This window comes from Pogoniulus pusillus, chromosome 6, assembly GCF_015220805.1.
Source record: "Pogoniulus pusillus isolate bPogPus1 chromosome 6, bPogPus1.pri, whole genome shotgun sequence".
Classification (NCBI taxonomy): Eukaryota; Metazoa; Chordata; class Aves; order Piciformes; family Lybiidae; genus Pogoniulus; species Pogoniulus pusillus.
The window spans coordinates 20370460-20641194 of record NC_087269.1 but is presented as its reverse complement, the minus strand read 5'-3'; the positions used below and the strand labels follow the sequence as shown (position 1 = coordinate 20641194).

At 41.3% G+C, this 270735-nt stretch overlaps 7 protein-coding genes and 1 long non-coding RNA gene across 14 annotated transcripts; 3 read left to right on the top strand and 5 right to left on the bottom strand.

Moving 5' to 3' along the window:
• The first annotated feature begins 2681 nt into the window (after positions 1–2681).
• On the top strand, positions 2682–3815 carry NPY4R2 (neuropeptide Y receptor Y4-2). Its single transcript, XM_064145632.1, has one exon. The coding sequence runs from the start codon at positions 2682–2684 to the stop codon at positions 3813–3815; it is 1134 nt and encodes a 377-aa protein (XP_064001702.1).
• Positions 3816–27155: 23340 nt separating this feature from the next.
• LOC135176118 (annexin A8-like) lies at positions 27156–48871 on the bottom strand. 5 transcript variants are annotated; one of them, XM_064144786.1, is made up of 14 exons: positions 45213–45661; positions 44733–44792; positions 40877–40971; positions 36510–36600; positions 35955–36049; positions 34632–34745; positions 33697–33787; positions 32984–33063; positions 32349–32408; positions 31729–31822; positions 30075–30170; positions 29781–29839; positions 28818–28940; positions 27156–27524 (listed from the first exon to the last, which is right to left on the bottom strand). In XM_064144786.1, exons 3-14 carry the CDS (start codon positions 40958–40960, stop codon positions 27468–27470), a joined length of 1044 nt encoding a protein of 347 aa, XP_064000856.1. In that variant the 5' UTR covers positions 40961–40971; positions 44733–44792; positions 45213–45661; the 3' UTR covers positions 27156–27467. The 5 variants fall into 5 exon arrangements, 4 of the variants coding, with proteins under 4 accessions (XP_064000856.1, XP_064000858.1, XP_064000857.1 ...); XM_064144788.1 differs by lacking the exon at positions 44733–44792 and having other exon boundaries at positions 40877–40923; XM_064144787.1 differs by lacking the exons at positions 44733–44792; positions 45213–45661 and adding an exon at positions 41032–41252 and having other exon boundaries at positions 40877–40923.
• A 3746-nt stretch (positions 48872–52617) lies between these two features.
• ANTXRL (ANTXR like) lies at positions 52618–120897 on the bottom strand. The gene is given in 21 exon segments (XM_064144785.1): positions 52618–57773; positions 77599–77684; positions 78841–78901; positions 78903–78920; positions 78922–79005; positions 80002–80069; positions 80072–80099; positions 82586–82624; positions 84661–84756; positions 89036–89114; positions 90265–90334; positions 92456–92554; positions 99232–99292; positions 99389–99469; positions 99654–99722; positions 99832–99911; positions 101786–101819; positions 101918–101999; positions 104165–104236; positions 104335–104406; positions 117780–120897. Coding segments are annotated over 21 exon segments (1671 nt in total). The 5' UTR covers positions 117941–120897; the 3' UTR covers positions 52618–57542.
• Positions 120898–121954: 1057 nt separating this feature from the next.
• ZNF488 (zinc finger protein 488) lies at positions 121955–143567 on the top strand. The gene is made up of 4 exons (XM_064145631.1): positions 121955–122282; positions 134712–134934; positions 140107–140335; positions 142152–143567. The coding sequence occupies exons 2-4, from the start codon at positions 134716–134718 to the stop codon at positions 143315–143317; spliced, it is 1614 nt and encodes a 537-aa protein (XP_064001701.1). The 5' UTR covers positions 121955–122282; positions 134712–134715; the 3' UTR covers positions 143318–143567.
• Positions 143568–150743: 7176 nt separating this feature from the next.
• On the bottom strand, positions 150744–166747 carry RBP3 (retinol binding protein 3). 2 transcript variants are annotated; one of them, XM_064145630.1, is made up of 4 exons: positions 163700–166747; positions 156103–156293; positions 153000–153142; positions 150744–151118 (listed from the first exon to the last, which is right to left on the bottom strand). In XM_064145630.1, the coding sequence occupies exons 1-4, from the start codon at positions 166745–166747 to the stop codon at positions 150790–150792; spliced, it is 3711 nt and encodes a 1236-aa protein (XP_064001700.1). In that variant the 3' UTR covers positions 150744–150789. The 2 variants fall into 2 exon arrangements, 1 of the variants encoding a protein (XP_064001700.1); XR_010302682.1 differs by lacking the exons at positions 150744–151118; positions 153000–153142; positions 163700–166747 and adding an exon at positions 156394–156602 and having other exon boundaries at positions 156217–156293.
• Positions 166748–176523: 9776 nt separating this feature from the next.
• On the bottom strand, positions 176524–179409 carry GDF2 (growth differentiation factor 2). Its single transcript, XM_064145629.1, has 2 exons — positions 179064–179409; positions 176524–177464 (listed from the first exon to the last, which is right to left on the bottom strand). The coding sequence occupies exons 1-2, from the start codon at positions 179407–179409 to the stop codon at positions 176524–176526; spliced, it is 1287 nt and encodes a 428-aa protein (XP_064001699.1).
• A 937-nt stretch (positions 179410–180346) lies between these two features.
• On the bottom strand, positions 180347–196002 carry GDF10 (growth differentiation factor 10). The gene is made up of 3 exons (XM_064144784.1): positions 195423–196002; positions 188844–189751; positions 180347–184852 (listed from the first exon to the last, which is right to left on the bottom strand). The coding sequence occupies exons 1-3, from the start codon at positions 195718–195720 to the stop codon at positions 184661–184663; spliced, it is 1398 nt and encodes a 465-aa protein (XP_064000854.1). The 5' UTR covers positions 195721–196002; the 3' UTR covers positions 180347–184660.
• Positions 196003–208997: 12995 nt separating this feature from the next.
• LOC135176493 (uncharacterized) lies at positions 208998–243681 on the top strand. Of its 2 annotated transcripts, none has more exons than XR_010302681.1 (3): positions 208998–209049; positions 219234–219294; positions 243433–243681. It is a non-coding gene; the product is annotated as an uncharacterized LOC135176493 (long non-coding RNA). The 2 variants fall into 2 exon arrangements; XR_010302680.1 differs by lacking the exon at positions 243433–243681 and adding an exon at positions 231375–231758.
• Positions 243682–270735: the final 27054 nt, after the last annotated feature.

Below are 270735 nucleotides of genomic sequence, written 5' to 3'. Positions count from 1 at the left end.
CATCTGGGCAGTATCCTGAGAATGAATATCAAAGAAGGCTTTACAGTTACCTTATGGGAGACATCATGGAATGCAACAAAACACATTGCAAAGCCTTCAAAAATGCTCCTTATCCCCAGCATGTTTGCTATCTGTCACAAACACACAAACATGCTCTGCCTTTGGCATTTCTCTTGGGAAGAGCTGTGGGATCTTGGCTTCTGCTTTTCAGGTGGCTCCACTACTTTTGGAATTTGTATTTTCACTTCAGCATTATTAGTTTTTTCTCACTGATGCCTCAGCATGCCCAAAAGTGTCTGGGACTCTTGAGAGGGCTTAGTCTGTGGGGCACAGATGTTCGTAATAACTCAGCACACATTTTTCAAGCAAGAAAAGAGAACGATGTGTTTGTTGTTGAGGATACTGTAGCTAAGGACACTAGGCTGGGACTATAGTGAAAAGCTCATATGTTTACTTACAGTGAATTCTGTTTTTCCTGCCCAAATGCCAAGACTGAGGTCCTTTGACTGGTACAAAATAATACTGCAAGGTTCTGATCCCTTTACTCAATTTCGTTTGCAGTCTCTCTCCTCAACATCAGTCTCTCAAAACTAAAGGTCTGGATGATGGTTCTTCATTCTGTATCCATTGTTGCACTGAATTTGACCATATCCTACCCATATGTGAACATGTGATCCATACATTGCCATTGATTTGTTTTGTGGAACTAAAAGAAGAGGCAATCTCTTCACATAGGTTGAGTAACAACACAAAATTGAGTGGACAGAAAGAGTCATATCTATGTCCATGATTCAGGAAATTTGTCATCTTCTACTGAGGAAATGAAAGGACAATAAGAGGACAAAGATACTACATTTTATTTGACTCTCTTGTCTGGCCCAGACAGGTAGATACAGCTAGATAAATCAACATGCCTAGCAAGGCAACCAAAGAACTGACTGTGCTCATTTTTGCTAATCAAGAAGAATGTTCCCCAAACATCTTTTTATTTACTGCATACTACTGCTTTCATCAGCTCCTGAGAGACAACATCTCTAGAGGCACACAATGCAACCCATGAAGAGAAAGACAAAGCAAACAAGAAGTTGTGGGATGATGAGTGCTTTGTTTGCATGCTACTGGTTGCCCTCATTCATGCAGTTGCTCGGCAGTAGATGCTACTCAAATCAATGAGCTCACTATACCATTTTAGTTATATAATTCATAATTTCACCACTACTATTTTCTGAAGATCAGAAGTTTTTCACAACCCCACAAACTTGTCTGAGTGGCATTTTATGGCCAAGGAAAGGGTCATGCAATGGGTAAATAGCGTTGTTCCTTGAGTATTTATTTACTTTCCACATTACAAATGTTTGTACAGCATGAAACTGCCTCTGGCCTGAGTAGAACTCCCAGCAGAGTCAGTTTTCTTTTTTATCCCTTTGATTCTTGGACACAGATGATTTGGACTCCAGGGTCAGGATTATAAAGCAGACTCTGCCATGGAAGATCACAACAGCCTCCTATGAACCACCTGGTAGAGCACAGGCAGTCCTGTGGCTGAGAATTCTGAAACTGTGCAGCTCCATTAACTCCACGACTTCAGCTGTCTGAAGCATCTTTGAAAATCCCAGCTTGGGGTTTGCAGCGGTAGTTAAGAAGCAGACCTATCTGCCTGTGCATCCAGTGGATACCACATACTATTTCAGTGCTTAAATTAACTTGGTTAAATAAAGCAAAAATATGCCAAGTGAGAATCGATATCAGTAAGAAGCTTCTCATAAGGAATTACCAAAATCTCCCACTGTTAAAGTCAAAATCAGGAGACTGACCTATATTTCTGATAAATCCTGTCATGGCCACATTATTCACCCAGAGGGAGACATCCATGCTTCATGGGGACTGGAGTTCATCCTGAATAGAGAAGCAGGAAATTTAGACAGAATTTAATGTTAAATGATTTGGAATTATTTTGGACTTTTTCAAAGTTACTTTGTGTTATCCCTTCCTGAGAATATGAGCCTGAACTTTTGTGTGGTGATTGCCTCAAGCAAATATAGGTTCTGGCTGCAGGCACAAATGCATTTTGCAGATTAACTCACATAAGATATTTTAGTGTTAGCTTTATGCACTTAATATGAGTTACTTTTCACGCTGCTGTTTAGCTCACTTGAAGGTAGATGCAGCCCCAGAGCATGTCTTCTCCTCAGTTTTGCATCAGAACCCTGCAAAATCAGAATTACACACAACCTTTACCCCAAATATGTTTTTATCCAGCTTTCTGGAAAGGCCTCCCTACCGCATTAGTGATGTTCAAGATACTGTACCAAGTTAAGATGTTCTTTAATCCATGGGACAACTTCACAATGAGTAAACAGCATCATAAGTCAATAGAGTTGCACAGACTTCCATACCCCAGTTTAGAAAAGGGTTCCATTTTATGATATAATGAACCATACGAAGGGCAGCTGCAGAATATACACAGAATCCTGGGTGTTTAGTTCCCTGCCTACCCTCCTGCTCTTTTGACTAATTCCTCAGCATAACTAAGCATTCTCTTTTTCCCTTCCTTTGCAGATGTGCCCAGATCTTCCACAGCCAAACATAACAGATAAAACCTTTTTTTAGGCTGGCTCCTGAAGACCCAACTCTGTTTGACTACTATTTTTTTATATATATATAATATTTTGGAGTTCAGGATGAACAAGACAAGGGCTGTTAATGATGGTTTTCATTTCCTGAACAGTAAGAACTGGAGTTCAAACCGAAGCTTCCCTGTGCACATTTCTAACCAGTGCAGGAATATCACTGACCTTACTGTCTTTCTAGCCACCTCTTACAGTCTGGAGACTGTTCTGGGTATTGTTGGAAACATCTGTCTAATTGCCGTCATAGCCAGGCAGAAGGAAAAGGCCAATGTAACCAATATCCTAATTTCCAACCTAATAATTTCAGACTTGTTTATGTGCCTTGTCTGTCTGCCTTTTACTGTTGTTTACACCATGATGGACTACTGGATATTTGGGGAAGTTATGTGCAAAATGACCTCCTTCACTCAGTGCACATCTGTGACAGTGTCAATTCTTTCTCTTGTCCTTATTGCTCTGGAAAGGCATCAGCTCATTATAAACCCAACTGGCTGGAGGCCAAGTATCTCCCAAGCCTATCTGGGAATTGGAGTCATTTGGACTTTAGCATGTCTCATGTCCCTGCCCTTTTTGACCACATCCATTTTATCTAATGATTTGTATGAGCAGCTCTCCCACATCATGAATTTTACCACAGACAAGGCTATATGCATTGACTCATGGCCTTCAGAGCAACAGAGACTGATCTACACTACCACTTTGCTGCTCTTGCAATACTGCATCCCACTATTCTTCATTATACTTTGCTACCTGCGTATCTACTTACGTCTACAGAAGAGAAAGGACATGTTTGAGAAGAGCGAATACAGCAACCGAGCAGTTCAGCTGAGAAGGATAAATATTTTGTTAGCATCCATGGTCGCTGCTTTTGCTGTTTGCTGGCTACCACTGCATGTTTTCAACACCATTGTGGACTGGAATTACAAAATCATTTCACCTTGCCATCACAACCTGATCTTCTCCTTGTGCCACCTGGTAGCTATGGCTTCTACCTGTGTCAACCCTGTTATCTATGGTTTCCTAAACAGCAACTTCAAGAAAGAAGTAAAGTCACTAATTCTGAGCTGCCAGCATAATTCAGTAACTGCATCAATGGAAGAATATGATCATTTGCCTTTATCCACCATGCAAACTGAGATTTCCAAGGGCTCATTGACACTGAACTGCAGGCATAATTCTATCTAGCTAGAAGAAAGCATCTCAGAGGGGTGCACTGACACCACACACCATCTGTTACCTGTAGGTATAAAAAGCATGTGGTGATGCCTGCAGGCAAATAGGAACCAATTACTGCCTGATTTTTTGAAGAACAGGTAGAAGAAAGTCGTAAACGTATGCAGTAGCTCCTACAGTACACAAGTTGTTCCTGTCAGTGAGATGGTACAGCCACAGAGGTGACTGGGGTGACGTATACATGGCTGCTGTAACAGATCAGTAACTCATCTCTGGCTGCATATAGATCGGCACAGGATTCATCAGCTAAGTTCACATCTCTACCATGGCTCTGGTGAGACACACAGAGTTCCAATTTCAACTCTGTAGGCTGCCAAAACTTGCAGTAGAGAGGACTCTGATTTTCAGTGTTAATAAGATTTTTATGCATGGCTGTCACAGCAGCGGAAGAGATATGTAAATATGTATAAAATCTGTGCTTCACCAACTCTCGCAGCCCATTAGGCTACAGTAAACTTTCAGTAGAAAGGATTCACATCAGACAACTGGATGTTTATATGAAACTTCTATCTCTGTCATGCAGGCTTGGGACTAGGCACTGCATCTAGAAATGGGCGTGCAGAACAATGACTCTGGTACATAAAGATGAGTTAGTTACTGAGGAATGGCAGCAAATGCAAAGGTTTCCGATGGATTAAACTCTTGAAACACATTATGATGACCCTGAGTGCTGTTTTTAAGCAAATGAAACACTGTTGTAGATCTACACAGAAATGAGTCTGGTTGACTTTGCAACTCCTGCTGCTGTCAATCACAAAACCACAACGCTAAAGCTGCATACCACAATGGTACAAGACAGATGGATTATCGGAGTTGTTCCAGGTCTTGGTAACAAGATGTCACTTCTCCTGCAGTAGGTCGATGGTACTTTAATCATGAAGCACCTCATCAGAATGGTCATGAAAACATGCTAGTGACTCCCCCCCCCCCCAAAGAAATAAGAATAAGCATATGCATGGAGGACTAAAATAAAACCAGATGTCAGACACCGGTCCCACTTCCTGGCATCAGCAACAGAGATGGAGCTACAATGCCAACTAATCAGTACAAGGTCAATGAAAACACACGGGGAACTGCCAAGCTGCCTGTAAATAGTACTATCACCCATTGCACTGATAAAGCAAGGGGTGTCATTTTTCACACCTGTGGTATTTTGAGTCTATTTCCACAAAATTTACAATCCATAAACTCATTTTAACGCTGGAGCCAGAGATGCTGCTCAGTGATTACTGAGAAACCAAGAAGTAGGTATGCCCAAGAAGCCCATACTGAGGAATAGATTAAAAAAATAAGGCAGCAGCAAGTGTAAATAAATAAAAAAAAAAAAACAAACACAAAAACACAACAAGAGGTCAATGCTAAAGGAAATATGGAAGCATATTCTACCCTGAATTGTTTCATCTTAGCAGAAGACTGTACTAAGTGACCACCTGAGGTAATCTCCAATATGAATTATGCTATGATAAGCAGTGGTTACTCATTATAGTCAATGAGTTTGGATTGAGTTGAAGCTATCCAGTGCATAGTTATGCAGAAAGTTAGAAATTATCTAACTAGAAGGTCTCTAATTAGACAAATTGATGAACAGCTAAGTGAGGGAAAAATTATTCCTGTCATGTATGTATCTGAAGACAAGACCAAAACCTTATGCTATAAGGTAACAAGAGCTATCAACAAATATGAGATCATATCCTCAGTTGGCAGAAATGGGAGTTAATTCCTTGCCATGAGCTGCATGTGCAGAAATCAGTGACAAAGCTTTGAGTACAGACTGAATTCCTGAGTGCAGATTCTTCAGGTAGAAGCTGTTTTTATGCAGCCACCTTTCTAATTCTGGGCAGAACCTGTGCATCTCAGTATGAGAGCTCATGTGTGATTAACTGTTGTATCTTCCTTAATTATCTGGCATTTTAACTTCTTTCATATGGGCTTATGCTTTCATTTTATCTTTGTTACTTGCCAGAGTATGATGAGGAATTGTTTTTCTTCTTTTATTTGTATGCAGTGTCATTTCTAAACTGGACATTGAGTCTATTAAAAACACAGAACAAGAGGACTCTCTTTTTAACTTACATGCAGCTTGGAATTTGCTATAGATAACAGCCATGTGATGCTAAGTAGTACAAAATAGTCACTCTTCATCAGCTTGACTTATACAAACAGTGTTGTATCATTTGAGGGCTCAAATAGTGCTTAAGCTCTGTAGTGGTTTTGTATTTAGGATCAATTGCATACAATCAATCTTAACTAATTCTGCCTGTTTCCCTCACTTGCTATAATTCCAACATTTAATTAACTAAGATGTGCACTAAGCTATTGTAAGAATACTCTGCCAAAGACGAACATGGATTATCTGACTTATAATCTTCATTACTTAACTTTTCAAGCACCCTGGAACTGTGCTTAATGAAAACACAATTACCTTTAGTATTTCCATGAACTCATCTTTGCCATTAGTTTGAAGTGAAAACTTCTTGCTAGAGTACTTGCGGTACATCAGAGGCCTGCCACTGGAGCTGTGCATTGGCATTGTGCATCAGGTTCCAGTTCTTCCTGCAAAGGGTGGAAATATCACTACAGTCTTACTCTTTAACTGTAATGCATGAGGCCATGACTTCAATTAAATATGCAAAGCAAGCGGATCCAACTTTACAGTACCTAGAGAGATACAATCAGATGTATTTTCCTCTAGTGATTAAGGGAAGCCTCAAGTTTGGGGTCAAGTACTTTTTATTGCTAGCAGATCTTGGACTAGGTAAAACTAAAGGATTTGATCACTGAAAGCCACCAAAATGCATGCATATAACTGCAAAATTGCAGATCCTCAAAATTCCCAAGCAGCTGCTGCCTACCCATCTACTTACATTACCATCCTGAGGCATGTGTTTTTTCAACCTCTAAAATTTCCTAGGTAACTAAATATGCATTTCCCCCCCTCTCCTTGCTTTACTCTAAAGTTCATCCAAGTTCCAAAGAACTAAATATCCATGACACATGTGAGTCCTGTCTTCAGTTTCACTCTGATCATCCTGCTGGCACAAATAACCTTGCAGGAAAGGTGTCTTTGTCATAATTTCCTCATTCTGTGCAGACGTCAAAGCTGTGCACAAATGAAGTAGAGGATACCATGCTGCTAGTTTTGAAGACCTTCTCTAGCAACTGTTCTCCATTCCCTTGGAAGGCAAAGGCAAAAGGCTGGATGAAATTACACCTGCTGGTTTGAAAGAGTCATTGTATTTATAGCTTTGAGGTTATAACGCAACCAAGGGGACCAATGTCTTTTTGGTTCCAGCAGAAGGTAGCACAATGGAAATAGCTTACATACATCTTACACATTTGTAAGTAACAAATAAAGTTCATGTCTAAGAAGGAGCAGGCATTTCTGTGCTCACTGTATGCAGTAATGCTTTTGAATATGTTTTCTTACAAAGTTCTGCTCGTGAGTTACAAAAGCAGCGGGGAAACAAGCAGAAGTTGTGCAAATCATCACTGCACACAATTCTAAGACTTTGTCCTGGTTTGTTTTTTTCTTCAAAAAGCTTTTTGTAACCCTGCCTCTTGTGAAATGTTGTAAGAAGAACATAAGGTTTCCAGAGCAAGAAAATAACCTTGTGTTATGATATAACTGGCAAGTTATGAGGAGTCTAATAATAACAAATAAAATCATATTACCTGTATGTGCTTCTCTGGGTCTGCTTCTGTAAAATGGCATAGTATTCATAGCAGAAAGCACACAAAATATAGTTCTTGTGTAGTGAGAAACCGCACTAAAAGTCATTGATACAAGAAGAATTAACAGCTTCATGCATTGTACCTAAAGATAGACAATGGTGCAGCACAGACAACTGGAGGCGAGCACAGTATCAAAAATTCAGCACAGGACATCTTCACAGACTTCCCGGATTGCACAGAAAACTGAGCCAAACACAGCACACTGTCACAAACCCCAAACAGAAATCCAACCAGAAAGTAACCGAGACTGCTGAGGTGTAAAGCGCTGTGTGGTGTTCACCAAAATGTCATTGGACTTCAGAAATGCTCTGACTGGGCTAAAAGAACTGGGACATTTCACTGACTTGGGCTAGTTGCCCTGACAGAAAACAAACGGAGGAAGCGATCACAGATTGTGCTGTAATCAGGTTGTGCTACATTCACACACACAAGGGGAAAGTGAAGCAGCAGTATCTGTTACCTGCAAATGTGATGTAATCATGAACAGAGGTTGGTAATGATGTTGTGACAGCAGTCAGTTAGGGTCTGCACAACGTGTTTGCTGTTTGAAAATGCAGTGAACACAACTGTGGGCAGAGGCCAATGGGATGAGATTTAACAAGGCCAAGTGCAGGGTTCTGCAGTTTGGCAACAACCACTCCAAGCAGCTCTACAGGCTGGGGACAGAGTGTCTGGAGAGCAGCCAGGAAGAAAGGGACCTGGGGGTATTGGTAGATAGTAGGATGAAGATGAGGCAGCAGTGTGCCCAGGTGGCCAAGAGAGCCAATGGCATCCTGGCCTGCATTAGGAACAGTGTGGCCAGCAGGACAAGAGAGGTTATTCTGCCCCTGTACTCAACACTGGTCAGGCCACACCTTGAGTGCTGTGTCCAGTTCTGGGCCTCTTAATTCAGGAGAGATGTTGAGATGCTGGAAGGTGTCCAGAGAAGGGCAACAAAGCTGGTGAGGGGCCTGGAGCACAAACCCTGTGAGGAGAGGCTGAGAGAGCTGGGGGTGTTTAGCCTGGAGAAGAGGAGCTCAGGGGGTGACCTCATTGCTGTCTACAAATACCTGAAGGGAGGCTGTAGCCAGGTGGGGGTTGGTCTCTTCTCCCAGGCAACCAGCAACAGAACAAGGGGACACAGCCTCAAGCTGTGCCAGGGGAGGACTAGGCTGGATGTTAGGAGGAAGTTCTTCCCAGAGAGAGTGATTGGCATTGGAATGGGCTGCCCAGGGAGGTGATGGAGTTGCCATCCCTGGAGATGTTCAAGAAAAGCCTGGATGAGGCACTTAGTGCCATGGTCTAGTTGACTGGATGGGGCTGGGTATTAGGTTGGACTGGATGATCTTGGAGGTCTCTTCCAACCTGGTTGATTCTATGATTCAATGTATGAAGCATGACAGCATAGGAGAGATTATTGTAAATTATGACTCACATCCTAAGGACAACTTAAAATAGTCTTTAACTTTGACCTGTGTGTCTTCTCACAAGATTACCTGACATTTCATCTACTGGTCATTCCCTTCAAATTTCAAATTCATTATATACTGGCCTGATTTTAAGGCCAGTGTGGATTTCAATGGAGACTGTTATGGCTTAGCATCATTGGCAATATGAGTTTACATTTTATGAGCATCAACATTCGCGCAGCTTTTATGACCTTCCCTCACTTTCTCAGCTTGCTTTACAAAGTCACTTCTTTGAACTCAGGAAGTTTTAAGTAGATTAAGTCTGAGATTTATACCTTGGGATAATGCTTTTTCCTGCCAGATAATGCTTGTTAGGCCTCAGCCTGTTTTGCTGTTCTTCCACTAAATGTTTGGTAAACACAAAGCCCAGTAATAGTACAGGGATTATATCACAGTATCATCAGGGTTGGAAGAGACCTCACAGATCATCAAGTCCAACCCTTTAGAACAGAGCTCAAGGCTAGACCATGGCACCAAGTGCCACATCCAACCTTGCCTTGAACTGCCCCAGGGACGGCGACTCCACCAAAAACTGGGATGAAATTGAATTCCAGAGATATATTACTCTAGAACTTAGATTGATGAGACTCTACCACCATTTATAAAAACAATCAAACAAAAAAAGCTTGCTTAAATAGTGCCACACTATTCATCCCACATTACAGAAAATACTTTATTCAACAGCAACCATATATACCATAGACAAGGCTCACAGGATTGAAAGATACCTGGCACTGTGGTTATGATTTCTAGATGATGAAATCACCTGACACCACCAGTTCCACTCAAAATTCAACTCCATCAGAAATGCAGCTACACTGCTGCCAATTGTGAAGTGTCCTTTCATAAAAACACACATTTCTACAAGCCATGTGACACAGTGCACACAAGTACACACAACTTCACACCAAGCAATCCAATCTTCCCTAGAATACACCTACAAACTGATAATACAGTTTTTCTCCCTTAGAAATAGTCTGTGAAGCACGGGTATTAATAGGATGAATATATTCTCCACCCACTGCAATGGAAAGCTTAATGGCAGCGTAGTTATATTCTGTGTAAGAGCTGCTTACAGACAGCATGGCAAAGAGATTCTAAATAAGGTGCAGTTTACTATTTGCAGGAAGAAAGCAGGGAATTATTTAGCTGAAATCAAAGGAAGTATTCCACCTGTACTCAGAGCAACAGGAAACATTTGTAATCAAACCTCTGATCCAGCACATCATCACTGTTTTTTTTTTGGCAGCAAAATTAATGTATTACACTGCAAATTTGCAGTGTTTAAGCTTTAAGTGGGGACAACATGAGACTTTTTGCTTCAAAGATTTGTCAGTGCTCAGTTTCCCACAAACCACAATCAGATCAACAACACACAACACATTCCATATATATATATATATATATATATATGTTGAATCATAAGCCTTTATATGTTTTCTCAGGATCTGGGATATGGGACAGGTGTACACTCTCCATTTATAAATAATTCCTTAAGAAAATCCAATTCTGTATTTCAACAGCTTCCAAGAAACCATTTACAAGGATTTAAAACACTCTCTCATTCTGCAAACAGGTAGAATGCAGTAAAAATTCTGTTTGTTTGAAATCATCAGGAGCAGAAGTAGCTTTGTTTTCAGGCTTTCTACTATGGCATACTTAGCAGAGCATAACACATTAGCTTCCCTCAACAGAGTATTAAAACCACTGCAATGCACACAGGAATACACTGCTGTATCTGGACTGTAAGTACATGGTATGATTTGGTGTAGTATAGAACAGCTAACGGCTTAAGTATAAGAAGAAAGAATGTGTCTTTATTTCAACCACTTTAGCTCAGTATCACTTCAGGCAAATAGAATTCACATGAAAGAGGTGATAGCAGGCACCTGTGCACACAGAGAGAGCATTTTGGCATGAGGAACAACATTAAGCTTCACCTGGCTGCATTCACTTTTTTCTCCATAGTCTCTTATTATACTTAGGAAATTAATCAAAATAATCACTGTGGTCCTTATTTTAAGTGTACTTATCACTGGCAGTCTTCCATTTTATACTAAAAGCAAATTATGTTTACTAATTCCTTTTATAACTAAATACATTTTAACAAGAGGTATGAAAACAAGAAGCAGTATGAGCTCCAAGGAACATGAATTCATTATCAAACTTTAAAAAGAAAAAAAAAAACCCAAACCACCAGACTCAAACAATCAAATATTCATAATGTCTGTTCAGGAAAACACTGTCAAGTGTTTTAATAGAGATTAACATATCACTGCCCTGTTAGGGAAAAAAAAAAATCTGTGTTTCATCCTTTGTTAACATGCATTAATTTTAAATTACTACCATCACAGAAACATCCAGGTTGGAAAAGACCCTCATGATCACCAAGTCCAAGCTATAACCCTACTCTACAAGATTCACCTTACACCATATCCCTAAGCACCACTTCCAAATGACCCTTAAACATATCCAGGGTGAGTGACTCAACCACCTCCCTGGGCAGCTCATTCCAGTGCCTGATCAACACCTCCTACAATGAGTTTCAGGCTGCCTAGTGCCTTCAGGTACAGGCAGCTACACATAATTCAGTTTCCAGCTACAGCAGCACACTGACTTGGACACCATTGGGTGTTTTCTTATGTGCCGCAAGCATGTACACAAATATGCACACACATTCAGGGCTGTAGACACACAACCAAAGAATACCTTTTTGCCACAAGACAGCAACAATGTGCAGATAATTAGCTCCTGGGTACAGAATACACTAAAAAATTAAATAGGTTTACACCTTACCTTTCTCTTTTCAGATCCCTGAAGACATAAGTAGATAATTTTGATTATCTACCTTGCTACAAATACTGTTGCTGCAGAAGAGAAGTGAAGGATCTCACATGCACTGCCTATAGTTCAGTAGTCATATGAGTGTAGGGCAAGGGTATTGTTTTGCCCAAGTTGCTGATACACATCTAACGGAGGAGGCCTTTGGGGAAGCACAGGATGAGCAGCACCTGTTCTGCAGACAGCAGGAAGGGCTAGGAAGGTGAACAGGTGGTGATGAGAGCAAGGGGATTCTGGGTGTGACCAGGATTTCAGGTGAACCAGGGAAGTAGCACAAAGCAAAGGTCTAAGGTTAAGAAGATCTTTGAGGATCCCATTTGGAACTATAGGTGTCTAACTTCTATCTAAGTCTAACAGTAAAGTCAGCTCCAATGTGGCATGCTGATGTCATGCATGGAGTTTGTACAAGGCTGATGTTGAACCCAGTCTTAACACCAGCACTCTAATCAATGATCAACTCCTACCTTAATCATATCTGAATCTCTGAAAACTACAACCCCAGCATCTTCAATCCAGAATAGACTCAGGGAATAAGAGCACTAGAAATGCAACAGGGTTGTACAAAATGACCTGAATAAGGATGGGCAGCCACACAATTAGAACAATTCCTCTTCTTTGGGAATCACTTAATTTTTATAATTAACTTAGTTTAGATAAATTAATTTATTGCAGAACTCTGTAGTTCTAATGAGCCAAGCAGCCCCTGAGGAACATGTACCCGTGCAGAAGATGCTAGGTATACTTTCAGGCAATTTTCATTCTTATTTGGTTAACCACTAGTCAACCTCAGATGCACCAAAAGAAAGCATATGTAATTTCATACGTTCTGACTATGCCCATAAGAAGAGCACCCAAGAGGTATAGTTAGCTGAAGATAGAGGCCTGAGTTTTTTAATTAATTAGCATCAGATAACAGGTATTCCTGCTTCCAGCAAAGGCTGGCTTAAGTCAGTTGAATACAGGAATCCTGCTGGTCTCTTTCCAGCTTTCTCCCTATCCACAAGTTCATCATTCACTGTGCTGTGACAGTACATTCCAACAGAGCTGGGAACTGGATAGATAAACTTTTGTGCATTTAAAAATAACACTGATAAATATTCTTAAAAAAGAAAATTTAGGGTTTTTTAACCTTGTCTTATCACTGATCCACTTAATGCTGTGGATCTGTGCATAGTTATACTACCACAAGAAACAGCAGCTTGGCAGTATAGAAAAAAGTTGGGGTCTGGAGTTTCTTTAAGGAGCTTCAAAGTCAATACTGTTCATACCTAACCCCTCAGTCTCTGGATTTGTCCTTTATCCATTCTGAGGAGAGTGTTGTCAGAACCTTCATAGAATCATGAAGCAGGTGAAGTTGGAAAGGACCTCTTGAGATCATCTTATCTTCTCTCTGAGCAAAGCCAGAGTCACTAGAAGTAAGTTAGCTAGGACCATGTCCAGATGGGTTTTGAATACCTCCATGGATGGAATTCTATCACATCTGGACAGCCTTGTTCTGGGGCTGCTGCTTTCAACGAGCAAATGTGTCATTTTTGCATCTCACTGCCATAAGCTACAATCTTTACCAACTAAAGACCAGTATGTCTCCACCAATTGTGATGGAATGCCACTGATTTACACCAGTTGGAATTCTGACCCATTTTTACTTTCATTCTAACCAGTATTTCTCACTAGCATTTGAAGTTGAAAACTCATCCTTAGTTCAGCTGCAAGCTGAAGGGACATAGAACTGCTTGAGAGTCCAGTGCAGAGCCACGAAGACGATTAAGGGAATGTAACATCTCTCTTATGAGCAGGGAATGAGGGAGCTGGGGCTCTTTAGCTTGGTGAAGAGAAGGCTGAGAGGTGACCCCATCAATGTTTATAAATATGTAAAGAGTGAGAGCCCAGAGGATGGAGCCAGGTCTTCTCAATGATGCCTGATGACAGGACAAGGAACAGTGGGTAGAAGTTTAGGCATAGGAAGTTTCATTTAAACATAAGGAGGATTTTTTAACCTGTGAGGGTGACAGAACACTGGTACAGGTTGCCCAGGGGAGTTGTGGAGTCTCCCTCTCTGGAGATATTCAAGACCAACCTGGATGCATTGCTCAGTCCCTCCCAGCCCCTGACATCCTGTGATTCTTTGATTCCATGATTGTATTGCACATCTGGGGTCATATTAGTTCACAAGCCAGGATGGAGCCTTAGTTTTGATCACAGAAGCAAATGCCTTTTACTTCTTACTGAAATTTAGGCCTAAATCCCACGATTCCATTTACTTACAGCAGAAGCATTTGTTTGGTGGTATCTTATTGAATAATGCTGAAGGGTATAACCACAATGATCTCTGCAAAACTTAAGACAGAATATATTCTTTTTACAAAAACATGAACAAAACCTCAAACAGTTTCATTGGGAATTTGTTTGAAACTCTCCCTTTAAGACCTGTTGTTGCTTTGTTTAATAACCTTGCAGATAATTTCATGGTTACAAGTGGTGATACTTTCTGTTTTGCCATTCATCTCTGTTGGAGACATCTTCCCCTGCTGGGTACACAAGAAGTTCATAGGTCTAATTTGCCAGAGTATTCTGGTGTAAGGAGATGGTAGCCAACAGCAGGAGTGAAGGTCACGTCCTTAACGACAGAAGAATCATGCTTTGTCTTCTGTTAATTTAAGGAGATGATCTCTGCAAGCTGCTTGAGCAGTGCTGCAATCCAAATCTTTAGGGAATGGTCTGGATGCATCTGATCAGCAAAACATCAGCTTATCTTTTTCTCTGCTGGGGTCATATATTTTAAAAGCAATTTTTTTTCCTAAACTGCCCTGATTAGATAGTACTAATAACGTTAAGCTAAATTGGTTCCTTGGGAGATGTCCCAATTAAATGGCTATCCTAATTAAGCACATCCTGATTAAGCAGAAGATCCTATAATAATAGCATGTAATAAAAACTGTCCCATAGTTCTGTTCAGACAGAAAGCATTTTGCAAGCCTTGTTTACAGGAATCACTTTATCCAGAGTTGAAACACAACCAGCTCTTGGATAAAGTACTACATCTGCTTAACAACATTATGCAGAACTAAACAAACTTTCAGGGGAGGAAATGAAAAATTCTGCACCATACCAACAATGCAGACAAGATTATGATAACACAGAAGGTACTTAGCATATAATTTGGATGAAATACTTCGACTGTTCTTGGCAGACTTGCTGCAGTATTTACAGTTGCTGCAGACAACCACAAGTGCACCCAAAAGTGCATTTTACAGAAGCTTTTAATACAAAGCTTTGAGTTACATACTGAAGAGAGGAAAAGTACCCTTAGCTGAACTTTGGCCTTGTAAGTTCTGAAAAAAAGATCTCCTTCCTACACTGACACTATGGGCTTTTTCATACTGAGGAAAATGCAGCACCAGAAGCCACTTCTGACAGAAGTACTGGTAAAACTGAGCTAGTAAGTCCATCTTCTCCAATGAGCTGTAAAGCCAAGATCCCAACCCTTTGTAGTTCCTGCAAATGTATGGCAAGTTTTTTGAGTACTACGGTGCCAGAGAGAATTCCTACTGTGTGTTTTGGATACTGTTCATATTCCAGCTTGCATAATTGTATTTGGCTGGCTCAGTTCCTCTCCGAATCACAGTGGAGTATGGCAGCCTTCTTTTTCAGTTTGTCCTGCACTACACTGGAGAGAACTCTTAGTAAGTAATGAGAGCTGAATAAACAAATCTGAACAAACAAATTTAGTTATTGAAATAACTTTTATTTTTTACCTCCCAGTGACCAAAGAGCAGAAGAAAGGAGTCGACATGAAGCTCAAATACTCAGAAGCGTCAGCTAATAAAAACTGATTGAATACATATGTAAGCAGCCATGAGCTAGTGAGTTATCACTGAATGGGAAAATGGTCAATTCCACTACAAATAATTATTCCAGGGAATAAACAACTCTCTACATCTCTCTTAACTGTCCCAACATTGTCATGTCTGAGTACTTGAGTACTACAGAGATACTGTGATTTCTGCTTATTCAGTATTGTGTAGATATAGAGTCCACAAACCAGAGAAGCAGAGCTCCCAGGGTATAGCCAAGACTGTGGAGTTGAAACCACTCTTCCAATTGTGTTCTGGTATTTACATGCAAATTATACAGGCCCTTGGAAGTGAAAAAAAAAAAAAAAAAAAAGATGTGGCATATGCTTATAGAGGAGACATAGAATCTATAGGAAAAGCAGGACCCAGGTAGCAGTGTATCAGAGCCTGCACTGGCAGGTCACTCTGGAGGGTCCCTTCACATTACTATGACTCAGCATCTACTTCTGTTTACTATGACAAGCACTTTACACAAATATATTTAGTCATTATTAGAGGTGCTTAGCCCCCACACCTCTTATTAAAGTCAATAGGAAAATAAAGTTTTGTGCAGCTCTCTCCTCTGACCACAGGTCATGATCTTGAGAGAATGTTAACTGGACCCCAGCAATCCAAGAGAATGTCAGCAGAACCCATGGTGCTCAGTCCTATCATTGAATCTGTCCAGACAAATCACCTATCCATACTGGAGCCCAGACAAGCTGGGATGGTAATAAATCCTTTTGAAGTGTGCTATTTCTGGGGTAAGGTTTCAATTTCCTTTGCACACAACATTGATAGCCACATGTTAAAATTACCAAGAAACGTGAGTATGTTTTCTCAACTGGCTTACTCTAGAGGAAAATGGGAAACATTTAAAAGGTATGTTGCAAGTTCAGTCTGGATGTCTCGACCTCTGGAATTATTTAGCCTTAAGCCTGGTTGTAATAACTTTACCCAGCACCCAAGACAGAAATATTATGCTTGTTAGGTACCTTCTCTGCCCACAAACTTTTGAGGCTTCATAATATGTTGCCACTGACCATCACATGAGGGAATGGTCATAAGAAGTGTTAAAAATTCCCGTTATTAGCATAAGGTCTCTCATTAGATCAACTCAATTGCAAATATTTTTAGAACTAATTTTGACTTCTCTTCAAAAGACTGCTAGATTTTGCAAAGCAGGACTAGTGGTGTTGTCAAACTCACAATTCATTGGCTGACAACTCATAAAACCTGGAGGCTATGTGCAGACATACAGCTAGTTAACTGGTGTCAGGGAGGGATGTCTTGCAGGTTATGGCCATCTGTCATGAGTTGAGTTGAATCTGCTGCTGATACTCAATATCATGCTGACATCATGCCAACCTCAAAATGCAAGTGCTGGCTGGAGCAAAGTATCATGGGGTTTGAAGTTCAGATTGGAACATGAGAGGTTTCCTATAACAGTTGCTGCATTGGGTTTCGTGGTTTGGGGTGTTGGTCCTCTCCTTTGGGGGGCACTGCAGGTCAGAGGCTAGGGTGAGGCCACTGGATGCTCCTTCTGTTCAAGTAGGATAAGGTAATTGTGCATTGTACTATGCTGTTAGATTCTTTTTATCTCGACTCAGATTCTTTTTTTTTTTTTTTTTTGGTGGCCCAACAACTTTCCTGCCCATCTGTGTGGGGAGAAAGGGGGTGCTTGTGGGAACTGGCTGTACTAAACCAGCACAACACCTCATCAGGCATCTTCACTTGTTAGGTCCTTACAGGTCACTTTTGCACAGGAGGGCAAATGTAAGCGTAAGTAACTTCATTTATGCATTATACCCATCCTCAAAAGGGGCTGGTTACAAACACATGTTCTTTGAGAGTTATGTGAGACAGTCTAAACATCAAAACTTGGTTCTCAAGAAGCAACAAGCTGGTTCCAAGCATACAGATACACAAGTAGTACCACACAGCTACAGGTTCCTTTTACAGTTCAAAATTCATTGCCTGATTCAGGGAGTATCAAAAGCCAGACAAAGCTATACCACATGGTGAACCCTGCCCTGTATATTTTTTAAAGGTGATTTCCCTTCCATCAGAGTTGGTGTCTGTCAGAATCTCCAGATCTAGGAAGTGAGGATTTCAATGTACCCAGAGCACAAAGACAGTGACAGTACAAACTTCCACTTTGTTGATATTACTGCTGTTCCTACTCTGGTAATGGGATATGAACCTACCTTTTCTTGGCCCCTTTGACATTCATGTATCCCTAGGATTGATTCTGGTGAAAGTTGTTCAGAGCCTGCAAATATATGCCTGGATCCATGATAAAAGAGGAAGATGCAGACGGAAGAATACCAGCCTTGGAACTGGGAAGATGCTTTTTTGTTCCTTGCAGCATCACAAGTTTCCTGTGTGACAACAGACACAGCCAAGACCTGCTGTAGGGAGTAGCAGCAGTCTCCACATTCACTCAGTTTCATATCCTAAACCAGAGGTGAAATGTAACAGGACTTTACACACACAAGGAAGAATTCAGATACCACAATGAAGGTGTTGTGTAAATACTTCTAAGCGACAGTAAGAGATGTTTGTTCTGCATCATTGTCATCACAGCATCCAAAACTCACTGCACTATTTATTGGCAAGACACACTCATAAATACATGATGCCTTTCAAGCACGGTGACATTCCCTTCCTGCAGATGGCTGGAAATGTTCTTAGATACAATATTTGCAATTAGCTTTCTGATGAAATTAGTGCTCTGAAATGGTTAGTTTTATAGATGCCGATGTTGTTCCTTCTGTGGATATTACTGCTTTAACCTCTTTGAGACCTTGTCTGAGAGGACTTTCTCAGGACTGCAATATTGAGAATACAAATCAGAAAGAAACATAGTGAAAGACAAGTAGAGAGAAGAGATGGAGTCCCCATGTGGGTGGTTTGCTTGGGATTCTGATAAACTGTGCCCTAATCTCTGCTCCACTGCTGACCCTGAACCAGTGACTTATCTCTGTTTCTGATTCAGTGAAATGAGGACAGTGCTACTTAGTGCTTTCCAGCCCTCCTGCCCCTGGCAGAGGTCATGCCATGGGAGAGCTCAGAGTCATCAACATTCCCTGTATCCAATCCTGGCACCTCCTTTTTCAACGAGTAATCACCATTCCTGTTGTGCTGCCCTGTGTTTCTCATTTTCTCAACAGGAGCACTTGGGGCATGTGTTCAAGCAACTCAGGAAAAATCCCTTCAACTGCTGTCAATTAATTCCCCCAGGAGAAGCACCCTGATGTCCATACTGCTGAGGATATTGCCTGCGGACTGGAAACACATTGGTGCTGGAAAGAATTCATCAGGAATGCAGGGAGTTCAGGAATCTTGTCTCATACATCCAGAGCACAGTTTTCTCAACCCATTTTGCCACTATTGACTGCTTTGTGCCATTAGAATGGCTAAAAGTAGAAGCAATCAGGAAACTTGGAATTTGATGAAGTTTGTGTACTCTGTGTGTACCTAAATCCATCAAAGCCTTGGGCTAGTTTTCACCTTTTACTGACAATAAAGTGATTTGCTTATAAATAAACATCTTCTCATCTGAAAGAGGACTGGCATGGATTGGAGAGGACTGGCATGAAAAGCTCATGCTCATTTTTGAGCACTGCTTTATGCCCTGATAAATTGGCAGTGGCTTATGTCTCTATCAATAGGACATGCTTCCTGGAAGAGTGACACATTTCTGAGAAACCCTCTGCAGACTCAGGCATGTATTATTGATGACTTGGAAGAGTATTATCTGAGTGTTGTTACAAACATGAGCTTTAAATCAGTTTTGCTGGAAGGTCTGCCAGCGCTTCTGACTAACGGCTTCCTTCTGAAATAAAGTACATTTCCCCTGAGGCAAACTGTTTCATTATGGCACTAATTTGTAGCTCAGGAGACCTCTGCTTCAGACACCATGGGTGACTATGGATAGGAGAACTGAAAAGATTTCCTATGCTTGCTGAGGTGGAGTTCCAGTTTTAAAAGCACATACATGAGTGAAATGTCAAAACTTAAGCAAAGCAATCCAGAGGGCTGACTGGAATGGCTCTACCCTCTCTACTGTCCACTCTACTGTCTGCTCTGCAGCAGTACTATCTGCCCAATGATGTGGGCAAGGCAGAGGTCTGAGACAGCAGAAAAGGAATAGGCTGAAGCAGGAGCTCTCTACCCACTGAAGGGGATTTCTCCTTTGCCTTGGATATGAATCAGGTTAAGTTGTTGCAATTCCCTTCCTAGACAAAGAAGAGTTAAGCTGGTTTTTTGCTCTTTAGGCTGGCATGTAGGCAGTCAGGGCAAGAGTACAGAGGGGGGGTCAGGACAGGGAGCATGGTACAGCTTGCTTTAATCATCTGAGAGCTATTCAGTTGGTTTGGCCAACTCCTTGAAACAAATTTGCAGCCTCAGGGTACAAATAATGAGATAAATTTTTGGCTCATTTGTCCCCAGAATCAACTCATCACTGAGCCAGATAAGTGGTAAAGGAAGTACACTAGGCCTGGTAGGTCAACAGGTAGCTAAGCTGCATCATTAAACCACATCCTAAATCACCTCTTTTCCCCTTGGCTCTGTCTGTTACCTGTCCCACACATTGTGTGATTTCTCTATTGAAACTCAGGCTTAGAACAGGAGTTTCCCTTTAACATGCACGTGTGCCAAGCCTAGCACCATGGGGATCCAATCTTAATTGTATGCTTAGAGATCATAATTGCTCTTTAAGTAGTCCAACGAAAAATTAAAATCATTCAACTGCCACAAACAATCCTGGCTACCCAGTAGCATCCCCTCTTCACTGCAGAATTTGCAGACCTTCTTTGGAGAACTTTTCCATCTTCTCCTGTTTCCTGCAAGGGTATTATCTGTGCTTGCAAGGATTCAATTAATGCCATTGATGTGGAATGTTGTTCCATTCATCACTGGCCACTGCATCTAATGAATAGGATAATCTAATTCTCCCCAAATAAATATGACACCAAATTAAAAGAGTTCATAAACAGCCTCCAAAATGGAGAGAGTTTGCTTCAATTTATTGTCTTTTAAATTGCACTGGATCCCTCAAGTACCAACCTGGCTATAAACAACTCAGGGATTGAGTTTGAAAGTTTATTATCACTAATGTTTGCCTTTATTTATACTGCAATTGAGTATTAGTATTAGCTGGAAGGAACAGCAGAAGGAAGGTCATCCAAATGCCATAGTATTTAACCACAATTTCCCTACACTAGTGAAAGAGCTTTAAGGCACAGTGTATTCTAGACAATTATTTCTGCTGTGTTTACTGTCACTGAAATATTTAACAAAGTGGTTATGACCTATCATTAGAACCATGCAAGAAGGTTGTCAGCAAACCACAAAAAGGAAGCAGTCTACTGGGTGCTTGACTTGTTTAGGAAGAGACTTCTCTCCCTATCTTCCACCAAAAAATGAACCAATACCTCTTCCAAATTTTTGCTGGGTACCATTTTCTTTGGGAATCAGATGTTCTACTAAATATTACGTGTGTCAAGATGTATAATCTTGTCAAGCTCTTTGAATTTAGCCTTGTTTTCAGTATATTAAGTTGTCTTAGCAGCCCTTCCAGAACACTTGGCAGGAAAAGAGGTAATTAGAGTGGATATGGATTTCTTACAGGCGCTTCTGAAGAAAACGATCTTGTTCTTTACTGCTTGAAAATCCTATTTATTTAACAGCTTCTTCCATGGAATCTCAACACTTGCCTGAAATTAATCAATTTAGACTCATACAGTCCCATGAAATAAAGACCTACCTCTACCTGCATTTTTACAGTTAGCACATTACTTAGGGTAACAGTGGCTTAAAAATCCAGAGCTACCATGTCTGCAGAGCAGAAAACACACTTGTGCAGGGATTTTCTTCCAGTTCCAGAAACATGGCAAGCAGTGAGGAATAACTGGATTTACTGTAAAATCATACAATGGTTTGGGTTTGAAGAGACCTTTAAGGGTCAAATCCCTCTGCAGTGAGCAGGGACATCTTTAATTAGATCAGGTTGCTCAGAGTCTCATCCAGTCAAACCTGGAATGCTTCCAGTGACGGGGCATTTACCACCTCTCTTGGGCAGAGTAGTCCAGTGTTTCACCACCTTCATTTAAAAAACTGCCTTCCTTGTATCTAGTCTAAATTTACTCTCTTTTAGTTTATAACCATTACCCCTTGTCCTAATGAAATGTTTGTCCCCATTTCTCTTCGAAGATGCTTTTAAGTACTGAAAGGCTACAATACAGCTTCCTCAAAGCCTTCTCGTTTTTGAAGACTGCAGGACATTTTTCATTTCAGCCCTAAACTCAGCCTTTTATACTCCATGTGTGTGGCACAAACTCTGAACACTTTTTCTGCTTTCCTTGAAAGAAGACAGCTAAGGCTGAGATGCTGACTGCACTGGATCTTGTTATATTTAAGGATTAATTTCTTTAATTAATATGAATAATTGATATGATCGTAGGGAAAGCAGGAGTTCTGTTTATTTAGTAAAGCATCTTAAAAAAAAAAAAATCTAGGATACCTGAGTATTGAATTAATATTTTAATATTTGAGGTTAGGGAAAAATACTCTGAATAGCTAATAAACTTCTGAAAACAATCTGTGGTTTAATTTGTTCAGCATAGTATGTGAATAACTTTCTGCACCTTTCTTTTGCTACTTTTCTGCTACACATCAGGAAATCGACCATGTCTTGGCATCTCTTACAAAAATATTTCATATTCATGTGTCTTAGTTGTTTCTCAGCAAAGTAATGAATTAAGGTTAAGGTAAAACCCTGGAAAGTATAGAAAGGAAGGGCTAAATGACTAACATAGAAAGGTAGCAAAGCTGTTGGGTGATTCTCAAATGCTTCATAAGCTTTGAGCAGGAGGTTCTGGCAAGGCTAGAAGTTGACATCAGCTGTACTGCTCCTTTTCCTCCTTATCTAGACCTCTTGAGATCTGCTTAAACTCCAAATTTACCACCCACAACACTTTTTCTTTTGGAGAATTGTGCTAGTCTTCTCTCCTTTTGAAAAGCATCAGCTTTTATTGTAGCTAAAATAACAAGGGATCTTTCAGCTCAGTGGCTAAAGGGGAAGCTGTGGTTCTTTGGCTTAAACTAAAATGGAAATTTAGGAGATATTTTGAAAAGTGAAAAAACAAATAAAAATCTGAGGCAAACAGAAATATTTGACTTTTTCCCCTCCAAAATGTCATGTCTCAGCTTCAGACTTATGAGACCTTCTAATAATTGTTCTTCCCCTTGCTTTTACATAGCTTTTAAAATGAAGTTGCCATTTTAAAATCGATAAATGGAAATGTTGACTTTTTTCCTCTTGTTTTTCTGCCTGACATTATAAGTTCAGTTACGTTTCATTTATGCCCACCAAATGCTATTGTTTCACTAAATATGCTGCTGTCAATAACATTTTGCCCAGTGCTGACTGTGATTCTGTGCTTCCCTAGAACATTGTTACACATGACTCAGTTCCTGCTTGGACTGTAACTCAATTTCAGAGCACTGAACTCCAAAGAGCAACATCTATAACTCCAAATAGCAATTTCAGCTGAAATCCTAAATTGAATTACAGATTTGTATTGCATTGCTCACTATTTATTTATAATATTGTGCCTACAACATATCCTGTTATTCATTACCACAGAGGACACAGTACTGGTTCCTCTGTGTGATCCAGAGCTGCTTATTTCTCCAAATGTTAGATCTCTGCAAGTAGAGAATCTGCATTTCCTTTGTAATAAGTACTCCTGTTTAGCTAGTAATGCAGAGAAGGTTTCTTCTCAGAACCTTTCTATAAAGGCTTTATAAAACCATCTAGACGTATCCATATGATTTATGGCACAGAAAAATATCACTATATGCATTCTTCTAGTTTCAAAGAAATACTAATCATTAAGGGATAAAGTTCCTGTGAGTTTTGAACTTCCATGCTAATGGCACTCTTAAACATGAGGCATAAAAGGTTGAAACTGCTGTGAGAGTTAAGCAATATTATGTCTCACAGTATCACAGTATTGTCAGGGTTGGAAGAGACCTCACAGATCATCAAGTCCAACCCTTTACCACAGAGCTCAAGGCTAGATCATGGCACCAAGTGCCACATCCAATCCTGCCTTGAACAGCCCCAGGGACGGCGACTCCACCACCTCCCCGGGCAGCCCATTCCAGTGTCCAATGACTCTCTCAGTGAAGAACTTTCTCCTCACTTTGAGCCTAAATCTCCCCTGGCGCAGCCTGAGGCTGTGTCCTCTTGTTCTTGTAAAGTAAGCTTTCCCTGAAACAGGAGTCTTCAGGGGTTAAACACGGTGTATGTTCATTGACATGACATTCTGAATAGATTTTGGTTAGTTTTCTCAGACATCAGGAACAGATATAGTAGCTGAAGGCAACCGTTCCTGTGTACATCCTGGGTGTGAGCTGAGCAAAGAGCTGAAGCTCCTGCATCCTGCTACGCTGCTAGTTAGCACACCTCCTGCTGTGCGTGTGCTGCGTTCGAGGACACGGAGCAGCCACCCACAGAGGGACAGGAAGGTAGCATTAGTGTAGTCCCTGGTGACTTACCACACACTGGTTTTCCTGCACGCAGGAAGCAGAGAAAACCTGTCGCATAGGCAGCAGAAGGCCTGCACTGCACCACTTGTGGCCATTTTTTGTGTTGCCTCTGTTACCTTTTCCTTACTGAGCTTTTATCTTTATTTCTGTGCAATAAAATCACGTTAACTAAACTGTGAATAAATAAAAAAGCCTTAAGTCAATATTTGCATTTGGAAAAGACTGGCTAGAATGGCTTAGGAACTGATTCCACTTTATTAAAGCACCTTTTCAGCCAGGGAACATTTTAGCAGCAATCAATATGTAATTAAATATTTATTGATGTTTTACAATTGTTTTGTTTCCCAGCAATTATAGTGATACAATCAGCTTCTCTCAGTTGTTCCTCCCTCCTACGTTTATTGCAGTTTAGTCTCCTGTGAGCCTATTGGCAACTCACTTTGCATCTTCCAAGCTGTTATTAATAAATTGGGACCACAATCGCACTGGGACAGCTCTCAGCCTAACCCACTCTGCTGCACACAGGCCAAGGGGAAAGGCCATTCTTTGTTCTGAAGAACCTGATAGCAACAACAACAAGAGCTCCAAGATGGTATCAGCACAAAAGTTTCAGAGAAATTGACAAGTAACTCCAGACTAAAATATCTTTGAAGAGCTGAGTTTTCATTAGGCTTTTCTAGTCAGAGTTGAAGCCCCTCGAAGCTAGGATTACTTTGCACTTACTGCTTGTCCAACCTCAGCTAAAAAATGCCATGGGTACAGTCGTGTAAATCACTCATTGCCTCCCTGCTTAGGAAATTACAAATTCCCGTTTGGCCTGTCCAAAATAATAACCCAAACATGGTGGGAACGGCTCATATTTTCTCTAAAACCTCATTACAGGGAGATCAGAGGAAAGCATTTCTGCAGAGCCATACCAGAGCAAGGGGAGAGTCCCTAAAGCAGAGACACAAAGAGTACCACTGTTAGCAAGCGCACCCCTTCATTGCAAACAGCTGGGAGGGAAAACGTGTGTGGTTTGAAGGGGGGCAAACCTCACTACCCTATGTCTGCTCTGCGTTTCTCCGGCTGGAGCCCTGCCCTGGGACCGAGGCGCTTGGGCGCCGCTCGGGGACAAGGGGGCTGACCGCGATGCTCCCTGCGCCCGCCCTCCTGGGCAGCCAGGCGCTGGGGTCGTGCGCGGGTGCCCGTGCGAGCGGCTGCCGCAGCCCCGGGCGGGCTGCCAGCCCCGGGCGGGCTGCACACCGGCTGCCACCCACAAGGTGGGGGTGTAAGCACGGAATTTCTCCGCGGCAGGCATCCCACCGCCGGGGCTCGCACGGCCCGTGCTAGAAATCCTGGCTGAGCCTGCCCCTCAGAGAAATCGCGGAAAGCTGCTCAGCAGAGCCCCTGAGGACAGCAGCTTTCCTCTGGCCAGCGACGGGACAGGAGATTCCCTGATCTTTGAAGCCTGGAGCCGGCTCACATTGCCCCAAAACTGCGTAAAGAACCTCCCCTTGATGCTCAGTCTAGAGATGTGTTCCCAATGCATTTTAGTTCAGGGGAGGATTGGGATACGACTGAAAACACAAACACAGAATCGGAGACTGAAACGTCTTCATGTTCACTTGAGGAACGCAGATACCCCAACTCCAGATCTGGGTCCTGGACTCCCGAAGACTTTTTGAACTCACCAGTCTCACTGCCCTGGTACATGTTCCTTTCAGCAATGCAAGGCCAGAACTATTGCTCTCCCAGAAAATTAACCCACTTGATCAGAAAAAAAATCCTTCTCAGAATGCAATGGCTATTGGCAATGATGCGTTTAAATTTTTGCTTTAGATGTGGAGAAACATTAGTCAAGCAAACCCAAGTGCCTCAAAATATTTCATCCTGGTCTCTCTGTATCACTGTCCAAGTCTAGGGCTTTACTCAGCAAGTGGTAAGTCCAGTCATGGAGATGGGAAAAACTTCCAGCGGAGTCCATTGACTTCTGAGAAGTTCTTATGAAACTAGGGACAGAAACAGGTGTGCTGCCAAGAACAGATTGCCAAAAAGAAATCATCTGCCCCAGTTTTGATTTCTCTGCAGCATAACATTGATGTCACACCCCGAACTCCCCGGTGTCCCTCACAGACACTCACACAAGAAGGAGTGAAACCAGCCGCACAGCTTTCAAACATTCATGTGTTTACAGCCAGTTTGGCTTTTCCATTATATGGTCCTACTGAAGTGATGCAGAAAACACTGCTGAACAAGCTTCCCTGGGACTGAATTATCCTTTCTGACCCATACCTTAAATCCTCATTAATATCTGGAACTCCTTCCAGACCCACCCTGTTAATATCACAGTATCATCAGGGTTGGAAGAGAACTCATAGATCATCAAGTCCAACCCTTTACCACAGAGCTCAAGGCTAGACCATGGCACCAAGTGCCACGTCCAATCTTGCCTTGAACAGCTCCAGGGACGGCGACTCCACCACCTCCCCAGGCAGCCCATTCCAGTGTCAATGACTCTCTCAGAGAAGAACTTTCTCCTCACCTCAAGCCTAAATCTCCCCTGGCACAGCCTGAGGCTGTGTCCTCTCGTTCTGGTGCTGGCCACCTGAGAGAAGAGAGCAACCTCCTCCTGGCCACAACCACCCCTCAGGTAGTTGTAGACAGCAATAAGGTCACCCCTGAGCCTCCTCTTCTCCAGGCTAACCAATCCCAGCTCCCTCAGCCTCTCCTCATAGGGCTTGTGCTCGAGGTCTCTCACCAGCCTCGTCGCCCTTCTCTGGACATGAGATCATATCAAATGATCCATACTCTACCAGCCTGTCTTAAGTAAGTTAGCAAGGCTTCAGGACAGCCCAAGATTTGCAGGGTTGTTCAGACTTACAAAACACTGACAGTGGGTTTAAAGAGCCTTTAATTTCACACCCAAGTACCACCCTGTGTTGAAAGAGAAGGGGAACTGCATGGAACAGAATGGGAACGATAAAAGAAATGTTCCCATTTCTATTTGAAAAACTGTTGGGGAAGGAATAGCTTTTCATGTGCATCCACATCTTTCAGAGAGCCTTGGAAATTTTCACTATTAATTTGATCTTCTTTTTCTCCCCCCTTGGATCAATGGAAAGATTTTCTGTATATACATTTTCAAACACTTGTTCACTATTAATTTTCTTACTGAATCCATATCAGCAGCTTCGTCCTAGATTTTGTCAGTCACTGCCACAGAGATTCAGCAAGGCTGTCTTGTAATCACCACTGGTGTCATCCTGACAGGAGGAAAATAAATAAAAAGGTGAATGTGGAAGTTCTTTTGCACACTCTGAGTGCTGATATTTTCAGCCCATACAACATGCCTGCACAGGAAAAGGACTTTGGCGAGAGCAATCTAGGCTTAACAGAGTTACTGCCAGCTGAAACACCATAAAAGCGAACCAAGAAATGAGGCTTTTAGGTGCCACCTGAAATAACATTTGTCAAGTCCAATACTTTTCACTGGAATCTAGGTGAGCAGTTGATCAGGGCTGCTTTCCGCAGAAGACCACAGACAGAGTCAGCACAAATGAAAGCAGCAATGCCTGTTGTGTTCAAATTTTATGTTCCTGGGACTGTGTGTAGTGTCTCTTCTCTACAGAAGGGAAACCACCCTGACACATGACATTTTTTTAAACCCACTAATATGGTTGGTTTGGTCTAGAGAAGCACTACAGAAAATATCACTAGATAAAAAGTTTGCTCCCTTTGAATTTTTGTGATGACAGGTGTACACAGGCAGCTCCACTTCTCAGAAGGAATGAATATTCCACGCAGATCTTGGAAGGCTGATCATTAATCAACATGACAGACACTGACTGTGTCAATTAAAAGAAAGGGCCTTCATGACAAAAACAGACTTCCCATGAGGATTGTTAAGGACAGGGCTTCTGTGCCATTTGCACTGGGGGAGAGGAATGTTAGGACAAATGGTAAAATCCAGCATTTCAGCCCTCACAGGGGAAGGTCATTCATGCAAATAGTGACTCAAACCTCAAAAGCTACAATAGGCTTTGATAAGGTATAGCTCCTAAATCTGTCTCACCACAGTATAGACTAGGTCTTTATCTGGAACAAGTCAGCTGTAAAAAAAGCCCCAAATAAACAAACCCCCAAAACAATACAGCAAAACAAACAAACAAACAAAAATCTAGTACCATTTTGACTGCCTTGAGGTAGTTAAGGACAGCAGAGAGAAAAAAAGAAAATGGAACAGCAGTATGGGAAAGGTATGGCAGGGAGAATTACATGAAGTGCATGAGTAGAGAATCTGATCTATGAATGTCCTGGAGCAGTCTCTCCTCAGGTTTGGCTCTGCCTGTGTCACTTACAGAGTGTACTATTGAATTCATCTTTCAGGCATGTATGCTTCTTAAGGAGATGACTATTAATAGGCCTTATGAAGGAGAACTAAGGTTTTAGTGGAAATGACACTTGCACTGAGAACAATCATGCAAGCATCCCACAGTGCTGGACAGGTTAGAAATATGTGTAATGGCCAAGAACCATCATATCAAGCTGCTGCTTACCAGAATCATACTGGAGAGAGTCTTTCCTGCAATACGTTTGAATTCAGGTTTTATAAGATTTAAGTCCACTTCACTTCGAGAAACAATGACCCTTATAAGCGTCCCATCGCTGGTGCCAACCCCCTGGAACAAACAGATCTATCAGTCTCCAGCGTGAGTGTTCAAGGGATAAGCTGCTGCAAACTGGTCCAGGACAGGAGTTAGCTTTCAAACACTGGCACTTTTCTGCAGCTTATATGCTTCTCTTTATGGAGGCTGAACCCCTACTTCCATCCCAACAGCCACTATTGATACCACAAGCCCACCATGGACGTGTCCTATAAGTCTATGCAAATGCAAAAGCAAACCTGCTACAGAGCTGGAATTAGATACTGAACATGTGCTGCCCTTCAACATCATAACCCATGCAACGCTTGATTTCAATCAATACTGTTTAACTACTCCTGGGAGAATTGGATAGAAAAAAAAATGATAGAAAAAATCATCAGTTATCTTTCCACAGAGTTGAGGCAGCCAACAGCTTCTACATATCAGTTAAGATACAGCAATGCAATCTGCAGATGCTTTATGTATTTCCATTTGGAACTCTTATATTTTATGCTGCCGCAGAGAGAATTGCTTCCTCAAAGGAAGACACTATTATCCAGTCCACTACATTAACATCATGGGCAAAACTCCGCCATGATCAACCTCCTATAAAAACCCCTTCCATGTCCATGTTACAGAAGGTGGGACTGGATTCCTTGTAGACTCCCAAGTCAGAAAAGCCAGGCTTCTTTGGTATCTCAAGCTTAAAGGGTACTTGTCTACGCTTTCCCACTATTTGACAGGATTCTGCTATTACTTGCAACAATAGAATTAAACTTGCTGGATTTGACCAGATTTTCTAATTTGGTCTGGTTGAAAGCAGGTTGCAAATGAAGTTCAGTATGGAAACAAGTAAAGCAGAATGAAGGTTCTTACCTTTAAAGCATGGTACAGTCTCTCTGCAAAGTAGCAATGGACATTCTTGGTGCATTTCACTAGGCATACAAAAAGTTTTGGTAAGAATTAATGGTTTGTCCAGTCCTGGGCAGCCAGTAACATGTGGTCCATCAAGTTAATGTGCCCTTGGGATCTGAGTTTATCTTACCTGAGAAGTACCCTTTAGTTCCTACCAGATACCTTTATAAAGCAGATCCATCTCATAACAGTCAATTGCTAAGGAGAAAAGGCAGCAGACTCAAACAAAAGAAATTAAAACACAGCCACTCTTACCAATAGCCAGCATGGCATCTTCAAGTGAACCATTGGTTTCACTCTTGATAGAGTCTTCTATACTCTTACCAGCCAGTTTCTGGTACTCTTCAAACACTGTTTGAAACACAAAGAACTTCCATTTTTTACCAAGCAAGTGCTCAAGGCTTTATACTCAGTATCTACAACTATCGTTTGGTGACACCAACCCACGTTCCTGCTAAAGCAACAGCCAGATTTACAACTTTGGAAGGCTTTGGTCGAGCCCAGAAATCATCTACAAAAATGGACTGCAATGTTCACAGAAAAAAACAACCCATCCCCAGGTCTTAATTCTCTGCCTTCATTCGGAAAAGCATGTTCAGTCATGTCATGTTCATTTGAAATCTGACCCTTCGTTGCTGTCTTTAACCTCAGAAATGATGGAGACATAATTTGTTCTTGTGCCTGTTGATGTCCCTAGTTTCAGAAGCCAAAATAAACACAGATTAAATCTAGGATTATGCTGATTATGGCTCTTGGACATGGAAATGATTACATCACTTCAGGAAAACCACAATTAAAAAACAAACAAACAAAACAACTCAGAAAAGATGAGCAAAACACAGGTGTAGATTCCAAGGTACATGAACTACCACATTAACAAAAGCTCAGCAACAGGGCTGTTGTGTACCTTATACACTCTGGATACCCTGACGTTCAGAATTACAGATCTCAAATCTGGTTCCTTGCTTTCACTTATGAAGAAGGAAAACTGCTATGTAATGCAATGGACATCTTAAAGAAGTTTACTCAGCCTTCAAGATCAGATACCTGAACATAACACCCAGATACTTCAGAGAATAACAATACCACAAGAGAAACAGATGCATGCAATCTTCATAATTTGGGCCTAAGGCCTACTCTTTATATTATAAAAACAACCAACCCCCCCCTCCACCCAACAAAAAACACACAAAAAACCCCCAACTGCAGTAGTTACACCCAAGTTTTAAAAACAAATAATTACAGGCTGTAATTACAGATATAAAAGATGATTGTTTCCAATTCATTTTCATACAGATGAAAGCACTTGCTTGATGATACCAAAGACTGGTTGTGTCCTGACAACAGCTAGTAGAAATTCAGTTCTTAAAGGCAGACACAGCCAAAGACCAGAGGACACTGTCTTGTTTCTTTGCTTAAGCGATGCTGGGAGGTTAATTTGAGGCACAAGGCGAAGCTGTGCTCAAGTGCCTCAAAAGACCTCAGCTTGAAAACTATCAGGATTAGCTAATTTATCACCAGTTATCAGTTTGGATCCAGATGATTTACATGCTACTTAATATGCTCAGATTCAGCTGGAGTAAAATCTACTCATCAGAGCCTTGGATTGCTTCAAATATCTGTCCACTACATGCTCTTAACTGGTTAGAAATGGACTCTGTCCTTGGATTCATGAAAACAGCTATCCCATCCAGCCATCACCATTGTACAGGGACTTCCAGATAAGACACTCAACTTTCAGCAGCACTAAGTCCTTGTAAGTTTTCATGAAAGCTGCTGTCAGCTTTCTGTCACTGCCTGACTAAGAATTAAAGCACTTATTTCTGACTACCCATCTCTCCTGTCTGTAGCCCTGCCTCTTATTTTAGGCTCATTTCAGAGGCTTGGGAGCATGGGCTTTTCTCCATACCTTTCATCAAGTGTGTGGCACTCCTTTTGCACAAGATGGTGATGAACTGTATCTCATCCGTGCCCTTTATCTTCTCCCCAGCAGCATAGAGAGCCTGTAAATTAACATTGAATTGTTAGATGTTCTGTGTGTGCAGCTAGTAAAGGAATAGCATTTGGCTTAAGACACTGCTAGGATAAAAGGGTTTGAAATAACATGAAATGTAACTAGTAACTGTATTCATACTAGTGATCAGAACTAGGTTCTCCTAGAATGGTTCACAGTGCCTTCTAGTCAAATTGGAGCAACCATTATCTCCATTCTTTCTATCCCTCCTGCAGCAGCTGGAGCATCCAATATTACTCCTGAGGTTTCTTTCCTATTCCCACTCTACCATACCCACATACTTTCATGTATCAGAAACAGCTGATTTATTTATTCTAAAGAGAAAAGTCCAGCTTTTATCTTTAGAATATCATGACCCAGTATAAGTAAAGAACCCAAAGTTGCTTCTGCTTGGAGATTATCCCTCCCAAAATTAACAGGCCTCCCAGCCCTCTGCTGCCCAGGTTTGTGCTGCTGATTGTAGCACTCTGAAGTTAAAGACAGGCACATCTGCATTCACAAGCATTTGAGAGTACCTCTGCATCCTGGCGAGCCAGTGCTGTATCCACATAGAGAGTGGCATTGTCCCTTTCACCCTGTGAGAAGAAATGAAAAGAAAACCATCTTGTCTCATGAAGATTCTTCCACAAATGACAACCACAGTGTACATTCAGGGCAAAGATCAATTTTTCTTCTCAGCTATGTGTTTCTGCAGAGTACTCAAGCAGTAATATTTCACACAGCACAAATGCTAACTCCTTCACTGAAAGGCTCTCAAATCAGTCGTATGGAGTCACAACACTGCTATATTATTCTGCTGCAAATCAGCAAAGGTGATAGAATAAATGTGCTCAGAATTGAGAGTACAGAGCCTGGAGGAGTGGTGAATCACAGTTGAGGGGCATTGTTTTCTAAAAGCCTTGTAGAGTGCAAATGGCTTTAATCTTATGTGAACAATGTGTGTCCTTGCAGCAGGGCTGACTGTAAGTTCCCAGCTGTCTTACTCCATCACACTGGAACTGAAACACAGATGCAGTGCAAATGACACACTTGTCTTTGCTTTTTATCTGGTGGTCATGACTGTATTGCCTCTTCTATTGCATGTCTTCTCGAGCAAGGAAGAGAAAACCTTGAAGGTTTTTATATCCACACTGCTCTCCTCTAGCATTACCTGAAGAAGACAAACCAGGATCTGTTCAAAGTAGCCACTTGTTTCCGATTTTATGTCTTCTTCCAGATCAGAACCATATGCTGTTCAGTGGAAAGAGAAAGACAAGGGAAGGATTTGTTATCTGAGTGATAGGGTCAGGACATTATCAGTCAGCCAAGGACACAACTGCTTGATACTAGTCCATCAGGTCACTAGGGGGGGAAAAATAGGGCTGAGATCAGCTCATCCCCTCAGTGATACTCAGGTTGGTATTGGCATCTGAGTCACTAGCTCTACTGATATCCAAGACATCAACATAGAGCTAATATTAGAGATATAGTTTAAAGGACCACAGAGATACTAAATATTTACAAATAAATACTTGACAAATTCACACCTAGGCTGTATTTAATGGGGAGAAAAAGCCAAGTGAATAACTATGGGTTTGTTAGTGTCCAGACCCTTGTCTGTGGCCAAGCTGGACCAAATTTGTAATTTGCTGACCTATTCCTGTAGCTGTATGGAGACTGAGAAAGGACTTTTCAAACTCTCTCAGCATAGCCATGGTCAGTTTGCCAGGCTGGAAGCAGAGTTAGATTGCACGTTCTTGCTTTTAAAAACAAAGACCTAGACATTTTCGTGCTGACAGTGTTAGCTGGCAATACATTCCTGCTGTGCAATCAAGCAGTCACATAATACTCTGTCCCCACAGACCAGAGCCACAGGCACTTTACCTTCTTTATAAGCCTTGATTATCTCTTTGATCTGCGCTTTTGTGCGGGATGCCAGGATCTCTATAATAACATCTTCACTTGTTCCCACACCCTGTATTAGAAAACAGTGGAGAAATAAAGGCATATAGTCAGGGAGTATAATTTATTGCTGGAGAAGTGTGGTTAACTGAGGAGTCAGATTGCTGCTGTGTGTTAGGCTGTGTGCTGAGCTGAGAGAAACTGTTGTGATGAAAGCTGGAGACACAAAGAATATTGGGTTGAACAAGGTTTGTTTTACTGAGGTGCCCAATTCATAAAGGATGATTTTATGTAACCCTGCACTTCTGCAGTGCATTTGTGGATTTGAAGCTTTGATGATGGGCAATTCAAAGGCATACAGGGAGACCAGTGCTTGTCTGGTCAGTCCATTTTTGTACCATTTTAATAGACCTCTCTGCATCTGAACTTGGAAAAATACTGCATCAATAGGTAGGAATCTAGCAAACCCCCAGTGACCCCATCACTCCTTGATTTCTTAAAGGTTTCACATCTCAGATTGAGTGTCAAGGCACTAGCTTTGTGTTGCTGCACTCCATTCAGGAGAGGCACTGCAGAAAGCAGCAAAGAGTTGTTTAACAAAGAAACATGATTTGTGGATATCCATCCTAACCAAAGCAGAATATAGTTCTCCTGTTGCCTTCTCCATGCTCCATGAGACACATACGTGCATAAAGTCTCATAGAGCTCTAAATATTAGAGCAGGATTTTCATCCAGAATATGCATTAGCAGCATAATTAACTATTTCTCAAAGGTTATTACAAATAACAGACTTAATAATGTAATGGCCCAGTTATTACCACTTGCATTGACAAATAAGTGTTATTGAGCAATAAATTACAGAAAATTAGGACTGTATCTGTGCTACTACTTAACTAGCAGAATGCAATTCAGTTACCTTCATGGCATCATAGAGCTCCTTGGCATCATACTTGTATGGGGAATACATGAGAGCTACAATGAGCCTCTCAAAGTTGCCACTCAGTTCTGACTTCAGGCTTTCAATCAGATCCTGTTAAACATGCATTACACAGTTAGATAAGAAGCCTTCCATGATCTTTTTACTGTCTGGTGCTGTTTCCATCCCCATGACCTACAGCAATGAAGCTGAATGACAGCATTGTGTTGATAGCTTATTAGAAAAGATCCTGGGACTTAAAAAGGCACTCAGCTCCAAAATGGGATTTGTCTAGGTCATTTCATGTCCCCTGTTGTCCAAGTACTCAAGTTTCTCCCAGGTACTAATTAATTCTGCATCAGAGTCAGGAAGATTAATATCTTCTGCCACCCTGCTTTACTCAGTGAGCAAAGCCAGTCAGCTGAAGGCTTTGAATTGAGCAAGGGATGTAGCTTCAGGCAGAGATGATTTCCAAAGCCTGCACAAAAACGTGCACTCAGGAAATTAGCAGGATCAGGCATGGAATCTGTTTGATGATAGAATTCAAACCTCACTATTATGTAGGATTTTTAAGGTATGATTCTCCCTGTTTCAGTGGGATGCAAACGCTCTATTCATTGTCCAGTATTGGGCCAGCCCTACATTTGCATCCCTTTCTAAGGCACTTGCATGGCTGTCTCCTTTCCAACAAGGGTTACTGGAGACTCCAGAGAAGGGCTGCTGGCAGTTTTGTGGTGGAAAATATTCCCAATAAAAGTCAGATTTTATCAAAATAGAAAAATAACCACAGGAAAACATAACTGTCAGTGTTTTCATTGTAGGAATAAAAAAGAACCAAACAAAAGAAAATAAAGAAGCAGACAACTATTTGGATTTTCTTTGGCACTTAAAATGGTCCCAGGCTAGTATTTTACTCAAAATACCACTTAGGTGGTAGTTTTTGTTACTGCTTCAAAACCACTAAGAAACACTTTAACTTAGAATAGGTTAAAAAAAAATAATCTGGTCAAAATGCATTTTACAAAACAAATGGCAATAATAATTGGAGGAAAAACAGCTTTCCCAGGAAAAAAAAATTGATTCCACAGGTTCACATCAGACCTTACAAAGAACAATCTACTTATTTGCAGAAGACATGCAGATTGTTTGCGCCATGCATGCGGCATGAACTGCACAACCATTCCAGTGGGAGGTGTCTCTGCCCATGACAAGGGGGTTTGACCTGGATGATCTCTAAGGTTTCTGCCAACCAATGATGCCATGATTTACTACAACCTGCATGCAGAGAAACAGTGACTGAAAATGACTTTGTTTTGGAAGAACCTTTCCAAACTGTGCTTTGAAGGACTTGGCAATATGTTGACGCTGAATATTGCTCCTCTTGGTTAGGACATCAATTATAGCTTGTTCATCAGTCCCTGTGGAGACCAACAACAAGCCATAAATACAATGCACAGAAATTAGTTGAGTCCAATCCAACATCCTAATTCAAATATTCAGATCACCTTCCCTAGCTTATTGTCTTCAAGCAGAAGCAGAAGAAGCAGCAGATGAAGAAGCAGAAGAAGAAGCAGAAGAAGCAGAAGAAGAAGCAGAAGAAGAAGCAGAAGCAGAAGAAGCAGCAGAAGAAGAAGAAGCAGAAGCAGAAGAAGCAGCAGAAGAAAAAGAAGCAGAAGAAGCAGAAGAAGCAGAAGAAGAAGAAGAAGAAGAAGAAGAAGAAGAAGAAGAAGAAGAAGAAGAAGAAGAAGAAGAAGAAGAAGAAGAAGAAGAAGAAGAAAGGAAAAAGTTATGTATCTGGCTGCAATTTTCTTAAGAAATGATTTCCAACTTCAATTTTAAGCAGAACTGAGTTTACACGTGTGGCTAGAGTTAACTCACCAAGCCCTTTCATGGCCTTGTACAGAGCCTGAGCATCAGGTGCAGGGTCAAAGTTTAAAGCACCTGTCACAGATACACCCTCTGCTTCACTCTGAAAGAAAAACCAAAATACAGCCTATTTCACCACTGCTTTCACCAACTGAATGAAAAGTAATTTGAAAGAATAGTAGTAATACTCATTGCCTACACATGGAGAAGGCACAGAAAAGTGAAGGTATTGAGTCAAAGTCTCCCAGAAGAGCAGAACTCCAAAGGGAACATGTTTTCCTGCCTTTACCTCTGTGGACCAACCCTTGGCTCCTGGAAGAAGTATGAAGGATAAAGCACAACTGACAATCATTAGTGCAGGCAGTCTGGCAGAAAAACTAGAGTGAGCTAGACTTTCCTACACATTCCTTAAATCCAATGCTTCACAGCATGTATGCTGTCACACTGCATTTCCCAGTTATTTGGTGCAGGGTAGTTTTTAAACATAGTTTTTCAATTTCATGGAATAGTCATGCTCTTACAGATCACCTCTCTAAATAGCAGCTTTGTTCTGCTGCTGCTGTACTTCTGCACAGCTGGTTTCAAAAAAGGAAGCATCTCCACTGAAAGGATTTGGGCCCAGAAGTTGTTTTAAAGGAAAAGATCTATCTGGAGTGCAGGTTTGATCTCCACTGAACCAAGGGCCAGCTACACAGAAATTCTTCAGACAGACCCCTAAGGCATTGCCAGTACCAGAGTCCCAAGTCAGAAAGACATGCTGAGACTCATTCCAGTCATCACAGGGTAGCCTTCAACCAGAACTCAGGCTTAAGAGCTTCAACTTAACAACAGCTCTTAGTCAAGGCACTGGCTTAACTATATTGACTCATCACTAACAATAAGGTTCTATGAATAGGGTACTATGCAAGTAGTTAGCAGTAGAGAGATTTAAGTTGCCCCAGGAAATGACAATAGTGTCAGAAATTCACTTGCAGGAATAGAGTTAATAATATTAATGTGTTCTGATGGATTTTTCAGTGGGAGTGGCTTCACAGTCAGATAAAAGGTACCTTCAAATCACAGCTTACAGACCAGAAGGAATCACTATGGTTGTCATATCTGACCTAGAGAACACAAACCACCAAGTGTTTCCCAGCAGCCTCCTGCTATAATGCAGATCCCTTCTGCTCTTATTTTCTGTATGAGAGCTCTTTTTTTTCTAGAGTCCTTCTAGGTCACCAAAGTCCTCCACAGTGAAAAAAGCCTCCAAAGATGAATAAGCCTTCAAGTGACCCTTGTCAGGTAGAAAGAAAAAAAAAAAAAAAAAAAAAAAAGTGGAATTTCCCTTCAGGACCTGCATTCCTGGCTTTTAATGAGAGACTGAGTGCTTAAGAGTGTTTCTCAGCAGATGCCAGTTCTAGCCTAGCAGTAGAGCTGAAGCATGACCACACTGTGCTGAACAGATGCTCAGGCTGGCTGTGGACAGACCTACTCAGATGTCTCTTCCAAGTGCTTTACCAGTAGGTATAGCTGGCACATGTTTGCATACTGGCCCCTTTGTTAGCCAAGCTCTGGGACCGGTAGGAAGCAACAGAAACGCATTGAGGAGTTCTGTGAGAGGCAGTATGTTCAATCAGCAAGATCTGGAGAACTCTGCTGTACAGCCAGCACAAGGACAGACTCAAGTGCTAGCGCACCTTGCTCCTTGCAGAAAGAACAGCTATGAAGCAGATGGTATCAACAAGAAACTTCATAACAGATGCAGCTTTCAATCCGAATGATTACCAAGCTGCAAGTCTAAGTCTGTGGTGAAGCTGTCACTGCAGAAAGAGCACCTTTAGCACTGCCATCCTTAATGGTTTGACATTGCCTGGAAAAGTTTGGCTGATCTAGGAAGATTGTTGCAAGTGCTCCTGTTCTGCTCCTCTGAAGTCAGCCAGCACCATCACAAACACTCAGGAAAGGAGGTTACAATCATCCACCCGACTTTGCTGTGAAGAAGGTGGATAAAGCTCTCTAGCTGCATGCTGTGTGAAAGAAACACCATGGTCTCATGCCTGGTGATTCAGTGAAAGAGGCAATGCAAAGCTAAGCTTTTGTTTGGAGGCAGTGGAAACAAATTAAACAATGGTCTTTTTTGGCTTTAATTCCATGAAACATTTACAATGGGTGGCCCAAGTAGCACACTCATGACTCACTCCTATACCTCTTTATGTACGTAATTGTTTGAGTACAGGTACAATCATAACAGGTTTCCAGAGGAACACTGTCAGTTTGGTTTTGTTTCCCAGATGAACTGGCAGTTACCTAACTGAAACTACTCAAGGTATCAGTCTAACTGTCATGTGAATAATTCACATGAAAGCAGTGGAATTAATATGCCTTACTGCTGATGCTCTGAAAAGTTTTACTCACAAATGAAGGGAAAGGGGATTAAAAGTTTCCCTACCAGAAACCTAAACAGTAGTTTATTGAAAAGCAGAAATTTGGGGACAGGTGGGCTTACTAGGTTGCGTTGGGTTCATTTTCTTCTTCTTCTTTTTTTGAACTCAGTGTAAAGTTCCTGAAAAAGCTTGTTTTTTTTTTGGTTTTTTTTTCATTCTCTTTGCTCTTAAACCATATTTTTTATGAAGGGCTTGGCAAAGTAATCAAATCTTTTAAAATCTTTCCTTCATCCTTTGATCTCTTTCTCCTGCCTCCACCCACTACGACAGCAGCAGGTAGGAGATTACTGGAGCCTGTCAAGGGCTTTTCTCCTTGTTTTCTCACTCTAAGTTTTCAAACAAAAAAATAGTAGAAAAGGGAAAAAATTAGTAGAAAGGAAAACAAATTAAAGAAAGAGCCACCCCGAGCTTTGGGAAAAAAATAAATCCATTTTACTATATTAAACTTCCAAAAATGAAAACAGAAAGGCAGAGGGAAAAGAAGCAAGAGTACAATTCTAAAATCTCTGAGAGTAAAAATAAATAAATATGAAAATCAGGTTTTGAGATTAGGAAAGTTTCCCATTTGAAGCATACTGAAGGGAAGTAGACACGATCCTGCTATTCCACTTTTTTGTTAGTTTTGAGGTGAGGTTTTTTGGGGGGTCTTGTTGCTTCTTTTTTTCTGTTTTTTTTTTTTTTGAGGGTTTGTTGTTGCTTTGTTTTGTTTTCATCTCCACTTCACTCCCCTCAATTTCAAAACCGTAACCAAGAACTTGTAAACAAATCATGTCCATGCAAAGTGCTTTCTTACTCCTTGATCCCTTGCACATAAGGCAGTGTAGTGCACTGCAACACAACTTTCCTCTATTTCTTGTGTACCTATGCTGCCATGTGGCACAGAGGCCCCTTGTCCCTTGCTGCACCATGGCATCAGGACCAGGACTGCCAATACCACAGCTGCAAGAGGAACAGCAGCATTGGAGCCTTGGTGCAGGCTCCCCCCTTGCACAGGCTGCTGAAATATGAAGCCCTCTTCACAACAAGAAGTGAGGTGGATTGCTGGACAAATCTTTCCACAAACAAGATGAAAGCAGTCCAAAGAAAGCCTGTGCAATACTGACAGTAGTGCCTGGTTGGGGACAGGTCTGGAAAAGATTTCTCTAACCGTACTCCTCCATTGTACATCTCCAGCAGGTCTCTTCAAGCCTTTGGCTTATTCTTGCCTGGAGGTAAAATCTGAGGGTACGCCTCACCTTCAATGGATGCTAATGGCAGAGCTGCCATGGATGGCCCTGGAGCTCTACATATCACCAGAGCTGCCTGCTGTCTGGCCAGAACCATGCCCTGGAGGGTGCCTTAGCACACTGCAGGAGCATCCCCCCATCCTGCCACATTATTCCCCAAACCACCAGAGTTTAAAAAGAGAACATTCATAGAATTCCTGGCTCCTAGCAGACAGATAAGGTGTTCAAGTCCACATCGTCACTGCAATATTAAAAACCCACTAAAGAAAACGATACCATGGCTTGCCTACGACTCCCTCTGTGACCACAGCCTGCCAGCACAACTAGGGACCAAAATGGAGACAGGCCAGTGCCCTGAACTCACTGCCACAAAACAAGAGAGTGGATGAGGAGCCCACAGCTTGCAGACCTTAGCTGTGTAACTTTGCTCTTCCCCCGTACCAACTGCTCACCTACACCAGCACAAAAACACCCCACTGCAACACTCTCAACAGAAGGACTGGGGAGAGTCTGCCTTCCTTCTTAAAGCTAATAATCATGTTAACACCTTCCTTAATCAAGGTTTTTGAAGTACAGAATGCCATTTTGTAGTCAGAAAAACAATAAACAGGTCTTGCTAACTTCTAAATGGAAACAGTTGATTCTCAGTGTCTGATGCAACTTCTAAGTTACCTTAATATAGTGCCAAAAAAACCCCAGAGTGTTTTACTTTAGTATTTCCCCTACTTACCCAGGCCTTCCACCATGCCATTGCAGCCTCAACAGGGATACTTGGGTCTGTTGATGGAAGAAAACCGCACATATCACACCTCATGGTTAGAGAATCTGAGATTTAAAGGGGGTGGAGGGAGAAGAAGAAATAACAATTCTTTTCAATAAACTTACCACAAGTGAAACAGAATAATTGTACTCCCTGGGAAGCTTATTCCCTCTGTAAGCTGCAGAATGTAACTGGCCTCTCTGTGCTGAGAACACACAGCTATAAACCATCCTTATCTATAAATTCCATGGGGCAGGGCCCTCAGACATGGCTCAACCTGTTTTTCAGATATGATCTCACAGTGAGAGGTCAAGTTGCTCAATAAATGAGGCTTCCCTTGTGAGGAGCCCTGCTGACTAAAGCTCATTGTAATTTTTTCACTGCTTCTCCCTACACACACCCTTCCCTGCTGACATTTTGGCCTCTTGCACAGACATCACATGCAAATTGCAGCCAAGTAATTTCTCAAGCATAAAACTCTACAGAGGCTTGATGATTTCTGGCACAACAGAGTAAACTACTTGCTCATTATTAATTACTCTTTCTATCCCTACCAAACTGGAACACAGCAGACTGGGACACTAGAAAATTAGCAAACCCTCCTTTCCCTCCCTTCATTCAAAAAAGTCTGTTAATAAAACCGCAACCCCTAAAACCAGCATAGCCAAACTCCACACCATACCTGTCCTACACCTTACCGTAAAGCTCAATAAAGCAGCAGGCTGTACAGAGACTTGGGAGATCTAACCCATCCCATACCTAGACTTGGAAGGCATAAGTCAAGAAGCATCTCTAGGCTAAAAACAGGACCAGCACATTTAAGGCTAACAACTTTCAGTAATGGAAATGTCAAAGTTGTCCTAGAGGTTGCACTAACTGTTGTGATATATTACGGCTTAGGAGTGGAGTATGATTTTTTTGGTCCTTTTTGCTTGCTTTAAAAAGAGCTGAACAGTTCTTAATGTCTTAATCTGGAGAAATAGTTCTGTAAAACCAGCCAAAATATCTCGTGGTAGCAATGTTTTTGTCTAGACTTCTGTCAGAATCCTCCCATGTCAGCATTTATTTTATTTAAATGGAAAGCTGCCCTGATGGAAACATTCCCACCAGCTATACCTTAATCTTTGCAATATAGGACCTTTGTTCCTTCTCACATTCACATTTACAGACCAACATGGGATGCTGGATAAACACCAAACTACAAGCCTTCATTATGTCCTTCCTTCCCACCCACTGCTATTTCATTTAACCCAGCAGGGTCCATGAAGGCCTGGGAAGCTGACCTGGCTGTTCTCAAGAGAATGAGCTGTGCCAGCTGCTCCTGACTCAAACTCATCCATCAAATGGCAAGGGCAAGTTGTAAAGGAGGAAGCACAGCCCTTTGCATAGTAAGCTTCCTGCTAGGGCCTGCACTGGCTTGGTTTGCAGCCATATTTGAGAGGCAGGTTCACCAACAGCATACAGCAAGGAGAGCTCCTGAGTGGCCCTTCAGTCACTCCTTCTGGGAGCTGGCTAAAATTTGACTCAGACAGTGATGTCACTTGCTTGTGCTGTAGGGTACTGTGGTACTGCACAAAATACGGCCATGTCTGACCTATCTCCAGGAGGAATATCTGGGTAGTGGGTCAGTTGTATTGTAGGTACAGACACCCAGAAAGTGTCTGCACAGCAAATCTTTCTCAAGGCTCATTCTCTAGGATACCAGAATCCCTTCTCCTGCTGATATTCCCAGCACAACCATCAGCCAGCAAGAGTGAGCAGAAACCCAGCAGCAGCAGATTATGCACCCTAATCAAAGGTGTTTTGTGCATTTTTGACCATTTGGTCCAAATAAATTTTCAGCTAGACAAAATGAAGAAGCTACCAGCATTGAGCTCTTCTTAACTCCATCCTTGGGACTTTCCAAGATTGAATCAGTAACACCGGAGCTGCCTCTGACACACTCAGTCAGCCTGAGGAAAGTTAGATCAGAAATCACAAGCAAGATTTTGGTCAAACTCTTTTGTGTCATATCAAACAGGTTCTGGTAACTGTAGGAAGATCCATTATATTATTTCAAGAAGATTTTATCATCCATTAAGTTTTGGCTGTTCTGCTTTAGGCTGAACGAGAGTAGTCTAGAGGTGGTATACACAGCCCCCTTACCATGTTCCCATCTGTAGGTTCGTAAACTCCAGCCCTATGACTGCCTTGGAACACAAAGGTTTATGGAAACCAAGTTCCCAGCTGCTTAACAATTTCACTTACTCCATGGTTTTCACTTCTGATAGAATTTTTACCAGCGAAAAGCACAACCCATCAGGAATTTCAGCTCAGAGTTTATATTTGCTTGGTTGGTTTTTGGTTTGTTTTTTTTTTAGCCTTTAGCCAGGAACTTGGGAATTGAATGGAATCATTGGGGAAACTACAGACCAAACACAGAGACTGTGCAAAGCAGTGATCTGGCCCACCATATAATATTAGCTACTTAAATTTCAGGAAGTTTGAGCATACCCCTCCGATCAAATGGTAGAGAGGTGCTCTGTTTACAAGGCTGGAAGAATTGCTAACCTTCTCCAATGTGGTCTGTAAGCACTAGCATGCAGAACTGTAGCTCTGGTGAGGAAGCAGTTCAGCAAACTGAAATCACTAAACTGATGAGTACTATGCTTTCCAGGTCTGGATATTACCATAGAATCATAGAATCAACCAGGTTGGAAGAGACCTCTAAGATCATCCAGTCCAACCTAGCACCCAGCCCCATCCAGTCAACTAGACCATGGCACTAAGTGCCTCATTTACTCTTTTTTTCAACACCTCCAGGGATGGCAACTCCACCACCTCCCTGGGCAGCCCATTCCAATGCCAATCACTCTCTCTGGCAACAACTTCCTCCTTACATCCAGCCTGTACTTCCCCCTGCACAACTTGAGACTGTGTCCCCTTATTCTGTTACTGGTTGCCAGGGAGAAGAGACCAACCCCCATCTGGCTACAACCTCCCTTCAGGTAGTTGTAGGCAGCAATGAGGTCACCCCTGAGCCTCCTCTTCTCCAGGCTAAACAACCCCATAGGGTTTGTCTTCCAGGCCCTTCACCAGCCTTGTTGCCCTTCTCTTGACATGTTCCAACACCTCAGGTGTGGTCTGACCAGTGCTGAGTACAGGGGAAGAATAACCTCCCTTGTCCTACTGGCCACACTGTTCCTGATCCAGGCCAGGATGCCATTGGCTCTCTTGGCCACCTGGGCTCACTGCTGGCTCATCTTCAGCCTACTATCTACCAGTACTCCCAGGTCCCTTTCTTCCTGGCTGCTCTCCAGACACTCTGTCCCCAACCTGTAGCACTGCTTGGGGTTGTTGTGGCCAAAATGCAGAACCCTGCACTTGGCCTTGTTAAATCTCATCCTATTGTCCTCTGCCCACCCATCCAGCCTGGCCAGGTCCCTCTGCAGGGCTCTCCTATCTTCCAACAGACCAACACCTGCTCCTAGCTTGGTGTCATCTGCAAACTTCCTGATGCTGGACTCAATCCCCTCGTCCAGATCATCAATAAAGATGCTGAACAGGACTGGGCCCAGCACTGACCCCTGGGGAACACCACTAGTGACTGGCTGCCAATTGGATGTGGCACCATTTACCACGACTCTTTGGGCTTGGCCATCCAGCCAGTTCCTGACCCAGCACAGAGTGAATCTGTCCAAGCCATGAGCTGCCAGCTTGACTAGGAGCTTCTTGTGGCAGACTGTGTCAAAGGCTTTGCTGAAGTCCAGGTAGACTACATCCACAGCCTTCCCCACATACCCCCTCACTTGACAAGCCTTCCACCTCACCTTCCAATGACACATACCAGCAGCTGCTGTGTTTGCAGACAGGCCTGTGCTCTCCCACCACGCAAACCACCAGCTTCCTGCATATGATAAACCACTGCATTAACAAACCCAGAAAACAGCAATACCTTCTGCTTCTACTACTGCTTCTTCCTTTTTTTCCCCTTCCACTTCCTCTTTATCACTATTTAAACAGATATGAGCAGCTGAATGTCCACAGAATTCATAAAAGCAAATGCCCTTAGATCTACTAATTGGCTCACTGTCATCTGAAATCAGATCATCATATAGGAGAGCTGTGTAAATTTGCCAGCAAGCCAACTGAAACAAAAAGTTGTCTGCTTTTGAAAGATACTTGAGCCAGGGAAAATGAGCAGTTGGGGAAGGGAGACTTGAGCCAGGGAAAATGAGCAGTTGGGGAAGGCAGCAGTTTTCAGTAGGCTGGCCATCTATAATGCAAAAATAGTAACTAAAGCCTAAAAAATAATTAAAATACTCACCTACCTTGCAGTTCCCTGCTCGCTCTGCCCTTTCCTCTTGTACTTTGAATAAATCTTCACATAAAAATAACCTGAAAATAGTATTATTTCCACTTGAAAACACTAGTGCAACTTAATTTTCCTTTACTTCCTCAAGCAGCTTTGTGCCAAGTATTGTAAGAAAAAAATCACTGCTCTATTTTTCAGGAGATCTTCAACCACAGAAGCAGCAACAGAGCAAAAATTCAGGGCTGGGTTGCCCTGAGCACCTTTGTATTCTAGGAGGATGGGGTTAGTGGGAACAGTCAGTGCTGCAGGGGTTTGCAGATGTTAGTGAAAGATGTGTCACCTTTGCCTTTCCAAACTGCCTTTGCAGCACAGGGCCTCTGTTCTGCCTATGGGAGTGCTAGGGTGAGGCACTAACACCAACACAGCAGAACACATCCCCTTGGCTTGCTCTGCTTCTGCCTGAGCATTTTTCTGCTTGTTCCTTTCTTATCCTAGTGCTAGTGCCAAGGAATTCCTTTCAGTAACCCTAACAACCATTCCCTACACAAAGCAGGCAACTACTGCTCTCATTTAACCCCAAAGGCCAGCAAAAGCAGCACCCTCTGAATCAAACCGGCTAAGGGCAACTCAGTCTGGTTTGAAGGGGATCTGGAGGTGCCAGGAGTTCATGTGCCAGCAGTGGGTGGTAAGCAACATTCAGGAAGCTGTGTGTCAGATGTTTTGTGCATGTCCTCACCTATTGCTGTGGGACTGCTTTTCCTCCTTTTCTGTAATCCTTGGTGGAGTAAGTACAGATGTTTGTACACACTTAAAGACAGTCCTGTTGCTTGAAATGACCCTGAAATGGAAGCAGACTTATGCTGGTCAAACTAAGGAAAAGAGAAGTCCCTGGATATGTCTGAAGTCCAGTTGTTTGCAGCAAGGCAGCAACATACCCTTTGCTGCTTGCATTGACTGGCGCGTTGGACGGTCTTTCTTGGCAAGATATGCTTTTCTACAGCTTTTACACACTTCCTGGTAGTGAAGACATCAATTGCTTTTACTAAGGGCAAAAATTAGCAGGTTTGTTGCACTGCTGGCATTATTCACAACATAGCTGTCTGGCCTTCTTGATCAGCCAAAGTATCTAGCAGTATCATTATATGGCCAACAGCCAGAAATCACACACTACCTAGCTCAGAGACGAGAGAGAAAACTTCATTTAGGGACAGGAGACAATAACAACTGTTCAGCAGTAGTGCTGTCCTGATGAGTTCTGGGATAAGCCAGATGTGGCTGGGACCAGGGACCACCCTGACAAAGGCAAACCAAAACAAAGAGACATGAAGCACTTCTTTCCTCTCTTAGGGACATGGCATTCATTCTTTGCTCAAGTATCTACAATCTTCATCACTTACAGAGACTACTGAGGACAATTTACATAACAAATTGTTTTTGTAGCATCAAGAACAGAAAATAGGAAAATAATCTTATAACAGAGAAGGCTTTGAATTCAAGGCACTAAAAATAGCAATAGTGCTGCTAAACCAGCCAGCTTTCCTTAAGCTAAAGGCTTTAGTCCAGGTGTATTAAATGAAAATCTTCCAAGTGTTCAAGTTTTTTTCTTGGAGACTCCTGCCAGGTATAGGAGGGTAGATCTAATGCCAGCCCCTCTGTGATACTGACGTGATTGGAGTCCACTTGGTTAAACTGGAGATGACTTGCTGAGGGTTGTGAAGAGAGCAAGAAATCAAAACAAGCTCTCACAAGAGCCAGATGCACAGTTCCACAGCATCTCAGTTGCAGAACTGCACAAAGTATCCATTCATGCCTCAACAGACCACCTTGTGTCTCTAGCTGTGAGTTATTTTCAGTGTGCCAGTTTTTATGGAAAAGGTGATAAATGAGGGCAGGCCATTTCAGACACGGAATCATTGTCACCAGCTCATAGAGGAGCTCAGTTAGGTACCTGCGAGAACAGAGGAGAACAGATTAGTCAGGCCTTGTTTGCCTGGAGCATATTTCAGAACTGATCTGCGTTCCTTTGATAGTGATACAGCACCACCAGTGAGCGTGCCTGTGAGAAGTGCAGCGCAGAAAACAGCATGGGATCATGCATTAGTAGCTTTGCTATGCATGGAGGCTGAAAAAGGCAGAGGCAGGGGCACGGCCAAGGGAAGAGTAGCTTTGAGGAAGGTGAAGGAAGGAGCTGTGAAAGAGATACTGATCTTGGAAGAAGCTGAGGAGGAGGGACTAGTTGTGGTAAAGGTCCATGAGTGCTAGAAGGAGGAAAGGCCACAGCCCCGAGGCACATCCCAGGTTTCCTTCACAGGTCAGCCTACAGTGGAAACAGAGAGCACTGAGCAATGGGATACCTGACTACAGTTATCGATCGGTTGTTTTGCTATAGAATGGATTACAAATGCTGAACCCTTCCCAGTCTAAGACCTGAACCTTAGTGGGAGCCTTCAGCCATCAAACCATTTTTAATTGCAGCTAGTTTGTTACAAGATGCATAATAACAGATGCTGTTAGGCTCTGTAATGCTGGACACAGGGCATCACCTTGCTGCAGAAGCTGTATGATGTCTGAAGCATTGCTTTTATTAGGTCAGCACATCTGGTTCTGGTCCAGTGAGCCTTCGGGAATCTCAGCAGAGACTTGGGCAAGTCCTATATGAGCAATACAAGTGCTGCATTGCATCCCAAGTCAGTGGTAAGTGGGAAACAAATGAAAACTCTTATCCCAGGGTATATTCACAATTAATATTTCCAACGGATATCCATGTGAAGCAGCTCAATGACACAGGTACACATTTGCTTAAGCACCCTTCTAAGATGACAGACATGCAGCACTGTGGACAGAAGCCAGAAGCAACCTGATCTGCCAGGGTGAGCAGATATTTCCAGCAGCTAGCTTCTCTACGCTTAGTTGCACGACCCCAGCCTATCGTGGGGACCTCACGTTTGCAGTGGCTGACGCGGATGCTAGTCTATTGAGGATGCCAGCCTAGTGAAGGCGTGGAGAACGAGAGAGAGTGACGCTGACTTGTCCTACAGGTTTCACAGCCGAGAGGGATTGCTCTGCATCTGGCAGGGCAGATGAATGGCAAGCACTTGACCAGCATGCAGAGTTTGTGGGCAGTGGAGAAGGCTGTTACTGGAGCTGAAGCAGGTGGTTTAAGCAGAGTTTCCACAGCAAAAGCAGCTTGAAGCACGTTTACTTTTTTCCCCAAGCGATGCAATTACCTGCCCTGCTCTGGAGCGGCCTGAGCCGGCCGCTGCGCTGCGGGGAATGTGCTGTCGAGTCCTGCCCTCCAGCGGCGGCCCAGCCAGCTCTGCGCCCGCGACCACCGCAGCACAACCCCAGCCAAACCTGCGCTGCCCTTACCGGAGCACCGAGCCCTACCAGGGGACTGCAGCCCAAATGGCTACATCGGGGTGGTGCCACATACCGTAACGTCCCAGCGCCTGTCTGCGACGTCCTCCCGTCTGTGGGCGACAGCCTTGCCAAGGAGCGTTTCCTGTCTGGCACCGGTTTGAGTTTTACAGCATCCATGCTGGGGAAGGCTCTGTCAGCCCTCGCCGGACAAACCCTGCTGTAACAAGACAACAGGCTCTGGGGGCTGACATTTCCCCTCAGCCTGCTGTCTGAGCAGCAGGAGGAGGCAAGTTCTCCGCAGCTCATCTTCTGCGTGCAGCTCTCCCAGTGCTGCTTAGGAAAGTTGCTGCCGGGGCCAGATCCCAGCAGAGACATCAAACACTTTGCTTCTCCACAATTGCACTGGGAGGCTATTTTTACACTTATTTCTTGCTGCTGAGTTTGGGATGCTCCTGAACTACCGAAGTTGCCAGAATGCTGGATGTGGGTCATATGCATGATTGGCACCAGGAGCCTCTCTTACCTCTACCCCAAGGGAAGCGGCAAAGATAACTAGAGAAGGAAGCTGGCAGCTGCTGAGTCTAAGAGGAAGCATCCCCCCACTACAGCTGCAGAATCTGCTTGCCAGAAGTGCTTAGCTGTAGAATTCCAAGAGCCAGAGCTGGGCTCTGTCCTCACAGCAAGAGAAACTAAGAGCAGAGAAGGAAACGTATTCTGATTTGCCTGCATTAACATCACGGTAGGGAAGAAAACCTTAATACTGACCATACCATCTTACCCACAAAAATTATTCTGCAGAGTTGGTGAGCCCAAAGTTGTTCCATCAACTTTTTGGAGCCCCTCTTGACTCCTGAAGGCTTCAGCTGAGGCTCCTGTGAAGCAGGTGACCACTGCTTCTTCATGGCTCAGGAAAAGGAGAATAGGACTTACAACGGATACAGAAAACTCATGCTCCAGATGTACCTTCCTGGATACCTCAGGAGCTTCTGCTGAGGCCACCTAAAAGCATCCTGCTTGCTCTTCCCAGGGCAGTGCTAGGTCTGGCAGGCCTGTGCTACAAGCAGACCTGCGCCTTCACTTCTGAGCACGGCCAGGAGGGAAATGAGCTATTTCCTACTTTGACCTGAAAGTCACTTCAGTGATGCAAACTATTAGTATTGGCAAAAAAAGACAGCAGAGGGCTAGGAAGCTTCAGAGCCTGCAGAGAGCTCTAGTTTCTCTCTGCCCACTTTTTCCATCAGAGAAGGGCAAGTGCTGAAAAGCACCAGGAGTACCTGGCCATACCTGCTAGCTTGGTACAGCAAACATTGTCTCTGACTGTCCTGGTAGATGGACTTTGGGAGTTTGAGAAGTGGTCTGCGTGCGTTCCTGGAGCCTGAAATTGCCTGTCTGCTGAGGACATTGCAGCACTTCCCAGCTCGAATTAGGCCTAGCAGCCTTACTGCTGCATTAGCAACCCCCTGTCACCAATGATCCCAGCACACTTTACATGGGTGTTTCAGAAATCTAGAAAAGAAAAACCCTAAAGCTGACCAGAACTAATCCCCATCTTCAGGGCATGTTCACGTTCAACTAAGCTCTTCTTGATGTACCAGGAAAGAGAGGCACAAAACAGCCATGGTTGTGTTGTTGTGGAAGAAGAGCTGTCATGTACGCTTGCCATATTCTCCTATTGGTTTTGGTTGGCCAAATACATGTTTTGAAGAGAAGTCTTGAGACTCCTATTTTCAACTCAAAACACTTCCTATGCACTAAAAAACAGAGACTAGAAAACATTTGGGAACACTCAGAGTTTTCACTCCGAGTCACGGTCAATAAGGATAGAGTTGTTTTATTTAGTAACCTGTGTCAAACACGTGTTTATTATGTGTGGATATGTCTTGTCTGCTATGTTCCCCTGTGCTCTCTGAGAAGATTCATGCTCTAAATCCACATCCCTCTACCATCAGAGAGAAAAGTATTTATCTCCAGTGAGAGGTGTCCTGGGGCATGAGATCTAGGATATTTCTGCAGGGCCTCTATTTTTACCATGAAGAAACAGTCCGCATCTGAAAATCACAGCCCAGACACTCAGCAGGATGCAGGGCACCAGCATAGATGATGGGCAACTCAGCTACTACACAGCAGTGATAGGTTGGCATGGGGAGAGCTCATTTTAGTGAACATTATGGCAGAGATACAGATGGGGTGTCTAAGGACATTCTGTAAAGTATTTATCCATGCACAACCATCCTGCATCTCTGAAAGACTAAAAGGAAACATTTCTCAATTGATACCCCACAGAAGACCTTTCAGCAGGATGTTTCCCTTTTTTCACAAAACTCTTTCATTTCATCCCATTTTCTTACAGTTCTCCTGAGCTGCAATGATCAGAGCAATACCTGGCTAGGACATTATCCCTTGCAGTGAAAAAAGAGGTCCTCAATGGGCAGGGAAGAGGGAACTTTTCTGCAGAAACTGATGAAGCTTGAGAAGAGTCCAAACTCCAAGGGCAAAGCAAATTCAGAGTAGATATTAGGCAACTTCCAGCACAGGCAATACACTCTGTCTGTGGTTTCTTAAGGAATGAACGGGAGGATAGGGGGAAAGTTCATTTTTCAGTCCTTGGCTCAGACTGCTGAAGCCAGGAAAGTTCTTGCTGCCAACTTCCATGCAGCCAAATAGGGTATGCTGGTGTACGTTCATATGTAAGTGCCACTCCTGAGATGGTGAAGTATGTTTGATGAAAGATGCTAAATCAGCACTAGGGACTATTTATAGCTAAGACCATAACCAAAGCCCTGGATCTGCACATTCCCCATCTCTGGGGAAGTTCAGGTCAGATCTGAATTCGTCTGTCTCAGGCATGCATAAACCTAACCAGCTACAGCTGCAGCCAGTGTTGGGTTTTTGTTAATGGAGAACAAAAATGCCCAGACCTGTGGCTCCAGGACTGCTTTTGTTTATCTGATCTCTTTCAAGAGCCCAAGTCTGCTTTTTGCTTAAGAAGCTGATGGAGGAACAAAAAAGAGTGAAGACCACAAAACCATTCTGGGTATTTGCTTACCAGGTTGGGGAGCGAGTAAGAGCTCTTTGTCAGAGTCCACGACTTTGGCTCCCATTAGCAGCACAGTCAGTTGGAGCTGCCAAGTGGGAGGAGGATGCCCACCTGTTTTACCATGATAATTTCATGTGGCTATCACTCCCCCCCCCCCCCCGCCCCAGATACCAGTGCTCACCATTTTTGCAGATGAGGCTCACATGGGCTCAGCATGCTGCATGTGTGCAAGGACAGCTTCCTCTGCAATTGCACACACAGCTGTGGCTGCCATGCTGGGTAGACTGAGTGTGTAGCACAGCTCAGCAGCTTTGCATCAGCCTTGATTACCCATAATTACAGCCTGGTGGGGTTGGAGATTTTTGTGGCCTACCCCTACTGACCTTCTCAGCCATGTTGTTTCCATCAGCCCTTCTCTTTCCCAATCCTCAATGGAGCTTGAAGAGACGCAGAGAAGGAAGGAAAAACTAGCTTCAGATACAATAAAGAAGGTGTCTTAAGATCCAGTCCTGTGTCCTTCAGGCAAGACTCCTAAAAGCCAGTAGTTGAAGTCTGCTGACTCCAGTGTTCTCATAGGTGTATGCAGGATTTGCCACAGAGTTTCTCTTTGCTAAAGGCTTCAGCTTAAGCAGCTTATATTGCACGGCTTTTATTTACATTAAATGACTTTTCTTAAGGTAGCGGCAATAAGCCAAGATCCTGCCCCATAAGTCAATCAGTGTTTGAGAACTGACTCCAGCAGAATTTAGCATTTTTGTCCTGATACTTCAGGTCTAAAATGGTTTACAACAAACAATGGCTTACTTTTGAATTAGGCAAAGTCTGAAACCCTCAGGCTAGAAAAAGGAAACTTAGGCACAGAACACGCATTGTCTCTAGTCAAATAATCAGTAGAAACTTGAGGGTGGGAATTCTGACAGTCTAACCCTGTCTTTTCTTCTTGACCCATTAGACGGCTGAGCCGGCTAGAAATCAGGTACCAGCAAACTTATTCCCTCTTAAAATGACCCTTCAATGACATTCTCTGTAGTGTTTAACCAGTAACCACTTTTATTGTTCATTTTGAATCCATTAAGACTACATTATGTTGGATTATAAGACTTTGGCTACATCTCCCACATTTGCATGCAGGCATTACATTTGCAAGGTTTTCCTCAGAAAAAAACTGGAGCAGGCGCATAAGAATGCATAAAGGTTATACAATTATAAGATGGAAGCAGCACATCAGTTACAGAAATCTGTACCACGTGTACCAGGAACAAACCCACACCTCCATGTAAAACTTCTCTGTCCCTCTCCAATCTGCCTGCCTGCCATTGCCACGCCTTGGCTGCGTATCAGCCCATGGCCGCACTGTTTCTAAGAACACATCTTTTTCTAAGACAAATATTTTTAGTACAGTACATCTTTTCTCTCATAAACTACAACTTTTCTCCTTCACTACCTTCTCCCCCCCTCGATGAAAATAACGCCATTATAATCTACACATCTGCTCAAGCACCGATATACGTTAGGAATCTCCACTGCATTATTCCAAAGGATCAGATCGGTAACAAATTTCTAGACAACCTAGGATGACCCAAAAATTACCCTTCCCCCTAAACTACAGAGAACTGAAAATGCTATGCCGCATTATCACACTTGCATGCATGTAACCTGAGCCACCTGTATTGATTCACCTTAAGCCCTTTTTAAATAAATAACTGTCCAGCAGTAACATCCAGAAGTGTGCTGTCTCCTCCACATTAAACTCTATATTTACAGAAGCAGGGCTGTTTTCTCAGTGAAATGTGTTTGTTAAAAAAAAAAACAACCAACAACAAAACCAAAACCCCAAAACAACAACAATATAACCAACACAAAATGAAAGAGAGAAAGCATTATTACTGCTTATGTTGTCTAAAGACCAACAGGAGTAAAAAGCATTAGGAGCACCAGGTGCACATGCATTGGAACTGGCACAGTTCATGAAATAATGTCACTCACTGTTATGCTTGTTCATTCAGATGAGGAGCTGATTCTTTTCCTTTCTCTTTGAATTTTTTTTTGCTTTGTTTTGTTTTCCTTTCACATGTAGGACCGTCTGCTCTGCAGGCAACTCCCACAGATGGCAATACTGATGTTGAAAGATGGCCATAAATATGCTTTGATCAATGCGGTTCTGTATCAGCTTTAGACACATGGGGGTTCCTTCCCTGCTGCATTGTGCCTTGAGTCATTTCACATCCATGCAAAGCATGAGCCAATGGTCCTCTGAATCCACACTTTTCTCTTAGGTTTGGAGAGCAACTGGATTATTTTTTCAAGTTTCAAATTATATATAGGGGAATCATCCCATGTGAGAACATTTCTTAGCAGTGTAGCTATTGTAATCATAACTGACATACAAGCATACAAACACCCAAATATCAAGGCAGTTAGAGGGATTTTATCTCTTCGCTTATTTTGAGCCATCTCTTAGCTGATAAACAACAGTGTTACTGCCTTGACTTTACTCGGCCTCTGTGGATTTACACCAGGTAAGGATCAAGCTCAGCAGACAGTAAAATAGCAACGAATTTCTCCTACTGTGTTATTAATAGTGCCTGAGATCACTGCAAATGGGTACATCTCTAGAAAACCGAAAGGCCTTTCTACAGCCTGTGCAGCATATTCGTTGCTTCCAGCTTTGTAAAGGCAATTCAGTTCAGGTTCACTTTCCTTTCTTCGTGCTTTACTGGCAAATTAAATCTGCAGTGCCCATCACAGTAGCAGCAGCCAAAATTAGAAATACACACCAAATGCTTAATTTTATATAGTGAAAATGCTGAGAACTCCATTTATACTGAATCTAATTTTCAAATTCATAGTGCTTCCTGCTTTACTGTATACAGATCTGATCACCTGGAAGCCTAAACCACTCCTACCCTCACTGCACTTAGAAGCTCTGCAGAAAAGGTTAGTATCTGTTCTCTCTGCAAGACTGGCTATTCCAGTGTGTCCCCCTTAGCTGCAAACAACAGGCACATTGAATGGATGACTGTGAGAAGTCTTTCCAAAGCCCATGCCTTCATTCTCACTGGGAGCGAGTCAAATTCTACCAGCTCTAACAGTCATGAAAACATGCAACTGACTTGTCTCAAGATCTGTACAGGTACAAGACAACACAAAATTTGTCTCCTGGGCTTTTTTATTTTTTGTGAGCTAAAGTGTACTCCTGACCCACCAATTCAACTTTTTTAGCAGATACTAATTTTGTGATAAGTTTTCCCTTTTATTGTTACATCATTTGTGAGTTCCACTGTTGTTTCAATCTCCCTGCTAATAAGATTCGGCATCTTCAGAGCAGTGGTCTGCCTCACTCCCACAAGCAGCACACCCTCAAACACCATGCTTTGTCCTGGCAGGGGAATGGTTTTATTGTACTCTGCCATTTCAGTTCCCAATTAGCATTTGCCTACTAATTACTCTTAAGAGAGCCAACATGAGAGGCTGTTAGTTTCAGCTGTATGAACACATTACAACTGGTTTTAGACCCGTTGAGTTTATTTCACACAGGTGAAATCAATGAAAAAAATGCCAGCCAACGATCTCTGCTAGTAAAGCACCTTCCCACACACCTCTCTGCTGCAGTTACCCAGTTCCTTTCACTCCTGTCAAAAGTGGAGCTTCCCCAAAATTACAGTGGAAATTTGGACATGTTTTAGTTTCATCATTCAGCTGACAGAAATGGACATAGTAATTGATGACTGAGTCACTCTGGTTGCAAAAGGCCTTTCCATTCATAGGACTTCTACTCTCAGAGCAACTTTTCTTAAGGGAGAGAAACCAAATAAAACCCTACACATTTCCTGCACACACACAGACACACACACACGTCTCTCTCCTCCAAAGAGAATTCCATTCTTATAGACCAAATTATGCAGGCCCTATTCAAGTGACCAAAAAGAACAAAGATATGGTTGAGTGCTTTCCAATTCTCCTTTCTGATCACAAGGAAGTCACAGGTCAGCAAAGTATTTGGACATAAGGCTGTTCTTATTGACTTGCAAGGCACTTTAATGCATGCAGAAGTGCTTTGCTGGCTTAAGCCTAAATTAGGAACAGCTCCAAGACCAGTTGGCACCCACAACTGTGATTCTTCTACCTGCACCAATACACATGAGGTAAGAGTATAACTCAAGAGAGCAGAGCAGTGCAAGAGGAGAAAGAGGCTCTGTGGTTCTTCTGAGTTTATCTTTGACAGCCTCAGCTGCATACACACGGCATGTCACAGTGATCAGCACAGACCAATGAGAGCTTGGCATAGTGTTCTGCAAGTGGGATTTCCACTGGAAATAGTCAGTCTGATTTCTATTTGTACCGGTGCAACTTTACGTGCCAGTAACAACTGCATGAAGAAGCCTTAAATCTGGAATAACTGCATGGTACAGTTAAGTGTTTTATCATGTTCTTATGTGCCAATAACCACTGTGATGTGCTACACACCCACACCTACACAGAGGTGGAGAGATAGGTATATGCTGTGTCATAATGCAACATAAACATATTTCTATGACTATCCTCATAATACAGTACCAAAGCAAACCAGCACAGAGATTTGCAGCCACCTTCTCCAATATACTATGATAAGTAGTAGTGGAGAAAAAGCAAGCTCAGATATTATTTGGATTCACTAGGGAATGAACAGAGCACAGCCCACTCAAGTACTGCTTAGCAAATACTACTCATGGGCTGTCCCACAGTCCCGCGTCATAAATTCTTACCTCTGTGTGGGTGCTCACACCACTTTCTGATGACACACAGAACTGAGGTGACCAGTCACAATGTTTGGGAAATCCTCTTGCCAAACATTCTGTAAAATGGATAAAAGCTCATACTGGCCATGCCACGCCCTCTCAACCAAAGGTAGACTGCAAGGTTACATATTAGTGGGAACTGGGCTAAGGAACGAGCCACTTCTAATGATTCAAACAAACTCCTCAAGAGGATCTAGTTCTGCTTGGCAGTAAGATCAAAAAGAAGTGTATCTAATTAAACATGGATGGAATTAGTCCCTCAATACTGCTGATATAAATAATACATGACATTTCCATATTATAGCATTCATTCTCAAGCTACGCACATATTTGTTCTGTTTTGGATCGTGTTTCCTGCAAACGAAAACTAAACACCTAGCCAAAATGTTTTTCTCAATTTCCTCTGAACTTTGGACAAATGTGAACCCAGGTCTTGTTAAAGGTTTGGATTTCTAGGACCAATCTCTGGCCTTCAATGGCTGTCCTATGTAACCAAGTTCAGACATATGCAGAGATGGCAGGCTGAAAACTGACTTCCTTTGAAGAAGAAGATATCCCTCTTCTAAGCGAGATTGCTACTGCTAGATTATTGGCACATAGTTTCATTTCACCTCATTGCTGTTACAGCCTTTTTAAAGACTTCCATGGAAATTCCACCTGCAGAATAAAAGTCAGAAAGTTAACTTTGCAATTGTTGTTCCATATTAACATCTGGATGCAGTACTGTTGGGGAAAAGAAAACAAATTCCTCAATGAACTATGTTTAGCCAGCTTGCAGGTGGCAGCTATCAAAACCGCTGATGCATGTCTACAAGCTACAGTTACTAATGAATGATCTGACATACCGAGTCAGAAAAATGTCATACACAAATAGATCTTCAAATGTATAGACACAAAAGCTGATACTGTATCTAGATGACCATTTTGGTTTGTTTCTATACCCCATAGCTCTGAATCTATCCACTGAATGCTTACTCAGCACATGTGGTATAAATATATTCACACACTAAAATTGACACATTTTTCTTTTTCCTTTTTTTTTTTTGCTTTCTTCTTTTTTTGCTGACCAGCAACAAATTCTGATATCTTTAACTGTAAACCAATACTCAATAAATATGCTGTGTTCAGCAAAGAGACGTGTTTTGTCAATCAGGGGTTTGCTGCACTCTAAGCTATGGGCTGTGGTGGTGGGCGTGAAGGAGGAGGTCCAGGAGGCGCTCGGGAAGGGGGTGGTCCAGGAGGGGGCTGCCGGGAAGGAGGCTGCAGAGACACAGGTGGAGAAGGATTCCTTGAAGCATTGTTGAGAGGAGCGTCATTGCGCCATGGTAGATTTGTTGGTGGGCTGTAAGGAGCAGAGGTTCCATCTGATTTCACTCGAGTGAAGTTTATGCATCTTCCCTAGAGGGGGAAAAAATCCAGATGTTTACATTCAGCAGCAGCTAGATAAAGGGACTGTAAGCAGAGTGGCCAGGCTATGCTTTGAGACCTTCATCCAGTATCATCCACTGGGTCCTAGATGTGACATTTAGACAATGCTGTACTTAAAGGTCAACACTAGAAACCAATGCCTTCCTGAGGTTTCAGAGCTCCTGTCTACAAAGAATAGCCTAGGACTCATTTAAATCAAAAGGGACTGGACCCTGGTGTGACTTTCCTAACATGTACCCTCTTTTCTGTGACTAGAGCTATGCAGAATCTACCCAAAGCCACAGCTCCAAAGTCGTGTTTGTCTTGATGAGATCTCCAACTTGACAAAGCAGTGCTTGAAAAAACTCTCAGAGCAGAGACAAGGTTGTACTAGAGGAACAACCTTAGCAAAGCCACTTTCTGTAGCTTTCTTTTTTAACAGTGATGTTAGTCTAGCTGGTGCCTATGCTTTGATCACTACGCTGGGATAGTGCTTCTGTCGTCCATGCTCCAATGCAGATGCGACTTCATTCACAAACAGCAACAACTTGCTGTGGGACTTGAACAAATGTCTCTCCAATGAGTATGTTTTCAGAGTGGATGTAGGGTGCAGGCAGGCAGGACCTGATGGCACATGGAGATGTTAAAACAGGAGTAGAATCATAGAATGGTTTAGGTTGGAAGGGACTTCAGAGATCATCCAGTTCTAACCCCCTGCTATAGGCAGGGACACCTCCCACTAGAATAGGTCGCTCAAGGCCCCATCCAACTTGGCCTTGAACACCTCTAGAGAAAGAGCATCCACAACCTCCCTGGGCAACCTGTTCCAGTGTCTCACTACCCTCAGGTTAGGAAAGAACCCTTTCCTAACATCTAATCTAAATCTCCCCTCATCCCATTTAAACCCATTACTCCTCATCCTGTCATTACAAGACCTTGTAAATAGTTCTTCCCCAGCCTTCTTGTAGGCCCCCTTCAGATACTGAAAGGCTACTATAAGGTCTCCTTGAAGCCTTCTCTCCTCCAGGCTGAAAAGCCCCAACTCTTGTGGCCTGTCCTCATAGCAGAGCTGCTCCAGCCTTCTGATCATCTTCGTGGCCCTCCTTTGGACTCACTCAGTTCAATGTCCTTCTTCTGCTGGGGGCTCCAGCACTGTACATAGTACTCCAGGTACAGTCTGATGAGAGCTTGGGTTTGAAAAAAAAAACACAAGCACTGGGGATGTCCTCGTCAACTAGGGACTAAATACAAATGTCAAGGTTTCCTTTAGCCAGAACAAAGCTTTTCATAGGTTCCCACTAACCAAGTTCCAAGTAGAAAGAGAAACAGATATACTCTCAAAGACCACCCAGCCTTTCCTGTGAGGAGCAGCCAGCGGCTTCCAGGCACTTAAAAATCAACATGACAGCCTCAGTCAGACACCAAGGTCTCTGCTGTCCACTGTACTTATTTCTCCCTAAGACTCCTAAGTTTTCTAACAAGCTATTCCATGGAAGTCTCATGAAATCGTGCAGGCACAACACTGTGTGAGAAGATGCAACACTTGGCATCATTCTCCACCTCCTCACCTAGCAAGGTTGGAGTCGAGATGCTTATGCAAGAATCCAGCTGCCACAGACTTGCCAGAAGCCTGCACCTGGAAGTCAAAAAGGTCTCTCATCGCCATGAACAAAAGCTGGAGATGACAAGTGACTGAAAATGCAGGAGTGACACTGCCAATAGCCAATTTACAAGAGCTGGGATGTGGTTACCAAACAAGTTATTGTGGGCTGGAAAGCACCCATCCCATCAGAGCTTACACCCATTTGCTAGCACCTTTTCCTTTGCACAACAGGCATGTTTTATTCCATGTAGCAATCACCCCATTGAAAATGGCCTCTGCAGTTCAGCACAGAAGTGAATGCTATCCATTTCTCTCTTTTCAAGGTAATCTGCTTGGTTTGTTTAAAAAAATATCTGTCGCAGAAAGCACTTTCCCTCCACTGCTTTGAAAGACCCACAGAACCACCATGCTGCCAACAAAGGCTTAGGTTGCACACTGGAATCAACATACTAAATTCAGCTCAAAGTTATGCCAACATGCCCCAAGTAAAAGCCATGAGAAGGGCTACAAGTTTAGAAAAGTTTATCTCAGAGTTAAGCAGCTGTATATCATGATTCCCACAGCTACCAGTTGCTGTGACGTGGGGTACACAAGAACTCACATCAGTGACAGACTGCTGCTAACTCTGTGTTGCCTGGCGTGAGGAATCTCTGGAGGCGTTACAGAATAGGGCAGGTGTCTTTGGCAAACCCAGGAATCACAGTTTTCCCTGGAATTTAGGCAAAAGCAATTATGGCTGAACAACAACTACCTCTTCTGTTAAATGGCTTTCAATGGTTGCAACTTTTTTCATGAAAATTGTTTATTTAACAAGAAGACAATTACTGAAGTCTATAGCTTTTCTGAAGAAAAGCAAGCAGTTTATCAAGGGAAGCTTATGCAAGCTCCAGAAAGCTCAGAAACTGATTCAGCAAATGTGCTAATGCCCTAAGGATACCACACTACTGCTACTGGGATTGGATGGCTCAGGGCTTCAAGAGCTAAGCTGCAGCCAAGAGTCGTTTGAATGAGTGTGTTGTTGCCTGACCATGAGGTACACTCCTTAATTCGCAGTCCCAGTCTTCACCGTAACAGTTCACCAAGACACTTAAACAACAGATAGGATGAAACCTCATTTGCAAAAAGCTGGGCTTGTTACAGCGTATTTTGGCTATGAATGGAACCTTTGCATGGAGGCAGAGGGCAAAATCCAAGGTCTTGACTACTTCTGCAACAAAGATAAGCTACTGCATAAAAAAAGACCAAGCTGATGTTTTGCTTTACTTCATCACAGAACTCATGAGCGCTGCAGAGGGCAGCCATCTTTATCAGCTATTTATCTTCTGCTGCACTCCACTGCATTCGGAACACACTCGGAATTTCAGAATTTTTACTCTGCAACAAACATTTCAGCCATACTACATCTAGAAAGAGCTCACCTGTGATATTTACAAAGTCGTTAACTCAGACCAGACAAATAGTTACCCAGTACAGAGAAAAGAAAACCATAAAAAAGAGTCAGAGGTATTGCAATGAGAGGTAGCATATAGGGAAAGGGAAAAAATAAGGAGAGAACAATCTCCCCTATAGTAAATTCCAAGCTGCAGAGCTTTTGCCTACAAGCCTTTCCTGCATCTCTGTTGTGTCTCTCTCCCAAACATCAATTCCAAATATATTCATAGCCTATAATCAAAGGGGATCCCATAAATCTGTTTGCATTACTTTCACTTCAGTTAAAGTGATAGGCGACGTCAAACTGCTGCCAGTTTCTGCCACACTCACTGATTTGTCAGACAGATGGGTAATTTAAAGGCCATGCGCCGCATTGTGTCATGAAAAATACGGTTGGGTTGGGACAGTCTGACAGATAAAGGCTTGGGTGATCGATGTATGTATTGTGACACTTCCTCACAATAGGTTATTAGTGTTAGCCTACAATCTCACGTATCAAAGACTTCTGGTGAATACTAGAGCAAATCCTCCTGAGCACTTCAAGCAGCCGGTGGTAAAATGACTCTAAACTCTTAGCCAGTGTTAGGATTAACAGCTAAAAGGGAAAGGGTGGAACAAATGATAATAAATCAGAAGTCATAGTTTAGACCTGTCAAGCGTATTTCATCAAAGGATCTCTAGGCTACAGAAGCAAGCCCCCCACTTACCACACTTCTCTAATAAGACAGTGCCACAGCTATTCTAGCTCAGATGCACATCTCTCTGGATCTAGTTTACTAAAGATCCATAATGTTTATTTAAAAAACATGCTAACCACAGGATTATGAATGTTCTGTGTTTGAAAGGATGTCCTCTCCAAAGCCATATAAAGGCTTTTAAACCAAAAAGAATATGGACAGAAAACAGGTGTCTTGCACACTCACCTATGTTCTCCCTTGACAGGAGATAAAGAGAGTCTGAGAGGCACCACCACTTTATTAGTGGTAACAGTATTTTCTTTCAGAATCACAGCATACACGAAGCGTTTTAAGGAACGTGTCAAGAGTTGCAAGGTGCAGTAACATCACGGTGATCTCAGGCACAACAGCTGTTGGTAGCTGCTTTATTGTTTTCTGGGAAGCAGATGATCTGTGTAAATCCAGTTCTGTCTGGTTTCACCCTCGCTCCCAGTACAGCATCCCTCAGATGGTGCGACCTGCACTGCGTACTGCCATTCAGGCACCAACTGAAGGTCAGCAATGCGCCATATGGAGTTACGCCCTTATTTCAGCTCACATCTGCACAGTCTTTCTAATGCACAATTATTTTGCTTCTCCATATGCCTGTCCACTTGTTAGGCTCTTGTTATATTGCTTGCCAAACTGGCTTTTCAAAAAGTACAAATACTGAAGCAGCAGGATCTGCCCTCATCCCTGACTCCAGCTTTTATCCCAGAGTAACAATCACATGTGCAATTCAGGCACTTTGTACTTCCAGGCAATGCCTCCTCGACCACCTAGGATGTGTTTTTGTGTGTGGTTTAAACCGGGGGAAGGAAGGGAGGAATTTCTTGAAATGCACCACATCTTGTTTCTGGGCTACTTTCATCATAGTGCTCTGTACATGATGCACCAGCTCTTGTTCCCCCAAAATCTTTAGCTACCACTCTGCAAGTTTTTATTGGAAAGGAACAACTGTTAACTGGACCTGGCAATTCTAAGAGTGCCATGTGCAAGCCTCTCCCTATGATATTCAGAGCATTTCAGTGAAGAGATTTTTAAAACATGCTCCATCTGCCAGTAGTTATCCCTGTTCTTTATTCATTTTAATACACACATTGGTGTTTAAGAAAAATCAAAGCCATTTTCACTTCTGCACATGCCAGAATGTTTCTGTACACAAAACTCTGATTCTTATTTTTATCTTCATTAGTTGACCTAATAACAGATACCTTCCTGTTACATATTTTGCTTAACCTTTCACTCACTCTTGTTTTTGCTTCTGGAGCCTCAGTGCTGTAATTCTGACTAGAAGAAGGGGTACATCCAACTATGGAAGAATTTGCTACACGTATATGTATATTGAAATTTCTTTATCTTTTAACTTTGTAAGAATATGATACTTATTTTTATATTTTAGAATGGATTACACCAAAGTTATTCTTTTAAAGACTGAGGATAGCAATTCAAAATAAGAACCACCAAATTAAAAAAATAAAGTAGCTCCTAGTCAAAACAATTACATTTAAGATGCTGAAATCTGAAATGAACATAATTTCCTTGGGCTCAAGTGAGTAGTCATCTTTCTCCCCAATTCTGTTTATTGATGTCACTGGGATGACTCTGCCAGCTTGTTATGGGGATGGTTGAACAGCATATAGATTCACTTCCTCAATATCTGCCGACAGTTCAGTGTAAAAGCAGAGCTCTAAAACTCAAAATAATAGAGAGAGGTTATTATGCCACCTACAAAACCACAAGAGGAAGCATCTGCGATAAGAATCACTTTGGCAAAGTGAAAGCTTTGATCCACACACCTAGAAACCAAAGGATATATATCTTTAAGATCACTGACTTTTGCAAAATCATTCTATCAGAAATACCTACACAGACTATCCTAAAACAGCAACAAGATGGGAAACTGGTTTATCAAATGTGCTTATGAATGAGCCAAATTATGGACACAGTAATTTTATAGAGGAAAAAAACTGAGATGATACAGAGTTCCCACTATTTGAGTTCCATGGGCGAGCATCAGGATAAGCAGCTGGTTCCTCAGAAGCTAGGATCTCTCTGCACCAGCCTTTGCCAAAAGCTCCCTCACACTGCACTGCTTCATGCTGACTGTGCGCTGAACATGTCACAGCTCATTAAAACCTTCATGGGTTTCCTGGGAATTGCACTGATTACCCTGCAGCATACAGGCTAGAAATTGGTGATCTGCTGGAAGAGTTTGTCACATAAAACCTAAACCTGCATGTTTTTCAGGCATATTGAAGTAACTTTTCCTAACTCCTAATACAGTTTTTGTGTAGAAAAAGTATTGGAAATGCCAGAGATTCCCATCTCAGCAGTGTGGTGGTGGCCGACATGCTTTCAGGTCAATAAATATGCAATTTATAATTATTTTCTAATGATATTACTTAACAATTAATTTTCTTATCATTATAATTAATTATACTATTGTCACGGCATTAATCATTAACAATTACATCATTAACTTGTAATTAATTTTTATATGTATCCATTTTAATTTATTAGTTCTCAAATCTACACATTAAACATCATCAACATAAAATACTTGTTTGCATGAGCATATGGGTTTAATAAGTCCTCTCTTGTCACTAACAATTTTCTGGAGATCTATTTGGCAGCTCAGCATTGATGCCTAAAATGATGGTAAGCCAAAACTGTGAAAAGATAAGAGAACACAGAGTTGACTGAAGAGAAGAGGGTTTCAAAATTACAGCCCACTAAAGTGGCAGTGCCCAACAATGAAAATATAACTATTATTTTATTTAGTACGGCTTTTTAAAAGGAGAATTAATTCAGACCATTTTTTATCCAGCATATTATCTGGTGTCTTTATAAGTAAACTCATAATTTCTGCTCCCTTCTTTCTACGATGAAGTTATTGGAGGGGAAGGAAATCACTGCATCGGAGATCATGAACCATTCATAGTTACAGCAAGGATCCTATAATGGTCTTAGGTACATCACATAAATTGAACTTGAAAATTACAAACTGATGAATGCAAATGCAGAAGGATGAATGAAGCACTAGCAGAAAGCTGTTAACAGCATAGCATAAGCAAGGTGGTGCTGCCATGAGATGCAACCTACTGTACTCATTCGGTGTGCTCCACATCACAGAAGGAATTAGAATGAGCTTTAAGATGTAGGACATAACACAGTTTTAAAGAGGACATGCATCCCGATGCAGGAAGGGGCAGTGATATTTAAAAATCACTAAGGCACATGTGGATCCTCCACACAGCCCATAAAGGCACATTTTCTGCCTTCTGTCTCACTTTTTATCAACTGAACTGAACCACGTGCAAGCCTCTTACTGGCTCACCATTGCAGCACCAAGGAGATACAGTACAGGAAGTTAATCCTTGCTTCAAAAATTCTGACATCCAAGTCACAAATGAGAAGGTAGCCATATATGAGCTGAGAGCAGAGCAGGTGGTTATAGTCAAACAGAGCTAAGCAATGCCTTGGATTACCAACACACTAGGAGTAGAAGCTGTTGGCTCAGTTGAGGCATAGCCCATATTGCTGCCCGTAAGGCCCAGAGGAAAACTAAGATGCATGAGCTCCTTTTATGAGGCAAAGAGGGCCCAGCCTTGTTTTGCAAAGGGGCTGGGAGAAGAAATCTTTCAGAAGCCCCATATGTCTTTAGACATCCTGGCTATGACAGCCAAATAGCCAAGAAAGTAAGATTTATGATGTGAGGAAGGGAGGAGAGCACAGGAGCTCTTTTTGACACCAAGTGCGTGATAACACCATCCAGGCGATCCTCCAGGGGCCAAGGGAGGGTTGCCATGGCAAACTCACGAACAGCTTCAAGGCATTCACCACACATCACAGTGGCAGTGAAAAGTAATCTTTCGGTTCACTTATTGGCCAAGGGAAAAAAAAATATCAACAACCAAAAGTCTTTATTTTTCAAGTAGAAGAAGTATGTCAAAATAAGTTTCGCTTCGGCTTCAAACGTATATGTTATTCAATCCAAAGCACCTTTTCCTTGAGTTCTAGACAGAAAAGGTGTTTCAAAACTAAACCTGAAAATATTGACACTTTTTCAAGGGTATTTTTTCTACTTCAGCTAATTCCACCAACATGCAAAATACTTACAGACTATCCAAAGCAGCAATTTGTAGCCAAAATAAAGAAAATGGTGGAAATGTGGAAAATAGCATCCAAATCTACCATGAAATAAAGATAGGAACTGTTTTGCAGTAAGATTAACAGCTGCAGTATCCCATGCTGCTGCAGCTTCTTTAATCAGAATACCAAAAGTTGGAATACAATCAAGTACTGATAGGTTCCCAAGACATGCATGTCTGCAGACACTACTCCCCTGTTCAGCCCTCACTGTGCATGGCACTGTTTGAAACCAGGAATGGGCCCACTGGGAGAAGCCTATTCAGTTAGTTCAAGGATCAGTGCTGCAATACATTGATGAGAAGTGGGTTACTCCCACTTTACCCCCCAGAGCAACCAGCCAGTAATGAGGAGTCTGAGGGAGGAATAGCTCAACCAGGGAAACTGGCTAGGGCTTGGGCCCTCCAGCAGAATAAACTTTGTGACAAACACATTCTCACCATCCAGCTCTCACATGCCTGGTACTGTTTTTCCAGCTTAGGCACAGAAGGAAAGTGACACAATGCAGATGATATGGACAACCCATCCCAATACTGAAGACAAAGCTTTTCAAGTATTTTGTATCTCACTCCACTGAGCAAGGAGCTGCATGTTGTTTCCAGCCCTGCCTTAGCAAGAAAAAGCAGCAAGCAGCTATAGACACCTCCTGCAAGAATGGCCAGAGTCACAAGATATCTTACAGGAATGCACAAAACATCACATGTTTTGGACCTTGATGAGGTTGTGGCTCAAATAAGGCACAGTGCAGGCACATAACAAAGCCTGTTGACTCTGAGCCCTTAAATATCTGAAATGGCAAAGAGAACAGAAAAGGGTAACACTGGGCATAATCAAAGTTTAAGGTCTATCAGGCATACTTTATATTCATTACCAGTCTCTAAGTGCAGCCATGCCAGAGCAAATCCCACCCAAACTTGAGATAAATAACCTAAACCTGCACTCACAACCCATGATTTATAGCCTTTGTCTTCTGACAGATTTTATGGATGAGGCTCTCAGAGTGGAGGAACTGAGGACAGCCACTGTCAGGTCATGTCATCCACCCAAGGTTAAGCACCAGCTTCAGGGAGACAAAAAAAGAGGTTTACAAGTTCAGAACTTGTGACTCACATCCCTTGTTTTAACCACAGCACCACTCATTTCCACACTTGAATGCTGACCAGACTAGAATACAGTTCAAGAAAAAAAAACACAACAGTGGTTGGTTTGGAATTTTCAGGGAAAATGAGATTGCAGTTGTCCATCAACTAGAATAGGGAGGGCTTTGGAGCATAGCAACAAGAGCAACAAACATATACTGGGTGCCACATGCTCATCCTTGAGGTATTGGTGGCTTGCTGGGAGGAGCAAATTAGGCCACAAAGAGTCATAACTAGTCTCAGTGCGACTGTAGTTAAGTGTCATTGTGCTTTCCAGGGCAAATAATTTGACTGTTTCTTCAGAAGCAAGCTGGAGTTATGAGGAAGAAAACAATGCCCTTTACCCATCTAGGGTACAGGATAATGCTGAAGACCCAAGAGAAATTTCTGGTGAAAATGGTTATTTTTTTCCCTGCCTCTAATATCCTGGGGCCCACCAAACAGACAAGCCACCTCTCTGTTTAGACTGGAAACAGATACAAGTATCCTCAACCCATCTCTGGGTAACTGGCCCTTAAATGGCTTTGCTGCTATCTAGAGCAAGTAGATGGTAAACTCACTGCTCTCAGGTTTCTGTGCTTGTCTTATCTTACAAGGATTCCTCTCCTGTGACGAGGCTCACACAGGTCATTATCAGTACTGGCACAGAAAACCCCTTCTCCCCAAAATCACAGTATCACAGTATCACCAAGGTTGGAAGAGACCTCACAGATCATCAAGTCCAACCCTCTACCACAGAGCTCAAGGCTAGACCATGGCACCAAGTGCCACGTCCAACCTTGCCTTGAACAGCTCCAGGGGCGGCGACTCCACCACCTTCCCAGGCAGCCCATTCCAGTGTCCAATGACTCTCTCAGGGAAGAACTTTCTCCTCACCTCCAGCCTAAATTTCCCCTGGCGTAGCTTGAGGCTGTGTCCTCTCGTTCTGGTGCTGGCCACCTGAGAGAAGAGAGCAACCTCCTCCTGGCTACAACCTCCCCTCAGGTAGTTGTAGACAGCAATAAGGTCACCCCTGAGCCTCCTCTTCTCCAGGCTAAACAATCCCAGCTCCCTCAGCCTCTCCTCATAGGGCTTGTGCTCGAGGCCTCTCACCAGCCTCGTTGCCCTTCTCTGGACATGCTCAAGCACCTCAATACTCCTCCTAAACTGGGGGGCCTAGAACTGAACACAGTACTCAAGGTGTGGTCTAACCACTGCAGAGTATAGGGGCAGAATGACCTCCCTGCTCCTGCTGGCCACACTATTCCTGTGTTAAGTCGGCTAGAAGAGCCCCTTGGGACATAGCTATCTTATTATTTCTAGGAATGCACACACCAGGGAAGCAACTCAAATACCAAAGTCCTGACATGGAACTCTCCTTCCCATTTCAGAGACCTAACATTCTATGCAAGCATATACCTGCTCTGTTTCCCCTGTACAGCTTGATCAGCCTATCAAGTACCAGCTCTTTGCTTTTCCATGAGCACCCCGCTGCCACCTCTCTTGTACAAATCCTGTCACGTATGCTGGTGTCTGCTTAGCAGAAACAGCAGCTTGTCCCCCAGCAGTAGAGAAAACCCAGACACAACTCTGGTTTTTGCAAAGGTCTGCTTCACTCAGTGCTTGGTCTTTAGCACTGCAAGAAAGAACACTGCTCTTCACCAGCCTCACTTCAAAGTTTCTGTATATCCCACTCCTTAAAATTGTTGGCTAGTGAAGACTGAGGTGTCTACTTGGATAATTATATACCCTGAGGAAAACCCAAAAAGAAGGGGAGAAAAAGTCTACATCCATGTGCTTCTACTGCCATAAAAAACAAACAAAAAAAACCAAAACAAAACCACCCCACCAACAAAAATAAGTGTTTTCAGTTTTGCTGTTCCTATCTGAGACTAGAACTGGCCTCTATAAAACTGGAGTATTTTATTATTAGCCCGATGTTTATGCTCAAAACAAGATTAAGATTTAATAGACATAGCTAGTAAATTCTCCAGGTTGCATAGTATCTTTGTGCTACTCATGCAATAGCAGACACAGTGATTGCAATTCTCTTCTGGTACCACAACATGAACCACAGGAATTTATAGAAGAGCAGAATCATCCAGAACCACAGCTCCACTGTAGAAAACAGCAGTGCAAAATGCAGTCAATACCTATTCATTTTACATTATTTCTCTGTGCAATAACTTTAGTACGAACAGCAGTATTAATACATTATCTTACACAGTATTGTTTCATTTCTAGTTTTCAAACACCTTAAGAGGAAGGTTCTGCTATTACTTTTTCTGCACAGAGGGAAACAGATTCCTACCTTGTTACTAGCAGTATGTAAGCAGAGAGCTAAGGAAAGCTGGCTAGGTTAATTTTCAGACTATTATCCAACTCAAGAGACAATGAGGGATGCACAGCTCCCAGCAATCCAACTGAAGCTAACATGGGGTTCAGCACTGATCCAGGGGTGCTGCCACAAAACAAAACATATAGGCTGCAGCAATATGTTTGCATGTGCAAATTCTAGATTGTGCATGCAGTTCTAGGAAGCAACTCCATGTGAATTTCTACACTTGTCTTCTCAAAAAAAGATGTACCTTCAGTTGTGGGCTTCTTTGTAAGCCCCAGGACAGTCACCTGACTCCAAAGACAGGCCTGCATAGCTTAGAGACATTGCGCTTTAAGCACAATTGTGAAGTATGCATGAAGCAGAATCACAGAATCAGTCAGGGTTGGAAGGGACCACAAGGATCACCTAGTTCTAACCCCCCTGCCATGGGCAGGGACACTCTACCCTAGATCAGGCTGGCCAGAGCCTCATCCAGCCTGGCCTTAAAAAGTCCCTCCCCAGCCCTTTTGTAGGCCCCCTTCAGATACTGGAAGGCCACAAGTACTGCCTGGAAAACTGGTAACACACAAGAGACTATTCCCCTAAGGTAGCAATGTCAGAGATGAAGTTAACAAGGGATTAAGTCACCAAATTTTATCCCAAAGTCACATCCCCCATGAAAAAATGAGAATCGGTCCTGATGAACCTGTTCCTTTACCATAAATATCAAGTAAATACCAAAGTAGTACACATGCTTTAAGAGCAGAAGTAAAGCCCGCTGTCTGCCTAACAGAGTCCATCTATGAAGTGCTCAAAGTGTTGTCAGGAACACAATCCCACTCTCCTAGAATTTACTGTTCATCTCATTTATCACTGTGGAACTACAATATAACAGAAGTGAAACAACTTGCATTGGTTACAGGACAGGACCTGTAAAATCATTCCTCAATGTCTTAACCACAAGGCCAATCCCTTTTTCATTCTTTTGCATGTTCAGTGGCACTAGCCCTGGGATTCTGCAAAAAACCCTCTAATGGTTGTTACTGAACATGCCTCTGGCTCCCAAAGACATCAACAGACTGCTAGTTCCACCTGGCTCAGACAGACAGCATCTATCCCCAAAGCGTATTTGTGAATCTTTCTTCCACATCAGAAATACCATGAACCTGGCACAAGTGAGAAGTATGCCGGTACGTGAGCTTCTTACAAGACAGGAAAGTCACTAGTCAATGACTGCATGTTTCTAGCTGCTACAGTGCTCAGTGCAGCCTCAGAACTGTACATTAGGCCACTGGTACCAGACCAGAGAGCCCTTTCCCCCCCCAAAGCAAGAAGGGGAGCTACATGTGTCACATTTTCACTGAAATTGAGAAAGCAAGATCATCCACTGTGGCAGGCATTATTGTCTCCTCTAAGTTTATTTTTAGTAGCTTATGAAAGTAACTGGCTCCAGAAATGTTAAGCAAAAGGAGAAAAGCCCCAGAAGGAGACAACTATCACGGATGTATACAGTCCGAAGGAGGTCAGTGCTGCTTTTCCAGTACCCCTCATAGTTCTGCCAATTACTACCTGGGTGATTACAACGCATCTCCAAGGATGAGGCAGGAAAGCCTATTAAAAGCCATTACTCAGTCTTGAAAAGAAGCAATTAGAATGAGCTCTAAATAGCACTGGTAGGTGGATGGCTAGGGTGGAGTGACAGGTGGGTGCTGCCATCTCCTGCATTCAAACTGGTGACCACCTGTAGGTAGCAACCAGAAACTTAATTACAAGTCATTAATAATCCATAGGCTTGGTGTCCCACCACTCTTCTGAGGAGTCCCACATGCCTATCAGGACTTAATTATAATTCCACAGCTGTCATGAAAGTAAATACTGTGTTCTCATGATTATTTTAGTCATGATAAACCTTACAAGCAATCACTTGAAATTTGAGAGTAAAGAGATCTTCTGATTAAACCTTTCGGTTTGAGAGTGATTATTTTGAAAGGGACACACAGAAGAAGGAAATCAAATACTCATTTCAGAGATTGGTGTTTAAAATTCTAGTTGCTATGTCTTGTTCAAACTCAATGGTGAGAACTTGAAAAGACTCAGAAGTCTTGGCTTCCAAAATGACCAACAGCTCATAGCTTGTTTTATGCAACAGAGAAGAAAAAAGGCTTTCAGATTTTTTTTTAAACAGCTTCTAGTTCTCTTTCTCAGTAAAGGGTTTTTGTATGTGCAAAACACTGGGCAGTAAGGCTAAAGGAAAAAAGCAAAGCTAAGTCCCAGGAGCATATAAGGGCGATGGTGACAGCAAAATCCAGTCTACGCACTCTGTTGCAGGTAATCTTCAGTGACAAAAATGAGATCACTTTCTAAGGCATTAAAGCAAACAAGAGAAATTCTGCCTGGGGGAAAAATGTCCCTTTATTTTTTTCAGTTGAGGCTTTGGGTAAACCGAGCCTCTAAGAATTTCCTGTGACAGTATGTGCTGAAATGAAAAATGGAATAGATTTGCTGAAAGCAGCAACTAAACTAATTTGAAAGAAGTAGCTCACCTTCCTCCTTACGGATATTTGGGATGTTAATGTTTATTTGATGGCACTGGTAACAGTTTCACTGTTGATCCAGAAAGCAGAGAGGAAAAGCTTGAAAGTTGCCTTTTGCAGAGACTACTCAGTTAATGAGGTTACTATGAGATACTTCAAGCCAGTCAGATACTAGTATTTCCAAAACATCCATCTTCATAGCAGTCCCCTGCAAGCTCATAAAGAGAACAACTCAGAGGTGGGGAAGCCCTCAAGGCAGCCTGAGTATCTTGAGCAACACACAGCTCACCAGGCCATGAAGCCACTCTGACACACTCCCTGTTGCCTGATGAGCATTGTCCCTGCCTCAGGGCTGTCAATCTCTATCTCCAGTCAAAAGAGGGACTGCTGGTCATATGAGCCCTAAATTTCTGGGAGAGGAAGGGAAGTACAGCTACAGTAGCACAAAGGCCTATGGAGTCTTCTTCTTTGTACATTCCTGGGCTTACCTCCTTGCAGCAAATTGCAGCAAAGCTTTTAGCCCTTTTTAATCTCTTTTGCTCCTCTGCTGATGCTGTCCTGAGAGCTCAGCAAAAAGCCATCCCACAAATAGCAGCCTATCTGCTAATGAAGGGGTAGAGCTAAGTGTGTTTATCCCTTATTGGTTCCATTCTGGTGCAACAAGCTCCTGCTAGGGCTGACCTAAAGAAGTTGAGTGAGCAGTATCCTGTGACCCTTTACTGAGGTACTTGGCAAACTAATAATCAATTTCAGTGGTGGTGATGTGACATGACTTTGAATGGAGGCCAAGAAAAGAAGTTGTCTGCAGAGCCAAGCCAAATACTGTGGGCACATCTCTCAGGAGAAGGGGCATCAGAGCTTGTGGTTGGCTAGTTTTCCTTAAATAGGCAGTTCTGGAAAGTGCCTGTGATTTTCACAGCCAGTTCTATGAATAAAGTCCTGCCTAATACTGATGGGTTATCCAACCTGAGATCCTTCTCTTGATAAGTATGTGGAAGACACAAACTAGGGCAGGAGAGTTTTCAGAAGCCTCAGCCAGATTTGCAGTGGCACCAAAACTCGGGGCATACTGCTACCAGCAGCTCAGTTCTGGCAAGGAGAGCGCAGGGGAAGGAGGCTGGTCATCAGCCCATTGCTACTAGAGAGCAGGACCTGCAGGGCACTGGTCTGTTTTACAAAGGAGAGGTGCAGGGAAAGAACTGAAACAGCAAGGAGAAGAAGAAACCACAGAAGGAAATAAAAGGCAATGTTTAGAGCAGGAGTCCAAGGGCAGCATAGGCAAGCAAGAGAGCAGGTGGTTTGGGAAAGGCAATGGGATGATGATGAAGGAATTAATGAGAACAGATGGACAGCAGCACTGGCCACCCAGAGCAAAGGACAACAGAAAATCCCTTGCAGCTCTCTACTCCCATACACATGTTTCAGCCTGAATTTCCACTGCAAAGTTCTCACCCACTCTGGAATAGGCCTCATGCACATGAAGATACCAAAAAAAAAAAAAAAGTGCAATTTTTAAACTTTTCTTCATGATGGCAGTGGGGGAGAACTCACCATTTGGAAACCCGGGGTAGTAACACTGCCTTTACTGTAGGGGTTGCAAGGGCAAAGAGATGAAGGCTGTGTTGTGTGGAAAGATCCTGAACAGCTCTGAAAAATGTTTGCTAGGCTTTTGCTTCTCTGTGACAAAACCAGGTATTTGTGACTACATTCACCAGATCAATGAATATACCAAAACCAACATATTTTGTTTTCTGCTGTCATGGAAAGAGGTTTTTCTACAGGTATTTCTTAGATTTTTTGAGAAAAGCTCCCAAACCACAGCAGACATTTTCAAATGATGAAAGAAATTACACTTGTTCATAGAATCAACCAGGTTGGAAGAGACTTCCAAGATCATCCAGTCCAACCTATCCCCCAGCCCTATCCAGTCATCTAGACCATGGCACTAAGTGCCTCATCCAGTCTTTTCTTGAACATCTCCAGGGATGGCAACTCCACCACCTCCCTGGGCAGCCCATTCCAATGCAAATCACTCTCTCTGGGAAGAACTTCCTCCTAACATCCAGCCTATACTTTTCCCAGACAACTTGAGACTGTGTCCCCTTGTTCTGTTGCTGGTTGCCTGGGAGAAGAGACCAACTCCCACCTGGCAACAGCCTCCCTTCAGGTAGTTGTAGACAGCAATGAGGTCACCCCTGAGCCTCCTCTTCTCCCAGGCTAAACAACTCCAGCTCCCTCAGCCTCTCCTCATAGGGTTTGTGCTCCAGGCCCCTCACCCAGCCTTGTCGCCCTTCTCTGGACATGTTCCAGCACCTCAACATCTCTCTTGAATTGAGGGGCCCAGAACTGGACACAGTACTCAAGGTTGTGGCCCTGACCAGTGCTGAGTACAGGGGAAGAATAACCTCCCTTGTCCCTACTGGCCACACTGTTCCTGATGCAGGCCAGGATGCCATTGGCTCTCTTGGCTACCTGGGCTCACTGCTGGCTCATCTTCAGCTTACTGTCTACCAGTACCCCCAGGTCCCTCATTTCAGTGGGAAAAAAAAAAAAAAAAAAAAAAAAAAAAAAATCTCTTTTGTCATCTTCCCTCTGACCCAAAAGCCTTCTGAAAAATATCTCCCACCATGTACTATGGATGTTCTCTTCTCTATAATTTGTACTTTCATTATGCAGAAAAAAAAATTCTCCCAATGGCTACAAAAAAAGTGAACACATACCCAAATGAAGCAATAATAAGGAAAACTGTTTTTTTGTTTGGATATTTTTGTTGTAGTTTTTTTTTCCCCTTTTTTTTCCCCTCAATAAAGGCAAACTGTGAAACATACATTTGGAAAGTGTAACTTTAACGAGTTATCTTATTCCAGTGGGGAAAAAAAGCCCAAATAATATATAGCTCTGCTAATACCTGCACAAATAATGTTTTGACTGATTACAGGAAATTTAGAGACTTCAGTTTTTTGAGTTATGAATCCCAAAGCACTCCCAAAACAGAGTTAAATTGCTTTTTTATTTCCTGAACAACCAAAACAACTACAGAACTACCTTAAAATAAACAAAAAGAGGCAAACTAAACCACCGAAGAACCCTTCCCTTTTTTCCCCCCACATCCCTCAAAACTCTACACACCAAAGCAATCCCACTGTCCAAGATCACCATGCACTGAGGCATGTCAGGTTGTACTTTCACATCTGCCCAAGAGTAACCCAAAATCTATTGACTGCTGTCAGCACACCTGTACAGAAGTGACCTTGTCCCTGCCCGGGGCTGAGTTAAGCAGAGCTGTGGGCATACTCCTAGGGCTGCTGGGCTCCTCTAGCTCTGCATAGCCAGAGCTCCAGATCTCCATGCTGCCAGTAACTCGTAGCAGTGACTTAATTCCCCCATTCTTCAGCCACAAAGTGTGTGCATGTGTGTGTATCCTCATATATATTTATGTCTACCTATATTTATATACTTCCCCACAACAATAGCTTAACTCATAAGGAGCCAACTCTCTACTCAGGGACAGCTACTATAAAAAGGTCAACCAGACAAAAAATAACATTGTTGCTTTCTGTGCTCGCCTTCTCCATGAAATAACAGGCCTGTGATGTCCTTTATTTATAAACAGCAGAAGGATGTCTAGTCATTTTCTTGTCTCAACATTCTTCAGCTTTAGTTAATTTCACAGGCCAGGGAACAGAGATGATCCTATTCTTCCACTGAATCTAGCTGAATGGGATTCTTTCCACCCTATTTCCCAGATGTACATTTGATTTTTCTGATTTCTCTCTGATACAATAATCCTTCAGCTCACTCTGCTTCACATTGCCTCTTTTGAGCCTTTTGTTCTCCCTACAGCAGAGCTAGAAGGCAAAGAACTGAGGATCCCTGTTTGGAGCCAGCTTCTGCATGTTTCTTGACTGCACAGGCTAACAGTGACTCTGTTGTGCCCTGCACTGATAGAAATGTACCAACTGAGGGAGTGAAAGGCAGAGGATGGATTCACGTTATACAATGTCAGCGCTATCAAAATACAGCTGAGTCTAAAGAGCCTATTCAGAAGCTCTAGATCGTGCTTAAAAAGTAAATAAGGTGTTTCAAGCACAGCTGCCTTGAAAATGCAGCGTAGTTGAACAGTTAAGGCCATTTTACAAAATAGCATAGGAAGCTGAGTTTGTTCTCTCTAGTATCTCCTTATGTTCCAAAAGGAAAATGGAAGAGACAAAACTTCAAATAATGAAGGTGTATGTTTGGTTAACAATTAAAAGATGCCACAACAGATTTGCCAGAAGGCAGAAGGATGCAACTTCTTTGTCCTAGATGATGCAAATTAGTGCTACTTTTAAAGCCTGTTACTAGGTATGAAAGTCACCCAAGCAATGAGCCAGCATGAGAGCCTCTGCACCGTTCCTAACCCAGAGAAGCATTTTATGGCCCTTACTGCTATAACTATATATTTCCTTTCCTTGAAAGCAACGATGATAAAAATGACTCTAGTCAGAAAAGCACCAGAGAGGGGAGAAAGATGCTGCTGTCTTTGTTCAGGTCCCTCATGTTTCAAAGCACTGCCACAAAAAGCTAGATCTAATGGCCACAACAGATTGAAGCATCAGCCCTCACTTTTTGTGGAGTCACCCCCCTCTAAATAACAAGATAGAGGCAATTATAAGTGTAGCCAGACTCTCACAAGGAAATTGTGAGAGGTCTGAACTAAGCTATCACAAGTGACCCACAGGCAGCCCCTAAATACCTCTGTGGCTCTGAAAGGAACAGATTGGCCTACTTCCTCCCAGGAGAAATCTACTCTTGACCTATCTTTGACAAACAGACTTTATCAAGGCAGGTGATTACCCTCTGCCTATGTATAGGAAATGCACGAGAATTATACAGAAACCTTTTTCTCCATTAACTTCATTATACTTTGTTTCTTTATCACCTGCACAGTTCAAAATTTCTGTCACTAATCATTTAATTATTAAATCTGAGAAACATTTTTACTAATTTGGGTAGGAAGGATAATTGCTGCATGTTAAATTCAAAACCAGTGTCCCTTAGAACCCACAAACAGAACACATGCCCAGGAGAAAAAAAAGCTAAGATCTTATATGGCTGAAAAAGGTGTCATACACTACTGTGGCCAGCCAGTTTCCTCCTCAGTCCACTCAAATCATCACAGTAGAGACATTGCTGTTGACCCTTTCAGGGTAATACTTCTAAATAGATGCCACCACAGACATTTTAGCTCATTTTTGAAATCTCTAGCTCTTGTGACAAATTTTTAGCCTTAGGGTAATGTGAGAGGACCCAGGCTCATCAGACAAGAGAAAAAAAAAAAAAAAAAGAAGAGAGAAAAATGATGAGGTGGTTGGAGCAAAAAGCATTGATGCATCTTGTGCTAGTTTGAAGCTAGCTAGAATGTTTCGGAGAGAAGGATTACAGGCTGTGGAAAGGAAACAATGGTGATGTCTACTTCACTCATAGGCTTTCTGAGATGTGTAAGAACAAGAACACAAACACAGATAACAGAGTTTGCTCTCTGTTTAGGGCTGCATGAACTTCTCTTTTTAACCTAACCTGCCATCTGTGTGACTAATCCATCTGCTTCCTAAACCCCCCTGGCCGACCCTCCAAACTACCTTGATCGTAAGGCAAAGGTCTTGAGTAAGGTAGAGGGTTGGGAGAAAGGATGGAAGGGTGATTGAGAGCCCCTCCTGGAGACTAGGTTGCTGGGGGCAGTGTTGTGTTTCTGTATTACTTTTGAACCTGTATATTTCCTGTATATATTGTAAATATCTGATTGTATATGTGCTAAGCTATAAATACAAAGCTTCGTTCAATTTCCAGAGTGGCTGAGTCTAATCTGGGTGATTTTCCCAAGTGTGGGGGGGCAGGTACCACCCAAAACCATCACACTTCTCACAGAGAAGTAACATGACAGTATGTTTGTGACCACTTACCTTATCCCCTGGCTGCGGTCTCATCAGAGAGACTTGATCATAGCCTCGTCGAACCAAAGCCCACAGTGCATCGAGTTTGCCCTGGAACAAAAATAAACAAATAAACAATAAAGACATGACCAAGAGTCTTGGGGATGACTTACAGGCGAGTTGATCCAGCCTTCTGTATTCAACTGTCTGTACAAACATCGCTTCTGTGCCCTTGCCCTCTGTCATGGCTGCATATTTAGACACTCAGAAAAAAGACCACAAGGGAGTAACATCTACCTGATATGCAATGGGCCAAATTCAGCCTGCAGGAAATTCACTGAGGATGACCACAGTTTAATATGAACAATTCCTCGAAGAGGCACAATTAAACAGGTGTTATATTAACAAAAGGTAGACAAAAAGAAGTACTCTAGTGATGGGAGGCAAGCTGGAGAGCAGATAAAACACCCATGGGGCTACCTATCTAGAAAGGCTTTAAAGTTCACAGGCATTTTCTGGGCAATAAATTCAAGCACTGTTAAATGATCTGTGACATTGTGGGATGGAGGACCTCATCCCACAAAGCACTGGTTTGGGACATGGCCACAGGTTTCTGGATGAGCCATGATATGCTGCTTCCTTAGCCTACACTAGTCCTCCAGCTTCTTTCTCCATAAACAATGAGGTAACAGCTCTGCACTGCCTCAAGGGTTGTGTGAGGATACATACATTAAAAGACAGGGAGACACCAGATACTATAATGACATATGAGAAATGGGAATGAAAGTGTGGACAGGACTGAGTGACTTGCCCACAATCAAATGCTACCATCTTGTGGCTGAACTAGAGAAAAGCAGAGGTGAAGCCCAATCCAAGGCGCTAGCCACAGTGCAAATCAAAGCAAAGACAGTGCAACTTCATCTGATCCTCTTTGTATGCTGCCTTGAGATGGCACAAACCAGGCATCTGCCCTCCCTTACAGTTAATCTGCTGTCACAATTCATGCTGTGTATAAGAAACTAAAAAGAGGGTGACAGCCAAAGGAAGAAAGATCTCTGCTCAATCTCTAACAGCCTCCATGCTTTCTCAAAAAATTATAGCAACACAGTGCCAGGTGAAATGTACGTTCCAAGAAACAAGGGAAGTTGAGGCTTGCTGGACTGTTTATTGAAATAGGCTCTTCCACCTCTGCCATGCTAAGGAGCAGGACACAGCACCACCTATGACATAACAGACCGTGGGTAATACTGAGCGGCAGATGGGTACCTTGATCGGGAGTGTACCACTTGCGCTGGGATGGCGGTTTTCTCACGTGGGGCTTTTTTGGCTTGGGGCTCCCACGGCTCATACTCCTTGCTCTGGCAACTTAATAATAGCATTTTTGGGCTTCTCCAATTTTGCTCCTTCCTCTGTTGACCCCTTGTCTCCCCACCGTACCTGAGGTCAGGAGAGCATACTGTTAAGCAGAGACACTTCAGCAGTTCCCATCAGCAATTTTCTTTTTTCCAAGGAAAATGGTTAAGGATATTAAGATGCAACAATTCCAATGAAGATTTTCAGCGACTTCGCTGAGAAGCTATTGCTTTAGCCCTAGTTTGCTCCAGATCCTTGTCTGGCTTACATTAGACTACCTTCCTCAGCTACTAATGAAATCTAGTTGTAACTTCTGGTGTGACATCCCTAAAGCCTTCATTAGGCCCTCAACTGATACAGGAGAGTTACAATTCTCTGCCTTATATTACCAATGTCTAGAAATACCAAACTGATTTCACTAACATGGTTATTTACAGGAGTCAATAGCTAATCACAGCATTAGCCACTGATTTTCTGAAACATACCATAGGAAAAAGCACATGGCAAATCAGATTTTTCACACTTTAGACACCAAGACTATCTTGTGATGAATGTCAGTGCAGGTTGTGGTTCATTGGCCAATTTCAACACAGGATGCAGCTGTGTGTATTAGGAATTAATGCTTACCTGAAAGCAAATAAGCAAAACAAACAAACAAACAAAATCCACCCCCAAACAAAACCTTCCCCCTCCCCCAAATCAAGTCCAAAACCCCAGTGAATCCAGAAGAAAAATCACTGCTTGAATTCCTGAAATCAACTGCTTTCAGCCCGCCAGGCACAATGTAGATGGTACCCTCAAATACTTAAAACCAGGTGTAACTGGACTCAACTGCTCTAAAGGGCTTTGATTCAGTAAATAAAACATTCTTTTGGTGCCTATCCCATTTCATAATCTTCAAATTTTCTCTGGGTCATGATGCTTCATGTAACTATTCATGTAAATGATCACAGATTGATGCCTATTACTCAGACAGAAGGTGACATCAGGTGGACAAGCTCTAATTAAAACCCAATCTCTAGCCCACCAAGGGAGCTTTTTAAAAACCTCATAACAACAATAAAAAAACAAGCCAAATACCTCCATTCTCTTAATCCCACCAACACCTCGACCTCCATAATAAGATGCATCCACAGTTGGCCACTTTTCTTTGGCAACCCATCTTCATCATCTGATTCCTATGGGAAAGACAGGGGAGATATTACTGCCATTCTCACATAAACAGCTTAAAGTATGGAAAACAATTGAACATCCTGTGGGCCAATCCTGGATATCTGTTTCTGTGTGTTATACTTATTTGCTGACAAAACCCAAGGGTCTTGCCTCTGCAGCTGCAATTTTTGACTAGTGAAGCCAAAGAGGATTGCCCAATTCCTCTCTCCAGGCAGCTTTTATTTAGGTCAAATATGCATTGAGCTTCAAAATGACAACTGATGGTCAGGGAAAACGAAGTGGAGATGAATTGTACATTATACAGGCTTGCCCCCTACTTATACAGAAAATGCAGCAAGTCAGCCCAAAGAGAAATCATTTAGTAATTGTGCTGTTAGAACTTTCTGTCACCTAAAGGGAAAAAGGCTACCACTGTGAGCTTTCTAACATGTATCAGACCCTTTCTCATAGCAGCTTTAATTCAGTTATTCTTTGCTGCTTGATTCTTGTAGAATCGGCTCAAGCTGTACACTTTGGAATCAGGACTGAGACTGAGCATCTCCAAGTTATCAGGAAACTCAGATCCAGAGTTTCTGACCTGCAATTACAAAGAATGCAGATTATTTTTCTGGAATGTGGAAGAGTCCAAATCAGGGGTTTACTCCAGGTTCATTGTTCTGTTCTTGCTTAACTAAATGCTGGCAAATGTCTCCGGTTCAACAACCTTGAGGACACATCGCCTGCTCTGTCATCTTGTGCTGATAGAAGTCACTGGGATTTCTCAGACTCCTTATCATTAGACTGAGCTCAGGCAACTTAAAGTCACACAACATTCTCCAAGTATGTAACTAAGGAAAGGACCCAACAAGCCTCCTACAATACCATTTTTGCATAAGCGACTACACCATATGCTGATAGACAGATGTGCATGTTGCTTTTAGACTACCCATGCACAGTGCTTCTGCTCATTTTCATCAGTACAAGTATGTTCCTAGAAACACTGCCTGGACTTATTTTTCACTTGACAATAGGTAAAAAAAAAATCTTTAGGTGTAGTAATTCTTACTGCTGGAAAACCTGACAGTATCAGACATAGTTAATAGTGGACAGCTGATAATTTTTCAGCTGTAAAGGTTTACACACAAAAATACTTCCCCTACACTGAACACAGAGCAAAGCAAGATCCTACAGCTACCACATAAATTTCAAACACTATGGAAATCTAATGCTTGCAGTTTAGAACAAATTTAGATTACTATATTCATTTTAGGCAGCAATACCAGACTACAACAGCTAAAGGGCAAGTCACCATACCTAGGGAGGCTAGTAGTGAGCATAAGAAAACAACAATCATCTTACTGGATAAGGACAAGCCAGTATAAAAGGATAGATAACATCTGTCTTCTGTGTTATTCCTGGAGGCTTGCATGAGCTCACAGTCTCTGTGATCACAGCTAAAAATCTCTGCCAATCAGCATAATCACAGAGCATCTGGGACCTCTGCTGCATGAGTGTGATGCTCTCTGAAGCATCCTTCAACACAGTATGTCTGCAACTGCATGCTTCACATTAACCCTAAGCATCCTAAAACCAGCATGACTTTGGTGTGTACTCTAAAGTTGAATTGTCAGAGTGCTCCTGCCCCGGACAAGCAACAGGATCACATACACAATACCGGTAGCCTCCAGCAACCTCAAAACAGCAGCTGGGGCTGCCTCCTGTTATTCATTCCAAATTTCAAGTTAGTAGCAAACTCTAATTTTGTCTTGAGGGTTAGCAAGTGTTTGTTCCATCATTTAACTGCCTAAGGAAAAAAAATCAAGGCAAGCATGAGCTTTCTCAGGAGGTACTTCTATTTACTATCATTTTCACAAAATTCATACAGTGATACTAAGCTGAAGTCAGTGAGTCAGGGTCAGCGTACGACTGTCCCAGAAAGAGCTAAATGCAACCTTTCTGAAACAGGTTACAGACTAAAAGGAGAAAGGCTAAAAGACCTTCCAAAGGTCACTCTGCAGCAGAGCCACAGCAAAGGCATGCTCTTCTCTCCGTCTCCTGTAAGAAAGCCACAATACTGTGGCCTTTGCTGTCCTTTCTTCCAGTTGCCAGACTTTGTTCCTTACTACCAGTCTGGGCTAAACTCCTGCTGAGAGCAAAGGCAGCTTTACTGGTGACGGACAATTTCCAGAACAGCTTGAGAAGCAAAGATTTGCTTATAAGCCTGTCAGAGGCACAGTAGAAGGAACAAAATATCATAGGAACTGTTGGTCTGTGGACTTCAGTTATGCAACTGTTTTCCCTGTGGATTGATTGATATATATATATACACACACACATATGGAGGGGAGAGAAGGGGGGGAGAGAGAGGCCAGAAGGCAGAAATAACTGTCCTGATCCAAGAGACTTCCTCTCTCAGCCTTCAAGGTGTCATTAAGATGCTTACAGGACCAACATTCCTGGGCAGCACAATACACTACAGTAGCTGCAGACAGCTCAAAAATACTGTACTTACAGGCTGTGGCGGTGGGGGTGGGGGTGGCTCTTTGATCACCTAGAATATAAAAGCAATGGGAGAAATCAGAGAAAATGGTAGGACTCTTCCATCTCAATGCTGTATCTTCTCTGCTTTCTTGCTCATATCACAGATGGGTTGCCCTGCTTGACTGGTCCACATCCAGTCCTCTCACATTAGCCCCATTGCTTTTCAGTTGGCATAAAATAGATGCACAGGAGAAGCTCAATCCATCACTCTGACCTTCTTGATTAGCCAAGAAGTGCCCTACTGAACAAATTACAATACATCTCCATACTATGCTAGTCCTCGTGGCCGTTTGAGCTGATTTTCTAGCTCAGTAAGTAGAGCAGGAGAGGCTTAATCTCAAAATTGAATGTTACAATGGCTTGCTAAAAACAACTTTAAAGGCAATGGGGGGAGGAACCTTAAAGAATTGGGAGAAACATCTATCCCAAGCTGCCTGGGCAGTGAACAGTAGAGGTTCTACCAATCAAGCAGGTTCAGCTCATTCAGATGTGTTACAAAAAGTAGAAGGTGACAGGGTTCCTGTCATTTGTGAAAAGATTTTGTTGGGGAAGTCTGTTAGGGTATTCCCCCCTTCAGAGGAGGCTATGCCTGTCCGAGGGGTGGTTTCTGCTGAAAGACCTGGTCCTGGGTTAAGCAAAAGAATGGTGGAATACAATGTGTTCCACAAAAGAACTTGACATTGGCAGAGGTATGTTGTTATGAGTTCTTTTGCAGATGATTGTGGTGCCCGTAAAACCCAAGAAGGATGCACCATACATGAGCATAAACCTTGTGAGTGCCAAGAGACCTGCTCCATCCCATTCACTGAGGAAAACATCGGACTGTTTCTTGAAAACCTTTGAGCTAGCCAATGCCTGAGAGAGATGGAAATGAGGGGATGAATGACTGGGAATTGGAAAAAAAATGCCTGAAGCCTGGAAAATGATCAACCACAACACTGATATTATCCCTAGTGAGATGGAATGACTTGATGCTGCAATGGGAATTATATTAAAGGGTTGGATTGTGGCCATTTGAGCTGATTTTCTAGCTCAGACATAGGGGAGAGGTGAACATTCCAGGGATAGGCCATATAATGGCAACAATAGATAAGTTAATATAATTTCATTGGAGCATCTAGAGCTTTGTATCTAGAAGCATAGTTTGTTCTTTCCCCTTGCTGGCTTTGCTACTTGGGCTGTGCCTGTCTGCTGTCTTCCCCCACTGCTGTTTTGGCTGCTGCTGCTGCTTTTGCTGCTTCACTGCCACTTGACCCCTTCCACCATAGAATCATATCATAGAATCAACCAGGTTGGAAGGGACCTCCAAGATCATCCAGTCCAACCTATCCCCCAGTCCTATCCAGTCAACTAGACTATGGCACTAAGTGCCTCATCCAGGCTTTTCTTGAACACCTCCAGCGATGGTGACTCCACCACCTCCCTGGGCAGCCCATTCCAATGGCAAATTTTCCTTAAGGTTATTATATTTTTTTCTCTAGTAGTTTATTTCTCGTTATACTGTTATACTTGAACTGTAAGAAATACAATTTCATCTTTCCCTGACTTCCCCAAAAAAACTGTGTTGTGGTGGGTTTATTCCACCGGGGGAAGGATCCATCCTAACCCAGGACATCCTGCCTTAAAATGTCATACAATCACCAAGCTAGTGCAAAATATTCACTCAGAACATGCAGCTCCTCAGAAAAAAAAAGCCTAACTTTTGTCTTTTAAAAGGACTGTAACAGTTTATGTGCATATTAGTAAATTAGTTCCATTATACTTTTTTGCAGCAGGTTTCAAATCATGCTCTCAGGAGGTCTTGATCCACAATCCATGTTCACAAGCTAAGTTCTCATTCAGTGCCAAAACCATGTAGATCTCACAAAATTCAAAAACCCAGACCGGAGTGACTTCAAAAAGATCTTTAAGTAATTTGTTGAATCAGGGCCTTACAAATCAGCAAGTCTTTTTCTTAAACAAAATTAATCACCCACTCCAACACTCTTACTTGCTTTTGCAGAGAAGAGAGAAAACCAAATCAAAAGAATAAAACCCTCTACTTACCACTGTGCAGCAAAGGGGCCAGAACCACCAAAGAAGAGCCAGAGCCAGCAGCAGAAAGAGGATCAGGAGAGCAATGAAAAGGATGGTCCCGGTCAGCTGCAAACAAGATGATTATTACTTCTGAGTTATCTGCATTTGTCACAAACAAGGCAGGAACCCTGAAGCTAAACATTTAGACTGGGTGAAATGAGTCTGATTTCCCCTCACTATGAGGTCTCAAGCAGGATGTCCAGCCATTCACTATTATCACTAGAGTCAACGCAGTATTTGGCGTGACAGCTCTGTGTTTGAAGTCACGACTGTGGGAAACAGCTCCTGTTTGTGGTGGTGCATACATGCACATTTATGGTATATAGTTTATGTGTAAATTTATGATATGTTTGCAAATGCCAATCTCCTGAAGTTCAACAAAAACAAGTGCACCTGGGCTGAGGCAATCTCAAGCATGAATATAGGCTGGATGGAGAAAGGACAGAGAGCAATGCTGCTAAGGGCTTGGGAATGATGGTTGACGAGAAGCTCAACAGTTTGCGACTTCAGCCCACAAAGCCAACCATATCCTGGGCTGCTTGAAAAGAAGCATGGCCAGCAAGTCAAGGGACATGATTCTCCCTCTCCTCTCTGGCCTCCTGAAATTCCATCTGGAGTACTGTGCCCAGCTCTTGAGTTCCCAACAAAAGAAGAACACAGAAGTGTTAGAATAGGCCCAGAGGAGGACCATGAAGATGAACAGAATGCCAAAGCAACTTTCCTGTGAAGATATGCTGGCAGCATTGAGGTTGTTCAGCCTAGAGATGAGAGGGCTCTGGGAAGACCTTATAGTAGCTTTCCAGTATTTGAAGGAGGCCTACAGGATAGCTGGAGAGGGACTTTTTACAAAGGCACATAGTGACAGAACAAGGGCTAATGGCTTCAAACTGGAACAAGTTAGATCTAGATTAGACATTAGGAAGAAATTCTTCCTCATGAAGATAGTGAGACACTGGAACAGGCTACCCAGAGCTGTGGAGGCTCCAACCCTGGATGTCTTCAAAGCCAGGTGGATGGGTCCTCAAGCAACCTAGTCTAGTAGGAGATGTCCCTACACATGGCAGGAGGGTTGAAATTAGATTATCTTTAAAGGTTCTGTCTAACCCAAACCACTTTATGATTTGTAGTCTACTAGATTTAACTATGTTAAATCTATCCGCACACCATTCCCAAATCTGTGCTGCCAAGTCCCTTAATACTGCCAGAGGGGCACTGCAGACTACACAACCACAAACTCTGAGGTGTGAGAACAATCTTTCAGTAGTTGCAAAATATGCAAATGTTGGTATTCAAAGACTGCGAATATTTGAGCTAAGAGCATGTCACCATCACAGAAGAGAACACAGCTTTCTCACTCAGCCTCATCAGCTCTCGAGCCTGCCTATATTGCCTGTTGACTCAAACTGCACACACAACCCCAGACTGCACAGACAATTCTTTAATGCTGCTAGTTCTTGGTATGCTTCCTAGAGCTGGCTTGACTAGTTGTAATGAGATGCTATAATCATGATCTTAAATATTTCTGATTCTTGTATTCCATTTATTTCACTGCAAAGAATGGTGAGATTTCAGGGCTAGACAACTACAGGTCTACATTTAAAATCAAAGTAAATTTTTCTTTAAAATGACTGGAATAAAAAAAACAACAAACAACACCTGAAACTAACTTTTCAGAGCAGCCAGGTAACCAAAGAGGATCATAGCTCTGATTTTCCTGAGGAAATCTTGATATATTCTTTGCATTTGGAACATTTCATGTCAGGGTATTCAGAAGAGGTATTAACTCTATGTGTTGATCTGATGACTACAGGAAAGCAGGTCTTCATATGCTGCTCAGCCTCTGCAGAACAACATACACATGGCCTTCTAGAAATTAAACATTTGCTGTAGACAGGCAGTGACATCTTGGAACATGCCATTTCCTTGCACCACACTGGGCTCTAGAATAAGGTTAAGAGCAATTCTGGTGCTCCAGTAACTTCTTTCATACTGTTTTGGGATACAGTATTTAGCTCACTTCATTCTTTTGTTCAGGGAGCAGCTGAAAGGCAAGGTGGAGTGCTGTGACATGTGCCAGGTACTCTGCTCAAATGAATCCTGTTAGAAGAGATACTACTCAGCTGCAGTTCACTGCTGCAGTCCTCCTCTCTGGCCCTACGTGGCACTAATGCATCCAGGAAGCAGACACCTGAGAGGTGTGAATTCCAGTGAAGTTGGTTTGCTGAGAAAAGATGAACAAAAGTCAAGAGCAGCCATAAGAGCTATCACTGAAAAGGAAGTACCAGCGCAGCACCAATGCATTATATGAGACACAGATGCACACACCACTGCTACACTTAGACCAAACACACATTACCTCCTTGTTTTGTAGCCTTTATGTGGGCTTGCTTTTCCCACACTAAGTACTCATACAAATTTCTGAGACATTTGCCAGCAGCTGCTCAGGAGCTGCTAACAACAAGAAACTACAGAGTTCTCGTTCAATGATAAATACACAAAGCATTATAGTGAAGCTGGACTTCAAAAAAGAAAGATCAGAAAATGCAGCTGAACAGAAATAAGCACAGGGATAGCACAGAGGCTTTAGGAGTAAAGTGAAGAGAACATACTTACTGTACAGAAAGGACAGAGAGACCAGCTGGGGAGGAGAGCTGAGCAGGCCAGCTGACTGCCGCCCACAGAAAAGGAAACAGGAAAGGAAAGGAAATGGAAGGAGTCTCTAAAACGAGAAGAGTGAAATGTATGAAATTAAGCCAAAGTTGGAAACTGAACTGCCAACCTCCCTGCTTATGAGACACAACTGTAGAGAGACTATTTTTTTTTATTCCAGCTGAGAGACAGGCTCCCTGCCTCCTTCACATTCAATCCGCAAGAGTCTGGTCAAAAAACGGTAGATTGACAGGACTGGAGATTGGATTCCTTTCTTTATCCTAAGGCTACATAGAGGAAATCTTCCTCCATCCATGTTCTTGCCTTTAGGAAGCCAAGCTAGGGCTAAGACTTCAGTCTTCATCAGAAATAAACTACATGCGGGTAACGAAATGCACCAGTTAATGGCTGTGTTTCACTGAAGATTCAAAAGGTCTTATTGTATGTGAGGTAGAAGAATAAAATGTGAAAACATCAGTGTTCAGTGTAGAAAATTTGAAGGAAAGTTTTGCAAAATCAAAAATAATTAATGAAACAGCAAACACATTTCTGGTGAATTCTGAGTTCTGAAGCTTCTCAGCTTTATTGCTCAAAATATAAGAAAATCAGATTTCCAAGTTCCAGTCACTGCCTCTCTCTTCTTCACTATCTTCCTGCTCCTTAGCTGTCAAAAAGGCCAACAATGATTACAAACCAACATGACAGCATTTGGCGTGGGCTACAAAAGTCCTTTTGACACCAACATAATAGAACTCAACTTTGATACAACATATTTGCTACTAGGTACTTGAGCAAACTTTGTTTAGTCCACAAGCATAAGGCTAAACTTCAGTACCCTACTTAACTGCACAAGCTATTCACATTGTCTATTTTTACTCCAAGGCAAAGGAGAAAACTGCTTATCTAATAGTCAGCTTCTTAATTTTGATAGTTTGATTCTAAAATCAGATTTTGATAACATATCACTCCTAGCTGTTGGTCCCCGACACTTCTCTTGGGGATGGGTAGTCAGATGATGTTCATATCACAGCCATCACTGTTCTGCAGCAGCACATTTTCCCTTGTATGGGCTGAGCAGCAGCCTTTCATCAAGAAGCTCATTCTAAGATCTAAGACTGCTAACTCTTTCTGGTCATCCCCTGTGATGCTAAGAGAAAAGAAACTATCTCCTATCATTAAAACTAAAAACATCTTAGTAAATCCTGAACTAGTAAAGGCCAGTTATGGTGGATTAATAACAAGCACTACGAGCTCCAACCAAAAACTAACCATGCAAATTCAGAGGACCTTCCATGTTGTGGCCCTTCCAGACTCAAGTCTTGGCAGTTGCACTTTTCACTTCAGATCTTATTAAGGATCTCAAAGATCAAAAGGGTGTTGCTTCCTGATGATTGTTCCTTCATGTTCCCAGATAATCTTCTAGTTAAGATTCTACCTTTCCTAGGGTGAAAATGGGCAGGGTGCCTTTTGTGGTAATTTCTTATGCAGTAATCTGTCATTAACTATGTGTCATCAATAACAATTTAATCTTAACTCAATCTGCTTATTTCTCAAAACACCTGCTGGGATTTAGTTGATAACCACAATGCAGAAGCTACAGAGAGTTCATGCTCACTCAAGGCTTTGCCCTGAAGAGCCACTGTTATCTCTCCAGGATCTCATGGTTTCTCTGTCAAGCCCCATTGCAATTACTTACACATTGTGTGCTGGTGATGCTGACAGAGCTGGAGATGAACGTTAGTCCGTTGTTCATGCTGACTTGGAGGAAAACCACCCTAAAGCACAAAACAGATACATTTATTTTTAGTGTCATCTTTATACCCATTATTCCCTCTATTCTGGCTGTGTTCTAGCCATTGGCTCATGAACACGCATGGATAAAATGACCTGCTGAGTCAAAGCATTTTCATGGCTTCAGGTGCTTACCTGCATTTGTCTTGCTGCTTACCCAGGAGCTACCCTTTTTTCTTTTGGCTTGAGTTGGGACATATGCTCTTTATTTAAAAACCTCCATCCCACCTGGGGCAAAGGGCACTGGGACAGTCAGTCAGTCTGAGACTTAATGTCTCAGACATTTGTAATACTACCCTAGATACCATGAGAAACTTCAAAGCTATTTTTATTATTTTTTCCTCTCTAAACATTCTGGCTTAAAGAGCCAGAATGTGTATCCTTTTATATCCCAGTAAATCCAGAACACCTGCACTGAGGTCAGAGAATAGAAACACTGAAATGACAGCGAAATTAAAACAGAATCTGACCACAGCCATTCTCTGATATCAGAGAAAGAGTCTGAGGGGAAAAAACACCCCACAAACAAACACAAAACCCAAACTAAGTAAAACCAACTAGCCAACATCCCACAATAACCAACCAACTTTCCTTAACTCACAAACAGAAAAGTGGAGGGCAGCCTTCCCCCTCACCCCTACTACAGTATTTATACATCCACAAGATCACTCAGGAGCAAGGCAGAGTTTTGTGCCATGTCTCCCAGGAGTCTGACAAAAAATACTGACACTAGCTGGAGCAGGGTGAAACATGGGAAGCAACAGCTACAACAGCAGCAAAAGAATTAAAATCAAGTAATGCTTTTCAATCAAAATGAAAAGCTTCCCTGGAATTCAATTACCTTTTGGTCTGGAAAACACAGGATGTAGGAACAGAAGATAAATCACTATGATTCTATGATATGGAACCATGGGCCAAAAATGCCTTTGGTTAAGGTCTGCTGAAGATCCTACACTAAATAAAACTACAGTGGCTCATACTAGGAGAGGACATGCCACGCTGGATGGAGGTAATCATGACACACGCACACATGAATGGCACTTTAACCAAATGTTGGGCCCTTAGCTCAGCAATGACATCCTCCTCCAGAAGTCCCCTCTCTCTTGACATGCGCTGCTGGAAAGCAATACTTACTGTCCAGCATCTTCTATCACCGGGGCAGGACAAAGTAAGTAAGTATCATGAACAAAGGTTGGCTTTTCACCTGAAATGAAATTAATGCAACTGTTAGGGATGAATAAAGGAAATTGTCCCAGGCAAGCCACACCCCAGAGAAGTACTGACACCAATGAAAGCCACAGAGAAACCCGAGTACCACTTGACAAGTACTACTACTCCTCAGTGGTGCTGATTACAAAGCCAAATATTGGGGCGACTGTTCAGTATAATGTTATCAGGCTAGGCATACCATAGCTAAGTATTGGAAGCACATCTCTGTTCCTAACAATAGTGATCAGCCATTTGGAAGTCAGCTTTGAGCAATACTTGTCTTTGCAAAAAATGAATGCAAACTCTACCCATATTGAATTTCCATCCCACAAATTACTCAGTAGGTAAAAAGTACAAGGGTTGATTTTTTTTTCCCTGACTTCCCAAGACACAAGTCAAGGCTGCACTGTTTGCGCCCAGAGAAAAGGAATAACAGATGGGGTACAGATGAAGTGGACAGATACCAAAAGGAAATAAAAAACCAAAATGAAATACAACAAACTGAAACACAATCCATGGTCAGTCATATAAGGAGACAGACAGAGAAGGTTCCTCTCTGATGTTACTATGAGGACCTGTCCTGCACTAACTGCTGCTTTTCCTGTCCCAAACCTCCCCTCTATGGAAGCACTGTCCAGAAACAGCCCATGTTTATAGCAGTCTGGTGCTGGCAGAGTCAAAAGCAAGGCCATAGGTATCATCCAGCCTCCTTGCACTCTGCTGCTCCAAAAATCAACAGTGGTAATCTTGATGCTTTCAAAAGCCACTTCCAGAAAACCCAGTCCCGTGAACACAGAGAGCAGGCTCAGCAGTAATCCTGCAATGACACTGCAGTGAAAGTACATAAGCTGAGGCACAAAACTTCAACTGCACCTCAACTCCAAATGGCCCATAGTAGGCAAAGTGTTAGTCCATAGAGTAGTTCACAAAAGTCAAACCCAAGTGAACTAGGGGCTGGTAAAAACTGCAAGCTTATTTAAACCTTAGAGACTCAATTACTTGTTCTACCTAGGAAAAATAAACAGAACTTAAGCAATAAGATATGAGAGTTGTGCTTTAATGCTTTATCCAGCCCAAACACACCTGAAGACAAAGCTTATTTCTATGTTTTGGCAGAGTTGAGCCCATGGAAATCATAGTGATGTATTTTAGGGACAGCCTGAGGGTAAAAAAAAACAGCCAGCAGAGATCAATGTCTCATCACAACATCTGTTGTAGACCTAACCCAAAGAGAACACAGAATGAAGCAGTGCACTAGAGACAAGGAAGGAAAAAAAACACCAAACTAGAAGTCTGTCTACCTGGTAAACTGCAGGAAATAAAACCTTGGCAAAGAACACGTGTAAGAGGAATGAAAGTAAGACCACCAGAGTTTGTTTAATGCAGCCTCCATGTAGGCAACCAGGACGGGAAATGAAGGAATAATTCATGTACTCTTCTAAATTAATTCACTGCTAGGGGAGGCACCAGTCTGACCAGGACAGGATATGAAAGCCTCTACTGTGCTGTGCCAACAAGGGCAGCATATACAGAAAAGGGGCAAAGCTCCCCTCCCCATGCAATGCTTCACCCTGCCAGACACACACAGCTTCTCAGGAATAAGAGAGGACTGCTGAGAAACTGGACATTCAATCTTTTCTGGTCATTCAGTCCTTTGCCTGGGCTGCTGAGGCAGTAAACAAAAGATCTTGTTTAGCACAGTGATAGCAGGGAGTTTCCTTGTTACATGATTGCTGCATTGAGACCAGCATCTGGCATCACAGAAGGAAGCAGCAGGCCTAGAAAGGACCTGCTTTACAGTAAGTATCTCCTGAGTTAGTGAATGAAGAGTCTGAAGACATCAGGGAAACAAGATAGCATTTTTTCTTTTTACTGCTGAAATTCACCATGTGGCAGCACAACCCATGTAAAGCCTTGTGACATGACACCCACAGATCATGGAACTGATTAAAGACAAGGTTCAAGCTTCTGTGAGGTGTAGAAGCCTACTCAGCTGCCCCCACATTCACTACAAGGACTCCCTCAACCTAGACGAGAGATGGACTATGTCACCTCTGTCACTCATGAGGTGACACAGCCACATGGGGCACTGGAATCCATCAGCCTGTAAACTTACTGATAGTGAGACTGTCGTTGAGCTTGAAGCTGCAGAGTACCTGGTCAATATTTCTTGCGTGATAGAAGCCGTTGCCTCGTACCACAACTTGAAATGATTCTGTAAGTGAAAATACAGATAGCAATGAAAAATAGCTCAAACACAGCATCTCTTTCCAGAGTCATCTAGCAACATGATGATGGCAGTTCTCTGCCCTGTGCCTGAAACAAAATATTCACACTGACACTCTCAAGTATTCAGTAGCAACAGTCTAGAGCACCACAGTGGCGCCAGTGCTTCACTAAGCAACACTCATCTCAAAGGTGCTCACATGGGCATCCTGCCGACTCTCCATGCCTCAGTCAAAGGTGTCACAGTAATACTGTAATCCTGATAGGGTTGATGTCATCTCATGGTTCCTCCATAGCTTTTGGATCTTTTGGACCTTTACTGATCATAAGCACCAGTTCTTCCATCTCCACAGCAGATGGCACTTGGCTTTCAGCAATATCTCTGTTCAGGACAACAGAACTTCCCTCATAGCCCCAACTGTGAATAAGAGGAGGCTTTGCATCTGATACAAGACCTGGAAAATACAATCCTTCAGTCTACCTAAGAATTGAGTTTGGCCACAACCCCATTAGCATCTGCTGTGCATTGGAATAACTGATGATCCAGGTGCTGCAATTTTCTTTGTGCTCTTTCCCAACACCACTGCCCCAGTAGGAGAAACCACCAGTGGCACAAGAAGAGACCTGCGACACCAGTCACACTGCTGGACAGAGCAAGCACTCCTAAAACTGCCCTTCATCTGCTATCTACTTCTGTTTCTTCAGTCCTGATGAGGAGGTGGAACATCATTTTTGTCATTACTGTGATAAGCAACTTTTCCTGCTTGAATGAACAAATCAAAGTATTTTATCAGCCAACCTTTCATTGGTCTTTTTACTAATAGAAAAGTGTAACATCTGAGTAACAGCAAGCTAGGAAGGCTTCTGTCAGAAGTGAGATCCTAACTGCACACATCCTCCATTGTTGGCACCACTGATTAAGCCACAATGCACTGAGCTTGATCACACACCTGAAGAATAACTCTGCTTGTTGCCAAAAAGATCAGTAATGTGGTCTGCCTGTCTGGGCTGGGAACAGAAAAGTACATACATACAGAGGCAAGTCATGGCAGCATCAGGTGCATTTACGTCTACTGTGAAACCCCTTCAGGATAGTGCATCCAGGACAGTTAGAAATGGGAAATGTAATTTGAGGAAGAATAAAGAGAGAAGATTGGTTTGGCTTCACAGCATCTCTACAGCAAACTTTCAAAAAGTATTTCTTCACAACTTATATAGCTGTTCTTGGAGCTGTAATAACCACACAACACAACTGTTCACTGCTTTTCTTTCCCTTTTTACTTCACAGAGGTGATGCCCAACAGAACTACAGCCTTTGTGCTCTTGGGGCCAGCCCAAGAAGCCTAGCCAAGCTGAGTACAACATGCTCCAAGAGGAAAAAAAGCAAAGAAAACCACCCTCTAGGTCATAAAATATATTGTAGCTACTACCCTGACCACAGAGGTAACACGTTTGACACAGGCAAGTGGAGGGACATCACAAACTTGGTCTGTAACAAACGCATGTAGCAAGGGAAAGTAGAGACACTGCACTTTCACATGAGTCTCCTGCTTCATCTGAATCCCCCAGAGTTCACTTAACACCATCAAGCAGCATTTAAGGCCAGCCTAATGCCAGGGGAACACCAGCAGAACACAGGACAAGTTAATCTTCAGGGTACACATGGAAGAATAAGAATACACCACATAGAAGTGAATGCTGTATTGCAGCAAGTCAAACCATGAGCAGGTCCACATGCAGTACCAATTATATTTTGACCAAGGTACTAAAAAGGAGAGGAAAACAATGTTGACAGTATTGAAGGAAGCAGTGCCTAATTTTCAGTGAGATCTGGCTTTTGATAGTATTTCATGAGCCACTGCCATGTTATTTGTATGCTTTGGAGGAATGACTTGCTATTGGATAACACTACATGAGGCCCAAAGGAACTGAAATACACACCAAGCTTAGTCTGCCTGCTCTTCACTGTTACTTCTTACTGCAAGGCTACCTAGCATGACAATGTGGAGTGCCTTGACTTTTCTGTACAAACAGCTTGCTCTTGCCAAAAACATATCCTTACTATATTGAGGTCTAATGCAACTCCAGGTGAAGTGGGCAAAGGCATGCATGAGTTATGCTCAAGTGCTGGAAACCCACACTGTTTTTCCTCATGGTAACTTTCCCTTAAAGCAGTGCTCTGCACTGACACAGGCTGCAAGGAACATGGGAATCTGAGAAGATATTTGGGAGAGGAAAATGAAAGTACCTACTGGAGTGCATATTAAAGTGAAACACTGGCTTTGGCACTTTGCTGAAGAAAGACGATTCAATTTGAATCATCATGGAGCACACCAAGAGCTAAATGTACAAAACCAACACTGGAACTTGACCTCTATTTTAAGGGAAGGGTCATACCTCCTGATTCTCACTGAGAGTCAGGAGCACTTTAAACAAAGAAAAATGGACTGTAGGGCAAATTCAACTGCTTCTTATTTAAGTAAGAATCCAGAGTTACTCTAAGTCTGATTCATGCCTTGAGCAATTCAACATCTAACCCATCTGATATGCTAGGAATCATTTTTGATGAGCATCCCTTTTTCTGCCAGCAGAACTGAAAGTCATGGCCAAACACAAGAGGAACTGGGCCTCTGCCTACCTACCAGAACTAGCTGCCTGAGACCACACACTACCCCAGACTTGTTTGTAGCCAGGCTGTGAACACCTAGCTAAGAATTTTTTTTCCTCAATTATACATTACTGAAGTGGCTTACTGAAGTAAAATTGTAAGAAGATTCCCCCTCCCCTTTTTAGGTTTTTAAAAGGCAGCAGTCACAAAGACTTGTTACCTACTTTGGTGGCTTTACAAAGACACAGCAAGAGACTTTCAACACAAAACATCAAAGGTAAAATCTACATCTAGAAGTTTAGTCTTGTCAAGACAGTTTACCTCTCCTGCCCTTCTTTTCACTGTCACTGCACAGTCAGTCATGAACAACTGACTGGGTAGTAACCTGTCCACCAACAGAAGCTGACAATACAGTTTCAATACCAGACTTGAATGGAAACGTAAAGAGCTGGTACTGGATTTGGTTGCTGCTGTTAAGAAGCCTGCCCCTGCGGATGCTTCAGAACATTAGCGTGTTTTGGATGATGGTCTGCTGAAATGGCTAATTCCATTTAATTTTGTGCCCTGGCTCTGGCTGCGTCCTTTTCTTCCTTAGTTACTGTCAGATCACAGATTGTAGCTTTTGACAAGACAGCGAAGGGAAAAAGGTCAGCACTGAAATAACCGGGCAGTGCTGGCAGCGAGATGGTAGGTTGAAGCTGGTGTGCAGTGGCTGCGCTGTCGGCTTCGCTTCTGTGACTCTGATGAGAAGCTGACGGCTTGCATCCACACCTGGTAGTTGATGTGGCCAGTAGGATGCCACATCCAACAAAACCTTTCAATCACATCTGCGTACCGTAAACATAATCAAAGCAATGATGCTGTCAAACAGGATATGAGGCACCTCCAATTCTGCACTGATAGCCTGTTTACAGGCTGCATGTCTCGGTCACTCTAAATCAGAAGGAACAGGAAGGACCCAACTATGTTGCTCCACATTGGGAACAATGAATTTATAGGGTCAGAAAGCATTAAGCATCAGATGGCTGTCACAACATGATGAGATCAACTTGTAAATGGACTTGCCAGATAGCTTTGTCACAGAGAGCCAGAGTTCCAACCACAGTTGTCACCACACGCAAATCATTTCATCAGCATTTTATCAAACCTCTGCCAAGTCACAAATGAAGCCAAGATCACCAGGAATCACCAACAGGGTAGCAATCATGAGTTGCAAGAACAACTACAGGGACTGGGTCAGACTGCTCTAGCTTCTGATCATGACCAGCTTCCACTGAGCAACACAAAGCCCTCACAGTCTCATGTCAGAGTCCAAAAATCAGTACTAATGCTACATAAATCTGAATTGATTATCACCTCCTCACTCAGGTAAGTTTCATACAAAAAGCACGGGCAGAGATGCCTTTCCAAGGCTGCAAACAAGCAAGCTTCTTTGCTGAAGCATGTGTTAATATACTGCACTTTCAAGGTGTGGGTGTACAATTTTTCGATCATGATTCTGAAATGTAAATTTCAATGGTGTATTTTTTTAAACAAAACATGCCAACATTTCTAACTTGGAGAAAAAGCAGGCAGGAATGCTATGCTTTGTGAAAATGTTATGTTGTCATTTTCATCCTGTTCTAAATGCAGCTGTACGTATATTTTTTACACAGGATACAGTGCCTGTGCCTTACCCATACATTATCCATAAACTGTATTAGTAACTATCCAAATTCAACATGCATTGAAATTCTAAGATCACTTCACAGGCTTCAGTACTTTTTGTGTTAATGTCCAGACAATGTAGACTTTCAAAAAATAAACCACATTACATATACAGTACAACCATATATGACTGCCCAGTTAATTGGATTCAGGGTCTGCATGAAAAAAGAATTGTTCAATGCCTGAAGATCCCTTTCAGGAGACAGTAGAGCACATGGCTATAAAAATGAACATCTGGTGATGTTGAACTGGGATAATAAAGCTTAATACAAATGTACATATTTGTAGCCTGATGCTACTAAACTTCTTGCAGGAGTTCATCCTAGCTATGACTGCAGGCCTAGACTCATGGTAAAAGCTATGGCAGGACTCATTCTTGGTGCTAAGAACAATTTTATCCACAATGACAGTATGCACCATTCAGAGCAGCAGTTTTGGCTTCCTTCTATTTTCCATCTCCCTATTGCTATAATCAAAGGTTCAAGTACTTGAGATCCAAGACTTGGCAATTCAGCACTACAATTCGTTGTGTTCCAGCCTTTGCTGGATGGCTTTGTTAACAGGACAGAACAAACCTCACAATTTAATCAAAACAAGTGCCAGTGCTTTGCTCACTTGGCAGTGATACACAGAAACTGGTTCTGCCTGACTTTCATTGGTCTAATTTAAAAGCTACAAAGATACTGAATAACTTCTGAGGGGTGCAAGTAATGCAATAGCTTATATTTTTATAAGAAGGGTAAACCACTTCTATGTGTACTTGTGTACTTTCAACCACATTTATGATAAACCAGATACCAAGCAAGTCTGGCAAAAAAATGAATTGATTTGAACTCATGAACTGGGAATAAGAGGGATTTCTTTTGAAAAAGAAACATCTTACTTTTTGCTAAAATATGTCATTTTTAAGAAGAAAACATTCCCTTGGAAATTTATTTTCTTGAAGGCTTTATAAAAATAGTTTCCATTTTCCACTTAAAAAAAAATGGTTCAAGTTTAACTTCCTGATATTTTTAACATTGTTCCAAACAATGGACACTACTACTACTTCAAGGATATTACTGAAATCCCTCCTATTGGAACATTCACATTTGCATTTTTGTTGAACAGGAAAGCTTGCAATAAGCTACTGCACAAATAAAACCCAAGCAAACAAAACCCCACCTAGTATGCAATAAACAATGTGGGGAAAAAAGAGGAAGAATTTATCACTGAAATAAAAGCTTTTAAGTACCAAAGTTAAATTTTTAATCAACTCCACAAGGAGACTTTTAAAAATCAAAACTGATCCTTATTTAATTTATTAACAGGCAAGATTTTATCACAGATGTCTAGTGCACAATTATATATTTGGGATTGGTTCAAAAGATATAAAGATATTTCATTTTAAATTCAAATACTGAGGGCAAGATCATATTGTGATCTACATACAGAAATGAAGAGTGAACAATTCCTTTTCTCTGTGATATTTATTAGATTTTTCTTGAGTTTCCTATTTTTGTCTGTTTTCAGGGTCAGTTTTCATGCATCGTTGCCACTTTGTTTTTTATGTGCTCATTTTACAGTGAACATGGAAATAAACATAAGACAGTAAACATCAGATCTAAATAATCACGCTGTAAACTGTACCTTCCAGCAAACTTAGGGTGTCACTCTTACTCTGCTGCAACAGCCTCTTAAGTAGATCAAAAGCTCAGCAACTGAACGGCTAACACAAGCCAGAACAAATCCATAAGCCAGAACAAATCCAAATTAGATGTAGTAGACATGAAAGGTATAAAATTATCATCAACAGCTGCTCTGGAGATTCACATTTACCATATACACTAATGGTTCTTTCATTCCGAGTAAGTAAAACATTAGGCCTTCAGAAAATACATCAACGCTCTTGGACTGTGCAGTTAATTATATCTGGTTCAAGAAACCTAAAACTTCTGTAAGCGTTTTGCAAAATCTTGTTCCAACTGCCCACAAGTCCTGGCAGATCTCAGGAATGCAATTTTACCAGAAGTTTGAGAGATATGACCTCTAGACCCTAAAGCACCTCTGGCAGTCTGGCATTGCATTGTTTCTGTCTCCTTCTCTCAGATATTTTAAAAAGCAGTATCCCAAATTCCCTAAGTGCTACCTCTGTCAACTCCCCAAGCTGGCACTCAGCCACAACAGCTACACGTTCATCAGCACATTTTTTTTTTTCTCAAGTGAGAAGGAACACATAGAGCTAAAGCTGTGGCCCGAGGGGTTGCTCTAACACATCCACAGGCTTCAGCTTCAATACCACATTAGGCAGTTACTGACATTTCATCACTGTCATTCATTTGCCTTATCACATTGTTCCTGTGGAAACTTACCTCCTGCACAAACACTTGATGGCTCAGCTGCTAGGATCTCAATGCATGACTTCTTGATAATCTAAAAGATTTAGACAATGGAAATTTTGGTAACCGTTTTCATCTATGCTTTATCAAGACAGGAAAGGGTGCCCTTTTCTGAGTTTTCAGAACTTACTGAATCAATGGTTCCTCTCAGGGCATAAAAGCCTCCCGTAACTGGAAAAACATGGTCGATGCTGTCAGCAATTGTTGACAGCTGCAAAGACAGACAGCCATAAATCATAACAAAACCAAAATTACAGTGAACAAAACTGGCCCCTTTCATACTTGCTAAAAGACATCACACTGACAACAAATGATTCACATCAAAGAAATGCCCTCATCTAATACTTGTGCACTATTATGACAGAAAAATGACACAAGAAAACGAGTGAATTTACCTGAGTTTCGTTGAAATCTTTAACTCCAACACAATAAACAATAGCTCCCAAGCTTCTGGCTCTGTTAGCCTGAAAAAAAAATAGTCATTAAGTGCAAAGCCACATAATCTGTGGGGCCACCAACAAAAGCCTACAGGTTTGACATGAACTAGTTAGGGTAAACATGAAGGTGACTTACTTCTTGTTCTGCATAATAAAACTGAACATCTTGCAATTCTCCATCCGTCAGAGCAATAATCACGCTGGCTGTCCGAACTCCTACGTGGAGTAACAGGTAACAGATTGCATAAGTATGACACAAGATTCAGCAATGAAAGCAAACTCTGAAGATGTGAGGCATTCTTTTTTTTGCTGACACAAAACTGTAAGGCCAGATTCTCAACCTCATTTGTATGGACTTAATTGGAGATACACCAGGTGAAAGTCAGGTGCGTAACAGCATGCAATAACCCAAAGCCTGTGAGCCTTCACACCACAAGCACCATTGTAGAGGAAGTACTATACTGATAACATCCACATACAAGCTTGTCTGTTCCAAGTAAAGTATAGCACCTACTGAGATTATATCTAGACTCTTCCTGTGGAGAAGTGGGATCTGCAGTCAGGGAGAAGCTTATTGTATTTTTTTTGTCCAAAGTGTCTCTACAGAAACCTTGCCCAGAGATTGTGGTAGAAGACACTTCTGCAAAAGGAGCTTTCCTGCTATCCTACCTTATCCTCCACCAGACTTTCAAGGAACAACCCCACCTTATGTGGCATGAAATGTGCTTCTACAGGTGAGTTGAGTCCTGCATTTCTTGAGCAACAAGAACTGTCAGTGGAGCTCACAGGAATTTTGATCATGTGAAAACCTTAAGATCAGGCCGGATGGAGAAAATTCATGTATTGTGGTAAGATATTTCAAATCCCACCTAAGCTTAAGTGAAAAGCTTGCACTGAGTTTGGACAGCTATACATGTAATGCAGTACAGAACACAACACTACCTACAGAAATTAAACATGTTAACAAAATTAAATCAAATTAATATGTTAACCGTGGTTCAATCAACCATTCTGCTTCAACAGCTCTTAAGCAAAGTAACTAATACATAAACCTTTTACTTTTGGGAAAGAACTTGTTATTTTTTCAAAATAGTCTGTTACAATTTCAAGTGTCTTTCCCCATACTGTCTGAAATTAAAGGCTGATTAAGTCTGACAAGTTTCTTATGCCATGAAGTCCTTCCCATGTCATGTCAGACACAGACATGAATTTTAAAAGAATGACCTGCAATCTGTGAGGGGGGAAATAGCTTGGATTCTTGTATTCCTCTGTTGTGGCTTTTTGTTTGTTTGTTTTTCATTGGGTTTTTGTTTTGTTTTCTGCCTGGCATGCTTGAAAAAGGCTGAAAAACTGGAAATGTTATTTGGTTTTTCTTTTGAACCAAAAAACTAAGATATTAGGGAAAGAACCTAAGAAAAACCAAAATGTTATTTTGGTTTTTCTTAGGTTCTTTCCCTAATATCTTAGTTTTTAAATCCAGATCTCAACTATTCCTCCTTACTTCCTAATCAGTTATAGAATAGTTGATTAGGTCTTAGTTATACATCATCAAGAGGTAGAGCAGTTTCCAGTTGGACTCCTCGGAACGTTTGATTTCACCAGCCGAATAAACAAAAATACATTTCCCTTTCAAAATTTAGTGGAAAAAAATGCACTTTAGTAAAATCAGAATCTGATCCCAAATCATCCACACTGATGCAAAATTCTCATCTGATTGCATTCATACCTACAGTACTGAGAGTGAGGACTTGGGCACACAAGGCAAACAGAGATGAGTGTGTCAGGACAGAAGGATGAAGGAAAATCCACGTATTCCTGTCCCCTACTTATAAGACAGGCAGTTTTTGACTGTAATGCTTTGGTCTGTATACTGCAGTGGGTCAATTCTGTAATCTTACAGGTCTCCTCTGGTCTTAATAAACCATGAATCACACATTTTAAAGTAGAGCTGTAGTCAAAATGGAATGCAGCAATTGTGTAACATCAGTTCCTACTCCAACACTTCTTTCAGTGGGTTTACTACAGGTCACACAAAGAACTATCACTCCTATCAATGCAGATATGTAACACGAGTGATATACAGCACATACCTCCATAGGTTTCATGGTAAATCTGCTCATTTGCCTGCAATGGAGTGTAGAACATTATTAGCTCTTAAGTACACTGGCAGCAAGCAAAGTTTATATGCATATATTAAAGAAAAAAGGTACTGTGATGTGTACCCTTTTAAATCCTTCATGCATGAACGTGTCACCTCCAGGCACTTCATACTGAAGAATGCTGAGCCCTCGTCTTATGGCTTCCCTTTGGATAAAAAAAAATAAGCAAGCATATTTTATTAGTTGTTTTTTCTTTTGCTAAGATAGTTCTGTACCACAGCCAGACTATGAACCCCGTCAGTACACTGCACAGACTGCACACACATCAGATAAAATACTAGCAAACCCAAGACTTTTTAACCCCCTCAATTTTTTAGTCAAACACCCAGGGGAGCACAAAGCCAGATGTAGGATACAATGTTAGAGTTAACACATTTTAAGGGTGTAATTCTGTTACTGCTGCCTCATTCTGGTACACTGTCAGTCAAGATAAGATTGAATTAAAGCAAATGCCAGATACTAAAACCTGACAAACTGCAGATGGAAAGAGAAGTCAGAAGCTTAGGACTCTGTCATGAAAATGAAACAAATGAAAATACCACATTAAACCAATCAGGGATTAGGACTTTTCCATTATAAATACAGAGAACAGAACGGGAAGGATGAGAATTTCCTATCCTAGACAAGGTATCGCTCAATCTTTTGTAGCACAGTAATAAAGAGACTTAGATAGTCTTGTTGCATAGTTTCTTACTCCACAAATACCTGTTAACCAAAAGGATTGTTCAGAGAACTTAATGATTTAATTGAACACTCATCACTAAAAGCTCCTGATGGCTGTAAAAGTTTTCATTACATTAATGTAATACAGATCAGGTACAAATATGCAACAGGCAAGATATAAGCAGTCCAAACAGCAGCCCCAGATGCTATGTAGCATCCTTTCTGTAAAAAGACAGCAAGAGCCTGTCTAAGCTCCATTTTGCAGCTTGGCATTTTAGATGGCACAACCTCAGTTACAGAGGAAACAAGAGACAAAGGTAAAATCAAGAGTTATAACTGGGATATCCTTAGGGCAAAATGCATATTTCAACCTTCCAAAATAAAAAATGTGCTCAAAAGCCACACATGGTGATAAATATAAAGAACAGGAGTTTAGGAGAGGGAACACTCTAATACAATGGTCAACACAATGCTGCAGGGTTCCTGCCTGCTTTCACTTTGCACCTTACTTCTCCCTGCGTCTGGGAGAAGCAAGTTTGAGCCCTATCACCAAAATGTAAGCTGGAGACCTGGGACACATCTCCTGTGGGGTTTGACTTTGTGTGATGCTCTGGAATATGAAATGAAGAGAGTGATTTTTTCAAGACTGCTCCAGAGCTCACTTTATTTATAGAGCCTATTGCATTATTGAGGCCCTTTCACACAACAAAACTAAGAGCTTTAAGATGAAAGAAAATACTTAGACCCACGTGACAGGGATTTCCATGGATGAGACATCTTAATTCCAAAGTTGTTTGAATTATTTATCAATTTTGTTTGGTGGTTCACGGGGTTTGGTCATTGGGTGGGGGTGCTGTGGGTTTTTCGGTTGTTCATGGCTTTGGGGTTCATTTTTTTTTGGTTGGTGTTGTTCTGTTGTTGTTGTGGTTTGGGGTTTTCTTTGGTTGGATTTGTTTTAAGTTTGGTTTGGGTTGTTTTTTGTTTGTTTGTTTTTTATTGAGAGGGGTTGCTTTGTTCTATTTGCTTGTTTCTGATGAAATGAGAATTTGTTTCTGAAGGTAACAACAAAACTTTGCTCCAGCCTCAGAATCTCTTTTTCTTAGGAAGCCTGTCACTTGGCTTTGTAAGCTACCTGTGGTATGAGTGCTTTCTGAAGGCTGCTCAGGAGAAGGATGCAATTGCCTGGTGATGTAGTGGTCCAATACTGGGTATGGCCAGCTGCTGGCACAAAGCTCAAGGCTTTGGGTCACTCTGAAAGGCACCGTGGGCCTTTCATACTGCCTTCTGCTCATCAGCTCAACCTCTGACATTTCTCACTCCAAAACTGCCCTCATCTGGATAGTTCAGAACAGTGAGAATGTACACGAATCTTTGACTGGAAATACAGTTTCTCCCCAAAATACTGTCTGTGATAAAGCCCAGGGCAGTCCACTTCTGCACTTCTCTTACAAGGCTGAAAACTGGTAATGAGAGATTCAAAAGCCTTGTAAACCCTCTTTTCAACACTCCCAACTGGGAGGATTTCATTTGGCACTCAAACTGGTGCCACTCCAAGGACAGACAGACCTCTGGCATTGGGGCCACTCATCGCTTGACAAGAGTGACGGAGGGGGTGTATTTCTGCACGGAAGCTATGGGAGTATTTACCTGTTTTCTGTTAGCTTCATGACTGTAGTTCCTCGTGAAGAAAAAACGATGAAAGACATCCGCAACATCGGACTGAAACCGAAGAAGAAGTCAGATGCACATCACTCAACGTTACTTCAGCAGATTGTAATTTGCTACATAGGTAGCAAATTAAAACATTAAGACTTTACCTTATGAACTTCTCAGCTAGGCTTTCCACGAAAGAGTAAATCTCAGTCCAATGATTTCTGACACTGCCAGATCTGTGTACAAACAGAATTAATCACATTAGTCTTACTTCACAGGGAAATTCCTTGTTCCACTCTGAATTTTAAGCCTAGCCTGCTTTAAAAGTGGTTAGTGACAAAAATTACACAGAGGCATAGGGAGACAAGGCAGTTAACTCTGTTGAGGCTTCTACAGCAGTTGTTTTGGAACATGTAACAGGAAGCATCATGACAAAATCCACTGCCAGGTCTGAAAGGGCTTACCACACAACTTTGAAACAAAATCAGTAACTTGTCCATCTGTAGTTTCTTCTATAACATAAAATATATTTTAATTTAAGTTTAATTAATTTTACTTGACTTCATTAAATCAACTGCTCCTGGATTATTTGCTTTCCCAGAGCACAGCTCTGCCCTTGTAGCCACACTGAAAGTCTTGACTGATCTTCTATTCTCCGAGAATGTGTGGGAGAATTACTGCTTATTCCAAAAGAGAAAGCTTTTGAAGTAATTCAGAAGGGAAAAGCAGAACTCATAGCTAATTCCCTGGACTAACATTCTGGACAGTCAATCTCTGTCTCCCTTACAGAGTTCTTGGGAAAACTTGGGCAACATAGTTACATGCATAAACTCACACATTTGTGCTGCTGTTCCCAATACATAAAACTGCATTACTGGCACCCCCCAGCTTTCTTCTGCTTAGTCTTACACTGTCAGAGATCCCCACAGTCTGGTGGGACTCAGACCTCACACAGAGCCTTGCATGCAGCAATTCTGCAGTAAATGCTAGATGATTTCTACCATGTGGACCTATGCCATACACTTTAAAACTATTACAAAATTTACTAAAAGAAGGAGAGAGAAATCCATGGTTTTAAAAGCCCTCACTGGGATTGTGGTGTTTATGAAAGAACAGCTTGTTTGCTTTCCTTGCTAGGTAGACTCATGTATCAGGTGCCTTAGGCAGAAAGAAGACTAAAAGAACAGAAGGATTCCAGGGGCTTAGACACAGAACCAAAAATTCTAGAACTTAATTATTATAAGGCAGTAGGTTTTCTCTCACTGCTGTTAGACATTTTTTTTTCCTGTGTAGATGTATAAGAAGTATGAAAAAATTATCCTGTATACAACTCCCAGTTCTAGCATGGGCTTTCTCAAGTGACCTTATGCCAGTCATTCCTGCCCCTGTACTTCAGGTACAAATTAGCATATAGCAACCCTCGTGTGCAATACAATACAGCACTGCCTAACCTGTAACATTGCTGGTGATGTTGGGAAGAGTAGAAATAAAGGAACAAGGACTGAAAGGAGACGCCCCTGAAATAAGTAAGATAAAGAGTTCTTGTATAACCCTCTGCTTTCATGCTGCTCTTCTGCAGATCTGATGATTCATTCACAGAGCAAACTGGTTATCAAAGAACAAAAAAAAAAAAAAAGCCAGGCACTGGAAGGAGGGCAGCAGAGCACCAGGACTGCTCAGACCAAAGAGCCTTGCAGTCTCCAATTTATATCCAAAACCATGTTTATATAGTTGTGAACAGTACTAATGAAAGGTGCTGGCAGTATTAGCAAATGAACCCTTTTCTCACAGTTAAAAAATTGGTCCATACTGATGTGATGTATGTGCTTTAAAGACAGCTTTTACAAAAGAGATCTGAGGCAGTTCAACACCTAGAATTCTTCAGGAATTTTCAAACAGTCTCAGGCTAAACCTCTAATGAACTCAAAGAGTCTATGCAAGAGGCATTTACAGCTCACATTTTTTATTTATTAATTCTGAATTATTTCCAACCTGGATTTGACACTTCCAGTTTCATTCTGAACTTGCCATCCCATTAAAAACAAATTTTCTACAGCGTCACTTCCCTACACAGAATAGCCACAGTTTCTTACTTAGAAAAGCCTGACCTATTTTGGATGCTGTATCAGATTTCTGCATTGATGCAATTCAAATACAAAAAAAAAAAGAAAGCAGCAACATATTTTTGTTATCACAGCAACAAATCCTGTACCTTCTCAAGACTGCATCTTTCTCCCTCCCTTTTTTTTAGTCTATATTTCAAGCAAAGAAAAGCTCAGTAAAACAGCCTAGACACTGAAACTCAAGAAAATCATAAACCACCAGTGGTGGAAAAATATGAAGACTTCAAAAGTGAACATGCACAGATAAACTTAATACTGTGCACTTCCATGTGCTCTGACTACAACGAAACACTTCTTGGAAGAGCTACAGCCAGTGAGACTAAGAATGCCCCAGTCTGAAAATCTAGGGAGGTCTTGGACAGAAGTACTTTGACACGGCAGTGGGTCTCCTGCAGGCTTAGAAGAAATTCTGCACCCACATGTTGCTTATCAGCTGGCAAGTGCCAAAACTGACCTAATTACCACAACTGAAAAATATTAAAGCCAGACATAAGTACTAGCAAGAATCACAGAAACATTCCAGTTGGTAAAGACTCCCAAAATCATCAAATCCAATCATTATCCCTGCTCTTCAAAGTTCACCCTTAAACCATATCCTCAAGCACCACATCCACATGACTTTTAAACACATCCAGGGTTGGCGACTCAATCACCTTCCCTGGGCAGCTCATTCCAATGCCTGATTATGCTTGCTGGGAAAAAAATGTTTCCTAATGTCCGGCCTAAACGTACCCAGTTGCAGCTTGAAGTTATTCCCCCTCGTTCTATCAATATTTACCTGTGAGAAGAGACAAGCAGCAGCCTGTCCACAACATCCTTTCAGATAGGTGTAGACAGCGAAGAAGTCTCCCCTCAGCTTCCTCTTCTTCAAACTAACCAGCCCCAGCTCACTCAGTCGCTCTTCATAAGATTTATTCTCCAGGCCCTTCACCACCTTCATTGCCCTCCTCTGCACTCACTCCAGCACCTTCACATCCCTCTTGTAATGAGGGGCCCAAAACTGAACACAATACTTGAGGTGTGGCCTCACCAGAGCAGAGTACAAGGAGGCTATTACCTCTCTATCCCCACTGGACACAGCACTTCTAATACATGCCAGGATGTCACTGGCTTTCTTTTCTACCTGGGCACACTGCTTGCTCAAACATTACTGTTTCAAAATCCCACACAAAAGGGCACTAGTGAAGCAGCCAGCACCCAACCACTTTATCCACCACATTCCTTCAAGCTCAGGTGTGTCATCTCCCACTGCAAACGTCAACAGTGCCCTAATGCAAACAATGTCAGTCACATCAAACCCCTCATGGCACCTGTGAGGATAGCCTGACTTCTAAAACAACCAACCTGATTTCCCCTCCCTCCTACCCGAGTTTGCTCCTAAACATCCCTGTTTACAACATATTTTTATTTGCTATTTCATATATATATACACACACACACATTCACTACATACATGCAGATATATATACACACATACATACTACATACACATTTGTATGTTCTGGAGGCCTCTGGAGTTTGTCCTGATAGTTGCCTGTGCTAGTTTGAAGCAGAGTAGAATGTTTTGGTGAGAAGGACTAGATCATTGGCTGTGAAAGGAAAACAATGGTGATGTCTACCCCCCTCAGAGTCTTGCTGAAGAAGAAATGAAAACATTAGATAACACTCTTGCCATTTTTTTTTCTCTCACTCTGGCTGGGCTGCTGACTGAGAAACCTCTCTCTAACACACCATCCACTCACCTTTGCTTCTTAACCTCTTGGCAGAACCTCTATTTTTCCTTGGGACTGGAGTAAGGTTGAGAGGGGCAGGGGGAAGGTGCAGGGGTGGTTGAGAGCCCCTCCTGGGGACTCAGGTTTCTGGGAGGGGAGTTGTGTTTCTGTATTACCTTTTACCTTGTATATTTCTGTCTATAACAGCATATATTGTAAATATCTGCTTGTATATTGTGCTAGCTGTAAATAAATAGCTTCATTTATATTCCCAGAGACAGCTGAGACTAGTCTGGGTGATTTCTAAAGTGTGGGGAACACCCAAACCATCACATATATATACACACATACATAGTACATACATATATGTATGTTTTGGAGGCCTCTGGAGTTTGTCCTGATAGTTGCCACAGAAGCCTGTGCTAACAGGAGCCTCAGAGTTGACATGTTGTCCCAAAGTGCCACCAGTAATTAACTACAAACAAAATTCTGTGCCTGGTTGTTCACCACATGATATATTCCTCTAAGACTTCAGAGGAATTCTGAAGACTTCTGAATAACAATGAAAAAAAAATTATGTAAAACATCTGTGCTGTGCAGTGCAGAACAGGTACTGGGCAGGAGACAAACCCTCATCTGCCCTCACCAGTAACTAGCAGAGGCCTTGGGGAAGTGATACAGCTATGGTGATGTTAATCATATGGTTAATCAACCAGGTTGGAAAAGACCTCCAAGATCATCCAGTCCAACCTAGCACCCAGCCCCACACAGTTAACTAGACCATAGCACCAAGTGCCTCATCCAGTCTTCTCTTGAACACCTCCAGGGATGGTGCCTCCACCACCTCCCTAGGCAGCCCATTCCAATGCCAATCACTCTCTCTGGCAAGAACTTCCTCCTAACATCCAGCCTATACTTCCCCCGGCACAACTTGAGACTGTGTCCCCTTGTTCTGTTGCTGGTTGTCTGGGAGAAGAGACCAACCCCCACCTGGCTACAGCCTCCCTTCAGGTAGTTGTAGGCAGCAATGAGGTCACCCCTGAATGGAATCCTATGTATCTCGCTGTGGAGGTTTGTACCAGTGGATCCAAGCACTATGACTGCAGAGAAAGACTACATTACAGTCAGATCTATCTTGTTTGATCACACCTTGGAGATTTCCTGCCTTCATCAGCTACCTGGTTCAACTCCTCGCATCAACCAAAATAGCTGCTGCCATCACCAGCCAAGACACAGGGTTTCTCCCTGCACTGTCCCACTGAAGAAGCCCAATGAGCCTGACCTCCTTTGCAAAAACCACAGACCTTTCAGAGTCAAAGAAGGCTGGTGGATTCTCAGCTCTTGGAGGTTACATAATTTTCACAGCTAAGCAAAAGGCAATGCAATAAGCAGCTGCTGTGAACAGCCAAAGTGCCATAAAAAGGTATTTAAGGTATTTCAAGGCCTGTTTCTGCTGCTGATTCCGCTGGGGTGAACCTGGAGCCAATGCAGAGAATTAGTATGATTTCCCCAGGTTCATACCATGCAATTCGGATCAGAATTAGGCCCAAAGTGACAAAACCCACAGGAGCCATTTATTGTGAGCGTGCTTCTTGCTCCACAAGCTCAGTTCCCATTACACACTAGACAAAGAGAAGAGTCAGCAAACCACAACATAGGAAAGAATGTGCTCCCAGCCTCACTGGGACTCAGCTTGGAAGAGCAGCTGCTGCTACAGCTCCTGCTGCTGCTGTTTTCCTGAATTTCACATCACTACCACTTGATGGGAGGGGGGAAAGAGGAGGTGAGTGTTTCTGGGGGCGGAAGGAAGTGATGTGATTGCAAGGCTTGACTCTGCTCCTGCTTGCTTTGGAGTGACTCCTTCTAGCTTAGCAGAGCTCCATGCCAGTATAAAACCAGTGAGCACGTTAAGAGTCATGCCTACCCCAGCCTGAGATATTTTACTGCTGTTTGTGACAGCAGCACTTGGCAAGACAGGCTGGAAACCTCCTCTTCTTTCCCCAACAGGCTCCTAGAGGCAGTAGAAGCCAGAACTCAGAGAAATCAAGCAGCACAACCCAGGTGCCACTCTCAGCCCAGTTATTTCAGCAGGGAAACACCTGGAGGGTTAGTTCTAAGGTGTCTGTCCTAGGGCATGTGTGATTCAGTTACAGCTAAACTCATTGTTAGGAGCCTATTACAGATCAACCTAGCGCAATAAAACATCAGACCTGCAGCTTATCAGCAAAAGTTAAAATCCTAGCACTACCCTAACAGTAAATATTTTCATTACTGTATGTACACTGAGAGAATGCAACAGGACCCAAAGCCTCTCTTCCCTGCTGAAAGTGAGAAGATGAAAGCTTTTGAAGATACAGAGCTGCCCTTTGTTTTATTCCCTGCCACCACACACACGTGGCCACTACAGATTAGCTGAAGGCAGCAGCTCTAGAGATCCTGGAGCAAGAAACAGACCCGTTCTTACAGATTATGGGTTTGGCTTGGCTTATGGTGTGAGGGGAGTAAGACATCCACCGAGTTTGCAGGTCTCTGCAAGTCTCTATCTCCTTGAGCTGATGGTGTTCCTATACAGGCCCATTGTTCAGAAATGTGGCGTTTTATTATTGCTATATGGACAGCTCTTTGTGGCCACAACCACATAGTAGACAACAGAATTCTTGCACATGGCTACTAAAAGCAATAAAAGCAAACCCTGAAGCATCTAGTTTGTTGTGGTTTCAGACACGAGCATGTTCATCCAACCCTCTGCTCCTTTCTAAGCCAGCAAAGCATTTGAAGTGACATGAATCCTCCTCTCCCAAACAATGCTTCTTACAAAGCATGGTAGAGGCCTTGGCTGGCCTGGTTGATTCACCCAGGCAAGGAAGGTCTAGTTTATCTTATGTGCTCCAGTGGCAATCAGAAACACTGCAGAGACAGCTGTTCTGAGACAAATCCTTGCTGCAGACTACTTCTAACACTAACGAACAAGACAAGGGCTGGAATGGAGAGGTGAAGAAGCAGAGAAGTGACTGGAAAAAAATTAGTCCTAAGCCAGCACCCTGAGCACACTTGAATCCAAAAGGTTTCATTACCAAAACCATTAGATAGCTTTTCTCCTAGAAAACTACCGACAGTCTGCAGCAACGTTACAGACTTCCTGCAATCCTGCCTCAAGGCGTTGTTATTTGTTCCTTCTAACCCAAGTCTTGTCAGCTTGGTACTACAGCTCTTGCTACATCCCCAGCCAACAGAAGAGCAGAAAACAAAATCCGAAAGCCATGCTCAGACTACACCCAACCCTTTCAGATCTCCCTGTAAAGCCCCAGAGTTGCTCTGAGCAGCACCAGGCTAGAAGATCTGCCCCTCAGCATCTCAGTCATCCTCAGCATGACATAAGGAGTAAAGCAGGGTGTTCAATCCCAGTCACACTGCACTACTCTTAACAGGGTGCAAATCATAGTGAGGAACGGGGAGATAACACCCCTGAGTTGTGAATAACTCTCAGGAGTCAATTAATTTTCTCTGCACTTCAGATTAAAAGGTTTGGTCCTACTACACCTCACAAATTCACAATTCACACCAGCATTTGGCCTGCAAGCTCAGACAACAGTAATGAAATTCTCAATCACACAAACAAAAATCCTAGGTCAGTGGGAATCTTACGGCTTACTTCCTTGGCTCAAGCCCCAAATAAATCAGATTTAGTTACATGCATAAATAGACTGCAAATGACAAGCTGCCATGGCTTTTTCTTCCTGTTAACTGTACACATTTTATGTCAAATAAACACTAGCCATTAGCTTTGCCTTGTGTTCTACAAAGAATTTTTTTTCTTCAGGCAAAAGGGAAGAAAATTGGTTTTCCTGAGTATTCTTTTTCCTGCCAAAAGGCAAATCTGGAAGAATAATATCAGGCAAAATACAAACAAATAAAACCTGGTTCCAATAATATAAATACGCCTGAAGTCAAATTAAAATTTACTTTGGAGCATTCCAAGCAATTATACCTGGTTGTAGGAAAGATCACAGCACTGGCTGAGATACAACCACAACAAAGAAAGATGCAAAGGCAAAATTCCAACACATTATGTTTTGGAAACAATAAAGGTTGCTTATGGGGCAGCTGGAGAGTAGAAGTGTCCCATAGATAATGTGGTTACATTATAAAGGCGGGTGGGGGCGGAGGGGTGTGGCAGAGAAGACCACAGAGGAAGAAGACAGAGAGACAGAACAATTTTTAAATACACTCAACACCATCTAAGGATGGTGCTGTTTAGACAGCAACTCAATCAATACAGCTGACTTGCATCAGGTCCTACATCTTACGATAAAATGAATTCTAGCTGCAGCAAGTAGATATTCTTGGTTACAGAAAAGGGTGTGTTCAGTGGCAAGTTAAGGTAGTCAACACAAGATTCTCAAATGCAGTTGAGTTAGGTGGCAGAACATGTGTTCAGGCACCTATCCTTGACAACATTCTCATTTCCAACTACAACAGTGCTGTTAGCCAGACTCTTACCTTCCTTATACACTGCACAAAACCTGCCCACAGAATGGTACTGGACCAAGATAGTGCAGAGATGCTGCAGAAGCTCCCACAGGTCCAGATCTGTCCTGGGACTACATGGGCAAAGGAAGAGGGACAGAGGGCTACAGTGAGAGCCTAAAGCAAAAAATACTCCCCAGTGTTTGTAATTCATGAATGTTAAATTCATTCAGGTCTTTGGCAAGGAAGTCATTAGGGTGAGGGGTATGCAAAAAGCACAAAATGCATTTACCAAAGTCTCATGCATTGCTTTAAATATGGCATATTGTGAAAAGAAAAGGTATGTGGAAATCAGTAATTCACTACAGATGCTTAAAATGAGAAAAGCTGGCCCAGAACACCAGCTCCTGGAATGCCTTTTGCCCCGATGGCTTTTTGGTTTGCCTTAACTGATTTAAGAAGTATGAACCTGTTTCCCTTGAGACAGCTCCTTTCTTCACAAAACTCGCTTTTTGAAGTTGTGGAGGGGGTCACAGACTCAAATCCCAAAGTCAGGAAAGAGATGAGACTGTGTACCTAATTTCAAATCTAAGCAGAGGTTGTGTTCCTCCCCATAAATTACCTACCAGTGACATTCACCTCCGCAGAGAAGCTTACCAAGTTTAAAGAAAGGCAGCTGGAAGGTAGAATGCAAGTAAGATGCTGGCCACATTGTACTGATGTCTTTACCAAAGTTGCTGCTGACAGAGATGGTCTTAGGAACACAGCAGACCAACCAAAACTGATGTACAAAGCAGTACTGTTGTAGGCCCAAGAGGAGGGAACACCATGAAGACAGCCTATCTAGGAAGTTTGGAGGAAGATGAGGAATGGGGAAAAGGTCCAGCTTCCTCAATAACAAACAAAAAAAACCCCATCCAAACCCCCTGCTCTAAAAGAAAATCAGCCAGAGCCTCACCCAAGACATTTGTGCTGTCATGATCTGTCTTGTATAAAGAGACAACGTTTTCCCAAGGCTGTGTGGCTCATTTTTCCTCAAAATTCAAACAGCTTCTTAAACATCCAGCAAGGAAAATGAAAAAAAACCCCAAACTTCTGACTATCTCATTCTTCCTCCCCCATTTCTGATCCTGTCCTACAGTTTAAAAAATAATCAAAGAAAAGTCTTTGTATTTGGTAAATATAAACTATAAACAGCTCTGCAGCTCAGCTCTGTCAAGCATCGCCAGCAGCAGATATTTATGGCAGTTTTAAGTCCTTACTTTGAAAGGTTTTCCATTTGTTGCACTAATAAACAATCATCATGATGCTATCAGGCACTGTTATAATTAGAAAACACTAGAGGTCAGTCACCCTTTCTGCTGTGCAAGTGCATTTCAATATGATTACAAACAGCAGCTGGATGTTAACAGCACGGCAGGGATGAAAAGAAGTTATTTACACACTCAAAAAATCACAGAACATTTCACAGAACATTAGAGGTAGGAAGGGATCTCCAGAGATCATCAAGTCCAACCCCTCCCCCAAAGCAGGATTCCTTAGGGTAGTCCACACAAGAGTGCCTCCAAGTGGGTTTTAAAAATCTCAAGAAAAGGAGACTCCACAACCTCTCTGGGCAGCCTGTTTCAGTGCTCCATCACACTCACTGTAAAGAAGTTTCTCCTCATGCTGTAATGGAACGTTCTACGTTCAAGTTTGGACCCGTTCCTTGTGTTATTAGTGTGCACCACCAAAAAGAGATTGGCCCCATCCACTTGACAGCCACTCCTCAGATATTTATAGATATTGATGAGATCCCCTCTCAGTCTCCTTTTCTCAAGATTAAAGGATGTCACTACAAGACATGGATTCATTGTTGGGTTTGATGTCCTTAAATGTCTTTTCCAAACAAAACATTTCTATGATTTTAAGACCTGATTAGTCAGACAATCAAATTCTTAAGAGGATCTGTCCTCAACATTAGATGGAACTGAAACAAGGCCTTCATGCACAACCAAAGCAAATGAAGCAACCAAAGCGAGAAATACTCGGCTTCCACTATGTTTGGCTTAAAAGCTATGCTCATTTGAAAGTAAACATGAGATCTTTGATATCACATGTGACTTGATCTTACCACATGCCATAAGAAAGATATGCCAACTGCACTGTATGCTGCTGCACCTCAAGCAGAGTGAGACACTTAGCTACAAACAAAAAATTCTGTTACTTCAGTATGATATTTTAAAGTCTTCCACTACACCTCCCAGTAAACTCAAGCCTGTATAATTCATAATGTATGACAGAGGCAGCATGATTGCAGACTCCAGGCAGTTGCCTCTGCAGCTAGCAAATGTCCAGTTTTCCTAGCTTCAAGAGATTTGCTCACTTAAGCATCCCCATAGGCAAGACAGTCCTAATGTGGATCTGGCAGGGCCAGCCAATCCTAAGGAGGACAGTGGCAATTCTCCCTCCCACAAATGCTTATTTTCCCTTTCACCACACCAACTTCTTAGACACCCAAGGCTTAGTTCCACTGCTCTGATATTACCTATCCCTTGGAGACAACGTAAAGGGCTGCAATCAACTCCAGGCAGAGAAAAACTGTACAAAATCAGAGAGGTTTGACTTTCTTCTAATTGGCAGCATATATATTATACCAATAACTTCACCAGCAGATGATCTTTTCCATCTGATGACTATTGCCTGCAGGACTAAATTCCCATAGACTGCCTGGCAGAATGAAAAGGAAAAATGCCCCAATAAAGTCACTGCAGTAACACACAGTGCTTACATGCATACAGAGAAAGGTTTGTTATCTTCCAATCTGCCTCCTACTGATATGAGAACACATCTTTCTACGGGGCAACAAAGAAAAGCAGATTTAAAGTAATTTTGGTTCACTCAGGCTGACTTCAGATACAGTGTCTGTCATTCAGCTAAGGAGTGCACTACAGGGTCACGGGATTAAAGCCTGGAGTTTTCACACAGTTAATGCTTCAATCCTATTGTTAGACAGCTAATTGAGACTGAATGCATCCAACTCCAGACTGGCAAGGCTCTAATGAAGGGAGACAATCTTCAAGCCATGTGGGGACACTCTGTGGTGTGTAGGGCTGGGTTTTTCTGGGCATTCTCCCATTAGAAATCAGAATCCTTCTTGGATATGTATCAGCATAGAACCAGTTCCAAAACTATGCGACCACTGTATTTTCAGATTTGACCAGTTACTTCTGACTGGCTTCCTGCCTTCTCCTTACCAGGAATACCCTGACTTTCTCAACATTAATGGATTAGCTAATTCCTTCCCAATAAACTGCCCCAAGATCTATCTGCCCCAAAGCCTATTCACACATTCAATTCTCCCTGCATCCATAAAGGTAACTGTGCTGCACCAAACGTTATAGAATACAACTGGGACTAAATACATCCTCAGCCAGCATGGGACCTATGGCTCCAAAAGTCTTACACCCCAGTATTACCCATATGGACTGTAATGCAATCTCATCAGGCCAAAAATAGCTTTGCCACCACGCTGCCACAGACCTGGCAGGAGCAAAGATGGTTTCTAAAACCACTTAGGGACCCAATTAACTTTTACTACAGCTTTTTACCAAAGAGGAACTTAATAGTGTAACTCTCAAAGGTTATAAACACTCAGTTTGTAACTGAAGCTAAAGAGAATTTTCCTGCAGGAACCGACATGCCTGAATTTTACTTCAACAATAATCAGGTCAAATTTCCACTGTAGTAACTGGATAACACCTAGACAAGATACAACACCTGTAGCCTAATTAAAGAAAATGTATGATCTCATGTCTACAATACTGAAAAGCAGCTTGCTCACACAAACAACTTCCCATTGCTTGATGTATCAGTAACTTTGACTGAATCACTCTCTTCTCTTTCACAATTTTCCCTAATACAACATGAATGGTAACAGGAGCCTCCCCACTAAAGTGTTTTCTGATCTACAGATGAAAAGAGGCACAGGAGTGCAGTGTGGTGATTGCTAGGAGTAGTACACAATGTCATTGTAAACAAGGAAACTGCACTGAAGAAGACAGATACGTCATAGACAGAACCCATATTGCAATCATCGTTTATTATTAAAAGGAATTCAGTATAGGAAGTGAGCATAACAACAGTTATGCTTTCACCTTGAAAGTGAGAGTGAATCTGAGAACTAACGCTAGCCCCCACAGAGCTCTTTGTAGACAAAGGTTACTTCAGGAACAAATTGCAGTACAGGAAAACAAAACAATGACCACATGGTGCGTCGGTGCATCTTCTAGAAAGGCAGATGCCTTTGGTCTTCAGATCACTTTGCTTTAAAAATAGAATCACTACTTCATGATATTTATTAAATTCTTCTTGATCTTGGGAATATACTGGCTCCTGAATAGTGGTGGCTTTTTGCCTCATGCAGTCTCTGCAGAAGGCCTGATACACCAAACAGTTCTCCCATTCAGGAAACAGTCCCAAACAGACTTCACATCTTTCTGGTGAGTAAAGATCACAAAGTAGAGGCTCCAGTCTTTCACAGCACCATGTCACTATGAATGTATTAGATAACACAATTGTCACATTAAGTGTATGTGGGAAACAAACAATTCAATACTTTAACTTTTGGCTGTTGAGATGGAGCAGGGCACCAGGAGAAACAGCTATTTGCACCTTCTGAAAAACACGTGTGGGTGCACCAATATAGCATTCACTTTGCCAGTGCCTGCTATAACATGCCTGCAAATGTGAGCTTAACCATACCCTCTGGCCATAGTTCAACAACATGCTAGCCTAGTTTAGGTATTTGCCAGCCTATTTTTATAGAGGTACTCAAACACAGGTTTAGACAATTCCAAAGAAGTTGAGCAGAAACGAGTTTTACAAAACGTTACAGTGAGTCTGTAAAAAAGCAACCACTTCTATACAGTCTAGCCTCAACTTTAGCTAGGTCTGTACAGCCCTCAGGTGACATCTCTCCTTAGCCCAAGTCCTGACACCTAGTTCCGTGCGTTCTGGGGACACCGACCACGTCCTTTCAAACTCAACTCCCCGCACAGCCCATGCTGCAACCCGAAGGCAATCTCATTTTCCCGATTTGCACGTGCAAGTAACTGGGAATAAAGCACCGTGCTCCTCAAAGTGCCCCACTTGAGAAATGTACAAGTTTTGGGAAGCAAAACTATAAGGACCTTGCCCCACAAGTAACGTTAAGCACCAAAGGAGGTGTCGAGAAGGCATCCAGGGAGGCAGGGGAGACAACGTCCCTGCTGCTACGAGAAGGCACTGAAGGGTGAATAAACGTTTTTAAATGCGACTGTCACTTACTTATCCAGGACGAAGTAGAGATCAAAGGCGCCGTGACAAGAGCGCTGCTCTTCTTGCTCTTCCTCCTCCTCCGGCCGGGCACAGAAGATCAGGCTCCCCATTGCCAGCAAGAAGCAGCACAAAAATGCTGCTTTCTGCACGCTGGTACTGCAACTCGCCATCTTTTCCTTTCCTTAATTCTTTCTCCTCCCCCAGTCTCTTTCTCTCACTACAGACCTTCCGGGCTCTTTGCAAACACCGAGGGCAGATTTAAAAAAAAAAAAAAAACCACCCAAAAAACAAACAAACAAAAAAACCCAACAACAACAAAAAACCCCAACAAACAAAAACCACACCACCCACCAACTTCAGGATCTCAGCTCAGCCCTGCAAGCTCAAGGCAGCCCTGCCCGCCAGGCACCGGACTGCTGACTCAGGGCAGGGGGCTGAGCTCGGGCGGATGGTCCCCAGAGTCCGGTCCCCATGCCCCGCCGCCTCGGCGGCTGCCCCAGGCGGCTCAGCCCCGTCCCGCACGGAGAGAAGCGGCTCCCGTCGCAAGGGCCAGAGGCAGGAAGGGCCAGAGGGAGGGGGGCGGGGGAGAAGAAGACAGGATCTTATGGGGGAAAGCTGAACAGGGACTTTCCTGTTCCGGGATACCGATGTGGGAAAGGCTGCTGCGAGGTTAGGGGCTGCTGTGCCCCAGGCCCATCGCCTCTTCGCCGCCCACCGCGGGCACAGGGCGGGCGTCTTCCCTGCTTGCATCCCTCCTTCACTCTCGGACTGCCTGCGGGACGCCTGGCTGCGCTGCGGGGCATCGCTGCGCGCTGCTCTCCCTCTCGCCCGCGGCCTCGGGCAGCGGGGGGAGTCCTGGCGTGACTGGGGCTGAGGGGCGTAAGCTGCCGGGGCGCGAAGAAGTTGCAGTAGGAGATGGGCATAATTACAAAGTCCTGTGACAAAACGGGAGTGGGGGGACGACACGAGGGGCACTTAATGAAAAAAACTCTTGCAGATGAGAGCAGTTAAAAAGGTTAATGCTTGGGGGCGGGGGTAAGGGCAGGTTTTCACGACCTTCTCTTGCCATAGCAGTTATTTATCTTCTATGGTAAAAAGACTAGTTTACTTAATGCTGGAGCCTGCGCACATCCTGCAGGCAGTAACAATGAAACGAAATCTCTTAATGGAGAATTTGCACAGCGGCATAATCACTCCTCGCCTGTTACACAGGTTACAAAGCAGTGCCCTAAAGAGCTGACCCAGCTCGTCTGGATGCTGTCTCCAAAGTTTGAATAATTAGTAGCTTCCAGCCTCTTCCCCTTCCCCCACACCCTTTGCAGCCCCTAATTAATGAAAAGAGCCAGGGGGAGGGATGCGAAGCAGAGTCACTTTGCATGACAGAGTTTGGACTAGATAATTCTCTTTCTTCGGGGAAGGCTTCTGAAAGCAAGTCAAGGTCGAGGGAATCCATCCCCTGTGGGGTGCTGGCATGCTGCCCCATCGGGCCGTAGAGCCCCAAACATCGCTTCGCCGGGCGCCTCTTCACCCGGGAAGCCAAGTAATAACGCTCTGGCCAGGAGCCCTTCTACGTGCGAGGAGAAAAAGTGTCACCTCCCCACGACAGAGTTTGGCCCCCGAGGGGCACAGGACCCGCCCGCGCCGGGCTCAGCCCGCTGCCCTGCAGAAAGGCGCGGAAAAGACTGCGGTGTGCGAACTGCTCCCCGCGGCACACGGCAGCTCTGTTCTGGGCCCTGCCGGCTCCGCGGAGTGTGCCCACGCAGCGGGAGGCCCTCTTTCCCTCTTCGCCCGACAAGGACACGCGTGGAGGCGGCTTGTGTCTCCCCTCCCCCCCTTCGCCACGCAGATCTTCTTCCCCGTCGAACCCGGTGCTCCACTAGCAGCCCTTCGAGTATTTTGTCGCCCGCAAATCTGAAATAAATTTTGCATTGCGGGAAAAGCATCTAGGTTTAGTTTTCCCTGTCTCTATGCTGGAGCTAGTTCAGACACATCCAACCGCGGCGGCAGTTGGGGACTTATCAAGGAAAGATTAGAGGGTCCACCGGCTTTCAGTTGCTTTCTCAGTTTTAACTATGCACGGCTAGAAGTTGAATGCCCTGCTTAAGCTAACCACTTTAGAGGATTTTGCTCACTGGCCAGTTGAGACCCAGCGATTACTTAGATCGTGGAGAAATACAAGGAAACCACATCCTCCCTAGTGACATTCACAAAATATGAGCAAGCAGCGGCTGGGCAGCAGGCATCCCCCTTCCTCCCGCTCCGCAGGGCTTCGGCCTCGATGGTGCCCGCTAGCGTCCGCAGTCTGCATGGCCCCCGGGAGCCACGGTCCCTCATCACACTCTGGCTGCTCTCGATTCCCACTGCTCGAAGGGGCCGCTCTCCTTTTCCATTTTTCAAAACAAACAAACCAAACCCACCTAATATGTTAATAGAGTCGGATTCCTTCGTGAATATCAGATTGTTTCGCATAATAATGGGACAGACTACAAGGGAGACTTCAAAGCAAAATAAGGCACTACAAAGAAAAACTGGGTTGTACACTGTTTTCTAATCATGTATATTGCCCTTCTCTGATCATTAATAAACCATCTTATTCTGCAAAGAGACCCGGCTGCCTGACCTGCCTTCTCCAAAGGACATACAGTCTCGGCGTGTAGGGCATGTTTTAAGGCTTTCTGAGCGCACGGAAAAGCCATGATACTCTCGCCATTAGCGCTTGGCTAGCGATTGCCACTGTTCGTGCGAAAAAAATACTGTGGGCTGTGAGGCCAGCGCTCTGGTAGCCCCTCCCGGCTCGCCTAGCCGCTGCGAGGAGGGTCAAGGACAGCAAGGGGTTTGCGAGCTGTCTGCTTTCGGCACCATAGCCCCTTCTATTCAACAAAACAGCATTTCCGACCCAGCAGCAGTTGTCGCATACACCGGGCGAGCCTGACAGGTCCGAGGTGTGCGGGGAGTTAGCGTCCAGGGCAAGCTAGCGGAGAAGCATGGGGATCTGGACTAGCAGAGCCACCGAAGTCCAGGCCGGGGTCGCAGCCCGTGGTGTGCCGATGACCCAGATCCCCGGTCTCCTTTGCTTGGGTTTTGCTCGAATAAAAATCAAACCAAGCACCAGCTGAAGTGATTGCAAGATGCGGATCTTGCCCCGGGGCGCAGGTTACCTCAGCGTACAATCTCACCGCGATTCAAGCTCCGTAAAGGCAGGTGACAATGTCTAGCTACCCCTTCCTACGCCTTCTGCAGCTAAAAGACTGGCCAAATATAAACTCTTGCCATATGAAATGCAGTGGGAACTGTTCCTCTCGGTTTCCTGACAGCAGCACCCCAAATCAGAAAGTGTTTCCAGAATATTGAAAAATGCCATCGGCACGCAAACCTGTTGTCCTTGAGAGGGTGGTGGGATAGAGATCTTCCCAGAGCCGTGCGTCAGCCACCAACCCCTCATTATGCTCTGCAACGTTATTTTGTTCTGCCTGAGCTAAAAGTAGACAGAAACTCTTGACTTTATCCTCGTAGTCCCCGTAGCACAGAACACGTAGAGTGTGATTCACTCTATTGGTATAGGATTACTCTTTAATTGCAGCAAAAATCCGTGCTTTCAAAAGCATTAAAGGGTTGACGTTTCTTTTGCCGATACAGGCCAATATTCAGATCACATGGACACTAATCAAATAACCCAGGTTATTTCATTTGTCAACATGTTCATAAGAATTTTCTACCAGGCGTTAAAGGCATTTATATGGAACGACATCTTTCAAAAGCAATGTCGCTAGTCTAGATTTAGGGAATATTTGATTATGACAAGACGTTTGATGGTTTTATTTTACATACCAGCTGTGCCACAAATCGTTTCATACTTCAAACAAATTCATTATTTGGTATCCTCCCAGTCCTTTATTTGAAGCAGTAATTTTCATTTTAAACCATTCTTGTCAATACCTGCAGCTCCCGGGACAGCTTTTTACTTTCAAAAGTGTTTTCAGACGCTTTAAAGGGCAACTGGCAGGAAACCTTTGGAGGTGGTTTTGGTTTGCGTTTTTCCACTTTCTTCCAACTTTGGAAGAAACTCCCCTTTTCGAAGTACCGTTACAAGGCGGAATTCCCTCCACCTTCTAAGCCCCCCCTCGCCAAGGTTCGCAGGCGCTCCCAGGATGGCCTCTGCCTGGGGAAGGGCTTCACGACTGCCGCGGGCGCCAGCGGCAGGCGGGTCCCAAGGGAGGGGGAATGGGCCAGTGCCAGGAGGGGGGCCGTCGGGCAGGCCCCGCGGTAGGCGTTTCCCTAGGTCTGCTCTGGGCGGGGAGCCGTGGCGGGGGAGGAGGGTGCCGCCGTGCTGGGGCGGTGCGGCGGCGAGGGGCTGCCGGCGCAGCTCTTGGGGTGATAGGCGGCCCCGGCGGTGGAGTGAGGGCTGCTTGGGCACGTGGCCTTAGAGGCATCCCAGGAAAGGGCTGCAGGAAGGGGGCACAGTGGGTACCGTCGGAGTTGGAGAGCCCCTGTCCGCGGCGAGCTTGCAGACAGGTGAGTGGGGCCGGAGCAGACGGGACCGCGGTGCCCCGGGGGGCGGGCCCGGCGGTACGGTGCGGGACGGCCGCCCTGCCGCTGGCAGAGAGCGGACAAGGGGACAGAGCGCGGCGGGGCGGGTAATGCTGTCCTGACCCTCCCGCCCCGGTTGCGCGGCCGCGGAGCGCTGCGCTGCCCTCCCGCAGCTGGTAAGGGCGGCGGCGTTTTCGGCCATACCGGCGGCCGATGCTCGTCAAGGGAGCGGCGAAGGCGGAGAGGAAGCCGGAGGGGGTCCAAGACCATCCCGGCCGCTACTGCAGCGGGACCCGCCACGCCAGGACCGGTTTGCCCCGAGGGTTTTGCCGGGGAGCAGGCAAGGACCTCGGGTGCCCCTCGATGACTTGCTTAACTCGGACCTTTGTCACCACGGGCACTGTCCCTGGGATGCCTGGGGGAGATGTAGAGGCGGCTTAGGGCGGAGGAGAAGCCCGCCTCCCCTCGGCAGCCCCGAAGGCAGTAATGCTTTTCCTCCCTCCCGGCTCCTCTTTCCGAGCCCAGACCTTTGGAGCATCCCTTGCCCTTTCGGTTTGCGACAGCTCTCCTCATCCTTCCAACTTCGACAGGTGATCAGAGCATTGTGGCGGCTTTAGGTACTTACTTAGGCTCTAATTGCATCTAAGAAATTGATGAACTTTGGAATAGCGCACATTGTTCTTCTCTGTTTGTATTTAAGGATAGAGATCCACATTCCTTAGTAGAATTTTCCTACAGCTAAAGTAAGTTAGAGGCTGCTATTGTAAGTTTAAAATGTCACATCCATCTTTGCATTTGCAAACCCTTCAATGAAAAGGTTTCTGTAGGAATCCAGTCCATTATAAGAATATTTGAAGCATTTTAATTTTTTTTTCTTTTTCTGTGATCTGGCAAGTAATAATTTGGAAGAAATGTCAGTAAAAACTCGATGCAAGACACAACTTTAAAACAATTTTATATTTTTAATATAGTTACTCTTAAGTAAAAAGCAGTTGTACTCATGCATGAAATTCAAAATTTAATATTAAATTATTGCTCAGGACCTATCCCTTATTTTTAGCTTTTAAAAAAGTAAAATTTAATGCTTGGTGACTCTTGTTGCCTTTTGTCAAATATAAGTGGTACTAGAGAGAGGGATTTCTGTAGGCAACAGACTGAGACTGAGAGATTAAATGAAAACTACACCAAAGCATAAGCTGATCTTTCAAAAAACAAATTTATTTGGTATTTAAGTGTTTCCAGTATTTCAGAATAAAGTAGAGCTGACTTATGGAACTCTACATAGATGCCATCTTACAGAATAGGAAAAAAAAGGCTTTATAGCTATAGAAACATTAATGTAAAGTCAAAATACTGTGTTGCCTTCTATTCTCTGAACACAACATAGCCAGATGAAGAAGTACAGAAATAAATTCTGTGTAGAGAACTATTGGTTGTATGGAAGATTTTTCAGAAGAAATTACTTTGCTAAATCCTGGTATGTTGCATGTGGGTATTTCCATGTCTCTAATACTTCAGTCAGGTAATATAATTTTCCTCCAGCACAGTCATATATTACTTGCAAATGCTATTATTAAACATCAGGTCAAAGAACAGGGCATTTGATGGAGAGCAAATTATTTTAGGTAAGACTTATCATAATTTAGAAAATTCACTTTCCATTAAAATATTTCTTCATTGCAGTGTGAAATAAGTTATTTTTTGTTATTTCCCACAATTTCACATTACATGGTGCTCCTGAGCTGAGTTACTTGCTGCAATTGCAATTGACATAATGCAGTAAGTTTAACATGAATGTAAAATTAATGTTCCTTAGTGCTGATGAAGAAATTTCTGGTATTATTAACCATGTAAAAGTGAGTGAATGCTCTCAGTTTGAAATATTTGTTTTCAAATATAGATGGTCAACATGCAAAATCACAAAAGATTATCTAGCAGTATGTATAGTTGTGAATGCATGTATTTGTGTATATGTGTTTGTATATATATATGCAGTTATACACCAACATATTAGTACCCTGTCAAAAAGAAACATTTGAAAAGGTATAACTTTTTGTTTTTTAAGTGGAAAGATATGAAAAATAAGTAGGAGGACTGTTAGAGAAGAATGTGCCTTACATATCTTGAACATCAATTAAATAATGTAATTTCTATAAATTTGTGTAAAGAAATGAACGTGAACTGTATGAAGACAGAGGAAAAAATATTTGTGACTGTTTTCATAAGTCACATGTTTTGGTTTAGTCTGTATTCGGTTCAGTCTGGTTGTGTTTGGATTGTGTTGATTGGTTGACTGACTGGTTCTCTATTTTCTGTGGCTACATGTAGGGAATGGTGGTTTTGTCTGCATGGATGCCTGCAGGAAAGAGCAAATGTACAAATTTGTGAGAGAACAGCAAATGTGTTAGCACAAACTGCCCTGGTCAGGGCTCCGATTTATGTGAATCACACAAGGATTTTGCTGAGAGTGAGTACATGCATCTGAGTGACCAAGTAACTTTCTTACTCTGTGTTAACAGATGATGAATAGTTGCCTTCTCTGTTCCTCCTTCCATGGGATAACTTTGCTGGTTTAAAACGTGTCTTTGCTGTATTATCTTTTGTGTGTGAGAATAGTAGAGGCACTTTTACATCTGCTTTGTCTCCATTCCTGGTTGCGCCCTGTAAAACTCAAAACTCCTGTGACATTTTTGGGCATTATATCTACTGAATGGTGAACAGCACCCTACAGAGCAGTAGGAGCAGAAATAAGACCAAATCTCTGAGGGGGCCACTAGCACAATTCGGGCCTGGAGTATGAAATACTGTGGAATATGGACTGAAATATATCCATACAGTGTACTACATATACTAGGCAGCTGAAATTATGAATATTTACGGAATATTTATAGTTTGATAATCTACAATCCTGGCTGAAGAGTTAAATCATGCTCCCTTTGTCCTGCAAGAACCATGTTTTTTAGGACTTAGGCCTTGAAACAACAGGAGCACAGTGGTGGATAAAGGTAATACAGCTGTAGTCCAGCAAAGAGCCATCCTTTTCAGTTTTTTGCTGCCCCCACAAAAATGATGCATTTGAAAGCCAGAAGGCTACAGAGCTGTAGTCAACTCCTCTTTATCCACAGATGGACAGTCTGACTTATGAATGACTTGTACAAGCCAGTACCATCCTCCAGGGTCTATTAGATCATGTGTAGTTCCAGACAGAAGCACTAATCCTGCTTCTGGGGCCAACTCAGCTGGAAAGGAGTACTGACTCGTTGTGTGTCATGGAGCCAAACTCCTAGACCCACTGTGTCTGAACCACTGGGACAACAGAAAATAAACATATTTCATTCTTTCTGAGGAGAGCAGCATAGCATTACTGTTGCTCATCATCCAGCTTGAAAAAGTCCTCCCAGTGCCTGTGCTGTGTTTCTTGAATCCCAGGGCTGGAAGGTGTGGAACAGAGACTTCAGTGACTGTTGCTCATGTTTCAGCAGATTGAAAACCTGCAGTTTCTTACAAGGTCTGCACAAGGTCTGGCAAACCAGAAAAGGCTTCATGTGAAGTTTTGCAGATACTGTTGCATCACACATCCCAGAAAATCAGTATTAACCAGGTTTTCCTGCTATGTGGGATAATTAATTCCCCTGCTGCTTACCCTATTTCCTGCCATTGAAGTTGGTGGTAATAGAAATAGGGGCTCAATGTGAAAGGAAGCTTGGTGCTGAGCTGTCATTTGAAAGTTAGTGGGGATAGGGCACATGTATTGGGACTTGTCCAAATCTCATTTATTTTCTTATCATCTTAGATCTGAGGCACAATCTCAGACATTTTGTTCCTGATCTTCAGGTAAAGAGTGGAAATTGCATCCTTTTAGTAGTCTCAGAGAGGTGACTCAAGCCACATCTACTTTGGAGAGGCAGCTGTGCATGACTGTGGGGTATGAGGAGGGACCCCACTTCAACTTGCCCTATCTGGAGGGAAAATAGGAAGAAGCTTGGAAGCTTTTCTTTTAATCTGCATTTCCAAATGAATCCTGTATTTCACAAGACTTACTTAATGCAAGTGTGGAGCTTACTCATTCCCAAACAGGAATTTTAGCTCTGTCTTTTTCATATTCCCACTGAAATCTGAGAAATTGTTCATAATAAAAAGATTTGGCAGCTTCATGATTCACTGGGCTGGGTATCCAGCCAAGATATAATGATGGTTCATCAAGAGCTGTCAGCTTACATTGCTTTTACAGGGGATTTCAGGTGATGGAAGACAGTCTGAAGATTAGATAGCCTTAAAATAGTAAGAATTTGACAACTGCTCCCTGAAAATAATATGATGATACAACAACAAAGTACTGAGCACCCCGTAAGCTTGGAAGTCTCTGAAAAGCACTAAACTCTCAGACTGAGCCCATACTTCTGAAGGGGCCAGTTTCTGAGTGACCAAATTAAACACTCTGAGTTGCCTCAGGATCTTTTTTAGGGGGTGCTAGGCAGTGAATTTTCCTGTTTCTTTCTACTGTTTGTAGGGGCTTGTCAGAGTTTTGCTGCTATGGGATGGTGTGATGAAAGAAAGCCATGGATGCCTGGAATGCCAAGTGAAAACCATTCTTGTTCTTCAGGCCTGTTCAGTCACAATTTTACTCCTCTCTCTTTAGGTTCAGTTCATCTCTGCAGTCAGAAAATCTTCCTTGGTACATAGTTATATTCCTTTTTGCTTCTTCGCAGATGCCTGGGACAGGCATGCTTCAGGGGCTGAGTCATCCCAGGAATACAGGGGATATGTTCAGGAGTGCACCACCTCAAGGGTCATGAAATGCTGAGAAGAGAGGTGCTCATGTTATGCTCCATTTGTAGTTCTGGAGAGAAAAAAAATCCAGTCTCCACAGGTTGCATTATTGTTCCAGTAACTTTATCAGTGCTAATGGGGTTGTTCTTAACACATAGAGGGGAAGTGGCTCACTGGCAGGAAAACCCTCTTTGGATCAGCTGCCTCCTTGTTTCCATACAGAATAATTGCTGCAATCCAGATTTCTCACCAGTGAAAATGGGAGGATGAAAGAGCATGCTCAGAGCTCAGAAATTCAAGAAATATTGTCTGTGGGTTGTTTCTCAAAAATGGATGGGTTGCTAAACTTGAGACTCAGAAATTAGTGACATATAGCTTGTTTTCCTAAAGTCAACAGCAATTCTTTGTTTTCTAAGGTAATCCAAGACTCTTGTGTAGTCTGCTTGCAATATAATGGAAGTCTGAGTGGTAGTAAAGCCACAGCTGGTAGTGTTGATCCCAAACAGGCTGAGAATGGCAACAGGTAAATATACCTGCCTGTGCTCTCCACGTACACTTGTACAATTTTCTTCATGTACGCCTGAGTTCAGCAGGAAAAATATGAGGGAACTACTTCAGGCCCAAAAGGAAACAGCTCTAAGACTCAAATTGAAGCACAGAAGTTCTGTCTTGCAGTGGCAGTGAGCTAAAAGAAATAACTTGTTTAGACTTTTCATGCTTGTAATATATTGGATTTAGGAAACAAGTTGCAGTCTCTTTCAGAATTTATTCTGTGGGTTCTGGAATTGCTTATTTTATCTCTTAAAACAAGAATCCTCAATTTCTTTCTTCGATTTCCTGCCAGTTTTCTTCCTTTTAGTTTTGATTCTCCCTTGCAGTTCACAACTTCAATTAAAAAAAAAAAGGAAGAAAACTTTGCACAGGAAGAAAGCAAACAGATAAAGGCAAGAACTGGATTTTCTCACTTTTCCATCTCTGATTCACTTGGAATCCCCTTCATGTGTTAAGAATCCTCAGTTCCTTATAACAACAGATAATAAATGCTGCAGATAGAAGCACTCTGTCTGCATCAGCTCAATTCCTTTAGTATCTGTGGTTTATTGTGTGTGACACTGCATGTCTGATCATGGATTCCTCAGGCCAACAGACCTCCTATTGAAATCAAAGGCAGCTTTGGCAGCTACCGCAGGAGCGCGTTGGCACGAAGTCACTGGTTATGTGCCTCAGGGAAAATGGCATCGCACTTTTGAGTAAGGAGGAGTACCTTAAAAGGTGAAGGAAATGCTGGTTCCAGTATTTAGTATTTTTTTTTCTTTTTCTATTTCCAGTTTTGTTAACATAGCAAATGCAGAACTATGCTGTTTATGTTAACCGCTGCTCTGGAGGTAGTCTGGAGTAGATGACAAAAATGGCCAGGGAGACTCTGGGATGATGCTTTTTGTGGTCAAAAATTTTCACTATTTTTTCTAACTTCTGTGCTGTTGTCTTTTTCCAACTATGGTAATTGCTTCGAAGTGGTGTCACTGCGTGCAAATTAATCCACAGTTAAATAGAATGCAAAGTTGAAACAGAAAAAAACTATTGAAATATTTGAAAATCAAATAATTTCAGAGAAACAATTTTCATTATCTCCTTTTATTTCTGATTGTGAGGAGATGACTTAGTTAATTAAGTTCTGGCTGAAAAGATTCCCCTCTTGTAAAGGTGATTATTTTGTTTTGTTCACACTTGCAAAGCTGATCGTGATGCTCAGCAAGGGCTACCAGTGCATTATAACCATCAAGAAACGCCAAGTGACGCCACAGGTGAACATTGTCACTGTGGCAAGAAGAATCAGGCCAAGTCCTGTGATAAATGGGAAACCAGGGAAGGCCTGGGTCAACATGGTCTTTCAGCGTTTTGGCACTTCCAGACATTTCTTAGGAGAGCTTGCAGTGACATCTGAAGGCCATACAGTAGAAAATCAGGAATCAGAAAACTAGCTCAGCACTGTTCCTATGCCTGTCACTCCCCTCCTCTAGAAACACGTTTCTCTCATAAGGTCAGCAAGTTACATAATTTTTTTTTCAGAAAGGCAGAAGTAGTGATCCTAGTTAGTTAATGGGATAGTATATCAGTGCTAGGAAACGGGGAGAGAGAGGGAAAAGGCTATCTGCAGGGTTCCAGCTTGGGAGAGTGTTCAGGAAGCCAAAAGATGACTAGCGATCTGTGTGCTACTTGTGGAAACAAGCAGGTTGGGAGCAGTTGTTGTGAGCATCATCTATTTCATGTGCTTTTAAAGGAACATTTGCAGTTGCATAATCCACAGGGAGTTGCCTGCCCATAGGTACTTGTTGTTTGACAAATCTGTCACACTTCTCAGAAATCAAGATGCAAAATTCATCACTCAGGGACATGGTATATGTGTATCAGATACTCTCTGGGGGATGAAGAGTCCATTAAACAGCGAGTCCCTAAACTCACCCATATAAAGAATTTGCATCTGTGACAGATAGAATGTGGAGAGTAGTCATCGTCTAACAGGTGATCCGACTCTAACATGCTATTACAACGCTATAAATATACATTTTATTTCACTCTTTCAGAGGCAATTGTGTGGGTGAGCCCAGAGGGATAAATAGGAACAGCTAATGCAGAACGTGAGTGAGAACAGTGAGATTATGTTGCATGAGGGTGATCACAACTCTGGGAAGCAATGGTACTCTCAACATTAGCAGTTTGAGGCAAGCATATCATTGCCTACCTGATACAGTGCTCAAGAAATGACCTTCACAAAGAGGCTTAGGACAGAATTCTGTAAACTTTGCTATGTGGAAGAAGAGAAGTGAATTAGTGAGATGTATGGCAGCCAGGAAATCTGTAAGAAATGAGAGCACAGTAGAATTAGTGCTTCTTAAAGTAGATAGCTAAAATGTGGAAATCAATAACAGAAGAACTCTCTGTTATGAACATTTTCTCTGCGCTTCACTCACCATGAAGAATGTGAGCAACTCACTTCCTTCAGCCCATTGAAGAAAAATGCCAGGCCTTGTATTGTACTTTCACCATTTCTCATTATGACTCCATTTGCAGATTCTTAATAAGGATGACTGTCGTTAGACTATGAAGACTGTTGGCAAATATGTGAGATTTGCCTTGAGACTGGATATAGGATTAAACAAGTACTCAAGTACTAGGTTCACAGATTGGTGTAGAATTCCCATTCAGGTTCAAGTCTGAAGTTCCTGAAAACTAAAGAAAGCTTTGGGAAAGCCAAAACCAAAGTTTGGCTTTATATTATAACCAAAACCATGCAGAAATTAGTGTAGATCCAATTCCAACTTCCATCCAAACTGAGAGGTGTTTTATATCCCAGCCTACTTTAATGTGGCCTTTGTTTTACCTCATTTCTGTCATCTGTTTCAGCACTGCTGACCATACTCCTATATTTCAGCAATACTAAGCTGCTGGCAAGCTGTGAGGCTGCACTGACTGTTATACACAAGCCTTATGCACCACATGCTGCTATGGTATAGTCACACACCTGCTGATCCCTCTGGAGAACACAGCAGATGTCCTTCTGGCAGCTGTCGGACCTGACCCTGCACACTGTCATTCCTCTGCTATCTCTGAGTTTGCAATGAGTGGTGGCAGGACTGAAAAGAGCAGAGTTGATTAGGGCCGTGGGCAATCTCATGCACATTTCCTGTTGAGATTTACTTCTGCAAAGTGTCAATGAATATTTTACTGGATGTACTTGGCAAGGAGCACTGGGCAGATTTAGGCTTGGAGTACTGCTAAACTTTGCTGAGCTGAAAAAGCACCTCAGTGTGCATTTTCCAGACACTACCATCTTCAAACTCATAAGAGAAAGGTAAAATCTCTGTTAGTAAATGTTCTTAAAAAGAGCCATGCAATCTGTTTCTTCGATGGCGACAGCCATTTTAAAAGTGATTTTTAAGAGCCTGCAATGTAGAAATACACTACATGGGCTGTCCAAGAGTGTGTGTGGATACCCTCTTTTAATCTGCAGCTGCTGAGTTGTACAATCCAGCCATAATATTGTAGTGGTGCAGCATTTATAGATGCTTAGCTCCCCTTCACTTGATCTTGCTGTTCATGGCTCTTTTATCTCGTTTCGGCTCATTTGTTGTGTTTCTTTTGTTCCACTGGAGTGTTCAGAAAGTAAATCAATTCAGTTTCTCTCTCTCCTCTCAAATCGTGTTTCAAGACGCAGTCTTTACTTTTGAGGACGTCAGTATTTGAGGACTGTGGCTACCAAAGAGCCCCATAGCACTCTTCAACCATGCAGAAGACAAAACTTGTTCCAGTACTGTCCTGTGGATGAATCTGCACTTTGCAGTTGAAACTTCTGAGTCAGTGCTGGCCCCGGAGGAGGGCTTACCTGTGGGATGTATCTCATCCCTTTGCAGAGGTAGAAGCTCATTTTTGAAAGCAGTACAGTCAGCTTGCTCACTGTTATTGCTGAGCTGATGAACTTGCATCTGTTACACAAGCCGAATGCTTGTCCATGCAGAGGGAAGAGCTTTCTTGTGGTCTTTGTAGAAAAAAGATTCACCATTTTCTTCTAAAGATGTTGGAGAGCATCACCATTCTCCAAAAAGACAACACTGTAAAATTAAATTGGTTTCCCTATCTGACTTAATCCTGACCAGACCCTGTAAAGCCTGGTACCCTTGGAGGCAACTAACCTCCTGATTGAGGAGAGGGATCAGAGAGAATGACCCACTCCTGAGAGAAACAATTCCTGTCTGACAGGGTGCTCAGAAGCATGCAGCAGGCTAACACCACCAGGGACCTGAGGATGTCCTGCTGTCACTTTGTCCTGGGACTCTCTGCTATACTGAGATATTACACTAGATGGTGCATTTGACAAATTATTTGCAGAGATTGATCCTTCCGTGCCAAAAGCTTTTAGTGCAGTGCTGACCATGCTTGTTTGCTGTGTACAAACAGTACATCCTTTTCATAACTTGTCACACAGTTGGCCCTTCTGTGCAGGAGTTGAATGTGACCACAGCTGCCAAGACAGCACTATGAGACTTTTGCCTGTAGGTCTGGGGGACTTTTTTCCCTGTCATAGATCTCTACGTTATTCACAAGTCATTTAGAAGCAAGCAAACCATAATAGCATATTGAGTTTGAGGGATGTCTGAGTTTGGACAGAGGAAAGATCTGTTAGAACATATCTGATATTACTTATTAACCTCTTACTTTCTGTGTGCCATAAATCTAAACAAACACCCTAGAAGCTGAGGGTGTAGGGTGTGCACATATTGATTTATTTTCTGGAGAGTAAATACTGATTTATTTGCCATGGGTGGCCAGATACCTTTGTCACAGGTCAGTGCTTCTAATGAGGAGTGGTGGCTTCCCCTTTCTTGCCTAGAAGAGGGAATTATCCTACAGGCGAGACTGTGGGATAGTGAGTGTAGGCAGAGACTCCTGTGCTATGGGGATTAGTTCCTGTCCTTCTCTTTGGGAATGTGGAAGCCCTTCAGCAGCCAGGATTCAGGGCTGGCAGCAGGCAGCATCACAATCAGCGCGCATTGCGGGCAAGTGTTGACGCCTTCACCAAGTATCTCGGAAGAGCTGTCTAAGTTGGAAGTGTGGGACGTGGGCGCGCTCTGGGAGCTGACAGTTGCAGACCCTTCCTGCGGGTCACGGTGCTATAGTGTGCGCTGCCCCTGTCTCTGGGACGCCTGTGCTGGCAGAGATCGCTAGGCGGCGCTGTTAGACGAAAGCTGTCCCGTTTCCCTGGGACCCACGCGTTTGCAGTCTTGGGAGGAACACTTCTTGTTAGAGTTGGGTCTGCGATATCTCTTTGCAAAGCTACTGAAACAGACAAAAGTAGCAGGCAGCAGTAGCTGGTGAAGGTGAGTGCAACTGCTTTAGATTTTTATGTCTGAGAATTCTAGATGAAGAGACTGCACGCAGGTACCAACCACCCAATGAGAAGTGTGTCTTCCTGCCCCCATTGAAAACTCAGCTTTGAGACTCCTAGATGCCTGTTTCCTCTGGAGTGACAGTAGTGTGCCAAGGCAAAACACTCTTCTACTTTACACGTAGACATTCAGATGGATTTCAGAGAAAGGGAAATCATAGTAAGAGGATTTGCCTTCTTGTGTCAGAAGTGGATATGTAAAGTAATATCAGAAGAGAATAGCAATTTCCTGAATGTGAATTCTGTAGAAAAAGAGCTTTCTCAGGTTATAATCTATTCCTAAACTTCTTCTTACTTAGAGAGACTTTTAAGCATTTTTACAATTCACATTTATTTATTTATTTATTTTCTGCTTGCTTTGGAACTTTAATTTTTAGTCTAATTTAAAATAAATGCAGTTTGACTACTTCCATATATTCAAAACTGGTATTGCATGAATGGCAGCACACACATACATATGATTATGTTGTATTTATTTAGGTACATTCTCCATATTGTACAAATGTTCACATAGATCCTTTCATTCTGTTGTCACACCACTGGGAACCTTAGGAGATTATTGAGAAACCAGACAGTGAAACTCATCGTTAACAGAAAGAAGTAGTTCAGTCTGTGCTTCTTTTAGCAATTAGCCTCTGGCAAGCTATCTGTCATTTGTTTACCTTTTACATACCCCTCTTTGCTTTGATTGGATTGGGCCTTCATCTTTTGGACTTTTACTACTTACTGCATCTGTAACCAGGTATTTTAATATTTTTAGGGTAAGGCATTAGACCTTGCCTACCAGGAAGGAATTATACCAAATTAACTATGCTGAATTAAAAAATGATTTAATTGAATCAGTGCAACTCTCCTGAGCACTTTATATCACTTCAGTTTAAGTTGTGAGTCAGTAAGTAACAAATCAATTCTGTTGGCAGAGAGTGAGAAAGATTAGACTGAATCTTCAGTCCTCCTATCTCACTATTTATTAGGTTAACTCCTCTTCAGGGCTTGTTGCTGTTCTCTTTAATTTTCTCTGCCTAATGGACCTGATCTAGCTCTTGATGGCATAAATGAGTTTTTTTCCATGACCTCCTGCTGGGAGATGAAGATGGCAATATCTTTATTGAAAACCTGGAGAAGTTTAGAATGCCCAGTAACTCAAATCTGCCTTCTCAACACACGCAGAGTTCTCAGACTGTGGCTCATATTACAGAAATCGCTTTCGCTTTAAGAAATGTGATAGTCTGCATTCGGTGCAGGAAACTCATCCTCTAAAGAGAGCAGTCTCTACTAACATTATGCTAAGATTATCACCATGCAAAGGAGCATAATCTGATTTGATTTTCCTAGCAGCAGATAAGTAAGATCTCACACATCTTTTCACATTTTTACAAATTTACTAAGAAATAAGAAGGGTATCTGAGAATTTGCTGAGCAAGAATATGGTGAATTCCACTCACTGAAAAGCTTGCTTATGGTTCCCACAGCATCTTGGTAGAGAGTAGTAGTCTAGCAGGAGTTGAGCTATTGGAATGTCTGCCTACTTCAGAAAAGAGTAATTCATCTGTTTGCAAACCTAAGGTTTTCTGTAACCAACAATTTCCTGGCATGCTCTTAAAATTCACCTACAGCTCCTGAAAGTATTTCTATTTTAAGCAGTGATGCCCCCATCCATTTCCATCTCTATTGTAAATGCCATTTCTTTTATTTTACAGATTTATGATGGAACTTGCTTCTTTGCCTAAATTCCTTTGGACAAGTGACAACAAACTTCTCCATCACCATTTTCCGGACATATTTGCTACTGTTCATACCACACAAGACATTCCCAAAGAAGTGGTTTTTGGACCATGCATGCTCCAGAACACTCTGCTGGACACTGTAGCTTTTATTGCTCTCAAGTGTTCTGATAGACGTAACATCCACTATGTATTTAAGGTAGGGAAAAGCAGCATTTAATGTTAGTCATAATAAAAAAGGTTACATCATCCCTGTGAAGGTAATTTTGCCAAGGGGCAGATTTTTTGTGTGTGTGTTATTCAGCACAACTAACAGCTCCTTCAAACAGGAGAAATAGCATATTTCTGATTGTAGACTGGAAGGATCTCAGTGAAAACTGTTTTCATTGCAGGAAGAATTCAAAGTCCCACTCCTGTGTTGATAATTGATGACCTGCTTCAGCACTGCCCAGGAATAGGAGCAAATAGGGACAAATGTGTTTAGAAACTTTACGCTCTGGTTTTGTCCTTACAAAGGGACAAAGGAGGCTTATCAGGAGGGGTGACAGCTGTGTGAGAGCAGAAAACTGTGACATTGCACTGATTCATCTGCATTATTTGTTGACAGATCTAAGCAAGCATTATCCCAGTGCTCAGTTATCTATGAAAGTAAAATCACTATGGTGGTGATCTCAGCACAAAACCATAGAAGATTTCAGTCCACACAATCTTCAGGCAGCCAAAATTTATTGCTATTAGTTTGTGGGTCTTCCTAAAGTTACCTTAGGAGTAGCATCTGTGTTACAGGAGTGTCAATTCTCCAGCTTTTTCATCCCCTACCTACTGTTTGTTATAACGTTTTCATCAGGACAATGCTTACTCCTCATGCTGGCCTCTTACCAGCTTTCTGAGTCTTTCAGCTACAATTGGTACAGATGAAGGTGGAGTAGTATTTTACAATGTGAGGCAAGCAGATTTCCCATGTTATGGCATGGATGGATCTGGGAGGTATCCAGGTTCTCCTGAGGTTTCTGTGCTCTGGGAAAGCATACAGGAAAGATGAGAAGGGACTCTCCACTAGAGAATGTAGTAATAGGATAAGGGATAACATTTTCAGAAGGAAAGTAGGCAGATTTAGATGATATAGGGAAGAAATTATTTACTGTGAGGTTGATGAGGTCTGGAACAAATCACCCATATAAATTATGGATGTCCCCTCTCTGGAAGTGATCAAGGCAATCTGATACCGTGGAAGGTGGCTCTGCCCACAGCGGGAGGGTTGGAACTAGATGATCTTTAAGGTTCCTTCCAAGCCATTTTATGATTCTGTAATTTTAATGTGGAAGATGCAGCTATTGGGAAATACCTGTTTGACACTCTTAAATGAAATAAATTAAGAGTAGTAGAGGCTCTAGGTTTTTGGGGTTTTTTACTGTTTGAGTATCTGGCACAAGTTAGCTTGCTTGGACTGTGGTTTTAGTACTTTGGGAGAACTACAAGATGTTTGGAGAAATACCTCTTCTGAAACAAGGCTTTATTTGTGGAATATTTCTGTATTTCTCCTGGGAGTTTTGGAGTGACTATATACTCAAGAAAGAGCCTGAAAGGGTTTTTACACTGGAAGAGGCCTCCAGAGGCATGGCTTTAGTGTTTTGCTACATTTGAGCTAAGTAATTTTTATGCAGCCATGAAACTGGATGCTTGAGTTGGCTCAGGTCTCTGTCTTTTGGCAGGAAATAAATCAAATTCTGTGAAAGTAGCTGTTTCAGATGCAATCAGTGGTCCTATATCCTGTCAGCTACTCGTAATTAAAAATAAACCTTCCAGAAATCAGGGACCATTGTTAAGCTCCTAACTGTAGACAATTTATTAACAATTCAACCATGATACTATTTTTTTATCAAGGCACTGAGGTGGAAAACAAGAAATGCATTTTGATATGCTGACTGTGGTATGAACAGAATACACTCAGGAATAATTTGGCAGGGTGGATTCTTTGTGGTTGAGGTTCATGTTCATCACAGCTCAGCAGCACTCCTGCAAGACTTTGAGGCATATTATTTCTAACAAGGGTTTCCCCATGTTGGGCTTTTATGTTTAGTCCAAAAGGGAGCTCTATTTTTTTTCTTTCTTGGAGACCCTAATGTGAGTGTCTTGGCCCAATTTGTATGGTTGAGTAAAGAAAATGCCTTGGCAATCATTGACATCGGTGGTTCTTTTCAGCCAATCATTTACGCTAGAAAGCAAACTGTCCCCTTAAAAAGCTGTCGGTCCAGCTGAGTTCCTCTGAGCCTTACAGCTTCTAAACCTTACAGGTTCTAAAGAAGAGTCTCATTCCCTTCCTTCTCCTGTCTCTGTCAAGGGAGCCGCATTACCTCCATTACTCACCTGTGATTGAGCCTGTTGAGCTGTGAAGTCTTTACGGTGTATATGGGTTCAAAAGATTCATCTGGGAGACTGTCACCTCCACAAAGGGGTAGATTTGTGGCGTTTGTAGTGTCTCTAAATATATGGAAAAATTAAAGCTCCCCACCTTCTTGAAGATCTCTTAACTCTTTCCCTGAATTCCTGGTTTCTGGAGGAGCTGTCTTCCCTTTGACTTTGCTTAGAGCATTTGGGGGATACTCAGTATATCTGAAACACAGAAACCAATAAATGACACCCTCTGTCATAGCTATTAGTTACAACCACTGTGTGTGGGGAAGTGTGCTTGTGTTGCTGTCAGGCTTCCATATTTCTCATTCTTTGTTAATTACTGTGGCATCAAGAGACAACCTGCTACAGGGCATGTTAATTTATTTTCTCCCTCATACTAATTAACTCTTATCCTAATGGTACCTTAATGTTTTGTTCATGTACTCAAGCTGCCAATCTAGTCTTACTTTTCATGGTAGGAAATAGCTGGAGAGAGTTAAAAACAGAGATAGCCATATGACTGTTTCTGGTGGCAAACACCAGTGTGGGGGGTGGCCTCTTCTCCCAGACAACCAGCAATAGATCATAGCCAGGTGGGGGGTGGCCTCTTCTCCCAGACAACCAGCAATAGAACAAGGGGACACAGTCTCAAGTTGTGCCAGGGTAGGTATAGGCTGGATATTAGGAAGAAGTTCTTCCCAGAGAGAGTGATTCCCCATTGGAATGGGCTGCCCAGGGAGGTGGTGGAGGCACCGTCCCTGGGGGTCTTCAAGAAAAGACTGGATGAGGCACTTAGTGCCATGGTCTAGTTGATTGGTTAGGACTGGGTGCTAGGTTGGACTGGATGATCTTGGAGGTCTCTTCCAACCTGGTTGATTCTATGATTCTATGAATGGCTGCCCTGCAATTAGTGGAAAACAAAGAGCTGTACGTTGCTTGGGGTGAAATTTAAATCATACTTGTCATTAGACATTTGTCATTCCAAACTTCTCCCTTTCTAAACAATGACTTAGTGCTTCAAAGAATAGCTGAGGCTTTTTATGTATGTAAATGTTGCCCTTGATCACACTGTATTTCAGCCTCCAAGCTATGAAAATCTTTCCACATCTTTCAAATACTACAGGAGATGTAGATCTGCTGTGGTAAACACTAAGGGAAAATCTATAAAGAAATATATCATTCCCTATTCAGAGTGAGTACAGTGAGGCAAGATGCAAACCACTCAGTGAATGAGAAAAACTAAGCTACATGTTTTACAGATATGTTATTTCCAGAGGGTGCTCAACCTGTGACTAAACAGCTCGTGAGTCCTGTGGAGAAAAGAGTGCATGTGACTGAGGATTGTGCTATAATAGGCACTCAGAAGGGAAATTTAGTTTGAGCAGTAGACTTAATATTATTTTTTTTAACTTCTGAGTGTCCAACCTTGGAATAAAAGCATTATTTTTTCACTTTTTCTGTTTGGTACTTCTGAATACACACATACTGAAAATAAATCACCTCTGCATAGCTCTCAGTAGTTTAATGACAAAGATTAATCTGATTTTTTTCCCTGTTTAGAAATGTTTAAATCAATTTCATAGAATCATAGAATCAACCAGGTTGGAAGAGACCTCCTAAATCATCCAGTCCAACCTAGCACCCAGCCCTATCCAGTCATCTAGACCATGGCACTAAGTGCCTCATCCAGGCTTTTCTTGAACACCTCCAGGGACAGTGACTCCACCACCTCCCTGGGCAGCCCATTCCAATGCCAATCATTCTCTCTGTTAAGAACTTCCCCCTAACATCCAGCCTATACTTCCCCCAGCACAACTTGAGACTGTGTCCCCTTGTTCTATTGCTGGTTGCCTGGGAGAAGAGACCAACCCCCACCTGCCTACAACCTCCCTTCAGGTAGTTGGAGACAGCAATGAGGTCCCCCCTGAGCCTCCTCTTCTCCAGGCTAAACAACCCCAGCTCCCTCAGCCTCTCCTCATAGGATTTGTGTTCCAGGCCCTTCACCAGCTTTGTTGCCCTTTGGACACGTTCCGGCACCTCAACATCTCTCTTGAATTGAGGAGCCCAGAACTGGACACAGCACTCAAGGTGTGGCCTGACCAGTGTTGAGTACAGGGGCAGAATAACCTCCCTCATCCTACTGGCCACACTGTTCCTGATCCAGGCCAGGATGCCGTTGGCTCTCTTGGCTACCTGGGCACACTGCTGGCTCATCTTCAGCCCACTATCTACCAGTACCCCCAGGTCCCTTTCCTCCTGGCTGCTCTCCAGCAGGAACAGAGATGTATAATTTTATTTCTGAAAAAGGAAAGAGGTCATATTAGTGCTTAGTTGTATTTACTAGAATCTACTTTTTATATAACTGATCATGTAAGACAGTGTTGTCTTCCTGTGGTGTTGAATCAAATAACCAAAATTATTCTTACATGTCCTGATCCATGTCCTCTTATGTTAGAGAAAAAACATATGCAACTGCCAGTGTGTGTTCATTTTGGGGCTCACAGGGAGTCTTCACTCCTCACACTCCCCAGATAACAGTACTCGTAGCAATCCTGACTTAAATGCTGTTTTCCTATGGGAGTGAGACCCCAAGATAGAGAGGAGCACATTGTCTGTATTTCTGTCGTTCACATCTGACTTGATCCCATAGGACAGCCTGCATCTGACAGAGGACATCAACCACGCCATACGTGGGCTAGAGCTTGCCAGCTCTGGCATTGCCATGAGACATTACACATGAGCATTGGTGTCTCTTCCCTCCCATGCAGCTGTATGTCGAGACCTCTCAGAACTGACACTGGGCAAACCTCCCTGTGATGACTTTGGATTTGATCACACTAGCTTATGGTCTGGACTCACATGTTTGGCATACTGGCTCTCTGTGAGGCAGAAAATGGGTGTTGTTCTTGAATTTGATGGAAATCTACTTTGAGTTCCAAGACATGACACTTCCCTTTTTTAATGTCCCGTTTCACAGATAGATGTCACATCTGTGCACAGTCCCACAGGACTACCGTGGATGAGGCTTGTGCAAGCTGCTGCTAATAGCAAGGAGCAGAACTTGGAAGCTTACTTAGAAAACAGTCAGTTGTATTATCGCTCTACCAGGAAAATCAACAAAAATGAGGAGCTGCTTGTCTGGTACGATGAGGAGCTTTCCAGCCTCTTGGGTTTCAATGAGATAAAAGCTCAGAGACCACAGGATGGTAAGTACCAAACCGCTGACTGCAGTCAGGGGTCATTGAGGACTGAGTGGGTCTGCAACTTCTTTAATATGTGGTGATCTTTTAATACAAGACATAAACCCTTTCTAAATCCTTAGCCACTCACCGAAGAAAAAAAGACCTACCTTATGGATTGAGCTGGAGGCATAAAGCAAGAACAAATATGTGGTGCTTGATGTAATTTTCATTACTACTTTCCATCAGAGAATGGTGCACTGGTGATTAATGCTGAACTTTTTGAGCTGTGTAATGGAGGTCTATTCACCTGACTACCTTGGAATCCTGAAAGTCTAAAATCTCGTTTGGATATATGCCTTTTCTAGCTCGTTGAGGAATTAAGTTCAGCTTTAATCTTGTAAACGAGCACGGCTATAAAAATACAGAGCAATCTAAACAGTGTTGCGTACAGCATGCTCTGTCTATTTACAGTGGGACAGAGTGGCAATGAGTAAAAGGACATGATTTTAATTCTGAGATGTTGCTCTACAAATAAATTGATTTGGCAAATGTTGAAAAAACAGCAATCCAGATTACAGGGAAACCAAGACAATCACTGACAGGTCCATGCCTGGGTTGACTCCCACTGTCATTTACTTCAAACTTCAGTCTAGTTAGACTGGAATGAAACCCTTTCTGCATTGCCTTTGTTTTCTTTAAATACAGATTGATTATAAAGGCATAGGCTGGTAAAAGTATAAATTGGGAAATGTATATGGTAATGTACTTGCCTGTAAATTGATATTAACATAGACACATTCCTAGCAGGAACCCTCTAAATAATTTAAACTGATTTCAGTATATCCTGTTAGCTTGTATGTAGACACCTACTACCAGCTCTTTGAATTCACCAGGGCAAAGTGTTATCTACACAAGAAACGCTCTATCTACACGTAAGACTTTAAAGTAGCAGGTAGGTTTCTATAATTTGGGAAGTGATCAGGATTCAGTGATTCATGAACCCCTGACATATTAGGGGTGTATGAACTTCTCTATGTATCCCAGAGCTCAGGTGCTGTCTGGTACCATTTACATTAGAAAACTGCTGTGTATTGTGAAATGGCATAGCATGAGTACTCTCTACAAAGGTTAAGATGTGCCACATGCATCTTGGTCACTGAATTATGTACCATCTATTCAGGAGCAGTCAATTAATGAATCAGAGATGCAATGCATCCGAGGGCACTGACATTGTTTCATTTTGACTATTATTTTCTGTGCCATAGGCACCTGAGCCTTGAGGCACATAGCAGTTTGCTGAATGAGCATGAGTAAGGGCTTCAGGCACTATTGTCAGGTGATTTGTGAAAGGCATTGAACTTCCAGAGTATCCTGTGCAGAAAATACAGGCTCATGGCAAAACCTTTGGGTCCAAGTCTAAAATACATTATTACTTGAATATAGAGAATTAAACTTCCAGCCTGTATTAAAGCTACCTAGGAACTGTAGACTGAAATCTGGATTCATATTTCATGTTGACAGAAAGTCCATTTGGTTTTTTTGTCTGTGTACCAGATACTTTACATAATACAAAATTAAGAGCAGATGAAAGCATTTCCACAAGTAGCACACAGATATAAATATGAGTGAAGAGTCACAGTATCACAGTATCACAGTATCACCAAGGTTGGAAGAGACCTCACAGATCATCAAGTCCAACCCTTTACCACAGTGCCCAAGGCTAGACCATGGCACCAAGTGTTTCTGTGGTTTTTTATTTCTGTTAGTGACAGGGTCAGGATCTGCACCCATCCATTACTCTACCTTTGCAAAACTCATCATCTGTTGTCTGTTTCTGCAGAGTTGACATGCCAAGAATGTGACCGAGTTTTTAAGTGTGAGCATTCCTATCTCTCCCATGTTCGCTTCCTGTGCATCCCAGAGAAGAGTGCCCTGCTATGGAGAAACTTCCAGAACTCTAAGACGGAAAAGAGTAATTTGATTGAGCAGGCCACAAATTTCCACAGCCTGGCAAGGGATCTAGAGGTCAAAATGACAGCTTGCAAAGATGGTGCCCAAGGTCTCACAGGAGAAAGGAGAACAAAATCTGAAGAGACTGAGAACAAGAGCAGAAAAACAGTGTTGTTGGAGAAAACAAATAATCTGAGTGAGGAACATAATTGTGGGGGCAAGGAAAAGATTGGAGGAGAGCATGTATTAGCTGGTTCTTTCTGGAAGCTTAGTTCAGGAAGGCAGTCAGCTAGGATGGATGATTTAGAGCAAAAGCAGAGTGCTTTCACTGAGGTCAGGAGAATGAAGGAGAAGCTGAGGAACGAGAGACCGAAGGACCCAGAAGAAGAGGATGGCATTGTGCCACTCGCTAAAGAGCAGGTATCAAAGGAAGTGTTGCTGAACTCTGCTGGTAGTGCATTCTCCTTTGTGTGGCCCACCAGAACCCGAGGAGAACAGAAGAGCGCTTTCAGCAAACCCAGTAAGTGTGTAACAGAAAGAGCTGCATTAAATTCTTCTCATCCCATGAGCGAGTCACCAAAGAGCCTGGGAGAGCTGTCTGGCTTCATTGCCACCACAGACATCATGTGCTGCAGCACTCTTCTCAATTCCAAGTTCTTTGTCAGTGATTTGTGTAATGCTCAGATGCTACAGACAAGCGTTACTCGGAGCGATGTTTTCCCATATACCTCAGAACCGTGGCTCAAGCAAGCAGGAGGACAATTACAAAACACAACCAGCACTTCTTCTTCTTCTTCTTCCTCTTCCTTGACTCTTCTTCCTCCCACCTTCACATCCTTTGGAGTGGCTGCCCAGAACTGGTGTGCCAAATGCAACCTGTCTTTTCGCATGACGTCTGATTTAGTCTTCCACATGCGGTCACACCACAAAAAAGAATACTCCTCGAGTGAATCCCAGTGCAAGCGGAGGCGAGAGGAGAAGCTAACATGTCCCATTTGTCACGAGTACTTCCGAGAGCGCCACCATCTGTCCCGGCACATGACTTCTCATAATTAGAGCTGTGCAGAGTGAGCTCACCAAGGGACTGGGCAGGTTGGGTAAAGATAGGGAACATAGTTCACCTGTATCCACTTCATTTTGAGTTTACATTAATTTCTTACAGGAAATCACTGTTTACAATAATTTATAATAGATGCTTTGCAAAAAAATATGAAATGTTTACAAGAGTCAAAGGGGGTTGTAAGCTCTGAAAACTCAGCCTAGCCCTTGTCAATCTATTTTTGAGGAAATAAAATAATGAACTGAATGCCCATGCAGTATTAATTTGCAAAGAGTTGGGACTTTTATTTTTGTTTTATTCAAAGAGAGGCTTTTTAGCTTGTATTCAATTCGATGGTGTCTGTGCAGTACAATGTTAGTACAGAAGTAACAACCATCTGAGTGAATGAGGAATATTTAAGCACTGAAGAATCAGGGCTTATATGCTAAAAGAAAAAAAAACCAAACAACTGGTTCTGACACCACTGGTGGACTCCTACTCCTTTATGTTAGCTAAATCAGTCTCTTAGCAGATTTATCAGTCTGAGTAAAAAACGTGTGTCACTATTTCCTTGGATTTGAAAGGAACTTGAAGTTAAGCCTCTCTTTGAAGTTTGTGATCATCATCAGTTGGCCAACAGACTGCCAAAGAAGAATGTGACTTGTAATCATGAGTCTGAATTCTGTTCTCAGCTCTGCCACTTTTGAAATATCTTCTGTAAAGGTCAGACAGCCTGGATTTGTATCAAAATATGACCTGTCATCAGCACTGTTGTGTAGACAGTGAGCAGAAATTCTGCCCTGCTGTGTGCTTGAAGATCACTAGGTGTATAGGTCTTGTAGGGTAGCGTTTGGCCTGTGGTTTTTCGGTTTTGAATACACTAAAGGAAGCAACAAGGGTATTTGAGGTAGTATTAGCTACTGACAGATAGAATCGTGCACACTTTAATAGTGGATGATGTGGCTCTGTTCTGCTAACAGGCTAGAAGAGAAACTGCTTTTCCAACATGACACGACACTGCATGAACTGCAATTCCTTAGCCCAGCTTGTCTACCCGCTGGTCCATTAGCCCAGCTTGTCTACCCTCTGGTCCATTAGCCCAGCTTGTCTGCCCTCTGGTCCATTGGCCCAGCTTGGCTGCCCTCTGGTCCATGGCCCAGCTTGTCTGCCCTCTGGTCCGTTAGCCCGAGCTTGTCTACCCTCTTGTCCATTGGCCCAGCTTGTCTGCCCTCTGGTCTGCATTAGCCCAGCTTGTCTGCCCTCTGGGTTCCATTGGGCCCAGCTTGTCTGCCCTCTGGTCCGTTAGCCCAGCCTTGTCTACCCTCTTGTCCATTGGCCCAGCTTGTCTGCCCTCTGGTCCATTGGGCCCAGCTTGTCTACCCTCTGGTCCATTGGCCCAGCTTGTCTGCCCTCTGGTCCATTGGCCCAGCTTGTCTCCCTCTGGTTTCTACAGTTTTTTTTCAAAAAGGATATATTTTTTTAGAAAAGACAGTGCCAAATTCTCTCTATAACCTGCCCGTTCAAGGCATTTTTCTCTTGCCTACTTCAGTTTGAGGCTCTGCTTAGTCTCAGAAGCAGATGAGTTATAACTGCTCTGGAGTGTGGCGGGGAAGCAACAATTTTGTTTATTGGTAGCTTGGGTGCACTCGTCCATTAAACCTTTCATTGCTTTGAAAATCCATTCAGGGTCTTGCTTTTGATAGCTTATGGCAACATGTTATTCAGGTGTGGGTAGCTAGGGTCCGCACATTCAGGTGAGCATTTATAATACTTTTCCAGGCTGTCTGGTGTTTTTGTGTCCTTTCTCTGAGCCTCATCTGGCTATTACTAAGGATAGAGAATGATCAGAAACCACTCATTTTCTAGCCAAGACTAAGTGATAGGCTGGCAATAAGGCTTCCACCATGCTGATGGACATAGTCCATGTTTGCCTGCTGCAGGCTGGGCAGTTTTCTTTGAGTTCCCATAATGATGCTTAGGGGCTGAGAATGCAGGTAGTGGCAATGTAAACATATCTGAGTGATAAAAGGCAGTCTGAGAGTCTTAGGCTGTCAGTTGAGATCACTCTGCATTCATTGTCATCTCCTGGAGATTCTATGAGACAGGAGACTGTATTCTTTTCAATAATTGGCTGGTTAAGCACTAATAAATGGCTCTTTCCTATTAACATAAACTTTGACTTATTGAAGGCCAACTACTGTCTGTGGACCTCGGCTTTATTTTCCCAACATAAAATGATTCAACTGACACATTATGCCTTTGAGTTCAGAAGACATAGAATTGAGACTGGAGTTCTGGTTGGATTGTAACACTGTCTTTCCCAAGTTAGTGGTGGAAGCTCTTTCACTGGAGCCATTAAAAACCAAAATGAACAAAAGCTTTGAAACATGGAGTGCGGGGAACAACCTTGCATTGAGAAAGGGATGATGTGGTTTCCTTCTAATCTTTCCATCTCTATTTTGTGTCCAATAACATTTACTGTGTAAGGAATATATTTATGGCAAGATTTAATGGGCCAAATTTTACTCCATCTGGTTTTATCTGGGTGCTGGCCAGTTTAGTGTGAAGTCAGTGTCCATAAAGTCTAATGAAGGACTCCATGGTGTAACTGCTTTCATATGTGGTTAGGGTTATAGTTCCCATTAGCAGTTTAGGCCAGATTGTGATCTCATTTATTCCAGTGCAAATCCAGAATAATTTCATGTTGCTACTCCTGATTTGCATCAATTACTTTAAGATTAGCATGGCCCAGTATAAATAAGACTAAGATATTTTTGTACCACTGCTGCAAAATGTTCTCTTCTGTGCTTACAGAAATATGCTGTGTTGTCTCAACAGTTTTATGGGTAGAAGCCTAGCTTCAGATTTCTTTTAGAAAAAGACAAGACCAGCTGTATAATGCTCCCCAGTACTATGTTGGTGCATTGCTTCAACATTACCCTGCTCCAACAGTCTGTTTTTCCAGTGCACCACACCTGGAATGTCATTTAGATCAGACTGAAGCAGTACCAAATATAACCAGTTATACATTTGCATTTACTTTTTGTTGGTGTAATGGATCTTGAGAAAGTGTGGAAAATCAGCCACTGGTAAACAGCTGCTGAGTCTCAAAATGTCTTCCAATGCTGTCTTAGATCTGTATTCTTAGAGATCTCATCTGTTATCAAACATCTTTATTCTTATGTTACGAGGCTTAAGGCAGGGAGCAAGGCTACTGGTGAGAAATAGCTTTCCCTTATGCTGAGAGGTGATTTTATTGGGGGAAAAAGGAGGTAAGAACTTTTAATCAATTTCTTTTTGGACATATCTCAGGCACTGCAACTTACATACTGTGTTGGCAATCAATGCATACGCACAGAAAGGCAAGAGAACCCTTTACGGAAAGTGGGAGAGCTGATTTAAAATGCAAAAACTGAGAGCTTTTACTCACCTTTATTTCTTGTACTTGCTCCTTTGCAAGAGACCACTAACATAAAACCCCCTTGAACAAAATCCTTCTTATACCTGATTAAAGTGTTTTATGAATTAAGACTTGCTTCCACACACGACTGGCCAATGTGACATCTTCTTGTCTGCTACACCTGTGCTGACATCAGAGTGAAAGAATCCAGATGCCAACAGAACCAGAACTAGATTCCCTCTGCCTGCAAAGCCCCTTGTGCAGGCAGAGGGAATGTCTTCTGTGTGTCCGAAGTTTGAGCAAATCTGTCATCCAAGCTGGGTTGCATAAAGCAGAGAGCTTATCCAAATGTTTTCATATTTCATTTCTTTAGATGAAACTATCGGTGTTAAAGCTGAGTGAATAGAGTATTGCACAGGCAGAAGGAAGCCTAACAAGACAAACAAACTTACTACAACTGAGTCATGCTGGGAACATTTTTTTTCCTTATGTGTCTGAACATTTATACTGGTGCAGATAACAGGAAATTCTGGTGAAGGAATGGCACTCCACTAGGGCAGGAGGTTCATGAAGAAATGAAGGAGCTGAAGGAATTAATGAAGAATTGCATTCTGTCTTGGCTTAATATCATGATATTATAGCAGGGAAATGTGTCTTTTATATAGTACAAATGTCTGGAACTAAAAAAAAAAATGATTTTTTTTTTTAAAACAGGCTAAAATGATTTGAAGTCAGCTGGCTTGTTCTTTCCCTGTCTTTGCTAGACTGTCATTTTGATGAAACCACTTTCAAGACTTCTGCTTCTGCTTCTGTGAAAAGGGACGTAGCATGAAATTGTCAAGCTTAGCTGTTCAGGTTGTGTCTCTGCAGTGTGTTGTGAGTTTACTGATGGGGAATGCCAGATCCCTGTATTTGTTCACTCGTTGATGCTGAACTGTTTGCAATGAAGGTGTATTTCTCCATGGAAATGGCACTCAGTTATGCTTTTGAAGACTATATTTTTACTTGCTTTTTTTTTCACTAACTGATGCAGTCTCTGGACTCCCACTGGTTTATAAAGCACTTAAAAAAATACTGGACTTAGGGCAGCTTTTTGTGATATGATCAAGAAACAAACACTACATTAGAAGCACTCTTCAGCAAGCAAGAAAGCAATATTTTGTAGCAAAAAAAAGTCTGAATAAACTGGATGCCAATTCTTAGTCAGAGTTCTGTGAATGCTAAAAAGAGGGTGATCATAGTGCTAGGAGTCCTAATACACCAATTCCTGTCTTCCTGCCTTTAAATGGGATATGAGTAGGATTAAGCTTCAGGAAGCTCTTCTAGGTGGGATAATAAAGAAATAGTGCTATAAACTGCTGAATGTCCATGTGAGCTCTGGAACCAAAAGAGAGAAGAGTGGCATTTGCAGCCTATTTCCTGTTGTGTTATGGAAGGGCACTTCTGAAATTGTTTGTCCCTCTGTAAGAAAACTACTGCTTAACTTTCTCATGTAAACCATAAACCATAGATTTTTCATAACTAATTTTCATTCATAGTTTTGTGATGTTCAAACCCTTTAATGCAGTATAATTTTCTATACAATTACTATCTGTAGTTTAGTGAGGTCTGTTGATGACGCTGTGCTGTCATCATGGTTTGGCTTGAGCTCATGGTTTTAATGGTCACCAGAATAAACAAAAATGCCATGTGGGGGACAAAGTGGGACATAGAGCTCAGGATCTGTGTCTTCCGTGACACTGTAGAAGAATATGGAAGATCCAGAAAGCATCTGTGGGAACGCAAGGAAAGTTCTTTTCTGCAGAGAAGATACAGATCCGCTTTAGTTCTGAAAGTGCAGTTTTAGGTTTCAGAGGAAATTCTGTTACCTATCACAATTCCAGGTGTTCCAGAGGAGTTTGGTACCTCTGAACAATCTCAACAGGTTCAGTGCCACTTGCCTGAGTGAGTCCTGCAGACTTTGTCTTTACACGTATTTCTTTTTTGCCAGTTCAGAGTTCACCTCCTTTCAATGTCACTGTATTGAAGCGAGATCAGACATAGTTCCTTTATCCTTCTCGTTCTCTCGTTACTCTGAGGTGGCAAAGCCAGTTTTTTCAGTGTTGTGAGAGAAGATGTTTCCAGTGATCCCATATTACATAAAAAGTACATCATAACGCAATTTACACTCACCACACTGTTTCCAGGTTCTAATCTCATCGAGATGGGAATAAAGATGACAGCAGTTTGTGTAGACAGGAAGGAATTGGCTTTGAATGAACTGGCCTTTGTTAAGCCTGATAGTTTAATGTCAATTAACCAGGAGATGATGTATGAAATAGTAAATAATATTTTGTCAACTAATAAAAAAAATCAAAGTTGCACATTAATTTTCCAGTGAAATGGATCACTTCAGTGAACTAACAGCATTATTGCTTTTAAATGGACTCACCAGCAAATGTGTCTTCATTTTTGGTTTCCAGAACTGGATTCCACTTTCTAGATGTATTTATTTTTTGTATGTACTTAACGTATTAGTACTGGAAGAAATGATTTGCTATTTGTGCTCATATGATATAGCTTTTGGTCCTTGAATGGATGCCTAAAGTTTTTAAATGTTGGATTTAACTACTATTGTTTGTACATGACACACTGATTGTGTTTAGGAGAACAAAACAGTATATCTGGATCACTGAGCTATTAAAGAGGCTTTAAAGACATTAGAAGAAATATATTAGTGTTTACTCATTCATTGAATACTCCAGTCTTTTCCACATTTTCCAAGGCATCTTAATATTCTTCATCCATATATCACTTTACACAAAATTCTGAATGAGTTTTAATTCACTGAAATATTTTCCACAACACTGAGAAGTTTAACAACTAGCTAGTTCATAAAAATCAGAACATGAAAAATTACTCAACAGCCCCGGTTAGTGATCGCACTGTGGCTAGTAAGACAAACAAGTAGTAAAAAAGATGGAAAGTCTATTTGCATGCTAAAATTATTTCCCTCTAAATACTGAAAGAGATTCTCTGCAGTCAGATATTTAAACACAATTTATAAAAAAGAATGGCAGTAACTTACAAATGAGCAAGCAAACAGCAATCTGTAATTACTACAACTTCCAACTAGCTGAATTTCAGGGGATCATTTTCCTAACTTAAGTACCTTACAGATGGCATTTTGTAGAGATATGTTGAGATCAGATTGCATGTATTCCTAAAACAATTATGCAGACAGATGGTGAGATAAGTATTGTAAGAAAGACATGCAATGTTGTACATTGATTAAGCTCATCTCAGTAACTGTTAGTTGCCCTGGAATAAACTACCCTTCTTAGCAGGTTGCAGAGGATTATTTCTCTGCTTTCTTCAGGACAGGTATTTGGTTTTAGCCTTAAGTAAAAAGGTGTGATTCTTTTCCCTGAATCAGCTGAACCCTGGGTGAAAGAGTTAAGTACTGCCTTTCTCCTGCTCATTCCTCCTCCCTCTAACAGAAACCAGGGGCGAAGCAGGCATGCACTAAAACGGCATGACTGGGCAATCCTGACAGGCTTGCCCAGAATTTTGGATACATCTAACTGATCCAATTGAGAAGGGACTCAATTTAGCTCTTGCAGATTGGAAAACAGACTCCAGACTACTGTAATTCTTCTTTCAGATGTACAAATAGGAACATATAGAGTTCTCAAAGGAGCAGAGGTGCCTTTTCCATCTTTGCATAAATGCTTTGAGGTGGGTGATATACATGCCTTCAATACTGACAGCTGAGATTTTCTAAGGGCCTGAAGGAGATCTGTGATTTGGAGTTAAACCTTAAAAAAAAACCCGGATACTACGACAAGTAACTTTTGCATCTGACCATGAGAGAGGAATCCAGAAATCCCAGCAAACTGTCCATATCCCAACCATGCCCAGAAAGACCTGAGTTCTACTGAACTGGGTGAAAAAAGAAAGCATGCTGAAAGGGGATTTGCTTTGAGCTATGTGCAAGGAACTAATCACTGGCTATAGAGACCGAAATGAAGTTTCCACTCCTTTCTAGGGTTTACATTTGGGCAGGTAGCTTGCTTTCCCTAAGAACTGGGGCCACATTCCACCACTGGGCTATCTAGAGCTGTGCAGGTGAGCACTGAACATCTCCTTTGCCTTGATAAGTGCCGTTTCAGCTGGTGTTTCCATGTGAGGAGGCACCCCTTTCCCTTCCCAGGAAATGCTTTCTGCAGAAGCCACTGATCTGGAGGTAGGGATGACGATGTAGAAGTTAGTATCATCTACTTGATATGTCTGTGGGGAATGACAGCCACCACTGGTCTGTTCCCCAATGATGAGAGCTCTTCCCAGTCTCTTCATTATGTACACAAACTCTTCAGCAGCCCCAGCTGTCACAGCACTGGTAAGGATTATTAGACCTTTCTGAGAGCCATACCTCTCCCCTGCCAGATAGGACAAAAAGCATCAGACATGGTCCATTTTCAGGCACTTACATGCATAGAACAGCAAGAGAAGCCAAGACACAGCACATTTTATGTGGCATTAACAATAAAGATAACATCAACAAGAAGTTTGGAAAATTACTTTGTACTTTTGATGGTATCAAAGTACTTTTTACACTAATCCAGCTTTTATACTGTAAACCCTGTCACCCTATGTAGACCTCTTGTGCCATTAATTTCTAGTTATGAGCTCCATCATCTGGGAGAGCAGATGATAGTTACTACTGCTGGCTCTTCTGTGCCTTTGTCTTATATAGGAGCTCTGGATCCCCAAAAGACGAGTGGTTTATGCAGGTAAGGAATGTGACTTTTTCCTCTGCTCCAAAAGGAATACTCAAAGCTCTGCCAGCACCACCTTCAGTTTCACTCTCGTTTGTGCTGTAGAAACATGGCTGTCCTAGAGCTTGGTCTGCAAACTATGTAGGCAGCCTTATACGAAATGTTAATTATAGTGGTTTCCCACAGGAGTTTCATAGTCTGTAAATGGAAGCTGTTACCTGGCCTTTGTCCCAAACCTTTTAACAAATACTCTTTTATTATTAGGATATGAACCAAATTATCTCATTTTCTTACACAAATAGCTGACAGGACTAGGGGTTTTTTTTGCACTTGATTTTCAGTGTATCTGAACACATCAGCTTTTTGACAGCTTAGTTTCTACGTAATGGCCAGTGCTTCATATAACTGGGGTTTGATAACTTGACAACTACTCTAAACTGCTCTGAAAATGTAATTCTTTAAGTAAGTTACAATATGACATACAATTTTAAAGCTTAACTGTAAGAGAGGGACCAGTAGGATGGTAATTAATTTTCACACCATCTTTACTCTTCTTATTTCACTATAGATGTAATATCCATTAGAAGATCCTTTTCACAGTATACACACACATGTGTATATATATATATGTATATATAAAAATACAGGACCAGATCCAGCTCCTTTGAAGTTAATATGAGTCTGCCTGCTCTCTTTGATGGGAACTGGAATGTGTCCATAGTAATCAAATCCCTTAGCACAGCCCACCTCTCACTTCCTGGAAAAATAGATGGACCCTGCAGCCTTTGACAAAGTTTAACTATTTCAACATGTTCCAAGCCAATAATTGCAGACACCATTGTGACACCTTTCTTTAGCACTGTCTCAGCTTTAAAGGGCAAAATAATTAGACCCAATGTTTAAGCCTTCTTAGCATTCTAATTGCACTGTATGAGCACTGAAGAAGTCTATTTCTACACGTTGCAGCATCCTTTCAACTTTCATGGACAGCAAGGCAGGGTGCGTGGGGAGAGTGTGTGTGCAATACCTTGCCAAACTGACTCAGATATGCAAAATTTAGTGCTTTTCTTCCTCCCTTGTGTTCTGTGGACAAACTGTGATACTGTGGGTGCTTACATCCACTGAAATAGTGGATTCCACAGATAAAAGCGAGGAACTGCATGCAAAACAATGTGTGAGTATTGGAAGACATATTACTAGAGGTCTAAGCAGCACAGGACTTGTTTTTGTTTTCAACAACTTTCAAAAGAAACAAATGACAACTGCTGAACACAGTATTCAGCTAAACTTCTGGGAACCAGTGTGCAGACTTCTGTGCCTAACATAACCCCAGTCCTAGGAGTGATAAATTGTTATTTATTGACTGCATTGAGGGGACATGGCTGAAATGTAGATTTTTTTGTTACATTCTCTGAAGAGCTTGAGCTAATTGTGGCAGGTGCTTTTACCAAATGACTTGTAGTTTCTAATAGCCCACTTTAAAGTACTCAAGGAGGGATTTCTGAAATGAAAAGCTACAGAAAAAAGAAATTGACATTTTACCTTTGAGCTTTGTCTGGGTCCATACTTCCTTTACTGAGTCACTGGGTCTGTCGTAAACTTTGTCCAAGAGAATTTGATGTCCTTCATCAAAGAAGTATGAACACAGGATTGCTACAGAAGTGGTGGAGCCTCCAACATTGTACCTTTTCAAAAATCAAATGTATTAAGGAAACAATTGAAAATTTGTGGCAGACAGTAAATCTCCCTTCCAGGTATTGCTCCTTAACAGCTGTACTAAACAGGCTTATGGTTATATCTTGATGTATTTACATTAGTTCTTCCCTATCAGCATTTGCATGTTTATCAGAGAAACAAAATCCTGTCTGAGGGCTTTGGACTCTTATTGTCCACAAGTGACTTCAAAAGCAAACATAAAACTGAATGGTTGATTTTTTTTTTCTTGATTGCACCTGGAAAAAATCAGAAAGAAAGCAAAAGCTCTTAATCTCAGAGAAACATCAGCTTCTTGTTATTCTTCTAGGCTGAATAACCTGTCCTGTTACTGATAAAGACAGAGTGAGTCTATAACTGAAGTCTAGTGTCTAAATATAGTTTCCAGTTTAAGCAGCATATATTTGCAGAACTGTAATGTTCTTATTTCCTGTGGCACACAGTGAAAATGTTTGGTGTTTGGCACTGCACAAGCTCAGGCCTTTTCTTTCTGTGTCTATAGCTGCTTCATTTAGGACAGTCACGTTTGAAAATGTTGGCTGTGGTTTAGTTTCATATCAGCCTCTGAAGATTAAATTCACTGAGCAGTCTAAGTGTCATTGGACAGCCTCTGCTAGGAATGCACACAATGGAATGTGAAATTATTTTTATTTGTCATTTTTCACTAATATTAGTGAATACAGCACTGCAAATGTTTGTGCTTTGCTCACCAGTGGGAGATAGATATGGTGCTTTCCTGCATGTGATATTAGGAGTGCTTGGCAGAGACGTTCTAGCAAATACCTGCTAGAAAGTGGGTTTTGTTCATTCCAGTCCACAACTAAGGGTGGTTTTGGCTTTTGGTTTTGGTCTTGTCTTTTTTTTCCACTCCCAGTTCCAGAAAAGGATTAGACAATCTGTGAGGCCCCTGTTCCAAAGAGTGAAGGTGTCTCTCTGCTCTGAAGCATTTGGGAACTGTATGCTGAATTCACACTGCGAATGGCTAGAACTAAAATAAGCCCTTTTAGTGTGTCCTAGACAGTGACGTGGTGCCAAGAGGTCCTGCTTCTGCTGCACACTCCAGGAGGCAGTGAGACCCAATAGACCTAGGTTTCATGCAGCTGCTATCATGGCTGAAATGAGTGGCAAGCAAGCTGCTAGAGCAATAGAAGCTAGAGCAAGAAGGACTCTTCCTGAGACTCTCCTGCAGATAGTGAAACTGCAGAAACTTTAGTCAGTAATAATGACTGAGCAGATGCTAGAATTTTAGCTTAACCTTTAGAGACAAGTACTTAATTACAGGATTCTTGTGTGACATTATGGAAGCTCTTTAGTTTATCAGTGTCTCAACTTAGTGCTGTGAAGTTAAAAAATATGAAGTTGATGAGTGGCACAGCTGTTTCTCAGAGGGAAAGTATTAAGATGACAGACATTTTGCATTATAGATAATAATCCCATGCAAAAATGAAATTATAAAAATATGACATTCATGAATGTCCCAGCTGTTCCAGGGAGGGAAATTTGTAAGATGAGAAACATTATTCATTATGGTTAATCCCATTCAAAATTGAAATTATTTGCCTTACTGTAAAATCATAAGACTGGTTTAGGGAAAATTTGAAAAGGTAAAATGTTTGGGGTTCTTTTTCATATGTCTTCAAAGGCTGGGACTTTTGTGTGCACTCAAAGGGCTAGAAATGCATTAAATACAAAAATAATTTATCTCAAAGCAACACAAGAAAAGAACTATAATGAGATCATTTGTTACCTGGGACATGATTTTACCTTTCCTGTTTTATTGCTCCTGGCTCTAATATGACTTTTAGCTTGGAAGAAAACCAGGGCAAGAAAGAAAAGTCCCAGTGCTGTCTCAAGTCTTTTGGAAGATCATGATGCCTTTGCTGGATTTGAATTCAGTAAAGGGTGAGTTTTATTGATGGCTGCCCTGGCTTTTCTGTGCTCACATAATGAGATCTCTCTCTCTGCTCTCATTGCCATGCTCATCTTTTCTGTACACGATGTCTCTTCGCAATGCACAGTGGTTGGAATAGATGACCTTTGGAAGCCCCAACCCAAACCATTCTATGAAGCTGTACTGCAAATCCCAGAAGAATATTAACATTGCCAAATACTGAGAGCTGCATGGTGGCAATGGACATAAATGGTTCCAGCATTAAAAACAAGTTCTTACAATGGCATTCTTTTCTTTAGTTGATACTTGTAGTGTTCTGACCTCACAAACCAAAAACTGGACTAAGCCAAGGGAATAATTTACCTAAATATTCTATGCAAAATGTACATTGGTGATAGTCATCATCTCTGGCAAAGAATGGATGTCATCTTCTGCCTCCTAAGATTTGCAGCACTTTTGACACACTGGAATGTCCAATAGAGTGCAGGCATATGATACTGTAGCTTGGTGCAGCAGGATCTAGGATTGCTAAAAGTACCTTTATGCCAACTTTCTGTGCCAGTGTACAGGAGGACTCATGATCATTATCTCATTAATTAACACTTCGGGTATAGCAGATTAAGTGCTGTAATACAGCTTGTCATAGCCTGTTTTGGTTTTTTTTTGACTGTTCAATCATTTGATCACTGCCTGCAGTAGATTTAATTAAGGCATTTACATGATCAATAAATACAAAGCACATGCAGAGTTAGAATAGAAAGGAATCAGAGAAAGAAAACAGATGTGACATTGAGGATTGTGTTCTGCAACATAGTCCCTAAATTTGCCTATTTAGTTCTAAACATCTCAAGTGATGGTATGATTTATCTTGAGATATACTTCTAGACTGTTATTGTTTTCCTTGGCTGTTTTCCTTTTCTCATTTAATCCCAGCGACTTTAGCCTGTAAACAAGACGGTAAGCCACGTAAAGCCAATTCACTGTTACAAATAAAAATGCTGTTTTGAAAGAGCTTTGGTTATTTGCCACTCAAAGGTTTACCTCATGTCTATGATTAATGCATCTGTGTGAACAATTTTCTTCCAAACATGTTCTACCAGTAGGTCGGACACCTGGGTTAGAAGTTCACAATCTCCAAACATATCAAATCTCAGATAGCCGATGTTGTTTTCAAATACATTTGTATGGAATGAAAATTTAATCAGGTCTTCAAATACTTCTGGGGAAGGCATCTGAAAGAATTTGGAAAAACAAAATAAATCATTTGCTGGCACCGATAACTTGGCATAAGATTTAAAAAGAAATATGTGGGTCAGGTTTAGTGGGACATACGTGAGGAATGTGACCATGTTTGAAGAACATAACAAAAGATAGTAAGATTTTTGTATATTAAACATAGATTGGAATTGGCTGCTGCATTGTTTGCCCAGTGCAGGGTGCTTTCACAGGATCTGGATGAGGCACCTATTTGCCAGGGTTTGGTTTATTTTTCAAAAATACCAGAATTTCCTTGGATCAAAGAGGCTAAGAAGGCTACCAGAGCCTTTTCTCAGCCTCCAGCACAGGCCACTGTCCCAGGCCTGACATGCAAGCCTACTTGTTTGCTTTAGCAGTTCTTTCTAATAAGGCACTCGAGATTTTGTAATCTCTTGATTTGCCTCAGCTGACAAACAGCTGCTGGCTACAGGTAAGGAAGGCCTCAGACGTTCTTAATGACCCAGTCCCCGTGACAGTAAGAAACCTGATGTATTGGGCATGTGCTGGGATACTCATGAGGCAGACATGTTAAATCTCTTATATAGTGGCATGTGCCTGGAGTCTCACATGTTAGGCTGTGATTAATTTAAATTTGTTTAGCTTATGTTATTAAAAAGCAATAATTTTGTAATTGCAATGTGTAGTAAACTAAAACAATTATGCTAGTAACCCTTGCATGCATTGAGCCATAGCCTGCTCCAGTTGCTAAACTTCTGTTCTCCATGCATGTGTCAGAAAATGGAAGATTCTCCTTCAGCTTAAAGAGATAAGGCTTTGGGATACATATGAATTCCATGACCTTCAGCACATTGTCCTTTTCTCCTCAGAGTTGCTGTGAAAATTATTTTATACTTGCTTTTTAATCATTTCTCCTCTGCTATAGCTCAGCCCCAGATAATCTGTACTTTTGCAGCTGAAAGAATGAGTCTGAAATCAGCCATGTTCTAAAAAGTACTCTCCTACCATGCGATATGCCACAGAAATCTGGAGTCATTTGGGCTTTCTGCAGCTGTAGAGGAGCAGGCAATCTCCTGCCCTACACGCAGTGCTCTGGCCTGGGGTTGCACTCCTGTCAAAAGTAGATTTGCCATAACAGAAAGTGGCTTTCCAAGGTGTGTGAATGCAGCAATATTTGTCACAGCTCAAGCACTAAAGTGCTTCTCCTCATTTACCTGGGGGAAAATTACCCACTATACCACAGTTCTGTCTATCCTGGGCTTCTTCATCATTCAGTGCCAAAATCTGAAACATTAATTGAAAAGCCCTGTCAGCCAGTAGTTGTTAGTCTGATGGCAAGAGCAAGCTGTGCTGTGTCCTGCTGTGTACCCTTCCTTCTCAATGTACCTTGTGAAAATAACCATTCTATCTACAAAGTAAACATATCTGTCCAGCACTACCGAGTTTGTCATTTCTAATCCACTTCCCAGTGACAGCAATGCTACTTGATCTGCCCACTGTACTTTGATTATCAAACCACAGTTTTGAAGAATATATCCAGCATGCATTGCATTGTTCTGACAGAGCTTGTATCTAGTTCAGAGGTACTGGTAGCCCCAGGAGAAAAAAGTCATCACTCATTGGTAATATCTACAAATAAAATTGATGTGTTACAGCCACTTGCTAATGATATTTTAAGTGAACACACAGATTTCTTAGCTCTGTATCTAGCAGTAATTGTTATATGCATACCCATAAGCATGTTGATTAAGAATATCCTTTCTGTCTATGTCTGGAGATGTTCTTTTTTCTACTTGTTTTACTGTGCTGCATCACATATTTGTACATTGAGGAGTTCAGTACTTGCTAGCAGTGTTGCTAATGACTCCAAATTCATTATAGACTTTAAGGTGGGCAAACTGTTCCTTAAGTCTCACATCCCATAGAGTAAAACGAATATGAAAGAATCTCAAAGAAACTCTTCTTTGTCTTCATGGCTACAGGAAAAAATATGAAAAAAAAATTCTAGAGGTGCTAACACCAGAAGTCAGATGAAAAGCACTCCAAATGTAATTTTCAGGGAATGGGGAAAGCCTCTTAATTTTTAAGCAAAAGAGGTAAGGAGGCTGGGACTCACAGCACAGAGTTGCTGTCCCAGAAAACTGCAGCTTCATGACACTGGCATATCAGCCATGTGCTCTTGGTACCTAAGGAGATAAGTCTAGCTTTAGAAAAGCTACAGAGTCCTCTTGTTTGGAAGGCAGACCTCTTTTTGCAGGCCAAGGGCAAGTGGAACAGGATGCAGCTGAAAGTAAGATACTCCTGCTCAGCCGAGGCAATGTTTACATACAAATGGTTTGATGTTAAATATAAACCCTCAGGTGCCTCAGAAAGAACACTATAAACAATGTGGCTATACTAAAGAGCCTCCAAGCTAACAGCACTTATGCCAAAGAAGAATAATTTTTTCATTAACTATATATGGTCTCCAGACCTATTTTGTGGTTTTCTTACATGAGTGGCCTAATTGGAGCAAGTGATGTGACATAAAATAGGACCTAGAATGCTGCCCTAAGACTCATGCATGGAGTTTCATCCCTGATTTTGCTACTGACACATAGTCCCATCTTGGGCAAACTACTTTTCCAATTGTGCCTGTTCCCTCTTTTCTCCCCTTTCCCCTGTCTCCTAATTGTTTTGTCTATTTTAGATGGAAACTGCATTTTCACAGTTAATTTTGTGCTGAGCACTGTAGTAACGTGACACTGATTTCCACTAAGATTGCTAGTGCTGTCACCTGCCAGCTGTTAGAATATTATCAGCCAGTACCCTTGTAACATTGCAGATCCTGAGACTGGTTTAACAGCCATGAGATTTTGGGGCTGGATGGTAGGGTTGTGTCCTTCTTTCTTAAAAGAACATTTGGGTTCCTTGTGTACCCTCCTGGGATGGGATAGAGTGGAATAATCTACCCTAGTAGGTCCTCCAGCTCAAGGACTGAGCAGGATCAGCTATATCCCTGACAGCTGATTCTCACTTGCTCTTAAAAGTACCCATATTACTGACTGACTTCCAGGCAATCCAGTCTAGTACGTCACTAGATGTTTTTAGAGTCTAGTGTAAACAGAGTTCACTACTTTCTACAAATTAAGTGCATTGCTTCTTGGACTATTTACCACAGACAAGGGAACAGATTATTCCTTCATATTTGAAACGGCCTCTTACGTTATCTGAAGACTGTTTTCACATCTCCTCTCAGTTTTCTGCTCTCTGGAATAAACAACTAAAACCTTTAAAACTTTCTCCAGATGACTCTTATTCAGCCTATGCCTATTCCTCTCTTATGCTATCTCCCTAGTTGAGCCACTTTCTTTCCAGGAAAACATTGCACAGCACCGTACATAGTATACTCTAGCTGAATGTAGTGGAAGAGTTTGCATTTCTTATTGATTATATCCCTCCTTATCCATTCGAGTTTGACAATTAACTGTAGCAGCTTGATTGTACTGACTTGTGTTAGAATCATAGAATCATAGAATCATAGAATCAACCAGGTTGGAAGAGACCTCCAAGATCATCCAGTCCAACCTATCACCCAGCCCTATCCAGTCAACTAGACCATCTTATGTTCATCTTATGAACTTCAGAGAGTGCATATATTTTTTCACAGGACTTGCCCAAAACAAGCTGTCTGACTTCTAAAGCTGTGCAATCAGTTGCTATCACCCTAGAAACTGTAAGAACCCTGCATGTATTCTTATTTAGCCTCATCTGGCTTTTTACTGATTTTTTCTCCATTCCCTGCCACCTAGAACTGTAGCTTTGAATCCTAATCCTGCCCTTCAATGTACCAAGAGAGCCAGGATTGAGAGTTTATCACAAGAAGGATATGAAACCCTCGGTGATGGTGCACTGAAAAGAGATAGAAGAGGTTAAGGATCCCAGTCCACATTGAGAATGTACAGGGCAGAGTGAGAAGCTGTACTTTCACCTCGCGAAGGGCCTTCTTGTAACATACTCATTGCAAGCTAGTGAGCAGCTATTTTCTAGTCAATGCCCTGGAAGATTACAGGTGAAAGCAAAATTTGGAAACATAATTCATGGCTAAATTTTTATTTTCATCCAAACCCCATTGAAAGTTCTTAAAATATACTGTAATATTAATGACAATGGAGAAAAAAAATCAGCCTAAATCATTCTCTTTAATGGGATTGTAACTGCAAATGTAGCTGCACTGAACTTGAGTATCAGGATCAGAGGATGAAAGGAGCTATGAAAAGAGCAAAACTGATTAACCAAATGTCATATTTCTTTCTGCACCAAATACAAGAAACAAGAATGAATTGCAAATGGTCGTGAGTCAATGAGAGTTAAACATGTGTCTTTTTTGGCTTTCATAAACCTGTATAATTCCACACCGACTTTACAGTGGTTATGTTGATACAAGTCAGCATTGTATGAACCCACAACATTTTCCTCTCACCTCTTAGCAAGAGATGTAGCAATTTGATTGTCTATTTTGTCACTTCAAGGCTGAGTATTTTGATTTCACTCATTAATGGAAGGACATAATCAAGCACAACACTCTGCTATACACATTATTTGTCTGGGAAAAGAAGGAATAATTTCTTTTTATAAAGAACTCATTTTTATCTTTCACTCTGATAATAATTTTCAGCTACTTATCTAAAATAGTAATGTAAAGACTCTCTTACATGTGAACACTGCATTAAAAGTATTTTGATATTATCAAGGGGCCAAAAGAGTCACTCAGGGAGACTCATTACTTAAAACTGACATAACAACTTTGTTGAAACCATGCATCAGTTCTTTCATAGCTTCTTTACAATACTCAGATATTCATGAACTTTCAGTATGGAAAGGGAGGTATGACTGGAAGGAGAGAGGCAAATGGAAAATAAGATGTAGGGCTTACTGAACTGCACATCAGCAGGCTTACAGAGCTCTGCCTTATGAGCAAAATGCTAATTTCTAAATTACAAACAATCTATACAACGTTTGCCTCTGGGAAGTCTGACTTTGGTAAGTGGCATTTATGCAATTCTAGCTCTGGCTAGAATTGACCTTGCAGCTGGCATAGAGGAGACATATTCACTACCTAGTATTATGCTTCAGCAGCTCTTCTAGTGTAGCAGATGCAAAGGTCTACGTGCATTTCACTTTTCTGTCTCTTATGTCCCATCCCATCCTTCTTGCAGTTAGTCATCATTGCTTTCATTTAATTGTGCTGGAATTGCTTCACTGTCAAGGTCATTATCAAGAAAATCCCACTGTTGAGGGAGAGAGTGACTTGGAAGGTAGATAGCACATAGAGAAAACCTATCTCTTCAGCTTTTGAGGAATGAATGTGATACAGAGTAAAAGAGCCACTATGTCCATCTGTAGGAATGCTAAAAAAATATTTAAGAATGCAATTAGTGCTATCATATAAGCTTCACTGTAATCTTAAGGTATCTGCTTTCTGGGGTAGTGGTATGAGGTATTCCTGAAATGTTCTGCACATAATATGCCGCTTGACTCTGCAAAAGCAAAGCAGGAAATGAAGGTACTCTTGCTGCCCAGTGCTCTGAGGAATAGCTACATTTTCTTTTACCTCTATTACAAGTAAAAGCCTTTACTTCAGTGCCTCTGTTCACTCAGCTTCTTTTCTCTCTTTAATGCCTTAAGACAGCTCTCTTGTCCCTCTGCCTCCCAGTTTCCTCAAGCACTATGAGGCAATGCATATGCCTTTGGAAACAATTTTAGCTTCACAAGAGACCTATGCTTCACTTCTGCTGTTTATATATTATTTTGCCTTGAACAAACCTCACGTTTGTCCTGATTTGCATCCACACTGATATGATTTTACTCTTATGGATGCATCCCCAGCCTCTTCCATTTATTTGGTTGACAAATAACTGAACTAAACAGAAGCAGCAATTAGTGTAATAGCATTTCCTCACTAGTGCTATCAGAATCAGAATTTCTCATCACGTACCAGATGCGATACATCCTGTTCTCAACATTCAGGCTCTGAATAAAGTAAATAACGTTTGAATAAGTGAAAACAGAACAGTGACTAACTTGCAATATAGATCCTCTTTGTAGAGTGAGAAGTCATGACGTATGCTGACTTGTTGCTAACAATTTAGCAGCAAGATCTAGCAAAAATGTTCTTAGAGTGGAGCTTTCTACACCCAGCAAGTGTAGGAGGGAAAGAGAGTGATGGAATAGAAAAACAATTTAATGATTTCTATTTAAGCTTAAAGGGGGCAGCATCTCTTGGCTAACAAATTTGAAATAACTGCCTTCCCTTAGCAGTGCTTAGACTTTGTTCCTGACCTTCTTGTTGGAGATAATATCACAAAGGTCATGCCTACTTTAAATCATGCATGCCAAAATCTTCAGAGGGTAGAAGACCACAGATTTCCTCCCCCAGGAACCATTTAATAGTTACCTGACACTGGGTATACTTTGGTTCATTGCAAAGGAATATGCACTCTCTTCAAAAAGTAATTTTATGAGTCCCTGGAGACGAGGAGTCTCTGACAGCCATGGTAGAGCAGTAGGCAGAAAAGAGCTAAATCCACCCGAGAGATCAGGTTATCCTAACTCTCCCTTTAATTTGAGGGTGGAATTTTAACAAGTGCTCCTGGGAGCTCCCTCAAGCACAACAATGAACAAGAAAGACTGCCAAGGAAGAACAGTGTATAAATACACAGGCTCAGCACAAAGCACAGACTGTTATGCAAACCACAGAGCAAGGGAAAAAGTAGATTATGAAAAATCATTTTCTCCCTGGGCTCACTTAACTTCCACCCAGATACTTCTTCCAAAGTGTTTCTAGGTCACTGGGTAACTGTCTGATGCTGAGCATGAGATACAATCAGGTGAACTTTCTACTGTCACTAGCAAAGGAGTTGCCTGTTCTTCTGGTATAACAGAAGTCAGGTACAACCATTTTATACAGAAAAATCCATTAAAAAGTATGTGGCTGCATGTTTGGTGGGTTTCATGCATTTACTCTGTCCAACCAAATTGTTCTTAAATTACAGACTTGGTTTGTAACTGGTGAATGTCTGCATTACAGCTTGAAAAGCCACAGCACTGAAGTAGAGATCACAGAGACTGAGGTATCGTCCCTCTAACTGTGAAGCCCTGAGTATTTACTTGTGCAGATGGCAACTGAAAGAGATTCACAGCCTAAGGGCTATTCCCAAAATGCACGCAACCAGAGCTACCACCTACTATGACAAGCTACTACCCTGACTCGCCTTAGTGTCAGAGATCTCAGTCTCTAAAACCTGCTCAGACTCTAGCTTCTCATCTGAGTACAGCTAAATCCTGGTGGGTTTATGATATGTGCTAGAAACTTGATAAGGTATCTGACTTGGCGCTCCCATTCTAGCTGACCTCAGTATAGCTGGGTACAAGAGAACTGTACCTGTTTTGGCATGATTCCTGGGATGCTGTCCTTGGCATGTTCAGGGATGTAGAATAATTTCAGGTACTCATCACCAGAAAGAGCTTGCAAGTCAGCAGTCACCGTTCTGGCCAGTTCCTCTTCTGAAGTAACCCTTTTATAACTGTCTTTGTTGATGTTCTTGGTGAGGTTGGATGCTACAACAGTCCCAATGTCCACAAAGGCATAATTATCTGCTACAAGCTTGCCCACAGTTTTCAGTGTCTGTGGCACCTGGGCACGCAGGTTGGCAATGTGCTGAGCTACAGCCATGGCTTCATTGGCCTGAACGGTGATGTGTGGCTCCACTCCAGACACACTCCACACTTTGCCAGTGATTGGGCTGAGCACCACTTGGCTGGGGATGGAGGCATATAGGGAACTGTTACCAACACGATAAATGCCCACTGACAGGGAACCACCTACTGTGGGCTCACCAATAACTGTGGCCCGGTGAAGATCCTTCATAGATCGAGTGAAAGCTTCAGCTGCTGAGCCACTCATATGGCTCGTTAGGATGTAGATATCCTTGAGAGAGCCATATCTCTTGCCAGTGACTTGGGGGAGAGTCCACACCTCTGTGCTGTGGGAGGTACTACGATCAAAGACAGTGTAGAGGTGTTGTCGAGGCTCAGGATCAAAGAAGTAGGAACAAAGTATTGGGATGGCAGTGGAGTAGCCACCTGTGTTGTACCTCATGTCAATAATCATGGCATCAGTGTCCACCAGCTTGTTCCATACCATCTGCAACAGCTGGGGCCCAATGGCTTTCACTGTTTCTGCCTCAGCCATCATATCAAAGCGAAGGTAGCCCACATTGCCTGGCAATACTTCGATTTTGAAGAGTGCCTCAATGATGTAGCTTAGCTCCTCAGGACTGGGTATCATGCTGGGAATCTGTTCTTCTGGTGTTGGTTCAACATGGCTATGGAAGACATGAAGCCGGTGGTCCCCTGAGGCCTCCTGCAAGTCACTGGTAAGCTGAGAAGCCAATGTCTCAAAGTCTACTGCTGATCGATAACCTCCTTGAGCCCGTTTGGTGCTGAGCATAGCACTGACCTTACCAGCCACTTCTGGGATAGCATAGTGAGCCTCAAGCAGTTGCCCAGTACCCTCTAAAAGTACTCCCATGTTCTTGTGGAAAGCTAGCACCTCTTCAGCCTTCTCCAGTGCATCCTCAGCCAACACTATGGCATCAGGCACAACTCCTCCACCCATCCAGCTTTCCCCATGGTTGTCAATGAAGGTGATAACAGGAACTGTGATAGTTAGGCCACAGGTTATTCCCTGCTCAGGCTGCAGCAGAGGGAAGGTGCGGGTGTGTGAGAGGCTTCCTGCTGTGATCTCACCAATCAGTGTGGCACGACCCAGGGACTGCATGAGGTAAGCAAACTCCTCAGCAGCTGTGGCAGTGTGGTGGCTGGTGAGCAGGTAGATGCCACGCTGAGAGCCATAGGGCTGACCCAGCAGTTCTGCCTGGCTGTTGTGCTCCTGTGTGTGATTGGTGCGCCTGTCGTAGGTTGTGAAGAGATGGACTGGGCCAGCGGCAGGATCTTGGAAATAGGAGAGTAGCACAGGCACAGCAGAGGAGGAGGGCCCCCCAGGATTGTATCGTAGGTCCATGATCAAGTTCTCTGTATTTTGGAGGGGCTCCCACACTTTGCGGACAATGTAAGGTCCCAGCTTAGCAAGCACAGAGGCATCTGCAAACTCATCAAAGCGCATGTAGCCAACATTGCCTGGCAACACTGACACCTTAAAAACAGTATCCACCAAGGCATGCAGCAGTTGCTCGTTGTCAGGTAAGCTAGCTGCCACTGCAATGGGCTTCTCAGCTGGGGGTGCAGCCATTTCACCTGGCATCATGACTCGAACCAACAAGCGAGGATCTTCGGATAAGGTCTGCATGTCAGTGTTGAGCTTGGTGGCCAGGTCCTCTGCTGACTGCACAGAAGAGAAGTCAGAGGTGGCAAGGTGCCGCAGCAGCGCTGGCACCCGCTCCACTAAGCTGTAGTAGTCCTTTATTATATTTGTGAGGTGGCTTAGGGTGCCAGGCACTGCTCTGCGCACTGCCAGGATATCCAAGGATTTTTGCAAGGCTTGTTCTGCCTCAGTAGCCACAGATGGCACCACCCCACTCACCTCCCAGCTCTGTCCACCCCCACTCAAAGGGCTCACAGATCGTGACACAGGAACCATCATATAGAAATTGGAGAGGCCAATACGCAGCTTCTGGATGTCCAGTGAGCCCCCAGCAGTCTTCTCCCCGACAGTGATAGCCCTGTTCATGTGTTTGAGTATGTAAGCCACATCTTCAGCCACTCCTGTGGTATGGTGGCTGATCAAAACAATGACATCCTTGTCTTTGCTATATCTCTCTCCCAACACCTTTGGCAGTGTCCATATCTCTGTGGTGGTGTTGGAGGGCCGATTGTATACAGTCTCGACGTGCAACAACTTGTCTTCTTCATGCAAATATGAGATGATAAAGGGGAGACCAGAAATCTGACCCCCCGTGCTGTGACGGAGATCAATCACCAGGGCAGATGTCTCTGTCAGTGTCTTCCACACTTTGTCCACTAGAAAAGCTCCAACTTTCTCCACAACTTCCTGTCCTATGATATAATCAATTCTCAGGTAGCCAACGTTGCCCTCCAGCTTGTCATACATAACCACATGCTCAATAAGACTCAGCAACTGTTCACGAGTTGGGGAAGCCTCAGCTTCTTGTTTGGGACCTGCATGCGATGATGGCTCATAGGAAATCACCAGTCTTGGGTCATTAAGAGCCCCTTGCACTCCAGCTGTCAAGACACTGGCCAGCATTTTTGGATCTGAGATGTCCAGGATCTCCCCACTCTTGATTGCTTGTTCAATGGCTTCTTGCATTCCCACCAGGTTTTCAGGATAGCAGTAGTTATCCAGAAGGACTTTAGCCATGTCCAGCACTAGAGTCGGCTGAAAGATTTCCTCAGCTGGTATGATGCACATGATCAGTGCTGAAAACAGGAAGAAATGTGTCCTGATCATTTTATCTTTGTGTGGAATAAAAAAGAAGGAAAGAAGTCATAAGCTCTTATCAACCAGGATGAATGTAGCTTTCCAACGACTCTCTGTGAACCACGCTGAAATCCTTGTGTTGAATCCAGGGGCACAGCCCAGATAAAAATCTTTTATCTGCACTAAACCTTTAATCTCATTAAAATGGAGTGCATCATCTGAAGTGCACCAATAGAAGATGTTCAGCTCCTTACTACTTCACAGCCCTCTTATGAAACTGTAATAAACTTCAACCATCAAGGAAGATCTTTCTGGCAGTTACTTGTTTTGAAAAGGTAATGCATTTCCTGTTATGAACTGCTCCTGGCTCATCATGCCAATGGATTATTTCAAGGCAAAACTTTGATTTTAACCACATTAGAACAGCACTTGTCTAGGCTCTTACTATTATTTATGAAAAGCTTATAGCAGGAGATTCTGCAGTGACTTAGCTGTATTGATACTTAATATTTTGTCAAAAGCCATTAACAATTAATTGTCTTTGGTATTTTCCATCCCGAGGTGCAAAGAACTGTTCTTACATACTATGACTAAGGCCTCCAAACAAGGAACTCCAGACATTTAGAACAGCTCATAAAATCCAATGTAATGACAGCCTGCTAATTTCTGTGCTGAGAATTGCCAGCACTTTTAACAGTGCTTCGAAATGCATTTGCCTCAATATAATACAGCCAAATCTGAGGTGACTTTAATCTTCATAATTTGCACTCAATTAGGATTTACTTGTAATACTATTGAGTAACATATGGTCATGTCTGCTGACAGCTTCCAGCCAATAGACTTCAAGCTCAACATACAAAAATAGAACAGGGGGTGGTGGTGTGTTTCCTTCTGCTCACAATGTAGAGACCCTATTGTATTAAGAGTTTTAAAGAGGATCAGAATTTGTGGAATGCAGCTGTAGACTGTAACCATGTGAGTTGTTGGCGTTCAGAGCTCCACTATGACAGGCCAAAGACATACAAGAACAGATTCTTGGCTCTGAGTCTGAAATGAATTGTTACCTCAGCCATTCTGCTTGCTGGAGGTAGCTGCAAGAATAACTAGGGAACCTGGGAAGAGAGTGTTTTTATACTGCATTCAGAATGTCACTTGTTGCCACATTAGAATACACATGTAGTCTAAAAACAATCTAGTCTAGCTGGACCCATACTGTTGGTGTCATGGGTGAGTATCATAAGTGAAGTCTGCCACTCACATGAGCAAATTTACTGCAGACCTCTTTCTAGCTCATTCAATTGTAGTAATAAGGGGATTTTGTGAAATTCCTTCCTCTAATATGCCCATATAGGACTATCCTTATCTAGAAAAGCAGGTAATAGTTCATCCCACGGTTAGTTTTCATCTGTGTGTATGTAAATGTTGAAATGTAAATCCATCAAAAGGAAAAATAAAACTGTTCTAAGAGTCCATTAGAGAAAAGACTGTTCTACAGCAAAGGCTGTAAAACTTGAAGTTATAAACACAGGTATCTCTGGCAACCAGGCTGTGTAAAAACCTGTAAAAATCCTAGTTTAAAAAATGTTGTCATTTCCCTTGTCAACAGGGAGACCTGGGGCACAGTTGAAACTGTTGTCGATAATGTAAAAACAAGTAATTAAGCTCAAACTTGTGCCACAGAAACATTCTGTGCGCTTCATTGGTAGAGAAGCAGTAAGATTTGGATCTGTAGTGTCTTCACAGTTTTGGAGGACTGTTCTATATTGTGACAATGTGTGACATGCTTCATAGACCTAACTCCAGGCTATTGCTACCAGTTTGAATTGCTCTTGCTTTTTTCCTGGAAAAAATAATCCAGTGCTCCTGGGCAAAGGTAAGTGGAACAACAACCCTGTGGAGTAATCACATGTTGTCCAGAAATGGACTTGATCTACAGAATTAATTGTCATAGATGCATTAATTTCTCATGTGGCCAATACAGTATCCTGTGCAAATTAATTTCTATTGCTTTTCTAACTCACAGTTTCTCTGCCTGTCTAGTTGGAAAGTTTTTAATGCATAGCACATACTCTACCTTTACTGTAAGTACCATTACCATAGAGAACTGGGGATGCTTAGTCTTGAGAAGAGAAGGCTATAAATATCTGAGGGGAGTCAATCTCATTTTGGTGGTGCCTAGTGATAGGACAAGGAAAAACAGATACGAGCTGGAACCCAGGACATTCTACCTCAACACGTGGAGACACCTCTTTGTGGTGAGGGTGACAGAGCACTGGAACAGAGAGGTTATGGAGTTTCCTTCTCTGAAGATTTTCAAAACACGCCTGGATGTATTCTTGTGTGGCCCACCCTAGGTGATTCGGCTTTGGCAGGGGGGGTGAATTCAGTGATCTCTAAAGGTACCTTCCAACCTCTAACTTTCTGTGATTCTGTGTGTAATTGCATACACTGTAGTGCATATTGAGACAATGAATTTAATAGACAAAATATGGTACTTCATAAATCCCCAACTTAATTCTAAAGCACCATTCACTCTGCGCACTGACTAAAGCAGGGAATGTCTGGAATAAAAACATTATGATCTATAACTCTGCAATTCATGCATGCGTCCAAGAGGAGGATGATGTATAGGTAATCATAATTCTGACACTTCCCATTGTGGCATGCTCAACATTTTAATGTTACTTGCAATTTTTTGTGTGTTCCAACACCTTTCAATTAACTTGAAAGCGAAGATACACACTAACAGATTTTGTTATGATGGAAACAAAGCATGACGATAAAGAACACATATTTGCAATCTAAAACAATGAAGTTAAAGTGTGCAAACAGGGAAGGTCAGTATATTCTGCCTGCTGGGTAGGGGGTTGTGTCGTTCAATGGGTCCCTCTTTTTGTTTCTTATTTCTTTTTTCCCTTTACTAGTGGGTGCTGTAGGAGGCCATGCCCAGGAGCCAAGGAGCAGGGTAACAAAAATGGATCCATTGTGACAGGAATTGGGAAAAAAAGTACAATAATCCATGTCCCTAAGAATGTGTCAGAATGGATCTCTCTTTCTGTCTGTCTGTACAATAGCTTTAAGCATGCAGCTTTCTATCCCAGAAAAAAAGAATGACATTGCATGTTTACAGAGTGTACATACTTTCTTTTTTAATCTTTTGTATATAATACATAATGGATACTTATAAGAAATTATTTACCAAGTATGGGATAATGGTGGAAATAAAGTTAAATTATTTATCATCAAATTAGAAAAAAAATATTGTTTTCTGGATTTCTTGAATGTAGTTAAATGTTGCTGGTTAAATCATAGCAAATATATTAACAACTTAACTTTAACATTGTAAAACTTTTCCACTCTTTGTCGCTTTCTGCTTTTAGAATAAAAAATAATATAACTTTAAATGACAAAGCATTACTTATAACTTCAGTTTCAACTCACTGTGCAAAAGGTGTTATAGAGTATTACAGATAATATATATGAGGTGATAACTGTCACCTTATCTTACTCTGGATTTAATAGACAGAGATGAATGATCATGAAGAACATACTCAGAAAGCAGATAGTAACAGTGCATTTTTAATCAAGGTATGTGCCATAGAGCTACCATCTGTATATAAATGAGTTCTCTATATCTACTGCTAAACTCATTATATGATTTTTTTTCCCTGACATTTAACCATGTTTTTCCACACAGTCACAACGTTCTTCTGCAGTGAGGCCTTATCTCGAGGTGAAAACTAATGAAACAGCCCTTTCCTGTCTGTGATTGCTTGAAGCCATAAGATTAGGGAAAAAAACACAACCATTATTGTGCATTGAATCACGTTTGAAAGATTTTAATCTCAGAAAGGATGACAACTGTAGCTGAACTTTCTATGAAGCTAGGCTTTTGAGAAATATACAGAGGGCTGTAATTAGTTTTAGCATTAAGGGTAAAAATGTGGCAACATCCCAGAGCTCAATTTATTACTGGAGTTCAGGTATGTATTTTTCCTCATGCTTCCCATCACTACCACACAGAAACAAACTATCTTTGCAATATAAAATGAATGCCTTTCAAAACCACACCACCAATGACTTTAAAAGATAGGACTACAATCAGCTGCTCAGTGATCTATTTCTCTCCCCCCGAATTCAATATGACATGTAACACTGGCTCCTACCTTGGTAATTCTTTACAGGTGTTGTTAAAAGGTAAGAATCTTTCCTGATATGCTGTGAATTCTTCAAGTTTTGGAGAATTAATATCTACCTACTCATTTCTTGACACTTGTTTAATTCAAGTCTGTTTACTGAACTCTGAGTACCTAGATTTAAAATGTAATTCTACCATCAGTTATAATTTCTAATATAACCTAAGCCAAATTCCTATTTTGATTTTAGTTTTGAGCTGAACTGAATGAATCAGGTCTAGCTCTAGCCTTTATAACTTATAAAACTTTATAATCCTTTAAAATCCATGAGCATTTAATTTTCTGACTTCTTGTGTCCATGAGCATTTAATTTTCTGACTTCTTGTATGAACTTCCCACACACTGTGAGAAGAGATGCTTTATTTTATACGTCCCAAACTAGTCTGCATCACTCAAAACACATGGTAAATATTTTAGACGAGTGAGATTAAATGTTTTGCAGCATATATTTTGCTCCAAAACTTCGTGTTTCTTATCTGCAGTTGACCTCATTATTCTCTCACTGAGTCCATATAGACCCATTGGTCACTGACAAACCACAGCAGCAGGAGGTTCATCTACTCATGAAAGCAGCAGCAAAAGCTGTTTTTCTAACAGCAGAAATGTCAACAGGATAAAGGTGAAAGCTGGCAATAAACTACTTTTGATTTCAATATAGCCTTCCAAAACAGCCATATTTTGAATTATATACTAATGTAAAGCTGGGCTCCTAAATACTGAGAGGCAGGGTTTAATAGCTCAAGCACAGGGCTATGCTGTGAAATATTTAATATTTCCAGATTTTTGGTAAGTATTTCCAGACAAGCCTTCATTGACTTTTATAGATGCAGAAGTCTGGGTCAACACTACCTCATGGCCGTCTGCAGTGGGCATGACTGGATTCCATAGGTATGGTCTAAGACTTTCTATTCTTCTGCTACTCAGTACAAAGGAAACACTGTCCCCGAACAGGCTTTTTAGGCTTCTTAGTAATACAAACAATGAATACTATCACCCTTAAACTCCATTGTATTTCTCATGACAAAGGAAGTTATGTTAGGCTTTTGTCCCTAAGTTTTTTTTCAATTCTTACACTTTACAAACCTGTACTGATAAAAATTAAAGCTGTTGGAAGTTTTCTTTCACATGTATAAAATATTGAATGCTTTCCCATTTCTGGAAATGGAAATGGCACTTCAATTGGTTTTTTTAATGGTAACTTACACTTGGAATAACAAAATCTTATATCCAAAATATGTTGGATTTTTACTTTTTACTCTTAACTTTCCTTTTCTCTTCTCTTTACTTCTCTCTTTCTACACTGACCAGGAAAGAGAAAAGGAAAAAAAATAGAATGAGAGGACAATATGTATTTTTATTGAAAGATTGGAGGAGGGCAGAAAATGCATCTTTCCATTTCCAAGCCAGGAACAAATGGATAGTCATCGCGGCTCACAGAACACAGCTGTGATAAACTGCCATTGACCAAGTCTGCTGAACTGCCACGTTCTAGGCAAGCGTGTTTCAGGTGGGCTTCAAGAAAAGGCAGCTATCTAACCTGGTTGCCACCAGACCCACCTGATTCCTACAGATGAACACTGCTGAGGGCCTGATGCCTTCAGTGACTGGCCAGACATGTCCTGATGCTGTTGTCTGCCGTGCTGACACAGGATGGAAGTGTCCAGCACATCTTGGCTAATCAGCTCTTGGCATCTTAGGCCATCTATTTTATTGTAAAGAACTAGATTTCTGCCCCATTGTCGCTAGGCAGTTTTGGCTGCTGGGCCAATACAAAGGCCCAGACATGCTAGAATGTTGCTCACTTTGGTGTGCAGGCCTAGTGTCATGGCTTTTGTCAGGCCTAGCAGCAGGTCTGCCGTGCCCCAGCCGAGCCATATGCCAAAATGAGAGGAGTGGCTGTGTCCCAGTTCCTAGGGCTACACAGAAGGCGTTCAACTGCAAGGATTCGAGTTGAATTATGACTGGTGGTCCAGTAGGAGCTTTAGGGGAAGAGGACACAAAAAAGAAACAGAAGCAGCTCAGAGGGATAATGTTGTCTGGAGGCAGCAGCCAGTGCAGACATGGCGGTGGGGCAGCTCACAGACATGGAGAGCTGTGAGCAGCCCAGAGGGAGAAGGCAGGAGGCAGTCTTAAGATGAGAGCTTGTAAGGTCCCGCGTCAGAGACAGAGAATGTGTGACGGCAGCTGGGGAGAGCCGGTAGAAACGCATCACGCCGCCTGAAGATGGCGCCCAGGCAACACAGAGGCCTCAGAGCACAGAGCCGGTGGGGTGGAGGCCGGCTGGAAGTCCCTGGCAGCCTGGCGATGATACCCAGCCAGCGTGGACACTGGGCTTAGGGAAAGCATTGAAGGCTGAGGAGAGGCCAGAGATGGCCCTGAGGTGGCTTGCAGGCCTCAGTCTGAGCCGGTACGACACGGAGGAGATCTGCATCTCAAGTAGCTGCTGTTGGAGCTTCCAGCTTTGCACGTGTGCAGGCAAGTCTTTGAGTCCTTCATTCTCTAGGGGCAGCGGAGGGACCTGACTATTTTATTTTGTCCCTGCTAAACACACAACCTATGGTACTTTGGGAAGTTAACACAGGAGGAAGGGATGGGATTATAGTCAGATATCATGTCCTGGTAGCTGTTTGGAGCAACTGGAGGGAAAGTGGAGCTCTACCTCTAGCCCATTTTGACCACCTGGCTGATTATCCTAAAACTTCTGAAATGTGATGGAACTTGACCAATTGATTAAGAACAAATGTTTGTAACAACTCAAAGGAAGCTGCTAAATTTGCTGTGTAAAATCGAACGTCGTTTTAACAGACTTCAGCTGTGCTGCAGGCAGTGTCCAAAGCCACTACTGGTTTCTAATCTTTTCTTGACCCAGATCATAGCCAGGTGGGGGGTGGCCCCTTCTCCCAGGCAACCAGCAATAGAACAAGGGGACACAGTCTCAAGTTGTGCCAGGGTAGGTACAGGCTGGATGTTAGGAAGAAGTTCTTCACAGAGAGAGTGATTCCCCATTGGAATGGGCTGCCCAGGGAGGTGGTGGAGGCACCGTCCCTGGGGGTCTTCAAGAAAAGCCTGGATGAGGCACTTAGTGCCATGGTCTAGTTGATTGGTTAGGGCTGGGTGATAGGTTGGACTAGATGATCTTGGAGGTCTCTTCCAACCTGGTTGATTCTATGTGGATTCTATGTGGATCACCCTATCGAAAGATTCATGTTTTGTTTCACTAGTGTACCAACTGAAATGTTCAGCCTATGGGAGTGTGGTTATTGAAGCAGGCTGGAAGAACAATTGTTTTTTGGGTTGTGTTTTGGTTGAAATACAAAAGCAACTGATAGTCCAGCTTTGCTAGGGGATCTATAGAATGTCTCTGAAATTCTAATAGCATAGCCAGGGTCTGAGTTTTTAGCAAAGAATGGCTTTGTGTCTTTCCTGCCCTTCCTGCCCTCTCAGTAAGCTTGCAAAACAAAGATCAATATTTAAATTCAGAATATGAAAAAAAAAAAAGAAAAAAACGATTCTTGATAATTTATTTCTGTGAGCCTGTGGGAACTGGTCTTTCCCCTTCCCCACTTTTTCATTTCATTATAGACAAAGTGCTTTATTCAGTGAAAGTGAAATATAACTAGGACTTTCTGTTTGCATGACTTAAGGGCACACAGCTACAGTTACCCTGACATAAGGGGATAACTTTTCTAATGTGATCACACCAAGTGCTTGTTTGGTGGCTTCTTTTATTTGATTAAAAGAACTTGTGCAAAATGGCATTAGTTTAGGAGACACTAACAAAGCAAGGAGCTCATACAGGGCATTCTGAAAGGCGGAAGACGTAATGATGACCATAAGATGACAGAAGCCAGTGGGGAGCTGTAAAACGAGAAGACTGCCACAGGAAGCTTAAGAGGTTAATGACATGCAGCTACAGATGGAATTTGCATGGACCCAGATCTCAGATCTGATCCAATTGCTGCCCAGTTCTAAAGGAAAAGTCTCTAAATCAGTCCAAGGATTCTCATGAATTGTGCTTTGTGCTCGTGGTTTGTGATGCAACCAGCAGTTCTTCATGGAGTACAACCACCCTGCTCACACTCACCTGCTATTTGCTCTGTATTAAGTTAACAATGATAAATAAACTGTGTATTAGATTTCAAGTTGACCAGTTCATACCAAATGAATTCGTTTTGCCCATAGGCTGCGTTAATTTGAAACATATGTATGGATTTAAATCCTGTTGCTTCCATATATTAAGCTACTGTTTAGATTTTTGCCTCATCAATATTCGTCACCGTTTTGAACAGCTCTGAATTTTTTTTGCTGTGGGATTGAATCAAAAGTGTTCTAAGTGTTCTCTGATACACTGATATATTTTTATTAGTCTTACTGTTATTTGTGTCTGTGTGTGCATGAAGGTGGTAAAGAAGAGGTGGGGTGGACTATGGTTGTATTGTACAGCATTTACATCTATCACCTGAAACCCACAGAAGACACTTTGTTCTTGCACAGACAAACCCTTCATTTAAATTAAAGGAAGTTTACTTTAATTGCAGGAAAGATGGAGTCCTTTTTTAGTGAAAATACAGCTGAAGTCAGGAGAACTGTTGTACAATAGCATATTTCCCATGTATCAGTATAAACCTTATAGAACACAGCAGTTCTTGGTTTTTCACAGACTTCTAAGGGGTGAAAGAGTAGAGTTTAACCTAAGAAAACATTTTTAAAAAACTTGGAGTCTAATGTCATACTCCAAAAAACATATTTAGCCTTTAAGTGTGCTGGGCTTTTCACAAGTGCTGAGCTCTGCCAGTCCCCCACTTTAGGTTAAGGCTGAGTGTCATTTGACTGGATGTTCTTGCAAGGAAATACTAAGAATACGCAGCAGGTCAAAGTAGCTCCTTATCTTTGTGCAGAGATAAAGGCTGCTGTTCCTTGTAGGAAACAGTGTCTTAGAAGCGGAAGGCTGCACTTCTTATCATTCAAGTATGTGCCATAAAGGGGTAAAAATAGGGACACTGAGGATAAGAAAGCTGAAAGGAAGGCACCTGCTTTCAGAAGGCATCTTGGGAATGAAATAAGACTGAGAATCTCTTTGTTTTGAATGCTTAAAATCTTCACATAGAGAAGTAAATAATTTTCCTGTAAAAGATTACTCATATGAGAAAAAACTTGTCAGATTTAGACTTCTGGCTTTACTATGCAGACTAAATCCTATTTACTATGTTTTACAGAAGTTGAAAATATCAGACTTAGGAGAGTGAAATAGATTTGAATACCTATTAGACATATATAAGTCATCCTAAATTCCCACTGAAGATCCTTTAGGTTGTGATGTAAATGGGATCAGTAAACAGAAAAATGGAAATAAAGTATTCAATTTGTACCACTGTTGCCAAATAATGTATAGTTCACTCACTCTCACAATATTTTAATCCAATATTCACTGTGCCATGATATATAATGCAGGCTATTTACAACGGTTTCCATTCTTTAAATGCTAGCAGCAATGACCAGTCTCCTACCCTGCTCTAAACCTTGTTTGCAAGTATTTTTGCCTGCATCGCTAGTGTACAGATTTACACAGAGCAGACTTAGTAGATATTCTTAGAGGTTTGGCTTCATATACTACCTGCAGCCACATTCTGCCACTTTCATTCCTTCATAGTTATATATCAGAGTGGGCACACCAGCGTCATCCTTGTAAAGAATGGAGATTGAATCCAATTTGGTTGGAACACAACAGGCCTTGGAAGCTTTCTTTGGGTTTTGGAGATGCACCAGAGTTTGGACGATAGCATGTTTTGTTGGAGTAACATTATCTGTCAGAGGGAAGAAGCAACCTCCTTTACACTCAAAAGCCTCATAATCTTTTGGTGCAATGATCCAGGAATCCCAGCCAATCTCTTCAAAGTTCACATGGAGGGAAGTTCTCCGACAGTGATTGGCTCCGATGCTTCTCTTGCTTCTGGAAGAATACTGGTGTGGTCCAGTGAGGGCCTTTTCCTTAACCTGTTCTTCCTCTTCAGATGAAGTGGTGTTCTTTCCTAATTTCTTCAGTGCACTTTCTTGCTCATGAACAATCATCTCCCGGAGCTCCACTTTAGTCTCTTTTGTCCCATTGCTGCGGTCATTGGAGAATACTATTAATAGGGGCAGATTTTTAGTGTCAGGGGTAACATCGATATCCAGCTTCCCACAAGTGAAGCCACCCAAAGTTTTACTCTCTATAACAACTTCTAGCTTGTTTTTACTATTCCGTTTGTCTGCCCTGACCCATCTTTTCACAGCACTGGTCACTTCAAGTGTCTCCCAGCCACACTTCTGGATATTGTGGGAGACAAGAAAAGATTTGGTACTTTCAGAATTTTCCCTGTGTTCACCATCTAGAATATCATGAATGATCATGTTGCCTTGTAGCCCAGAGAAAGACCCAACTTCTCTGTGACAGGAGATAAAAAGTTTCAGTTCAGCTCTGGTAATTTCCTCATATCGTGGAACAGAGATGTTGAAGAGCAAGATGTGTTTCTGAACTGGATTTTCTTCTGCTGAAGCCAAAGAAACGACATCTGCAATAGGAAATTAAAACACTTGGTTACAGTACTTTTGACTACTCAGACACTGTGCTTTTAAAAGACTCGGGTAAAACAATAGTGTGGCTACTCACTGTTAAAAAAATAAATAATACTAGCTTCTGGGTGAGTTTCAAGGGCAGAGAGTGAAAAGAGGAAATGGAGGTCCCTGGTGTTGGCAGAATTCTCACCAATATGCATGGTCAGATGTGTGCGTGTGTGTGAAGGGGAGTGTAAAGATTTTGCATAGAACAAGCTGTGGATGATGCTGGCCAGTATTAGGTACATAAATAAGGCATCTGGGTAGTGTTCAGATTTAGCAACTTCTTAAAGAGATTTTTTTTACTCAAAGAATTCCTTAAAAATGATGCATTTCCTGCTCTTATGATAATGCAACAGGATGAACAGCTCTACTAAAACAGAGCAGTATATCACACATTATAAGTGTCTCTCAGATCTATCTGTGCTGAGACTTTTGTTGTTGTCTTCAGGTAACTTTGGAAGCAGCTTGGATTATTGGGAGTTTGGGGGAAATCCTGATTTGAAGCTTCAGGGTCTGTTTAAACTGGGTCTTGATAATAAAAAGCCTCTCATGCCCAAGTCCCAGTTCACATCACTCATTGAGGGGTTTTTGTTTGTTTTCTTTGGTTGGTTTTTGTTTTGTCTTTTTTTTCTCCTTTGTTCTGTAAATCTTTCATGTAGTACCAGCAACTCTACCTTGGAAATGGAAGATACTTGGCTGGAAGATGAGATTTGTAGTGTCTAAAAGTCATCACTGACTGATGTGCATTTGGTGGTGCATGTAAGATAATTAATCATGACTGACTTTTAGGGCAATGAAATTAACTGGCTAATGATGACACTTCTTTGCAGTGTTTGTCCATTAAAGCGGTTGTAGAAGAGAATGACATATGGAAATTATAATCCATTTTACACTGTTAAGGTTTCTTTCAGGACTAGGGGCACTAATTTGGGGATTTGGAGTTCTTCTTAATGGTGTTAACTGTGTACATTTATTTTTTTATGCAGACAGGGATCTTGAACATTTTCAATTGACATAAGCTTGACTACTCATTTCCACATAAATCCTTTCATCTAACCCAGAATTTTTGGGGAGCACTTCTGTTCCTTACTTGAATCCAGAGATACATTTCGCATCTAGCTGCTGTGGTTTTTAATTGTGCACAGCCCACCTGAAAAAGCAACTTTCTAGCATGGATGTCTCAGTCATAGATGATCAAAAGTTTGCATTTTAATATTACAACTCAGTTCCAAATATCTATCTTTGATTCATGTAATCTCTGTTATTCAACTATCTCAGCTGATGTGTTTGAGAATATTGTACAGTGAAAATATCAAAGAAAAACAATAAAAGTAATTGTGGTAGGTTTTTGGTTGGTTTGTTTTTGTTTTTTTTTTCCTAAGATTGAAAGAAACTACAGAGTTAGACAACAATTTGAGTTTTTAATCTATTTCTTTTCTAAAGAATCCGTGGAAGCTAGGCAAAACTTCCCTCTGAATCTCAAAAGAATGAGAGTACCCACTATCCATATGCCTCTTCAAAATTCTAATCTATGTAATTAGAACTTCTCCTACCTTCAACACTGAAGCTCCTTACAATATTGGATGTGGGGATCGAGGACTTGTCTGCCGCGTATCTGTTGTATAAATCAATCATGAACTGAGGTGGTTCTTCTTTGGTCTTCACTTGTGAAGGGACACTTGACAAATTCAAACTTCTTAGTAAATCTGTCTTCATGTTCTCCAGGAAAGATTTAAAGTCGAAATGAGTCTCACCTTCCACTTCCCCAGAACCATGAAAGTGTGCCTCAGACTTTCCCATGGCTGATAAGTTGTCCCAGTCTTCCAAAGGCTTGCCTCTTGTCAAACAGGCTATGATGTTGAAAACAGACAGTACAGATAATACTGCAAAATAATTCATTTCTTCTATATTTACTTTAAGGCAGGGAGACAAGAGAATATTTTAGATAATTAAATGTCTTGCTTTATTACGGAGGAAAGGCAATGGAAGGCAAACAACTGGAATGCCCTTTGCAAATCACTTTCTTGTGTTCTTTTTGCAGTCTGTTTGAAACCCCAGCGTCTTGTCACTTGTCAAGCAGATTGGTTGTACACTTGCCCTTATCAGAGTCATTGATGCCACGCTTCAACTTCTGTTATCTAGCAAAGCTCTTAGTTAATGAAGATTCTGTAAACATTTGACAAACACATGTGGCTGGTGGGAAGGACATTGTATATTGTAGAGAATGCACATTTCACTTTAAGGTCATCATTGCTTAATTACACTTTTTTTTCATTTCCTTGGCAGCACAGAGAGAAGATGTCTTAGGGATGTAGAAGATTATACTATTTTTATCAAGACTAGAAAACAGATTTCTAGAACAAAATTACTCTATTATCTACTAGTTAATAACATCTTGTGAATCTTTATTACAGTCCCTTCACATGCCATCAGAAAACCTCTGATCATTTGATGCAGGCCTGTGCTTCTGCAAGACATGATCTCTTGACAATAGATACAACCTTAAAACTTGTTTCCATTTATCAACCAAGAGTTATTGTTTGTATGCAGTGAAATGTCTGTTTTGTGTCAAGTTTGCTTCAATTTGATTCCTTTGGAGTATGGGAACACAGCCCTATTTTTATAGTATCTTATGTAATATATTTCTTAGATTCTTGACAGTCTGAGAACACTCTTGAGAACAATCAGTCATTATTTCAGTGACCTTCAAAATGAAGACAGAACAGGAAAAGTAAAAGGTCTCCACAAAGACAGAGAGGATTATCTGCGAAGATAGTATTATCCATAAGAATGGGCCAAGGCATAAACACAAGACTGATGATAGAATTACTTGTGATACACGAGGAAAATCTCTCATTTATTTATAGACACAAATATAATTTGCTGTTTATCTTAATATATGCATTATGGTTTAATCTCAGGATACAAAAGCGATTTACATGTAGCATAAAACTTGAAGAGTATCATGTGTTTTTACATTTTAAAGAAACTAATTGAAAAGATATCACAGGATTTTATCTTTTCTGGCCGTTCTCCTGTTTTCCAGCAGTGTATACACAGCATTTAAAGTAATCCCAGACTTTTCAAGTACACACTTACATATCTGTTCAAGTGACAAATGGATCCAAGATCCTGGTTAATTATATTGCTATGGTATAAAGTCAGACAAGATTATTTGGCACCAATCCTGATCTCCTGCACAGCAAGAGTGTTACATTTTACTCAAGGCATCTGTGTTTCCTACCTGCCTGAGGAGCCCACTAGCTGTGTTTGGCTAAAGCATAACTATTTAAGGGTATCCAGAATTTATCTGAAAATGTCGAGCAATCAAAGATTTCTTAAGATTATTGTTTATACTTCAAAACCCATGGTGCTTCATTTATTACTTCACTGTGGCTGATTTGACCTTCTAGACAGGAGTTCTTGTGACTTCCTGGCAGGCTTAAGGGTTGTCAAAGTACTTCTGTAATGTAATCAAGTTTCTCCTCAATTTGCTTTCTGATAAAATAAGTAGAGTATGATTTTTAGTAACATGACATATTCTCTGCCTTTTCATTTTGTTTTGGTGTTCAGAATTTGAGTGTCTATTTGAGAAGGTGAATGGTGGGGCTATATGTAGTTTTCTAGTGGTGATCCACCAGCGTTGCATACAGAAAGAAAATCTGCTTTTCTTATGTGGTTCAATACTATGCTGTGTATCTTTTCAAAACTTTCATTAGCATCACCTTGGATGCTCATACTGTGCCATAAATCCATCACATCCACACAAACTGTTTTGAGATTTATTGCTTTCAAGAATCCGGTCTTTTACTTAGTAGGAACAGCTTCCATTCCTTATGCTCAGGTACTGAGTTCTGCATCTACCCTAAAATGAATTTTGATGACCTGAAGTGCAGTAGATCAAGTGATTTATATAAATACTCCTCTCCTAAACACTGTTTTCTGCAAATGCTGTGGGGGTTGTTATACACAGATTTCCAGTACACATATAAAAATATCAAATGATGTCAGGCCAAGTTGTCACATTGCAGAAACTTTACAATGAACAGTTTTGTTTAATGGCAATTTCTTTTGAAAGCTGCTCTTTGAGGTTTGGGAGCGAGACAGTTGTTAATTCATGAGATACACAAATACATTAATACTGTCCAGTGGTTTATTTTACATTCACAGCCTTGTGCAAGTGAGTTGAAATATTCCACAAAAACCTAAGTACATTCTAGTTGCTGCTATTATCTGTGGTAGTTAAAGTGTGACCTCAAGGAATTGGATTTGTTTTAGATAAAAATGTCATTAACACTTTGCTGACTAGTATCAGCTGTTTTCTTGGTTATTTTTTTTCTGTTCTGAATCATCCCATATTGATAAACCTTCAATTCTTCTGGGTTAGTTAGTTGAATTATCTTCACCTGCTCTTTTAAGTGCTGGTCAATAGTAATTTTCCCTAGAAACTAAATGTTATGTGAAATGGTCTTAGGATGTTCATAGAACAGATCAGCTGTAACCAAAAGAGTAAGGGTATCCATGTCTTCCAGAAGCAGCTAACTGCATTTGTGCCATTTTAAATGCAAAGTTTTCTTTTCTAAAGGAAGATTAGACATCCAGATACCAAACTTCTGGAAAGCAGTAGCTTAAGCTTCTAAAAAAAAATAGTGGTTTAAGACCTTGTTCACATTAGAAAACTGACTGGTATAGCTGAACAGAAAATGAAATAAACTCCACTACTAAGGGAATAGCATTTCTTCTGTAACAAGGCTATGCCCTGAAATCTATGTTATTTACAGGTTTGATTTAGTTTTGCCCATCCTAAGTAATAGTTTTGCTAACAAACCTTTAAGTACACACAAATCTTCTAGGGACTTATAGATATCCTAATGAGTATAGAAATGTCATTTCCCCTTATTTCCTATAGACCTTATAACAGATCATAGGGTGATATCTCTTTCCAAATTGCTTGCATCAGCACATCTTGAAAAGAAAGTTTTTACCCAAGAATTAATTCTAGATATAGAAAAGATTTCTTTAGAAAACAAAATACAGTGGATGAGAACATAAAGATGTTAGACTATTACATCATTCTGTTTAGAGCTGGTGCTAAATGGGAGCAAGGTTAGACCTACAGAAAATGGTAGATTTTTATAGAGAATAGAAATTATGGTGACTTAAGATTCTTCATAAAGTTTTATACTTGCAACTATTCTGTAGGAATAAATCATTAACTTCTGAGAACTCTTTGACTTTATGAATTAGCATTACTTTGAAAACTGTAACTGAGTTCCTTATGATTTATTAGAAAAACAAGACCCCACATTTTTATGGGAGATCTTTAACAGTATCAATATACAAAGGTTTGTCTCAGTCATTCCAGTGTAAATCACTGTAGTGTTTTGAGAGAAGAAGAAATGCCTGGTTGGTTCAGTGATCTGTTGGAAGTCATAGTTGGCAGTCAATACAAGGCTCCTTAGAATGATCTCCTTCCTGAAAGCTATTTAGGATAAACCAGCAAGAACTGAAGTGAGAGTAACATTGCAGAGAATCTCGTACACATTAAACCTTGCTTTTATGTGGGTTAGCAAGAAGTGGCATGATTAAACACCTCTGTCTGAGAATCTGCACCAAATTAGCATAGAATATCAGTGGCAAAACACTGTACAGGAGTTAGAGATTTCATTTCTGTAAAGACTTCCAATGGAAGCACTGCCAAATATTGTGTCCCATTGTGAGGTTCATTGTTGCAAAAGAAAGTTAATGAGAGTTCTGGAAAGAGTTCAGAAAAGAGCTGTGAGAAATTGTTTTGAGGCTTAGAATAAGAAATCAAAGTAGCTATTTAAACCTTAGCCAAAATGTAATTTGATCCTGCTATGTATACTAGAAATACACAGTGAAAGTATTTTGGATAATAGATAAAAGGGATCCAGTAAAATAGGTTACAGTAAGATTCAGTGAATTGAAGCTAAAGCTCAGCAAATTCAGACTAGGATTAAGCCACCACATATGAACAAAGAGTGCTAACTTTCGGCACAACTGTAGTCCTGGACCTGTAGTCCAGTAGAGATACTCTGTCACGTGAAATCTTTAAAGCCAAATTTATGCATGTTTTTCAAAGATATTCCCAAGCTCAAGATAGGAGGTCCATAATGCAGGGTGCAGAAACTACTGGGCAAATTTCTTTGATCTTTGCTAAGCAGGAGGTCAGTCTAGATGACCATAGTATTCCCTTCTTTCTTTAATCTATTGACATGGATTATGACAAGCTTAACATCTTTCCATCTAATTAACAGAATGTAAGAAAGTGCATTTATAGAAAGACAATTCATCTATTTTAAGATACTACTGTACCTTTAATTTATTAGCTTTTGTTAAAAGCATGTAACAATCTAGAGAATATAAAGTGTAATTTACAAAAATATAAATCTTGGTTATTTTATTTTTAGTATTTCAACATATTACTATATAGCATGTGTTACTCAGAGAATATGTTTAACAACCCAAAATTATCCAGCAAACCAAAGGTTGTGGGATATTACATATGTCTTTTGAAGAACAAATTATGTATTAGGGAAGGATAACCAAAAATGGCTATGTTAACATACTGTTTATATGAAAGCTTGTGCAGTGCACTATACTTGCATTCTGAAGAAAATATGCATTTTAAGCCCTTTATTACAGCATTATTCAGTATAAATATGCAGATTAAGAGTATGAGTGTTTTAGGCAAAAAGTTCTGATTTGTGTACAGAAGTGATATTCTAGAATAAGCCTGCCTTTGAAAGTTCACTTTTCATCTTCTTGATTAACTGAAGAGATAAAAGAGTCCAGAAAAAAAATAGGATATAACAACATATTTTAGTCCTTTGATTATGGAAAACTTTACACTTACATTTCCTCACTAAATATCAGATGTCTTGGCTAGGTGGGTTAGGGAGATATTTGTAAAAGTACTGAATTCCTGGAAGATGAATACAGAAGACAAATGATAACAGTAGACATATCATTCCATTTGTATCATTTTAGTCTCTCCACGTGCTTTCAGTAGAGCAGTTGTAGGACTGCATTCACTGATGAATACAAGTGAATTCATTTCCCATTTACAACTTTCCCAGTGTAGTCAGGCAGGATGCATGGGCCTCATTAAAGATGTGTTTGTCTGAACTTATCGGCAGGCACAAGTTTCCACTGACATGTTGGGATATACCTTTAAAACAACATTTTTGTTCTCATCTAGGAACAAGACACTGAGAGAGCTCATTTTGTCAGGAACACAGCAGGGTTCTGGGATGCCAGGAATGATTCCTACTGCTTTTACGATGCTCTGGATTGTAGCATGATTTGATGGCCGAACAATCTGGAACAGAAGGAAATAGTTATTGCTTCATTTATGAGTAGTCAGTTTTGCAGCTGGACTTGGAAAGTGACAACAATTATGTTTTTTCATTTTTCATTTCTCAAAGAAGTGAACATTTGTGATTGAGTCACAGGGCCACACAGCATAGTCAGTCCCTCACACTTTCAGATTTCCTTTGCCGGGTGTATTCACCAGATATTTTGTGTTCCTTGTGCTGCCTCCGTAAACACCAGAGGAGGGCACTGGTGGCATAGGCAGCAGTCAGTCCTCAGCCTAAACAAAGTGTCCCTGGCTGTACTTACTAGATGCTAGAGAGAGGCGCGCTGGAGAAAAGGGGAAAGGTGGCACACACTTCTCAGTTGTTGGATGTTATCTTTTGTTTTCTTAACCTTTAGTCTGACTTGGAAATTAGGCTACTATAAGTATTTCCAAAATAACTATCCTTATGTTCCAGTAATATTTCTCATTGTGCATACAAACCTGGAATTAGTTACCTTTTCCTGGAGTGATTACTCTAATGGAGTGGAGTGCTCCAGACATAGTGTCCACAGGGCGAGAGGAGCTAGTCTAGAGCAGTCTAATGACCTGGCAGAGCCAAACAAATACTTCATACCTGTAGTCTGTCTGCTTCCCTCTGCCTTCATCCTCTCAGACTCAAAGTAGGAGGAGAAAGCAAAAGGCTGGGAGGGTTAGGAAAGTTTGAACTGAGATTTAACAGAAGCTTTACATCCATTTACTATTCAGAGTACAGAGCCACAATTTTATTCCTGCTATTGAAATCTGGATGTAGTACACATTGAAAAGAAAAAAAATATTTGAGGAGGTAGCCATGAAGCATAACAGCAATGAGAGTTTAGAGAAAAAAAAACCAAAAAACAAAAAACCAACAATCTTGGTTAGTATTTATCTTTTTTTTTCCCCAGCCCTCATTCAGAAGCTAAACTTGACCTTTGTAGTTTGAGCAACTGAGTAGTACTAAATAGTTTTCACCACTATTGTTGCTTGAGGTACATACAGTCAAGAAGAAGCTTGTCATTGCCTTATTATAGCACAGAATGCATGTGATCAGCTACATAAGGCAATAGTATAAAATGAAACCCACCACTGAGGCTCAAGCTTCAGTGACTCCTGTTCAGTTGTCGTACTTGAATACTGTTCCAGCAAAACACTACAGTAATACCAGGAAAATTGTGTTAGTCATATCAGACTTTTTGCTACAGTTTCATGAGTCTTCTGTGTGGATCTGATATGTGGCACATGAAATTTTCCATCACATAGCTGCACATTGTGTAGAAAAAGGCGTGTGGGACAACAAATAGAGTCTTTGCATACCTTCACATGGAAGCAGGTACTTCAAATGAACATCTCCTTTGTCTTCTCTGATTTTTAAATAATAATTGAGTATATGCAAAACATATATTTTCATCTAAATATTAAAAGTTATGCAGTTCATAGGTGGATATTTTACAAGATAATTCAGATTTGATGAATTTGCCTTAAGTGTGTGTATCAGAAATTGAGTCCAAACTATTAAGGCTTTCAGATGTTCCTTAACTAAAGCGACCTCATTTGAGTCATTACAAGGAGGAGCCATGAAATCTGTCCTTTACCCTTCAGGGATTTGAGAAGCATCCCTATAATCAAGTCCCAACAAGTCACTAATCCTGGAAAGTGCCTTTCTGTAATTAGCATATGTTGGCATAATTAGCAACAGCTTGCTCACTCACGCCACCCTTCATGTTCAGATTTCAAAGCTGTCTACAGTCAAACAGCAGTGAATTAGTCTCTCTGCTGTGACGTGAAATAGAAATAAGTGTCTGCCTGCACTGGCCATAACAGAAAATCTGGACATCAAGAGAGAGTCAGAAGTAGTTTTCCTGTGTTTAAGCAACAGCAAAGTTTACTAAATAAAATACTCTAGACATTCTAGAACTAAGTTCTTACTTTAATCTTTATGAAAAATCTCCTGAAATGTGTCTAGCATCTTTATTATTTCATATTGTTATTTGAAAGAGTCACAGATCTTGACATGACACAGAAACAGAATTTGGTGACCCCATTCACTAGACTGCCATTGTTGCCCTCAGTATGAATTACTGACTTACAGTATTCCTGGGTATTAATCTGAAGATCCTACTAGGATCTTCTCCAGCTATGCAGTCACTAACATCTGCAAGGAACAAATAGATGTGAGCAAAGTCTATCGTAAGCATCTGCCTACCAAGACAACAACACTAATTAGGTTTCTAATGCATGCAAGTGTATATACAATGCACATAAATGCTTACAGAGATAAATGTGTGTTATGGACCGTTACTGTGTGCAGAACCTGGCTGCCTGACCCTTACATCCACAGCTAAGACAGACTCAAAATTTTCCAGCCCTTCTGGAAACCTGGCATGAATCTTCAGTGATCATGGACTGGGCTTCACGTTGACCTTTGTACTAATGCGCTAAAATGGAAAGCTTGAAATAAATAGATGAATGCCCAGCAGTGATGGCACTGAAGAAGTGTTAATGTTTTAAATGCTGGCTACATACATGCTATATACAGCAGGCCTAGTTCTCCTCTTACATCACCTTTACGACAATCCTAGCTCAGAAAAAATGTGGCCCTCAGAAAATAGAAAAAAAGTGATGTAGCCAAAAAACAATTGAACAGCAGATTTTAAGTACTTTAGGCACTCTCTTTCTGCCTGGCTTATACTCCATTAAAAGTCCTTTTATCATGATTTTGTCCCTTGAAAATCACCACTCTTCTCCCATTCTTAATTAGAAATACTTAGCAGCTTCAGGTCTGTTTTCAGGTCTGAATTCAATGCTTATAATGAAACTCATAAACAGATATCTTTTTAAAGATGAATTCTAAGAGAATTTCCAGTTTTCCCTGAATTTGCAGTTTTCTACTGTCTGGATTTCCACTGTTCCTGGACTTAAACTAGGCTGAACATCTACTCTTTCTGAAATCATACTGCTTATTTCAACACAAGCATATATCAATCTCCCTATACAGAAAGTAAGGCAGACTTCTGTTTCAGAACTTTGAGATTCTCTGCTATAAGACACTCTCCATTACTTATTTGCTAATGGCCATGTGCAGTACCGTCAGAAAAATATTTAGGACTTTTTTTTAGGTAGAATTACAAAATAATTACAGTTTCTAAACATGCAGGTTACTCAGTGCTTCAAATATCTGCCCTGTGTCATTATTTAAAAGCACTATAAAATGCTGTTAATTCTCACATATCATAAGATTGCTGAAATTTCTACATCTTGCCCTAAAACAGTTGAGTGGGACAGGGTCAGGTTGACAGTCCATGGAAGCAAGATTTCATGCGTGTTCTCTATTGGAAAATTTCACACTTCTTCTATAGGAGGAATTTAGTGTTCTAGCATTATAGTGCTACAGTCCCACAAGGAAAATCAAGTTTTTATTCAGGCAAGTGAATTAAAAAAGCACCAGAGAATTTTGAGATAGAAATATCAGATTAGCCACTATTTTTATTTTCAAAGTGACAAGCAGTTTCTTAGAGTTAGAAATGCCTCAGTGTCACTATTTTGCATTTTTCTTCTAAAGTATTACCACTGGAATTTAGAAATACCCTGATACAGTAGCTTGTTTTGTTATTAGCATACAATACTACTTTATACTTCTGCTACCATGCAGACTTAGTTTGGTGATTTAGTGTGTGTAAGCATGTTTTAATAAGGCACATAAGTCTTTATGTTAAGGTTTCAATATATAATATGAGAAATTGGAAGATAAATCTGAGACATTTTTCTTAGCCTTCAGATTGCATTTGAAAATAAGTTAGAATCTTTTTGTCACTGAATAAATCACTGGAAATGACAGTGCTTAAATTATTTAGGCTGAATGAGGCAACAGAACACAGTGAGAAAGGTAAAAATCTAAAAGATAATCTATCAGATGTATTTGAGCAGGCAGAACAGTAGTTATTTCCAAACTAACAACAACAAAAAGGCATGCTACCTTGGGCATTGGAAATTCACATGTGCCTGCACAGTAGAAGGCATCAAATGATTTTGGAGATATGATCCATTCATTCCAGCCAATATCAGCAAAGTCAACTTTCATGTATCGTCTTGAGCAAATCCTTGGCTCATTCCATTGTTTTCGTCTTGCTTTCTTCATTGTTTTCTCATCAAAATTTAGCACCTGAGACTTTATAAGTGTTTCTGTATTTTCTTGCCCTTTTCTCCTTCGTTCTTTGCGTGAGGCTTTTGGCTTCAAGGACTTGTAGGCATTCTCCCATATTTCATGTTTGTTGTATTTATTGTTGTTATAATCTACTTCTGGCAACTCATTGTTCTGAATAGAGCTGGAGAAATATGTATCCCTCCTCACTCGGGTATCAGTAGAAGTGTTAGGAGATAGATTTGAGTCCCCATCATTGGAAGGGAATGGATCATAACGCTGTAGTGTGACTGCCACACTGTTAGGTTCAGAGATTGCAAGATCATTGGCATAAACTAGTATATAAGGTAAATGACTGGTGACCTGTTCAGGGAAGCCCTGGTGTTTCTCCCCAGAGTCAAGTTTAGCACAGACAATGAGCTCTCCAGCCTGTTTTGATTCTTTTATGATACCTGAAATGTCTTTAGCATGCCAAGCCCCTCGCCTTTGAAGTAACACAGTAGTGTTCCCTTTCACTACTCCATAGGCAGAATTCTGGTGAATGCTTTGGAAAGTGAGGTGGAGACGGAAGATCGGAGGCAGGTGAAGAAGGCGGCAGGATGAGTTCTTAGACCGCTTACAAAATGCTTCCCGATGCCGAGGACGTTTCTCAGCATAGAAGTGAAAAGTAGCTGCAAGGATCATCTCTGAGTCCTGCATGGATGTCAAATTGAAGCAGTAGAAGGGCTTCTGGGCTAAGAATTCTGCAAGAGAGCAGGGAAGACATGGATAAATACCCAAGACTAAAAATAGCAGTCAAACTTTTTTTTCCTCTATATAAGTAGATTAACAAATTTTGCTTTTCGCTTACTTCAAATCAGTTACTATAGTGAGTTTGTCACTTTAGCTTAAAGCTAAGGTGAAGAAGAGGAGGAAAAAACACTGTCAGTATTGAATAGCAGTATTACAATAACATTGGGCCTATCCAACACATTGGGCACCTTTTAATTACATGAAGGATAGAACTCTTCCCGGAGATTTTCAGTTTCTGACTGCCTTTCGTTCTGGGCAGGCAAGAAAGACAGTTCTTGGGTCTAATTTGTTACAAAGTCAGGCTCAGAAGAAACAATCAAATTTGCCTGTGACAGAGCTCACTGTGATACCTTACTTAATATACTAGCTGAAGAACAGGTTTACTGTTAATATTCAAGAAGGTTGCATCAAAAGCTGACTGCAACGATTTGTGGAAGATCTCTGGGTGCCTAGTTTGTGGGAAACAGCATATAAAGTTCATCACTCATAAACAGCATACAGGAGACATTTCACAGGGGAGCTGGAAGTAAGCAGTGCAACAGATTTTTGAGGGGGTTGTTAACTCTTACCCCCAGTATACATCATGCAGGAGCTTCATTTAAAGTACTGTGAAACTTAGTTGGTGTCTAAGACTTGTATTTCAATCTACTTTAAGATAGTGACAACTACTGTTGAAAAGAAGCCAACTCCTGAAATTCAAACTCCATTTGTTAGTTTGTGTATAGGTAGTTGATCAATTTGTGATGACGTTACATCTCTCCTCTCAAGGCTACTCTATTAACTGTTAACACCGTGGTTTTTCTTAAGAATTAGAAACCTCTCAGTGTGTCAAAATGTAATCCCAGAATGAAAAGACCATTGTGAAAAGTTGCTTTTATTTTTATTTTTGGTTTTGTTTTTTACTAGCTCAAGACTATACAGGAAGGTGTTGGCAGAACCAAGAAGTGATCCCTCTTGTCGATCAAAGGACTACAGTGAATACATTTACATTTTTAGTTAACCCAAGTGCATACTCTGACAGCCCTTCTTGACTTACCTAAAAATTCTCTAGCAGAAGGGAGAAAAAACTCTAAAACTAAACAAAACCCCCTATCAAAGCCATTCTTCTCAGAAACACCAAGATTTCTTTTTCAATGCACTTTAGGATGATGAGCCACAGAAATCTTGGCACCAACGGAAAGGCAGTACTGTTAACTGCCACCTGTCAGAATTTTCATCCTTTTAAGCACAGTGTCATTTGAAAGATGAAAGTTAATAGTGCTACACCTCACTAAACTGGTGCTTGATGTCTTCCAGTTTATGCTGCACAGAGCCATCAGATGGACTAAACCACAGCAGATTAGGATGTTCATTAATCTCAGACCCTTATAGACAGTCTGAAAGTATAAATGTTTATGTATGTGATTTCTATCTACACTTCTTTGTTTTTTTGGTTATACAGTGAAATGTAATTGCTTGCACTGATGCTCACAGATTGGTTTCATAGGTGGCAAGAAGCTAACAGAAACAGTGTTCTGTGATGAGAACATATTTGTTTCTGTCAGCCCAGGGCAGAATTCTGATGTGTAAACTTTTAATCAGTGTTAGTATCCAAGTCTTTAAAGCATAGAATTTCACAAGGCTGTGAGCCTATTTTTCATATCAAGGAAGTGAGTAATCATGCTACTTCCTTTAGAACACCAGGCTGTTATTATTCATTTCAGAAGGCATGTTTTTTTGAAAAAGAAGTCTGTCCACTGCTTCTCTCTACCTGCTCTGTGTACTGTTGAAAATTTTAAATAGTTTTTCAGCATTAGTGCTATCAGTTTGATAGAAATTACTATGAAATATATGCACCCCCAAGGCATTTCAAAGACCAGAGTCCCAGGGCTTCAGATGGGAAGGTAACTTATAATTATAGCTCAGAGAAAGGGAGTTTTAACTAATCATAGTGAAATGAACCCTTAAAAAGTGAAAATATTGTGTAGAACAGAATAAGAAACTGACTCTGCAGCTGCTGAAAAGATAGAAGTGAGGAAGTAGAGGTAGAGGTTTTTTAGCCTGAGGAGACTTGAGTTTTGCGTAGAGCATAGCCATCATATTGCTCAGGCTTTTACCAACCTATCAACCAAGTGTTATTACATTTTCCAGGTCTGCTCTGACTTGAATTGCATACATTAAAGCTGTTAGTATTTTACTGATTGTATCTACCTCTGATGACTGCTAAAAGCTTTGAGTTAGGAATACAGGCAAGATGTTTAGAGGATACATGCAAGAGATTGGTAGAGGGGGAAAAAAAGACAATTGGCCAAGGAAAGAAAATACTAGCCCTTAGTGCATACCCCACATAAAAGAACGTTCTATAGCAGTGAAGATTATCAAAACAGATTTGCATGATATTTCTGATAACACATTTGTGAGAAAGAAATATGCAGAGAACCTCACGTAAAATATTTTAAGATATGATATGATCACATGCATTGTGATATAGTCCTATTTAAATAACTGATATTTTCTGCTATTCACCAAGGGCTTTGCTTCATTTAAGACAGGGGATGGATGGTTCAAGGAATGAACCTGAGCTGCAAGAGTCAATTTATGGGGAAGTTCCATGGCTTTAGGCACCAGATTGCTTCCATGAGACTATTTCACTCCAATCTCAAAAAACAAGGTGAAGTTGAACAATAACTTAGTATTTTACATTTGGTTACAAACCACCTGCATCTTGACCGTATAACTAATTTCAGACAATTGGTTCTGATTTCTACAGCTATAGTTGCCTAAAAAATGGAATGCGCTTAAAATGAAAAGCTGACAAATTATTTCATGGCTGTCTCTCAGCTCCTTAAAGAAATAATGAACACTTGTGAACACAAGTAGAGGTGATCTGAGAGGAGGTGATAATCTGATAATCTGAGTGCTCTCCCTGAATTGGTTAAGGACTGCTAGAGAAACATAACAATGTTATATCTGGACATATTCAAATGCATATATATCTTAAGACACTCAGATTAAACACAGAGAAATATTACATATCCCATAACCCTGTCAACACCATCTTATGCCCTGTATGATGGCAATACAGGTGTGTAGTTGAGGAGGCCTCCACAACACAGATGACAAAAAAGCAAAATAAGGAGTGACATTTTGCACTTCTGGAGCCTTCATCTTGACAAACAACTGAGATGCACAAGTGTACCCTACCAAACAGCTTTAAGGTGCAGCATAGGAACAGGAGTTTGCTGATTTTCTGATAAGTACAAATTAAAAAAAAAAAAAAAAAAAAAGAAAAAAAAAAAAAAAAAAAAAGACAAATGCAAAGGTAGTAAGTCCATTGCTCAGGATAATGAAAATTAAATGATTGTTGCTGTAGTCTGTTATGTTTATCACAATGAGATTAGAACTATCTTTCGTATATCATAAAGGACAGACATTCCGTATGTCTTGTTAGAAAAACATACCAATTTCAGCCAGAATTTCCTCAAGGAGATAAAGAAAAATGTATTGCCAGATAAGAATCTTCCCTTGTCTTGTGTCATTCTGTGGCCCATTTCAGACTGCTCATCAGTCAGTTGATGAAATACTAAGTAGTATAATTTATTCATAGAATCAGCCAGGCTGCAAGAGACCTCCAAGATCATCCAGTCCAACCTAGCACCCAGCCCTATCCCAGTCAACTAGACCATGGCACTAAGTGCCTCATCCAGTCTGTTTTTGACCTCCAGGCACGGTGACTCCACCACCTCCCTGGGCAGCCCATTACAATGGCAATCACTCTCTTTGGCAACAACTTCCTCCTAACATCCAGACTAGACCTCCCCTGGCACAACTTGAGACTGTGCCCCTTGTTCTATTGCTGGTTGCCTGGGAGAAGAGACCAACCCACACCTGGCTACAGCCTCCCTTCAGGTATTTGTAGACAGCAATGAGATCACCCCTGAGCCTCCTTTTCCAGGCTAAACAACCCCAGCTCCCTCAGCCTCTCCTCACAGGGCTGTGTTCCAGGCCCCTCACCATCTTCGTCACCCTCCTCTGGACACATTCCAGGAACTCAACATCTCCCTTGAATTGAGGAGCCCAGAACTGTCATAAAAAAAGGGAACGTTGCTTTCATGATGTATTACTGGGCAGAGATGGGATCCGGTAGAGAAGGTGGACAGATGGGACACAGGAGGCAGGAGTTTTGGACATAGATGTGCTTTATTTCCATTGCATGGAAATATTTCCAGGCACCTCTGCCTTGGTTTCATGATCTGAGAGATGCACAGAGTAATATTGATCTGTAATTGCTCAGTACTCTCTATCTGTGATTAGAAAATGTTGCTATTTTAGTGTTTTGAACTAGAATATAAACCACTTAGATACAATAATTGTTTGAAAAATTAAGAAATATGTAGTGGAATTCCTGCATTCTTCAAAAATTATTCTTCTGGTACAGGGCCAGTATCATCTGCGCAGTTCACAGAAAAGAAGTGGACAGGAGGAGGTCATGAAAGAACCATCCACAGTGGAGGTTCCTTTCTAACTCTTATTAGCAGCTGCTAGCTAATGATCTAGAACATGACAGCTGATTTGTCTCCCAAGTGTGTGCAACTGCTTTACAGCCTCACTCCTAGATGTTTCCATTAGCCACTTACCCTTCAGTGGGATTCTCCTTCTCTGTGAATGTGATTACTTTTTAATATTACATTTGACATAGAAGAGAAATTAAGCTGAGGTATACTAGAAAATATTAATTATTGTGCATTATGGTAACCATTTCCTAAACTGCTGTATGCTGCACTGTGTTCTATACGTGGGACTTAAGTAAAGGAGAAATAGATTGAAATTCACAAAAGCAGACTTTTAATTCACCTATCAGATGTGCCTATTAAAAAAATAATCTGGCAGTGTAACAAAAATTATGTTCGAGAAACTGATATAGCTCTCCTTTTAAGGGCTAAGATCATAGTAATAGTCTGTAAGAGTTAACCAAAGAAGGAAGACATTTTGCATAAAAAAGTAATGTAGGTTTGCTTGGCAAATAAAAAAGAATTAACCAGGCAAACCTCTTTGTTTTGAAACAGGACTGGAGTAATGAAAGTGCAGGTTTTATACTATATATATATATGCTCTTCCGCACTCATAATCAAGACAAGTGAAGTTGGGAAGAGGGAGGTCAGGCGTCTGTCCTCAAAGCTTTAGGCGATGCAACGAAATTAAGACCCCGAGCAGTCCCGCAGGCGGCACTCTTCCTCACAGCAACTTGTGAGCCTGAGAAGAGGCGGAGGAGAGGACGAGCGGCTGGAGCACTCGCTGCTCCAACTATCTCTGAAAAGGTCTTTCGACCCAGCACCATGTGCTCTGGGACCAGCGCTTCTTTTGCCAGTGGTTTGCATCCACAGCAGCAGAGGCTCTCTGAAGGGAGATACCCTATTGCAGATACTGTCGGGGTAGGAAAGGGAGCCGGGGGTGGCTGGAAACCGTCCGCAGAGCAGAGCTGAGCGGAGCCACAGTGTCCGTGTAGTTAGCAAGGGTCTCCCACTATTCACCTAGCGTGACACACCCCGCAGTCAGTGACAACCTCAATGCAAACCCGCCACTGTAAAGCGAAAGAGGAGCGAGTGGGCTCCGGCGGTGCCCCCTTCACTCGGCCTGTCTTACCCGGCCTGGCTTTGAAGCTGCGGACCGTGTTGCCGTCGCCGGGCCGGCTCCCTTCCCGGTTGTACTTCTCGTAGAGCTTAAGCATGTGGACAGCTACCATGTCCTGAGCGATACTGCCCAGCGCAGGGGTCGGAGAAGAGCCCCTGCTGGGGTCTCGGCCGGGGGAGGACGAGTCCCGGGCGGCGGGCAGCTGGACGGGACAGGCGGACTGGGTGCCGTCGCCCTCCCCTGCAGGCGAGCGGCAATGCCCGTGGCCCAGGGCCCACAGCAGGAGGCAGCAGGTCAGGCGGCTGGCCATCGCGGGGTGCTGAGGGGAGGTTGAGCGCTGAGCGGCGGCAGCTCGGTGGCTGCCTGCGTCTGGGTCCCCCGGTTGGCCTTTACGCACCGGTGCGAGGGGGCGGCGGGGACGGGGAGGGAAGAGGAGGGAGGGTGGGGAAGGCCCCCCCCCCCGTCACCGCCGCTGATGCCGCCTCCGCCGGGCCAATCCCTGGGCCCGGGGGTGAGAAGCTGTTGCCCGGGGGCGGCAGAGCGGGGCTGTGGCGGGGGGTCCGGGTGAGGGACAGTACATTCCTCCAACACAGGAATCCCCTCACTCTAAAGCGGAACGGGGGAAGGACCTAAATTAATTAGCGCCCGGCTGCTGATTGGATACACATGTCACCGCGCCGCTGTGGCAGCGAGCGCTGCGGCAGGACGGCACCTTGGCTGCCAGCCCCGGAGAGGGGCAGGCTTGGAAATAATCGCTAAAAGATAGAAGCAAGTAGATACCAAACGGGCAGGCAGGCAGGCGGTGGGAAAGAGCGGAAGGGTGGGTGAATGGCAGAGGCACTATAAGAAGAAAAGATTGTACACATACATGCAGAGAGAGGTGGAAAGGTTTTTTTATCTTTCGATCGGTAGAGCTGACAGTTCTGTCTTGGAAAGGCACTGTTGGAAATAGTGTTTGTTTCAAGGATCCTGAGGAAAGAGAAGTCCCCAGTGCATCCACACTCTAGAAGACCCAGTGTGAACTATCCAAGAGTGCAACAAGGGTCACTGATAATTCCAAGCAGATACTTAAATAGTAGGGGTTAAAGGGGCTGTGCATGGGTAAACTTTCGTCATTGGGCTAGTTCTGTGTGTGATCTGAAGGAGAATATTGGCGTGAACTTCTGAAGGATTTACATGGCTTATGTCGCAGTGGGCTGGTTTAAAAGCGAATGGTGCCCGTTGCGTTTATCCATCATGTGACACAGGTAGTACTGAATCATAGCATCTAGTCATCCAGCCGGTACAAATGCTGCTACAACGAACAGCCGATTTAAAGACAATCTATAAGGAGAGTAGTGTATTTTAGGAGAATTTGTTCCTTTTGCCTCCTTTTGTAACGTTTGTCATTCAGTAGCCAAGATAGTTACTTTTCTTGGAGAGTATACAATGCAATAATTGAAAATTTGTTGGAAAAGCTACTGTTGCTGGGTATAACACACCTCTTTTGTTATTTTTAACCTGAGAGTGTCAAATCTGAGCAGATACCATTGAAAGCCTCTGAACCACAAGTTTGTAATTTTTGGATGGTAGCAAAGAGGTTTGATTCATTTCAAAAATTAACACCAGGCCACATTGCTCTGTGTCCCTTGGATGTATGAAATGAACAATTTGCAAACACATGTTTACCCAAATGTACGTTGCTAAAGTATTAAACCTGTAAATTAATTTTTTTCTTATAAATAAGCCAAACCATCCTTTGATGCCTTTTTTTTTTTCCCCTCCCTTCTCTCTCCATGGTAGCACGCTCATGACCTCCACTGGGGGTGTGAGCGAACCTTTTGTTGTTTTGTAGTTTTTGTCTGTAGTGTTTCTATACAATCAAGGTCCTGTGAAAAGGAGGAAGAGGCAGCAGGAGGTAGGAACAAGCTGGGCTATTTTGGACCAATGTCCCATTAAAATGTTCTCTCTCGCCTTAACTCACTCCAAACTCCTTTTCAGGCATATACTTTGTATCAGTCTTTAACCTGCACTAAAACCTGTAGGACATTGATACTTTGACATTGTTGGGAAAGAATTAAACAATCAAACAGGGATGGGTAATATTTCTTGCCTTATTTTATTGCAGAACAGCAGGAATTCAAAGTCTTTAAAGCTCTGGTACTTTGACTCTTTTATGCAGCTGAGATGATGAAATAAAAATGTGTTTGGTAAAGGAATTCAAATTAGCACTGGGTCACATAATTCCCCTGTTCTGAATATGGCCAGTCAATGGCATCTCTAAGGCATCTAGAGGCAAGAGCTATGCAATTTCTGCTCATGCAGAATAATATTCCTAGCGTGGAAATTTCTGCTAATTAAAACTCTTGCCAAGTAGTACTTTCTTTCTTTCTCTCCCTCTCTCTCTGCCCCCCCCCCCCCCCCCCTTTTTTTTTTTTTCTCCTCTCTTAAATTGCTTAAGTCAAAGCTTTGAAAACCAGGACTTGAAGAAAGAGTCCCTATAGTTAGAGCAATGCATCCAATATTATAAACTGCAGCTCTAAGTTTCTTGATAAAATAATAATGATAGTAAAAAAATCCCCAAGTAATGTTTTCTGATGTAATTAGAGACATTTATACAAAAGAACTATTGTGGTCTGTGCTTGTGTTTTGTTGTTGAACATAGTGTAAGAGGGGATACAGGGCATTAGGAATAGTATCTTTTCTTTTTGATCTACAATATAGTAACTTACTAACTCCCTTTAGGGTTCTATCTATAAGAATATATTTTATCTCTTTATTTTTAATAATAAAATCAGTAGCCAGAAGGTTAAAACTCCAGGGAAGTTCACAAAATAGAAAATACTACTGAATTTGGGCTTCAGCCCAAACTTACGGTAACTGCTTATTGTATGACAGCTCATTCATTTTGCACTCACAAAAATACTATACAATTAAATATGACTGTACAAGGCCATTCATTAAGTATAAAACTTATTAATTAGTGATTAACTTCATGAAATACAGTGGGATTCGGGTTGTCATCAAACTTGATGGGAGAACTCCAAGAACCCTTTTCACCTACCATCCAAAATGACATGGCATGACAAGAATGAGACATGGTCTGATAAAAAAGGTTTTTTTTGTATTTTATTCAGTTTTCCTGGGAAATAGTGAAATTATTTTGATACTGAAAAATAAAACAAACAACCCAACAACAGAGTCATAGTAGCGTTTAGGAGGTAGAGCAAGCAAAATGCTCTGATATAATCCAGAGCCCTGGAAGACTCTTTGCCACAGGCTGTTTACTATGTGTAACATTACTATACCCAACAACTCTTAGTGTTGAGAGAAGAGTTTCAGCATACCAGGCAGTGTCTATTGATGGTGGGGAAAGTTTTGCTTCTTGAGAAGCAGCACTTGCTATCTTAGTCCATCCCAACAACTCAAGAACAACCTCTTACCTTGGCCTTCCATTCTGGATCCATGCTCTCATGTTCTAGTCTGTAGCAAGAATAGCTTTTCCCTCTGCTGGGTTCCCTGCCATTCTTCTTTTGTGACAAATTTTGTCTCCCTTGCTAAGGAGCAAGATTTGTCTCTATTCACATACTACCACACTATCAGAGGTGCATAATTACAGAAATTAAGCAACCAGGAACCAAGATGCATAGGCTTAGTTCAGTTTGGCATAATTTGTTTCACTCTACTGTAGTTGTCCCAAACTGTTAATATGGTTTGTTGCTTTTTGTTGCCTGTAAAAGAGGTCTGTATCAGACAGTTGAGATGTGCAGAAGATAAATTTCCCTTGAAGGAGTCAGTGGTTGTGTAAGGTAGAGACCACTTTCGTCTTCCATTAGTTTCATGGGCATGTGATAGCACATCATTGTTCAGCCTCAGGATTAGTGTTTTACAAGGCTGGAGTTAGCTTTAGTTTCTCTTTGTGCAGTTGTCAAGCAAAAGGAATTGACATAACTCTTACCCCATCATTAAAGAATGTTGGGAATATTGCTTTTCCAGTTTTATCTCACTGAGTGTTCAGGATTTATTCTTCCATATTTGAAGACTTTCCACAACATATGTTTGTGACTGATGTATATATCTAGAGCCAGAGACTTGCAAAACCAGTCTGAGGTCCACCATTTATGTTTATAATGAAGATGGCATAGACAATTATCAGACAAGCATTTTCCATTCCGTTGCTACTCAGAAGCTGCCAGCCTCTGCTGGAGGATTTTCTCCTTACATAGGTTACCAAGTGCAAAGATATTAACTATAGATTTGGCTATGATGTTACTGGCACTGGCATGACGTGAAGACCATGTTTCATCTCATGTTTTTTTCACAGCAGGCACTTTCAACTTTTCAGTGACTGATGCACCACCACACAAAGCCATTTAGGAAGAAAAATACTTGATTTTTTTTTTTTCCCCATTAAGAAAGGGAAGCAAACTTTCCACTGGAAATTCCAGTGGTAACTCATATTTGTTGACAACTTGATTCATCCAGGTCGGCAATGCTGCCTTGGAACTCACCTGAACTGCAGCAGCTCCTGTTAATGAAAGATGTCTCCTTACTGTGAGGGGATGCATCACAAGTGCTTGGCCGTTGTGCTTGCTGGGATACATGCCTTCTTCTTCTGCAGAAAAGGGAAACTAGTTTTTACTTACTCCAAAATAAATTGTTAGAAAATATTTCAAGCAACTCTAGGCACCAGTTTTTAAGTTCCAGCCAGCAACCTATACAGCTTGGAATTCCCTGTCCTTTTACTTGATTTGTTTCCTAGGCAGCAAAGACTCTTACTGAGGTGAGTGTTCCATACAAGTTTAGAACTCAGTCTGATGCACTTAACAGGCAGGATTGATAACCTGCTGAGCAATGGTTGTCAGTGCAAACACCAGTGCTTTTGAAGAGAACAAGTGGGATTGGCAAGTGGGTTGGGTATGCTTGGTGAAAACGCATCATACCATTATATACCCTACATCAGTGCTAAAATGGCCAGTTGCAATAAGCATCTTCAGACTTCTGTTTACAAGTGGAATTTGAAGGCTGTGGAAAGAAGGTGGGGAAAAGGCAGCAGCAGCTGGGAGCCATCCATGACCACAGCTGGTTTTGCAAAGATCTTTCAAATTGTGTTGGTATCTCTCCAGGATTTTCTTGGTCTGAGTAATGCAGCAGATGAGAAGAGGATGTATTGTGCTGATAGTACAGAAAGGTTTCTGCACATGGTGGAACTGGATTAAACAAAACCCGAGGAGCCTGATGAGCAGCTGCTGACCAGTAGGTGGCAAGCGTGCCTCTAAGGCAAGGCTGACCCATTGCTCTGCTGTGCATGGAGCACTGTCCTTAAGGTGACAGATGGCATAAATCACGATCCTATAGCATTTTCCTAGCCAGCAGCTCTGTCAGGTAGCCTCGTTGTTTGTGACTGGCATATTCACAACTATCAAAGCGTTATGATAGCTTTGGCTGACTGCCTGCATAGTGCTTGTAGGAGAACCTGGCCCAGTGAAGTACATTTGGTGCTCACAGCTCTTCCTTGAGCTCTAACAGCTGTATTAAGGATCTCTGCTTTCTTAATTGCAAGTGGTAGAGAAGTCACCACAAGTACATACTTTTAGATGTATTCTTTCCCTTAGCAGGTGTTCCAAATGTGAAGATGATTGCTTCAGGACAGACGAAAGTAAAGAGATTGAGAGATTTTTGACAGGTTTCCAAGAATACTTTCATAAAACAAACTAAACTTCTACAGGAAACCTGTACTTTCAAACAAGAGTGCTTTTAGAAGTAGAGGATCCTTTTGTGATTTTGTTCTGAATCAATGGTAATTATGTAGTAGTCATGATGGTCAGAGTCAAGGCAAGATTTGACAGCAAAGGTAGTATTTTGTTTTGGATTAACTAACACCAGGAGACTGGAAGTTGTTCTGAGTTTTCCAGTCATGTTTATTGGTCTAAAGAGAGCTATTGTGTCTGTCTGCCTTGCTTTTGAATGCAGGAAGCTTCTTCTCTTCTTATTCTTTTTAAGTACTTACTTTCCTCTTGAGGCATTTCAATGTTTTAACAGAATTTATTTCTCCACATATATCTCTCCTTTTTTACATATTTCCTTGATCCCTATCTCTCTTTTTCTTGTATTCAGCATTTTTGAAAAGAGGTACCAACATCTCTTGCCTCATTCTGAGGAAATCCTATTCTGCCCTTCAGCCTTCAGCACAAATTTGCATGAGTGGATGAATGTAGAAAACTAATTTTCCAGAGGTTTTCAACATTCAGCTGTCTCATTTGAAAGAGTCATTCAGGTTGTCATCTCAGATTATATTCAATATGCTTGAAAATTACAGCAACCAACACAGAAGGTGACCAGGTCTTGAAGTTGGGTTTTTATTCTGATTTGTGTAAACAGAATCCCTAGTAGTAAACAGAATTCACACACTGTGTATAAACTGACTCCACAGATCACTGCTGTGTAGTTTGGGTCCTCATGCGTATTTAGCTTGTTGTAAAAGAATACTAGGGGGATGCTTTTTGTTTTTCTATTAGTATACTAAGTTGCAGGCCAAAATGTAGTGTCACTACATTAACTTTGGAGCTGCACCCAAGACGAATTTGGACCAGTCACTTGTTAAATTATTTCTATGATTGATCTCAGCTTGCTCAGAAAGGGACCATGCCAAACTAGCAACCACAGAAATCATCAGCTGAAACTCCACCAAAATTCTCATTCCCTGTAAATTGAAAAATGAAGCTTTCAAATAAAATGTTTTATTCTTCAATCTCATACAGACCTTTCATTAACATTGTATAACTCCTAAGCTATTAGGAAGATGGCAATTAAAATGGAATGGGTTGAAATATTTGAGTGGAGCAAAACAGGAACAGCAATCTAAGTGAAATATCACACTAGTTTTTGGCATCTTGTGACATCTTTTTTTCTGATGTTTTCAGTTGCATATTTCATTGCCCTCCACACCCATTTCTCATAGATATGTGTAGCTGTAAGTAAACTAAGGCGTATTACTGATATGTATACTTTAAGAATTCAAACAACCTTATCATCTGTATGAATGGCACAGTATGAACACTTTCCCAGCCCTTTATCCCAAACTCTGCAGAGGAACTTTTTCCACATAAATAATATCAATTACAAAATAAAAAAAAAAAGCAAGCTTGTAGATAAGTAGTGAAGCAGAAGAATTATGAAGGTGGTACTAGATTCCTTTCAGTACTTAAAGGTATAATTGCACGTGACCTCAATACATTTATATTCTGAAAAGTTGTTCTAATACAAGTCTTTCAGATTATCAAAACATCAGTGCAAAAAAGAAGGAACAAAACAGATGCTAAAAAATATACCATCAGTGATTTAACACTTAGTACTGGACTAAAAGGACCACTGTTTTAATGTCATAACAATCCATTTATGCACCTATAATGGTATTGTATGCTCGTGGTTTGTTACATGCTAATGATTTCCACGTCAAATAACTGTCTCCACTTTATGCATCAGCACAGGGAAGTTTCTGCAAGCTAACAGGAATTGCCTGGTCCAGCTGTACTGCATTCCTGGTGGGCTTGGGTAGAACAGGAAAACTGAGAAATATGTTTGTAATTAGAACACAGTAAACTATCATATTGACTCTCTGATAGGCATAAATTCCACATTCCTACTGCATATAGGCATAAACCCAGTACATGTTTATTTTTATCCCTAGTGCCAGAAAATAAGACATTCAGGGAGCAATTATTTTACTTGAAATTGCCGCTTTTTAGAAGGGAAAGCTAAGATGAAACTACTTGTATGCACTAATAATGTTCAGCATGGGTTTTATATTATTTTTTGGACCCATAATCCATGCTTTATTACACTCAAAAGAATACGTGTGCAATTACATAACTACAACATTTGCAGAAGCAGTGTGGAATAGCTGTGTCAAATCTGCTAGGTTTCCTGTCATTGAGAAGGCTGGCAGAACCTTTTGAGTGGGAGACCCTGAAGCACTGGAAGAGATGTGTGTCCTTCAAGGCAGGAGCTTCTTATGCAAATCAAAGACAAACACCTGTGATGAATGGTGTGATGGTTTGGGCTTTTACCCGCCCCCCCCCCCCCCCCACTTTTGAATTTGCCCCAGCTAACTCAGACGGCCTCTGGGAATATAAATGAAGCTATTATTTTACAGCAGCAAATATACAGGCAGCTATTTACAATATATACAGTTATATACAGAATATACAAAGGATAAACAATACAAAAGCACAACTCCCCGCCCAGAAACCTGAGTCCCCAGGAGGGGCTCTCAAACCACCCCAACACCTCCCCTTGCCCTCTCAAGCTTACCTCAGTTCTCAGGAAGAAGAGAGGTGCAGCCAAGAGGTTAGGGAGCAAGGTTAGTGGGAGCAAGGTTAATGAGATGTGACTAGGTCTGAAGGCAAAGGCAGAATAAATGAAACAAAATGAAGAATGTTTTACTTCTTCTTCCCAGAGGTCTCAGCGTGACTGTGAGCGAAGAGACACAATTGTTTTTCATTTCACTGTCTGTTATCTAGTTCTTTTAACAAAACATTCTATCTTGCTTCAAACTAGCACAATGGTTAGGTGGAACTGAACCTGTTGTGGGACAGGAGAAGGAGGTGGATGCTCTGATATTCTTCCTAGCCTGATTTCCTGTGTATTATTTGCAAATGGTAAAAAGAAGTTTTATCCAGCCTTGTATTTATGAAGTGATGGTGTGATATATATACACCACTCTGGGTAGTGAACTTGACAAAGCTATGCACAAAGTGAATCAGCAGAGTAAATTCCTATCACAGCATTTATTAATAAAAACAAGATGGTAGCAGTAGCAAGTGTAGGCATTAAATGTTCAGTGTGAGTGTGCCCAACAGAGCCACATTAAATGCTTGGTGAATTACTTCTACATTAACATCTGTATCCTCTGTTGCAGACTTATCAACATCTTAGTTTAAGATGGGTCCCAGGTGCTGTGCAGATCAAATAAAATGTTAGATCTGATTTCAGTTCTTTATCTAGCTTGATCTGTCACCACGAGCTTCTTGAGAAGCCTTTCTTCACAGGGAGTATAATCAAACATTGGAATGGTCTGCCCAGGGCATTGTTAGAGTCACCATCCCTGGAGGTGTTTAAGCCATGTGTGGACCTGACACTTGGGTATGTGGTTTGGTGTTAAACTTTCAGTGCTGGATCAAGGACTGGACTGGATTATCTTTGAGATCTGTTCCAACCAAATATTTTCTGTGATTCTGATTCTGTCATTCTATGGCTATGGCTTACATGAAAAGGGATTTCAAAGCTGTTAAACTAATTAGAATTTCTGAAGAAAATTAAATACTTTGTTTTAAATATTGGATAAATAATTGCTGATTGTTAGTGCTACTCATGTGGACACTTAGCTCACATCTTCTTGTTAGATGAATATCTGACTTGGCTGGTTAGTTTAAAATCAGTTCAATAAAGCGTTCAGCTGCAGTTCTTTGGCGGTGTGTCCTCTTCTGGGGATTTCAGGAGTTAGAGGTTTCGTCAGAGGTATTTGAAGCAGTAGAAAGAGCTTTCTGCATAACAAAGGGCTACTGAAACCCTCATGGCTTTTTCCGTAAATGCAAGGCTCACTGACCACGCATGGTGCACTTTCTTTTACACAAATGAAAGACCACATGTATTAGCTGGGTTTCTTTTCTTTACAAACTCCAAACAAAGAAGAAAACTTCATACCCAGAGAAATAATTTCATCATTCATGTTTCTTCTCTTGAGGAAATATTGTAATAACAAACAGAAGGCGTATCCAAATTCTGTTGCTCAGTATACCATAGATGGTATTCTGATGCTAAGGTGATGTAGCACAACCTTCATAGGTTAGAATAGGTATTCTATACTTTTGTTGCCAGCATCTTAGTATCTTCCAGAGCCCCACTAGAGAAATAAGCATAAAGTAGTCTAAGTAAGATGGGCAAAAACTGCATAAACATCTTCTGGCTCCACCAAGGTCTAGCCTGTGCAGCTTTGTGCAGTGAGACAGCTGTGAAGCAATGGAGCAATGTGTTATGAAATTGGAAAGGGCTGCAGCAGGCAGTAAAAGTTTGTAGTCAAACAAACCTCTAAGCCTGTACTTCATGTTTTTGGTGGGTCAGGCTCCTTCCATAAGAACTGAAAGCAGCCGCGGTGCCGCCATGTCCCAAGGCTGGGTGTCAGAAAGCTAGTAAAGTAGCTCAGCAGGGTTGTGCTAGAGCAGAGGCAACTTCCAGCAGCCCTGTCTTTGGTGAGGAGTGTCAAGTTTTTATGAGTACCGTTACATTTTTACAGCTTAATGAGTTTGGCTATTAAAGCACAACAAAGCACGTTAAAAACTTGCCATGTCTCATTTCCTTGCTCAGTAGCAAGTCCTTGCTATGTGTAGCATGAGTCCCTAGGAAATACTGAATAGAGAAGGCTAGCTTAATACAGTGCTTTTCACATCTTCCTTATCCACTTTAATAATCTTTGTCCCATTCTGTTTGAAAACTGTCTTGATTTGAGGTGTATTTTATTTAGCTTCAAAGCTCTCATCGCAATGGCTTATGAATTGACTTTTCCAGGAAAAAGGGATGATGTTTGTATAAAAGACTACATGAGAGAAGAGAGACCATTAGAAAACATATTTTAAAAGACGCTTGGCTAAGGAATGGAGTGAGGAGTTTTGGTAAAGAAGCAGTAAAGAAAGCATCTAGGGCTAGTTGCTGACACTCAAAGTTTGACAGGATGGAGAATGGCATATTAGTTTTAAACAGTGGTCCTGGTGTCTTCAGTTACAAGAAAAAGGAGGTGAATTCAGGCTGCAGTTCAAGGGAAATTTAGTTTAGTAGCAATTCAGATTTCAATCTAGCTGCAGCCTGTAAGATCTATAAATCACTAAACAGTGTTAAATTGAGATAGACACTGCTTCCAAGGATGGCAGTGTTACAGAGAACATGGTAAGGCACTGAGATGTTCGAAGCTGCCAGGGACTCAAATAGTGGAGATAGAGAGGAACAAGCAGATCAAGGACAATGCAAAATATGGTGCATAATCTGAAGAGTGGTTTCTTAGGGCAGGCAAGGGGAAGTGCTGACTTTTTGGTACTTGTGAGATGTGAGATGGAGTGTTCTGTGGTGATGTTTCTTTGCATCAGGGAAGACCTGGGGAACTACAGGTCAGTCAGTCTCTGTACATGGCAAGATCATGGAGCAGAACCTCCAAGAAACTCTGCTAAGGCATATGAAAAATGAAGAGGTGATGGTGGCAGCCAACATGGCTTCACCGAGGGTAAGTTGTGTCTGACAGACTTGGTGGTCGCCTATGGATGGGGTAACAGCATTGATGGACAAGGGGAAAACCAGCTAATGTCACCTACCTGGACAAAACTTTTGACACTGTTCTCCACAACATCCTGGTCTATAAAGTGGAAAGATACAGATTTTTTTGGTGAACCACTTGGTGGATAAAGAGTTGGCTTGGTGATCACAATCAAAGAGTGATAGTCAATGGCTTGATGTCTAAGTGTTTCTGCTACTGACAAGTGTTTCTCAGGGATCAGTGCTGGGCCTGATGTTGTTTAACACCTTGTTGGTGACATGGACAGTGGAACTGAGTGCACTCTCAGCAAATTTGCCAATGACACCAAGTTGTATGGTGCAGCTAGAGTTGTATGACATGCTAGAGGGAAAGGATGCCATCTAGAAAGAATTTGACAGGCTTGAGAGGTGGGCCAATGACAAGCTCACAAGCTTCAACTAAGCTAAGTGCAATGTCCTGCACTTAGGTTGAGGTAACTCCAAGCACAAATATAGGCAGGGCAGAGAATGGATAAAGCAGTCCTGAGAAAAAGGACTTAGAGGCACCGGCTGATGAGCAAAATATGTGCTTGCAGTGTGGAAAGTCAAATATACTCTGTGCTCCATGAAAAGAAGCATGGTCAGCAGTCAAGAGAGATGATTCTCCTCCTCTGCTCTCATGGGAACCTACTTGGAGTATTGTCTGCAGCTCTGAAGGTGCAAACACAAGGGCATGAAACTGTTAGAACAGGTCCAGAGGAGGGTCATGAATATGATCAGAGGGCTGGAACACCTCTCCTATGAAAACAGAATGAGAGAGTTGGGATTGTTCAGCATGGATAAGAGAAGGCTCTGGAGATTCCTTATAGCAACTTTGCAGTATTTGGAGTGGGCTACAGGTTAGCTGAGAGGGACTTTTTACTCAGGCACGTAGTGACAAAACGAGGGGTAATGTGTTCAAATTGGAAGCGGCTACATTTAGTTTAGGCATAAGGATGAAATTCTTCACCATAAGGGTGGTGAGACACTGGAACAGGTTACCCAGAGACATTGTGTTGCACTCTAATCCTGGAAGTGTTCGAAGTCAGGCTACATGGGACCTTGAGCAACCTAATCTAGCAGGAGGTATCCGGCCCATGGCAGAGAAGTTGATCTTCAGGGTCCCTTTTAAATCGAACTATCCTATGATTTTCTCACTCTGTGATTCTATGATCTCTTTCTGCATTTACAGAAAAAAAACCCAGGAAGTATCATAATTCAGATAAAATCTTGTAGGTGGAATTTTAAATGTCTTATTTCTTACAGGCAGCTTGAGGAAATAGATGAAGAGAATAATTAAAGCTTACATTTCATTTGGTTTGCTATTCAATAGGAGCTTTTCAAAATGAAGTTTTAAGATTTCTACTGAACTGAAACTTCTAAGGCAATTTAAATTCAGTGGAGAACCTGTGTGGTTGTATTGCTTTTGTAAAAAAAGTATTTTGATTCTTAAGATGCAGATGTACATGTACCTAATGGCATTTTCCAAAGGAAGCTTGTATCTGTAGTAAGAATTTTGGAAAGTCTTACCAGGTGCTAATGGATACTCTTTCATACCTAAATAAGATTATAACTAAGCTTTAGGATCAAAGTGTTTTTGGAAATGTAAAGCATTTAATTATTATTTACTGCCTTCACTTAATTTGTTTGTACGTTTTTTAAGCACTTGAAAGCCATTTCAGAATTATGGCAACATGATCCAGACCCACTGATGATGATACATTCAGAAGGGATATATTTACCAGAAGGCATTCCAGTGCTTGTCAGTGGTGCCCAGTCCCCAAAGATGATTCGTTATTTATTGTGTTCATCTTCCTGCTAACAGTCTGCATTTAATACCACTTGCACTCATGACTCAGAGAATGCAAGTTCATCATAGGGTTACTTATCATTGCCAAAGAAAATTCACTCGTTCTTTTCTCCCTATTCCCAGAAAGGAAACAAGGATTCCATCAAACTATTCCAAAGAGAACTAGAAAGTTCAGGCATTCTGATTCATGACCCATGTGTTACAGGGTCTTTTACAGTAGAAGTGAGTTATAATAAATGTCACTGAAAACATATCCCATATGACTTTTAAATAATCTCTGCTTTATTGCAGTAAAAACTAACTCAACAGTACAATGACAAACATGGAAGAAAATCCTCCTAGTGACAGGATAGATGACCTTTTAAAGGTTCTGTAATGGTAGCTGCCCTTCTATGACAAGAGAAGTAAGCACAGGTGATAAGGAATCCAGCTGACAGAATTTAAAAGCTTTCAGCTTGGGAAGAGAGGAACTGGACCACTTATGCAGTTTCTCAAAGGAAGGTGCCACTGCCTGATGGGAAGGAGGAAAAGGTAGACTATTCTTCCATTTGACAGCAAATAACAGATTGATTCTAAGATTTTACACCAGAGTAACAATACTACTATGCCATCCATAATAGGAGTTATGATCTGCTTAAGTATACATGTTGGTCAAGTGGCAACACTGAATAGACATCATGAGAAGGTAAAGAAAAATCTTTCCGAAAAGTTGTTGCTGTTCACCCAGTTTATTCAGTGTACTGGACAGTTTTGTTTTTTCTCTTTCTCCTTCCAGATGGTAAGTGCTGTTAGCTGCTGTAAATATAAACTTTGGTTTTACTAAGGAATGTAGAAAGTCATTTCAATGTGACTATTTATCTTTATATGGGGAATCTTCCTGTGGCACTGGATGAGATGTTAACATGAAAAATATGAAGCTGCCCTTCCTGCTGTCACCAAAAGTTCATTTATCACTACAAGGATATTCCAGGCACTGAGATAAGGAGAGGTAGGGAGAAGCAAGGGATGATACAGTATGAGATTAGCGCAATGCAGGAAGACAAGATGCTTAGAATGAATATGATAATTACATTGAACAAGGAGGTAAGAATATGTGCATATTATGATGTCACAAATGAAGAAAATGAAATGTTATGATACTGATAAAATCCTGTTGAAAATGTGGTCATTTAAACGGATAGCTTGGAAGGGTCATCTGCTAGGAATGGCATTTTTTGTTGATCTCTCTGCAACAGACACTTCTGCAAATAGTTGTGAAGTCCCATTGAAAATATCTAAATTGTCACCATGAAAAGAGATTTCAAGTTCTGTTGAGATCTAATTCCCCAAATTTTCATCTCAATTTTTCCACCAGAATCTATGGGAGAAGATTCGATGGCTTCTGTTAGATTTGAGTAGTTTTTTGTTGAGCTGAATTGTTTAATGCTTCTGCACATTTCTAGCATGAAAGTTTTTCATCTATTCCTTTTGTTCTGAGGACAAATGCAGAATTGTCCATATAATATAATCTACCTTTATCCCAGTCAAATTGGTAGGATTTACTTCATATGCCTATCCACAAAGGGCTAATGCAAGTAAGGGATTCAGTTCTCTTACTGTTATACCATGCATGCCAAGGAATTATTTTATTAAGATTGATTTCTGTGGAATCTGGATGTGACGGGTGTACACCCACAGATTAAAGCTAGAGTACTCTGGAAAAGATATGACATCTGGCTTTTGCACATCCAGCATTAAGTGAGATGGATTCCATCCCACAGATAGCTAAATTAGATGACTGAAACTGGATCCTGTGAATATCCCGAAGGATGAGGAGCTATAGCTGCCTTGACTTAATATGTTCATGATCATTCCACTTCCATTTGCACTGGCTACATGGCAGCATTGAAAGTGCAATTTAAGCTAAGCATGATGGAACTCATATGCTAACAATGCAAGTACCATCAGTGTGTCAGTTATTGTAATCTCCCCATGACAGGTAATGCATGATTTAGTGTGCATTGCATTCATCAGCTGCCTACAGTCTGCTATCATTTGCCAGGCAGCTATCTCTATTAACATACTTACAAGGACTTACTGTATAACACAAAATTACTGAGATGTCACTTGTTTTTAAAAGGAGCCACTGAATTATTTTCACTATTTCCACTCCTCAGACAGGAAGTACCTTTTGTGCTATCTGCATATATGCAAAGTAACTTCCCATCTTTCCTATGTCAACAATTATTTCACTACAGAAAATACCCTTGTAGACACATATGAACATACTTTTGTACCTCTATCATACAGTTTACATAGCAATGTTTCCCTTGTAGACACATACAAACATACTTTTGTACCTCTATCATACAGTTTACATAGCAATGTTTCCCTTGTAGACACATACAAACATACTTTGGTACCTCTATCATACAGTTTACATAGCAATGTTTCCCTTGTAGACACATACAAACATACTTTTGTACCTCTATCATACAGTTTACATAGCAATGTTTCCCTTGTAGACACATACAAACATACTTTGGTACCTCTATCATACAGTTTACATAGCAATGTTTCCCTTGTAGACACATACAAACATACTTTTGTACCTCTATCATACAGTTTACATAGCAATGTTTCCCTTGTAGACACATACAAACATACTTTGGTACCTCTATCATACAGTTTACATAGCAATGTTTCCCTTGTAGACACATACAAACATACTTTCGTACCTTTATCATACAGTTTACATAGCAATGCTTCTTTAAAAAAGCCTCTGTATGTGTTTCTTTTCATATTCACTTTAAAATGAAATGGAAAAAAGCTGCCTCTGCAAGGAATTTTTATTGGCGAAACATATAATTTACTTTGGCTTCATAAATCAAAGTGCAGTCATCCTGCAAAGTATGGGTAGCCCATTTATAAATATTCCATCAGGAGGCATAGAGGTATAGTATATTATGTCTGCTGTTTCAAATAAATAACATTCCCAATTCCTGGTCATCTGTATATGATATCTTTTATTACGATATGGTGCTTGCCATCATGTTAGTTAATTTTGTTCCTGCGATTCAAGTTGTAATTGATTATTATAGTACTTGCCCTGGGGACAAAGTATCTTTTTATCCAGCGTATTGTTTCAAGTTTTCACCATTCTTTAAAAAATAATCTATAAGAAATATCTTAGTCTGTGCAATAAGTTTTATGGTTCGTTATTGTTATTTTTCTTTTTTTCCCTAAGCTCAACATGTGTATGTAGTCTGTAATATGTACTGCATACATCCTTCTGTTCTCTACCTGCACTTTGGTTTTGCAAAAAGATGCATTTCAACATCATTTACATGAAGCTTGTGGATGATTTCTATTGGCTTTAGCTCTGTCCTAGGTTCCTGTATACCCCTAAATTCCTCTCCTGTTGGAGAAATTCTTTTTAGCAGAGCACACAAGAATTGATAAACATTCCCGTGCTGGGAATGTCCTTGAATCCATCTTGGGAGTTTAGATAGCAGGCATAGGGTGGCTTCCCCCAACATGCAGCTGCAGGGAGTGGAGTGCAGCTGCAGGTGGGCAGAGTTTAGCCAGCCCCAGAGGCTGACCCTCAGATTGTTATGGTATGCTGACCTATTGATGCCTTACAAATAACTCTGGACCCTCTGACTGTAACCAATCTTAAGCTAGAATGCATATAAGTTACTGTATCACGGAAATAAAGTGGATTTGACCATCTAACCATATTGGTGAACAAAGAGTCATCTTCCCATAGCGCTCCACCGAACGTGTTCTCCAACACTCTCCCTCTGTGGTTCCAATGGGAGAGAAAAAGGCATGAAAAGACCTGTTTCTCCCGCCTGCCCTGCAGGTGTGAAGGCGGGGAGCAAAGGCCCCTTCCAGCACGAGGGGTGCCCGTGCAGTGCCCACACTGCAATCGGGCTGGGGATTGGCTGTGGTCTTCACGCCTAGGCAGTGTTACTCTGCTCTTTGTCTAGGGAGAGTATAAATATTGGGGGACTTCCCACTTTTGGGGGTTCCCACCTTGGAGTTCGTGCCCCACCTTAGAGTTCTCCCTGCCGCCTGGAAGGATCCTGCAGCAGGAGCCCCTGGCGCTCTGCTCCCAAGGAGGCTTTCCACCATTAGCTCCCTTTATGCAGGCTCAATAGGCCTTAACGACCCTCCCATGGCCTCTGAAAGAGAGGGGACAAGCAGCTGGACCGCCCTTCTTTCAGCCAGCCTGACTCACCTGTGAGTAACTTTGGCTCAGCTTTATTATTGAGTGGTGAACGCTATTATTTAATATCTCAAGCCTTTTCCAACTTCTGACTTCCAAAATAGTCAAATTACCTGTGGTACCCTTGTAGATCTTCTCAACCAAACTGAATCTGCTAATTAAAAGTAAATTAATTTCTGTATATAGTTTTAGGGGCAGGTTTTTGGGAAAATGAAATAATTATATTTTTATATCGAGTTCCTGACGCGGCCGCATTAATTCCCTGCCTCCACAACAAGCTCACAGGGCCAATTACTTCTAGTAATTTTTACAGTCGCTCAGAGAGTCATGCAACACTGAGTTTTCAATTTCAAGATATTGTAGTGAATTTTAATGATAAACTTCTACTTGGAAACAATTGCAGTGGTTTTGTGTTGGACTTCAAAATTCTGTATGTTTTGTGCATTAAAATTATTTCTGGCTTGTAAGTAGCTCAGAATGAAAAAATCCTGAGAAGCCTGTGTCAGACTTTATTACTGAGTACAGCCCTAAGTAGCTGAGAAATAGCTTATCCTTAGGTAAGCTGTTAAAAGATGGACTGACTCACTTACTGCAGCTAAATAAGTCAGAATGCCTAAGGAGTGACGATGTATACTAGACAAAGCTATAATGGATCTGAAGTGCAATTATCTTACACTTCAGCTGTAAACTGTTTGGGACAGGAACTATACATACAGTGAGTCCTCCAAGGTACAGGGTAATTCAATACAAATGAACCATAGCAATAATAAATTATTAATATATGGCATTAGTGAGGCTAGTAAGTAGTTGAAGGAAACGGAGTGTTCAACACTTGCCATTGTATGCCTGTAAAAAAACAGGTGATATGCTAGGAAGATCTGAATGAGAGCAACTTACATGGTTAGATCTGCTCTGTGAATTCCAAATTCTAGCTCTGCCTATCTAATCCAGATTGGTTAGAAATGTGATCCTTTTTTTCTAATAAATTACATTGAAATTTTAAAAAGACCTGAAAAAAAATAGACCAATGATGAGTTTGGTTACTTTTGAATTAATGTTTGACCAACTGAAGTAAAATAATTAAGAGAGAGTTATATGAAAAAATGTCAAAGTTTTCCTGAACAATGCAATTTAATTTGGAGATAATGCATATAAATGTTTATAAATACCTAAAGATAGGTGTCAAGAGGATGGATCTGATCTCTTTTCAGTGATGGCCAGTGATGGGACAAAGGGCAATGGATGCAAAATAGGACACAAGAAGTTCCACCTAAACATAGGGATCAACTTCTTCACTTTGAGGGTAATAGAACACTAGAATAGGCTGCCCAAGGAAGCTGTGCAGTCTCCTTTTGTGGAGACTTTTAAAACCTGCCTGGACATTTTCCTCTACAATCTGAGATCTAGGTGAACCTGCCTTAGAAGGGATGATGAACTAGCTGATCCACAGAAACCCCTTCCAGTCCCCACCATTCTGTGATTCTGTGATCCAAATTTTTCCTGCTGTACCAATCTGAAGGAAAGGGCTTTCTCTTTAAAAAGAAAAGTATATAAAAATACTTTACTGCTAGTGTGCTAGTTTGAAGCTAGCTAGAATGTTTTGGTGAGACGAACTAGATCATAGGCTGCGAAAGGAAAACAGTGGTGATGTCTACTTCCCTCAGAGTCTTGCTGAAGAAGAAACGAAAACATTAGATAACACTCTCGCCATTTTGCCTCACACTCTGCCTCGGGCTGCTGGCTGAGCAACATCTTACTTCCTAACCTCATTTTCCATTTGGCCCAACCCACCTTTGCTGCATAACCTCTTGGCTGAACCTCTATTTTTCTTTATGACTGGGGTAAGGTTGAGAGGGGCAGGGGGAAGGTGCAGGGGTGGTTGAGAGCCCCTCCTGGGGACTCAGGTTTCTGGGAGGGGAGTTGTGTTTCTGTTTTTACCTTTTTACCTTGTATATTTCTGTATGTAACTGTATATACTGTAAATATATGCTTGTATATTGTGCTAGCTGTAAATAAATAGCTTCATCTATATTCCCAGAGCTGACTGAGTCTAGTCTGGGTGATTTCTAAAGTGTGGGGGGGTGGGGAACACCCAAATCATCATAAACCATTCAGATCATAATTTACTTCAGAAATATGCATTAATTAACCTTTCTAATGCACATGTGCATCACTGTTACAGCCAAAAAAAAAAATAATGGTGTAGAGTCCACAAATAATTTTAGATAATTGAATTGAGACTTAAGGAATAGTCTGTGTGGGTTTTTTGTGTGGTCGGTTGTTTTTTTAGGATAGCATCTAAGCTATTGGAAAGAATATTCATGAATCTTGAAGTTAGTTGAAAATAGTTACTTTAAATGCATAGGGCTTCTAACTTTGGATGCCTTTCTGATTGGAGTGTGAGTCACAGTTCTGATTTCTGAAATCTGTGTTTTAAAGCAATTGGAACATATTTAAATGCAGCATGAATGACAATAACAGATTTTCTGTAGATAGTTAAATCTATTGTTAATAGTAATGAAGACAAAATTATACTACATTCTCAACAATTCTATTTGCAGGATACTTCCAAGGATAAAGAAAACTGGCTATATAGTAGTAGGAAAACTTGCGTGGTTTAATAGAAGTGTATGAGCAGGAAAAGTTTCTAAAAGCTGTTCCAGAGTAAACAGAAGTAATTTCCCTCTTGAAAAGCCCTAGTAGAATAGCCTGAATGTTTCTTTAAATGTCATTGCTGTAGTTAGCCAGTAACACTTTCTCCACTGAAGCACATACTTCGGCAGTAGAAGTTTCTTGCCAATGTAACTGTGCTGGTTGGCTATGATTGTCTTGTGAGCTAGAATGCACATCATACATTCCCATTCCTCCACTGAGACTGATGAGTGGAAGACCTCTGGAAAAGACCTGTTGTTAGCAGGTGACTACAAGGTGTGTACTTGGAGCACTGGGCTCTAGGTGTGCCATACTTGAACTGGCATTGATTTTGAAAAGCTCCTAGTTGTTCAGATAGTCCTGAAGTCTCAGAGTAGCCCATGGAAGTGCTTTCATAAAAGAAATAGTATGGCACTTACCAAATACCTCTAAGACTCTTAGGGAAGCTGTGTGCTTAGAATCCCTAACAGTCCCTGGAGGTCTATGCATATGTGATAATCTGTGGGCTCTATTTATGTACCCTTACTTTGATTTTGCTGGTGTAGATAAGATTTTCAGGCTAATTTGCTCTTGCCTATTTGTAGTTTCCTATTTTTTCGTGGGTGTTGCGAGGTAAAGCTCTAGTGGCCTCTTCAGGATAATTTCCTGACTGTTCTGGCTATGGTTAGAGAGCTGAAGATTCCTTTTGTATTCCTTTCATTGCAAAGTGCACAGTGTGCGTCTATAAACATTGCTTTTTGGCTGACATCATCAGTGCTACATTATCATTTTCATAATTCAATGATGCCAGCAAGAGTTATAGTTTAGGGCCTGAGAAATAAAACTCGTGTTGTAACAAAATGTTTCAGGAATATACTTTGCTGTAAAGCATCCTATATAATTTTGTAAATATTCATTACTGTTTGAACATACCATAATGTAGTTAGGTTGTTGCTTTGCACATTCTCTCTTCAGTTGTTTTTCCTTCGTCTGAGCTTCAAAAATAGAGAGGTTCTGTCTGTCTTTTAGGTGTTGCAGGAATCTTGAACTGCTTGTAATAAGAGAAGTAGGAATCTACTTTTATGTTCTTGATAGTTGCCTGTTAGGGCTGTCGAACATTGTGTGTTGTAAGAATATTTTTGTTTATAAAATGGAGGCAAAAGTGACTTATTTTTACATATTGTTTAGATGCTGTGGGGGGAAAATGAATGTAATAGTATGGGCAAGTAAGTGAAGGATGTCAAAGCTAGAAGGAAATTACATTAACAGTGGCTGGTTTGGAAAGAAAAGAGATGGGGAGCTAGTGAAAGCCAGAAAGGGATGGAAAAGGAATTGGAGATCAGAATAAAGAACTGGCCAGAGTGACTGAGTCTGAGATAGAGACTGCAGAGTGCAGTCTAGGGGGATGGGATGCTGGATGAAAGATCCAGAGGATCTAAATTTTCAAATCATCTCCCTGATTCTCTAAAAAGCAGCTAGATCTTGCAATAAATGAAGCAGGAGACTACTTTTCCATGCAGCCTTCCTTGATCGGATCTGCCTCGAGCAGTGAATTAATTTGAAGTATGTAGATGTGATGTCTTCACAGATACACACAGAGTCACAATTCAGAATGAGCAAACAAATAGAATTACAGTATTTTCACACATCTGCCGTTTGACTTTGCAGCTTTAATAATACATCTGTTTTTTTTTCTGTATATACTGAAAAGATAGAGTACATATAAGGATGCATACCCATTCACATTAACAAATGTGCATATTCAGGTATATACAAACTACAAACGGACATACCAACAGAGGTATTTGCACATAGGTGCATGCTCACAAAATCAGGAGGGCACAGGACCATGCATACCTGCACATGTACAGGAACAAATTCATATGCAAGAAGTGAGAGGCACATAACCATGACAAGCACTGCATGACTACACACACAGATACCTACACACCATGGTTCCCTTCATAGCTAAATAAAGTGACAGAAAGGCTTGGAGCTGTGCAAACATGGTTAAAAGACACCCACACAGTCATGACTGTCTCGGGCTGCAAAAAAAGGGGAATACTGAAAAATAGTGTCTGGGAGAACAAAACAGGAGAGTCAACCCATCAAATGTCTGGAGCTAAAATAATGCCAGAGAGTATACCCCAGCCAAAAGCACTGCCAGCAACTAAGTCAGTCACACAGCAAGAGCAGTCATCCACACATACATACATTGCGAGAAAAATATCCACCACCTGCCAGCTGGCTACTAGCAACCATGACCTCTGTGTGTGTGTGGTCAGCATGTTGGCACCAGTGTTGGAAGAGGAGTGAAAAGAAAGGAAACAGCAATAGGAAATCAGAAACAACAGAGGTGAAATGGAATCAGTGTTTCCAGTCAAAACATTTGTTTAATAGAAACAGCAGTTTGGAATGTGTACAATTTATGTTTTACTCAGTGAAAGGTCCTGGTCATGTGTGAAACTTCAGTAGCAGGAGGTCCTGTATATGTGAAGCACATTGCTCCACTTAAGCACACATCAGATGTCTTGAAAATGCCAGACAATGAAACAGGTGGCTAATTGGCTCCCACTCTTTCAATTTGTGCAATAAGAAGAAATTTGGTCAAGTGGTGAGAAAAGAATGCTCAGCCAGATCTCCTGGTGGTGTTCTAGGCTGCCTCTCTGAAGTGCTGTGTAATCTTGGGTGACTCATTTGTGCTCTTTGTGTCTAAGTCTACTATGTGTAAAATAAAGGTAATGCTTCTTTACCTCTTAGGGCTACAGGAAGATTGAAATAATGTATATAAAACTCCTTAAGGTTCATGAAAAATATCAAGTAGAGGAAAGATGAATTACAAATGAAATTCCTGAAATCTCTCTTTGAGTCAGACACAATGTTGCAGGGTGGATTTGAGCATTTCATGGCAGTCAAATTCTGTTTTCATGCTGATTCCACATCTGTTTCTCCTGTATTTTGTTAGGATAGTTTTCACTATGATAAAATAACTTTTTTTTTCCCAGTGTCATACTATTGCTGTATGGTATTTCTACACCTAATATCTTTGAAAAAAAAGAAAATTTGGCCTTGATTTCAGTATTTTCTTACATGCTTTGAATAGTTAATACCCATTTTTATTGTATTGTTCTTACCTATTGCCTTCTGAACACTTCTTTGCAAGCCTTGATCCTAAAGAAAAAACATCCAACTTTAATGCTTATGTATTCCTCCCTAGGGAATAAGCTATAAATGGGGAGCTCATCTAATCACCTATTCTTATTTAAAGTGGTAGGAGGTTTTGTGTTAACTTGATTTAATGCTGTGTTGCCTTCACTTTCGGCTTGTAAGGAACTGTTACAAACCACCATAGTGAGAATCTTTTTTGTTATGCCAGGCTTCCTGCCTTGGCTTTTGCTCTGTCATGAGACCTAGCATTTAGTCAGTCAACTCACTTAACCATCCAGACATCCATCAGGATGAGTGTGGTTTTGGCCAGGAACTTAATCCAAGATCTAAGAACACAGATAAACTGTTGAAATGCTAAGCACAATAAGTTTTTCTTGCAAAAAGTTAACATTTTTTTAACATAAAAATATCTTAATAAAAAAGTTCCAGAGAAGAAAGATACTGTTTTTTTCTATCATGTGAATTCTCCTCATGGACTAAATATAGAAGTGCTCAGAATTTCTTCATGAGACATTTTCTCATTGATAAGAATCATTCTAGAAAACTTAATATATACAGGTTGTTGTTGCTTTTGACAAAAGACATTTAAGAAGATAAAGAGGACTAGGCACTTCAGTGAGGTGGAATATTGCTTGGAATAACTGTGTTTTGTACTGAAATGTGTTTTATCTTGAGCTTTTTGTCTTCATGTGATATTTCATTGCAGTGCATCAAAGCCCATTTGGAAACTGCATGGAAAGGATTCCTCTGAGGAGATGCTTTACCGGGTGAGTGGAGGCAGTTGTAGATCTGCTTTGCCTGTATTCTGAGCCCATCAGATAGGAAAAATCCAATTCAGAAGCCATGTGCTGAAAAGTAAGACATTTTCACTCAGGCTTGATGCCATGTTCATATGGTTACATGACTTTTGGATAGAGCTGGCTGCCATCTGGCTTGTGCAAAGTATGGCAGAGTGAAAACCCAACTGTCTGCACCCATTTGTCTGAACATACCCAACATGTAGTTAGAGAAACAAGATGCAATTCACTGCTTAGTAAAACACCTTCTGAATTTTTCAGTTTCATTTCTGATCTCATACTGCGTTTAAACAATATATTCATTGCTACAGTGTTCATCTCATATATGCCATTGATGTAGCTAAACCAGTGTGCAAATGAACAAAAATTACACAGCTGCTCTTTGAGTAAATGATTGGATTAAAAACTGGCTTTACATCTAGCTGACTACATTAATGAAAAAAAAAAGCTGGTTTGATTAGAGGATAATTTAAATGAAGAATCATACACCAAAAAATGTTACCTTTGAAAATAATTGTTGAGAACAAATTTGTCTTTTTGTGTAAAAGCTTGGATGTGTGATTTAGATTTGTTTATATGTATTTTTCAGCAGAGTAAAGGAAATGCTAGTCAAAACCTGATCACTGAAAAAAAAGGATGTATTAGAAAATGCTTGGGAAAGTTGCAGAATATTATGAACTTACAGGTTTTGTTTTTTAATCAGTTTATAATATCTGGGACCATTTAGGGAGAACATGTAAAGCTGGACTGAATTTAAGCTTTATAAATAGCCTGAGCCCAAGGACTTCTAAGGTGTTTGAGCCTGGAAGCAAGTACACTGGCTAAGGCTTGGATGTTGGTATGTTTCACCATTATTTCTTTTGTTCTTAGGTTAGAAACTTCTCAGTGCATTGACCAGTGCTTCAAGTGAGCTATGTAGGGTGATCCTTTCCATGTTTTCATTCTGCTTAACTCAAAAATCTTTAGCCTTGTGTACTGAGACCTGGATCATAGCTATACATTACTATACAAAAGTGAGTGGTAACTGCCTCTGAGGAGGTAAGGATCAAATACTGCAGCACATTTCCCAGGGGCTCCAGGTCCCTGAAGCTGCCCTGCCAGATGGTAAATGCAGTTCAAATCAGTCCCCAAAGCTGCTTCTTGCAGAAAATGCCAGAAACACTTGTATCTGAGTAGAACTGGCAGGCAGCAGGAGACTTGCCAGATTCATTTTGAAATTAAATGTCTTGGGTTCAGTTCTGCTTCTCACTTTCAGACATGGCTGCTTCCCAGCTGGAGACATCCCCCATCAATCACCTTGGCCTGAATGTACAAGATGACATCTTAAAAGGCTAGCTCAGTGCTGCCCATCTCCTTTACGGAGCAGGCATATGGATTTTGTTAGCAAGACAGTACAGGGAGCTAGAACTACAGTACCTAGCACAGGAAACACACTGGGGCAGTGCAGTACAAATAACTGTCTCAGTACCCAAAACATTAAGATAAGTGTTTGTTTGATGAGGTGTGGGTTGGTTTTTTTTTGTTTGTTTGTGTGGGTTTTGTTTGTTTGTTTTGGGGTTTTTGTTTGTTCATATTGTTTTTCTTGTGGAAGAGGTATTACTGGTCCCTGCAGAAGCTAGATTTCAGCTGAGCATGCATATAACATACTGTTGTTAAAATACACACAAATTCTTCAGACTATTATTGATAGTCTCTAAAGCATGATCAATTAAAGCTCAGATGAAAAAGTCTGATGAGATAGTGTGTAAAACAGCCAAGATTAGGGCTAAAGCTTACCCTGAGGTTCACGTTTCAGTCCATTTTACTAACAAATGTAAGCTCTGAGAAGCAGGTGAATTTACAAAGTGTACGGTTCCATTTCCCTGTGTCTTTTCATGCAAGTGGTACCTACAAGAGACAGAGTACAATTAAGTGAAGCATTGTGGTTGCCTCCATCTGCAAATTTCAGCGCTCGTTTCAGTAGTATGAGGTGCTGAGTCTTTGCATGCCAGTGGGAAAATTAAAGCTGAAGTGATTATTTATACTCCTTGAAGGAACTGGAAAAATTGAAAGATCTGATTTCATTTAGTGCAGAAACCTCTTCCTCACACCTAGGGAAAATACAACATACAAACAAGATCTGAACAAATGTAGTTTCAGTAGGAAAGCTGTTCAATCCTTTTTTCATACACAGCACACTGCATCCATCCCTGATAAGGACATTAGACAAGACTGTACTGTTTACCTTTTTGCCATATACTCAATATGTAACCTTAGTGAAGTAATGTAATCTCTTCGTCCTTCTCTTGTCCAAGCATAGGCTCTCTTTGCTCACTGAGATTACAAGCTCTGGAGCATAGCAAGAGTTTTGGTTCAGCACCAAACCCACTGTAAATATCTGAGTGCCAGAGAAATAAAATTGTGACCTGTTCTGAACAACTTGTAGTCAGAGGATATAATTTCATTTGGTGCTCTAACTTACAACTTCTCTTTGGTAGGGAGTATTATTCTTCCATTGGATATAGAGAGCCTGAGAATACGAGTCGACTAAGTTAGTCTGAAGTTTGGCTTTGCTCATACCTCCTCTAGCTCATGAAATCTGGAAAGTCAGTTGTATGCAGAGTGTTCTTCTCCATGTTGCAAAGGCTTGCATCTCCACCTATGATTGTTTTTTCTCATATGTTTGTTTCACTCAACCTCTGAATTTTAAAGGCAAATGATTTAATTGAATTTAGTTTTTCCAACACTGGACCACCCACTTACCCTGGGCCCTCTGAAACTAAAGGGCAAAACATCTAAGTTCTTTGTTCACCCTCAACTTTGCTAGTATTATTTTACTGGAATAATTTTATATAATACCTGATAATTAGTAGTAATAGTTTTTTAACTTCTGCAGCTGTGAAAACCAGACATCTCTAGCAAAAACATAAAGAATATTAGGCAGTAAGCTACATTATCCCTGCAGCTTGTCTCAGCTAAAAAAAAAAAAATCTCTGTGATGTAACTCTCATAACTTTGGTTCTTGTTACTGATTATATTCATGGGTTTTGGTTTGCCTTTTTTGTTTGTTTCTTACATGATCTCAGTCCTAGAAGCATCTAACAAAGGCATCAAGGCAGACAGCTTCATAAAGGGAAAAGACACTTCTTTGTATTGTGCCTTTTCTTTTAAAGAAGATCCAAGGACAGCAGAGGAAATTATAGAGCAGTCCCCACTAGAAACATGACATATAGCCTTTATTTTACTGTCCTATTTGTCACATGCCAATACTCAGAATGTGGGATGTTATAAAGATCTTGGAAACAAGCTGCAAACCCTACAGCTATTGTACCATTTTAATTCTCCACCCCCACAGCTGGACCCCAGATCATAATAGAACAAAAGGCCTTGCCACATATTCACTATGTGTCTGCAGCACAGCTACATTCTCATTAACAAGTTTGGAAGTGGTGTTGTCCATGCTTTGCACATTGGTATGGGGATTCAGGGAGTTGGCATGGATGTTAGTCTCAGTTTTCCAGCTAATGTGTGGAGTAACTTTAGCTATGACATCTATCCTCCAGGTGTTGCACCTTAGCAGAGGATAGCATAATAAGAAAGCATGAATAAAGGCAGCATCTCTAACGTTTTAGGAGATGTCTGTCAAACACGACTCCCTGACATGGGGTAACACAGAGATAATTAATCTGCCTTGACAGGAAAGCAGTAATGACTCAGCTATCTTGAGACAAATTCGTGCAAGCCCAGGAAAAGAGTTTGTGTGAAGATGTATCTATTTTTGGTCCGTATTGTCAGAGATATCCCTTTTAGCCACACAGTGTATGAACACAATATATGCTTAGAACAAAAGCTAATTGGAAACTGGGCTATCAGTGTTAGTGAAATGTCCTGGTTTCAGCCAGCATAGAGTTAATTTTTTTTCCCAGTAGTTGGTACAGTGCTGTGCTTTGGATTTAGTACGAGGAGAATGTTGATGTTTTACTTGTTGCTAAGTGGTGCATATCCTGAGCCATGGCCTTTTCAGCTTCCTGAGCTCTGCCAGCAAAGAGGTGCACAAGATGCTGGGAGGGAGCTTAACCAGGAAGAGACAGCCCAAACTAGCTAAAGGGATATTCCATAACATAAGACATTATGTTCAGTACAGAAACAGGAGGGTGTTAGCTGGGAGGACTGATTCTTGCTTGGGCACTGACTGGTCATTGGTCAGCAGGAGGTGGTGAGCAATCGCATTGTGCATCACTTGTCTTTCTTGGATTTATTTCTCTCTGTTTCTGTTATCTACCTTCTCATTACAATTGTTATTATTATTACATATTATTTCAATTATTAGACTGTTCTTATTCAATGAGTTTTACTTTTTTTACCTCTGATTCTTCTCCCCATATCAGCAGGGATTGGGGTGAGAGGTGAGTGAATGACTGTGTGGAGATTATTTTCCAACTGGGTTTAAACCATGACGCAAAGGCAGAAAGAAAGGAAGGTTAAAATTGTTCAGTGTGTGATTTTAGATATGATTCTGTATCAAGTGTTTTCCAGTTACATGGCTGACTGTTATGTATGCATGTGTATCATTACCATGATTTTAAGGGTTGTTATCAATAGACATTTTGTGAACAATTTTGAAGAGTATAGAGAGACCACATGATGGCACATCAAGTTATCACCAAAAGACTGGGCCAACAATGCATTTTCTTATCTGGTATTCTATGGCATATACAAGAAAGAGATTTTCAGAGACAAAAGCCGTAGAATGTGTCTCAATGGATAACATCATACAAAAATTGTATTTACCTCAAGAAGAGTGGAGGCGACATATGGTGTTAGGTTGTGTAGGCCCTTGCTGATAATCATGATTTGATGTTACTGGCAAAGGAATACCCAGCTGGGCACTCAGTAAGAGTATGTTTAGCTGTGTGGCTTTTAACTTGCCTTTGACTTAACTTGAGGATCCTGTTTCCATTTTTCTTGGGCATTGTACATCTTCTGTGCCCAGTTCAATAGACTTTGTAAACTGTGAGTTTACAAAGCATTGCAAGGCTTGTGTTTGCCAGTAGTCCAGTTTGTGGGTGAAACTTGGTGGACTAGACTCCAGATTATTCATCCACCATTTCTAGTGAACATATTATAGTTACATCTGGGATTTCTGATAGCATCAATTGCATCCATAGTTTAGATCTGATAGATCTAATTGCTCAAAACTGTAATGCTATATTTTTTGGTGTTCACATGAAGTAGTCATAGGAACACCACGGGAACTTTTGATTGTCCCTGTGTCAAAGCATTTACTCTGATTCATTGGTCTAGAATTGAATCCATCCAAGTTAAGTTCATCCAAGTTAATTTCATGGGAAGACACTATTCTGAACTCATGAGTTACTTCAGAAACAAATAAGCTTGTAATGTCCAAATTTCCATGTCTGCATAAGAGTGATAGCCATTTTCAGATTCAGATATGACATAAACCACTGTGTTTTTAGGGCATTATTACCAACATCTGTGAATGTATTGTTACCTAAGGATCTCAAAGCTTCTCAAAAATATTAAACTTGTCCTACTCTAGGTTGTAGTATCAGGTATGCAATGAAACAGTTGATAAAATAAATAACTAAATAAAGTGTTAGTAAATGAGGACACAGATGATATAACTCCTTTCTGACCTCTAACAAAATGTAGCTTATGAAAGTAGGAAGTATCTCTTTTTTCCCATATGGGTGAGTTCTTGAAAGGTTTGAGCTAACTGCACAGAAAATCACTGTAACTGTTCATACTCCTCCTCACCTCTGGCACATCACAGACTGTCCATCAAGCAAAGGTTCCTACAGGCACAGAATGTGTGAAGGCCACCCACATGAGAGTGAAAGCCAGAGACTGACTTTCTGTAGTGAAATCTTGCATGTCAGTAGTGGAACTAGGATTGAACCTCATTGGACGTGGCACTTGGTGCCATGGTCTAGCCTTGAGCTCTGTGGTAAAGGGTTGGACTTGATGATCTATGAGGTCTCTTCCAACCTTGTTGATACTGTGATACTGTGAAATCAGTAACCTCAGCTTTTTCAGTCCCAGCCCATGCTTGGGTTGCCTCAGAGTCTGACTTTTTTTTTCATCTAAATATCAAGCAGATTTATGTTAAAAGCAAAAAAGAGTCTGCTTCACATGAATATCTCCACTTATTCGTGATGCTACATTCTTGCTTTAGAAAAATGAATTTTTTATATACTTTCCTTAAAATGAAGTTTCCATTTTTCAGAATACAATTCCTTTAAACTGGGGGATATTCCTTAATTTTATTTTTCATAGAACAATCAAGAGTCAAATCTAACTACAACATTTTGTTTTGCACTAAAGATGACACTGTTTGGCTTGAGGTGGTGTTTCCTTTCAACTTTACGATGATTGAAAATGCTGGTTTGTGATTGGATTTTTTGCTTTGTATTTAAAAAAATGCCAACAACAGCAAAATTTAGCCACAGGCTCAGTTCTAATCTCCTGTCCTCTGTTGTACACACTAGGCCATGCTTTCCCTCTTATATATCAAATGAAATATTCTCTGGTGTTCATCAGTTTTCACAATAGCTCTCAATTAGAAGAAGATGTCTTCCAGGAGAGCACATAACACAGAATGTGAAAGCTGCTCCAAAATGTCAAATTTCAAGGTCTGTGATTAAGAATTTGATTTTGAATCACTTATGTTTTGAGAAGTTTTCTTTTCACACAAACTCCATACTAGAGACTGTGTGTGCAAATCACACAGTCCTGTCACAGCAGGAATATTAAGCTTTTCAAAAATCCTTTTTCCTCTAATGAAAATCCTCTTAGGAAGTGTTGTCCATTGCTGCCAATGTAAAGACTCATGTAGTCTCTGTGCCAGTAATAATTAATTTTTTTCCTGGAAGAGTAGGATGCTGAAATATGTGTAAGTAGCATGGTGTGTGATGAAAGCATGAAGGGGCACATAAACAAGCTCCAGTGGCACCAGAAACTTGGAAACATCTAGAAAACCTGCTACCAAGGAGTGATGTATATAGTTCTATTTATATTGCAGCAGTGTGTACAGAGTTTGGCTTTAATCAGTATTCTGTATGACAACTTCTGTTAAATTGATCTGAAGAAACAGCTTTAGCCCTCTTGAGTTCACAGTGACAAGCTAGATGAGCAAACTAGGAGATTAAGAGGCATAAGAAGGGCACTTTACCCAGTGTGATAAGAGAGGCAATTGCAGAGCTGAAAATCACCATCCAGGGCAGTGTGTGAAATCAATACAGTTTTGCTGTTTGATGATAAAGTAGCCTTCAGTGTCATACACAGTCATGTGTTTTCCTAACACTGCTTGATTACTATGAGTGACAATGAGTTAATCTTCCTCTTACAAAAGTGGAGGCTTAGCATATGAATAAAGCCAGCAACATTCTGGCTTGTACTAGAAACACTGTGGCCGACAGCAGTAGGCAGGTGATAATCCCACTGTATGCAGCACTGGTGAGGCCACACCTGAAGTATTGTGTTCAGTTCTGGGCCCTTCTCTAGAGGAAGGTTACTGAGGTGCTGGATTGTTTCCAGAGAAGGGCAACAAGGCTTGTGAAAGGCCTGAAGCATACGGCCTAAGAGGAGTATCTGAGGCAGAATGGTTGTTCAGTCTAGAGAAGAGGAGGCTGAGGGGAGACCTCATCACTCTCTACAACTACCTGAAGGGAGGCTGGAGTGAGTAGGAGGCTAGCCTTTTCTCCTTGCTGACAAGCAACAGGACTAGAGGAAATGGTTACAAGCTGCACCCGAGGAGCTGCATCAGGGGAAGTTTAGGCTGGATGTTAGAAAATACTTCTTCACTGAAAGGGTTATCAAACATTGGAACGGTCTGCCCAGGGTGACGATGGAGTCACCATCCCTAAGAATGTTCAAGTGGTGTGTGGACCTGGTGCTTAGGGACACGGTTTAATGTTGACCCTTCAGTGCTGTGTCGAAGATTGGACTGGATGATCCTCGAGGTCTCTTCTGACCAGATATATTTGTGATTCTGCGATTCTGTGAATAATACATCACCAACCCTCTTATTGCTGGACTGCTCTTCCAGCCAGCTTCCCTGGCTGGTATCTCTTGTTAGAACTACTAAGAAAATGCTAATGCGGTCTGCTGAAAAGAAACAGTTTTTCACAAGTATTTTTATGAAAAGTTAATTTATACTTTCTTCAAACTGTACAACTGCAAATATTTTGATTGAAAAAATGCTTTATGGAATGTGTTAATTATCTCCTAAACATTCTGAACATAGTGGCATTAGTTTCCTAGTCATTTAATATCAATAATACTGACTTCCTGCGTGGTCAATGCCAATAGGCCTTCCTAAAGGTAATTTGCCCCCACGAGTGTGCATCTCTCAACTGTTAGTTCACAAGTTTCTATCTTTCCCAGTGGAATCTTTTATGTTTGGGGTTTTTTTTTTTGGTAGGAGTTGTTGTTGTTGTTGTTTTTCTTTTCCCTTTCCCCCTTCTTGAACATAAACTACTTTACTCTGAATACCAGTAAGTGCATTGTATAGAGTTTGATCTGTGCACTTCAATACCTGTCATTCTTTCCTCAAGGAACAGTATCTGTGAAGAAACTGGCAAGGCAGCCTGCATAAAGCAGCTCATTTAATAACAGGAACAATTCATTAGAGGAAAAAGAATTTTAAAATACCAAGCAGTTGGCACCCAAATTGCTGCATTTGCCTTTGTGCTGACACTTGTGCTTATATGGCTGCACAGGGAGCTGAATCAAGGAACTGGATGGAAACTTCCTTTAGCAGAGTGAAGGGGTTGGTTTCTCACTTGGATGAGTTCCCTGACCCAAATTACCGTGCAACAACTAAGCATTCCTCTCAGTGGTAGCCCACACTTAGATCAACTTAATTTGTTCATTTCACCTTGGCTTAAGTGGTTGGTGAAAATTAGAATATCATTTTAAAGTTAGATTTTTGCTAGATCTATATTTCTGGAAGAAGTTATTTTTTGTTGTGTTAAGTCTGTGTCTATTCACATGTGCCAGTGGACAACTTCTTGCCTTTGCTCAGCTTCCTGCTCTGAACATCAACCCAAGGTACTACCTGAAGGGTGGTTGTGGCCAGGAGGAGGTTGCTCTCTTCTCTCAGGTGGCCAGCACCAGAACAAGAGGACACAGCCTCAAGCTACGCCAGGGGAAATTTAGGCTGGAGGTGAGGAGAAAGTTCTTCACTGAGAGAGTCATTGGACACTGGAATGGGCTGCCCGGGGAGGTGGTGGAGTTGCCGTCCTTGGAGCTGTTCAAGGCAAGGTTGGACATGGCACTTGGTGCCATGGTCTAGCCTTGAGCTGTGTGGTAAAGGGTTGGACTTGATGATCTGTGAGGTCTCTTCCAACCCTGATGATACTGTGATATTAGATTTTACGCACTATGCAGATGATCACATTTTAAATATTTTTGAAGTGTAAATTCTTTAGATTAACCCAGACCTGAATAAGTAAACTATGAAAGGCTGATGGCTGTGTTATTTCATCCTGATGAACCTGAGCATCACTGCCATTCCAGTATGTAAGGGAAGTAAACTTTTGTAGTTGTTGTTGTTGCATTTTGTTTTGTTATTTTGGGAATTTGGTTTGTTTTTACCATAGGCAATTTGAACATATCTCTGCAGAGACCTTGACTTGGGCTGAAGTTTCTATATCTGAGTCATTAATAACACTAAACTCCTGCTAGGATGTAGATTCAGACAAAACACTGCACTCAGAATGTCTACATACTGATGATTTTGTGTTTAAACCCTAAAACAGCAGGATGCGTCATTTGTATTCAGAATTGAGCAGGGGTCTATTCCCACTTAGGGAGTGTTAGAGAAAGCTTCAGCTTTAAGTATTTTGTAACTAGATACTGTTTTAAGTTGTGAATGAAATGTATTCTGGAAGAGATCATACTTATTTGTGGTGTTTGAACTGTAAGTTGTTTTCATTGCAGTGATAAATGTGAAGGGCTCATGTTGGTAATGTGATATCAACATGTTCTGTATTATTCCTGAAGACAAATACTAGCTATGAGAATGATTGCTTTATCAGACACAGTTTACCTCTACAAATCTTGATAAGGCTGCATTAGACAAACTCACTATGCAGATGTGAGTGCAATGTACATGTTGCTTTGGTGTTGATGTGATATGCATTACTAACAATCCTTTCCAGGCATTTGTCACACAGCAAAATCCTGCTAAAGTGAAATTGATCTCTTTCCACAATATGCTTTATATTTCAGCCAGGATGTGCCATGCTCTTATTTGGTGTATTAAAGTCAAAGTCTTGTGGCAGGTTAAAAGGGCATCTATATAGAATTAATAATGTATCATTAGAAAGTTAATAACTCTAGAGTCTAATAGGCCAGTTATAGTAGCATACACTCAGGGTGCAAATTAATATGCCAAAAGTAATAGGCCTGAAATGGTGATGTAGAGGGAAGTTTTTTCCTAATGTTATTTGCTTGATTTTCTAGGACTAGGCTAGGTTTCCTGTGAATAGGTTGTGGTAAACACTGGTAGAAGACTACTTCTAGAAAGAGGAAAAATGTAAGCCAGTGATATCAGGAATGCACGTACACATTTGGTTCTATGAGAAGAACCGGTCCTCCAAAATGTATAATGTTCTCAACTATCAAGCAACACTTCCTCTATTGAATGTGTCCTCCATGCATACACTTATCTCCCATAATTAAGATTCTTCCTTTTGTATAAACAACAAGAACACGGCATGGATTTGACTCTAGGCTGCGGAGGTGAATGCAAAGTGCAGGATTTAATTTCCCCCCCTACATTTCATTGTCTAAGATCAACATAGACAAAGTCAAGACTTTTCAAGAGATTCATAAAATCATAGCTTCAGAAATTTTGAGGCCTGAAGACACCATCTAATTTGACTTTCATTCTAACAAAGGCCAACAAATTTAGTTCAGTTGGTTTGTACTGCATCAGTGGGATTCAGCTTCAGGCTACTGTAAAAATACAGACTTTAACAGAAAACCACGATGTTCAAACTTGGTCAAAGGATCAGAACTTCCCCAGAGTTTAAGCATGTGTTCAGGCTATAAGAAGATCTGGTCTGATCTTGTTTCTCCAGGAGCATAAGAACACAGTCAACTTCTCTGCATGTTTTCTATTATCATTTCCATTTAATTCCTTAATAGAAAATAAAAACATGACCCTCTTCTGTCCTGAGCTCCAGTTTCTCCCATCTGTAATAGCTGTAGATTGTAAGCATTTGTGAAAACTAAAAACCACTGGGAAAATATGTCTTTTCTTTTGCCCATCACATTTAGTTTATAAATCTGAATTTTGGGATGAAAACATTTCTGTCTGTAGCCAAGCTATGACAGACCATCAATATTTATTTAGAAGTGGCATCAAAAAGACAAGGGGAATTGAATGTCACAGTACATTTGTCACACATAGCTTGAAACTGAAGAGAAATTTATTATTTTTCTTCCTCTGAATTGAATGCCTGTGAGGCAAATAATAAAGACTTTTATGAGCAAAGAAATCCAACTGCCACTACTCAAAGGAACAAAGTCTAACAAATCACTGTTAGCTAGAGATTCAGATTTTCTCTTGTGAAATAGATTTTGTTGATTTTCCTCCTCTTTTATTTCTTTTATATTCACTTGGATAATTTACTGAGCCAAACAAACATGTAGACACAAACTGATTAAAAATCACTTGATATATGGTGCTCTCTAATGTGGTGTCTAATGGTCAAAGACATGTGAGTTCTTAGAATATTTCTTTTGCTTACTATCAATAGCATATGAAAACAAAAGTGCTTGACATAATGTGAGCCTTTATTTAGGTAAAGATACTGTGCAAATATGATCAGTTATAGGCCTTACCTAGAGAAGCAGCTCACAATTTGGGTTCTTCAATACTAGGGATAGGGACTGAGGAATTAGAAGTACAGACCAATTACTTATTTTGACAGTTTCCATACACACTATGGCTCATATTGTCATTTAGCAGTTTTAGGCATGCTTCATTCCCAAAAATAGTTTTGAAAAGTGATTTGAAAATGTTACATTTACTGTTCTAGATGCAAAGGAGGACACTCCTAGCCTGCCTGCATGTCACCTTCTATGCTTCGGTTTCCTCCATCCTACATAAGCAAAATTATCATTTTTCTACAAGGATAGTGGTGGATACAGTTACCCAAGTCACCAATGTTTTTTGAGGTTTACCATATTAACATGCCTGCTGTATTAGTCATGTTTCATGGAACATGTCCTGTGGATCTTAGGACTAATTCTGAAAGGTGTTAGTAAAAATTGGTCTGCAGCTAGAACAGAAATGAAAAATGTAGAGTATCTTTTAATGGATGTGATACAGGAATTGACTTTTAATTTTTCTGAATATCTTATCTGAACAGTAAAAGTAAGCTGAAAAGCACATTGTGACTTATTTGAACAATAAAAGGCATTACCACACATACCTGAGTATGGCTTAGGTTCCAGTGTCCTAATTCAGCTGGATGAGGGCATCGAGTCAGTCATCAGCAAGTTTGCAGATGACACCAAGCTGGGGGTAGATGTGGCTGGGTTGGAGGGCAGAAGGGCTCTGCAGCGGGACCTTGACCACCTGGACAGATGGGCAGAGTCCAAGGGGATGGCATTCAATAGCTCCAAGTGCAGGGTGCTGCACTTTGGCCACAACAACCCCATGCAGAGATACAGGCTGGGGTCGGAGTGGCTGGAGAGCAGCCAGACAGAGAGGGATCTGGGGGTGCTGATTGATACCCACCTGAACATGAGTCAGCAGTGTGCCCAGGTGGCCAAGAGAGCCAATGGCATCCTGGCCTGCATCAGGAATGGTGTGGTCAGCAGGAGCAGGGAGGTCATTCTGCCCCTGTACTCTGCACTGGTTAGACCACACCTTGAGTACTGTGTTCAGTTCTGGGCCCCCCAGTTTAGAAGGGACGTTGAGATGCTTGAGCGTGTCCAGAGAAGGGCGATGAGGCTGGTGAGAGACCTTGAGCACAAGCCCTACGAGGAGAGGCTGAGGGAGCTGGTATTGTTTAGCCTGGAGAAGAGGAGGCTCAGGGGTGACCTTACTGCTGTCTACAACTACCTGAAGGGTGGTTGTGGCCAGGAGGAGGTTGCTCTCTTCTCTCAGGTGGCCAGCACCAGAACAAGAGGACACAGCCTCAAGCTACGCCAGGGGAAATTTAGGCTGGAGGTGAGGAGAAAGTTCTTCACTGAGGGAGTCATTGGACACTGGAATGGGCTGCCCGGGGAGGTGGTGGAGTCACCGTCCCTGAGGCTGTTTAAGGCGGGGTTGGACGTGGCACTTGGTGCCATGGTCTAGCCTTGAGAATTGTGGTAAAGGGTTGGACTTGATGATCTATGAGGTCTCTTCCAACCTTGGTGATACTGTGATACTGTAAAACATTTTCTCCTTATGACTACTAGTAGAGCCCCTCTGCAAGTGAGAACCAATGTGATATATTGTGTATGTTACCTCTTTGGAGATGTTTAAGGTCAGATGGAGTGAGGCCTTGGACAACCAAGTCTAGCTGAGAGGTGTCCCTGCCTATGGCAGGGAGGTTGGAGTAGGTGATCTCTGAGGTCTCTTTCAACCTAAGCTGTTCTATGATTGTATGAAATCAAACCTTTAGGGGTGGTTTTCTTAACCTGGCTGTGTTGAAGACACATTAAGTAATCTTGAGTAAAGCATTTTTCTTGGCCTGTCTGAGGAGCAAGCTCCCAAGCCCTGTACTGTTTTATTTCTGTAGCATTTAGTGCAAAGTTTGTTCTTAGCATTTTTAAATGTTTCTCACAAATTACTGTGGTAGTTTAAGGCTTATTAGAATATTCCAATAAGAGAAATAGGGACTTTTCTGAAAGTTCAGTGCAGAATCTGAATGATCAGGGCATTGATTGTGAAAGGCTAATAATGATAAAAAGTCTATTTCATTGGTTTGCTGATTGGTATAAAAAGCCAATGTATAAAGCATTTATTTCTCTCAGCTTTTGGGCACTGGCTTCATTTGCTGTTCCTTTGCTCCTCTCCAACTTCTCCACTAACCTTGACTGACCAGATAACACATGAGATCTTGCTGGTTCTCTACCTGGGGAGACAGAGGATGTCATTGGCCCTTTCTGGGCTTTGTTTGTATTTCTAAATTGTATATAACTGTAAATACATGTAAATATATTTTGCATATAAGCTTGTAAATTTACCTTTGCTGTAAAATGTAGCTTTATCTTACTTCCAAGCTGTCTGAGCTGGTCTGGTAAACTTTACTGGGGGAAGGGGAGAAATTTCCCAACCCACCACAGTTACTTAAGCCATCTTCTCTTTCTATGAATTGTATGGTGCTTCACACTCCCTGAGCAGTACTTTGCCAGGAGAACATCTATATCTATATATCTATATAGATATAACGTGTGTGTGTGTGTGTGTTTGTATATGCATATGTATATATATATATATGTACCATAGATATAGATGTATATACATACACCACGGAATCACAGAATGGTCTGGGCTGGAAGGGACCTCTAGAGGCCATTTAGTCCAGCCTGCTGCAGTCAGCAGGGATAGCCCCACTAGAGCAGGTCACCCAAGGCCTCATCAGGCCTCGCTTTGAATGTCTCCAGGGAAGGGGGCTCAACCACCTCCATGGGCAACCCGTTCCAGTGCTCCACCACCCTCATGGTAAAGAACTTGTTCCTAATATCCAATCTAAATCTGCTCTTCTCAAGCTTGAACTTGTTGCCCCTTCATCCTGTCACTGCAAACCTTTGTAAACAGCTTCTCTCCATCCTTCCTGTAGGCCCCCTTCAGGTACTGGAGGGCTGCTATTAGGTGCTCCAAAGCCTCTTCCTCTCCAGACTGAACACCCCCTACTCCCTCAGCCTGTCCTCATAGCAGAGGTGTTCCAACCCTCTGATCGTTTTCGTGGCCCTCCTCTGGACCCACTCCATCAGGGTCATGTCCTTTCTATAATGAGGGCTCCAGAACTGGACATAATACTCCAAGTGAGGTCTTATGAGAGCAGAGTAAAGTCGCAGAACCACCTCTCTGGATCTGCTGGCCATGCTTCTTTTGATACAGCCCAGGATATGATTTGCGTTCTGGGCTGCAAGCGTGCACTGTCTGCTCATATCCAGCTTCTCATCCACCAGCAGCCTCAAGTCCCTTTCCATGGGGCTGCTCTCTAACACCTCATCCTTCAGCCTGTACTAATAGTGAGGATTGTTCTGTCCCAGGTGCGGGACCCTGAACTTGCTCTTTGTGCTGGTTTGAGCCTAACTGGAACATTTTACTGAGAAAAAATAGATTCTAGGCTGTGAAAACAATGGTTATGTCTACTTCACTCATAGGTTTTCTGAGATGTATAAAAACAAGGACACAAACATAGATAAGACAGGTCTATTTGTTGGAATTGGTGTCTGTGCTTTCTCTATGGGCTTCTGCTTTTCTGCTTGGATCTGTGTAATCCAACTAAGCATTTTGTGTTTAACCTCTCTTGTCTATCCTCCCAACTCACCTTGCATGCAAGGCAAACTCTGAGATAAGGTAGAGGAGTGTAAAGAAGGTGAAAGAGTGGTTGGAACCCCAACCTGGGGACTCTGATTTCTGGGAGGGGTACTGTGTTTCTGTATTACTTTTAACTTGTATATTTCTTTATATAGCTGTAAATATTTGTAATATATTGTAAATATCTGCTTGTATATTGTGCTAAGCTGTGAACGTGAAGCTTCATTCCTTAACCTCCAGCCAGCTGAATCTAGTCTGCGTGAGGGGGTGGGTAACTCCCAAACCATCATACTCTTGTTGAACTTCATGAAGCTCACCTGGGCCCACCTCTTCACCTCTTCAGGTCCCTCTGAATGACCTCCTGTTCCTCAGGTGTGTCGACACCACCACACAGTTTAGTGTCATCTGCAAGTCAGTAGATAAAGGAAGGCAATCTAAAGAGCACAGAGCTAAGGCACGCATTTTTTAAAATGTGGAGGTAGTTCATAAGTATGAAAACTTAATTTGAGTTCTGGAAGTTTTTCCTGTCTTCTTGGATAAGGAATGTAAGTGATTACTAGATCCTATTCTGAGAGCTAGAGCCTAGTTCACCCAGAAATGATAGTCATCAAGTAGCAATCAGTGGTATGAATCTATGGACTGTGTTATGCAGAGTATCAGATGAGTTAAACAAGTGATCCTTTGTGCTTCTAAACCCAGTGTACCTTGTTAGTGTATTTGGTGCTGTATAGATGTACTGAACAGGTAGGCCCTTCTAAAAAAATTCAAAATGCAATCAAGATATTCATAAGTAAACAAGCAGGGAGTGAATCTTTCAATGTTTATTTTGCATCATTATCAAACAGTAGTTGCCTTTCTTTGGGCCTTACAGTAATGTGATTTATAAGGATGAGAGAACTGAAACTTTGTGAGCTAGCAAGGAAATCAGGAAAATGTGCAACTTAATTATATGTGCATAAGAAATGTGTTTTATCTCTGCAAAAACTACTAGAGCCACTGATGAGAGAATGGAGATAACTGTTGTGGACCATGCTTCCAAGCAGTCTCTATTAAAGCATACCTGAATTTGCTGATTCTGAGGAAAATATTTGTGGAAGGACTCCTCTGCTTTCATCATTTTTCATGCTGTGTAGATTGCAGTGTTGCAGTGTAAACACAGCAGTTTCAGCTAGTATAGCAAAGAATTGCATTTAGTTCAGAAGTTGTGTAAGCAGTGTTGCCTTTCAGATTTTTTCAGTATTGCTAAGATCACCAAATGCTCTGACTCTGAATTATTCTCACTCTTTGATGATCAGCATATCAGGAACGCCATGTAAGCTATGCATACACTTTTCTGGCAAAGAGCAGAGTGTCTCCCCTTCCGCTTTAGATGTGCGAAGCACTTTTCAGAAGCTGTATTAGGTCCTTCAGGGTGTACTAATGTATCCCCTCAGGATGTGAGAAAGCAGTTGTGATGAGGAATAGTTAGTCAGAGACTTTACCCAGAGAATCTGCATCTCTACACATGGCCAAATCAAATAACTGGTGCTTCAGCTGAATTGCTTCTACTTGAAACCTTTTCTTCCACAAAATAGCAATATTTGGTTTACATAAAGCAGTTGGGTTTGGGATTATAGCACATTAATTAAAAAGCTTATTTTTTAAAGAAAAATTATCTCTGGTAGGAGACTTTCTTTGCAAATTAATAAGAAGTTGTAGACACAGTAATTGGTATTTTTGTGTTAGGTAGAAAGTTTAGGAATACTACACCAGGCAAATTCTGAAACTGTCACTATCTGTCAAAACAACTACAATTTCCCCTTCAGCAGCTCTTCTAATCAGGAGGTCAAAAGTATGAAACATACACTTCTCTTGATGTGAAATGGGATTCTGAATGATAATAGCAGACTATTTTTTATCCATGATGGAAACAAATCAGGTTGGCTCTCAAATCTCCAGCCGATAATCAACAAACTAATGCAAAACTGAGACCTTGACGGATAAATTTTTACTCGGGAAATTACAACTGTCATAAATGTCTAGGAGGGGTGCTCCTTAAACAAAACAGATCATAAAATCATAGAATCATAGAATCAACCGAGTTGGAAGAGACCTTCAAGATCATCCAGTCCAACCTATCACCCAGTCCTGTCCAATCAACTGGACCATGGCACTAAGTGCCCCATCCAATCTTTTTTTTTTTCATATGGAGTACAGATAATGCCAATAATTACTTTTTGCAGTCAAACAAGTTACAAGAAAATTGCCTCAACAAACAGAACACAAAACCGAGGTGGGTGTTAAAAGCCCACGCTTTTCATTAGGCATGCTGTCATCTGGTACAAAGGTTTGGGGCCACAAGGACAAGGTATTCTTGCTGTTACAGAAAATACAAGGTATGTCTTAGTATATGGAAGAGAAGGTATGTATAGATGTTCAGCTTAACACCCCCCTCCCCTTAACAAACTAGATAGAAAGCAGCATTACTCACAAGTATTCTATGCATTCAGCCACACTGGGGTGTAGTGAAAACAGAAATTATTTGCAGGTGGTAAGTATGTACAATCAAATATGAACTGTTTTCGTGCATCTGGCCAACAAGCACCACATCTGTATATAATAACTCTAATCACCCTGTATTTAACTTAAATAAATCTTCATTACCATGTAAATGATTTAGCATTAAAATAAGACCTAGCCACAAATCTTCCAGAAGTTGAAGTTTTCCATAGTTCATTCTATTAATTCTCAGTAATTCAATGTAATTTTTCTCTGAGATAATAATTAACATCCTCTGTTTTGTTTTCACCTGGTGGTTTTGAAATGACTAGTGATCTTTCCCTACTTCCTCAGAGTACAGTTGTTCTAGAGAAGGAGAATATTGTGTTGGAAACTTTTGTAACCTGCTAGCCTGAGACTCCATACCTGGGTAAAGTGTTCATGCTCTTGTGGAGGTTGCCAAAATGATGTCTGCCAAAATGTGAGCAAGGAAAAACAACTGCAAAATATATGTGGCTTAGTACAAGAAAGCATCAGGGAATATTTAGTAATCTGTGCTATACAGGATTCCAAGCTAGTTTACAATCTATTCAAAGTAGCTCTGCATTACATTGGGTTTTGCAGACAGACACTGAAAATCAAACCAACTATAAATTAAGGTGAATCTTTATAGACATGCAAGACACCAAGAGTCCTGCTGAAGTGAATGAAAGCTTAAAGCAGTTGAACATCAATGTAATCATAGAATGATAGAATCAACGAGGTTGGAAGAAACCTTCAAAATCATCCGGTCTAACCGATAATATTCTCTTCTCAAATACAAAACTGCAGGAAGTTCTACAGAGTCATCATCTATGGCATGACAATTCATTAGGATCCCACTCTTGAGAGTCAGGATGTTGGGAAGTGATCTTTGTCTGCAAAGTTAACAGACATGCTTCTTTTTTTAATTGCCTGCTTACTGAAAAGTATGCATTATGGCTGTGCTGGTTTGAGGCTAATTGGAATATTTTACTGAGAGAAATTAAATCCTTAGCTGTGAGAGGAAAATTAAAAAACAACAGTACCCTATATCCCTCATCCTGCTGAGAAATGCAACTAGTCAAAATATAGATAAGACACTAACTTCTCACACACTGCTGTTGCGGAGGGGAAATTAATTGGTGTGAGATGATATTTCATAAAAACATATAATTTATAAATTTTAACATTCTGAACTCTCACCACCCCCAACCACTGAATTTTAATATTAATATTTGTTTGTTAACGTGGTTATGGAAGACATTCTAGGAATAACACCAAGCACAAATATTATTATCTAGCAAACATTCAAACAATAAACAGAGAGCGAGAATCCCTGCGGTCGATATGCCACCTGGGGTCAATGTGCTGCTTGTCCACTAAATGGGCTAAAGCTCTTTCTGCTCTATGGCAGAAGGCAATAGAGAATTACAAAGAGGCATTAAAGCATTTACTCACAGATTATTATTATTACCCTCGTAGGGGCTAGCCACAGTCCAGACAGTGCCCAAATGCTTTCAGGGGACTTTGTATTGTTGGACGTTGAGGCTTGAATCTTCCTGGCTTCTGGGGAAAGGATGCGGACAATCTCTGACCTTGTTCTCCTGGCTTCTTCTGGACGATCTGTGTATATGTCCAGGAATTCTAAGCAGGACCTTCAGGTGCAGAGGCAGATGTTGTGCAGTCTCAACACAATGTCATGCTGACCACACAGGCCGATCACATGCAGACATCCAGGGTCTGCCTCTGGTAACTGGTGACAATGGAGTTTACCAGACAAGCAATAAGACAGTGTGCAATAGCAGCAGGGCTGGGCACAGCAGAGAGAGCACAGCAAAGAGCAGGAAAGCAAAGCAGGGAAGCAAAAGCACCTTGTTCACCTGCGTATCTCCTTTTATCAATGTGGGCCAAGATTAATTGCGCTTTGGACACAAGCATAGCCAATCAGCATGGCAGTTAGCCAAACCTTACCATATTAGGCAGGGTCCACAGGCCTGCCTCCCCCAAATATGGGAAGAGCACAGGCCTTGCACCTGGTAGGCCATAAGCTAGGCTCATAGGCTTACACAACCACGTTACACAGCCTGGGCCCTGGGCAGGCCAGACGTTATGGCACCAGGTCTATTGTGTCCCTTTTGTGTCCGTTTGTGTCCACTTGATAGGTGAACAGGTATAAGCCTGTTTTGGGCCTATAGGCCCTCCACGACAACTGTTCAGCTCTCAGTTCTGCTTCTTCCTTCTTTCTGGTGGTCTGTCTTTGTGGTTGCCTCTGCCCTCTTTAATCTGACCTAACCCTTTATATACATGTGTTAGTCAGGTAAATGTATTCTAACATGATGAGGGTGTCCAAGTCATTTATCTTCATTTTTTACCTTCCTAAAGCTATATGTAGTCCAGCTGGCTACAAATGTGAAGCATAATCTTAAATAAGTTAATGAAGGTGTAAGAAAAATCATAACTATTTGGAAGCTACATTACAACCACAGCAGAAGGCACTAGGAAGGTATACTGCATTACTAGTGTTCAGATATTAGCTTGGATTAACTATGATTTGTATGGAATGTCTACTATTTCAGTGATTCAGTGTATTCTAATGGGTGGATAAGCACTCAGTCCAACAGAAGCCTGAATTCTGTGCTTAGTTCACAAGATAACCATGCACAAGACAACCATGCACTTCACCTCTCAGATGGTAGAGATGATGATATTTCCAAACCATTTAAAATTTTGCCAGTGAGAAGCCTGTAAAGTACTAAAAAATGTTAGCTGCTGGTATGTCCACAGAGTACTCCTTTGCCTCTGTAATCACTGATCTGAGTTGCAAAATAAGGAACTGGCTTCTGGATAAAGATAACAGCAGTACTGAGAAAGAAAACCATTGTGGCTGCAGACATGTAAAAAACATTAAGGTACAAAATTTCAGTGGATTGCAGAGGGCTTTTCACAACATAACTTCAGTTGCATTGGCAACTGATTACTTTTGAAGGTTAAGATGTGTTGGCAAAGCACAATGATGAGGTTTTCATTTCAGAGTCATTTGCATGGCAATGATTTGTTCTTTCCATAAAGTCTTTAAATTATTTTAAAAAACTGAATAATAAACTGCAACTGAAAAAAAATATACCCAGGGCCATTGTGATGGTTTGGGAGTTACCCAAAGAACTAATTCCTAATCAGACGTTATCACAGCATTATTTACTGCTAATCATTTATTTTGGACTATTCTGATGGGTTTGGTACTTCCTTTTCACAAGTGTAGCTCCCTGTCACAATAGGTACTAGCTATTACCTGCATTATTACAGCACAGAAGTCAGGGATGACTTAAAAATGACAAAGCTGGAAGCTGGGAAAAAGTCAAAGATAAAAATATAAAACTAATATGAGCTAAGAAAAATCCAGTTTGTCTTTTCCACATCTTCAGATTCAGCAAAAGTTTAGTTTTTGCTCCTCTATTGTGAAATTGCAAGCCTAATGTTACCATTACACCAGTGGTAATGATCCCTAATGTTTTGTGACAAATTTGTTTGTAAAGGGTTTTAGCTTATTGTAAACACTCCGAGATAATTGTTAAGAGCTTTTATCTCTGTTCATACTACATTTAGCATCCATGCCAATGATTAATCATTCCTTGTCTGAAAAGATCATAGGTGATGGAGATCAGAGCTAATAAAAACAGGATATCCGAAACAGGACTAAAAACTGTCTCCTGTTATTCCTATTCGGCAGCACAAACTCAGAGCTCGTCACTGCTCATCAGGACACATAACTGCAGCTCAGGTTTAGTGGCATTTTGACAAATAGCCCTCTAGACCCAAGCCATACTTCATAGAAGAGTTGGCTATTCATTTGGGCAGTAACAATCATGTGATACTAGGTAGAACAAGTCAAAGAGTTTCGAGGAATATGGTATCACCTTCTCAGAGATGCATGTAAACAGATGGGATTTAACTCTCCTTCTCTCCTTCGCAGTCATGCACAGTCTTGTACAACTGACTATGACCAAGACTTTTTATTCATTCTTCTGAACATATGGCAAAGGCCACAGATGAATGTGGATTTCAGCTGTGGCCAGCTCAGGTTTATAAAAGACAAAATGGCAGTAATAACAATGGAAAGACTGTCAACTTGATGTAGCTGTCCTATTCTGGTGCTACACTTTACAGCCTGGGCAGCCTGGGAACTGCAGTGTGTATCAGCAGTGGAAGAATCCTGAGATTTGAAGGGAACGTTAGGAAGGTTTGTTCCAGGATAAAATTCCACTACAATATTTACATCTGGAAGTTTCCAATGCACCATTTAAACAGGAACAAAATGCAGCAAAACCAAAAGCCACCTATTTTAGCTTGGAGGGGAGCATTCAAAGCAGAAAATAACCACAGGACAGAGAATCGCCAGCATTCAAAAAAAAAAAAAGAAAAAAGAAAAAAGAAAAAAAGGAGAGAGAAATGAAATAATGCACTAGGGGAAAAGTGTCCAAGTGTTCTATAGCAGACAGTATTATTTTTTTCATCTTTATTTACCACAGTAAGAGGATCAGATCTTACTACTTGCTTCCAATTTTGCACTACTCAGTTCCAAAACTAATATTACCTATAGTTAGGAACTTTTATGGTAGTGTGTAGTATACATGCTGAAGGAACTTGAATGGAAATAAGAATACAAATTTGAACAAATAGTATATATTGTTTGCAGAGAGGTCTTACTTTAGATACTGTGACTGCAATTGCTTTCAACTTCCAAAGGCCTCTAAAAGTGCAGGTGTGCTCTAGTCTCGATCTCTCTCATTTTGCATATGATTTAGAATGTGTAAATCTGTCATTCTCTCCAACTGTGAGGGGCAAAATTTTGTTTTATTAAAATCAGTGAAGGCTACTCTGTTAATCCAATGGATAATTAATTTTCCACTATGAAGAGGAAGGCAATTTCATACATCTTTCTGAACTATTTTTTATAAACTCTTAGACAGAGGCTTCATTTCAGGGTATCCTTCCAGAGTGTATACCCAGCTGTGAAAGATTAGGTTTTTTAAAAATTAAACCAAAGGAGAATATTATGCCACAAGAAAATATTTGCTGTCATGTGGAACACATTGTTCCCTCTGGGGCAGGCTATATAGTCACCCCAAAGCCTTTTCCCTGTTCACGAAGAGCCACTGCTTTTACAGGCAGCCAGAGCCACAGTGCAGTCATAAGTAGAATAAGTAACTCTGGTGATGTCCCAGTTTCAGGGCTAGAGGAAAGAATAATTCAAAAGTACTTCCATAAAAACAGAGGTGACTGTTTGGGTACACAATATATTCACTGAGTGGGGAATAGTAATTGAATTCGAGTTAAAGGAGTCTTCATTTTTAACCAAAGTATTTCCCTTGTTAGATTTTCAGTCTGGGTGTTACTACCTTGAGACTTGTGTTCTTTAGAGTGGTCAGTTGAATCATAGAATCATAGAATTAACCAGGTTGGAAGAGACCTCCAAGATCATCCAGTCCAACCTAGCACCCAGCCCTAGCCAGTCAACTAGACCATGGCACTAAGTGCCTCATCCAGGCTTTTCTTGAACACCTCCAGAGATGGTGCCTCCACCACCTCCCTGGGCAGCCCATTCCAATGGGAAATCACTCTCTCTGGGAAGAACTTCCTCCTAACATCCAGCACCTTCCCCGGCACAACTTGAGACTGTGTCCCCTTGTTCTATTGCTGGCTTCATTCATAGTTCTAGAGGTTATGCTACTAGCAGCCACAGTATGCTTCTCAGTGTAACTGTGGTTACTTTATGTTTCTTGGGATAAACATAAAAATTGAATTGTCAAATTAAAGTGACAGGACACAAAGAAATATGTGCTTTCCTCATTTGTTTTGGAAAAAAAGCTTTGTAAAGTTGCCTCCAAACTAGAAGAGATTGCACTGCTCCACAGTTTACAATGATAATGAGGGCATTTAAAAAGCTGAGATTTTTACATCTCAGTATTTTTACAACTTGAAAAAACAACTGAGTCAAGATCCTTTTGTACAAGGTACTTATAAAACCCAAGTTTTTCTTTGAAGTAACTAATGCTCTTTTTTAACGGCGCTTTTAGAGCTGATGATTATTAATTAACACCCCTTTTTATCACCAGATTTAGTAAAGGGAAGCCAAAACCACCCTCATCCCTGCTGATAACTAAGCACAGCTGAAAGGAAAGGAGAAAACACAATTTTGTCTTCTGTAAGAGGGCAGAGGGACCACAATTCAACAATGAAACAGAAAATTGGATCCCAAGCAGACAGCAGATAGCCAGTTTGGATTTCTGTTTGGATTGGTGTAACTTGGGCGTAGAACTGAATGTCCACGTGGTTTAATTGTCTATTCAATTACTTATATGTCTCTGGTGGCCTGTGTCTGATTTATATATTTTCAATAAAGCATGTTATGATTTAGATCTGTCTTAACTGTACAGATGGTGTTGGGAAGCAGGGAAGAATAGCTAACTTTTTAATAAGTGGGATTTTTGACAGCCTTCCTGAGTAGAGCTGATTAGAGAGGCTGAGGGAGCTGGGGTTGTTTAGCCTGGAGAAGAGGAGGCTCAGGGGTGATCTTATTACTGTCTACAACTACCTGAAGGGAGGCTGTAGCCAGGTGGGGGTTGGTCTCTTCTCCCAGGCAACCAGCAACAGAACAAGGGGACACAGTCTCAAGTTGTGCCGGGGTAGGTATAGGCTGGATGTTAGGAGGAAGTTCTTGCCAGAGAGAGTGATTGGCATTGGAATGGGCTGCCCAGGGAGGTGGTGGAGGCACCGTCCCTGGAGGTGTTCAAGAAAAGCCTGGATGAGGCACTTAGTGCCATGGTCTAGTTGACTGGCTAGGGCTGGGTGCTAGGTTGGACTGGATGATCTTGGAGGTCTCTTCCAACCTGACTGATTCTATGATTCTATAACTTTGCACAGAACTGAAGGATGCATACTTGTGATGATTTGAGCTTTAGTTGCCCTTTAGGAAAACCACAAAGTCCTCCCAAAAGAGACAGAGAGTCCCAGGGGACAGACTTGGTCACCCCAGGATATTGTAACGTTGTTACTCTATTCCATTTTCCAGTATCACAGTGTATAAGGCAGTGCCTTGCTGACATTTCTCTCTTCTCCTCCCTGCTTCCCCTCCCGCCACTCCTCTCTTTGGGAGGAGCAAACCTCTCTGCCTGTCTGATGGGTTGTGTGTGGGAGATGGCTCCTGGCTGGCAGGGAACTCTGAGCTGCGCCTTGAGGCCTGCTGCGGCCTCGTACGCCTGAGGTGGGGAGGGGAGGGCAGCTTTGGCCGACTCTCAGGCCTGCTGAGGTTGGATGGGTGAAGGACTCTGGAAGGTTTCGATCTGGTAAGCTTGGCCTAGTTTGTGAATGTATTCATTGTACCCCAATGCCTTCTGTCCGTATGTACTTGTGAATAGAATCTCCCTTTAAACTTCCAATCAGTGTGCAGCATTTCTACTTTTACTCCCCCAAAGGAGTAGATACAATTTCTGCCCTCTGGTACTGGGTGGTTTGTGGCCCTAAACCAGCACAGTACTTTTGGGAAATGAAGGCCTCAGTGACTCCCTCAGGGCACACGGGATTCACAGGAGCACTAAAAAAAGTGTGCTTCATCGACCCCAACATCAAACTGGTCCAGGATAACAATTCCTGCCCAGACAAAGTCTCAGAACTCCAACAGTATCTCTTGGCATGCAGAACAAAAGGTCCTAAAGAGCAGTAAAGCATCAACTTTCAAGCTTTTCTGTGCAGGCACAACAGAATTTTGACTTTAATTTTGGCTATAAATTTATTATAATGGCTTGCTTCAAACTCCAGTGCAAAAAGACTTGTCAAGACCATGGTGTTATCATCAAAAGTGTAAAAGACATCTTTGCTATAGATATTTGGAACTAGAGTATTAGCTTACAAGTTTCACAGAGCCTTGGGGGGAAAAAAAAGTTAAATGTAGATTCCTTATCTGACTGCATACATTTTCATGGAATTGGATAATTTATACTCTGGAAATTATACTGAGTTGCTGGGAAGTGCCAGTGGAGCACACCTTTTGGCCGTTGTAAAAGATCATCACTGAGACTGAGCTATAGAAGGGGATCCTTTATATTTGCGCTTTCTGTTTCATTCATCACAATATATTATTGGGCTAGTTTGAAGCAGGGTAGAATGTTTTGGTGAGAGGAACTAGATCATAGGCTGTGAAAGGAAAACAATGGTGATGTCTACTCCCCTCAGAGTCTTGCTGAAGAAGAAACAAAAACATTAGATAACACTCTTGCCATTTTGTCGCACTCTGCCTCAGGCTGATGGCTGAGCAACATCTTACTCCCTAACCTCACCTTCCATTTGGATAATCCACCCAAAGGTGGGTTCAACCTCTTGGCTGAACCTCTATTCTTCTTTGGCACTGGGGTAAGGTTGAGAGGGGCAGGGGGAAGGTGCAGGGGTGGTTGAGAGCCCCTCCTGGGGACTCAGGTTTCTGGGAGAGGAGCTGTGTTTTTGTATTACTTTTACCTTGTATATTTCTGTCTATAACTGTATATACTGTAAATATCTGCTTGTATATTGTGCTAGCTGTAAATAAATAGCTTCATTTATATTCCCAGAGCCGGCTGAGACTAATCTGGGTGATTTATAAGTGTGGGGGGGCAGGTAACACCCAAACCATCACAGTTATGAAGTAAAAAGTAACAAAACTTTGTTTAGCTGAATACTGACTCTAACTAGAGACCCTAATGGTGGGGCTGCTCCTGTTGGTCTTAGAAAAAAATATCTTTTATGTCATACCTTCTCAAGTCCCTCAGTAGAAGATCTGTGGCTGAAATATGCTTCAGTTTTAATGTCTAATTTTACCACTCTCTACCTATGCAAGACATTAGTACCTGCCTTTTGAAAAATATGTCAGTACTTTTTGCCTGAGAAATATTTAGTGGGATCTGAAAGAAACCCAAGTCTAAGCTGTGATAAAATATAACAAATGACTGTCTGCTTAAATAATATGCCACTGGTTTCAGAGCCCATTTTACTGAACTGATTTGGTCTGCCTTAGCTGTATTTAAGGGAATGATGTGGTTAAATATGTGTGTGCTTGGGTGTTATCTGTGTCATTATCCATATCTGTGTTATTATTTTTTGAGGGCCTAAAAAAAAAAAATTATCTATTTTCTTTTATCTGCCTTTGTGACAGGAAGTGCCAGAAAAATAGCAAGCTCTGAAATGCCATCTGGGAAATTTTAGTTATAAACAATTGTGCATATTTTGTCCCAAAATGGAAAGAATTTAATGTTGCTGTTTATATTTAATTTAGAAACTGCAGTCTTTTGTTATTGTTTTGTTTTAATAAACATTTCAAGGGAGGGTCTTTCCACATTTTCTTCCCAAATGAAAACCCCTCCCAGGATGCAAAGGACTGTTAAAACAGAAAAAAATGAAACAAAACAAAATCCACCAAAAAAAAAGAAAAAAACAACCACAGAACTGCAAGATTTTCTGTTAAACTAACAAAATATTTTGAGGCTCACTCCATAGTTCTTCTGTCTAGAAGTTGCCTACAATGATTTGTCCTTCACAGCACTATGCCTAATATTATGATCTTGACAGGAACACCACAATCTCCCAGAAGCACTGAGCCTGAAATGATGGTGTCCTGTATATTGTTTAGGAAGCTTTCATATTTTCAGGTGCATTAAGTTTGTTGTGATGCACTGAAATGGAATGGGTGCCTGGTTAAGTCTAGACAGTGACAGTGCAGGCCTTTTAGAGAATAACAACCTCATTCCTTTTTTTCACTCTGTGTAAAGAGCTTTGTGTGCTGATGTAGCTAATTCATGCATCAAGTTCTCAAAGGTCAGGGGGAATTATGTGCACCCTTACATGGCAAAGGAGGTATCAACAAAGTTCTTTGAATGAGGTTTTTTGTTGTTGTTGTTATTTGTTTATAATGGGAAGAGATTTAGATGCATCTGGACAAGCCAGGAATGGCTTTGCAAAATTCCCAGAGGGAGAGAAAAAATATAGAGAGGTCTCTGCTCTGCACATTGCGTTGTGTATTGATTGCATAGTACTGGTGGAGAAGTATGACATCTTTTAGGAGCAGCAGAAGAGGAGAAACATACATGTCCTGACACAGTCTTGACAGACCAGGAGGAAGCAGATACCTGTATTCCAATGCCCTTCTTCTTTAGACTGTATAAAGTAAAGAAGACTTTTTGGGTTTTGAGCTAGAGCAGCCAGGTTTCATCATCTGCTCTTGCAATCATAGTGCTGGTGCTTCCATGGCCAATTTTCTTATAATGGTTTGTGTCTGGCAAAGATGAACCCACAGGAAAACTAAACGTGCACAACCTCTGTAGCAAGCCTGGGATCCTGGCCCAGCTGCTCATACAGTCTCAGCCATAACCCTGCAGCTGTGGTGAGGCTTAGATCCTCAGCCAATCCTGAATACAAGCCTGAATGATTTTACCTTAGCTACCCTTTTAAAACAAGAAATTCTGAACTAGCTGACCCTGGTGGCTCTACTATGTGACCAACATAGAGTTGCTCATGCTTTCACCCACAGCAGCTCTGGAGGACAGAACAATAGAATCATAAAATGGTTTGTCATTTTCCTTACTGGTGAAACTGAGGCATTAACTTTTGGATGTCTATGCATTCAGGGAAAGCAAAGAATTTCCTAACACTTGAAGACCTATTGTTGTTTCTAGCAGAATGAATGCTTTGTGACTTTCAAATGCATGCATAATTATACCAGAAAGTATGTACCAAGATGAGAGTTTTTTAACTTGGAAACTTAGTGGTGTGCTGTATAACCAAAGTGAGTAAGAGCTGCATGAACAAGCAACTGTCTGACTCAGGAGGATGCAGGGTGACCACAGAGATCAACTCTCATAGCCCATTTCTACCCATTTGCAGTGAAAGTATATTTAAACAAAGATGCTGATACAAATCCAATTCAAAATTAGCATTATTTGAAAGCCAATACCATCAGATGATGATTTGTCTTTTTCTAGTTTCTCTTTTGCACAATTCAGTGCAACTAAGCAAACCAAACAAATGTCAGTTTCGTGTGATTGTCATAAATCTCACAGTAAGTTTTTCTTTCCTTTTCAGTCCTGCAGAAATCTCACTTCTTTTAACTTCTTGAGTACAAAGGAAAACTGGAAAATAGCTCATAAAACAGAAACTTGAATGTATCCAAAATCTTTTCCAGAGCAGAGTGTGTGTGGGAAAGGCAGCAGGACCACAACTGGGAGTGATCAGCTTGTGTACCAGCCACCATCTGTAGCAGGAACTCAGTGCATATAGATAGAAAGTAGGCATGAGGACATTAGAAATTGTTAAGAAGGAACTGTACTCCAGCGTTGTCTTGTCTTGTGTCAGTTATCAAACACAGCAGCTCAGATTCTTCAACTAATCTTAGGGTTGAAATGAGAAAGAAGAAAATAGTAACAAGCCAGCAAAGAGGCACATGAGAAAGCCTAGCAGAAGGCAGTCTAGTCCTCACATTTCAATGATTTTCATTTTAACAAATTTAGGATCAAAATGCCTCTTAGAAACTTGTTTTTGTTTGCTGTTAGAGGAAACATATTGGATTAGTTTGACCCCAAGCTGCTACAGTGTGTCAGTGCAAATACTCCCTTCAAACAATAGAGAAGGAAACTTGAAGATGGAAAAAAAGGCATCTTTTGAGATAGTCCTGGAGAAAGCCACTGGAACTGGATGTCAGAGGATAAGGCTTCTGTTCCCATCTCTGCTTTTCACCTTCCTGACCTCACACAAAATTGTTACAAAAATTCTTGTTACGTATCTGTGCAGTTGTTAATATTGCTGGGCTCCCAGATCATGTGGCAATACCATAACGAACACATTTTTATTTCAGCCTGACCTTAAGTCTTCTCAGGCCAATTCTGAGCTCTTTTCCTTGCAGTAACTTTCAGCAAAAGCAGTATGAGAATAAAACTTAACCTAAAAAGTGATGTTTTAGATCCAAGAACGACTTTATTTTTTCATCCTGTCATCAAAATTCAAATAACAAACCAAGCTTCTTGCTATCCTGTATCACCAGAACTTATTATACTTTAGTCATTTAAAAAAATACCAAAAACCTTCTGGGTTCACATATTTCAGTTCTCTCAGTCCAGAGCCATAGAAAATTTGTCATTTTTCTGCTACGGTCAACAACTTTTATGTGGTTGCATATTATGAGATATTTGAAATATTTTTTATGACTGTATAGCCTGTTATTTTTCATTTTCTATGCTGCTCACTCTTACCAAAATGGATGGGGAAGGGAGTTTTGTAACGTAATGCCGTCCAAGCCAAAACTGCAGCATCCCACTACAGCCCCAGAAAGAAATATTAGACCAGGACAAGGACCCATTTAAATAGTTATTCAATTTTTTAGATTTTTTTTTCCTTTTTATGGCTCTCATTTTTCAGTTCCTTGCTCAGCCCTACATAAGGCACTGAGTTACGACAAAGATGCAGAGGGCAATGATTTATCATAACACTCCTACACAGAAGAGCAAATGTCTGGCACATGGAAGCATGTTTACATTTTCCTTAATATGGAAACACAGGCAAATATTCAAGATATTTCTAGAATATACTGAGAAGGTGAGGAAAGGGGGGGGGGGGAGAAGAGAAAAAAGAAATTTCAAGATATTTGTCTTAGATATGTAGGTAAGGAATGAAAACCAAAATGACGTAATATATGTTATTGCCACATCTGACATTGATGTGAAGTAGGCAAGTCATCTAATGGACAAATTATTCAGTAATTCAGCAGGGAAAGTCTTCAATTAAAACCATTTTGACCTTATTTCTCTACAATAAAAGACAGAAAATAACTACTGACAGACATTTTCTAGTAAAACTGTCAGAGACTGACCAGCAGCCCAGAGCATTGCATTGAATAGGATCTTTACCTACTCTAAATGGCACAGTGACTATCCCAATTCACATTAGCACAAAAACCAAGATAAAAATCTCTTTATGCTGGTAAAGTCTAGAGACATGTGGATTCTATTTTCCTAGCAATTGTGAATAATAAATAAACTATGTCACAGTATGTTGGTAGAGAATTTATGGACAGGAAAAAAAAAAAAAAAGGAAAAAAGAAGGAGTGAGATTTGCAAAACTATTATTTTCATAGTTTAAATCCACAGATAATTTAGTTGCTATTTCCTAGCTTCTCTGTAATGCTTTAGGCCAGCAGTTCCTAAACTGTGGTTTACGATCTAGTGGTGGTCCATAAAACAATGATCTGTAGCTCATTTCTATAACTGCATCACCTTTGTTGTGTTTCCAATGAAAACTTGGATGGAGAGGGTGGGGCAGAAAGAAATTCTGGGAGTTGACAGTGACTAGAATGTTGAAGTCCACTATCTTGGAAAACACAATGTGAACTTCTACAGGATGGATACATTTGTTTCAAAGGTTGCATGTGTTGTAAACAGCATTTGAGATTCAAGTGTATTCAGATCTGTCCTGACCTCCACACATCCTGGGCATGTCTTGTCTTAGCGTCATTCTAGAAAATCTCAACTCCAGAAACTGGGTCTGGTGTTTCTAATTGTGCTAGTTTGAGGCTAATTGGAATATTTTAATGAGAAATATAGATTATAGGCTGTGAAAAGGAAACAATGGTGATGTCTACTTCACTCATAGGTTTTCTGAGATGTATAAGAACAAGAACACAAAACATAGATAAGACAGAGTGGGAGAGTTAATGTCTGTGTGTCTGTCGCAGTGGGTGCCCTGGGCTGCTTCTGTGTGACTAATCCTTCTGCTTTCTAACCCCCGTTGCCGAACCACCAACCAACCTCACCTTGCATGTAAGGCAAACTCTGGGAATAGGTAGAGGGGTGGAAAGAAGGTGGAAGGGTGCTTGAGAGCTCCTCCTGGGGACTCTGAGTTCTGCAAGGGGTGTTGTGTCTCTGTTTTACATTTAACTTGTGTATTTCTGAATATAGTTGTAAATATTGTAAATACCTGCTTATATATTGTGCTTATATAAAGCTTCATTCCTTAACTTCCAGCCTGCTGAGTCTAGTCTGGGTGATTTCACAAGAGTGGGGGGGCAGGTAACTCCCAAATCATCACACTAATACTGACTGGTACCCATTACTGGAGAAAGAAATGGATGACAATTAATGTAGAAGGCTAATTGTTCAAAATTTTGTGAGGTGGGAGAGGGGAAAAGAGAGAGAATCCTACTGTGGAAAGTGATCTGTGTCAGTAACATCCCACAGTTTATGCCCTGAAGCTTGGCCCGATTAGTGCAATTATTATCTCAGCCTAGCATGGCTAAAGATGTGAATGGTCATAAAAAGATCCAAGCCTTTCATTTTTACCCAGCCATAGTTAATCTCCCTCTGTGAACTTTTGGGGCAGTGAGTTTTAACAGGTCTGTTTCATGCTGTTCAGAAAGATTTCCATTTTCTTACTTCTAAATTTCCCTGCCCTTTGGTGTCAGCAGTTGCCTTCATGTTTGGGATTAAAAGTGAGGATTGGTCTGCTGGAAAGCAATTGGTTTCAAAATGCAAACTGCCAATACAGAAACGAGTGCTCAGCATTGCTGAAGATGCATAACATCTTCATGGCTCTAACAAAGTTCTGTTGTGGGAACTCTTTTGCTATTTGTTTTCTAGACACTGCCTATTTAAATTTGTATGATTTCTGCTTTGTTCAAAGAGCCAGCACGAAGTATGTTTCAGTATGTTTCAAAGATAATATCCTGTCTTCTTAGAGATTATGTTTTTTTTCTTACTGCTTCTATTAATCTTAAAGAAAATAATGTCACACTGAAACAAAGACATAACTGTTTCAAAAGTGTTATTTAAGGACATTCTCCTACAGTCTAGTCTGTCTGTTCATGAATAGCATGGAGATGGGTGAAAACACTATGTATTTTTTGTGGTACAGAGCAGCTGCCTAATATATTAATCACATTTTTAACTAGCAAAAGAAGAGCTGGGAAAGAAGGTTGTTACTTTGGCAAAATTGTAGAAAGTCTTTAGGTTGGAAATTAAGGTAAAATGGAATTGTGTTTTCTGAGAAAAACACATAAAATACCCTATCTCTGGTCACAGTTGTTAGCAGCAGTAGCTTACTTCAGACTTTTGGTACTAAAAAGTCCTGGGAGCTTTGCTTAGCTGAAAGACCCAGACTTGTTTTTCAAACACTCTTGTTCAACTTCTATACATGACACTGAAAGGACACAACATGTACAGTGATGGAGCTTTGTGTACCATTGAACATACAAAGAAGCCTGCTGGAGAGCACAACTTTCCACAAATTAGTGGGATAAGAGCAAGGAAGATCATTTAGTCTTTTCTCTAAGTTACTCCATCATCAACTGCTGGCATTTTCCACTTAGTTCTTAAATATTTGGAATCTTCAGGACTTACAAACATAACATCACAATGCATAACAGCAGCATTGTTTTGATCTCTATATATTACTGCTAGATCCTTTTTTAAGAATGGCAGATAAAATCAGTAACTTATGATGTCAGTTCTTAATACTCTTGAATTGGAAGTCACCTCTGACTTAGGAGCAAGTACATCAGAAGAATGACTCTGTACAACAGCTTAAGCCAGGAAATGAAAAGCAAACTTCTGTCTCATGAAACCAACAACAAACCGACCAACCCAACCCCATCCTAAAAAAAAACAAACCAACAACAGCTCCCAAAGCCCCAAAAAACCTGAACTCCCCCCCCCCCCCCCAAAAAAAAACAACCCATCCTAAACTCAAAACTAAAGCAAACCAAAACAACAAAAAAGGGAGGTACACTGAATTAAGGATTATTCACTGCTGTAGTATCTATGTGTGTTTATCACAGAATAGGTTTCCCTTGCACCAAGAGCAATAAAACCACAGAAAAGGATGTTTCTTTCTAAAATTAGTATTTTTTTTCTACATGGAATAATTTCTGAGTAAGACATAAATTGAAAATTAAGTAGTTACTGAAAAAAAAAAATCTGTGTGGAATTACTTTTCTGAGTGCAGTCAGATTATTAACAAAAATTCAATTTTTATTGTGTTACCAGGTGGGCAGGGAAACATCCCTGATGTTTTGCTTCCTATCTCTTGCAGCTCCTGTTAGTAGATCACAAATATTTTCTCTTCCCCACTTGTTCAGTGGAGTGATTATTCCAGTCAACTCCTTTTACTTACTCTTTTTTTTCAGCTGCCTGAAGGAATGTCAGCTGTTGCAAGTACTCTGCCTTCACTTCCAATGCCCTGGATATTTCCATTATCTTAGTAGAGTAAATTTAGAAATAAAAGGCTGTGGAACTCAAACTGATCTAAAAATTTGATTTAACTTCATTCCATTTAATCCCTGGTACTTTACTAGGGCATTTATTTTCAAAGACATTTAGACATTTGTCAGTACTTCTGGTAGTTTACAGATGTTTCATCCATATAAGAAGACAGAAGTTACATAGTTTTGTAACTAAATTATAGTTTTGAGATTAACAAATTTTGTTTAAATTATGGATGAAGTTGCTGCCTTGTTAGCTTTGACTTTAATCTTTTAGAGATATTTCATGGCTTGAGTGTTACTGCTAGTGCACGTTCACTAACTATTGTCTTTGTCTCTCTCCTCTTCATCCTCTCTTTCCCTCACTAAAAATACCCAGGAAGTCTTTATCACCAAAAATTAGTTGAAAAGACTGTGTCCACAAAAAGTTCAACATATTTTCAAAATGTTGACAAAAGCTCCCCAAAGCTCCCCAATTTTCTGCACACGCACAGGAACCATTGTGCATTCCTCCCATTATTTGATCTACAAGAAGCTGAAGGTAATTACCAAAACCAATGAGGAATGGCTGCATTGTGCAGAAATACAGGGAATCACAGGGAATCTATGTGACAATATTGGTCAGCAATTTAGGCAATGAACTCAGTATACCAACTGGCTAGGTCTTGTAGAGATTCTTACAAGAACCCTGAGATGACTCTGTAGCAAAGTGATACTTGGTCACCCAGGATAATCATTCAAGGAGAAAGTGCTGCCAGCTACATCATATTTTTGTGCACTGTTGGATATGGAAACAGAACTATTTTAATACATTACCTGATTAAATTGTCTGAAAATTTACATGCTTTCTGTTCATATCAGGCACATGAAAATGTTTGAAAATTTATCTGAACATTGCATTAGGAATTCTTTTCTTGTCTAAGAACTACATCAGTAACTTCTAGCCAGTTTACAATTTCTTCTGGTGTACAGTATCTCTAGCAGTAGAATTATGCTACTAAATAGAATCAAAGGGAAACAGTGATGTTTTGGTTCCCAAATGCACTTGGCAGCCTAGTTTTCCATTGTAAAGCTCAATGGCATTTAGTTTCTGAAATTAGATATACTCTTATATTCAATGTAGATTTGTATAAGTAAGACTTTTATAACATTGCAAGCCCTATTATAGGATCAGCACATTAATACCTTTTGACTGATGCAGTCTTCTGCAAACGTTTTTCAATGGTGAACTTGCCATTGAATAAGACAGCAGCAGCCACGACTTGGGCTAGATCTGATCACCTGTAGAGCAAAATTTACCAGGAGGATAGGCACCCATTTTGAACTCTGAAAAGGAGTGAAGACAGCTCAGAAGACTAAAACAATTGTTCTTTGGGCTGGGCACTCTCTCCTTATCTTTGAGTGAGCATGTCATAGGGAGCATTTTTTCAGTGTAATTTGCAACTGTGTATTAGAGGTCTACATCTTGTGTTGAATCTCTGTTTCTTTGAATGTTTGTGTGTCTTTAAAAGAGTACACCTAGGCAACCTGAAAGATTCTTATATCGTAAGGGATGAGGCACTGTTTCTTCATGAAAATATTCGGCAAAGCATTAAAACAGCCTGAAATGCTCTTCAGACTGCTGAAAAAGCTGGCCAGATTAAAATAAAATCTAAAACAGTACACTGAGTTTGTGACTTCCAATTCTTCTTCCAGTTTTATGTAATCTGTGGCACTTTGATATGCAGAAAACCAGCAGATGAGTCCTGGAATGAGAAGCTTACTTTGTGCTTCTGTCTTTGCCTGCCTAAAAATTTCATGAATTTTCATCTGGATTCTGCTAAAAATATTTTAGAGAGTTCATACCATTTGTGGGCAACATGAAAGCTATTTTTTATGCTTCACTTGATAACTCTTTGAATGACAAATTCTAGGTAATTTGTTATATTTCTGAAAATTTCAGCTTTGAAAAATAAACCTTCCTACTGCATGAGAAGGCAAAATTCAAAACTTGAAATTGCTTTCCTGATTCCGTGGTTAATCCTAATGAACTCATCTGAGTTACATGATGATGTCCAATTCTCTTGTAGGGGTTAGAGTCAGAAATGTAGTGGAAGTACCAGCTGCTTCTAGTCTTCCTAATCATTGCATCAGTGAGGTGCAGGGGTGGTAATTTTGCTTTTATATATTGAAAAAAAAAAAAAAGAAAAAGGAGAACAAGCATGAAGTAAACTCTTTTTTCTGATCATTGCAGCTTCCGGTCATCAGGATGTCTCTGGCCAGATTTAATTCTATCAGGCTTTCCTAACTTGATTCCTGGCTGCTCTGACAATTTCTCTATATTCCTTCCAGGTTACCTATCCTTGGATCATCCACCCTCTATGGACATCCTTTTTGCGTTTGATTCACAGACTTGTAGCATACTTCACCTCAGTCATAACTTTTCCATCCTCAAGAGTCCTAAGTCATTTATTCTCTTCTCCCGTGTAACTTGTGTGATACCTCTCACTGTCTTGGTCAGCCTCTCTGCTCCTGTTGCTGTTGTACTCTCCTCTAATCCCTTTGTAGGTCATCCACCATCAGCATGTTTTAAAGCTTTAAGCCTGGAACCTGAAATCCTCAAAAAAGAGCCTAGGAAGTATTGTGAAGCAATTAGCAACATTTTTTACCTAACCAAGCAGTGGATTAGTATCAGACATTCAGATCCTCAGTAGTATTAAAATGGACACTCTTACTAAACTATCTTATTCTGACCTTTGTGGGAATATAGCATGACTGTCTTGGAGGATCTGAGTTGTACTAAAAAAGACTTCACAGCTCATATTCTGTCAAGTTTTAAAGATGAGTAGGGCATAAAATTAATTTAGTTATATATGTATTTGCTGAACCTTTTTTTGTGGCCAACCACTTGCTTCTCCTTTGTATTCATAGATTTTCTCTCTTAATCTAAAAGAAAGCCTCCCATATAAACATACATATTATTTCAAATATATTGAACTGCTTGGCTTCCAGTGCTTCAAGAAGATACTATTTTCCTCCTTGTCTTTTATTGCCTGAATTCAGTCCTTATTAATATTAAAACAAATATCTTGGCACCAAAAGCAGCCTCCCTGGTTTTTGTTAGCTACTGTTGGAAAACCTTGTTATCTTAGTATCAGGCACTCATTAAACTTTCATCTTACACAAACTCAGATTTTGCTGCAGCATGTGAGAGTGTGTTTGTGTGCATGTGTTTCAGTGTGTGATTTGCTGACCTGTATGCAAGGCCAATAAAATTGTAATAGAAATGCATATCCCCCTCAACCCCCAAATCCAGGGTGTAATTCCTCCCTTCCATCTGTGGTGTACAGAATCCAGCAGTGATCCCATACAGGGCTCCATTCTGCTCTCAAACAATGGGCTGCTGTTCAGTCCATATTATCATGTACTACCTTAGCTGTGGAAACTCCTCATTACTAAGTTAATAAAATATTTTTCTTCCTTCCCTCAAATTTTTTCACAACAAAAAGATGCAAGTCTTTGCATTCACAATGATCAATATCTCTGCTTACATAGGCAGGTGATCACATGTTCTTTGTTTTATTTCATTTTGATTTTTGGTGGATTTTTTTTAACAGAGCTGCAGGCAGCACAGGAGACGAAAGAGATTCTGTTTTTCCAAAGGCTGGGCTTGGATATGCCAATGATTGCCTGGCTTGCACATGTGGAAAAACACCATCAGAGAGCATAGCAGCTCCTTACTTTTTAATTGCTATGTGACACTTGAATATTTTACTTTAATTACATATCCCTTCTCCCAACACTTGCCGGCTGTTCTGAAAAAAAAATCCAAACAAAAAACCCAAAAAACCCCTACATGTCCTTAGAGAGCAATAAAGCAGATAGGGACATGTTTTTTCACAATGCATCAGAACAGAAGTGAGAGGTTAAAGTGCTTTTGTCTATCACTCTTCTCCATGATCCTGCAAGTGAACAGATTGCATTTCAACAAAAGGACAGCATCAGGAACTTGAACTATCTACATACAGGTCATGCTTTTCATAGTAAATCAGCAGTGATGTCAGTGTCACCATACTGATTTATACCACATGAAAATGTTACTCATTGCTTTCATGGGGTTGTACCAGTGTACACCTGCTGAAGAGACAAGCTCTCAGACATCTAGAGTATTAGTCCAATCTTAGAGTACTGTTCTGGTTCTGTTATATCTGTTGTGATTTAGGAGTCAGTCCCTTGACATTAAGAGAGATTGTAATGGGGAGGGTTTAATCCAGCCCCTTCAATTTCTGCTGACTTGTATGGCCGCTGAATTTGTTTCCCCTTCTATTCACCTCTCATTAGCTACTTGTACTGCAAAATAGCAATATTTACATTGGGATATGTTGCCTTTAAAACCAGTGTCTGATTATTACTTGTCATTTGTGCTTGAGCTGAGCTTCAAGGAGAGACTGAGTGAACTGGGGCTCTTTAGCTCGAAGAAGAGTAAACAGAGGTGACCTCATCAATGTTTATGAATATGTAAAGCATGAGTGCCAGGAAAATGGAGCCAGGTGCTTCTCAGTGATGTCCGAAGACAGGACAAGGGGCAATGGGTGGAAGCTGAGACGCAGGAAGTTTCATGTGAACATGAGGAGGGTTTTTTCACTGTGAGGGTGACAGAACACTGCAACAGGCTGCCCAGGGAAGTTGTGGAGTCTCCCTCTCTGGAGATATTCAAAACCTGCCTGGCTTGCACATGTGGAAAGAACATGTGTTCTTGTATGATCTGGTACAGGTGATCCTGCTCTGACAGGGGGATTGGAGTAGATGATCTTTCAAGGTCCCTTCCAGCCTCTGTCCTTCTATGCATGTCTCTATAGAAACTTACTTATTCAACTCTTCATCATGGTGAGGAGGTTCAGATGGTTTCAGGTGCAAAGTAAAACTCCTCACAAAGTGTGAATAACAGCAGCAAGAATGTAAGAAGTCTGAGGCAGCTAGTTTTCCCTGAGTCTCCTTCTGGGCATACCACCAAGGTGTATCATTTCTGACCCCTACAAGATGTGACAATCTGTTGCTTCAGATTGATTGGATTGGTTCACATGACAAGTATTGCTCTATGCCACTATCTAGCATCACTACCTTTTAAAACTTGCTTTGTGTTTCGCCAACATTACTCCAGATGTGATGGCTCACCTGCTTTTTGGAACCCTACACTGTAGTTATAAAGTCACCTAAATCAGTTGTTAAGTCAAAGGATGACACAGATCAATAACAATACCGTAATTTAAATGTTATTTCATAATCCTGACTGTTGACTGTTGTTCCAGGAAAGTATTCATGATTCAGGATAATGACAAATCATAGAATCAACCAGGTTGGAAGAGACCTCCAAGATAATCCAGTTCAACCTATCTTCCAGCTCTAGCCAATCAATTAGACCATGGCACTGACTCATCCAGTCTTTTCTTGAATACCTCCAGGGACGGCAATTCCACCACCTCCCTGGGCAGCCTATTCCAATGCCAATCATGCTTTCTCTGAAGAACTTCCTTCTAACATCCAGCCTATACCTCCCCCAGTACAACTTGAGACTGTGTCCCCTTGCTCTGTTGCTGGTTGCCTGAGAGAAGGGACTGACCTCCACCTGGCTACAACCTCCCTTCAGGTAATTGTAGACAGCAATAAGCCTCCTGAGCCTCCTCTTTTCCAGGCTAAATAGCCCCAGCTACCTCAGCCTCTCCTCATAGGGCCTGTGCTCTTTCTGTCTGCTGATATGGCTGAATATTTAGCCACCACAATATTTGAGAGGGACAGACATCCAGATGAGTAAAATCTACTTGTCTCTAATGAAAACAATGGATGTGTAATCTATTTAAAGTAAGTGATACCTTGCTTTGTTCCTGAGGGGCATTCCTATTTTTTCCTGCAGGGATTTGGGTTTTGGGATTTATTGTTCATTTTGGTTTTGTTCTTTTTTTTTTTTTTTTTTTTTTTTTTTAAATAGAAACCAAATCTTACATGGGTAGATCTTGCACAGCTCTCAGAATGCATCTTATTTCAGTGGAGTTGAATAGCTTCACTGTTTTTTTTCATGTTCATCAAGATGTCTTTCTTTAGCTCCCACAGTCATGTGAAATTTCATCTCTAATTATTTCAAATAGAATCCTTCTTTTCTGGGTGCAAAAAAAATATAACACAGATAGGCATCATTGAACTCTGATTGAATCAAAGCTCAAAAGCAAATTATTTAATAATTATTTTTGCATTTAATCTTTTTAAGGCTCCTAGAATTCAGTGTTAGAGTTACAAGTTCCTCACTCATGATTTTACCATGCCTATTTTGCCACCAGTAAATCTGGCTTAAAAATTGACTTTTAACTCCAGGAAATAATTTTGAATCTTCCTTAACTATTTTCTGAAATCAGGAATAATGCTGTTTATATAAACTATTTTCATTTTCCTGAGTTAGGAAGTTCTGAGACAAAATGCTTTGTTGGAGTATGTCTGATCTATTCTACTTTGCAGTAGTATTCTAGACTTGAAATTATCACTCTTTCTGAAACACCTGTCAATTTCAGAAAAAATCTCCTTGTGCTTTCTTCATTAATCTTCCCACTTTTGCAAGATGCTGATTTTCCTTCCTTTGGAGTTCAATGTCTGTAGACTGAATAAAGAGGATGTTCTCACCAGTCAAGATCTGCATTGTTGCCACAGAAATTCAAGGGGAAGACTGCCATTGATGTCAGTGATGCCTAGTTTTGAATTAACGAATTCGTTGTCCTCTCTATCTGCATGCTCCATTTTTTATGTTAGCAGATATTATTCCATTGCTTGTCACTGACAGGAAGAATTAATTTTTTTTCACATGCTAGACTGTTTTTTTGCATGCTAGATGGTTTTCCAAACATGAGAGGAAAATAAGGTGAAAAGGGATGGGGCAGGGATTTCCTCCTTCCTGTTTTAGTTATGACATAGAACAAAGCAGAATCCACCATCACTGTAACTCAGGTGCAAGATATTTGTTATCACATGAAAACAATGGATGTAGGGGAGGCACCTGTCACCTGACTGGAGCTGGCAGTAGCATCCTGAATCACAGGAATGGGCATCACGTATCAAATGCACGGGTACTGCTGAAAGTTTGCTAATGTGACAAACAACTTAGGTTGCCTCAGAGAAACTGAAATGGACACTTATGAAAGTGATCTTTGGAATATCAGTTTATATGCATGTAAATTGAGATTCCTGTGTCTCATTTTTAGTCATTTTGAGATATTACATTTCTTCTAACCTACATGGAAAACTCTTGCAGGACTCTCAATATGAGTTATATTACCTTATGTCCACATTGTAAAAAAATTATTGTATGGTGATAATACAAGTATAGAGAAACACCACACACATCCCAGTCAAGGAAATCCACACCTTGAAGAATATAGTAGAGGTTTGTGTAGTTCTTTGTCAGTGTGAAGCTGAGTTAGATAACTCAGTTAGATTTCCTTCTCCAACTTCTACTTTTTATTCCTAGACATATTTGAGCCTAGAGCTCAAATATGGGTTTACCCATGGGTTTACCATCCTCTGTCTTTCCTGGAGGTAAATGCTAGCTAAGTCTGCACTCTGCCCTGATTGCAGCAGTTCGGTGTATTTGTCTCTTGGGGTTTAGCTTAAAGCTCTTGGTTGCATCCCTTTTATCCATTCATGCTGGTTCAATATCCTATTTTAAAATAAATAACTAAATAAAAGGGAAGTTAATTCTCACAGCATACAAGTCAGATATTTTTGAGACTGAAGAGGGGACTTCCAGTGGAGTTTGAGTGGAGGGGTTTCTATTGTTCCCCACAGTGGAGGGTAAGGTCAGGGAAAATCACCAGAACATCAGAGTGCAGAATGAACAGGCATTTTTAGTTCCATAACTTCCAGCAGCATTCCCCAAACACTTCATCAGTTTGTTCCTTTGCTTTATCTGCTGTCATATTAGCTGGCTTAGCAGGCCCACATCTGCACATGCTGTAGGTGGTGGCAGTTGACAGAAGAATGTAAGATATTGCTTACTTGATAGCACAGCTTCTTTCCCTTTTGTAAACAAGAGTAGAGGAGCTCATTCTCCTGCCTTCTTTTGAAAGACAAGAATCTCTAGGTATGCACAGGTAAAATCACCACTGAACTCAGTCATTTCCAAGGTCTGTCCTTGCCTTTGAATAGGAGTTGCAGGAATAAGGTATATCTACTTGCTTCTCTTGTTTTGCTCTTGCTTTTGTCTTCATCTTTCAAGCCCTTCTTAGGTGCAGGTATTTTCAGGTCTATTTGCAGTATACATCTTTACCTTCCAAAGTATATTCCATCAGTAATTCTGCTGCTAGCAGAGTTTAATGAAAGCAAGTTAATTTTTCACATTAGAAGGAGCTCTTACAAGATCATTTTACAAAACCTTATGTCCTATCTGACCTCAGAAGATAGCACTTTGGTTAATTGTACTATTGTTTTATTGTATCGCTTGTAATTCATAAATATGTTGACCTTTTTATTTGCCACTCATATGTTCCCTTGAGTGGTCTACATTATGAATTGCATTTACTCACTTGAGTTGTTTGATGTACCCTAATACAGCCTAAACCAGCAGTTTTGCTTTGAAATATTGGATGCTGCAGTTGTCTTTAGCTGAAAATTTGCTATGCAAAACCAGCTGGAATGAAGAGCTTTATCACCCTTTTTCACTGTCACTGGAATTGCTGACTTGACTACATCTCACTCATGTTTTCTGTTACATTATTGTTATGGATGGGTTATTAATCATGAAATAATACAAATATTAATATTTGAGTATTAACTTTAAATATTTTCTTAACTTATTTGCAGGGTCTTTTATGCTTGGTTGTGCAAATAGAGTACAGAATATGTACAGGGCATAGAGCAGTACCAAACACTTTAAAAGAATTTATCAGAACTGCAAAAAATACAAACAGTAAGCTCTTGGAGATTCTTGCAGTGCAATATGCCGTTTGCCCCCTAGAGAGGCTCAAGAGACTCCTTTCTGTACTTACAGAGTAAGCAGAGGAAACAAAACCAAAGCAAAGAAGTGTTTTAGAAAATCTACACACATGTTAGTGACTCTGGATTTCCAGGGCTGCATTATAGTTCTAGACAGTACCCAAAACATTTGGAGGAGTGCTATCGGTGGCATGATAACTGTTGGAAACTTTTGGAGTTTCCCCAGGATTCTGGCAAGGTACTGGGACTTGCAGAGTCTTCTGATCTGATCTTGATCCCTTCTTGGGTGGATGGTGTCCTTTCCAGGCCTCCGCACTTGGGCATGGATGTTTGCAGGTGTGTAGGCAAGCACAGCATCCCGAGGCTTGGCAGTAAGCTGCTGTCTCACCAGGCAGGCTGTGGTGAGGTCCGTATTAAGCGAGCTCTCCATCTAAGAGCAGCATATCACTTTTGATAGCTGTAGTGGCTAGTAGCAGTGATGCAGCTTCCTCGGGGGCATTTGGCTCTCCCAGTGAACCCCTCCAGGTTATTGTTACTTGCTGGCAGGATTGTTCATACTAAGGCTGACTGTTTCAGGTAGCTTTCAGCAATGATTCTTATTGCCTATGGTATGAAGGTATTTATGCCTTTCCCTAGTAAACTGAGGCATGGAAAAATTTCTGTAGTCAAGCTGGAAGCATCAAAGCTTGTTGTTATACAGCAAGGCTGATTTGAAGCAAAAAGGCATCCGGTTCCCTAGGCAAAGCAAAGCATGGCAGCACGGCAAGGTGAATGAAGCATGGCATGTCATGATGAGTTGTTTGCAACTTCTGGCTTTATTTATCAATTGTCTGAGTCTTGATTGCTCAAATGGGCTGCAGAGATTCACCAATCAGAATGGCACTTTGCTAAAACTAACTCTATTAGGTGAAGCCAAGGGCTTGCTTTACTCATACTTGGGAATCCACAGGCCATGCATGATGCAAGTACCTTGTTTACCACAGGATGTGAACAGGAGTGGACTCAGTGTCTCCAAGTATTTTGTCCTTTTTCCCACATTGCTTCCCACTCCAGCAGAAGGAGGGAGAGTGGGACATCATGCCTGGACAAGCCAGGATGCATATAAGGCATATTTTTTGCCTTCCAAGACAATGATACCTTCTAATCATCATTGCATAACAAGGTGATATAATTTCCATAACTCTATCATTTGATGTTGAAACTGAAATAAAATATTTGGATTTCAGAGGTTGGTGCCAATTCCATTTAGAACTGTGAATTTATATACTTACAGTGACATGATAATTACCAAATTTTCATATGACAGCTGTGAGGATACCCTGTCCTTTCTTTTAAAGCTGCAGTGGGAAGTAAGTCAGCAAGGTCTGGGAATGTTCTTGTCTGGCTTTTCTATAGGAGAAGACACAGAGGAACATCCCAGATATTATCGCTTTTTATTTTCAAAGTGCTAAAAATACTAACTTTTGGTGGTGTGCTGTTGTGCTGGTTTGAGGCTAGTTGGAATATTTTAACGAGAAAAATAGATTATAGGCTGTGAAAAGAAAGCAATGGTGATGTCTGCTTCACTCATAGGCCTGCTGAGATGTGTAAAAGCAAGGACACAAACATAGATAAGACAGAGTGTGGGTCTCTGTCGGAGTGTTTCTCTTCTGCTTGGATCTGTGTAACTAATCCTCTTATTTCTAACCCCCCTTGCTGATCCTCCAAACTCATCTTGCATGTAAGATACCTGGGATAAGGTAGAGGGGTGGAAAGAAGGTGGAAGGGTGGTTTGGAGTCCCTCCTGGGGACTCTGATTTCTGGAAGACATATTGTGTTGCTGTATTATCTTTAACTTGTATATAACTGTAAATATTTGTGTATATTGTATATATAAATGCGTATACATTGTGCTAAGCAGTAAATACAGCTTCATTCCTTAACTACCATCTGGCTGAGTCTAGTCTGGGTGATTTCATTGTGTGGCGTGGCAGTAACTCCCAAACCATCATATCTGTTCACTGATGGAAATATCATAAGTATTGCTCTTCTGGATATCTATGACAAGTATCACAAGTTTTCTCTCCTTTTCATGGTATTTCTAATGCCATTTTAATGGGCTAGTACTTGAAGGGCTTCCTTCCTTTGTCCCAGATATCCATGCCATTAATGAATAGCGTTTAAAGTAGTGATTCTTATGGGTGTGATCTTCTATTCTTCTGAAAAAGATTATTTTAATTAAAAAAAAAAATCTAGTTTCTACCAGGCTGCCTAATTGTAGGAAGAAGTTTGAAAGTGTCATTGTCTGAATAAGACTCTGGAGACCACATTATTGGCCACAGGTGCCTTGGTGAGGGGCACTAGCTGTTTGGTTTTGTTTAAATAACTGTTGGCATCTGGAGACTCTTATAATATCAGTTGTACTTCAGTAGCATTTGGAGTTATTCATCATGAATCAATGAGCAGGACTCTACAGAACAAAAAATGTTTCAGCTCCAAGAGCTTAAAATCTATAAGCAAGCCTTTCTGTAGTCAAAGATGTGACCGTGACTTGCATAAACATATGTAAGCTGGCTTTCAGCTAGATAGTTTGTTATATCTGTAGCTCTAAATGCAGTAGCTGAAGCACAGGGAGAGGAAATGACATCTCCAAGGTGATTTAAAGCCTTAGGGTCTGTGAAGAAAACCCAAACTGCTGGGTTTTTCTACAATGGTCTGTGTATCAGGCTGCATGCATACTGCCTGCTACTTGTACTAGAGTCAGATGCCTCAGTGATAAACACCTAAGTCTGACTTATTTTGATTTATATTGCAGCTTTTGACAGGGATATTTCCCCTATGTGCCATCCAGAGAGTATAAAATCCTAGTAGGTAGACACCACTAACAGCAGAGGAGTTGTTGATCTATAATTAATAGGCTTCTAGCAAAATGATTTTCTGATAATTAGCTCATGTCTGGAAGTGGCAAGACATACTAATAGTCACCAGAATCAAATGGAGTGATGGGTATTTTAGACCTTCTATCAGTCAGTAATATCCTCACAGAATCACATGTTAGAAGAAGACAAAGGCTTGGTCCTCCCTGGTATTTCTCACATGGTGGAGAATGCAGTCAGTTTTACATTGACTTAGTTATTCAGCAGTGGAAGCTGTGATCATGAGCTGGCTTCATCTGGTTTCAATCACCCATCTCTCTCTCTCTCTCTCTCTCTCTTTCTCTCTCTCTCTGCTGAATGTTCTTATGTTCGTGGAATATTTTTCCAACTGCCAAATGTGCTTCTTTGGCATTACCTTTCCAGCCCACAGCAGAAGGATTGCAGGAAAAAAAGGGGCTTCATCAAAGTAGCTGTTTGAATCAGTAAGGCATTATCAACATTATGGGTAGCTTTTTTGGCTGCCCTGGCAGCAAACTTGTTCTACTTTTCTTGCAGGGAAGTGCATCTTAACCTTTCCCAGCTCTACTCTCTGTGAAACTTAAAACAATCTGATCGGTATCTATGCAGTCCTTAGCTAGCTAATATGATTCTGTCTTGCTGGTATGGAGTTAAAGGGTGTTTGAATGAATAAAGGAGTAGTGTTCAAAGATATCACATTATAACTTGCTTTGGGGAAGATTTTCTTTTTAAGTAAGTAACAGTAGTGATGAAAAATAACCTCTCTTTTATCCTTCTTACACTTCTGTCACCAAGAATTTAAGCAAATCTGTTCTTCATCTCATCCAGATAAAGTCACAAGCAGATTTCAGTCAGAATCACTGCACGTGTCAATAATCAAATAATATAGAGGCCAAGGGAATGGTTTAACTTTAGCAGTTTTGTGCTGGAATTATTAGAATGCATGGTGATGTGTTTCACGAATGGGAATATCAAAGTTCCCTCTTTTATGTGGAGGAAGCAATGGCACATGTGAGAACACTCTAACCAAACCCAGCATTTTAAATAGAAACATTTCCAATATAAAGGCAGCTTAATCTGTATGTGTCTGCTGTGCAATCCCTTACTGACTCCAGGAAATAAATGTGCTAAGTGGGTCACTTTTAACTTATAAACAGAGAGCAATATGATGTCAGTGTCTTTTGGCAGGTCTAAAATGAAACTTAGCTATTTCAAGGAAATTAAATGACAACCTGAGTATCCAAGTATGTGTACATCTATTCCTTTAAGTGAGGGATACTTTTATTCTTTTGAAGAAATGGCGTGATGAGACTATTTCATGTGGACTGATCACTACAGAGGGCCAAAGATTTGCATTGTATTAGTAAAGTTCCATGACCAAGATGCAAGGGATCATCAAATTGAATTGTGTCATCTTCCACTGGAGGCCTGATGAACCACTGTAATAAGGAGCCTAAGGCAAAAGGAACAATAGAAAAATACCTTTGGTGTCTATCTCAGTTATTTTAAGAAGAGCTCTCTTGATCTGGGTGAATTGTTTGGACCAATTTTACAAATGTCAGTCATTACTTAAGACAGCCATGACGCATAATATTTTCTCTGTAAGATGTAAGCACCCTAGATTAAGAATCAGAGGGAAGAGCTGTTAGTTTTTGGTGGTGGCTATACCTGACTAAAAGGAACTACACATTCAACTGAGCAAATTGCAAATTCTAGCAAATTCAAGTATTGCAAAGCTAGGTCGACAGAGGATTAGGCTTCAAAGGCACTGCACAATGTAGAATAAAGAATTCCTGCATAAAATCACACTCCATTTGTAATCTCGTAAGTATCCATCTGTTCAAGCCTTATCACCAGTATTGCAAAAGATGCAGTTAGGATAATTTTTAGCTGAGAGCTAAAATCACAGATTTTGCTCCAGACTGTTAGATAGGGAGGTCTCTAAAGCTGAGTCAAAAGAGGGAATAAAATAAGTAGTTGGAAATCTAAAAGTAGTATCGGCTGTAAGCGCTGGCGTGCAGCTGCACCCAAATAATGGCTGAGGAAGGCCTCTTCCTGACATCAAACAGCTGTTCTGTCTTACAGAGAACAGGGCCACGTGGAGATCAGTGTCAGGTGGAATAAAACAGAACAGAAAGTACTTTCCTTAAAACAGGTGGAAAAAGCGTTATTCAGAGATTGCTAAGCACACGTCAAAAGCTTGCTTTGTTCTGCAGAACAGATATTTCCGCTTATCCAGGCTTTGTTGAAAATGCATGAACAGACAACTGGAATATGTCATTGCCACAGAGTTAAGTTGGAATGATTAGCATCTCTGTCACGTCTCTAGCGACAGCTATTTTGCTAAGCTATACCTACCATTTTGTTTCTTCTTTCCATCCTTGCTCCTCTACTTCCACATTTGCTGATGTGCTGGCAAGTTGGAACTGTCTTACAGTTCTTGGTGTGTGAACAAGCTGAACAACTATCTGTTCCTTTCTGCTGGAGACCTTCACATAACTCTCTATGACCAGGTTAGAAGTGAGGGTGAGCATGCAGTATGGTCCCTAGCTTATAACCTGGGGAAGCCAGCCATCCCAGTTAGAAAATACCATCAATGTTGAAAAGATTTTGGGGTGATTTATAGCCCAAATTTAAGAACCATCAATCACATGAAATTGAACAAATAAGAAATACAATGGGTTGTATGATAGACAAGTTTTTGGTTGTCTCCTGGTTATGTTGGGAGTACACTGCAGTTAGCTGGACTAGGATGCAGACTGGAGCTCAACAGCCTCCCAGTCCACATTATCTAGGTGAGGAGTGCTGCCTATAACTCTGTGAATTTGCCAGAATTCCTATGGGAGCACAGGCTGTCTGCAAAGACTGATGATTTATGAAAGATAGGTTTAGTACTCCTTTTGAAAGGATACTGTGGCACATTATTTGTTCACATTGTTGGAACTATAAGAACAGATCTAGAACGTGGTTACCATACTTCCTTCTGCCACTGCACATGGGAGTTTGCACAGTGAGGCAGTGTAGACATGAGCTCTCACTGTCAGAAATCTCACTGAATATGTAAGTCAAGCTTGGGATTGACCATAGTGTAAGTCCTGCTACAGCAATCTTTGTTGTGTTCTGAGTGTTAGCCTGTATTCTGTGAGCATGTAGTAAAAAAGACCTACCTTTCTCTCCCCTGTGCCTTGGCTTGTTTTGTACAGCTTTCATGTCAGAAAGAATAATGGGTTTCTATGATCCTTTCTCCTATTCTTTTGTCTGAAAGGTTTCATAGAGAATATTCCTTGCATGATTTAGGGAAGACTGGACATCTTGAAGGGAAATATGGTGCTTCCTGCTCCAAATACTCTGCCAGTCTAATCTTTATGCTCTTAGGCCTGTAAAGTCAGCCACTGTGCTCTTGTATACATGTAGTTTCCCATCCAAACAGCATCTGTTACTGCTTGATTTGTGTTTTAAAGCTGCCTATGATTCTTGGGACTAAGCAAAAAAGCTTTTGGTGGGAATCTAGCTTACATGGTGCTCACTAACCAAATATAACAAGGTCATTGGTCATTTGAGTATAACTTTGATAACAATTAACTACCTGGCCTAATACCTTCTAAGCGTATAAATCTGTCATTGTTAAAAGGTATCATTTCTCCTTTCTACTGAAGTTCACAAATATAAGATTGAGATCATATTCAGTAGTGGCTTTTTAGGTAACAAGGGGACAGAAGCCTTGTAAAATGCATCTAATATCGTAGGGTTAATTTTTAACCTACTGTAACATTATAAAATCAATTTGGCCAAAGCCTGCTTAAGTGGATAATTAAGGTCACAATCAACCAAAATGGTTTCTGAAACCATTGCAGCTATAGATCAGTACACTTTTCTCCTGGCACAATGCAAAGACAGGCCCCAACTAATGCTTTCATCTAGCTATCAATCATCATTACATTGTAAACTGCCAGGGTGAGAGAGGGCAAAGCTTTGAATTCTGAGCTGATGGAAGTTCTATGACCTGGGGGCTTTCTTAAGTTAAAGGCTAATTAACCATAAAGGAGTCAAAGGTCTGCAAGTCTAACACATTAAATGATGTGCCTGCCCCTTTGGGTTCCATTGTACCAGTAAACATTAATTCTGTTAAGTGTGAATATGTCTAAGGCAATCATTACCTTCTCCCACCCCTCCTTCTGCCTTCTTGATTTTATATGTTGGGATTTTCTCCATCTATGTGAAGTTAGATGGAGCTTGAAAAATGTACTCCTGCTGGAGAAAGTTCTGAGCAATGCAGGATACATTCGGAAGAGGAATTCCTGACATTCTTCTTTCCTAATAAGCTTGGCCAAGCTAATCACTTTAGCTTCAGAGAGCATATTTGGTCATCTTAATCCAGAATAAACATGCTCATAGTCTAAACAAGTGTGCTTGAGATTTCATAGACTGTGTGAGGCAACTGTAAACCCATATGAATCTATATAATACATCTATTGATATCAGTGTAGAATTGGGAGGTAAAGGTAAAGGTAAACATTTAAATTTGAAGATAACAATAGCGCAATATGGCACAGTGAAGACAGCAATGGTTAGACAGATCTACATTCTGGAGAGTTTGAATATCTTCCTCAGTAGTGTATTGTTTCTTTAACAAAATCTGTTAACCAGACGAATAAACAGTTATCACACAGACCCTGCTTTTGAGGTCTCCTTCATATGCCATTGACCTCAGGGAGAATTTACCCATGAACTTCCAGGAAATGCTTGATTAAATGAAGTATGGCAAAGCTCAGAAGATGTGTGTTTGCCATTGTTATAACTACATTGTTCGGGTACCCTCTCCACATGCCCCTTGATTCTAACCTGTCTATCCCTTCCCATTCTGTCATGCTCCAATCCTTCACTTACGTCATAACAGTTTGGGGAGCCAGTGTATAAACCAGAACTAAAATGGAGTTTAAAAAAAATTCTGGTTTAATCCAACACATTTGAATGATGCAACTGGCAATTCTAGAGGGAGGGAAAAAGAGTTAGCAGGAGCAGGGGAGGGCAGGAACTTCCTAAGTCAGATTTGGCACCAGGGAAAGTGTTCATTTAAGAACATCCTGAATATCTCATTGACTTGCTATTAGTGTTTCACAAGTTTAAGTTCCTGATCTTGCAGTTCCATTTTACAAATCTCTTCACAGCTGAGTGTAAGGGATTTCTGTTCTCGTCCCTGCCAAGCCTGCAGGGACAGTTTCATTTGTTCCTGCCACCTGCTAGACATTGCACTATTTTGGTCATGCCAGTGAAATTCTTTGACTGTGGCCTAAAGAAGTCTAAGAAATGACCTGCTTAAAAAAGAC

What these genes read in the sequence shown, in the direction of transcription:
- GDF10 (XM_064144784.1), bottom strand. Translation starts at nt 195,720, where the DNA reads ATGGCCAGCCGCCTGACCTGCTGCCTCCTGCTGTGGGCCCTGGGCCAC. An exon ending in CAGCTTCAAAGCCAGGCCGG is followed by an intron (nt 189,752 to 195,422) that starts GTAAGACAGGCC and finishes GCTCTCTTGCAG; the next exon opens with AATTCTTAGCCCAGAAGCCC. An exon ending in GTGAATTTCCAATGCCCAAG is followed by an intron (nt 184,853 to 188,843) that starts GTAGCATGCCTT and finishes CTTCTGTTCCAG; the next exon opens with ATTGTTCGGCCATCAAATCA.
- LOC135176118 (XM_064144786.1), bottom strand. Translation starts at nt 40,960, where the DNA reads ATGAGGTGTGATATGTGCGGTTTTCTTCCATCAACAGACCCAAGTATC. An exon ending in TCCTGGTTTGTCTTCTTCAG is followed by an intron (nt 32,409 to 32,983) that starts GTAATGCTAGAG and finishes TTCTTCTCACAG; the next exon opens with GGTGAAAGGGACAATGCCAC. An exon ending in GACTGTACCATGCTTTAAAG is followed by an intron (nt 28,941 to 29,780) that starts GTAAGAACCTTC and finishes TGTTTGTTCCAG; the next exon opens with GGGGTTGGCACCAGCGATGG.
- NPY4R2 (XM_064145632.1), top strand. Translation starts at nt 2,682, where the DNA reads ATGAACAAGACAAGGGCTGTTAATGATGGTTTTCATTTCCTGAACAGT.
- GDF2 (XM_064145629.1), bottom strand. Translation starts at nt 179,409, where the DNA reads ATGAATTATTTTGCAGTATTATCTGTACTGTCTGTTTTCAACATCATA. An exon ending in AAGGAGCTTCAGTGTTGAAG is followed by an intron (nt 177,465 to 179,063) that starts GTAGGAGAAGTT and finishes TTCCTATTGCAG; the next exon opens with ATGTCGTTTCTTTGGCTTCA.
- ZNF488 (XM_064145631.1), top strand. Translation starts at nt 134,716, where the DNA reads ATGATGGAACTTGCTTCTTTGCCTAAATTCCTTTGGACAAGTGACAAC. An exon ending in ACATCCACTATGTATTTAAG is followed by an intron (nt 134,935 to 140,106) that starts GTAGGGAAAAGC and finishes CCCGTTTCACAG; the next exon opens with ATAGATGTCACATCTGTGCA. An exon ending in AGCTCAGAGACCACAGGATG is followed by an intron (nt 140,336 to 142,151) that starts GTAAGTACCAAA and finishes CTGTTTCTGCAG; the next exon opens with AGTTGACATGCCAAGAATGT.
- RBP3 (XM_064145630.1), bottom strand. Translation starts at nt 166,747, where the DNA reads ATGATCAGGACACATTTCTTCCTGTTTTCAGCACTGATCATGTGCATC. An exon ending in GCATTAATCATAGACATGAG is followed by an intron (nt 153,143 to 156,102) that starts GTAAACCTTTGA and finishes ATTTTTGAAAAG; the next exon opens with GTACAATGTTGGAGGCTCCA. An exon ending in GACCCAGACAAAGCTCAAAG is followed by an intron (nt 151,119 to 152,999) that starts GTAAAATGTCAA and finishes CCTATCTGGCAG; the next exon opens with GGGAGAGGTATGGCTCTCAG.